Source organism: Denticeps clupeoides, chromosome 7 (genome assembly GCF_900700375.1).
Source record: "Denticeps clupeoides chromosome 7, fDenClu1.1, whole genome shotgun sequence".
Classification (NCBI taxonomy): Eukaryota; Metazoa; Chordata; class Actinopteri; order Clupeiformes; family Denticipitidae; genus Denticeps; species Denticeps clupeoides.
The window spans coordinates 8,978,867-9,267,224 of record NC_041713.1 but is presented as its reverse complement, the minus strand read 5'-3'; the positions used below and the strand labels follow the sequence as shown (position 1 = coordinate 9,267,224).

Sequence of the window (288,358 nt, the reverse complement as noted above, 5' to 3'; positions counted from 1 at the left end):
TCACAGATATTCCTTCCTTGGACCCCTTTGGTAGAGTTGTCTTAGAGGTATCACTATTTCTCTTACAAATGGTAAGAGTGCCTAACATATCCCACCAACTCCCAGATGTCATTATTCAGTTTACCTGTTATAATGTTATGGCTGTTTATCATTTTGATCTTGTGGGTAAAGTGTTGTGTTGCTTTTGAGGCAGGAAAATGTTCTTCATCTCTGCCAAACCTCGCCTCCTGGCACCGGGCTTTGGCTCACATCAGAAGGGTATCAGGTGTCCCTGTAGTAAGCACTCTTGCCTCCTTATTGTGATCTGACCCCTGAAATAAGAGCTAATTAGCCACTAATGTGACCAGTGGACACACAGACTAAAGAGGCCAATGTGACTCGATGGCAGAAGGCCATGGGTTGTGTCTGTTTCCATGGCAACAGTAAATAAACAATATGTAAAATTGTTACAGGGATGTTGACTCAGCTTCAAACAATGACAGTGCATCACACCCTGAAAGTTAGGAGGTCACTTGCCTCATTTTGAAGTCAGTAATTTGTCATAAATGTAAATATTAGTGTTGTGATAGCTTCAAATGAACACATATCTCCCACAAAATTTAAAAGAACCTTCTTTCAGCCAAAAATAATCAAGTTTTTCCAATGATGAAAAAGAACTTGTTTGATTTATTGTTTTTTCAGAAGACTGTGACAATGATCAGAATGGTCTTAGATCTCAGGTCAGTTTGCGTCTCATAGTGAAGTGATCTTTAAACAAATGTGCTAGACCATAATAAAGGACAACAGAACATCTTAGACTCATCTTTTAGTCTCCCCATCCATCCTCACACTTCATCCCTATGCTAACAATAATGGAATGTTTTTCTCCCTCTCTCTGTTGCCTCCTTCCTTCATCTCAGCCAGTACTTTGGTGGTCTTCCCTGTCCCTCACTCACTCTCTTCCTCAGAGAAAAAAAAGAAAGTCTGGTGTCCTTGTCCTGTGCCTCTCCATCATAAATCATTTCTTACACCTGAGCATTTGTGTTTTGAAGGGGGCTGGTGTCTTCCGCTCTTTCCTTTCCACCTTTCTCCCCTCATCCCTTCATCCCAAGGCCATCCCAGAGGCCTTGAGCCTCTTTCCTGTGCGCTCTGTGTCATGGCCGGGACACGCAACACCCAGCGCCCTCCAGCTCGCTAGCTCACTGACAAATGGCCGTCAAGGGCTTTGTACACCATGTGGGGATCAGTGCGGACTGGTGATTCTTTCCCAAAGAAACTTGGCAGGTTTGGGTGTCTGGGAATCATATTTGTCATGTACATGGCTTAAATGAATAATTAAAGCGTTGGCATGGATGAAATGAGTTTTCATTGAGGTGATGTATGATAATGATCCTCAATGCATTTGTTTTTCTCTATTAAAATTATACTAGACAAAATTAGAATATAAACCACTGCAAATATCACTCACTGCACTCTGTGTTGGTATAAATAAAGTGCTGGACATGGGGCTTTGGAGATCAGCCATGGACCTTCAGTTGTTTTTCTTGACTATCAAATGATCAGAGTGGAACTGGCATGGTGTGCTCCAGAGGAGCATGTGCCATGTGGGCACTGGTAACCTCTTATCCTCAGAGTTCCACAAATGGGAACTGCGCCGGTCTGCCATGCTCACCAGCCAATGTGTCACCACCTGTCCCATGTCAGAGGTGATATTGCAAAGCTCTAACCCTTGACCCTGTGGCTTTGGTGGCTGGGGCTCTTTGAACCTGAGGTGCCTTGAGGGAAAAAGCCTTCACCCATTCGGCCATCGGTGCAGGTGTCCTGCTGTGCAGATGTTCTGTCTCGACGCTGGCCTTAGGGTGAGGCGTGTGGACCTGGGTCCATCCGTCAGGGCGGAGATGGCATCTGTTTCCCAGAGAACCTACTGTTGCCATCAAGGGTTGCTGGAATATGACATCACAGCATGCACCTGCCAGACCCAGATGGGAGAGTCAAAAGGTCACGAGCCATCCAGGGATCCATCACACCAGACTTTTTTTCTTGATCTCTTTAGCTCGGGGTTGAAAGGGACGATGTCCGGTTTGGCCGCTCTCGTTTCATCTCCTCAGATGCAGGTAACGTAACCCTTGCCAAGATCTTGCAGAACAGTTGGGCTCCTGTGACGTACCCTGAGAGTGATCAGTGCCGTGAAGACCAGCCACATGTGCGATCCTGGACGTGCGAGGACATTCGGGTTTCATGTTGGTCAGGACACAGAGCCGTTCGCCCACTCGCTGATGTAATGCGACATGCCAGGGAACAAATCCCTCCTTACACACGCACGCCTTCACGGCAGACAGGGTGTGTTTGAGCAGCGCAGGAGAACACAAAAGAGCTCCTTTGTGCCAGAATGTTTGTATGTACTGTGTTTGAATGTACGTGGACGCGCGTGTTTGTGCGCATGTGTGTGTTTGCTCATGGGGAGGGGAGGCAGCAGGGGATTTTTTCGGCATTATCGCAGTGCTTGCATCACGTTTTGCTCCACCCAGCCAAGTTTGAGCAGTGACGCGTGATGCCGCCGGTCGGCCAATCGGAGGCCTCCTTGTGTTTGCGTTGATGACGGTTGGGAGGCGGTGAAATCGCACCCCACCTCACCGTAACACACACACATGTGAAAAGGGGAAAAAAAAACCCACACAGCCGACATGCATATCCGCAGAGGTGTCCAAACAGTGCCACCTGACGGTCAACGTTCGCCACGAGAGCTGCTCCAGCTCGCCTCCTCGCCCGCTCCCCCTCTCCTTCTTGCTATCTCTCAGAGGCAAATCGAATCTGACTCATGAAAAAAAAAAGGTACAGGAAAAATGGAGTCATTAGAAGCCCCTCCGCCCGCACACCCATTTTCCACAGGGGGCAAATAGAGTTCAGAGTTCACTCTCTGTTCACCAAGTCTTCCGCAATGACAAATCCTTTCCTATTTAAGGAAAGGATGCAAGGTGTCCCATTTTTAAACAACATCAGAGGAGGAGAGAGGAAAAGGGGGCGAGGAAAAGGATTCGGTGCAGATGAAAAGGATCTCTGTTCTCACGTGTGCATGAATATGGTGAAGAAAACCCGAAGACTTAGGCTTATTTCCCATCACGTATCCATTCAATAGGCGCTATGCAATTACCCCCATAACTGGTTTTCTTAGCACCTCTCTGTTTGAGGTTCCAGGGTTAACTTTAACAACCTGCCCTTTTTTTTATGAAGGTCTCCAAGCTTGGGGTCTCCAACCGACCCTCAGTGGTTATGGGGTTATATGGGGTTATATGGGGTCAGCGTGCAGCCTGACCTGGCATTGATACTCAAGGGCACTGGAACAGTTCAAGTTCAGTTCAGGGGTTCACAATGGGTTCACAGGGTAGGAAACAGTATTCCTGGTTTAACCAACCTCCTATAGAGATGCGCATTATCAATAATGAATGCTTTACATTGCAATTTTTGTGCTTGATCGTTATTGGTTAATATTCGCTGGTATCCCAATTAAGCAAAAAGGTTATGCAAAACAGACATGTCTACTTATCAAATTCCAAATACCCTATTTATGGATTTTTATGAAGCAATGAACATCTTACAGAAAAAAAATCCCATATTTATCTTATGGTTATGTTTTGCTAGTGATCATGACTTCTTGTCTCCTTTAGTACAGTCTCTGTACTAAAATGAAATATTGTTTTAATTCACAGTAAAATTGCACATGATTTAGCAAGGGCTCCCATTTCCCACCAAAAAAAACCCCACACATCTCAATAGCACCTCAACTTAATAACAACTCAACTCGCAAACATTCAACGGTGACAACTGAGGGTCACAACTGTGCCATTTCCAAGCACTTTTGTCACCGACACATCTACTTTTTCTTTAGCTCTTTGCCTCCTGCCAGTAAAACAATGAAGTAAAACAAGAAGGAATAGAAAAGGGTTGAAACAAATAGATGGATGGAATTTGGTGGAGGAGGGATGAAGGAGCGTGTAGACAACTTGCTCCCGGAGGCAAGGGGCAAAACAGTTGATGCTTTTGAAGGAAACGACGAGCAAGATAGCGGAGCCGGACGGGGGTAAACGCAGTTCAAGGGTTCAATCTGTGTTCGCCTAGCGATGCATGGCGCAGCAATCTCCGTGCCCACCAGCCTCGAGACCACCCCCTTCTGGCATGCCACTTATCATGCACTTACCAAGCAGTGACATTGTGTGTGTGTGTGAGCTGGTGCGTGTGAACGTGTGTATGAAAATGTGCGGACGTGTGTGTTTTTCGGTCGGCTGTTTGTGGGGACGCGTGAGTTTGGGGAGCGCGAGAGGGAGCCAGCGGCGGCTTTATCTGTGTGCTTTATCCTGCTAATGGTCAGGCCTGTCGTCTCCACTGAGCTGGGTGACACCAGATTTGTAATCGGCGACGGGAACAGATGGAGCCGCCATTGTGGCACCCGGGCAGACCCCTAAACACCCCCCAGCCACCCCCCGCAACCTCCTCCTGCCTGCGTGTATGGTAATGTGAACTGAGTTTCACCCACCACTGGCACCAGTGACCTGACCGTGCACTTAGTAGCTTCTATTCATAGGTGCAGACGCAAAAACTCGCACTTGTCAACAAACCCCACCACCTTCTCCTTCTCGTCGTTTTCATTTCTCCGTCTTCGTTTAGTCCAAATAGCATTTAAGCAGTTTGATGGCTATACTGAATGTGGAAAAAAAGACGGAGGACTGCAGTGCTTCAAATTGAGCGGTACGTGGATGGGAGAGGGCTGGGATGTGCGAAGTGAACATCCCAGGAGTAATAACGTCTATTAGGGAGGGGCATGTTTGAATTTGGGGGGAAAAGGGTGGGGGTCAATGGGTAAAAAAAATTGGGTGACAAGGGAGGAGGTCAAAAACTGAGTTCCAGCACTTGCTCCTAGAGTTTCAGCGACAGGTCAAGTTTACCATCCGTCTCCTGGGAGACGGAAGGATGGCGTGTTTGTTTTGCGGGTGGCGGAAGGAAAAAGGAGAGGACTGGGGGGTGGAGGAGAGAGGCCGAGAGCAGAGGGGAGAAGTGGGGGACTCTGGAAATACTCCAGTCCGACAGGTTCTCTCGGACCAGTGATTGACCCCAAGGTAATTGTGAGAAGCTTCTAGAAGGCTTTGCTGCATGCGCAATGTATCTGTGTATGCCACTCTCCCCCATGTGGTTAGAGAGTGGGACTGCTCCCGAGGCCCAAATGGAATGAAAGAACAAATGCAATTCCATAAAATAAATATAATCAATATACTACCATGTATTTTGATACATTTGATTTTCTAATATTCTTATTTAAAGGCTCAACGTCATTGAATTAATTGCTAACCCCACCCAGTCAGTTCATTATTATCATTTCTTCATTCATCTCTTGTCATTCAGTTGTTTTCCTAAAATTTGGAAGCCTCCTTTTATATGAAATCATACTGATACTGTTTCAAAGATACCGATTACATTACATATGTGTATTTAATGTAACATATTAAATTCATTGTGAATGAAAAAATGTAAATTAATTGCTTTTAAAAATACATTTTCCTCATATCAGTACCTAGTATCTTAAAATAGAATTGGTAGCACGGATTCTTGAATACATTTTGTATCTGTGTGTAAGGAGATGGACCGGAGAGTAACAGAGCTCACAATGTGACACACAGGACACAATGTGACACACGTGGCTTTTCGTTTTCCGTATTTAAAATGGTATGGTCGCTGTTCATTAAAGATTATCAGATAAAGTATTAGTATTGTTGTTATTGCATATTTAATAAAGTAATTCATAGCTAAAAAATGTTATACTGTTGAAAGGTTTCAGTTTCTGCAGTATTTCTGATTAATGTTATTGCTAATCACCCCATAGTCTTTTTATCACAGCTTCAATAAACGTTGTATGCAATAACGTAGAGCATATTAATGTCCCTTTTTCATTTAAAATGATCAGAAAAAGACATGCAAGTGAACATCAGAGAATAAATCTGAATGAATGCAAATTAAATATGTGAAATCATCTGGAAAAAAAAAAATAAACAGACAGCAATCTCTATTTGAAGACAATCTATATTAATAGTTTACTGGAATATTTAGACAATAAAGTTCAGGACTAAGTTTTTGTAAACACCCTTTTAGAATGCATGATGATTCTTCATGCTGTGGTTTTTTATCACCTCATAGCAATTTTCCCTGGTTTTGGAAAAATTTATTAATTGTAATGTTTCTCTAATAACTGTAAAAATTGTGTGGAAATGCTTTTCTGATGATAGCACTCTACTCAATTGAAATAGATTTTCATTACTTTTGGGATGGGTTTTATATGATAAATATTAATTTATGCTCTTTGGAGAACATTAAATTACTTATTAAATGACATTTCATAACCTGATGGAATCCTTATGAAAAGCAAACAGCTCGACACACTCAGCCCATGCATGTCTAGAACGCTAAAAATGAAGGAAAAGGAGAGCGAGGAGAGGAGAGTAATTGTTTTAAATGTAAGAATTAAAATGCCCAAACATCTTGAAATAATGGTTAATATTGTTTGTTTTATTAATTACATTTACTGAACATGTTTTACATTATCTGTTCAATATGAACATATGCCGTACATTTGAACTTATTAACATTATTAAAACGACGCATTTTATAATAATAATAATTATTATAGCTGTTGTTGGATGTACAATGGCCAGTGCAGAGAAGAGGGCACTGTCAGAGCAGTCGTGCTGACCGTCTGAACTTTTAACCGGGTCACTGGCTGACCTGTCTGAACTTTAGCTGATCAGGTCACGTCTGCATCTCTGACCTTGCTGCCATGACAACCACTGGGGTCACACAGGGGAGAGGAACCACTGATACTTGCTAACTGGACTTATGCAGTGCCCTCCACACACTTTCTTTCTCCTTCATTCACCTTCTTTGTGAAAGACAAACAGCAGGTGCACTGCAGACAAGCCATTTGCTCGATTTGGTTGATTAAAGTAAAATAAACCTCATCATCATTCTGGCTCCACAAGTAATTGCAAAAGTTTGCTAATGGTGCAGAACTCTGAAGTATATTTTTTATATCATTACTGAGGGTATGACTATGGAAAACCACTCATAATGTTACAGCATGCATGTAAAGGAAATTATTGAAAATGCTTAACAACTATGGTACACTGTCTAATAATTCATTTACAGACATTTTCTGTTCTCTTCCATGAGGAAGTGCTATCAGTGCTGTCTTATTAACTTCTCTGTTTCAGACTAAAAATATTTTTTGCTGCATAGTAATGCATAATATATTCATTCATTATTTAATGCATAATGCATATAAAACATTTTTATAAGGAAATAAACCATGAATCTAAAATGAAACACACACAACAACATTCAAACAGATTATATTTTGAAGAGAAATTGCAAGAGAAAATGAAAACATCAAATGATCAGATGATCCAATTTGTTCAGACATGTTAAATGAGTTACCTTTTGCAGCTGTGTGTGTGTAACAAACCCAATCAAATCTCACATCATCATTGCCATGGTGACATAGATATTGTCAATTCTGCAGAAGACTTGCAATGCCAAAAAATAAATAAAAGATTTTTCAATGGGAGAACAGGACAGGAGAGAGCAGTGAGAAGCACATGGCATTACTCTGTCAGTGAGTTGAGATTTGGATAATGAAACTAGTGTTGAGGTGGTTGAGAGTTGTCTGGTGCCAGACCACCTACTCATGTTACTGTCTGGAACACACACATACACACACACCGGTATACACTCCAAATACTAAGAAAATAATATTAATGCTAAACGCAAGCAGTACAATACATTTCAGACCTCTATTTACATTGAGTCACTTTGCTGACCAAAGAGTTACTGAAATTCCATGTTCAGTGCAGTTTTCTGCATTTCTATACAGTTAGTTGGTTACTACACTGTTATTTGGTACAAGTAGGCAGAAGAAGGTCATCATATGTGATTTTGCTAAGTACAATGACAACTGAGGACTGAGAATTTGTGCCGAACAATTGAATAAATTCACTGAATTTCTTTCCACTATGAGCCTCTAGATTACAGAAGCATGTGAATGCATTGATTATTATTGGTTGCTGCTGGACTCTCCTTTGCTCTCTCTTTCTGTCTTTCACACACACACACACACACACGTGCACATGCACACACACACTTAAGATAAGTGAGAACCACACAGAGCTTGGTGAAATATAGAGGGTGCAAACTGAGGAAGTTCTCGTCACTTTCTGTGTGGGATGTTATGGCTGGAGAATGAAACAGCAGAGGTTCCTCAACTCCTGCCCAGTAAATCAGAATTTCAGCTGAAACTAATGATACTGGACTCCTGTTATTACACAGTGTGACTGCCGTAAAGTGTTCCATAATCTGATAAATGTTGTTCTTTGCTGGTGGTTTATATTTATCACATTATACTGTACACTTTATGCAGTATTTAAAATAGATATATACACATACACACACATAACCTAAAAAGTGCATTAGGTACAGCGTTGGTTTAGACACTATATATAAAAAAATGTGGCCCTTTGTTATTGGTGAGCATACCTAATGGTATGCTCACCAATACCTAAATAGGTTGAAATCAGTCTAAATAATAGTTTTGTGAGTTCTTTGCAGTTCCTCCAGCAGTCAACTGACCTTTCATAGCATTTTGTAGTAGATTTTAAATGCCCCCAGTGAATAAAATCTGTTATGAAATACTGCTTCCGGGTTATTTTTTTCTGGCAATGACACTCACACAAGAAGAACCACCTGACCTTTGTCTGACAAGTCTGACCTTTGCTCATGTGAAGTGCATTCTGTATCATAGAAGATATCACCAAGATCACAATAGATACAGACTACAAATTGGGTTTTGCTTCCAGGTCGTGTTACACATCCTCGTCATTTATCGTTTGCAGAGTGACGAATGGCCTCTTCGGCGCGAGTGTAAATATTGGCAGGAGTCAGGACTGTAATGTTGCTCGTGGGGGGCATTCAGTCTCGGCCTTATCCAGACGGAATGTCCGTTTTCCTGAAAGCACCGGGGCGTCCACCCAAACAGACGATTACAGGGGGTCGAAGGGGGGGTGGGGGGGTGGGGGGTGGGTGAGGAACTGGAGAAAATTGTGCCCTGTCTGGACATTTGTGACAGAAACCTCGGAACATTGTTATTAATATAACAATATTCGAACAAAGCAGTATATCGATGAAAACCCCCTCACCTGTAAGAACACTTCACACACTTTAAATGTTCTGGAAAAGGTTAGTATTGAAAAAGAAAAATGTCTGAAATATTTTCCATTTGGTCAGTTTTGTTTATAAAACTTTCATAAAACAGTTTATTAATCTCCTCCAATGGATGCAATTAACTACATTAATAACAGATAAGTATCCAATTAGGATTATTGTGTAATATGGTAATTATAATATTATGTTTTCAGAGTAGTCTTCCACGTGGTAATCTAGTTAATTAAAGATGGTAGTTCATTAGTTCAGTGTGTATGTGTGCAGGTGTATGTTTGGTTTTAGACAAACTTTATACTAATGGACATGTAATCACAATGTGATGGCATTAAGTTGTCTTAACTGCATGGTATTATATAACTGCAAGGTCGTATAGAATTATGTAGCATGCTCGTTGTGGAATAGATTCACAGTCTATTGCTATTGGGCTATTGATAGTACTGCCGCTGAACAAAAAGAGTCAAATGTGAATGTCGCTTTTCTAAAGCAATCCTACTGTGTGTGTAATGAAATGTGCCCTTTATGAATTGCAATTGAATTTTTCCACCTGAATTACTGGGATGGATATTCCTAAATGGGCATTCCTCATTAATGTAATGTCTATTCTGCACTAAAGAATCAATTGCATTGTGTTACTTTTAATGTCATTTCTAGTCTGTAGGATAGTGAGAATATGCCATAATGCGGACACGCTGTTCGTGTTTTCTTATTGTGTGTGCATAGTGAGTTCCAGCGGACGTTAGAGTATTTACAGCTCCTGCTGTAATTGTGGTGTTAAATCCTGGCCGGATGTAGGGCCAGGCTGGTGTGTGTGTGTGTATTTATTTGTTCATTTGTTTATTTATTGATTTTTTTTTTTTTTTTTGGCGCAAGTAATGCTGACAAGAGCCTCACCATGGTGATATCATCAAATAAGCCATCGCTTCACAATGCATCTTGGACAAGACATGCAAGGCAGTATGTTACTATACATTTCAGTCATAGTAGTGTGTAGTGTGGACCACACCATGCCTTTGTGATGCACAGACAGAAATCCACCCCATTCTGAAAAAATTCTAAATTCCATTTAATTTCTGCCCACATTCAAAATTAATGAGCAAGTCATTTTCACAGAGAGTTCAGAATTCATTTATAATGAGGAACAAAAAAAAAGAAGAGAAAAATACGCGCTGCAACCATCTGCACTAATTTACTGCCCGGCCCTTCACTGTGCCAAAAGGAAATTAAAGTCTGAGATGATGACTCTCGAATGTTTTGAGGGCAAAAAAAAAAAAAAAAGTTCTAAATGAGCAGACTAATCAGTTTAAATACAGCTTGACCCCATACGAATCACACATACAAAAATGCAAATCTTTGCCGCTAAACCTCACCATCTGTGAAACACATACAAACCGGTTCCCAACTGTGTTTCTGCCTTTGTTTTGTGGCTTTTATTCTATACAGTACATGCATAATATGAGCCCTGCGGCGGTCCGGTAATAAACTTTAAGGCCATACCCAAGCAGGATGACTTTTCTACATGGTACACGTGTTAGCCTTTCTTCTCTAATTTGTTACTCCGAAGCCCTGTGTTATTAATATTTCAAATGCTTGTGGAACTCCATTCCCTCCCCCTGTTGCTCAGAGGTTTGGCCTAGAGCCTCCAGAACGTGAAACCCACCACCTGCCTCGACCGCAGCGCTCCGTTGCCTGAAAACCTTTGCATGGTCTGTCATTTATTTTATAAAATCTATGACTTTGTTCTTTTGTGTATACCTGGTGCATTCAGCCACATTGAGAATCATCTTCATGAGAAGTGAGGTGCGAATGTGAGAGAGCAGCAAGAGAAAAAGAGGGTGGGGGTGAGATTAATATTCAAGGGGGCGCATTCGTGTGAGGATCCAATAAGCGTCCGAAAGGTAGGATCCATTTGCGAGGTGTGCGGAGCGTGGTAAATGACTTTTTTTGATGATGTCCCCCCTCACACTACACTTCTCCCCCCCTGCCACCTCCTCAACCAACCAGCCCACCTTAATGAATTGAAAAAGAGCGCTTAGTAGGACAGTGTGTGTTGTGGGTGTGTTGCATTTGTGAGGATGCGTGTGTGAGCGGTGGTCTCACGCGGCGACGCCCACCCATCCGACATTAGCAGAGTTCAAAAGTTCAATGCATACCCCGCAGGCAGAGAAGCTGCTGCTGTTACTGACACCTTCTTTTCTCATATCCTACACACACACACACACACACACACACACACACACACTACCGTCGCCCTTCTTGCCTTTCTCATCCTCCCTCTGCTTTTCACCCTCTACATTCTGTTCTCTTTGCTTTTCACTGACTAAAGTTTATAAAGTTTTGTAGAATAGAACATGTCCTTCAACAACTTCTCATTACATTGGAATCAGATTTTCATTTTACATAAAACACGTAATAAATAAACAGAAGTTTAAACCCAATATTAAATCAAATTATAATAATGCTTTAATTAAAAAATCCAGAAATTCCCACAAGCAAACCCAGAAAATTCAAATATTTGAAGAATGTATGAGTGAATGTCTGAATTCTGCTCATGTAAGTGTATGGACATTCAGTGTCACAGTGTCTTTCCATAAAATCCATAAAACTGCCTATTTTCAGAATAAGCGATCCAAATCACAAACATAATTTTGTTAGCTCAATAATTAGAGGATATGTTGTGAGGGTCAGTTGAAGGTTATCCTCTTATTAAGGAGTGGTGGTTCACTAGGCTAGTCCTGGATTGTTAAAATAGTAGTATATGCTGCAGGTCTGGCTGCAGCAACAGTCCAAAGCCAAACTCCAGAACTGCACCCCTCTTCTTGTTCACACTCATTTCCATGATCAAATGCATTTTAACTGTTGTTCCATGCACAAAAAAAATATAATTTAAAGCAAACATGTTGAGGTGGAGCAACAGGCAGTGTAGATACTTTTCTGGTTTTGCATTATACTACATATTTCCCTGTATAACAGTCTTTTTCAAATAAATAGCCTGTTTTGGAGGTAATCTATCCTTTTGTAGAAAAAAAAACCTCTCGCAGTTCCACTTCTAAGCATTAAATACCAGAAATTAGGTGGTCTCAGAGGTTAAGTCACGGTTAGCATTTTTAGCATTGTTTCTTGGCCATTCGCTTGACCTTTGACATGCATGAGGCCTGTGGACTCGTTGCCATTCTCTGGACCAGAGGATGTGATAAGCCCTGAAAACTGTGCGCTATAAATCACCACGTGTCCGTTCACGCAGCTTAAAGTGTAGCAAAGTGTGCCACAAAACAAATGTTTGGCTCATATAACAACACTCATAATATTTAAAATGCGTGTACATTAATATATTGCAAAATGATCATGTTTTCGTGGTGACAGAGCACGGCTCGCCGGGCCTCTGCCAGAACCTGGATGCTAGCCTGGTGAGATTATTTATGAGATGATGATAGGTTAGGTAAGTGCTAAGAACAGGGGGAATTAAGTAATACGGCAAGCTGGAAAACATGCTTAGCCAGTCAATATGCCAGCTCATTTATTCTCACGCGCGGCCGGCATGCACAGGCGCTGCGGATTCGATCGCGGGTCTGGAGGCAGGGCAGCCGGACGGTGAGTGGAAAATGAAGCAACGCTGAAGTATAATTATTGCCACACTCAGCACTGTGGGAGTTGATTAACTTATTGATGGTTTTTGTTTTTTTGGGTTTTTTTTGCACGTTTCTTATGTATGTCAATGCCGCTTACATTTGAATTAGCATTTACGGTCAGATTTGTTGCCACTTAAATCCAGATGGTGCCAGGACGTGCAGAGGAAACCTTATCATGCTTGTCCTCCAAAAGACCCATATGGAGACAGACAGAGAGAGGGAAAAAAAAAAAAAAACAAAAAAAAAAATTGAAAAAGGAAAAGGAAGTGAGAGAATGTGTGTTGCCCGAAAAAGACAAAAAGCCTTGTCACACACCCTCGCACTGGCACAAACTGGCAGACACACACACACGGTTGCACAGAGTCTGTCTAACAGGCACACACACACACACACACACCAGCCTCCATCTGTGGAGTAAAAAATGTCAGCCCAGCGGTTTCCAATCAGGCTGCTGGCTGTCGGCTGGCTCAGATGGATGGAGGAGCAGTGCACGGCTGCCGGTTCACGGGGAGGTCAGTCTTCCCAGGTACCTCCAGCTTTCCTCCTCCTCCTCCCCTTTCCTGGGCAAATGAGAATTTGATTTTTCTTTCCATTTGACTCCATTGGTGGAGATGGATGAAATTTCGATGCACGGCCCAGGTGCCCCTGCTGCTTTGTTAGGGAAATAAATGGGGCTCCTGTCGGCGTGACAGGCCGTGCACAGACACGGGCGGCCGGAGAGAGGTGTATACATCTCGGTACTGCCAGAGAAAAGGAGCGACTACAGACGCATCGATTGCCCCCCCCCCCTTCCCGCTCTCTTGCACACCGTTTGTTTTTTCGTGTGCCTGTGTGTGTTTTCTGCTGCTCTTCGGTTTGACCCCCCCCCACGTCACTCTCTTCATGCAGCCAGCAAATGCGGAATCAATGGGATTTTTCTTAATTATGAATGATTTATCCGTTGAAGCGCTTGTATTCTAAGTTGATCTAATAACCACGCCCAAGGAGAAGGGCATTTACCCACACAATCCGAACAGAGAGTGGATCATTATATTGCAACAATTTTTTTAAATGACCACTTTTGCGCGCGCACATCCTCATACCCTTTATCACACACATAACTCATTATACTGCGCAGGGGCATTAGTATTCTTAAAGCGTTTATATCCTCTCTTTACATAATTTCTTTGACGGCTATATTTGGTTACACAGGGAGATAATGTTAAGCAAAATAAAAAAATAAAAAAATTTGTATAACGCATTTGTCTAAACAATTAAGGCAGACTTATATCAAGCAGGAACCAGTGCCTGGTGACCATCAGTTCAGTAGCAGAACGACGGTACAGTAACATTAGACCTGCCCATTAGCTTCTGAGGGATTGAGTTCCTTGTGAGAGTGATTAGGCAAAAGCAAAATGTGATTAAGCAAAACATAAGCAAAAAATTTTAAGTCAGGGCCATGTTATGCCTTGAAGGTCCGATCAGCCAAGATGTAGACATTTTAAGTTTGGGAGAGCAGCGATAAAGACAGAGAATGAGATACCGCGAGGTGAAAGTGAACGAGTGTTCCTCTGAGGTATCTCAAGACAAATAACCCATGAAACGGCAGCCTATTATGGAAATGTTTGCCCTTTCAGTTAGGCAAGGGGACAGTCATTCGCAGTTACACAAAGAGCCTTGAAAGTCTGTGCCCACCGGGAAAAAAATGGCCTGTACGCTCAGAATAATTTCCTGGGAACATTGGCTTTCATGCTCGATGTCATGGAAAGTGAAGGAGTTTGATGGAAAGAGCTGCAGAAAGCATACATGAATGAATGGATTAACAGCACAATTATAATAATGGCCGCTGTTTTCAAACTGCCACCACACCATAAGCGTGGGGCTTGTTCGCTAGTGTATGGTCAAAGGCTGTATTTAAATGAATGAACAGATAAAACAAGACCTTTAATGAAGCTTGCGCATGTCACGTATTGATGTGTGCAGGCTTAAATTACCCAGAATGAGGATGTTGTGTGAGAAGGGCTCCTACCATTTTAAACACTGTTTATGAAAACGATCGTGTTCTGTTTGACAGAAATAAGTTTATAGTTTTGTAATATGTATAATATGTAATTATTTATATGTGTGTCTGTGTGTGTGTGTGTCGAGACACTGTACACTGTGTATACTGACAATGAACCTCTCTTGAATAAAATTCAAGGCCTATCTCAGAGGCAGAGATATCCAAGGCAGAATAATTTTATTTTTTTGTCCATCAATCTAAAATTCATGTGACACAGTCACAGATGTTCAGTAATCAAATATTTAACCACGCCTGCACCCATCAGATTTTAGATCTGTAGTCATTTTCTATTAGTAAGAAATTAGATTATAATTTGTGTGGTCTGCTGGAGTGCTACTGCAGTACATCATATTGATGAGAGGCAGGGGTCTCATTCAAAAGTCCTGGAGGGCTCAAGAGTTTTTTTAGGCCCCACAAAATTGGTTCCACAGTAGTCGTTCCAGAACTATGTGAATGGGTGACAAATTAACAGTGGCATCACAATGCTGTCAGAATCCAGGACAATGTGTATGTAACGCTCCTTTGCTGCTTATTAAACGTTCAAAATCAATTTTAAAAGTTTACATTTCAAATGCAATCGATGCACAATCTGTGTTTGCTTCTTCACTTGTTATTATTCAAATATTTAATGATGCAAATGCCAAAACTGCTTCGAATTTAACCCTGCAATACAGTTGGAGCTGGAGATGTGAACAGATGAATGACATAATAACTTACTTTGGAAAGACAGTGTAATGAAGTCTAATTGATATTTGCTCTCTGGGCTGGTCTGATTTGTTGAATAATGTACAAAACGAAATAATCTGCCTTATTCAGGCAAGGGTAAAAGATATATTTAAATATTTCTATAAAATATTAACACTTCATCAACAACATAAGCTTTTGTATTGTCACCTGTGTGAATAAGTATTTATCATACAAACTGTATGCATATTTGTGTCATTTATTATTATATTATACTCAAATTTGAGTTGAATATCACCAGTCAGGTCTTATCATAATATAGTGGATATTTTGTATAATATTTGCCACCATTAATAAGCCATCCCAGATAGTCTCTTGCTGATGCACCAGCTGTCAGCAGTCATGCATTTGAACTGTGCTGTGCTCTGGACATCAGACCTGTGGGAACGTTCTGTTTCTGGTCACAGGCCTAGAGATTTCACCTTTTGCACCAGCAGCCTTACACAGGAGCAGCAGAACACTGACCCCTCTCAGCTGGTTCTTGTCCTGTCCCCTGAACAGCGGGGTGGGATTTGTTGCACATCCTTCTCTTGTAAGAATAGACGAGGGTGAGGCCCAGCTTCCTTGAGAACAGCCAACAATGTTGGCATCCCTCTGCTCTTCCACTCTGGACACTTTCCAAAAGCGTATTTCAAAGCCTGCAGTGGCGTCCATCAAAGGGCTCACTGAGGGACACCTGTAGCCAGGGGATTATGGTTATGAGCGCTATGGGTGTCAAAACAATTAATTCGAGAGATTTCATTTCTACACTGTAAGCAAGTTTAAACCAAGTAATTAGCTCATTATTGCAAGTGTTAATTGTTATGGTATATAGAAAAATATTGTCAGCAAGGACACCATCAGGAGTTTTCAGTCAGTAGATTCCGAGTACAGGACCTACATTAAGACGGATGTAAACAAATGCAACTTGCAGGTGTACAATGGTGTTTTGGTTAGACAATCGAAGAGGGACAGGTGATTACAGATAGTTTCCCTAATTTGTAGAAAATGCAAAAAGAAAAATGGCTGCTAAAGGACCTACCAGTACAAATCAGTGGAAATTAAAATTGTAGGTAAAGTTGTATGGAAATGTGATTGTGGACTGGAACTAATGAAGTTGACATAAACAAGATGAGTTTATTGAAAACCAGGATGCGTGCTGGGCTACAATAATATGTTATGCACTATTCTAAAGTAACAAACACTATGGAAATGTTTTTATTATATGGACCAGTTGTCCCCATTGAGGAACGTTCAGTACTGGGCCAGAGAAAGAATAGAATTTCTTTTTCACTTTCTATTGGACTGAATATGGAAGTAATTTATAAAAATAAAAGAGTGACTTACAAACATTAGTTACAGGGACAGTTACCCCTGGTTAAGTGTCTTGCTCAGGGACACAATGGTTGTAAGTGGGGTTGAAACCTGTGGCTTTGTGGTCTTCTGGTTTATTGGCAAGTGTCTTACACACTAGGCAATTCTAGTGGGTTAGTGGTGGCCTAGCAGTTCAGGAATGCCATAAATGTTAAGGAAGCGGCCCCCTAATCAGAAGGTTACCACTTCAAATCCCGATCCAATGAGGTGCCACTGAGCAAAGTGCCGTCCCCACACACTGCTCCATGGGCGCCTGTCGTGGCTGCCCACTGCTCACCAAGGGTGATGGTTAAAAGCAGAGGACACTTTTCGTTGTGTCACTGTGTGCTGTGCTGCAGTGTATCACAAATGACAAACACTTCACTTTTTTACATGAACAATATCCAGAATGTGCCCAGTGCCAAGTGCCCAGTACTTTCATCAAGCCGTACTATGTAACTATTTCAAAGAGAACTAATGACTGAATCTCCCAGTGTCAGTGTGCCTGTGAGAGAGAATACTGACATTCTGTAATCTGTTTATGTCTCTGTGCTAGCAGAGCTTTTTAAGTTAAGGACATGCTTTAGTCTGTAGTTAAACTGTCTTTGGCTCTGGTGTCTTAATATAGTACTGCGGCATGATAGGTCCTAGTGATCTTCCCCAGAGAATATATGCACCTTTCTGAAAGTCTCCAGAGATGCAGGTATTCAAATATGTAGATTGTTTGGCCTATAAAAAGCCCTAACTGGGTCAATTTGTGAATTTCTAAAGTAGTTTACACTATTTTCTTACATATAGATATGTATTAGATATGTTTGTTATATATGTCCATAATATGTGTTTACAAAGTTGCATATATACTCTATTATGATGTTAATAATTATTTCCTATGATCCTTCCCCTGAGACAAGTACAGAAGGATGTTTAGATGTTTTGGTGTGTGATTTGTCCACAAGGTGCTACATGTATTGAACTTATAGTGCATATATGTGCATTTCCTGAGCTGCTCAGGATGCTAATGTGGGTGTGACTGGTATAGAGGGAAGTTGTCCATGATGTCTGTGTCTGTGTGTGTGTGTGTGTGTGTGTGTGTGTGTATGCGCACTTGGGGGAGGGCGTCTTCCCACTGCCCTAACAATGGAGAAGAGGACTTCAGCCTGTCAACCTGCTGAAAAATGCACTTCCTGTCTGCTCATAAACAGCAGGAAGTGGCCCCTGGACCCATGAAGGACAAGGGCCAGACCTCAGGCACCACACACTGCTCCATTCTGTGTGTGTCTGAGTGTGTGAGAGAAGGCGGGAGAGGGGTGAGAGGGTGGAAAAGAGACATCTGCATTCCGCAGCAATACGTTCTGTTCTTGCCTCATAAGATCTGATTTAATATTCATTCTGTGCCCTGCTGTTTTTTGGGCTTGGGGCAATCACCGCCATGCCATCTTCATATGATTTCTTCCAAGGCTGTCTGTATATGAGAGTAAAAGAGAGAGAGAGATGGTTTTCCGTCTGACCCGGTCATGCCCTCCTGATGCCCCACTTACTCAAACATGGCTCCCACAGATGTGCATAAGAGCTGTGAGCGGAGAGATGGGGGTGGCAGCGAGACAGAGATGGAGAGAGTGAGGGACGAGAGAGAATTAGGGAGAGGAAGGAGGGGTGAGGTGAAGGCCTGGTCATGGTATCACAGGGTGAATATCAGTGCAGGAGGGGAGCTGTGAGGTGAACCTCATTTTTCAGTCTCGGTTCACACACACACATAAGCGCACACACACACATGTGCAATGCATGTATGCAAATGTACACACATGCTGAAATACAACATATGCATACACACTCACAGCATATATGTGTGTACAGAGATATGTCTGTACTGTATTGTGTGTATTCCATATCTCAAATCTATGCATATTCAGCCATACTGTACACAGACTCACACAAAGGCACAGATGTAGTGATTGCACAAACACAGGTTGTACATGAACACAAACCCAGACACAATTTGGGAGACAGAATGAAGTAAACTCAGAGCTTTGTACAGATAGGTCTGTGGAGAAACCCCCATCATCATAAAAGACATGGTGCACATGCAGAGCTTTGTAGACACACAGGCCATTTCCTAGCACTTAGCACTTAGCATCTCAGCTAAAGAACATACAGAAGAATAAATAAAGAATATTCCGGAAGATGACTGTCTAACAGTTATTATTGATAATAGCTTGATATACCTAAGTTATGCACATATTGCATAGTTTGCTTTAATTAGCTTAAATCTAGTCTCCATTTGGTTAATTTTAAAGCTTATTATTGAACCTTATAGCTCATTTTATAAATATACATCTGAAAGAAAGGAGCTTTTTCGTTCAGTGTTGTGTCTTTCAATATTGCTCTGCTGAGTTTGCCTGCCTCCACTGCACATGGCAATAAATCTGGACATTTTTATATTCACACCTTTTCATAAGCACATTGGGGCATTGGTATGGCCTTACAGTGCATTGCAATAAAATGAATAAACACTACAAAATAGAGACAACCACCCTGAAGTGAAATACATCCACCCGTGCCCTTTCTAAAAACACTTTTAGTAACGTCAATTTTTAATACTTAAGTGATGTTTAATAGGCTGTGGATTGAGCGGCTCTTGAAGAGAATGATATCTATCTTTCTGTCTGTCTGTCTTTTTCATACTTCTGTGCATAAGTATGTGCATTTCCTAAAATTAAATACAACTATTCACATAAAAAACTGTTTTCCTTTTTCATAGCACATTAGAACTTATTAATCTGGTAGAGGCTTTTGTCCAAAGAGAAGAGAAACAAATGATGAGCCATCAGATGAAGCTGCTATATTAATTCCATATGGAATTGCTATACAGAGAGTGATCCAGTGCGGCAATGTAGGAATATGAGTATTCTGCGCCTTAGGCAAATCTAGGAAATACTCTCTTTTTATGCATTGATTGTTATTTTTCATTTTATTTTAAAAATTTACTTAAACTGAGGAATTGTATAGTTATATAATAGTGATATAGTGATGTATCATTTGTATAGTGATACAAATGATACATATTTAACATTTTCATGCTCCGTGTTGCCAGACAGCAGCCTTCTTCTTGCTCTCCCTTAGTCTTTCTCTTTTCCCAGTCTGACTTTTAACAAGATGAAGACAAAAGCAATTTCCAGCAGAATAAAAAAAAAGATCTTAATCATTGTGCTCTGTCACACACAGGCATACACAAAGCCACACTGTTCCATGCTGCACACTTTTTAAATGCATAATTCAGTGGTGCAATGCCCCACACTGATCTCCATTTAGACAGGAGGCGATCCGCCCACTGCGCGATTGGCTGTTCTGGGGTCAGCCGGAGCCGTGCTGAGAGCAGCGGGGTGGTTGGGTGTGAAGCTTTATTAATTTATATGGCTGCAGGTTCTCCTTCATAAGTACCTTAATATCTCACTGCGCTAATTACCCCTACTGTAATTAGTTTGATAGAAAAAGAGAGAGAGCAAAAATGAGAATGAAGCAGGGAGGGGCCGACGGACTAACATCAAATATGAAACTTTTTTTATTCTTTAACTTATAGGGTTTTAAAATAGTGTTTGTGCTTTGGGTTTCAGTTGTGTGTCTGCCTATGTCTATAATCAATGACAGGTTACCACACACACACACACAAGCACTTTTGTGAACTGAAGACATTCCATATGTGTGACACTGATAACAGAATTGATGGATTTTGGCGGAGGGAGAGCGGCGGCTCTAATCTGAGCAAAACCTGCCTCATCTGCACAAGAACACGAAAGCCAATCACATGCAGCCGTTCTGACAGCCCATCACTCTGCTCCTGTCCATCTGTGTGTCTGTGCCCTGTGTTCTGAGACACTAACAGCCTGAAGAGAAGCGTAGTCGTGCCACTTCCAAACACTTTTTCTTTGTGGCATGACAGGACCCCTACTGCACGCTGGATCGGTGAAATTTGATTGGTGAGAAAGGGCAAATAACCGCTTTTTATTCTGAAACCTGCTGGTTATGTGCAGACCTCTGGACGTTCTCGATGTCTTGCCAGGTGGTCCTCTAATTTTTTGGTGCATAATTAATCATAACCCCTTGTGGGACCCCTCATGGTCTAATAACCCCTCACGGTTCCTGGTTGCAAAAATCAGTGGGAATTACATAGCCCTGGACATCTTTTGACTCATCTGTGTCCCAGCTGGATTTGGGTTTAGATTTTTGTGAGGACCCAAGCTTATAAACACTTTAATGTATTTTGAATGTGTAAACACCTCATTGTAACGTAATGCTTTCTGACCACACCCCATACACCTAAACCTGAATTATAAATAACCACTTTCCTTGAGTGAGAACCTGCTAAATGTTTCCAAAATGTACTCTTTCAGTCTTTGTGAGAACATGTGGTTCTCACTAAGATATAAATACAAAACACACAGACACACTTCGGAGGTGGAGTGGATTCAAAAGCGGGACTGAACAAGGCACATAAATCAAAAAGAAAAATGGAAGAAGAGAAAGGAAAAAAATGGGGAAAGAAAGATTCCTTTGGCTCATTCCGCTCCTCTTCCCATATGGACAGAACTCTTAACATAGTGTGTGTGTGTGTGTGTGTGTGTGTGTGTGGAACAGGTGCCAGCCACATCTGACTATTGTGGAGGTCTAGAAGTTAACAATGACAACAGAGTATTGCAGTGGCACACATGACACTACGTGTGTGTGTGTGTGTGTGTGTGTGTATATGCCTATTTTAACACCTCACCTGCACCGCACCTTCCCATCAATCACAGCAGTTCGTTGCACTGTCACAATGCCCTGCTGGTGAACTACAGTACAAACCCCTGCAGTAAGCCTCCGTTTATACACAACAAAGGCAAACTGGACGGTGACACACACGTACATTTACACACACAGAGAATTGAATGGAATAAAAACTACACAATTTTTAAGAAAATGCGTACAATAGGATCTGAGGGCTGGTCAACCTTTTAGCATATTTCTGAAAATACAGTATAAATAGAGTAAAGCAAACATTTGTCTTTCAAGGTGTGTTATCAGTTTCATTGTTAGATTAAGAAGTTATTTAAAACATTTCAAAACCAGTTGCACCCAGTGTTGAAAGCAATATGGAATGGTCCAGAACAGAATCTGGGTTTGCTAGAGATGTGTGTGTGTGTGTGTGTGTGTGTAAGAGGGAGAGATTGTGTTTATGGTAAATGTAATGTTTGTCTCATCTTTCTTGATATCAAATGATCAACTCAACACTGCTGATATAGGCTAAATAGAAGTTAGAGCCCGAACCAAAATAACCTTTGATTTGCTATATTTATTTTATGAGCAGGAAAATTACAATTGTTATCATTATCACCTCTATTATTATTATTGTTGTTGTGACTTGCTGTGGTACCATACTTGCTTTACGCTGACCTTGAGACCACATGACCTCACGTTGCGATTTTGCTAATTGCAGCTGTCAGGGAAAATTCAAATGAATACAGCGTGGGCAATTTAGAGCAGAATGGAGTATTCAAAATATTTACAAATTATGAAAATGTCAGACTTATTCAGGTTTATAATTTATGTGTCATTCTTACTTCACCAACAGACTAGATACACTATGGTACATTTATATATATATATATATATTACTCACTTATCCTGCTCATCACACACACACACACACACACACACATAATGATATATATATATGTGTGTGTGTGTGTGTGTGTGTGTGTGTGTGTGTGTGTGTATGTGTGTGTTTGTGTGATGAGCAGGAAAAGTGAGTAACGTGCACAGAAATGGTTTCTTCTGCTCATTGCGCAGCTGTGGCCTTTGAGAATCTAACTCTGCAGGTTTGCATCATTCTTAGAAGCATTGTTATATTGGAATTGTGCAACAATTCATCAATATTTGGAGCACTTATTTAAATGGCAAGCCAGTTACCCTCAATTATTTGTGTCAAGTCCCATGTGGGTGAGCTCTATAAAAATCAGATGGGGCCTAGTAGCCTCCGCATTGTTTTTAAGATCATCAAAGCCATTTAAGTACGATTACATTTTAATATGTACCAAATACATCAATGTTCTGTCATGAATAAACTTTTAATGGCTTAATGGTAGCACTGGAAGGCAAATTACATATTTTTGGTAGTAATAAATAATGATTTATTACCTTTTGGATGCTCTGCATTGTGTTGTGGTTGGACTGCAAACTCTTCTTTTTGAATTGTGGAAATATGACAAGGAAGATGGCAGCATCTGTCATGCTGCCATAAATCGCAGAACCACCACCAAAATAAATAAAATAAAATAAAGCTTGAATATGAATCAAAGAGTAATAAAACATTTTAGTTCCATTGCCTTTTGTAGTCTGTGGTTTGTTTTTAGCGCTGACTACTTCTTGTTATCATGTATCTCTATGGGGTTTGGATTGGGAGTTCTTCCCACCATCAGAATTTTAACCAATTATACTCCCACATTAGACACACAGGCATATACAGAGTCTTAGTGGTGGGTTCAATGTCTTCCTTTTTTTGAGGGCAGTGCAATGTTTCCATGACAACACGGTGTCAAGAGAACTTGCTGGTTTTACAGCTGCACTCTTCCTATTTCCTGTGTCACATGTGCTCTGTGTAAACACTAGGGTGAGGGCTGGTGACCTGACCGGGGCCATCTGTACTTCTCAGCCATGCCCAGCACAGGAACACAGCATTTTGACTGTAGATTAACCAAAATCTGTTTAAAAACATTTTGCTTACACATTACAAGTTCGTGTTTTTAATTTTATAGCTGACACTGGTTGGTGGAACAATTGTTTACACTGATTACTGTAGTAAATATATTATTTTTAATAAATTGAATTATTTATTGAATAAGTGTTTAAATTATTATGTTACTGTAAGGAGCATTTCATCAGTGCAATAATACAAGTGCAATCATTATACATTATATCACTTAACGTGGACAAAATTAAAGTAATGAGTGGATGTTGTGGCATTTTCTTTATTAAATTGTAAAGCTTTTTATTACATGTGGTGAATGCAGGAAAATCAACAAATTTATAAAATTATAAAAGTGAGCACTTTTTTAGTTCAGAAGCTTCAGAAACAAGATTATTGTTATATATACAAAATATGACATTTCCTTAAGTCTTCTAAAACTGATATTTAATCAGTGCTAATAAATGAAAGAATACTATTAACCAATTAAAGATATTTGTGATCATTTTGCATGGACTGTACATTCACCATAGATGTATGGTTTTATGTGTAATATACTGCCATTCATTAGTTTATGTGTGCATTGTGATTGATATTCATCTGATCATGGCCATATGTGTGTAATACTTTCTGTGTGTTTCCTTGTGAGAAATCTGTTGTTCTTTGCATCCATGTGTGCCGATGTGGTCGAACCCACAGCTTTTAGGCTGGGCCCAGATTCCATCTGAATTCCTGTCCTCCCGACACATCATCAAACACCAGCTAGGGAGGCCGATGACAAAGTTGGCCAACTGGGTGCTTTCTGTGGATTTTTGCGTCTCGTCGGAGGGGGGTCCATCATACTTCAAGATGATGCCTTCATCTAGAGCTCAAATATGGGAAATGTGTTTGGGATTGGGAATGTATTGTAGCATAGTGATACTAGTATGTGTGTGTGTGTGTGTGTGTGTGTGTGTGTGTGTGTGTGTGTCAGTATTTGTATGTGAATCATGTGCGTGGGTCAAACTCCCATGGCATTCTTGATAGGGTCATGGCTGGGTTACAGAGGGTCATCGAGAGGTCAGGAGCGCCCCCTGTATATGTGTGTGTACATTGTGTAGGAAGGGCAAAAAAGTGCATTTGTCTACATGTGTGCAACTATGCATTTCTACTTGTTGTGTGTGTGTGTGTGTGTGTGTGTGTTAGGCTGTGCATTAGAATGTGTGTGTGTGTGTGTACATTTTTGTTTCTATGTGTTAGATCGCAGCTGAAGAATGCAGAGGCCCACTGCCCATCACTCCACTGTGGATGGATGGTGGGACGAAGGATGGGGGAGTTTTGTGTAGGAGGGGTGAAGGGGAGGTGAGGGGGCACCAAGGGGAGGTCAACTGGCGGTCAAATACAAAACACTGCTCATCCTACACACACACACAACACACACACAGACAGAAGTAAATTCCGAAATGTGTGTGTTGTACGAAATGTGCACATGGAATCACACACACAATAAACAGAAACACACACATGCCACTAATATTGCACAGGAGCTATATTTAGAGGAGGAAGGAAAGGAAAGACAGAGACGAGCAGCATGTGGGTCGGTGGGTGGATGCATGACTTCTCTTGCCTCCAGCTACAGTCAGCACCCCAATTCCTGCTGCAGATGAATGCACAAAGACACCCCTCCAAATCTACACACAGACACACACACACACATGTTCTGGCCGGAGGCCAACATAAGACTCGCTCTGTCCACGGCAGACCCTGAGGACTCCATCATTTGACCCTCACGGAAACCGACACACACACTGCGGCTCATCATCCCACCTCTCACTGCCATGGACTACAAAATGTGTGCGACCTCCGACCCGGGTGTTCACACTGTATGTGTGAGGGAGTAATTATCCAAGGACTTGCAACACAAATATCAGGGTACTGAATCACAGACACACACACACACACACACACACACACACACTCGGGTTCTCTGACGTTGGCCCCGTGAGCCTGGATTTTGGTCAATTGCTGGTACTAGTCGTTGCTCACAGCGCATTTTGTTCTGTGATTGGATCTTCATGGACCATTTGTGCTCATCCCACTGTTGACCTCGAGTAAAACATTCCGTAAATGCACCTCTGGACACGTATTCGCCAGTGTGAATGCCAGCAGGCTACCCTCGGAATGGGACCATTGCTGTGCGCTGCTCCGGGATGCTCCTGAACTGCAGTGGAGGGAGCACAGCGATGTGGAGAAAGAGGAAGGAGAGCAGAACAGGGGGAGATCCAGGATCTCCTGATTGTGTTTATGGCTCTCTGTCTCTTACACCACCGATCAAACTGATGATTCTCAGGTGGTGTGTGTGCGTGTGTGTGTGTGTGTGTGTGTGCATGCACAGATTGTTGGACAGCATTCCTGTCTTCATAACTCATCTGTGTGTTTGTTATTGGGAGCTGTTCTCGGGACTGACACCAGAGCAACCTGCTTCACTGCATCCATCAGCACACACACACACACACACACAGTTTCATGCGCATATACACACTCATCCAGCTGCAGACTCTATTCTACAGAACATGTTAGCTTTGCCATGCTCGTTCACGCACAGTAAAAATACACACACACTCTCTATTCTTTTCTTTGATCTTTCACAGTATCAGAGCCTTGCAGATGTGAGTAAACACACAAACTCCAGAAATTAGAGTTTGTGTCCAGAATCTGTCTGGGGAACCTGTGCCCAGTAATACGAGTAACACACATTAAAGTCTTATCCCACACAGCAATACAACTCTGAGCTAAACACTCAGAGTTGACATTCAGACACACACACACACACTCACCGAGACTGCATCAGACTGCAGTGAAAACGTGCAAGCGTGAACTCGCAGGGCACTTCAGCACCCTCTGAATATGGAATGGGCTAATCCATCCGGATCACACACACCCAAAGACCAACTCTCCTCCAGACTTGAAGGAGCCAGTCGGACTCTACCCAAAACAGTCTATACAGCCTACACACACTCACACACACACACGCTGATCTTTGTAAATTTGTAGATTAACATTTTGGATTGGATAGGCTTTTTTTCTTTATGTGTGTGTGTGATTTTTTAGGAAAAATTTTACTCTACACTGTTGGGGATAATGTATGTATTTGGTAATTATACTCATCCTTATCTTGTAGATGGAAGTAAAATAATTTGTTTGCAAGATTTGTCCCATTATTTTGTTTTGAAAATGCCAATTAAGATACTAAGACCAGAAAAAAATACATATACACATTTTTTACTACAGTTAAATGGAATTGTATAATCTTGCCAACTACATGTTTTCCAATAAATGTTTCTTTTAATATTGTGTGTTATTTATTAGTTCAAAAGGAACGATAATTTCTTCTGGTGGGCACATGTCCCCTATGCTCAAATCAGGAAGTCGGAGCTCCAGGATAAGCTGCTTGAGACTTGCCTCGTTATAGATGAACATGTTTCTTATTTTAACAATTTGTTTGTTAAAACAAATAAGTGGTGATAATACTAGCAATAATTATAATAATAACAGCAACAATAGCATTAACTAGAGTTATTATTATCATTATGATATCAACTCTAAAAATATAAATTCAAGAATTATCAAAATAATAATTGTTATTTAAAAAAATGTATAATTTTGGTTATTTATTTCATTTATTTAATTTAATTCTGTCTTTATAAATTGTGCCTTTATAATCATAATAATAATTATAATAATTGCTTGGAGAAGTGTACAAAGTGACATGAATTTGGTAAATTGACTTTTGCCATCATTTACCCTCATTAACACTCTGTGTTTGTGAAAAAATGACCCTGAAGGGTAATTGCACTTGATGTGATCACAGCGTAATCGACTGGTTTTTATTTACTTATTTTTTTGTAAATTGTCAAAGAGCAAATTTGTCACAAGTCACGGCCAATTGTTCCGAGTGTCTTTTTTTTTTAAGGCCGCGAAAATGCATGTTATGCTGCATGATGGGATATTTCATCTCTGTAGGTCCTGATTTCATTTCGAGCAGACAGAGGGGCGGCCTGCTTCACTTCGACAGCGGGTCGGACATTACCGGTGTGCGGACAGTGAATAATCGTGGAGGACAGGAGAGGGGGAGAAGAGAGAGGGGGACAGGAGAGAGGTGGACAGGAGAGGGAGACAAGAGAGGGAGAAAAGAGAAAGGGACAGGAGATGGGGACAAGAGAGAGGGAGACAGGAGATAGGAGGACAAGAGAGAGGGGGGCAGGAGAGGGGGACAAGATAGGGGACACGTGGTGTTGTGGGGCCTGATAATCGCAGACGACTCGCCTTTTAAAACCGGGTTGGATTACAACGGTGACACTTCCTGCGCACCTTCTTTTTTTGATGGAGGGGTGCTGGGGTTAGTATCTGGAGATACTACGCGCTGCGCCACCTGCCGGCGGTAGGAGTTAAAAACTCCGATTTCATATTTAGAGCCAGACAAACCGCCGATTTCACATTTTCATGGTTAAAAGTTATTACGCGGCCGATCTTCAAAGCCGCCCGGGGTCTGCGGCGAGGTCATAAATGTTTAAAACTTGTCGGGATCTCCGGTATGTCGATTGGTCTTCTTGTCTGTGTGAGTGTGTGTGTGTGTGTGTGTGTGTGTGTGTGTGTGTGTGTGTGTGTGTGTGTTTGATATCATATCCCGTAATTATCACCGGGGCTCGGGGGAGATTTATGGTTTCCGACAAACGCCACGTGTCCGGAGCTCTTCCCCATAAATAAAGAGGCGGCAGAAGTACAGTAAAGCCCCGGATGTGTGTATACGTGTGTGTGTGTGTGTGTGTGTGTGTGTGTGTGTGTGTGTGAGAGAGGAGGGTGCTGATCGCGGCTCTGATGGCGTTTTTATGGCCGCAGGGCTGCTGGCTGCTGCTCCACGCTGGACTCGTGGAGCCACGGGAGCGTGGATTTTATTGGGCATTATTTTTATATAGTGAATACGCTTTTATTGTGATTAGGAGACTAATGTTGTTCCTGTGCAAGTGGAAAATATAGAGGATCGTTTAGAGGCAGAGAAATACGCTCAGACGCCCACACGTTCGCCAAAAAAACCGTAAAGCTGTAGAAGTCTCAAATAAAAAAAAGTATTCTCAATGTGTGGAAAATGATGAACAAAGCTAATAAGAACTATTTATTTTCATTTTTTTCTCATTTATTTTTTTCTAACGTCCCGTGTAACTCACCAAAAGGCCAAAAAAGAAACTTTGAGTGCCACCTAGCTGCCGAGCATTATACTTTTTTATTTTTAAATACTATTTCACTTCGATAAGGCCAAATATCATTCAATTAAACCGCTTTAAAAGCACCAAATGTGTTTCATATGCTTAAAGATATTTCCATTAAATACATTTTGAACGGACGTTGTTCTCATGTCTTCATAATATTATTGAATATAGATGGCGAATGTTAAGCCTGATTTGCAATTAAAATATTTCCAAGGCAACATTGTCTTTAGATCAGTCGAATACTTTAAAACAATTCCGTTTCCTAATGCAATATAAATGGCGGCTAATGGCTTATAGTTCTGAATAATGTACAAATGAAAGCACTGAAACCGTAAATGTATTGTTGGCCAAGCAATTCCTGCGATGTAAATGAGCGCGTCCCGAAATATAATGAAAATTGTGAAGATAAAATGTGAACATTGTAGGAGAGCCTTGTGAAAAGTATTGGGCTTTGCGGTCGTTTCCGATGGTTCAAATTGATTAGTGATGAAATGTATTTTTTTTTAACGATTTCTATCATTTAGTATTTTAAGTTAAGCATAGTTAAATCATCTGGTAATGATGAACTAATTATTTCAATTGTTTCTTTGATATACTAATTTGCATTTAAAACATCTTAGCACCTTCCTGAAAATGAAATAATCCACATCCCGATGATTAATACCGTCAGTTTATGGGAAAGCAGCGGATTTTCGTTGGCGCGTGGGACGCGGGGACGCGCGCGCCCGCGCGCGTGCTGTGGGCGTCTGGCAGGCGGTCTCGCGGGTCTCGCGGCTTGGCACAGGGTGGCACAGCCGGTCCTGCCCCTTCAAGCGTCCACCCACGGGTCACGGTAAGTTGTGATCAGTCATCAGTTTGTAGGAGTTAAGTTAGTTGTTCCTGTTCCTGTTAAAATAGAAAATGTCAGAATATGTATGATTTCAATGCAATTTATTAGTCAACTGACGAGCATAAATAATTGGTGAATGCAAATCAATCTAACATGTGGATAAATAAGTCTTTCAAACAACATTAATATTCGAACCATTCGAGTTTTAATCAAACACGTATTTCATTTTATTATTTGGGTATTTAGTAAGTATTTATGCATACTTTTTGTAAATATCTTGTTAAATACCATCCCAAACATTTGTGAAAAAATAAATTTAATTTGTTTCTAAATGCCTAAAATTTACATTTACATCTATTTTGAAGTTATGAATTATGAAATAATTCATTAAAATTAGTTCTAGCATTGCCTTTTGGTACATGTTATTATTGTTTTTCAAATTATTTGATTCAGTTGTTTTGAAAGAAAATCTTCACACTGCAGATATTAATTGTGCTAAGTAGAATAAAAATATCACATTTCCATGACTTACAATATTTATTATATATAATTTGTCAATACAATGTATTTGTTCATGTATGTCTGTCCATGTCCAAGATGTGACAAATTTTCTGCCACATTGCTTTAGCTTTTCATATATTCCAGTACGGCGGTTTGGTCATGAATCAGAGCCACAGACAGCCTGGAGCTGATTGCAGAACTAGACGTATTGTGAAGTGCTGCTGGTGGTATTACTGAGGCAGACTGTTAGCACACAGTGGTCTTAAATGTGTTATAAACGATCTGAGCGGCTTGTCGCTGAGCAAAAGTTCACTGAATTTGCAATTGGATGTGCCCTCAGTTTCACTTTTTATTGACTTCAGACCAACTATGAGCTGAAGTTATACAAACAAACTTTTTACATATTAAATGATCTACTAATAAGTACTTATGTTGCTAAACTTGTACTTTTTTGAATCAGACATAAGCTCTTCTTGACCACACACCTGGTTGTGTCTCTTCTTGATTTTCTAAAAATGACCACCTGCCTCCTGAAATATATGTCTATATTAATGTCTGGTAATTTATTCATATGTGAACTCCTCACATGCGTTGTTCAAGGTTGGTCCAGGTTGTTCCAGGTCACAGTGACAGGCCCTCCAGCTGAAGACTTTCACCCACGCCCTGTCTATATACATCTGAGAGCTTTTACCCCCCCTTTTTTAACAAGACTCTTTAATTTTTAGGGTCTGCTTCAATGACAATCATTACATTTATTGCTCTCCTCATTTTCAAATAAAATAAAACCTGAAAGAATGAAAACATTGACGGCGGGGTGGATCATAAAATGGCGCTGCCGCCGGCTGCCGCGTCTCCCTGCGCTCTCCACCCGCGGGGGCCAATGCTCCGCCCCGGCGAGGACGGCGGTTGATTGAGACTTAATTAGCCCACTAGTGATGATGACGGGGTCAACATCTGTGCAATCTGGGCTGGGGACGCCGTGAGTTACAGCCAGCAGCGGGCCAACATCTTGAGGCTTTATGGTCACCCACACATCAGTGTTTATGAGCATTTGTCACACATGCCACCCCCACGCTCTGCTATGCAAATCACTGGCCACCAAGACCTCCAGCATTTGTCTCTCAGGGTGGCAGGAAGCGCAAATAGGTTAATGTTCCAGTGAATTGAGCTTTTTTGACTCTCAGTATCAACAAACCAACCAGAATGGCCTTTCATCACCTATAAAAAGCCGCGGTGCGCGATATTTGATCCGTGTGTACCTGGGAAACCAGACTGGCCAGGTGAAAGTCACACCTAATTCTAACGGTGAACTGCACACAGCATGAAAATTCTTGTAAATGAGTGGGTAAATGTTTCAACTGTTTCATTTAAATCCTTTTCGCGATGAAGTTCATCAGCAGCAACAAAACCCGGACAAAGCAATCAGTGTCCCTTCCAATGCACCTGCCACGTTTTAATAATGCATCACTGAACTGTTTATTGTTGGCTAAAGGCACAATGTCATTTTGGAGCTACAATTGTGAAATGCCTGCAAAATGAAATGCTACTTGGAGAACGAGATGGTAAGAATAAGCCCTAGTTTTCACTGTGGTATTAAGCGGTAAAAACGCTGCTGCATATCCAGCGATTGATCCCTGAATGGAGGCCTTAAGGCGACTGTGTTTACATTTCCAACAACATCGCTCCGTGACATTCGGATTTGACTCCAGCCTCGGTGTTCAAACATCAGCGAGCGCGTCCTCATCAGGTCAGATGAATGACATCATGCACACACACACACACACACACACACACACACACACACACACACACACACACAGTAGGCTAATTGCTTTGGTCCTCCCCCTTGTGCGTCTTGTTTCTTGCCTCCCTCACAACTCTGTTAACATGAGTTATTAAGCGAACGCGGGAGTGAACTCCTCTCCCACCCAGGCAGCAGACTGATACAACAACAGCTGCGTCCGAGGGCACCGCTCTCCCGCTCTTCACATGGGCGCCGCAGTGCCTGCCAACTCAAACAGTAGAGCCGTCACCATAAGTCACGTCTGCAGCCACGTGCAACAAGATGCCAGTCGTACACGTGTGTGTGTGTGTTAGTGGAGGAAAAATAGAGCGTTGAATGTGTTTGCCATACCTGCTAATTCGACTGAAGTAGCGCCTCTTTCCATTGTGGTGAAAATAAGAAATAATTTTCCACTTTCTGCCGTAAAGACCGAGACACGGTCCATTCTCGCTGTGAACAAACACATTTTTTTCTACAGATATTCACAAAAGTCCTCTGCTGATAGGCCGGTGTGATGCTCACAGCACAATAATTGCATTGCGGTACATTACCACACCCAACTTCATTTAGCTTCAACGCTCATATGCATATATTTTAGGCTCGGATGAAACAAACAAAATAAGTGTGTCCAGACATTCATCTGCACTTTAAAGCTCTGCAGCAGAACGTGATGATGAATAGTAATAGTAAATGAATAGTAATTAGTAGGTGAATAGCAATAGCATAATGGCGATGAAAAAAATATATTTTTCTTGTTTTAAAGCAGTGTTTGGTCCCTGGACGTTCATAGTCAGTGAGAAACCTGTACATGCCGCTTGTTTAGCCTCCATGCCTGCATTATTAATCAACAAAGAAAAGAAAAAGGTCATTTGCCTACATTCGCGTGTGCTGGTTGCCATGGCAACAGCAAACCGGAGTCATGGAAAGGACATCGGCGGGAAAGCAAGCGAATGATGCGTCCCCTGCACCACAGCAGCTGCCAGCCTGTCCCTGTCCATTGCACTGTGCCACAAATGTTGATTGTGTACTGTGTTTGGTGTGTGTGTGTGTGTGTGTGTGTGTGTGTGTGTGTGTGTGCATGCCAGGAAACCGCAGAGGATGTATTCTTGGTAGGTTGGCAGAATTTAGGTAAGTAAGTAAACACTGGATAAACTAAAAAAAAAAAAACACATCTGCTGTTACCTGAATTACACCAATGCTAAATTATATAGGCAGGATAAAATGCAAACATGAGGTAAAATGGTGAATGTGGTATTCAGATCTGTGGAAATGCAGAGGACACAAAATGTAAACCGGGATGCCATGAAATAAGGAAGGTCTAACCCAAACTTCAGAAGCCCAGAGGCCTGGTTACAGGGTATATGGTGACAGAGTGGTGAGAAGATAAAAGGCGGCATTTTTAGGGTTTATCACGCCATGCCCTCAGAACTAAGATTTAGTTTTATATTCATTTAAATGGACCCTTCAAAGCTAGGTGGATAGCTATAATGCATGACTTCCATTCTGCATGTATAGTAATAGTTGGTTATATTAACAGTTGGATGTATAGTATTGGATGTATAGCATGTATAGTAATAGGGGTGGTAGTAGCCTAGTGGGTAACACACTCGCCTATGAACCAGAAGACCCGGGTTCAAATCCCACTTATTACCATTGTGTCCCTGAGCAAGACACTTAACCCTAAGTTGCTCCAGGGGGGGGACTGTCCCTGTAACTACTGGTTGTAAGTTGCTCCTGATAAGGGCGTCTGATAAATGCTGTAAATGTAAATGTAGTTCAAAACAGAACTGCGCACTGATGACAACCTGATTTGACGTTGCACTTTCTACTTTTGAAGGTGTGCATGTTCTATTCCGTACGATTCATACAGAATCATTCTTCACATTCTCAGATAAACCTTTTTATTTATTTACCCCGTAATTCTCTCGCCATTCAGACGGACGGGCTCCGGGCCTGGCTCGGCCTCAGAAGTGCTCTCAGTGGGGGTTAGGTATGCTGTCCAGTTTACCCAGTGTAGCCCTGTGTGTGTTTTCTGTGACTATGTGCGCGTGATTTACACTCGCTCATCAAAGTGCTCTCAGCAGGAGACGGGGGGGGATTTCTCCGATTTCTGCCCCACCCCTGCTACGAATGCGCTCTTTTCCGTCAACAAAACCTGCCCGGCTCTGCAGCTGTGGCGTGACACCTTTATTTTCCTCCAGTGCAACATGACAGAATAGGCGGTATGCAGAGAAAATGGAACGGTTAAAAACAACAAGAAAAGAAACACATTTCACCGTTTCCTTTTAGTACGTCACAGCGGGGGAAAGAGCGGGGCAGCGGTGGGAAAAAGCAGAACTGGCAAAAAAAAAAAAAGCACAGAGAGAAAGAAAGACGGCACAGGGGAGGGAAGGAGTTCAGGCCAGACGGAGAGGAATTTACGATAGACGCCTGTGATGAGGAGATAGGGACTGAAAGAATGGAGGGAGGCTTCTTGATGCTCAGCAGTTGGCGCATTTACGGCCCACCATTTTGGAAGCGTCCCCCTGTCTGCTGTTTACCGAGAGGGTGGGGGGTTGTTTACATGGAAGGAACTTCAGCAGGGTGCTGGGGAGGTCTAGAAAAGGAGAGGGCGGGATGTTGTCCACTAACCCACCAGAAGGAAGAACCGCAGAGGAAGTGGGGACACATGACCTCTGACCTCCAGCTGGGACGTCCCTGTATGGACACTGTGTGCTGTGAAGTCACTTAGCTTTGTGACTCCAGGGGTTCATTGGGAACATGGAAGTGCCATCAGAGTGCCAGGAGACACAATGTACAGTTCAATGGACAGCGCTAGTGCTAACTCATTACAGTTTTACAGCGGTTAAAGCTTACATGGATGTTAACTAGGGCTGTCAAAGTTACCATGGCAATCAGTGCACTGAATTTATAAATATTTGACGTGTTTAAATATATTAACTCGTTTGGTTTGCTTCCTGAGTGGGTCTGACCTATGACAGAGGTCCCTGCATTAAGACAGATAGATCTTTTATCTGCACGTTTCAATTATTTTCAGATGGAGACACATGGCTGTTACTCAAACACTGGAACACTGTCGGCCTTGATCTGGACGCCTCATTATTCTGGCCTGCAAGAGAGTAATATCATGCATAACCAGATAAAAAGTGAAATGTGATATGTTTTTTGGTCTAAAGATTTAATCCCGATAAATCCCAATTATTCATAGCAAAAATGTGTGTTTGATGAATTAATGTAGTGACAGCCCTAATGTAAACATTTATCTATACAGCGTAATTATATACCTTCTATGTCTGGTATTCATTGTGAACACATTTTAGATTTATGCCTCAATAAATCATTTAACAAATGGTTCCAAGTTTAATAAGAGAAGGTGTACAATCACAATGTGGACATTTTAATTTTTTCAGTCTCCCTAACATCCCAAAACTTTCTTCCTAAGGAATATTACATGCATATGGGAATATGGGAGGTGGGTGTTTTTATTTCCATTCAGCACCCCCTCCCTTTTTTTATTCTTTCTGAATGGGGTATTCAGACAAGCCATAGCCAGTGTCAGCTGGCCCATCTTTTAAGCAGCGCGGTGCTGTTGGCAATGATCGTGTGAGTAGCTGCACGTGTGAATGGGCCGCCGTAAATCTGTGGCTGGAGAGATTTAGGGAGCCCCCGTTAGTGCCAGAGCAGCGTCCAAGGGGAGCCCTTTCTCTTTCTTGCATCACAGCGAAACCGTAAATTCTTCCTGGGGCCACGCATGAACCCCTAAAGAACAAAAATAGATATTCATGCATGTATATTACAACACTTCTTTCCAAGAGATATTATAAAATGGATGCTCTTTCATTCACTACCAAATGTATTATTCTAATACATCACAATATAAAAGTGTGGAAGCAGAAAGATTTGGGAATATTAAAAAAAAAGAATTTATGTATTTTTTCATATTCTTGTCCTGTCATCGCTCTGTTATTAGAAGATAAAATATTGACATATTCCACAATATTCCCCCCTCTTGCTTGAATCAATTATTTGCCCAAAGTTACAAAAGAGAAAACACTAATTCATGTCAATTTTCTTTCAACTTTGTAATGTTGAACAATAGAACACTTTTACATTTACTATTAGTTTTTTGACATCTTTTTTTTTTTTTTTTCCTGAAGCATGACATTTGAACACTGAATTATGTCAATTTGTCACAAAGCAGTGAATATGTCAGAAGCATTTGTATCACGAGTACAACTTCAGACATTCAGTGTACACTGTGTTAGCTGACACTGACAAAAGCCAAAAGAAACTCAAGGGTATAAAATAAAGACGGATCAGCTTATATATCAAACTTGAGGACAACTTGAACACCAGACGCGAGTACATAAAAAAAGTGTGGCCGTAACCCAATAAGGTGGTTAAAAATGATAAAACATTGCCATTTTAATCACCCGGGGTGGAGAGTAACATAACGTGGGAAGATTTAGAGCGGCCTTATCCACTTCGTGAAAAGCCACTGTTACATAGCAGCAGAGAAAGCTCGTTGTTACTCAAAGACAAAACAGCTCCCTCCGGATTGCCTGCCTGTATAGTTTAAACAGATAAGCTTTGCTAGACACAGCATTCATACAGATGAGTTTTATTTGTGCGTGTGGTTTCATCGTGTGGTTTCCCAATTACTGTATTTATTTCAAATGTGCAATATGTGCTGTATGTGCCAACAGTTTCTCATCTTTGCATCGATGGTTGTTAAACATTAAATTTTAAACTCATTGCATATTGTACACTATACATTGAGTAGCAGGAGTTTAGGCCCCTTTGGCGGCCTATACAACTAAATGCCTTTCAACTTGTCTTGATGGCATGTCTTTGTTTCTTTGCACTTCCAGCCCAAACCCCAAGTGTCGTAGAAAGCACTAGATGCAATCGCAGCAGTCTGCATCACCAAGACCTGGAAATATTGTATATAATTAATATGACATGGTCACATATGGACCATCATGAAAACATCATATGAATTTCATTTGGATAAAAGGCTTGCTATAGGGTACAATAGAGAACATAGAATCTTACTCATTCTTTTTGTGTATTTTTTATCCCAAACGTTGATTTTCAGCAATTATTTCAATATATTATTTCAGTTTTTGAAACATTTTAAAGGAACCCATTACCTATGAAAGTAATTGAAAATGTATCCTTGCATTTATGAAAATAATACATTTTGCTGATAGTTATTTATAAAAGGTTTATAGTTATTATCTGTCCAGAGCTGTATTAAGTTATCATGTATAATATGAAAACCAGCAAATGCCCAATAGGGTCAAAGCTTCAAGTTCTATCCTCACACAGTTAAGCAAACAGTGTATTGATCAGGTAGAAAAAGGCAGCGGGTCTCACGTTAATTCAATCAGATGGCCACTTCATTTAAACACTAAGTGTGCCCCGATGCCATTTTTTGGGGAGCATTATACATGGCTAATTTTATTTTTTGACATGGTGCTATCCCTCAACCTTCCCATGCTGGCAAGCCTCTTTCATCCAATCTAATTTACAAATGGAGATCTCTGTTACACTGACTTATAGGGGTGGAGGGGTTCAGCGTGCACTCATTTTTCCTCCCTCTACCTTCTCGATTTCTTTTACGTAACGTATCCAGCAATGCATAAGCAAGCTCAACAGTGCCACTTCTGTGGCAGAAACTAATGCTTCCTTGAATGAGCTTGTACAAAAAAAACCACACAAAAAATGTTTTGTGTATCATTTGCATCAATGCTTGATGACCCAGAGAACATGGGTGCTACAGAGGGAGAAGATTGTTGAATGTAGAAGGGGTGTAGTGGACGTCCTGGCCATTACCCCCTTTCCAGTTTTCCATCCAATCTATTGCATTTATTCTCTTAATGTTGAATTTCAAAGGCTTTTAAGGTTTTGAGATTTTATTTATCATTGAATTTGATGTCCTGTGTGTCATTTGAAGTTGAAATGCACTATGGGAAGAATGTAAATACATGTGGATGTTGATTTGACACCTAAAGATTAAAACAATGCTATTCCAATGCTATTCCTCGATGACAGTGGATTATTCAGTAGGATAATTAGCCCGGTGACACCAAGGATCTGTTGCTGATTTCTTGGCTAAAGTTAAAAGGCTTATAAAGTGCATTGCTACTAAGAGATGTTTTGATGACATGATAGGAACTTTTAGATAACATTAGGTGCCATCATTTTAATGCTGTGACTGATTAAAACTGTTGCAGTTTGAGTGGGGGACAATGATAAACAAGATAAACACCATAAGCATCCAGAATGTACTGTGGCTTAATTTTGATTGACAAGGTTCAAACTAAAATTTAACAGCTGTTAAATATTTAGATTCAGTTTTGTTGTCCTTTACAACCCAACATTATTTTTGGCAGCAACTCAGAGCCACCTCAAAAATTGTGCAATTAAGGCAAATAAATGTATGATTTAAATTAGATAGGTAAAATTGAGAGACAGTAACAATCAGTGTGCTGCAGCAGATTCATCCACAGAATCTCCAACCATTATAACACAATCAGTTTAGAGGGAGGGGCCATGGGACAGGGAGGTTGTATCTGGGATCGATCACCCCATCGTTTCTCCTTTACGTCAATAAATCTCTCTCATTCTCTCACTTTCCCCTCTTATAGCTCTCTGGTGTTCTCCCTCTATCTTTAGAGTGCTAAAGCCTCGCTTGCCTCTCACGCTCTCCTTTTCCCTCATCTCTCTCTCTCTGCCAATCGGCCCCCTCCCTCTGCTCTCCAGGGCCCCAGTGACAGTGGCCTCCTCCCCTAATGAGGAGAAATCTGCACGTATGTGAGGAGGAGAGGGAGAGAAAGAGCAATGGGGGGGGGGGGGGGGGGGCGAGCTCAGGCTGCCGGTCCCATCAGGCGGATCTCATGTCCATAATGAGCGGCAGCGGCGGCAGCCATGGCAGCCGCACTCACTCTGTGTCTGCAGGATCCCGGCCTCCCTCCAGCCCACGGGCCCCCGGCTGCCTTCTGTTTCACCTCAGCAGCAGGGTTCAGCAGCAGGTCAGGGCCGAGGCAGCACTTCCTCGCGCTCCCTCAAGCATTTCCCCCTCCTTTTATTCTCTCATTCAGTTTTGCTCCATTTTATTCAGCTTCTTATTTTAAGTCTGAAATCCTTCCAGACCAATACAGGAAAAAATGAGAGTTTAAAAGAAGTTAAATAGCAAACAGAGATAAAAGATGGAAAAAGAAGTGAGGGGTGAATGGATTGAAAGAGAAATTCGTATTAATGGGAGAAAAATGGAGGTAGCAGAGATAAGAAAAGAGTAAAAAAAAAAAAGATGAGAAATGTAGTGCAGGAGATGGGGCCACCGTAACCTCTCCCTGATCCAGTCATGCACCATAAATCATATCTCCCTGAGCACCCAACACACACACACACATTCACATGTCACACATTTATATACTCACACACCTAAGTTCTCGGCTCACAGTGTGAGAAAAATAAATCATTATACAGCAAAAAATAAATAAAAATCTCTGAAAGACCTGGTGCTTTGTCTTTGACCCCCCCCCTGCCTTTTACAGTTTGCATTTAAACATGATCCGTATCCGGATATCATGTCTGGATAAGTGAAAACATATGTTCAGTAAGTGCAAGGTGATCGAATCCACCTCACCACATCTGGTGTCAGATCTCTGGGAATTGTAAACATTATCTGTATGCTGTTCTCTGACCATTGCAGTGCAACGGTGTATTTCACTGACAAACCGTGTTTTTCTGGCCTTTCTGTGTCACCACAGGTACATGAACGATGGGACCTATTCTTTTTGGTGATGCAACTGTATGTTGCACTTGATAGTTATGTGAGATCGACATCCAGGAATCTTTATCTTACTGGTGTCTTAATCTATTATTATGTGGCATTGATTTGTAATTGATACATAAACCCTGATCTGTATAATATATATGACTGGTAGATATACCGGGATCAGGAAGTGGATTCTTGGAGGGCCTTTGTGGCACCAGATTTGTGTAATCTGGTTACAACGGCACTTGTCGGGCATCCAAGGCAGCAAGTGGAGGGTCTGTTTTTAAAACCGACATGTTGGATGCTTGATGAAGAACAGAGTATCTCCAAAACTACAGGTCTATTGGAGCGTTCCCGTTATGTAGGGGTTATTACCTACTGAAAGTGGTGACAGAGATTTGGGTCCCAAGACTCAGTGCTGCAGAGCAATATGACGGCAAATATTAAGCTGGGATTCGTGTGGCTTTTATATTGACACATTCCATCAACATGGAGGTTGCAGTGGACCAGTCACAGCAACACTATTCCCAGGTATGTACCCTAACAAACTGCACAACTAACAAAAACAAATCTATGGAGTCACTCCATACTAGATCTACAGCTAGCGTCCATGCCTTGAATCAGATCATTATAATTATTTATTTGAATTATATACAATAATTATAATTATTTATATGAGTTGATGGGCATTTTGTTTTACCACCAACATAGTAGATATACCAAAAAGTCTCATCATTAGCACAATGTAATGTTTCTATGGTATATGTTTGCTCAGTCTGGGTGGGCGATAGCTGAGCACAAACTTCAGACATCTGGAAACATCTGGGAATCTGATAGACCTCAGCCATGCTCTCTTTATTCAGCTACGGCCTCTGTAGCTACTGAAATTAATGCATGGCTCGGGTCAGCCTTCCACTCAAATAAAGACCTCAATATGTTCCACATATTGGAAGCCCAAATAGCCATGAATTAGCCATCATTAGCTTAAGTAGTTACTTACTCACATTAGTACAACCAAGGCAGTTTTCCCAGTTGGGAGATTTTAACCTTCCGGGGGATATTTTATCCCTTAAAGTAATAGTACTTTGCTGCACTGTTCTGAACTATTACGCCGCTTTGTAATGAACCAGCTGTGGCACTGCAACAATGGCCCACTGACAGATTCCTTCCGTCTGCTTCCAGGGAAAACGGGTCTCTCACCTCTTCCTCTTTTTGCTCCTTTTTTGCACTAACTGCCTTCATCGTCCTGCTGTCGAAGCCGCCTCTGTCTGTCCCTTGCACCTTTTCCCCACACCCTCTATGCGCTCCCCCATCCCATTTCAAACATGCCCACCAAACGGAGTGGAACGAGCTAATTTGTGGCAACGTATGACATTCGTGCTAATGGCAAGCCGCTCAGTACAGTAATGGCGTTGGTGCCTGTGGTCGGTGCTTGTTGGTGTTTGCACTCGCAGGGTTGAAATATGGACGAAAGTAACATCTAAATCTATTTAACATTGATCCCCCCCCCCCCCTGACTTTTTTTCATGCTTTCTAATGAAAATTTGCCATGCACCTCTAGGGCTCCCCTTAAATCAATTGAGTCATGCAGGAAAGGGCCCCGCGGCGTGGTGAAGGACAGAGCCAGGGGCCAGGGCCCCTGCCAGACGCTTTAATCGGCCCCTGCTGCCACGCCGCGACGCCAGCCGCGTTCGGGTTACAGGGGAATATCGTGTATGTATTGAGCGCTGCTCAGTCTCTCTTAAGTGTTCTACAAATGTTGTTTTTTTTATCCGTCTAATTTCCTCTCTCGCTCGGTGTGAAAGATGTGACAGTGAGATGGGAGGGGTGTGTCTGTGTGTAGTTTAGCATCATGTCATTTTGAATGTGAGGAGAGTTGCATAAAATCTCAAATTTCATCAGATAAATTAAAAAAATATGATTGCTTTATTAATTACTTTTCAAAATGACAGAAATGTCTACAGTAGTTACAACAGGAGTCCAGCATCAGTGTGTCGGGAAAAAATGGCTGCTACAGAAGTCTACCAGTAATTGTTATGCTGTTTCAGCTTCCTCTGTTGCCAGAGTGTCACGCTGCTCCTAGGAGACAGTGTGCTTGTGACCTGACAGTGACCCCTCCTGGTTTGTGACTTTTGCATGACCCCTCACTGAGAAGGACAGATGAGCTTCCTCTGAGTGGGTGACCATGAGGAAGAGAGAAAAGGAGAGCAAGAGACTGTCTGTGTGTGTGTGTGGCAGCAAGACACCATTTTCTTCATTGTTTGAGCTCACCTACTCCATCTCACTTCACTCAGGAGAAGCATCATAGTAATGTGCGTGCACACACACACACACACACACACACATACACACTCAGACATCACCTAGATTTCATTTCAAAATTATTTTATTAATTCCAAAATTACTAACAAATAACCAAGAAACTATATGTTACATTTAACTTATTTACGTACTTTCCTTTTGATTTATTGGGAATTTTATCACATTATTTAAAAAAAAGTGTAATATACATTTTTATTTGTCTATTAAAAGAACAATATTTTTATTCAGCTCGTCTAACTTTTCCATTAATCCACTTGCACTTTCACAAATGTTCGAAAACAGCACTCATTAAAATAGTAGTGTTTGCTAATGTATTATCTACCACACACATGCCCAAGCTTTTACTGATAAAGGGAGGTCGCGACATCTCCAGGCACCGAAGAGCAGACTTCCTGACTGTAGCGCTACTGAAGACAGGATTAAAGAGTCTCCAAACTCCCCCTCGCCGCCGTCTCTCCATCCCCATCGCATCAGCCCTCACTTTCATCCTCCCCTCAGCATATTCTTTTTCCTTCTTTCCACCTCAGATCTCAGGTCTCACCCCACTCCCACATCTTACATGTTTGGCTGTTTGGGATTATTCTCGGCCTTTTTATCCAAAGTTTTCATCTTGTGCTTCACTAGGTTTCCATTTTGGAAGTAAACAGTTTTTTCCCCCCTTAATCTGACTTTACTTAAATGTCACGCTGTGCTAAATGCTCCACAGGGAGTTTAAATTTAGGTCTCGATGCTGATTTTGACACTGGCATCATGATCCATTTGAACTGTAATACACTGATTTTACTGCAGGTCCGAATCTGCCTTTAATCAGATTCCACACTGCGGGCTCTGACTGACGTGCAGCCCAATTAGAGGGGATGCCGGGTCCCTCTGGAGTGGCCCTATGTAAATCACAAGCACTGCAGCTGAAGAGGATGTTCTGTGTGTGTCTACCTCAGGCTGAGCAGTGTGTATGTGTGTGTGTGTGTGTGTGTGTGTGTGTGTCGGTGTCTGTGTGTGCGCACATGCACTAATTACTGTTCCTCTCTGGAAGTGGAAATGAAGGTCTCCATGGGCCTGTAAATCACAGAGGAGGACACATCTGTTACCTTACCCTTCTTCCCATGATGCTTGTAACAGAAAATGGCCACCCTTTAGACAGACACTTACTGTACACACACACACACACACACACACACACGTTCCATTAGCTATGATAATGAACATCCAGTGAACATCCATTCTGGTCAGACAGATCATAACAGAGTTGGTTGAAATCTCACTAACATTTTAAACCAGCTAGAAATAGTAATCCAGTAGGATTTTCCCCGGACTGCTCTTAAACGATATCTTTTCTAAATAAGGCAGTAAACTACCAGTGCCGTGAGAACAAATTTACCAAAAATGCCATTGTGGCACAAAATGTCTGGGAGAGGTGAGTTTCGCTCTGAATTCTGAAAGGTTTAGATGCTTCAGCTTTGTTGGGGCAAGGGATTCTGCTTATCAGACAAAAGCTTGAGACTAAAGAATATAGACAGGTGACAAATGACCAGAAATCCAGCATAAGATGTGTTGATCAGATGAGCATCTCTAATTCCACTCTAATTGAGGGATGGAAACAGTACTTTCAAAATATCGACAAAATTGTAGTTTTGATGTTGATCGTGGACATCAGTGTGACTAAAGGTTATAAAATGTGATTTATATATTTTTCATACCCATTAGTCATTCATTGATGCTTGTTCCCAGTCGATGGGGCAGTACAATCCTGGAGGATGTCACTCCCATCAGGCTAGAAATCACTGGATAAAGGTGATCACTTGCAATCACTTTATATTGATTTGCAGTGACACTCACTTCCAGCGGACCTAGGACACACTCATTTGCTCCGATTGCTACTTTGCCACACATCTGTATTTGTGGTGAACATATCAGATTAACTTTCATAGATTAATAGACCATGCATACATTCACACACAAGACACACACACAGATACTAATGAGGGCACACCCAAAATGACTGTGTTTCCCTTCTTTATGTCCTTCCTTCCTGTGACCAAAGCGCCTCTGTGTCTCCCAATTAAAAAGGGGGAAAAAACAATAAGAGCTTATTAAATAATACATGGGCATTATTTAGTGCTGCAATTAAAAAGAGCAGCGCTTTGGCTCAGGATGCGTGGCGCTGCAACGGGCCAGACCTCCTCCTGCAGACACTAGGACACAGAAGCCTCCTCACACCCTGGGTCCTAGAACCAGTCCTTTGCAGTCAAATGCCAGGGAAGGCCACAAACATATGCCAGTTGAAAACCGGGGCCCTTTTTTTATGGAGCGTGTCTAAGCCATGTGACAATTGTGGAGCAAGAGAGATCAATCTCTCTCTCTCTCCCTCTCTCTCATTTTTTTACCGGGTTCAATAAAGGTGTCTCTCATAAATTGTTTGGAGATCTGCTGCTCTCAAAGCCAGACGATAATGAAGCGCCCAAGTGATGGAGGAGTAAATCTCGGCCCGCACATAAACACATGGACACACACCAACACATGCACACATGCGCACACGCAAGCTCAGCAAACAGAATACACACACAAACACACACACACACACACACTCAGAACACAAAGACAAAATACCAACATTTAGATCAAATTACATTTATTGTTATTTTGATGGAAATCTTATAATTAATTGCTATTAGAAAGCCTTTGTAATTAAGCCAATATAAGGCATAATTATAAGCATAATTACATGGCTAGATTATATGCATATAGGTTTTGTGTTTTGTTATGTTATCATCTAAGTTTCAGGATAAAAAATGTAATGTATTGTAAGCTCTTTCTGGCATTAGTGTACCCAGTTTGGACTCCAACACAATTAGTACACAGTTCATTACAGTTACTGTGCAGGGCTGAAAAATATTCAAAGTATCAGCCGTCCGGTTATCATCCACTGGATATCTGTTATGAGGGAGTCTATTTCAAAACAGGAAGAACTACTAAATACACACTTCTTTCAACACTCATTTATACACATCAATTAGAAATACAGGCGCTGATGCATACGAGTCCGTAAGCAGCAAAATCTCTGCAGACACACACACACATACAAAATGCTCTCTTCAGAATTACAGAGTCTACAGAGGTTCACTGTAAATATCTCAAAAACGATCTAAAAAAAAAAAAAAAAACGACAAACTGCAACAGTGGTCCAACCTCCAGCGCTGAGCTGAGGGGACGATATCGAGCCCCGTATCTCAGCCAACTGACAGAAGCTCAATGAGAACACATGCTTATGTGTGCCTTCTTTTGGCTGACGAGGCACAACTCACCTTTGCCGTTCCTGCAAACAACACCACACACACATACACACACTTATAGACATACACTGTCTCCATGGACCTGATTAGAGGCACAGCACTTCCACTCACCCACCGCCACACACACCTCATGAATCCATCACCCCAGAGGCTGTGTTTGGGCTTTGATGTAGGCCTCTGAGGTGGTGTGGGCGGTTTGGCACCTGGGGAAATCAATCCTCTGTGAAACCCTCCTGGAGCCAATAACCCCGGGCCACCCCTCTGCACAGGGTCAGCTTCATTCCCTCGTTCGCCCCGTCCTTCCACACCTTCACACAGGGCTACCGGAGGGCGAGGATGAGGCAAAGATGACAGTTGGGAGGAGAGAGACGTTTCATTCTGTGTGTGTGTTTGCAAGGATGCATGCGTCCATGTTTGACCTTTCACCTCAGACCTCTTTGGGTGAGGTCCGTGGCGGTAAGTGTGTACGTGTGCCTGCCATGTAAGTTGCAACGTTTATGGAATGTTCTGCATCAGCACTGGCAAAGAGATTGGAACATTCAGCCACCATGATGCCAGGTCACACTGAGGCGCAGAGTTGATTAAGTATCTGTTTGCCACTGTTTTTAGTGTCTGTGTGTGTGGGTCTATCTGTGTGTTTGTGTGTCTGCAGCTGCCCCATGTACTCTGCCAGCCCCCTTCTGTCCTGACGCTGTCAGAATCCTCCCCAGCATTCGTATCTGTTCTGGCAGTCACCCGACCCCTTCCTCCAATCAGATTTCTCCATGATGTTCCATCAGCGAATCAGCATTCCGTCTTTCTCACTCAGGGGCTGATGTGTCACCACCAGCTCCCTCTCACTGTCTCTCCTTTCTGATTTTCCCCTCTGCCACCTCATTACCTCTGACCCAAGCTGGTGTTGGTGTTCAGCTGGCCTCAGGAATATTTTTCCATATCAGCAGTGCACAGAAGCAAAAAACCAACATCTACGATCCACCCGCTTCCTTCATCTACCCTCACCCTGCCAAGTGGCCCAGTGGACATATTTCTGTTTGAGGCAGAAAGATGAATTACGAAAGACAGAACTGCCACATTCTGACATTTCAGCTCAATTTTTTGACATTTTAAGAAATCGTGTACAATGAGGCACCGGTCTTATCACTGAAATGCAGGATAGGGCACACACACAAACACACACACAGAGAGAGAGACTGTGTGACACTGGCATATGTGGCTGTATCTTCTTTCCTACTTCTGACACCCTATTCGATGGAGGTGTGCGATACTCAAACACAAATCACCCCAAAATTAAGTTTAAGGCCTGTTGACGAGCTAATGGGAAAGCAATCCAATGTTATGGCACTGTTTATCACGTGTGGTAAATAATAGTGCAGCATCACATTCACTACAGACAGCCTGATTGATGCCTTGACGCGTCTGGGATCTCACATATCCATCAAAGCGAGGATGGACGACCAGGAAGAGGAACTCTGTCGGGAGAGCAGGATGAAGGCCATGTATGTCAAGGGACAAAGAACTAAGTGAACCAAGGCTCTTTAGACCCTGTTCATGGAGGACCTCACCCTGAATATTTTCCATTCAGATTCCAGCACCCAGTGTTCATGAGTATTTTTAATGAAGGAAGCGTGTGGGGTGAAAGTGGTGAGGCAGGTGGCATAAACAAAAATCTTGTATATGTAAGAAATCAAAAAAGGCTTCATGTATATAATATCTTGTGGAGATTGGATACTGAGTAGATATTGTAATGAGAAGGTCAAGTTTAAACATTTATTTGCCAGGCAAAGGAACATTATCAAGGAACCTTGCAGTACGCGAAGCCACAATTTATGCAGAACACTCGAAAGAGAGGATGGATCCTTTGATTAGATTTTGACTGTCTGCTGGCCAATCATTGCACAGCACCTTTGGAGATACTGTGCTTTGTACTTCTTCTTATGTTTGTATCTATCATGCCTCAACGTCTGAATTCCCAGAATAAATGGACCATAAACGTGCTTTGTGAAGATCAGCCAACTGAGCTAAGACATCCTGCTTCTTAAACGTTATTAAAATCCAAAAGACACATTGATTGATTCCTTTATTGATCGCCTCTGTGCCACTCACTATAAAAAATGTAAGAAGATTATTACTCGTTTATTTTGATAAAGAAATGTGGCTTTTATACACAAGGGCCATATGCCCTCATACAGGGCCGAGTCTAGCTGAGAACAGAGGTAGGGTGGTAGTAGTCTAGTGGGTAACACACTCGCCTATGAACCAGGTTCAATCCCACTTACTACCACTGTGTCCCTGAGAAAGACACTTAACCCTAAGTAGCACCAGGGGTGGACTGTCCCTGTAACTACTGATTGTAAGTCGCTCTGGATAAGAGCGTCTGATAAATGCCGTAAACGTAAATGTAACCCAAACCAAACTGGACTCCCATCCACCCTCAGATCCCTTTCACAGGATCGTTATCAGAGTCCCTTCGAGTGAGTGTCACTGGTTTATATGAGGTGCGAGGACACAGGAGGACTCCACAAACATGAGATATGGAGTAAATCCAGGCCCCTCCCTTTACAAAACTGTCTACTTCCAGAAATTCCACATTGAAAAATGCTACAGGAACTAATGATATTTTAAAGCAATTCAATTGGAATTTGGAGGGCAAATACAGCTATAACATTACAAACCCTATCTTATTAAAGTCGTAGATAAGTATAATTGACATGAGATGGAGAGAGATGTTTTTTCACTGAAACATGCTTAAGCAGAGCAGAGCTCGTCAGTCTTATTAGCCACCCAATGGCAGTCTAAAGCTATTACCTGCAGGAGAGACCAATGGAGCAAAAGAAAGGACAGAGGCGGGGTTTCAACTAAGGAAAGAGGGATTGGCATGGTCCAAGGAGGAGGGAGGAGATAGACAAGGGGGGCAGGGAAAGCTAGAGAGTGGGCGGAGCATGAGGATGTTTTGTTAGAGATGGAGTCATATATGAGGCTGCACTGCGACCATGTGGCAAAAGGTAAGACTGCAGGATGGGGATGTTTTAAAAAGAAAACCACATATCAGACGAACCTATTGTCTGCTGGTCTCAGGTCAGTGACAGGGATCCCATATCGTGAAAGACATTTTTTATGCTCTTTGTATGGGTTTAAGCAAATTGCATTTCTGGGAAAAAAATTGAATAGACATTGGTGTGCTTTTTATAATATTATAATCATATTCAATACAATTCTATATACCAGTGTTCCATCTAGAATTCATGTTAACCAAAACATCACTCTTATAATTTTCATTAATAAAATATTTTTTCTACACTGGTGGGTCGAATCAATGGTGTTTTAAAATGATAATTCTAATTGTCAGATTTTAATGCATGAATCTGCTTCCCTTTTTAAAAACTTTTATCAACCCATTTCCAGGCTATTGAGCTTTTGCTATATGTTTAATCATTCTTCGAGTATCCATATATTCAGATTATTCACCCTTATACATAAAAGGATGAGAAGGGCTGTAGGATACAGCTCTCCTTGAATTAATGGTTCTATTAATCATCATTATGTCTCTTGGTGAGATTGGCTTTTCTGCTCTCTGTTTCCTTCTTTTATTTATGTGTTTCAGGGATTTAGGCTTAATTGCAAAGTTGGCTCTTTTACTTTACGTATTGAGGCTCAGCCCAGGCCCTGCCACATACCAGCACGTCAGCTAACAGGAAATTTGCTCTCTAGACATGCTCTAGAAGGTCATGTGCAGTCTTTTTCATGTTAACATTAGCACAGGAAATATGAGTCTATTTAATTAAAAATATATTAAAACATATTTGAGGGAGCTATACAGAAAATATTATGTAAATAACTCTTATTAATTTACAGTGTAAATAAAATGTGTAAATCTAATGAAATGTAGTATTGAAAGGTTGAGACTAAAGTGTTTTGATTGTGGGTTTCCAGGTTAATTAAGGTATCATTAGGTACCAAAAGGTCTTAAAATTTGATTTATTTTAAATGCTCAAAAAAAAAAAAACTGTCTATCACCTGCTCTGGAATAAAATGGTGCAAACCCCCCCAAAAAACAGAACAGCAGGGGGCGCTGTGACATGAACGGCCCTGTGCATTAGTCAGGGATTGAGATTTATTAAACATATTCATAGCCAGCACAGCTACTGCACCCATGGGGGGAAATGCAGTGATAACATCCAGAAGAGTCAAACATGCAAGCACAGTCGGATATGAAATTATGGACATGAGCAACGTTGAAGTCAAGCTACCATCAACATCTGCTTCAGGCTAACGTCTTAAGAAATAATAGAGTCGAAGGCCTGACTCAATTTGTTTGGAGACATTCGTTCCCTTCATGACATATATATGGCTATTAGCTGAAAAAAAAATAGATTACTGGCAAAAATGTTTTTTTTTCTCTGAAATGTGTCTATTGAGAGACCTTGGCTCTCAATAGACGACACTGTAAAGCACCTAAGCCCATCTGGAGGCAGATCTTACCAAGCTGAGAAAAAGACTGCTCACGGTTCCGCCAGTGACAATCAACACACGTGAGGGCAACGCCCCTCCAGCAAGAGTGATCAATGATGAAAACTAATATTTAGAGAAGTCCAGGTGTTAATATTTACACTTGCTAACTCCCGCAGACCCTCCTCTTCAAACAGGCCGAAGGGCCACTGGCGGAGCGGTCCGCCTGCAGCCAGATTGCACCGGTGCTTTGAATGCAATGCAGCGTGTTTATGCAAAGATAATCCCACAATCTATCAGCCTTGACTTTGGGGTCTCTCTTATCTGCCAAGCTGAGTGGGCAGAAACGTAATGGGGACGCTAAGGCTCTCAGGAGCTTAAGCGAGGGGAGGTGGTGCATCCGCATCACATTTTAGCTGTTCAGCGCTGATACTCAGCTATTCGAGGAACGCGCCGGAGCTTTAATGCAGGTTTAGAAAAACGTTATAAATTGAAAAGGATTTAGATTGGAATTATGTAGGGCATCAAGAGAAATGCAAGCAAACTATTGCTTTTTTTCTGGGGAAGGATAAAATTCATGTCTTCCGGAGCAGAGGTGCGTCTAGTTTGTGAAATCAGTTGACAGGGCAAGAAGGCAGCGGTCAAGAGGCAGGAAGTAGTTAGCGATCGTGTAGTGGAAACTTCCTCTATGTCTCAGTGTTACCTTGTTCTTTTGTACACACAAGCGCACACACACACATCACTGCCTTGAGGGTAAGGGAAAACATTCATATTTATAACTCTCATTTCAGAGCTCTTCCCCTGCAGCACCAAGCCGGCTGTGTCTCACACGGGCCTGATGAGTGCCATAAAACTCAGATGCCATAAAAATTGATTTGAGGAGAAAACGAGAAAATGGAGACATACTCGAAAATAATTATACACATGAACGCTTAAATGCCAGCGTGGTGATGCTGCCTGAATTATGGCTGATATTTATCTGCAACAGAACACAAGATGTATCTCCCTGGCAAAGAATACAAATACAGAGATATGATTTTATTTATCCGTGAGAATTTTAATTGCGGTGCCTTTTTATTACAATGATCGTCATTTCCCTGCTGTATGTTTGCATTTGCGTATATATGACGACGGATTTGATAATACTGTTAGGGCTGATCCTTGCCATACATCATGTCATGCTGTCTGTTGGGTGTTTGATAGCTCTATCTGGGGGGCTATACAGACTTGTGTAATCACACACACTCAATAAACTCAACGCAACCGGTAGCGAGGAGACAGCCGTATTTCAACACAGCGATGCCAAGGGCCAACTTGGAGAAAATGAGGTAGGAAACACTGAGAGATGACCCACCTGTTTTGCTTCAAAATGGTCATGGGGGAGGGTTGTCTTTCTCTTTCTCCTTCCAGACTTGGTATGACCGGTGCGCAGACATTATTGACCTCATAATTAATTTTTGTCATGTGGATTACAGCTTCAAAGGGTACTTGTAATTAAGGTTAGTGCAATCGAGGCCCTGGAGACGATTTCAATAATGGATGCTATTGGGTAACTCTGTGACCCTTGCACAAGCCTAATTCAGTATGTGCTACATACTTAGTATCAGCTTGTATCTTGTTGTTATTGCAATGTGTTGTTATATTAGCTGGTTAATTCAAATATTATGGAATGAAAAGCTAAAGCAACAGATGAATTTTAGATGGGATGCCCCTAATAATACTGAACAAACTGACAAACCACAAAATACATTTGCCTTTGCTTGTTTATCCAGAGCCATTTTAATTCACTAATTAAAGACGGTATGTGTCCCTGGAGTAACATAATTTAAAGTGTCTTGATCAATGGTAGTTGATTAGTTGATGAGACCACTAGGTTCCAAGGCTAATTGATATGGCAACATATTGGTTTATTATTTAATCAGTATTTTTTTTTCTATCCATTCAGTTGGCCTTATATATGTAGTAATGTAGTCTGGAAAATTTGGCTTGGAGACCACCAGTTATCAGTCAGGTGTTCATTCTGATCACATTATAGTATCACGGAAGTCATTGTAATTCAGCTATGTTAGGTAAGATTGCAAATAACTGAACAATTGGCCAGAAGGTCATAAGCATTGCCCCATCGGTCAATGAGTCTTGCTAGAGCACCAAACATTACAGGGTGGTCCGAATTGAACAATATTCTCTGACCATGGAGTTACAAGTGCTGTTTATGTATATTGGAGAACGGAATGCATCTTAAGCTTTGCATTCAAGATCACCACCTGACCACCTGAAACTTCACTGTGTTTCCACAGTTACAACCAGACAGCATGATCTAATGGTGCCTCCTTATATGATACTAAATACAGATATGCTTTCACTTGGTTTTATCTAGTTACCTCTATCAAAATACAAATCTTTACACTGGGACAGATTACAGATTAATATGTGCTTGCTAGTGTAAATCCAAGTGTTTAGGGCTTTATTTCTTGGATACAGACAGTAAAAAATAAGGATTCTGCCATAGGATCTTCGAGCATCAAAATATTAAAGAGGTTTCTTTAAAAGACATATCTTTTTAGCTTTTTAAATATATATGTTTAACAGAGTGTTTTTTGCACTTTGTATTGCAGTCTGCATTGACTGAATATGTTTAAAAGCTAAGTGAAAGCTTATAAAATGTGCTGTAACTTCTGTACTATTACTTCTGTGCAAGAGTTATGCCAAGTAATGAGTGCTTCACCTCAATCTCTTTTCTCTTTTCATCCTGCCTGTGAATGTTTCTTTCACCTTCTGTTTCTCAGCTTCTATGTTCTCACTCCTCTCTTTTCCTTTCTGTGCATCATATGTAATCTGCCACATTAAACACTGAACTCTGCCCTGTGTCTGACCTGGACCAGAGTTCAAGTAAACCAGGGCTCATCCTTGAGCTGACAGTCATGCCCAGCCCCCAGTGCACTGCAGGCTATACATCCATTCTTGGGGCCTCCCTTAACACACTCTGAGAAGCACACATTCTCAGAGGAGTACCTGAGGCTGGGGGGAGCTCAAAACATCCCAGGACTTTTGGTCATTACATGGATTGTCAAATGTATCTTGGGTCTAGAGATGGGTCCCCAAATCAAAAGTTTCCTTGTATTTTTGTAGAAAGCACTAAGCAAATAAAAACTAGATTGAACTGAATCGGGAAAATAAATCATATACACATGATTTCTGCATTTCATACCATAAATCTTTGATCTTCCTTTCCTTTTGTGGCTGTGCACAAAGCTCTGGAGCTATAAGTTCAAGCTATAAGTTCAACTCCACAAGCAGACGCAGTCACAGGCACATGTATCCTACCCCAACACTCCTTATGATTCTCATCTTCCAGCCACTCTTCCATTTCCTAATATCCCCCATTCAATACATTTTATCCAGGGTAATGGAAGTGAAGGGGTGTGTTTGGGGTGAGGGGCCCCTGTGAACGTGAAGAATGGCATATGGTTGCTTAACACTCTTTGAGCAGTAGAGAATGCTGGTAGAGGTAAAAATTAAGCAGGCAGGGTTTAAGGGAGGTGTTAATAGATGGGTTGTCTGTTCGTCTGTCAAGAGATCCTGTCCACTGTGCCAACTCAAAGAGAAAAGTTCATCCGTGTTGAGAGATGAGACTATGAGGGAGGTCAGCTTCTTCCTTCCATTTGTGTGACCTCTCCCTCCCTCGATTTCTTCTTTGCTGTGTAGTGAAGACCACCTGTTTGTTGTAACATCTGCAGGGTCAACGCGTCATCCCACAAGAAAGAAAAACTACAGAGGAGATCACACGTCTTCACCCCAACTCACCTCAATTCCCCACCTGTTAGTAAGGACATCTATCTGTCTTTGGTCCCAACCTGACCCTCCCTCTCCTGACATACACAACCTGTTATTCACTGGCACTTCATCACCATGTGCTTGCTTACCTCCAGACCCATCCAAATCTCACTCATTGTACTATATACACACTCATTCCTTTCCTACATCATCTCAGATTTAGTCAATGGCCCTATTAAACATCTTCATCGTGTTAGATTGCCTCCATAACATGCCAAACACTGCCTCCCATTTTAGATTTATTCCATCCGTATCTGATCTCTCCCTTTTATCTGAAATGTATCCCAGCAGCCTGTTTATAGTCTGCCTTGGCTCTATCACCTGTACACCCGTTTCTTCGGCCGGACTGTGAATTCATCAATGGATGTTTCAAAGCACGGCTCTGGGGCACCTGTAACCTACAGACAGAGGTGTGCAAAGGTCCATTTCACAAGGAGCAGTGAACTATATCCCACTGAACTATTGTTGGTTGGTGAGTAATAGAACACAGCCTGGAGGGGTCTGACCATGGGCTATGTTGGTATGAGAGGGACAGAGCTGAGATCATAAGATGAAAGAGTGGAACGATGTGGATGTCGGAGGTCAACAGGAGTTGGCTTGGGAGATGGAAGTGGCCAGTGGTCAGTTACACCCGAGGGCATTTTTGGTGTGATTCCTTAAGAGGGGAACGACAATGACATCATAGGAGTCCAAACATTATTCCAGCTCAAAGCTTCATTGACCTTCATCAATCAACCCAATTGTCTAGCTCATTTGCTTTGTAAAGGCCAAACCAGTTCTCATATGTCAATATAGTACGTTTGTAAAATTAGTCCAAATGATAGGACAGCGAAGATGCAACATGATCTCAGGTTAGAATGAAGGCATGAAATGTCTACATTAATCTGATTTATTGCAGGGTGGATTCCAGTCAGATATTGTTTCATCTACGGTCTTTTGTGAAGAATTGAATCATGTCTATGATTGGTATTGTACTATGGAGTGGCCATATTATGGCTTGAGGTCAGTCTGTTAAGACATAATTTAAAAGGAAAATGCATGATAAAACACTGAACAAAAATATAAATGCAACACTTCTGTTTTTGCTCCCATTTTTCTTGAGCTGAACTCAAAGATCTGAAACATTTTCTGCATACACAAAGACCCATTACTTTCAAATATTGTTCACAAATCTGTCTAAATCTGTGTTAGTGAGCACTCCTCCTTCACCGAGGTAATCCATCCCACCTCATCGGTGTGGTATATGAAGGAGCTGATTAAACTTGGATGTCTTCAGCTTCCAGGAATTGTGTACAGATCCTTAAAATATGGGGTTGGTGCATTATCATTACCAACATGAGGTGATGGCTGTGGATGAACGGCACAACAATGGGCCTCAGGATCTCGTCAAAGTATCTCTGTGCATTGAAAATGCACCCGTGTTCATTGTCCATAACATACGCCTGCCCAAACCATAACCCCAGCGCCACCAAACGCCACTTGATCCACAACGGTGATGTCAGCTCACCCACACAGCACTACACAGGCTGCCTGCCACCTGCATTGAACATTGAAAACCGGGACTCATCTGTGAACAGAATGCCTCTCCAATTTGATTGCCAGACGCAATCAAATGTGAGCCTTTGCCCACAATCTGCAGTCAGGTCCAGACCCTGATGAGGATGACGAGCATGCAGATGAGCCTAAGATGGTTTCTGACAGTTTGTGCAGAAATTCTTTGGTTATGCAAGCCGATTGTTGCTGCAGCTGTCCAAGTGGCTTGTCTGAGATGATCAACAGCTCTGGTAGACATTCCTGCAGACAGCATGCCAATTGCACACACTCTCAAAAGTTCCGACATCTGTGGTATTGTGCTGTGTGGTCAAACTGCCCATCTCTGAATGGGATTTTATTGTGGGCAGTATAAGGCACAACTGTGCAATATTCATGCTGTATAATCAGGACCTTGATATACCCCACCTCTGAGGTGGGATGGATTATTTTGGCAAAGGAGAAGTGCTCACTAACACAGATTTAAACAGATTTTGGAAAAATATTTGAGAGTAATACGTATTGTATGTATGTATGTAGAAACTGTTTGAACATGAAAAATGGAAACAAAAACATTATTTTTGTGTAGATTTAGTTTTCATTTAATTAGTAATCCATTTATTATATCAATACCCAGGTTTAAGTACCAATCATGACACAAAATTATGTTTAAGTTTCTAACTGGTCATTTAACAGAATGACCACTTAAAAATTTCACTGAACTAGCTTTGGAAATTTGACAGTAAAATTTTGTTCATTTTATGCAAATGAAAATTAGATCATTTTATTATCATAGATCATATTCTTTTCTCAGTGCCCAATCTGTTCTTGCTGCCCAAACCGCACATGCGCACATTTTGCACATGCGCACAAACCGGCTCAGGTGCAGAACCCATTCTCATCCTCCCACCCTCCCATTCCAGATATATTTTCTTCAAGTGCACATATGTGCATATGTGCAGGACAGATGGTACAAATGGTACAGCTCGATGCTGACACCAGTCCATGTCATAAAACCTGTAAAATGTTCACATTCATCATATGCCAAATTACTTGTTCAGTTAAGTTCACAAAAAATTATGTGTTCTATTATACAGAAAGCATATACAGAACAGTTATTTACTAAAGTTCAATACAGAATTACAGATAGTGAACTAGTGATGCACCTTAGCTGACTTGTTTTGTATCTCTCAGCACTTTTGTTATATTATATTCTTTTTTTGTTATATTTGTTATATTATATTCATTATATTCTATTAATTTGTTTACAAAGGGATGCTTTTTAGATTCTTATGACCTGCAAAGCCCTAAAAAGGTAGTTTTAGTTTATGATGTACAAACACAGATATAGTGAAGCCCTTTGCAGACACCCATCAAATGGGTTTTCCTGTGAATGTGTGTCTCGCACCTCTCAGAGCACTCATGATGGGCGGGCAATGACGCCACACTCAGAAAGGGGCCAGCCTGTCTCCTGTGTGCTTGAATGACACACTGCTCAACACTCAGCCTGTTTGTTCACCTGTGCAAAAGTGGGAGAGGGGAAAGAGCTCCTTTCTGTCACCCCTTTTCCTCTCCTTGGCCAATTTGTCTCTCCGTTTCCCTTCCTGTATGCTGTTGTTGCGGGGATGTTTACACATATTAGATCACAGAGGGCAAGGGTGTCCCTTTCAGCACCATCGGCTGGTGGACGGGATCTGATTTCTAACAAGGGACTCATGGGGGCCTTCACACAAAAAAACATATGTACTGATTCTCTTATCAGAATCTATTATATCAGTAAATGTGCTTTCCAAATATATATATATATATACTCTATATATATATGTATATATGTGTGTGTGTGTGTGTGTGTGTGTGTGTGTGTGTGTGTGTGTATATATATATATATATATATATACTCTATATGTATATATATATATATAAATATGAGTGTGTGTGTGTGTGTGTGTGTGTGTATACACTATTATTATTATATTATTATATACATTATACATTATACTATATATTATTATATACATTATATATTAAATGTATTCTAAATATATGAAATATAAACAAAATTTTAGCGGTAAAAGTTGTTTTGGTTTTCTGATGATACTGAAACAACATACATGGTCAGTACCAGAACAGCACTGCTGATGAATAAGCAAGGCAAGTATGGTTCATTCTAAACACATTTAACAGATGTCCTTGTATACACATCATTATTCAGAAGTTGTTTTGGGTCTGGTTACAGAATACAATAATACTAAGGGCCATTAGGTTTTTAAGCAAAGCCTGATTAGACAACAAACAAAGAGTCTTATAAACGTGTCAGCAGCATATTTAACAAATTTCTATAATATAATGGAGAACAGCGTAGGAATTGTATTATGTTTATTGACTAAGTGGTGCGATAATGATAGAATGTAGTGTGCCCATCTGTAAAGACATAATTAAGTGATATAATTTGCTCCTCTGTAAATATAAGATTATGTCCGTTCTTCAGGGTAAAGGTGTGTCTTGTAATTCGTTTGAAGAATGTGAAGGTAGTTTTTGGTTTGCTTTTTCTGTGACTTCTATCATTCTTTCTTTCTCAATCGTTCTCTCTTCCTTCCTTCTTTATTTCTTCCCCTCTTTCTCCTGCCTCCCCCACCTTTGTCTGAGCTAATGTGCTCGAATGGAGGGAAATTAGAGGTGGTTGCCCATGCATGTCGCACACTCTCTCTTCCCCCTGCAGGCTCATTCCGTCCCGCCATGCATACTGATGAAGGCGCGTGGCCCCCGGTCCCTCTAGCTCCACGGCAACGAGCCCAAGAGCCACAGCATCTCCATAACCCACCATGCGGAACATGAGGGGCCCTTGGCGGCAGCCCGTAGTCCATGAAATATGCATGTTGGCTGGGAAAGAGGCTGGCAGGAGCTTGGCCAAGGTACGGGTGGTGTTCACTACAGGCAAATGCTGTGAAAAGTGTATGGAAGTGGGTGGATGTGTGTTTTGGAATCTGCACTGTCAACCACTTTAATGTGCATGATAAGCTCATAGTTTTTATTCCACCTGCATAAACAGAGACACACTTGTGCACATACAAAGAGACATCCAGAGACACTCATGTTCACTCTGCTCACATACATTCTAATTACACAAGGTGTAGCCCACACAGAGAACTTAAAATCTCTACCTCACTGCTTTTCTTGTTCTTTCTCTCTTGCACTCTCAGAAACATGAGCTGCATTGATCACAGAGGTTTTGACCAATCAATCCGAGCAGCAGGCTGGGTGTGCCCGTGGCAGGACTTACTGATGCACCTTCAGAAGACCTGCATGCACTTAAGCACTGAGATGAGATCAGATGTTTGTGTCTGTATATGTGTGTGTGTGTGTGTGTGTGTGTGTGTGTGTGTGTGTGATAGAGAGCCAGAGGGAGAGTGAGTGCAGTAGATGATGTAGATGCAGATGTAGATGTTTTTATATACAAAAGGTCATGCAATTACAATAAAACCCAGGGTAAATTTTTTTAAAGCGCATTAAAGAATATCCAGATATAATGTGCGTGCAAGTGTAAAACACTGAACCATCAAACACAGTGAATTGAAGTCAGCTAAAGATATATTTGCAATTATAGAAGACTACTCAGTCATGGGCACTATTTTCAAACTAGCGATAAGCACAGCTTTATGCTCTAAGCATGGGGCTTTTTCACTAGTGTAAGGTTTACATAACCATGTTTCTGTATCTTAAAGGAGAGAAACTACCCTTTTTGTTGCTGTGTAATTATCTCTGTCAACCAGAAGACAATTTTTAATTATGTTTTCATTAAAAGAGTTTAAAATTGACATCACTCATGCTTGCTTCTTCCTTATGCTAAATTATTTAAACTTGCACCCATCAGCAAATATCACTAAAGATAAAATACTGTATGTTGTTTCAGATGCAAGATCCTGCTTTATTTATTCATGCTTTTAATACAGGAGGACACCTTTGACTTTTGAACACCTAGAACATTGCTACACCCAGAAATACTTGGAAAATCTGAACAAAGGGAGAGAGACCATAACCACTATGGAACACATTTCACTTCTAGAATGTTCAAAGTGAACAGTGAACAAAGTGAGCAGTCTTCAGAAAAATTAATGCAAGTGGAATGTAACTGGTAGTTACAGTTAACTCCTCTTCTCTCTTGTGATCCCTTTGAAGATCCAGGACATGTATGCTTTTTCTGCTGTAGGAGCATGGCCCATATAGTATTTCGTAAGAAATGTGATCACCTTGGGGCATTGTTCGGCTTCTTAGATGACCGAAGCAAGACTCTGCGAATGCAGCCGTTGTGGTCACGTCAGAGCTCTAAAGTTAGAGACCAGTGGACCTGTGTACCCTGCAGGTAATGGGCATTCCTGCTTTGTAAACTCACGTTCTGCACTGTTCAACATAAAACTGCTGGGGCATGGTGAGGCAAACCTTGCCATTCTGCTTCACTGCCACACATCTCACTCTGCAGGTAGACTTGTCCTCCAAAAACATGCCACCAACAGTGGAACAAAAAAAAAAAAAAAAAAGAGAAACACCTATTTCCCCCTCCCATCGCTGGACCATGATGGCCCTGCCCGGTAAGCTGGCTCCCCTGCTACTTTGGTTAATGGCTCACAAGTGGCTAGCCTCCTCAGAGCTTTTGGAAGTATAAAAACATTAATGGATTACCGGGGGGAATGTGGAGGCACACCAACCCCCCCCACAGCCGAAACCTCCCGCACCGCGGCCCAGCCGTGCTCGACCGGCCCCATTATTCATTGCATCAGACCATTATTTATTGCCTGCAAGCACAAACACAACAAGCCAATTAATAATTAACCACTCTTTCCGCCCCTGAATCCACTGCCTCGGACAAACTGCTCGGCTGGCTGAGTCCGTGAGTTGAATAACTTCTGAAGTCGGTCTTGGTTTGTTCTTTGGTTCCTTCATCTGACTCATGGCTCTTCAAAAGGAACAGAAAACTTTTTTTTCTTCACAACGGATGACTGTTGAAGATTATGAGGCAATGTTTGCTATGTAAATCCTTCAAATGTGGAGAAAATCTAATATTTGACAGTAAGTATGAAGACAGTAAAACAGTAAGTATGAAAATGCAGGAACAGGCCGTACCCCACAGTCCTATGTGATCTCAGAAAGGTGCGTGTTTGCACATGGGGTGATATGGACCAGACGTGTCCACACACATTTCACACAATAAACCCTTCCACACTCTCTGCAGCTGTGGCTATGCGGTTCAGTGCTCTTAAATGAATGGAGATCAGCAACCAGGACCTCAATCAGGAGTTCTGGCACAATGGGCATGAATTGGAAGGTAGAGTGTGACTGTTTATCTTGTGGCAATTGGGTAAAGATGGGTGACGTACTTATGCACTTTTCCTTTGTCTCTACAATCTTAATACATACCAAAGAAAATGGGCGGTTTGGCTGGAGAAGGAAGCACAGACGCAGGACATTGTGGAAGAAAGGGATTTTTAATAAACAGAACTGAAACGGCACGAGGGCCAAAATGAACAGAAACGAAAGATCACAAATCCACCCGAAGGCGTGTGGCATAATGCCAGGAACATAAACACTAACTGGGCCACATCATTCATGCAGCCACGTCGTCCTGTGGCTGCTCTCTGTATTAACAGGTCCTATTTGCCCCTGCTCATTAAGCCTCAGGTGGAAGCGACAGACAGACAGAAAAAATGGTTAATCCCAAAGAGCAATTTAGGAACTTAATTGAACTACATGGGTCCACCAATAGACCAATAGGTGTGGTAAGACTAAGTTTCGTAAGTGAACTCAGATCTAATGTCACCTTGACAAATGACACATGGACACGAAGACTAGTTTTCTTCTCTTTTAAACACTTTTGGACAAATCACTGACCTTTTACCTCACTGTACCATTATTGATTTTTTAATGCTGAACACGCATTGTGTTTGGGCTTGAGGTGCCTCTCTCATTAACCCAGCTCATTTGTGTGCGACAAGGGCATGGTGGGTATTGATGGTGTTTGTTAATGCCCCTCAGAGGCATGCATCTGGCTGTGGAATGCCACAATGGGAGCCCATCGCTTATCCAGTTAACTGCCACCGATTGGCAACATTGCCGTGATGCCACATTAGCCATCTCTCGATCGCCGGTAATGACAATGTCAGGCCAAACATTATCTCTCAATTAGGCCCACCGGCTCCTCTATTTTCAGCCGTCGTTTCAGCGGCTGACTCGTTCTCTTTGGCATAGTGTCCTCTTGCCAGTTCTTTGGTCATCCTTTGTGAGTTTTAGTTTCCTCTGAACAGTCACTTTCAAGTTGTTTCCAGCTTCTTGGTGAGTTTCACAACCCTGACCAGGATAGCGATTATCACTATGTTCATTTCTGGTAGGTTTTCTGGCTGTGCTGTTTGCTCGCTTAGTGGTTAGTTTTCTTCTTCTTTTTAAATGCTGGCTCGCGTATATTCATCTGCCTGGCTGGTTGGCAGCTCTAGAGATGAGTTGCTGGAGCTGTCTGACAGATGGAGGATGAAAAGCTGCAGGTATTTTGCCATGGACAGATCTCCCACAACATCCAAAGGCCAGGGAGACAGGTGTTGTTTTGATCGTCAGTCACAGGACTGATAAAGAATCCCCAGATATTTTTCTGAAACTCAGTTTGAGTTAGGAATCATGGACCAATAGAAACATATCTAACAAATACAACATTTGGTGCCAGAACCCAGGACCAGTGTCAACCCAGGAGTTTAAGATGACAAATGGCTCTTTTGCCCTCCTTCACCTTCAACACATTTTCACAATATGCCAGTAATGTCTCCGCATCTGCTCCTCCCACTGCGCAGCACACACTTACTGGAAATGAATCAGCAAACTTGACCCTTACTGCTTCCTCGACTCCATTGATCCGGTTGGGCGATGGTGGCTATGTGGCGGTGGTGACCCGATACTTTGTCTCCTCTCAACTCGTCTTCCTGAATCAATGCCTCTCTCTGTCTTTGCCAGCTTTTGGTTTTGTCCAGGAACACATTTACTTGAATCTCTCAGTATCGACTTCGATAAAAACAGAAATGTACGGAAAGGGTGACAGAGTGAAAAAAAAAATGGAATTAATGAGCGTCAAGGGCATTTTACCGACATGGCTTGAATCCATTTGACCCCTTAGGGGGAAGAGTCTGTGCAAATAAATAAAGAGATCAGTTCTGTATTGTGATGTCTGTCCTGATGGCCGTGGAAACATGCAAGATGAGGATGTCCCCATGCACAATCATTGAATAATTGATTCTGTGCTAGCATGCTTTGAAGACATTCAGATGATTTGATCTGCAGCCTTTCATGATTTTTGTTCATATGACGCATTAATGGGCACAAGTTTTAGTACTCAAGTGTGAGGAAGTATTGTACACCAAAGCTGTCAGTCATCTGGCTGTATGTGTTCAAGGTGACAAAAAAAACCAAAAAAAAACGTAAAACTCTTCTGCAAGGTTTACTACCATGCTGATAGATAACTACCATTACTAAATGTGTGTCATTAATGATAGACTTGGTGTTTGGTGTAGAGCATGGTGTACATCAAATTGTTGTGACACTACAGATTCCTGGCATCTGAGCATTGTCTTCACTATCATGGTGCCAGGTGAAGTCGTTGCTATTTTGATTGTCTTTTTTTCAAGGGGTGACAGCCATATTCATTTGAATTTATGCTCGATTGGGCAGCTTAATGTTGCCCAGACTCTGTCGTCCCTGGTAATTGCTGTTCATTTTCTTTTGGCAGGCCTTGAGTTTCTTGTCTGTCAGTATCGCTATTATATCACTATTACATATTCGGGGATGGTCACTGCTGGATGCTGATGCGTGCGCGTTTCTGTGTCTTTGAGTTCAAACAAGAGTTCATACATCCTGAAATAAAACACACATCACAATACAAGTCCATCCATTGCATGCTTTTAGATTGCTTGTTTAGAGGAAAGTGTATGATTCCTGTTGCACATGAATGTGCTGTGGTTAAGCATTGCACACAATAGAACTGTTACATTAAAGGCACCTTAATGGTTTTTATGGTGGTAGTAGCCTAGTGGGTAACACCCAGGTCCAAACCCCACTTACTACCATTGTGTCCCTGAGCAAGACACTTAACCCTAAGTTGCTCCAGGGGGGGATTGTCCCTGTAACTACTGTTTGTTAGTCACTCTGGATAAGGGTGTGATAAATGCTGTAAATGTAAATGTTACCTTAATGTCACACAGAATGTTAGTGGATTACGTGTGTGGGTGCTTATGCAGTATATTTGTATTCAGATTCTGATTCTAGTAAAGTCCATGTGTGAGAAAAGACAGCGAGAGGGAGAAAGAGATTAGTAGATAGATGGCAGAGAAAATGTTCTGTGATGTGCCATCTGTGTGCAGGGTCCCTATCCTGTGCCCCATATGGCCCAGGGAGAGTTCAATGCTTGGAAGAGTGACACACTCCTGGAGAGAGAATACACCCCCTTCCCAAAGAGCCTCTTTCTCCCTCTGAGGTATGCTGCCGTTTGTTTTCAAGGAAGGGGCAGTTCACTTCTCAGAGAGAAGTTGAAGCTAAATCTGCTCTCTTTGGCAGAAGAACAGTTGTCAGTCATTCATCAGACTCCCAGCATGGCATCTGCTATAATGTCCATGGAAGCATATGCTTTACAGATCAGGCCTTCTTTCCATTTGTGGTGGACCATACAGGCAAGGTGCAGCATGTATGAAAGAAATGTTGTCTGGAGGAGGACAAGAAATGAACTTAACAGGAAAAGGCCTTGGTTTTTGTAAAGAGTTCACATATATCCACGCTCTTAAAAGTAAAAGGATGTGGAGCTTATTTTTACCATCTCATCAAAATACTGTAACCCATTCAGAAGGTCAAAATGACTTATGCAAATTTATTATGAGCCATTAGTAATGTGAGCAATGTGTTAATGCAGAGTGAAGAACAAGCTGTGCAGTACTTAAGGAGCATACTTAGATAATCACACAGAAAGTTGGTCTCACAATCAGGATGCACAAAAAAACCTTGGAGGGGAGTATAATAGACACGTCTTGTAGAAATCTATCATGCAGACCACACACATGAATGCTTGCTCACAAACACACACACACACACACACACACACGCAAATGTTCTCTCCACAGCCAAGTGCTTCTTCTTGTTCACAAATGCTAACAAATTAATTTCATAGTCTGTCATCAGTCAGATGAAGTTTAGAGGGAAAAAAGCTGTGCACAGCCGGGAGGAAGTAAAATATAACATTTTCCAGGTGATAAATTTTTCCAATTTCTGCGAGACAAGTACATAAACTCGTTCAATTAAGAGCGAAATCTGGAAATGAGGGAGACTGGCTGGCCAAACGGTCCCAGCCTTGATGGGTAATTTTATTGAGTGGAAAATTGAATCAAATTACTTTATTGAAACAACCCCACCACCACCTCTCCCTCCTGCAAACATCCCCCCACCTTGCAATATTTCTGTTGGTTGTTTGGATTCCACTCATTTCACCAATCATCATGCTGCATGATGGTAAACTGAATTCATTGTTTTATTTAAATGAATCTACTTAATACATATGTATATAATGTGTATACTAAATGCATATGTTGTAGTTCTATATTTAACACACACACACATACATACACAACTATATATATATATATATATATACGCACACACACACATCATTTAACTATATATAGCTATAATAATTACTATTATTTTTAGTAGTTATGCATTTGAATTGAAATTTTTACCTTCATAATTTTCTTTTTTTTTTTCTCATTTGGACTTAGTTATTGTCATAATTAAAGTGGAGCAATGTAAAGATTTCCTATGATTTCCTAATAACACCAACAATTCATCACTTTCTCATCAACCTTCAGTCTACATGAGGCTCTATGGGTTGATGCCACTACGTGTTTTTTTCCACATAGTGGGAGCCTAAGACAAGCAAATCTCCTCTCCAGAAAAAAATTAATCTATCCAGCAGGGGCCAATAAAAGATTCATCCATCCCTGTCAATTGTAACGGATCCATCTGTTTCTATATGGACTCAAAGCAGGGGGCACAATTGTCTGTTTCCTATTTCATCATTCAAGTCAAGGCCAAGAGATCCACAGTTGTTAGGTCATGCCAGGCCAAAACACTTTTAATATCTTCATCTCACACATCTCTCACACACAAAAAAGGTCATTCAACTGACCTGTGTGTTGTGGAATATAATAAATTAAAGTAATAATGAGAGTTGCAGATTCTATAGATTGCATAATACATCACTTTGATTTTGCTCATTTACTTAAATGGCAAAATTTGTCTGTGTGTAAGGGGTGGGATGGGGGGTGTGTACAACACACAGACGGCACTGGTGGCAAGTACACATGTGGTTTAACAGGAGTAACTAATATTAATTAGGCTTTAAACAAATGCCTTCACCGGTTCCTGTGACTACAGTACCTGATTTCTCCCCTTTGATTCCCTTTCTGAGGAAGCGTTGGGTCTCTGCAGGCTCAACTGGGAAAGAAGACTGATGACAGAGCCATGAATCTCCATTAAAGACACCAGCGTCCTTGGTGACTTTGAAAGTTTTGTGCCATCTGAGAATCAGCAGAGGAAAGGAGCACTAACATCCAGTCTTCATTCATGTACTTTTTCAGTGGAAGACCATGTGGATTTTTTTATTTATTTTTTTCCCTTCAGATTTTACATTAATAAGCACATGCCCCAAACTTTAAGACAATTAAAATACATCAGATATAAAGACATATATTGTTAAACACCAGCATATAACATTCAATAACTACTATTTCATGCCTGTGTCATTCAATTTTTTCTAGTGGGTTCTTTTTTCATATTTTACTCCTAATGAGTTTTTGGTAGAGCATCTGTAAGTTCAAAGTAATATGTCACCTGCCACTCCAGGAGATAAGTACATGCTTCTGATAACCAACTGGTCCGATTCAGCAGCAAGAGCCTTAAGTGAGCCATTGATGGATTTTCTCTCACGTACAACAGTAGAGTTTATGTCCCCAATCTCGGGGAGTGATCATTAAGCCTTAACATGAAATCAATGCAACACTATGATGTAGGGCCTGCCGCTTATGTTTGTCTGACGCAAATTCATTTTTGCCTCTTAATCTGAGGCTAATTACCGGCTGATCAATACTGCAAATCGCCACAATTCCCCAAGCCTGTAAAAACCAGCGTGGTGACAGGGCCACAACGCATTGTGCAGACAGTCTATGACATCACTCATAATTAACAGTGCATGCTGCTCCTAAGGGCCTATGGCAGCTCATGAAGACGTTGTGCATATTAAGCGCTCAGCTGATTTTTAGGTTAGGTAATGGGTGGATGGGTGAAAAATGACCTCTGTTGCTATTTAAACATGGATCAGGACTACTTTTTAAGGCCTCTTGTTATTAGCTGACTGGCTACTTAGCCTATTTAAATGATTTAATTATCATTGGGATTAATACATTTTTGGTTATTGACAATTAAATCACATTTGATGTGTAGCCCTTCACTGTTTGGGCTTTTGAAAAACTTTCTATGATCCAGTACTTAAGAGTGGCCTGTGGGTGAATCGCCCAGAATGGTGCCAATGTGAAGTTTCCAGTCCTGACACTGTCCTTAATGGCTTTGTTTTATTTCTCGCTCGTGCTGAGACAAGGCTATTGCTGCCATTAAGATAATCCCATTTCAGTGTGGAGGAAGCCTGATGAAAATTAATGAGGGTAATTTAGGGGTTAGCCATTCTGGAGGAGCGGCGCCTCTTTTCCCATTTGAGCCTAGCAATGCCACCTTGGACCAGCCAGCAGGGGGCAGCAGGCCAAGGGGCTCCAATCCGCACGCACAAATGAACCGGATAGCTTGCTTAAACTAATGGTCTTACAAGCTCTAAGTGATTTTGTTGTCGGAACAAATCTGTTTTTCCTTGGGACAGATTTAGAAAGTGTGTATGAAATATGCTTGTGCTTGTGTGTGTGTGTGTGTGTGTGTGTGTGTGTGTAAGGAAACACCCTGTTCTCAGAGGAAACAGAAGTGCCTTTCTCCTGGACAGGATATCGAGCACAACGGGGGACAAGATGTCTGACCGTAAACATGCACTCTCATCCCGTAACCCCTCACAGCTAATACTTCACATGCACATGGTCCCTTCTGGATTCTGATGGTATGAGGAGAACAGGAACAGCAGGGTTTTCTGTCACGAACAAGATCTATGACCCATGTCCTCCTGATCAAATACAAGATTAGGGTTCTTCTTTGTGATTGGTCAGGTTCTGCACATCCTGTTCTGCCCCTGAAGAAAGATTCAAGAATAGGTAGGTATTGTAACTGCTGCAACATGGGAGACCTACAGCCAATGCATAGGATGGCAGGAATGTCTGTGGAATGCTGTCCGGTAGTCCTGACAGTGCTAATGGCTACACTGGGATCAGGCCGGCTTGTTTGAGCTCTGTCCCGGAGCTCGGCAGGCTTGTCCTCCGTCTTCCTGGCCCTGCTTGCTTTTACTGGACGCATCGATGAAAGGTCAACACCGGGGTCAACTTCCAGCGTCAAACGTGGGCTTCCTGGAGAGCAGAGACATTCGCATAGACGCACACACACACACATAGCTGAAGTGAGAGAGTGGGATGGCGCCTCAGCAGCCCCTCTCACCTGCAGCTCAGCAACGAGGGGGTCTCCTGTTCCCAGATCGTAAAAAAATCTAGATGGATGTTGTTTTTGTCCTTCCCTTCCTCCCTGGCCCGGCAGGCCCTAGCGTGTGAACCCCCCATTCAGCAAAAAGACCCAGGCATCCTCCTAGGATGGAATGATTTTCTAAGCTATTTCAAGACCTAAGAGGGCATGCTATACCACTCCCAGTAGAAGGGCAGAGGCAGACCATGCCCTTTGGGCCTCTGACATTTAGGATATGCAATCTAGTCACCCCTCATCTGGCAATCACAGCTGGAAATGAAAAAGATTTATCACATGGTCATCATGCCGCTTTCTTGCAAGCGCTCAGTAAAATTGAATATTAGAGATGAATATTGGACCAAACATTCTCATGCAGTGAAATGCAGGTTTCTGTAAAAATAGCTTTACTCTTTACGATACACATGGGACACAGTCTTTGACCACTTCATTGATGTCCTTTCCTTTTCCTGTTTAGGCACTGAATGATGTTATGTGTGCAACTCTACCAACTGACCTGCTCTGCAGCATTGGATTGGTTGTAGGTTTTTTCTCCAATAGCCAATCACGCGAGAGCCTCCAGCTTTCCAAATTCCAAAGAGACCAATTTTATCACTAGCACACACATCATTTCCCTTCTGTGTGTTTCTGACCAAATGCCAGACTATACTGGCATTTGTCCCCCCCCCCCCTCTGTTGACCAAAGTGCTGTACAAGTATAAGACAATACATCAGCACAGACTATACAGCAAATATATTTCATATACATTAAAAGCAGTATTACAATAAACCACAAGGCAAAAAGAAATAAAATAAATAAAAATAATAAAAATAGAATGGGTCAAAAGAAGCCAGCTTCAGAAGGCATAATAGCCTCATCAGGATTCAAGGAGTTCAGTAGATCTGAATATTGTCAGATGGACCCCGGAACAACTGGACACTTCTGGCGACGGTTCCCGGAGTGCTTATTGCAGGCCATATACCCTTGATTCCCCTCAACTTCCCTATTTTAGTGTGCCTGCATCAGAGCTCCGGGTTTTGCACCCCAAACCACTGAGTGAAGGGAGACGCCCTGTGCGCTCAGCCACTCAGTTATTTTCAGTCTTGGTATTCTGTTTTAGTCTTGGTCATGGTCCTGGTCAGAGGCGGTTTTGACGTGTTTTTCAGGTGTTGTTTGCGTGTGTGGGGTGTCCCCCGTGTGAGTGAGCCTTTCCTTTCCCCAAATAGATGCCTATATGCTTGTTTGCCTAGTCTAAAGCAAAAATAAAGTTGGTGAACTCTGCGAACGGGTTACAAATGGGTTATTAGCAAGGGCAGCATTAAAAATCAACTTTTTAACAAAGCAGACAAAAGTTCCTCATCTGTAGAACAGCCCCGAGGCACATCATCAACACGGTGGCTCATTCAATGTCTCTTAAAAGCAGTAGGTGTCCACTAATTTGAATAGAGCAATATAGTCGCTTTGATTTGTGATCCTGCCCCACCTTGTTGCTTAAGTATAATTAGCTACATTAGAGACCCCCCCAGTGGAAGCGTTGCATGATTAGCACGGCTTCTAATCTAATGCTATAGTGCAAGTGATCCTACCCACAATGCCTCTTTTGCAGTACCAGCTCACATCCTCTCTCAGCAGACTGGCTCCAGGACACTTAAGGCCCTTTAAATGTTCTTGTACCCGCCCTTCTGTCCCCACGTGTCTTTTAATAAGCGAACATACAAACACACTTCTGCTGCTGGTGGAATCAATGAAGAGCACTTTGTGTGTAGTTTCCTGTTTGCTGTTGAGTGGCATGTTGGTGGCTACTGTTCGAGGGACCGAGGTTCTTCCTGCGTCTCCCTGTCTCGCCTGGGCCCAGCCATGGCGTCTTCTACGGTCATGGGCAGACAGAACGGGAGAGAGAGAGAGAGAGAGAGAGAGAGAGAGAGAGAGACGGAGGCGGAAAAACGGAAGGTTATGGAGCAAAGATGAGACGTAATTACAGCCATAAAATCTACGATGGTTTTAGGGAAAGTTTGGCCCCTCCCTCTCTTCTTCTGTTCGGGTTTATTGATTTTTGTCATGTTTTGCTCTTTTTGTTTCTTTCTCTGCTGTTCCCTCATGACTTTGTGAAATCCAAGTTCTGCTGTGGATCATTTAAATGCCTGGTAATTACTGTTTGTTTACTGTGCGTTCTAGTACTTGTCATCGGAAACATGGCGCCTGAGTCGCAGACAGACAGAAAAGAAGACGGGAGCCTAACTCGCTTAGTCTGTGGTCTGAGGAGGCCCATTCAAGTAAGTGAATTTTAGAAGCAAAGAGAAATACACAGGTTGCCCTAAAACTTTCCACTCAGTTGTGTCTCCATAAACGTCTACTCGAAAAGTCATTAATTCTCTGCACTCGCTGACAAACACAGAGGACCAATCATGGGTCAATAAGGCAGGGCCTGTCAGTAAAGAGTGAGGCCTTGCAAACCACGCAAGTCCACAGACAAGCACATCATGAATATTAAAGTGCTCTAACAATGCAGCGATGGACTTATGAATAAACATTAGACACAGCTAAATGGTTCATTATTATGCTGTTCATCCTGGAAAAACCGTAAACCGTATGCATCAATAGGCTTTAACAGACTTAAAGATAGACCCTTTTTGATATATAAAAATGATTTGAACAGACCTTATGGTCTCTTGGGGTAATTCCTAGAGCGCCCTCTACAGGTAGGATGATTGTGCAATAGGTATCAGTGGGGAGTTGGTGGCATAAGTTATCATCAGACAAAATGTCATATACTACACATTATTATTTTTTTGGAGCTTTTAGTCCAGATCTCCAAGCCGTGGTCAGGTTTGAAGAACCGTCATGATTTGGGCACAAGCCAGGATGTGGGACGATGCACTGCGTGTGACAGTGCAACAAGGGTTCCCAGTGTGTGTGCATTTGACAAACGTGGGGTAACTAACCGAGACTTTGACATGCTGCTGCTTACCTGCTGTAACATTTCTTACAGATCAAATCATCTGTGAGACTGTTCCTTACATTTTAAATCAGAACAGTTTAATTCCTTCAGTCCAGCTCAATTTAGTGGATAGTTCTAGTGGTTCCTTTGTCATGAAAACTGCTCCCGAGCGATTTCACACAGAACCCAGACCTGCCCTATTCCACACTTACAGCTCATTTTTCCAATATCCTGTTCATTTTTCTCTGGTGTTCTCCCTGTCATTAACCAGCTTTTCTCTCTCTCACTCTGTCTCTCCAGTTGTCGGCCCTCCTCCCTCCTCCAGCTGCAGTGCTGACAGTAATGATGAGCTATGTGCAGCCAGGCTGGAGATGAGAGACGCATCAATCTGTCGCCACTGACAGACTTAACATTTGATTTGTTTTCGGGGTGCCACAGCTCTGCGCGATGCGCTCACTGAGAGAGATGGAGGGACCGAGAGGTGTCTCAGCGTCAGAAACGGACAGGCTGATGTCAGCGTCAGACACATATCTCGACACAGGGAGAGCAAGATTCCTTTGATAAGCTTGCATCAGTACAATCTTAGTAAAACGACAGAAAGAGATGAAGGAGGGGAGCAATAGAAATGGAGTGGTGCGATGCGGTGGACTGACAGGCTGTCAGCTGGAACTGGGAAAAGTCAAAAAGAGTTAAAACTTGACAAATCTCAACATTATTTGCCATCCTTAGTTTCTGTAAGAACAGAAAACTTCAATGTAACAGCTGTATATGTGACTCAATATTTTATCATGTTTTCAGGCCCATAACATACAAAAAAAGTACGTGGATGATTATGAATTAAATTTATAGGTAATGAGATTTTACAAAGGAACAAGGATTTCTAAGATTTAGGAACTAAGATTCAACAAAAGTCAGATCAAAATGTCAGACCATGAAAATAATTATGATTATTATTCTTAAAATGGTTACTATAACACTTATTAGGGCACCGGCAGGCCAGGTAAGGTATTAAATTTCATTGTGGCAGTTAATGCAGCATTTATGAATGCTGCACAAATTGCTTGGTGAATCAGTAGTAGTTCTCTTTTTTATCAATTTCAGTCTTTTGACCCAAACTGCACAGCCTTTTTCCTTTTTGGTGGCTTTCTCTCATAAATTGAGTTGTTTTAATACAAACACAGCGTGCACACTGAGGCGTTGTTACACTTTTGTGGGAGCTGCCTGAAGGCGATGTGTTGGTACGTAATGGGATCGGTGTTCGCTACTGTGCTGGTATTAGTGGGTATAATTGAGTTGCTCACTCGGGTGTGACACAAATCAGTAAAAAAAAAAAAAAGACGAGGATATGCATGACTCCACCTCGGCTCATAGTTCTGTATCTCTCGCACGGCGCTCCCTTTGATCTCAGGTACGGTACGTTTTGGGGGTTTTTTTTCTGTGAGGAAGTTGAATATTTAACACATGCATAACATTTACTTCCATGATCTGAGCAACAGCATAAAAAAACAAACTTAGGAGGGAATTGTTTTTTGACAATTTTGTTCCATATAGACAAGAAAAAAAATTAGATGGATGAATGATGAATATGTGTGTGTGTGAGAGAGAGAGAGAGAAAGAGAGAGAGCATGTGTGTCTTTACACATCAGTAAAATGTTTTTACACAAAACACAATGCACATCATAATGTCAAATATATGTTCTAGATTCCTTATGAATATAACGCCAGTGACCCCATCCCATATTACACTGGCAGATGAAACCTCTCTCCTGAAAGTCTTATCTGATTTTTTTTTTTTTTTTATCTGATGTTGCTGTTCATCCCGTAATCATTTTTTCCGCGGTTTTGTTTAAGGTTAGGTGTAGGTTAAGTGTTATTACAGGATATATAGCAACATGTGGATATCAGATTGAACATCTCGCCAGCATAAAGTCCTCCACCTTTAATAAGCCCTGAAAGATGAAGGGACGATAAGGAGTGGATATCACTTCATAATGGAAACCTGTGTCACATCGTAATAAACAGCTTCACATGCTTGGCAAACGTACAACCAAAGAAAAAAATGTTAAAGTTATCAGACCAGACATTGGAAATGAAAAGAAAATTGGGATGAATGTTGTTTAATTTCTTGCAGACTGAAACTAATTTCTGTTGACTTTAACTTTATTTTATTCATCATTACCATATTGTTTTGGATTGTTGATGACAATTAGGAAAAACAACCCGCAAGTAATTAACTTGTCCACCATTTATTACAACAACGAGGTAAAATGGATTTTTCCCCCCTGCCCTAATACGTAGAAAGGGTCAGAAATAAGAGGCCCGGAAGAAAAGGCTTGTTAGTGGCTCAGTGGAAAGAAGAGATCCTATGTTGTGTCTTTGGACTGTGAAGTGGACACGTATATTATCCAGATGGTAATGTCCTTCCTCCACCAGGGTAGCAGAGTCTTTTCCAGGCAGGCAGATTTACAGGAGCTCCTCCAGTTTTGCATCGCCACATCAACCGCATTGTGCCTGTGTGTGTGTGTGTGTGTGTGTGTGGGATGGGGAGGTGGTTGTCCGTTGTGTGCCTGGTGTGTGCGCATCTGCATGGGTCTTTTTCCATGTGACGCGGTGCCGTTATAAAAGATACACAGCAGGGCGGATGAAGGAATGGAGGAGCGCTCCAGCGAGCGTGAGCAGGGCGGGGAGCGGGCGGCTGCGTGCTCAGCTGCGACCTGCTCTCATTTTCAATCTCAGCCCAATTAATTTACAGAATTAATCTCATGCTGGGTGCAGACGGCTCTGCTGCCTCAACACTCCACCCCTAACACACTGCTCACACACAGACACACTTTGCCACGATCGCTTGTATAAAGACACAAAACACATGAACACATACACTCATGCTTTCATTCTCTCCCTATCACACACACACACACACACATATGTTCAGGCCTCCTGCTGTGTTATGCTTCACACACACACACACACACACACACACACACTCAGCCATCCTGCTGTGATGTGCGGCACAGTGAAACATGAAATAGTGTCTAATGCCAACATCCATCTGGCATCTTTACACCTCCCTCCACAGACACTCACACGCCTCCCCCACACCGCCCTCCCTCTGACATTTGGAGGGTGGTTGAGGGGGTGGGTGGATGATTTCCTCTCCTAATTAAGAACTCGCTGCGCTCTCTGAAGCACTGGAATATTCCGTTGGCTCCGGTGATTTCTCGAGTAGAAAGAGCGCCTCTGCTAGAATTGAATGTTAATTCTGGTCCTTCTGACACGGAGGAGTGTGCGATGGTGCTGCCCAGGGAAGCGATTTGGATGCCCTGGCCTTAGTATTATCAAATATTATGAGCAACAAACAAATTATTAGTATTTTCATAATTAATTATATATACCAGTCAAAAGTTTGGATGCACCTACACTGTGGTGGTTATGGAGACTAAATTGGAGCCATTTTGAAGAATCCAATGCAAGGAACATATTTAGTTGCCTCTTTTTTACCATCATGGCTGCTTTGTTCACTATTGTCATCATCAAAATCTGCTTCATGAGATGCTCATTAACATGAGTGTTCAGCATAAGACTTCAGGACTGTTGGAAAACGCCCCCGTTGTCTAACTTAAGGTGGTGGAGAGAAGACAAGAATGTGAAATGCTGCCACCAACAGTAAAAGCTCCCTGCTTTGGAAAGACAACAAACTTTCTACCTGGTTTGCTCTTTTTGTGTTTTTTTTTTATAGTTCTGTGAAGGAGCAAGAAAGAGAGAGAAATGAAGGTGTAAACTGTCAAAAGATAGAAAATATAGTTAGTTTCTAATATTATCTCTATATACGTGTGTTTTTAGTAATACATATTAATCAGTTTAATGCACAGCTTTGTGACTGATAAAGAGATTGAGTTGCTCAGAAGCAAGGTCTGTCTTCAGGGTGGTCTGCAATTTCGAAGTTGTCTCGGCAACGTCTAGTAAAAGTTCTCCAGTCTGGCGCAGACCATCATAGCTGTGCACCATTTTGTGTATCCATGGGAGATGCACTTCCCAGGTTGCACTTTGTCCTGCTCGTATTTTAGTCTGATTCGGAATTTTACTGAAATGTAGTATAAAATTTCTAAAATTTCTTTCAAATGCATTCACATCTTCTAAACAACACCATTGCAGGCTGTACCAATGTTAACATGACACATTTTCGATTGGACACCTTTTAAAATATTTTTATTTTTTACCAACTTTAAAGGCAGCCTTCACTGCTTTTTTATCACAATAAGTGAGATTTGCCCATTACAGGAAATGTTCATTTGTCGGCACACCTGCCGAACATAAATGCAGCCATAAAGCCCAACTGAAGTGCAGTTTTGATGGCTGGGGCAACTCCACATTTCTTACTTATGGTTATTTATCGCGCTACCTTTATCACTCTTGGCTAGGCCGCAACTTTAACCTTTCCATTGAAATGACCATTTCATGAGACAAGTGAAGGTTTTGGTCAGCAGTTTGAAATCAATGGGTGATTTAATGGATTTGGATTAAAACAGAAACATTTCAGTGTGCTTAGCAGTGGTTTAAACCTAGATCAGGTGTGGGCTGAACTAGCTTTTTAAGGCTCTTTTTACATTGCTAGATCATTTACATATGTGTCTCTTGTTTTATTGATGCTGTCCTATAATTCACCAGCGATTTACAGCTCCAACAACAGCAGCGGCTTCTGTCTTTGCTGGCTGAAGAAAAGGGGGCCTCACAGCCGCCTGTGTCGGTGGCGAGACGGAGACTCCTCTCCCACCAGCGCTTCGAAGGGGCCGCTCCCACCCGGGTAAATTTATGCCCTCCGGCATGTGGCGGACACGTCTCGGAGGCCCAGGCCAAGACGCATTCCTCCGCTCCCCTGGGCGACATTCAACATTCAGCTATGGTCGGTCCGCCCAGGTGAGCCGCCATACCACCCTCACTTTCCTGCTGACCGTGAAGCTTCGGGCGTCAGTTCTCAGCACTTAAAAGCACGCGAGGGGCTCAATAGAGAACTCACACAGTTCAGGAGATGTGCTGTTCTGTGCACTGTCAGATCCGCTGTTTTTGGCACTCTTGGGGTTAGCGATGGTGGTGAGTGCGTGAGCTCAGAATTCCGAGGCCAATTCATAAACAGCACTACCACTTCCTTTAAAATGTGTCTTTCAAGGAGCTGCCTAAAGTCCTATAGCAAAACATTTCCTTGGGGTTCGTAACATTTAAAACCCTTTGATTTACTTCAATCCGCAGAAGGATGGAAGAGTTTGGCCTCACATGAGATCAAAGTAAGAACCTAATTGCCGCTATAAGAGCTTTGTCTCCTGTGCTGAGTTACATGTTTTAGATTAGGCGAAGTTAATGTCTGCCTTAAAAGTGCATTATAGCCATTATAAGATACAAATAAAAATAACAAGTGGAAAAAGACACTCCCGGGAACAATGAAGGACCTGGTGGAAAAGAGAAACGTTGCCAGAATTGTTCTGCAAGTGCATTAAACTGAGTAAAATATGATGCAGCTCACTTACCTAACTACAGATGATCCCAGTAAACAGGTGGATCCGAGCTGCATCAGGTCCATCTGTACCAGAGCTACATATGCCCATTTTTTGATTTTTTTTTTTTTCATTAAAATCACAGTGTACAATATATTTTAATCACGTTGACAAGAAATAATTGCATTGCTTAAAATGACAAAAAAAAAAGCAAAAAGAACTACTAGTTATCTGGATCTTGAAGAAGTGTTAGAAGTTTTTTCTGTTGGTGTTTGAATTATTTCTGTCACCCACAAGGGTTGACAGCTGTTGTTTATGCTGCTTCCTCATTCTGAATGGTAAAAACCCGTGGCCATCATGCGGCTTGTGTTTCCCTCTAGTTTTATAGATTTATTTATGTAAATCCTTTTTATGCCTTTGAACTATGCGCCAGTTTGAAATTATTGTCCATAGTGGTTGTTAGCACTGGATCAAACTGTAAATGCGTGTGTTAGAGTCAATAGAGGAAAAGAAGCTGCAGTCCTTTGCAGGTACATTTCAGAAGTGTTTTCAGCTAGATTGTGATGACGGGCAGTAAATCCAACTCATCTCTCCTGCCAATGGCACATCCGGTTGCTTGGCGACTGGTTGCCTGGGCAACAGTGGCATAGGTTCTTCTCAACACTACAGCAGTGAAACCCAGACACTAAGGATGAAGGTGTATTTCTTGGTGCCGGTCCCAAGCCCAGGTAAATAAGGAAGGTTGTGTTGGGAAGGACATTCAGCATAAACTTTTTGCCATGGACAATTGGGCGGACAGCAAGAGTTGCAGCCAAAGGATGATGAAGAAGAAGAAAAAAGCAGTGTGCTAATTCATGGTCTGACGGTGCAAGTCTTGCATGTCTTACGATGGTCCAGAAGGGTCAACCCAGTATAAAAGTCCCAACATAAATACAAGAGCTGCAACACAAAAAAGTACATCAGAACTTGGAAGCGAGCAGCTTCACCAGGTGGGTGAAGCTCTGTAAATGGCAGCAAAAGTTTGAGAAGTAAATGAGAGACTGACGCAAACATCTCAAGTCTCCCACTTAATGATTGTGGCTCCCTGATGCCCGCAAATTAGATGCAATATCCTGGAATCTAAAGCAAGTGTGCAAGACCTCAGACCATCTGCGGTGTCTGTAAATAGGTCCTGAAAGAAGTTGTTCTATTCATTCCCTGTTATATTCATGCTTATTTCAGTATAAGTTGTCAAATATCCTGTTTAGCCTAAACAATGTCTGTTAGACTTTCCAAATGTCCATAATTGTGGAATACTTTTGTTATTATATTTTATGTCTATTGTGTTAAGCCAATTATATTGTTGTAAATAGCAATACTGCTAAGCCGTCCCAGTGCCAAAAATAGACATCTTCTAGAAAGGTCCACCAATCTGGGCAGTTGTGTAATAATGCTGTATTGGTCTTATTAGAGAGTATAGTGTGTAATTAATTGTCCAGTATGATCCAGAGGTGGATGCTGAGCACTTGCACAAAGTTGTACACCAAAAAAGCAGGGCTTTTTTCAAGGTGGCCCGACATTCTAATCTGCCCTGATGGTACAAGGATAATAAAACACCATTCACACTCAGATGTTTCAGGGACATTACAGTGTGCATTTGTATACCTGACGATTTCCGAACTTGTTGCGAGTGATTCTGAAATTATAAACCAAACAAACACGAAGAGCTGTCTTAAACTGCTTTTACTGTCAGCGAATGAATTTGTTCTGTAGCATGTTTAACTAATGCGTGACACAGTGCATGATCTCTTTTCATTTTAGAAGGGTGCATTTCTTTTTAAATAGGAAATCTGATAGCTCTTTCTTTACTTAATCTTTCAGTGCTTCCTCTCACCTGCCTAATCTTTTTTCATGGTTTGTGAAAGAGATTTTACTTTTTGGCTCAGATGAGGGCCCAGGGCCATCAAGATGTGCGCAGGAAACTGCAAGCTATGGGTCAGAGATTTGTAAACAAAGCCCATATGTAGGTCTTTTAGTGACGCATCCGCATATGCCTGTATTTCATGAAGACAAAAATATTTAAAATCCATATCAACTTATCTGTGCATATGCCCTCCCAGCATTTTCAAAAATTGTATCCATGATATCCTGCAGTCTTTGAAAATGAGTCCTGAGGAGTTGAAAAAAAGTGGAGAAATTGAACGTGCAGCATGGTAGTTTTATTTTAAAGGTAATGTAATGAGGTCAATGTTGCTATATTTGATTATAGCAAATAGAAATCATTTGTTTTCACCTGGACCCTTGCTGCACATTGGAATGTCATCTGACCATACAACCAACACGTGCCACTCCCTAAACTATGGAAGCATTTTCACCGCATAAAAACTCTCACGAAAGTGTCTGCTGTAATTACAATGGGTCACACATATTTCCGTGACTAGACATCTTAAGCAAAGGCAGGTTTCACATAAACAGGATTCTCCATTTCACTGCCTTCAGCTTTGCCAGCAGATCTAAAAGAATGACAGGGTTCTGTACTAACTGAGATGGACCAGTGGCATAGAAAATGTCCATATATGCACTTTACAGCATTTTGCATTTAGACCTACTTGCATTTAGAGCTACCGATCTGTCTGCACATAGGTGCTGTGGCTACCTTTGGAACTTCATGTGTAGTGGTTCATTTGGAAACATCTACAAAGTATAATTATGTGATACTATCTCAGCAAATACACACAACCATGTGCACAAACTGTAAGCGTTACCCTTCTGGGCCACAATAAAGTCTTACTGAGCAATGCCCTGTGCGCTAGGCGCTTGAAAAAAGGAATTGATGACACTGCTGCCACCTATTGGTCAAAATGTTTTACTACAAGTCACCTCTGCATCAAGGTTACAGCCCAGGAACTTTCATCATGGACTGCCCAGACTTCAGACAATACATTCATTTCGCAGGTAGAATGAGATATACACAGCAAATATTAACCTCATGCCCCGTGAAAGCGGTAAAGGTGACTACGCTTTGCATGCTGACCTCTGGCTTTGTGTTTGGTGGAAAATGCCTTCAGGGAACAATAGTTCCACTCCAGCCCTTTCAGGAGAGGCGAAGTGTAACGAGGATACAGCTTGTGTTAACATATTAACACACACACACACACGATGGAGGGCGGTTACTGTATGCTCTGATGCTGTGCACATCGGCGGCTCCTTGTTTGCCTCGTTCGGGGTGAACGCAGTTGCATGAGTCATATTTGAAAGCGGGAAGCCACGGAGTGTTGGGGCCACAACATGCGCCAGCATTTCTCTCGCTTTCACTGTGCCTAATTAAACAATGAAATCTGGCCGAGCATTGTGACAGGGCTTGACAAGGCAGGGCCAGGTTTATTGCACGTGGAGCACTTCAGAAATAAATCTGCGCTGAAGCAAGTCACTGTGCGCAGTGCATTCCGCAGTGTGGAGATGCTAAGGTCATTTTCAGCAGGACTGTAAATCACCATGTTTCTATTCCTGGTTAGCAAATATTTTGCTAACTTAATAGTAGGCCATACTGTAGGCACTGTAAATCCTTCGCGTTTAGCCTCGATAGGGTTATGGTTATATGTGGAATTGTAGTGCTCAGAAAAATTTATTAAGGATTGTGCGTACATGAATAGCAATGCTTGCGCGACATGTTTTTCAAAGACCGTTCAATGGAGGCTTTTCACTTGCGTTGAATCATGTCACGTGTTAGAGGTTAATCGCATGCATTAGGGCTAAATGAGGGTCCGTGTGGATTTATTTTGGGGCTACTCTGATGTTTTTGTCATCTCGTGGTCGTCACCATATGACTGTGTCAGTGTTCCCCTCAGAGAGCGGCCTGTTCACGGCCAGGTCAAACACCCATTGGGTCAGAGGTCTTCTCCAGGATTGCTTCTTAATGCCCAATTCAGCCAGAGGCCAGAGGAGGCCTGCCGAGAGAACCAGAGAAGGATGGGGACGAAAGAATAGCGAGAGGAAAAGCCCCTGAGGCTGACCTCTGCCCCCCGCCCCCTTCTCTTTCCTTGGCCGCCTTCACTTTCTCTTTCTCACTCTCTTCTGCCTCTTCTGCTCCTCTTCCCGCTGTTATCAGAGACCCTTTTTTGTGTCCACAGACGGTCTGCGACCTTTGGCCCTGACCCCGATGTCCACTCCTGGGTCAGCCAGCGGCCACTCTGGGTTTGGGGTGAGTCTGCGGCCTTGGGTCAACCGCCGGTCAACATCAGATGTCAACAACGTTCTGGGATTTTTGTATAAATATACAGGAAATGGTATCAACAGACACGCCTCACCATGTTAATTACAGTAATTACACCGGTGAAGTGTCTCATAAAGCACTTTATATGTTAAATAGATTTATTTATTGTTTCATAATTTTCACACTCTACTACCTAACTACATCAAACTTTTGACATCAGACATTTTCATAGTTGAAAATGCATAGAAAAGATCATTTCAGCTGGTGAAATAGTTCGGCTTCAGACCCTGAATACAGACGGTGATGTTAACAAGCTCCGTGTCTGTGATTCAGCATCACTTCCTCTGTAAACTCTCACACCGCGCTTCCATTGATCACAAAAGCTCCAGAGGGTCATCTCCCGGTCAACTGCAGGTCACCCGGTGGTCAGTCCGCAGGTTGTCCCCGACGGTCCCCCGTGGGTCATCTCCGGGTCAACTACATCTAGGCGTTGTCCGGCCGCACTTTTGGCTTCCCTGCCTCTCGGTGGCGTCCCGCTCACTCCGGCCCGAGCGCTGGTCAGCGGCCGAGCAACAGCCCCATCCATCCAGCCACCTAATCATTACAGATGGGGGACAGTGGTGTAAACAGCCATCATTACAGCCGCTCGGCAGCGCACTTACGTCCACTTTAAACAGCCATTACGGCTAAGGGCCCATCTGTAATCCTGCTCTCTGGGGGAAACAGAGGAGAGTGGGTGAGCGAGAGGGTGGACGGGTGAAGGCTTCATTTCAAATGCGGCGTGTGTTTATGATTTTCGGGGCATTAGCTGCCGAGTGTGGGCCGGGCCGCTGTCGGCCACGTTGGATTTGTGTGAAATCATTTATGCAACTTGTCCGCAGTGTGCAACAAAAGTTTTGCGCGCAGGACAAAGATGCGTAATTACGGTAATGTGTGTTTGACGGCAGCGAGATTCAGGGGCTTTTGGAAAGGACGCGTTGACCCGACCTCACGTTGATCCCGTGCCCACTGTGTGGCGTTCCAGGGAATGGGAACAGGGGGGAAATGAAAGCAGCACTGTTCTCGGCGTCTGGGCAGCGACTCTTAAAGCTATTCAGGAGATGCATGGCTAAATCTTAGGTAGGTGCGCACTGTGTTATGTGGTAGGCGTACGAGTACGGAAAGCTTTTTAACGCCTGGGAATGTCTGCGGTTTGTGTGCGTGTGAGTATGTGTGTAGCAGGCGGCGGGTTCATCAGCGGGGCAATGACAGACTTCCTATTCTCCATCACACTGCAGCCCCCGGGGTACCACTCAGCACAGAGCTACTTTTTCTGTGAGTCCTTTTTTTGTGTGTGTGTGTATGTGTGTGTATACACAAGCATGCATGTGGATCACAGGGAGAGGACAAGATGAAGGGAAGTACAAGAAGAGAGGAGCTGTGATGCACACATGAGGAGAAGAAAGCTGTAATTCAAATCAGCAGGAACGATTTGGAATGGGAATGACAGAGTGCGATAATAAAGGAACATTTCAATATTCCATAGTGAATATGGAAGGAAAGAAAAAAAGAAAGAAAGAAAGGATGAAGGGGGAAAAAGGCATAGGCTGTGATGGTTTCGTTTAATGCTTGGCGCCCCTGCTGTTGTGCCATACAGCAGGCTGGCACAGCTTGTGCCCGCCGAGGCTTGCAGTGGCAAACACATGACATCACAGCCACCCTGCATGCCGTTGCCATGGCAATCCAGCCCCCCCCCCCCCCCCCCCCCCCCCCCCCACCCACCAGCAGAGCAGCACCCACTCTCCCAATCTGATTTCCTCAATACCAATCAGCTCTCTCTCTCTCTCACTGCCTCTCTCTCTTTCCACCTGCTCTTCACCCCATCAGCAGCGGGGTCATAGGGAGGTCATCGGGAAAAATGAGGCGTCTTCGCCGTGCTGAGCAGAACATCTCTCTCTCTCTCTCTCTTTCTTTTTCCACCTTCCTCCATATCCTCCTGCTGCTCTTCCTCCCTCTTTCCTCTCACGCTTACACCATTTGTTCTGCGTTTTCCCTCTTATCTGCTCCGTACATTCTTCCCCTTCTAACATTCTTCATCCGCCCCTTTTCCCCAAAATGGAGGTGAAAGAGTGATGCGGAGCCTCGCTGAGGGGGGATCGGAGGCTCAGATGCCTGCCACGACGTGCCCCGGTGATGGACGGTAATTTGAGGTGATCAGGTTTGTGATCTGCAGTGATGTATGGTGCCATGCACACCTTTCCAGCAATACATCTTCAGTCAGTGGGGAGAGAGCTTCCCCTTGTGCATGTGTGTGTGTGTGTGTGTGTGTGTGTGTGTGTGTGTGTGTGTGTGTGTGTGTGTGTGTGTGTGTGTGTGTGCGTGTGTGTGCTGGAATCGCTCAAAAATTAACTCTGCTTTGAAGGTAAGCTAAGCCAGGACAGACTGTTTATGTGTACAAGGCAAAGAGAACAGATAGGAGCGACGTTTAGTCATCTTTACCTCTAATCTTCAGCAGTCCTGGACAGATAACCAGGGTTGAGATGAGGTCAAAGGTCAAGTAAGATAAAGATAGGAACATGCTTAAAGGAAGAGAGCACTCCAGACTACTAAAACCTGCATTCATCTTCTTGTTCTTATGATGGAGTCAACACGGAGTAAAACCGAGACACAATCCAAGACAATAACACACCAGTGCTGCCTGATGTATTTACTCCTCGTCTCCTGGCCCCTGTGTCTCTCTTTTGTTCCCCACATCCTTCTCTGGGACCATCTGTCTCTCACTCAGCATGAAGGACCTCTGTCATATTAACCATTAGTGCTCAGTGCGTCGTTGGCTTTAATGGCTTGGTGATCAGGGCTATTGATCCAGCCACAAGAGTGGACAAAACAGCGACGGGGAGAGTTGAGCAAATTGTTGGGGGGGGGGGCTGTCTGGAATATGGAGGCCGGAGGGGAGAGCCGGTGGTTGTCGTTTTCGAACTCTGCATGAACCCTCTTCGGCGAAAAACGCAGGGGGAACGAGCAAGAGAACAAGGGAAGGAGAGGACATGCATCATGTCTCTCGCTGCATCCGTGTGATGAAGGGATGTATTAGAGGAGCTGGTCATCAGACACCCCACACAGCAGCAGGGGAATGTTCCAAACACCTTGCGCAGATGGGCCTGTGAGATATTAAAACCTCCTGTCACAGCAGGACGGAAGAGAAGCTGCATGGAGTGGAGGGAAGAAGAAGACAGAGAAAGAGAGTAAGAGGGTCATCAAAGACTGTGCATAACTGAGAAGAATGCCAGAGATCAGTAGGCATAAAGTATGTTGAGAAGGACGGTGGGAAAAAAGGATAAAAGGGATGAGATGGAACTGGGAGTGTGTGGTGGTATATGCTGGTGTTCAATAATAGACCAAAGAAATCGCTCATTATATATTTTTTTTTCTTCATTGTGTGCAATCGCCTCCCCTCACTGCTTTTCTTTAATTTGCTCCTGCTCCTGGTTGATGAAGGGATGAGGCGCCCTCTGCTGTCTAAATGCTTAACTACTGGTTAAAGTTTTTATTTATTTTTTATTTTAAATAAAGTTCTAAAAAAAATTCTGTAAAAAATCATTAATTCTAAAAAATATCATTAATTTTAAAGTTTCAGGAATGCCCACAAGAAAATAGTTCCTTAACCTAGATAAGTGTCCACAGACATTTAATTTTTTCCCCATAATTATTTTTGAGAATACCACACACAGTAATGATCAACGAAGAGATACATAACAGGTGGTATGATTTACAAAACGTTTAAAACTAAAAGGCGGCAAATTGGCCATATAACACTAACCCTTATGGCACTTGTATATAAGAATATAAAACCCACTTGTGTGTGTGTGTGTGTGTGTGTGTGTGTGTGTGTGTGTGTGCCGGTGGGTTTATTTGTTAATTATGACTAGAAATCCATGTGTCGCATTCGTCGCGTACTTTGCTTCTCTCAGGCGCCACCTGGCGGATGAACACTCCTTCTCGTAAAGCATCGCGCTTCGGACCGGCGCGGATGGATCTATTGACGGCCATGAGTAGCAGTCTGATGCTTTCTTACTGCTTGTGTATCGGCGTTTTTCTCTCTCTTCTTATTCTTCTTGTTGTTCTTTGTTTCCGTTGCAGTTATTCTCAAATTAATAAGCGTTATCTTTAATAATTATTTATGGATTTTAATGGCTACAGTTTAGAGAATTTAAATCCTGTCTGCATATTCGGATTAAATGGAGGGCAGTGGACACTTGATCAAATTGTCGATAGAAATCCAGCCTTTACAGAATGTAAACCAAACGTTATTATTTGTGTATATTCTTCGTTCATTTCAGCATGTTGCAGAGTAATGAGACTAGTCGGTAAAATTCAAGATCCTTTATTTGTCACATTAGTAGTAAACAAGTACAACAAGTGATTGTGTGTATGTATATGTAAACACACACACACACACACACACACACATATATATATACACACAAATGAAATACACACAGACGCAGTGTGTATTTATATATATTAACACTAAAAAATGAAATACACACAGATGCAGTGTGCGTATCATGTGTGAATAATATTATATGTAATGTTTATGTAAGAATACATACCTATAGAAATTGAGAATTGGATAATGCCAACAACAACTAGAAATAATAATGACAATTTAAAAAAATCTATAAATAATAATGAACTGAAACAAATATACATTAATTAAGTACATATTTTCTGAACTCGTAGTCAATATTCTAATCTGAATTGCTGTATGCTTGTTGCTCTCGATTTAATTATAGGGGTATATAGGATAACTATTTTCCTCAGACTTCTTGTAATGTGCCTGCACAAATAATGTCTTTAAACTTTAAGTAAGTGTTGTTTTTTTTGTTTTGTTTTATTTTAAACTGTTAAACTGTAGAACAGCTAAGAACAGTGAATGCTTAAATGTACGATACATGTTTGCAGAAAAACTCATGTTTTCATACGACAATAATCTATTAATCTAATCTGTGACTAAATAATACGTTGAACAGTGCAGAACAGGTTTTCGTTTTAGTTATTCTCACCCATAGGGGGCAGCATTGCATTGCTGGTCAGGCCTTGTTCCCAGTTAAATGTTTGCCGAATTGTGCCACAAGGTGGAGCTACGCTGTAATTTTAATATAAGGCTGTGCTTGAAAATGTTCTCTAATTTACAATAAAAAATAATGGCTCATCCGGAAACACTGGCACCAATGTCAGTATATGTATAAGAGTGCCAGGCAAAGGCCACCCTTGGTGAGCAGTGGGCAGCCATGACAGGCGCCCGGGGAGCAGTGTGTGGGGGCGGTGCTTTGCTCAGTGGCACCTCAGTGTCACCTTGGCGGTTCGGGACTGGAACCAGCAAACTTCCAATTACGTATCCGCTTCCTTACCCGATAGGCAAACCACTATTGGGTGACATAGAAGCAAGGTTCTGGAGAGAAAGTGTTCTTATGTACATTTATAGCATTTGGCAGATTCTCTTATTATTATTATTATTTTTAATATTGAATACAGAAAGTGTCCATAAGTGCTCTTTAAGTCCAAAACAGTACGTTTTTAGTGTGTGTTTGAAGCTCTTTAATGACTCGGCTGTTTGGACATCTGGTGGAAGTTCATTCCACTACAGAGAAGCGTCTAGATGAATGCATTGCTTGTACCTGGAAAGATGGTGGCACCAGTCGGGCAGTGCTGGAGAGATCGAGGAGTGGTAAGAGGAGGGTGCTGACCCTTCCTTGGCTTTGTAGTCTAGCATTTTAAACCTGATGCAGGCAGCTACAGGAAGCCAGTGGAGAGATTTTGGGAAGGTTGAAAACAAGTCGTGCGGCAGCGTGCTGGATCATCTGAAGGAAGACCAGCCAAGGAGTGAGTTGCAGTTGACCAGTTTGAAGATGACCAGAGATTGGACGAGTATCTGAGTGACCTGAGTTAATAGAAATGGACAAATCCTCGTAATGTTGTAGAGAAGGAATCTACATTAACGAGAGACATTGGAAATGTGAGAAGAGTAGGAGAGGGAGTCCTCCGTTGAGTACCCCAAAGTTGCGTGCAGCGGTTGAAGTGGTTGCAGAGAGATTGAAAATTTGTCCAGGGAGATTTTAAGGTCCTGTTGTGAGGAGGAATTTAGTGTGAGATGTCTGACAGGTAAGCAGACATTTTGGTGGACAAGTTTTTATCTAATGAAGAGACAAGTTTGCCTTGCTACAGGAAGAACAGCGAGTGAAAAATTGAACGTGGCTCATAGATTACGGGGTCTGGGTGGTCTTCAGTTTTTGCCCCACTTTCTCCAGCCTTCAATGATTGATTTATAACAGATACATTAATTTACTGCAATGTACCAATGAATTAATTCAGACTGTAAGATGCTATACAAAAGCCTGGATCTGGGCTGCTTAAGGTCTACTACTGAGCAACACACAAACGGAGGGACTCCACTGATCTGCCTTAATCCATATTCCTTAATTATTACTTTTCATAATGCTGTATAGCACACTCAATACACATTATTGCGCACATTAATGGAACCATTATTTATTAGATTAGACACTATTAGACACTAGCAGTAAGCAGCTTGGCTGCTGTAGTTTTGTCAGCTGTATTAACTCATCATTGTTCATAATTTCTTCTGCACTCTGTGTAGTCCTAATGGGTGGATTTTGTGTTTTGTGCTGCTAAGTGGTTTGAAGCAACAAGGTCTTGTTTCACTGTGTACTGTTCAGACAATTTTGTTTCTCATGGTCATGTGCTTTTTACTAAGGAGCGGCTTCTGTCTGGAAACTCTACCATACAGGCCTGATGGTGGATTACTACAGGGATGGTTGTTCTTGTAGAAGGTTCTCCTCTCTCCACAGAGCTCTGACAAAGGGACCATCGAGTTCTTGGTCACCTCCCTGACTAAGGCCCTTCTCCCCCGGTCGCTCGCTCAGTTTAGGTGGCCGGCCAGGTCTAGGAAGAGTCCTGCTGGTTTTGATCTTCTTCCACTTATGGATGATGGAGGCCACTGTGCTCATTGGGACCTTTAAAGCAGCAGAAAGTTTCTGTAACCTTCCTCAGATTTGTGCCTCGAGACAATCTTGTCTTGGAGGTCTACTGACAATTCCTTTGACTTCTTGCTTGGTCTGTGCTATCACATGAAATGTTAACAGGGGAAACAGGAGGCAGCTGTGAATACTTATGTGCATGTGCTGTCTCAGTCCTTTTATTTTTAATAAATTTGGCAAAATTTATTTTGACAAAATCTTAAACCAGGGTTGTAGTAGTTGCATCTCACCCACTCACCCTTTTTGGGGATTACATGGAGAAGATCTTTGTCTGTGGAATATGGCTGTGGTGGTTGTTACTGTCATGGTAACACAGAAGCAGAAAAGGCTGGTTTTTAATGCAAATAGACACTTGTGTGTGGCCCAGGGTCGGGTAATTTGTCACAAAATGCATCAACTGTACATGTGCCTTGAAAGGTTGTGCAGGTTTAGTGAACCAGTGACTCTTAACTAACAATGGATTGAATTTTATCTGGTATTGTCTTGTTCAGGCATTCGTTCCTTCCTCTGACTCCATGGACCTTGATTAATATGCTGAAGTCTCTGCTTTTAAATCCCTTTCTATTGACCTGTGAGTGAAACAAAGAGCTTAGGGGGATATCCTGGGTTCTTAATGTAAATCACCCACACTCTTCTTGTTTTCTGTATGATAATTCAGTTTATTTTACCCATTGTCTGAGATGGTTCCTCAATTGGCTCCCCGATTACCATACTACAAACGGTGGCTAACACTCATACGTCAAGTGAATTCACGGCCATTTGTGAGCAAAAATCACTAATGCACTATACTTTACTATGAATTTCATTGTAAATTCCTATTAAGTTTCCAAAATTCTTCTCTTTACCATACACGAGTCATGGAAACTACAAATTTTTAATTTTGTGTCTATGGGGGGCAGATTATAATTCAGCAATTTCCACATGTGTGTTGTACTTTAGTTTTGCTGCATTGCTTTAGTGCTTTGGTTTTTCCTTTTTTCTGAACCATCACTGCTCCCTGAATAGCGTTGGAAAGCTATCAAGACTTTGGATATCTCAACTCGAAAAAATAATTTTCCACATTTTCTCTCCCTCCCTCCCTCTCTCTCTCTCTCTCTCTCCCTGAGCAGACAAGACTTGTGGTTTTGTGTGAGTAATGGGGTAATTAGCTCAATCATGCTACAGAGACAGAAGATAAATTTTGTTAGTGCCCCTCCATTGTTCTTCCTGAATTTTCCGATCAGGCTTCTTTCCTCTACATTACCCCAGAGAGCTTCTTTCCTCTGTCCTCCCATTCTCGCTTTCTTACATGGAAGTGCATCCATGAATAGTTTCTATGTTTTTTTCTCTTTTTTCTTGTGTCTTTCTCTTGACCTTTCTTTCCTACTTTGCCTGGTGCCATCCGTGCTATCTGTTTCCCAGAATCTCCTTCAAAAATTTAAATAAAAGTTATGTTTGTGTTGCATGAAGGTGATTATTAAAATGTTCTCTGAGCAATAAATCCTTTAGGTGAAGCTGCTTTTCTATCAATTCTATTTTCTATTCATTCTAATCCAATATTAGAAACTTGTTGAAAGCAAATATATATTCATAGCTATAGTTATTTATATTTATATCATGTATATTTATTTTATCAGTTATTCTATGGATCTTTTATCATTCTATTCTATGGATCTTTTTAACAAAAAAGAGATCCAATAAAGATACTATACTAAGAACTATTTGAACCTAAAGCAACGACACTGGCGAAACATTATTCTGGCAGCTATCTAAAAAATGTGATGTAAATTTCCAATTGCAGCTATGTCTAAAATTTGCAGGGGTCAAAGGGCAGTATTGTATGGCTCCTAGAGGGGTCATTAAAGTTCAAGCATATATAGGTGGTAGTAGCCTAGTGGGTAACACTCATGAACCAGAAGACCCAGGTTCAAATCCCGCTTACTACCATTGTGTCCCTGAGCAAGACACTTAACCCTAAGTTGCTCCAGGGGGACTGTGCTCCAGCGACTTACAATCAACTAATGATTGTAAGTCGCTCTGGATAAGGGCGTCTGATAAATGTCATAAATGTAAATGTAGCCATGTTGTTATCACACCCCTCTGCGATGACCTACATTTGTAGTCACTCGTTCAGATTTGTTCATTGGCAGCTCTAGTTACAGTACAAATTCTCATGTTAAAGTCAAATGAGTTCCAGAAAGCACATAGTAATGCTTGTGCTTGTTACCAAAGTAAGAAAATATCAGTTACAGTTAGTTATCTTGGGTGTGCTGTTATGTGTAAGGGAAAAAAACTGATAGGAAAAAGCCAGTGGAGATTCAGTAATATAACAAGAAAGTTCAAGCCACAAACAGCACCAAAAATGGCATTGATTTTGAGTACTTAGAGGGGAAAAAATGCTTCTCTTATTATTAAAGTAAAACCACCAGCATTTCTAACAACTACTTGACCTGATGTGCAGCAAAAAAAACCCAAAACATTTATTTTATTGCAAAATTCCTTTTAAGACCTGGATCAAGTAAGAATGAATAATTGTTTTGGAGATGCACAGGAAAGTGAGGCAGGCACACAACGATGCATGTGACCTTGCATCGTTTCTCTAGTCCCTGGGGACAAAACTGTATGAGCTGCTCTCTGCCAGCTGCTGTAGAGAAAATCTAATAGGCCCAAATCAAAACAATGATACTTAATTGGTTGAAATAAAGGTTTAGTCGTGTAGCAACATGTACCCTTCTGTTCAGTATGTTCCCCTTATGTTCTGGATGCATGTTAATCAAAAATATAATAAAATATTGGCTTTGTGTCTGTAACAAATGAGCAACACTTATATGGTCTACATTCCTGGGAGAGCATCTTTCTCGAAAGTTTCTACCAAAGTCACCTCCTTCCCACTCCTAATTGACTAAGGTCCGCGGTGAAAAATGAGCCACCTCCTCAAAGGGGCCGACAGGTCGCTAATGAAGCTGAACGTGTTGTTTGTACCCCCATCCCCAACCCTTCAGATTCACCCCATCTACAAGCTCCGCTCCTGCGTCTGGGCGAGAATACATCACACTAATGCAACTGTGCCTTACCGCGAAGTATAGCGTGCTGTGCTCTAGACTGTGGAATCAAATGCACATTGCGTTTAACACTTAAGACTGTGAATCTGCATTGGAAACCACTGCTGCCGCTGATTCCTCCATGAAAGCAGTCTTTAACACACATCAACATGGAAAAGCGTACTGACAAAAACTATATTTTGCGAGAAATGAAATATATACGGTCTTGCAGAGTCTGTAGTGCTGTGAAGACGACTACAGCCCCCAGAAGCCATTGCGTGCCACTTTGCACATGCGCAGTTAGAGTTGGCGGGTCGCTGGGGCAGTGGATGCCTTTTGTCTGCGAGAAGAGGGAACGGTGTTGTACAATAATACATTCATCAAACGCATTTATTTGCACTGTTACAGCCAGATAGTACAACTTGCACTCGCACGCGGCCGCTTGCAACTTAGAGCGAAGCGTTTTCGCTTGTTATAAGTTGAAATCCGTTTTGCTTTAAAGGTAAGTTTCATTTTACTCATGCCAGCTCGATCTGCAGAGGATCAACTGTTACGTGAATACGCATGGTGGCTAGCAGGGCGGGAGACGATGAATTAACGTGTACCGCGGCGCTGGAAGTGTTATGTACCGCCGATTCAAACAAGTTTCTACGCTGCGCGAGTTGCCATTTTTGCTCGGGCGTCCTCGTGCAGCCTTTGCAGCGCCGATTCGGGTCAACATGGAGGTGGAGGCGGGAAGCCATGACTCCATCTTCACGAAATGGCCACGAGTGTGAGCACATTTTCGCCAGAGCCTGTCTCGCTGGCGAAATCGAAATGCCGACGGCGCTGTGCGAAGAGTGCTGGTGGTTTTTTTTTATATATATATATATATATATATATATATATATAAAATAAATAACGAGTATATTGTCGCGGCGACGTGCAGCATGCGGAGCACGCACAAGCAGCCAGAGCAGCCCACTCGGCTCGCAGGGGAATTTTTTATTCGTCCATGTGCGACTCGTCGTGTTTTCGAACGAGGAAAGGGCCCAGCGGTTCTGAAGCGCAGGCGCAGTAAATTACATATATATACACACACACATACAATACAAAAATAAAGATATTAATACTAAGTATTAGTATGTTCCAATGCTAATTATTTAAAAAGCAAAACCAATGCTAATACCACAATGTCGTTATGTACGTGTTCTTTTTTTTTTTTTTGTTAGCAACAGGAAAACGATCTTTCACGTTTTCTCTACCATAACGTGCACGTTGAGACTAGCAGACAGGTTAAGATTTGTATTTAGTCATTTGCTATTGAGGTGTGCTGAGATTTAGCGGCTGGCCTAGCAGCCGAAGGGACAAAACAGAAAAGCCTGTACACACTCGTTAAACACGTGTTGTGTAACTCAGTGGCACACACAGGTAGAAACGATCATAACGTTCATTGCAGTACGTGAAGGCATTTCTAAATGGGAAAGAAGAAAAAAAAGATTAGTTTTGTCTGTGTGATTACTGCTTTCTGTGATACTGTCCTATGTGCATATAATGTGAAATCTTTTGCTTTTATTTTGACTTCTTTTTCTTTCTGGTTGCGCTTGTTATTCCGCACGTGTCTGTTTATTTCATCTTGTGGCCTGAGGTCACAATCGTGTCTTCATTAAATGCTGTTATTTCGAAGGCGGGTGCTTTTCTGTGCTCTTCAGGCCTCGCCTCCCATACAAGGAGCAGGAGTTTTAACACTGGGGGACACTGGCTCCTTTTCCTCCCCCTCGGGAGATTCCTGAACTTAACCCTCCATTGCACGTTCTTGTGTCTTTCAAGCCAGTCAACTTGCAGAGCTGGCAGCTCCAGGATGACTACTGCTTGTGCTGGTTTCAGAACTTTAAAATCTGTATCCCGCGAGCAAGTGCACTTTGGGCTCGTGCATTGAGAGCAAAACTGCACTCCAACCTGGCTATACAGGCATTGAACATGGATGTCATTACATTTTCCTTGTTAGGTGGTGGTTTTGTAGTCTGTAGGGACTGTCACTGTGCAGCAAAACACAAGATCTCAGCATTCACCTGGTAATGCAGGTTAGATTTAATTGTATTCGTGTTTTTTTTGTGTACCATAAGTTGAGATCTGTAGTTATAAATCCAGTCGACCTTAGCTGCACTAGTGACTTTGTGTGTGTTTTAATGTAGTTCTAGGTTTTTGCTACCTGCGGATGTAAATATATCAGCCGCTTGATATGTGTGTGTTTTTTTTTATTTTTTTTATTTTAACAATGCCGTTCTCTTCTGCCTTGTGATTTTTCTCCTCGATGCCAAATGAATCCCTCCTCCCCTACACCCCTCCCTCATTTCACCTCTCCCTAATCCCCTCCCCTTTCACTCTGTCATTTAGCTCTGTTGACGTTGAGAAGGAACCGGAAGGTTCCGCTGAACCCTTCAAGCCGAGCATGAGCCAGCCTACAGACACCACTAGCGATGCTCCCAGTTCAGGTGTCTCACAACTTTCTTCTACGCAAAACATTTCCATGTTCGCTCTGTTTTGGTTTCTTTTCTTTTTTTTTTTTTTTTTTTGGCCAGTGTTGAGTGAAGGTGATCCAAATCATAATCATTTTTGTTCCGTGTGTGGTGCTTGTGTTTAGATAAAGAACAACCCTCTGGCCCTTTTTCAGCTCTTCCAGAGTGGGTGTGCTGTGTTTTATGAAGGCATCCAGACAATAGAGAATTAAAGTTTATTTTCCCCCCCTGCCCAACCCTTTCATTTGTTGGCACACAAGGTTTGGCCTAATTGATTCTGCGGAGGGATACCTATTAAGGTTGGATCTTTAGTTATGGTCTCTTTCACTACTCTGGGGTGATTTAAAAAAAAACAAACTTTGAAATGTATTTTTACATTGAAATAGGGCAAATTCTAGTCATTTTTTCTTTCGGGTGTCAATTTAAGTCATCGGCTTTATGCATTAGTAATCTATGCATTGATGTGGCTTCTGTTGTTAGGAAATTTTTGAAGAGTGACACCAGTGTTTAATGGCTCTTCTGTCTCTAAAATGTCAAACACACTCTGAGATACAAGAACGTGTGGTCTATACTGTAAAGAACCTGTTTTATTTATTTATTTACATGGAAGTGTGTTGTCATCTGCGCCTGTTTCCAGCTCTGTCTCACCGACCCGGAGCTGTACCATTATCACCACTGTTAGACCTAACAGTTGAACAACCAGCCTCTGTTTTCCCATTTCAGCGCCCCCCCGAACAGAAAGCAAGCTGGCGGCCACCGCAGGAAAGAAGCAGAACAAGAAGAAAGTGGAGGAGGTGGTAGAGGAAGAGGAGGAAGAATATGTGGTGGAGAAGGTGCTGGACAGACGGGTGGTGAAGGGTCGGGTGGAGTATCTGTTAAAATGGAAAGGCTTCTCAGAGTGAGTTCTGGTTAAAATCTGTTAAAATAAATGCTTAAAAGTTCAGTGTGTAAGGGGGTGTCTCCTAAACAACAATTTCTCACAAAGGATATGCAAGAGCTGACAATACGATAACATCAAAGCTATTCTGTTGTCCATTTTGTCTTTTATATTTAAAATGCAATCTTAGACGTTGGCCCTTAAGGCATCTTGCTTAACTGTTGCTACTTTAGATGTTGGATGTACAGTTAAAGGCTTTTGTGTGCATATGTTCTTCAGTCAGGACAACACATGGGAACCTGAGGACAATTTGGACTGTCCTGATCTGATTGCGGAGTACTTGCAATCACAGAAAACTGCACAAGAGGGCGAGAAAAAAGACGGTGGAAAGAGAAAAGCAGGCGAATCCGACACGGATGCTGGAGGTGAAGAAAGTCGACCCAAAAAGAGGAAAGATGAGGTTAGAATGGATCCTTTTCAGCCTCATGGAACCTTAGAGATGAAAACTATTTATAAAAAGTCAGAACTGTGGTCCATTTTTCAGGTTTCTGTTTACTAATTCAGTCATGCATTATCTGTGTTTCTTACCCTCTAGCCAGAGAAGCCTAGAGGTTTTGCTCGAGGGCTTGACCCAGAACGAATCATTGGTGCAACTGACTCCAGTGGAGAGTTGATGTTCCTCATGAAATGGTATGTCAGATGTCGATAAACTGGTTTTAAACTTTTTGTGAATTAATCACTGCCTAGTGTTTACTTTGTTGGTTTTGTTGCCTGCTCAAACATGTACTTTTGTATACTATAGTATTCTGTTTCTGGCTGGTTGCTGAATGGTCATTTTCATATTTCAGAATGAGGATGTGTTCTGTCTGGTGATATTGTCAGAATATTTTTCTAATGCAAGGGCTATTCAATAAAACCGGTTTAATCCTAGTTTTATCGGGCATAAATGCAAAGTATGGATTGGTGTCTGGGTTCATAATGGGAGATAATTGATGATCACGATAACCTTCAGCTTGATCTTGGTGATCAAAATGGCAGATATTAGCATCTTTGTGTGTATTTACATTACTTTTAAACAGAGGTACGTGGCTGGCACAGAGCTGCCAGTCTCCGGGAAGTTTTGAGAGTCTCTTGCATATTGATAGTGGCTTCCTGATACCCACAGATTGGCAACTAGAGCAAACAGCAGCATGCGTGCCAGACAGTACAGTGTTCATCACGCACTTGAGAAAAGTGTATGCGTACAACAAATTGAGAGAATGTGTGTGGATCACAGCATGTGCACATAGCAAAATAGGCCAATCAGATGTCTGTGCAGATGGGCTTTTGTTTAACTTCTTGAGGACCAATATAATCACTTTGCAAATTGATAGCTGTTATCTCTGGTGTCTTAGGTTTAGAGGAATGGCAATTAGGACTGTGTGGCATAAACACAGGGTATCCGCAGATCCTTAAAAATCTTAAATATAATAAATATATAATTAGTAATCCTTACATCCAGAGTTAAAGGTTTTTAAAATGCTGCAAACCCAATATATTTATTTGCTGGTAACCTGTAAATAATTTGGTGAATTTCTAATATGTGTTTTGCATTTTTGTGTATGAGAACCGCCTATGCAGTGGACGTGTTGAGAGTGGGAGATTCCTTTATATAAAAATTCCTTTTCCTAAATCAAATGAGACAAGCCATCATTCTGCCAGTCTTCTGGGTTTGCAAGTGCAGTGCCACGCAATCGCAATGTCTGATCATGCGATTACATGGACACAAAATGATGCGATGGACGGAAGGGACTATATATTATGTCTCTCAAAGTTTACCAACTGACTAAACTGAGACCGGCTGCTCAGTCTCACTGCCGTTCCTGCCGTGTTCCGTACTGGAGTAGAGCTGGAAAATCAATTTCTATCATTTCACTCGGGTCGAGCTCGAGCTGTAAAAGAGCGGTCCGCAAACATAACCTTCTGTTATACCTATCGTTTCCGAATGATTCACTGCTTGTAAATTTGTTTCGGTGATTTTGGTTCAAGTTTTCCCGCATGTTGTAAATAAATGTGTTAAATGTGTTTTGATTTGCAAATCTCAGCCACCATGTTCAGGTGATTGTGACCGCATATATAACACATATAAAACTCTGGAGCTAACTCCTGTTTTTCCATGGCATGTGTTGAGCCAAGTAAATACAGAATATACAATTAACAGATTATTTAGTATTGCAGGGGATTTTTATTACTTTTCACAGGGTTTTATTCAAGCACAATACCTCAGTTCTTGCTCTGTTTTTGTTCTCCGTTAAAGCTGCAAACCCAATAAATGAAAATAAAACAAGCCTTCAATCTCTCAGTAACCTCAGTAACCCACTCAGGCCACTTCAGGGTTTACTAAGTGCAGCACCATTGTGTCCCTGAGCAAGACACTTCACCATAGGTTGCTCCAAGGGGACTGTCCCTGTAAATACAGATTGTAAATCGCTCTGGATAAGAGTGTCTGATGAATGCCCTAAATGTAATGTATCTGTGAAAAGTGTATTGTATAATTTTCTGCCGCAGTGCCCTGGCTATGGACATGTTACCCTTTCAAAAACGTTATATTTAAATTTACTTATCAAATGATTTACTGCAATATATACAGTCTACAGTCCATGTTTAAATTTATACCGCAATATCAATTTTATGCCATATCGCACAGCCAGAAATGCCGTATTGCTGTATTTCATGTGTGTTAGGGTCATGTCATGAGGATGCTCCTCAGAAGCTAGCCACTGCAGCTATTCTGGGCATGTGCCATAAGGCAGACCCTGGACACAAGAAAGATTATATCTCCCAGCTGGCGTGGGAATATGCTGGTGACTGCTGCTAGGGAAAGGCTGTCCTGTACTGCCAGCTACACCACGACACTTGTTTGTACAAGCTGATGTTTACTCGACTGGTCCTTGTAATTGATGCAAGTCACATGTTCCTCCTACCCAGTTGTCTGATGTACCTCTTTCATGGTCTGGTTTTCACACATGGGATACTTCTTGATTAGGTGATTTGGCTACTGAAAAGCAGCTTAATACTTCTCAGGGTGGAAAGATTTTATAATAATATATTACTTGAGAAAATTCAATTGATGTATTTTAGAAGAGCATCTGGCCCTCAGAGTGTTTGCTGAGAACCTCTGGTCCTTGGACAGATATAGTTTACGACCCCAATGCAGGGTCTTATATTTGAAAGTGGCCTTAAACCTGCAGAAACCATTTTTTAAAATTCATAATTAATATTTCATATTAATTTGTATGCATTCATATTGTTGGTTATTGCCTACCTCTAGTTCTTTAGCAGTATGTTTGTATGTACGTTTGAGATGTTTTTGGTTCAAATTGAACACGTTCTTGTCTGTGTGATTTCTCAATGAGACCTTGAGGGAACTGCTTCAGATTGATCATGATTATTGTCTAGTACACAAAGATTTGAATGGACACCAGATATAATAAACAGTTTATTAACATCTAAAATTTTACACTCCAATACAGTCCAATCCAATTTGGACTAGAATTTTGTTTTAGGCTGAACCTAATTCTTAACCCTGTGTCAGGCAATGGTCATTATTATTCCTTTATGTTCCCAGCCTTGTATGTTTGACATCTATTTATTTATTTTGCAGGAAAAACTCAGATGAGGCAGATCTGGTGCCAGCTAAAGAAGCCAATGTGAAGTGCCCACAAGTGGTCATTTCTTTTTATGAAGAGCGTTTGACGTGGCACTCGTACCCTACGGAGGAAGAAGAGAAGAAGGATGACAAGAACTAACCAACAGTATCGATTTTTTGGGGCTGGGTTCTGGGGTTGGGTTCTGGGTAAGCAGACCTGGTTAATTAACTGCAGGATTTTGAGAGCAATGGGTTGGAGGGGTTGGACCATATGGCTTTACTGCAGTCAGGTATCATATATCTTTTCCACTGAGTCAAATCTGGAGGATCATGGGAAATGTAGTTATGATCTGCTAAGCTTATAATGTCCTTGGACCACAACTGGTGCAAATAGGATCTTTTGATTTTGGGTGAGAGGGAGAAGTTACCAAACAACTATGGTATATCTGAAAAAGAGGTATATTTGCCAAATATTGTATTGGTACTGTGCAGTCAACTCATTCATCTATACGATCAAGTACAAATTCTCAGACAACTTAGGTGTCTCTTTCCCATTTTATTTTTAATTAAAATGGTTTAAATGGTTGTTGTCTACATTCTCTTTGTATATCATTTTCATGTCATGTATATACATGTTTTTATTTGGTCAGTGGCTTCCCTCAGTTCCCTTTTAATGAAAGTGTTATTTTAGCCCTCTGTGTTTCAGTTTAATACCTATTCATTTTAACTGAATGGAACATCCATATGACTGAAGCACTCCCCAGGTTTTCAGTATTGTTGCACACTAAAGCTAAGGGTCTTTTTAAAAGTGCAGTAAAAAGTCCCCAAGAAGACCTAGTATTTTGTCCATGATAACGTCCGTGAATCATTTGCTGGTTAATAGCTGTTTGGATGTGTTAACATTCCAATACAATTTCTTTTCCCCAGTGATTTAAATTGGGACTACTTTAGACACCCCACTTTAAGAACATGACTACATTTTCCACAGTTCCCCAGAGTTGCTCATGCCGATGTTCAGTTTCTGCATTTCCGAATATCCGGCAGACAAGAATACTTCCTGGCTAAAATAGGTAGGGAAGAAAATGTATATTTCCAGATTTTATTTTAGACGTCGATTAGTGTAATGTACCGCTTCTTGTATATGTGTCACGCAGATACTTTGCAGAGTTGACAGAAGATGACATTTTTGCTAATGATCCTGTTTTATTGGCCTGATTGCCATTTGAATGTACTGGTGTGTATTCTCATATCAAGGAGATTATGGCATCATGCCTCAAGTCAGAATGATGAGCAGTCAGTGAAGTGGATTTTGTCCAGTTGCATTCTTCGTCTTGAAATTTTGTTACCATTTTTACTACCAGCACACCATAGTTTTCTGTGATTGTCATTAGTGCTGTCAGCAATGGCTGCCAAACCCTTGGGTACCACAGGCAGGCATTTGAACAGAAATCCCATTCCAATAGGCAGTGCTTTTGTGACCATCCTATTTTGGTTTGTTACAGGCTTTTTCAGCATCGTAGGATATGCACATGTAGTAAACTGACTGACTATTATATATATTTTCCCTTTTAAAAGAAGCAACATCTTAACTGCATGTACCTTAATTTCATTGTCACTGTTTCTGGGGCTACTGTAATTGGTTTCAATGCCTTTTCCCCCTTCCAACAACACAAATAAATCTGTTTTGTTTACGAGACATGTCCTGACCTTGCATTCATTTAGTTTTTCCAGCTTTGACCAAATGTAGTTATTGTGGATGATTCCTGACAAACACTGTAAGTTGTACTTTATTATTAAAAATACACATTTCATATAGTTAAAATATTTTATTTAAAATCACCTGTACACTGACTCAATTGAGAACAAGTTCATTGTGTTATACAATATGAGAGCATGAAAAATATTCTTACAACAGAACATTTAACATTTCTCAGTCCACTTTCCACTCAAATTTTTTAATATACATTTAATATACAATATATTAGTGACAATACATGTTTTTGCAGTTAATACTCAAACCAATCTGTACAAAAGGACCAGATTAAAATGATCACCTCATCTGAGGAAAGTAAACTGACCAACTGTTTTGTTCAGTGTAAGAGTCAGTGTAAGGGTTGTAGAACACTGATTTCCTCATCTTCACTCAAAACCCTGTAGAATCCCGACTTGTACGAGAGGTCGCCACATCAAAAACCAACGAGGAGGCCAGGTAGGACCCAAAACAACCATCCTAGTGGTCAATGAAAGTTCATATCAGTTGTATGCAGAACAGAGTCCAGTGTGGTGGGGCTCACACTGACACCTGACCATTTCTTAAACTGTCCTTTCCAGCCTGGTTAATGTCAAAGCCATCCTGAGGTCCCAATGTGGCAGCACTGTGTCATAAGCCGGCCTTTGCATTACAGAAAATGTTGTGCCTGTATGCTCCTTGTCAAGTAAACAATAAGTGTTTCTCATTCAGTTTCACCATTGTAGTACCCCATCACTTCTTCTTGAGCTTCTGCTTTCTGCAAGGCTTACTCTTGGATTCTGAGTTTGTCATTAGGTGGGAGGAAAGCATGGCATGGTGCTCACTAGTCAAAGGAAGTGCATAGTCATCTGTACCATAAGACCTGGCTTGATCATTAATCGGGCCAGGAAATACCTCTTGGCAGAGCCTGCTGAGGCACTGCTTCATCTCTCTGACCGAGTGAAGGAATGCTGCCTTCTCCTTGATCAGCCTTGCCCGACGGAGGCGCAGGTCGGCCACACTCTGCTCAAGTCCACTCAATGTGTCCAGTTTCCTCTGCCGGCAATTCTGTGCTGCCATCTTGTTTTTGCCACGCCGCCGAATATCACGCACTAGAGTGAGCTGGGCGTCGCTAAGCTGGTGCCTTGACAGCAGATCATTAAACTCTTCTACAGGAAGGCTGATGATGTGTTCATTTGAGAAAGGTATTCTCATGGCATGAGCCCTGTACTCATCCCGAGTTGTACATTTGGCCTGGTCTTCAGTCCTCAGTAGCTCTTTGGAAAAAGACTTCTGGGGCTTCTTTTGACTGAGGGAGGAGGACAGTGGTTGGTTGTAGGTGTGATCATGGCCAATGTGTTCCAGCCAAGGAAACTGCTGATAGTAACCAGGTTCCAGTGACATTTCTCGACACATCTTGCTGGACATAGAACCTCCAACAGCTCCCTCACCAAACCCCATCACTTCCTCAGAACCAGACTGATAAGCTGTATCAGATGATGAACTTGCAGTGGAGGAACAATGTGAGCAGGCTGAGGAACAAGAGCAACAAGATTGAGATGAAGATGCTGGGCTATGGCTAAAGTTTAGGGAAAGACCAGAGTCTGAGTCCAAATGCTCTTCTAATTGGGATATCTGGAACTGGCTAATGCCTTCTTGGACAGCCAGGTCCTCTAAACTAATCTCACGCAGTATGACTTCTCTTAGTAAGGGCTCAAGGGAACTTGCCAATGCTGGTTCATCCAAAAAAGTGTATGAAGAAGAATGAAAAGGACTGTTGTTGCTCAAAGCATGGTCTTCCCCACCTGGCAGTGGGAAAAGATCTGCTATCTCAAAAGGATCCCCATCAAGGTCTTGACTGGAGTTATAGAAGGAAGAGAGGTGTTCAGCTGAATGGGGCGGAGTAACCTCCAAGGTGGAGCTTCTGTCACTTGTAGAACCAGCTTCTTGACTGAAACTTGAGAAAGTGGCCTGGTGTAGGCTGAGTGCTTCGTTAACAAAATCTGTAGGTCCACTCAATGTCATACCTTCTTCAGAATGAGCAGAATAATGATATGCTTCATCCTCCATTTCCTTAAATATGCAAAAGATTTGTCAAACCAATCGAACACATAGAATTTATCATAGAATATACAAAATGTTTAACTGCAGTGACGAGCTGTCCTTTTGACATGTAAATAAATTACAAAAGGCACAGCTGTCTGAGAATGTCATTTTAGAATGTACTCTTACCTGTGGTTCCATTATGGCTAAAATGTCCTGCCAATTTTGCTCCAAGTCCAGTGATGGGTCCTCCAGGGGTATCAGAGGGGAAAGGAGAGATTGATGAGCTAGCAAATGGTCTGCATCACTTTCCATTAGTTCTGGGTCTGGAAGCTAAAAACATGACAAATATTATGGGTGATCAATAAACCAAGTAAATTAGCCAAGGAAAAGGATTTCTATATAAAAAAAATTAAGATTTGTTGAGCTGAATGAAGGGGGTTTTGCAATCAAGTATGCAACTTAGAGACTTGTTGCATATGCAAAAATATGACTTTGCCTTGTGGCCTTGTTGTGAAACCCTTTCAGGCTAATTAATCCAACATTACATTTTTGTAAATGATGTGTTCTTATTTATTTCATCCGCCTGGCTGCTTATGTCAATTTAACAGTCCAAACCATTACCTCTGGATCACCTTCGAGCCGTAAGTAATCCTGTAGGGACAATTCAGTCTCCACTCTGTCAGCAATGGGGAGCTGGGGAGATGAAAGGCCATATAATCAACCTCCTATTTCAACACAAATTAGTGTTCATTATCTCCTGCTTATTCCGTGCCACCCAGGGCTGAGAACAATCAAAGAATGGGTATTTCTTATCAAGCCTAGAACACTAATCTTTTTCAAAATAGGAATGCTAACGCATGCAGAAGCAAGGATAGTTGAACCTCCACATAGTGCTAAACAAATTGTTATTATATAGTTACTCTGAACATATCGTTCATAGTTTCTCAATAAACAAATTAATAAAAAAAAATTATTAATTACATTTTCTTCCTGTGCTAAGTGTACAAGTTATGGCATTTAGCAGATGCCCTTTTCCAGACTGACTTACTATCATTAGTTGCAGGGACAGTCCCTCTGGAGTCCCCCCTGGTGTCATAGTCAATTCTGTTACCCACTAGGCTACTACCACCCTGTATTTTTACCCCTAAAAACCCATACTTAACATTTTGTCATTCAACCACATATGCTTTTAGATGCCCTGTTTATGGTTTGCAGTTGTTTAGAATGTACTCTAGGCCAAAATGACCAAATGGCCAAGCAGCAGAAGTAAATAGAATGAAAACTATACCAAAAGTACAGGATCAAATGTGTACATACGACTGTAATTAAATACAATTGCACAAGTTTTGAGAATTACACAAATACTGGTTTTCACAATGTTTGCTGTGTCCTTTTTTATTATGGCAATTTGCATAAACTCCAGAATGTTATGAAGAGTGATCACATGAATTGCAAAGTCCCTCTTTGCCATGAAAATGAAGTTAATCCCCCCAAAAAACATTTTCACTGCATTTCAGTCCTGACACAAAATGACCTGCTGAGATCATTTCAGTGATCTTCTCATTAACACAAGTGAGTGTTGGAGTGTTGGCAAGCACAAGGCTGGAGATCATTCTGTCATGCTGACTGAGTTAGAATAGCAGACTGGATGCTTTAAAAGGAGGGTGATGTTTGAAATCATTGTTCTTCTTCTGTTAACCATGGTTACCTGCAGTCATGATTGTGTTGCATAAAAAGGGCTTCACATGCAAGGATATTGCTGCTACTAAGATTGCACATAAACAAACCATTTATTGGATCATCAAAAATTCAAGGAGAGAGGTTCAAGTGTTGTGAAGAAGCCTTCAGGGTGCCGAAGAAAATCCACTTTCACCAGTGCAGAGCTTGCTCTGGAATGGCAGCAGGCAGGTGTGAGTCCGTCTGCACACACAGTGAAGCCAAAGCTTTTGGAGGATGGCATGGTGTAAAGAAGGGCAGCAAAGAAGCCACTTTTTTCAAAGAAAAACATCAAGGACAGACTGATATTCTTTCTCTCTATTTTCTCTGATGAAGGCCCTTTCCGATTTTTTTCCGAAAAGGTGAGTGCCACCATCTGTCTCGTGCCAACTGTAAAGCATCCTGGGACCATTCATGTTTGGGGCTACTTCTCATCCAAGGTGTGGGCTCACTCACAAGTTTGCCTAAGAGCACAGCCATGAATAAAGAATGGCACCAAAACATCCCCAGACAGCAACTTCTCCCAACAATCCAAGAACAGTTTGGTGAAGAACAATGCCTTTTCCAGCATGATGGGGCACCGTGCTATACGGCCAAAGTGATAACTAAGTGGCTTGGGGAACAAAACATTAAAATTTTGAGTCCATGGCCAGGAAACTCCCCGGACCTTAATCCAGAACTTGTGATCAATCCTCCAGAGGCGGGTGGACATGCAAAAACCCAACAAACTCCAAGCACAGATCATTAAGGAATGGGTTGCCATCAGTCAGGATTTGGCCTGGGCGAATTGCAGAGGTCTTGAAAAAAAATCTCAAAAAGCCTTTGAAATGTATGAAAGTGAAAGTGAAGAAAGTGAAAGTGAAGTGATTGTCACACGTGATACACAGCAGCACAGCACACTGTGCACACAGTGAAATTTGTCCTCTGCATTTAACCCATCACCCTGAGTGAGCAGTGGGCAGCCATGACAGGTGCCCGGGGAGCAGTGTGTGAGGACAGTGCTTTGCTCAGTGGCACCTCGGCACCTTGGCGGATCGGGATTCGAACAGTCAACCTTATGATTACGGGGCCGCTTCCTTAACCACTAGGCCACCACTGCCCCTATATATATTATATATGTATATTATATTATCATATTATAATATGCTTGTAATTATATTTCAATAAACCACAGACTAACAAAAACATCTAAAAACTCTAAAAGTAGCAAACTTTGTGAAAACCAGTATGTGTGTCATTCTCAAAACATTTCACCACGACTGTATACATTTTGATACGTAAACTTAGATTTAAAAAAATATGCAAACTTACACACAAGACAGGGCCTCACCTCACAGACATCCTCTCCAAACACCTGGATCACATGACGCATGAAAGGGGTGTCATCGCTCCACCGTTCAACCCCATTCTGCTCCCATTCATTGTTTGTTCCATCAAGTGGGCTAATCAGGGTCTCTCCTGACTGCTGGTTTGTCACATAGTCAAATGTGTCCTGCTCAGCCCTCTGGTCTGCATGAGCACCCTTTAAACAGGACATTAGGATTGTGTTATGGTAAAGCATATATTATATATTACATCCAAAAACAGCATTCTCTCTTAATGAATAAACTCACTGCCATTTGTCTATGCACAAAAAGACACAATCACATATCTAAATCTGAATCAGCCACAAAAAAAAAAAAAAAAAGCTCCCTCCCCCCACAGTCTCAAAGCTACACCGAAACAATCTGACAACTGGTACATGCCAGGGTGAAGACAGGGTGACTGACAATGGATTATTCTGTGATGGCTGCCTATCCGTATATCCACAAAGGGTGCCTCAAATAGATTTAACCCTTTCTTATACCATATGTACCGAGGACTAGCCACTAAATGGGTGGAAGGGGACATGGAGGGGTGCATACCACAGACATGTTTATTAACCAGATTTGCCAACTCTCAAGCATTGACTATAAAATCTTTCAGTGCTTATTGAAGTTGAAGTTGAGCTTTATTATCATTTCAGCTACATACATGTTACACAGTACATAGTGAACTGTGGTGCTACATGTAACATTTAAACAATTAAACAAAGTTACATTCTGACAATTACACATTGTGTTATAAAATATCTAGTGACTTCCAGTTTGACTATACATTTGTTCAAACACATTCAAGTTTCACATTACCTTCTTTAACTTGGTTAATTAAAAAATCCTAAATATAAATCACAGAAAATAATGACCAGGTCACACCATAATGGTATCATTGCTTAATTCTTAATGAATATGCCTGGACCTGATAACACACCATAGAAATTGGATACGAACCTTCTGGAGGCGGGTTCATTGGGGTCATTAGTGAGACGGTCTTTTAAGATTTGGAGGTTGGGGTATTGAATGAAAAGCCTGTCAGTAAACATGGGTTGTGAAAGAGAATGTGTACATGATGCCTTCTCACATTACAAAACAACTGAACTGTCTCTTGAGGGGGGTGGTCAGAGAAGTCAAGCGTGGTCAGACACAAGACCTCACCACATCTGAAAAAAGTCCCAACATGTGAGTATGTGGGGTCAGCACCAGCTTGTCTGAACAGGATTAGGGCTGGTCTCTTATACAGTAGTGGCTAACTTTATATAGTTTATGTCTTCTTCTACTTCGTACTCACAGAATGGCAAAAATCACAAACAACCATCAAGTCAGATGTTCAGACGAAGATTCGCAATGCTTAAATTCAGAAATGCTTTGGCTGCATCCACAGCCATGACGCTGACAAAACACTCTGGTCCAATTTCCCTGACAGTTGCTGTAAAGCTGAAGGGTCTTGTGTGTCAGCCTTTTGCATATAACATGCCTTGGAAACAGGTACACACACACACACACACACACGGGGTCTATGAATAGATCACACATGGGCAATAGCCAATGCACAGGCAGACACAAACAGTTTAGCATTACTGTGCCGACAAAGAAAAGCTGGCAAATAAAAAGTTGCAAACATCAAGGCAAGAATCCCTAAGCATTTAAACTGGCACAGAAAGTGAAAAAAAACATAGCTGTAGTGATAGTGAAAATGAAAGGGTGAACAGAAATCCCCTAGTTGACCTGAACAGATGCAGGGTGAGTGTGGGAGTCCCCCGCTGCAACCCATTAAGAGCCATGGCCAACAAGCTTTGGTAATTATGCACATTTGCACAAATTTCACTGTTGATTTAGTAGCATTTTACATAAATCCAACCGCTGAGTCTGTGACTGTTGCTATAGTCTATACTTGCATGCCACTTTTTATCAATGGAGATGGCCAATTACAGCAATAAAACACAGTTTAATCTGATAAAAGCAAAAGGTAAACTCACTTTTCTTAGACATAAAGCCACACCAATATTTGAATGACTCATTAAAAAAATGTCATACATCTAAAGTCCTAACATCTGAAAAAAAATCTCCCGTTTACATTTTCCTATATGAATCTTTGCAAATGACATCCAAAAGGACCTTTAAATTGACTTCAAGGCAAATTAAAATAACCATGAACAAGTATTAAAACATTAACCATTGACATTACCATTCATTAAAAAATTCCAAAGTCTGCAGACGTTTGAGACTGTTGCTATGTAAACAAATGCCAGTACCCTCAGCCATGCACCAATCCCATTACCCAGAATTCTCTGAGGTTTATATAGACGGCAAGTCAGTGGGGCAGCTTCACTTACACAACACAGCGCAGCTGTTAAGTAACATGGGGTCCAGCAAGCCAAGCTTCAACATGATTGACATTCAGTGCCAGAAATTGCTCAACAGGCACCCACTAACAATGTAAACTCATGTGATGTAAAAAGAAAATGAAATAAAAACTTGTTTATTCTCTTCATAGATGTAAACGGGGGTTAAGCATGTAACATACACATGACTTTTGGATCGTATTACAAAATATTTTGCACTTAAGTAAATTACCTCTTTAATGAGCTCATCCTCGTCTTCTTGGTCTACGTGGAGTGCGGACACAGCACCCAGGCCATCGTCCATCATGTCTTCTACCCCTTCACCCATTCTAATGCTCAATCCTGAGGAATCCCCTGAACCTTCCTGTCCAGCGGCTCCACTCAATGGCCCCGTCTGTCCCGCTGCAGAAGCCAGGGGGCCGTGTTCACTGTGAACCAGCCAGGTCTCCAGCTGCATGGCTGGCACCTGCAGGCGGTCGAGGGAGCGCACCCAGCCCTGGAACTGGCGCATCATGAAGAAGCCATCCACGTCCACACTCTTAGGCTGGAGGCCTTGCCTGCCCAGAGAGTTGCGGAGGTCGTGGAAATGTGTCTGTGTCAGGCCAGAGCTTTGGCCCTGGATGATCTCACGGAGTGGGAGTAAGTAGGGGTCAACGTCTACTCGCACCCCACACAGGCTGAGCAGGATGGAAACCTGTATCAGGTCGTCTGCGAGGTACTTCTTCAGGCACATTTTTCAAAGGACTGTTAACACACATGACAAACATATGAACAATTCCAATGGCAACTCTGCACTCTGAAATCTTAAAGGCATTAAATAAGAATTTAGAGCTCAATACCATGTAGCCATTAAAATTGTATTAACAGAAAGAATCCCCCCAACACACACACACACACACTCAAGGCATGTTTTTATTTACAACAGACACCCAGGCTGACCTACTTCAAGACCCTGTTTGTCGATCATATGGCATGTTTTTGTCACGCTGTAACGCGCGTGCTGTAACCCGAACGTACCCCAGCGGTCCGGGGCGGGGTGGGGGCACTTTTACGAGTGACAACGCTCAGTGGGGTAAAAGGTCTCCGACGTGAATGCGTGCGTCTGGAGTAACGCAGAGCGAGTACGTATTTCTCAAGAAACGCCTTGCAGGAAAAAAGCAAAAGAGGGGACAGGTGTAGCCCAACATGCACTAGCAATGTACATTAACTATAACAAGGAAGACACTTTCACTGGCTTTCAGCTAAACCTAGTAAAAGCACATGGTTTTCGTAATAATGTAGCAATGATAGTAGTAATAATAATAACAATAAAAACATAAACAAGTCATAAATAATAATGTAAATTAAACTAAATTAAAACATACAACTGCAGAATTACATGCAGAAATCCTTTACCCTTGAAAGAGATCTTGACGCCAAAAATCTTGCGGCGCTTCGGGGTTCTTCGCGAACATATAAACCTCCGGTTCCACGTGAATCAGAACTTGACCCCGCCCCGCGGTGACGTCACACGTCCCGTTTCAGTTTCCCCTGCTCTGCTGTACAGAGGTGACGGTCCCCGCCATGACACGCAGCGTACGCGCCGGCCGCGCCTCTGTCCGGCGCGACACCCCGTCATTGCTCGACGTGACAGTCCTCGGTTTCACGCAGCTGTAGCCTACAGAGCAACAGGTGGCATCACAATGACTGCCATCCGAGCTGGCCAATCCAAAGCCGTTCGGTAGCACACGCCATGCAATCAAGGCTAAATTAATTAGTAAGTAAATTAAGGTGCTTGGCCGAAGAGATATTTGCAGATAAAGTTCTGCATTATTTTAAGGATTAAATAAAAATGATACAGTTTAAAAGGATTGCTAAGTATTAACAACAAAGTCGATTATAATTATGAAAACAAATTTCCTAGAAGTTTATAGAAGTACAATTGTTGCATCAGCTTTCTGTCTGGTTATATTTCAGTTTAGGTTGTGTACTATTAGGTAATCAGTCATATTAAATTATAGCAGTTTATGATCAGCAATTACATATTTTAATAGGAATGGGGATGGTGTAGTTTGATGTAATTAAACCGTGGCAAATATGAGCAAATGCTTGGCCAAGAACTCGATCTTTTGCTAATAATAAATAGTATGATTTTGCAATTACATCATTTAGCTTTCTTACGAAACACACGTTTAAAACGATCCAACCGAACAAAACCTACCGGTTGTTAAAGGCCACACGTCCTTTTGAGATTTTTGTCAAACCCCAGGTCTGCTACTAACGCCATTTTGGCTCGTTAAACGACGGGAATAACACTAGCTGCATGCAATTGCATAGAGCCAAAATGGCGCATCATGGTGCTCAGTTTCTGTTAAGCCAATTCACCGCTCTGGCCCGCCCACTTGTGAGTCATAGGATCCTGCGAGGTCTACTAGACAGCTCAAACCTGTCCACGTCAACACTGGAACGCCACTATGGACTCCGCAGCTCTGGTAAGTCTTATGAACATACGTGACTGGTTCGGATAATGCAAAGTCTGAGCGCGCTTTTGCGAGCGCATCCTAACATATTCAGATGCTTGTTTTTTTATGATCCTACAGTTCTTCTCAACATGGAGTTCACAGGCTAGGTGGCTAACTGGGAGCAGATATTTTAAGGAATGCATTGCTTTTGACAAAATGTTGCATGCTAACAATTTACTAGTATACGGTGTTTGCATGTGAACGCCTGTAACTGGATTTGCTACGTGGTTGCCTTTAGCGCACTTTACACATTTTGCGATTTAAACGGTGTCACATAACTCTTCCAACTGTTGTCAGCAAACCGAAAATGGCATCGCCTGTAAGTGAAATGAAGAATCCAGGAATAGGTGGGGAACGATTGGTGTCGCGGGGACATAGAAAAAGTTATTTGACCGAGCGGGGATTAGAAATTGCAGGCCATCTGCTCGCAACTGTGTGGGACGTGGATGCCACGTCCTCGATGTGCTTCCCGCAGCTGCTGGAGTTGCGCGCTGCTCGGATTTTGGGACTTTGACTTGTTCATTCTGCTGATTAATCTTTTTTTTCTTTATTACCCCTCCGCGTCTGCTTATTTAATTCAACAAATGACGATCAAACCTAATTTTTTTAATATTTAGCAAAATTAAAAGCATTGCCGTTTGTCAAATTTAAAGCTGTGCTATCTTCCATTTATCTTGCCATTTAAACAGAAAATGTAAGCAAATGTGTCACTTTAAAAAAAAAAAATTCCTAAATGTTTTTTTTTTTCTGAATACGTTTTCATACCAGGTTGCTCTTTGACAGGGGGCGGAGTCACTTGCTCTGCCTCTCTCGTCCAGTGAAGCCCTCTTGTCCCCCCCCCTTTTGCGCTTTGCAACCCATATGCACTTGGAGTCCCTTTTGACGTCTGTTCCAGTTTTCCTGGCCCAAGTTCTGTGATACACTCAGGCTTTAAATCAGTTGTAGTCAGTGCATAACAGAACTTTGGCTCGGACAGACACACCAACGGCAACAAAGGAAAAAGGACGAAGCCGCCTTGATAGGAGAAGATGACTGTAGTTTTTCTTTGTTATGAAGGTCTCTCGATTTTTTTTATTTTATTTTTTTACTTTTTGAATCTTTTTGTGGTTTTCAGGAGCCTTCACTGTATACAGTGAAGGCCATCTTCATTTTGGACAATGATGGGAACAGGCTACTTGCTAAGGTAATACATTTTTTTTCAAAGATTTATTTTATCTTTGGTCCAGTCCCATATCAATCAAGTATGGACTTTGTCGTATCTTAACTGGTTAATATTCTTTTCTCAGTACTATGACACCGGACTCTATCCCTCCATGAAAGAGCAGAGGAGTTTTGAGAAGAACGTCTTCAACAAAACCCACAAAGCTGACAGTAGGTATTTCCAGTTTACCAATGTCAGCACCTTCCTTGCAGCCGGGCCGTGGATTTAGACCCACATTTTAGATCAGTGGCTAGCTTCTGCTCATCTTAAATGGCCATATTGGCTTAGGCTCTAGTCAGTGCTGGTGCCCATTGGTCACCTCCTCTTTTGTGTAGCTTTAGAGTATTCCTCCATCCTCCAGGGGCTGGAAGCTTAAGTTACTGCGTACAAAAGAGACAGAAACCTGTTCCTCGACAGATAACTCCCTCTGTGTTAGTGATACACGTTGCGGTTCTAAACATCAGCGGTTCCGCCTCGACTCCAGGTGTAATTATGACCCCCGAACCTCTCCTCCCCTATCAACGTCCTATAACTGGCAACACCCTTTATATCAGCCACGGTGTCATTTGTCATCAACACCAATATGATAGAGGGTCTTTTTTTTTTTCCCCAGTAAAGTCTTGTTTCCTGACCTCTCGTTTTTATCTTTCAGATGAGATTGCCTTTCTGGAAGGCATGACGATCGTCTACAAGAGCAGCATTGATATTTTCTTCTATGTCGTAGGCAGTGCACAGGAGAACGAGGTACAGTGGGAAACAGCCTGACGTCTGGCACTGCACCGCACTGTTCTTTGTTTGATGGAAATGGCTTCAATGCCGGGTTGCCCTTTTTGTTTGAGGCTCAACAAATGAAAGACTACAATTCATCTAGACATCCTTCTCCTACCCTCTAATTTAGGGCCTCTCCATTACAGCCTCAGTTTAAAATACAGCCTCTGCTTTTTATACACGCCTCCTCTCTTTTCGGATTCTCACCCTTCGCAATTTCACTTGGTCTTTCCCTGCAGCTCATGTTGATGGCGGTGCTGAATTGCCTGTTCGACTCACTCAGCCAAATCCTGAGGTGAGTTTGTTCCACACAAGGCATCGAGCTGGGGCGTCACTAACTGCGGTGCCGAAACTGCTGCTTTGCCTGCTGGAGCGGCCCTCATGCAACTCATTATCAAACTTTTAATGAGCTGAAGGGTGTGTGTGGGAGCCAGGAAAATATTAAGCTGTGTGCAGGGTGGGAGTTTTTCAGGGAGCAGTTTTCTTGCTCACTTTCACTTATTAAAAAATATAACGTTGTCATTGACTTATTATTAATAATCATACTTCTCTTGTCCACATTCATCTTCCTGAGTATTTTTCAAATGCACTGTTTATAAAACTTTGTCAGATGTCTGGACCACAATATTGTAATCAGAGCTCTGTTCTCTTTTTACTTTTTTATTTTTTGATATTTGAGTCTAAAATCACTATACAACAGCAGCTTGGCTGGAACGGCAACGGTTTCCATAGAAACCAATGCAGTATTGATGCAGGCAGAGAGTAAATGGGATCCCTTTTACACACACACACACTCACACACACACACACACACTTTTTCCTCCCCTCTTGTGCTCTGAGTAGTTTTCACTGTGACACACCCTACAGAGATAAAGGCACTAGCCATGTTTGCATGAGCACTACATTGAAAAACGGCGCAATGGCCGGATGCGCGCCACAGTGTTTGGTTTTTCAGGCCTGTACACTAAGTGGTGGAACACAATCAAGTTGTGTGTGTGTGTATGTGTGTGAGTGTGTAGAGAAGGGCAGGTGTATGCAAATGAGGGAGTCATCAGGACCTGCAGTGATTTAAACATTAAAAAAGGAGTCCATGACCTTCACAAGGCAATCATCATCTTTCACATGAACAGAGCATTTATTTCCCATTAGGCTATCGGCCCAGTATGTATGGGGAATCCCACCGTTATTGGGGCGCATTCATTATTCTGAGTCTGTTGTGTGAATGAGGGTGAGGGATGTGGTTGTAAAGCGACTCTGTTGCCACCCCACAGGAAGAACGTGGAGAGGAGGTGTCTGCTGGACAACATGGACGGAGTGTTTCTGGTAGTGGATGAAATCATTGACGGGGGGTAAGAGCTGAGGACAGGAGCTTTATTTACTCTGACAGGCTGTTCCTGAAGTAATAACTGCTTTATACCTTTTACATTTCTTATGAGCATATGGCACAGATCAGTCAAGCACACCCCAGTCGATGCCTAGCTTTTTGCTGCCAGTTTTGCTCTGACACATCAAGGCATGGACTTCAGTAAACCTCTGAAGGCACCAAGCAAATCCTTGAAGTCCTGTAAATTATGAGGAGGATTAGACTCGTTTTACCAGCACTTGCTACAGATGCTTCATTGGTTAGAGATCTGGAGAATTTGGAGGCCAAGCCAATGCCTCACCATCAACAAATACTGTTTAGGTGGGTGGTATGTGTCAAAGTTACATCTAAATGAATGGTGCGACCCAAGATTATCTTCTTGCCATCTTGCATTCTGGTGCCATTTCTTCCCCAGCTAAGCAAAATACAGATGACCGGCCATTGAGATGAGGAGTCATCAGACTAGGCCACCTTCTGCCATTGGTCCATTTTACAGTTTTGATGCGCACTTGTCAATTGTAGCCGCTTATGGTGCTTTTCATCAAGCTAAAGTAGTTCTTCCCCTGGCCAGCCTGTGAACCTGTAGCTGGTTTACCTTTCCTTCCTTGGGCCACTTTTGTTGGCTCCTGGCAAGTTGCTCAAACCTTTACACTCAACTGTTTTTCCACTTCAACGACAAAATGTTTACTTGATTCTTCATTACAGAATGAATTACAGAGCCAGTTGTCATTGTTACAAGACAATGAATGTTCTTTTCTTATAAGGTTATGGCTGATTGCTGACAGCATGTCATTTTTTATTGCAAATCTGTGGTTATTTATTGATGCTATGGATACGGCTGTTGCATAGACAAGAACACGCTTGCTCTGTTGCCAGGGTTATCCTGGAGAGTGACCCCCAGCAAGTTGTGGAAAAGGTCAACTACAGGGTAAGAGTCCCGCCAGCAGCCTGTTTTTCCTCCAGATGCTTCTCTCGTCTGAAAGTGTTTGCCTCCACCATGCCAGGCTGGCTCAGAGCAGGCTTTTGGCTTCGTCCTGCTTGACTACATCACTGGTAACATGGAAGGACAGGTGAACAAGAGCCAGCACGCTTAGTCCTTCCATGCAGGGAGGGATGACTTGGGTGAGAGGAAGAGAGAGAAGGGGGTGAACATTTATAAAATAAAAAAATAAAAAAAACAGCGGGACACCCACAACAGGTAACTGCATGGTGTGAGAGCATGAGCCTGCAGTGTGATATGACAGGAACACTCACACTTACTCAGGTACTTAAGGACTCACAGAAGGAAGTCATTGAACGTCAAACAAAGCTTTTCGACACAAATTTATTCCCTTTTCTGAAAAAAAAACTGATTGTGGCGCTTGGCTTCTAAACTAATTAAATATAAAAATTAAATATAAAGAGATAACAACCCTTTTGTATCCCTCCACTCTTATTACATAGTAATTTTCAATTAGAACTGCCTGTTACTGCCTCATTTTCCCCTGCCTAAATGCATAGATGTATACTTCTTGCTATGTACTTGTGTATTTATGTTTTTGTTAAATATATTAAAATGGCGGGTGTTATCGGGGTGTCCTCCTCCTTCTCTATAGCGGACAATTCGGCTTGCAGAACTCAGTTCCAAACGAGAAAATTTCGATGAAATTTAAGTTGCCGGGGCAGCTATTTGTGTGAGGTGGTAGTAGCCTAGTGGGTAACACACTCGCCTATGAACCAGAAGACCCGGGTTTGGAGTCCCCCTTACTACCATTGTGTCCCTGAGCAAGACACTTAACCCTAAGTTGCTCCAGGGGGGACTGTCCCTGTAACTACTGATTGTAAGTCGCTCTGGATTAGGGTGTCTTACAGCATTTATCAATGTAAATGTGTGCCTGGTGACAGAGGGCACTACTGATATTTGGCATGTTAGGCTCTGGTATGTTAGTTGTGTGCATATTTTAAGGTATGTCTTGAGTTACAAATAAGTATGAGAAGTTATTTCTGTTTTCAGTCCTGGGGTCTTCTCTTGTTTTATCTTGAACAGGCTGATGAAAATCCATTGTCAGAGCAGAGCGTGGCGCAGGTGAGACACACACAAAGACACACACAAGCAGCAGCATTCATCTTCTTTATCTTAAAAGCATCAAATTCTACGATTCTTTTTCTTGTTCCCTTATATTTTATATTATATTGTGGAATGCGTTCTTTGAAATGCATGGGTTTATGCATGTGCTGTGGCTGCATAGGGGATGTCATTAACTGGTTTTTATTGATCACTTCATAACAGAATATCAATAAAGACTTACACCATTATATAATAATGTTAAGGAGTATAGTTAATTCTGGAATAATGGCAGTTGACTTGGGTGATATCTGACATCCACATGACCTTGTCTATTGTCTCCTCGGTGGGAGTGGCAGGAATGGATGACCTGGGTGCATACTCTGTAGTAGGTGATTTAGATGTATTTAAATTGAGCCACAGAGTCTGAGGTTATGAACCAGAGGATGATTGCAGAGCACACACATGCAGAAAAGAAAATAAAGTGACACATTGGGAAATGTGAATGTCTTTCACGTTTCTGGTTCTTTTAGCATTTTAATCTTAACTGTTTTAATATTGTGCTGGTTTATGTCTCGCATCGCACTAACTCCTCTCTTAAACGTTTTATACAGCACATAACAGAAAAGCTGGCTCTGACTACCACTGTAAGTGTGCTGGCTCACCATTCTTTTGCTCTCTGTCTCTCGTTCACTGTGTCTGGGTCCAGGTTTTGTTCTTTTGAGGCAATGCTCGGATTTGTTTTTTGTTTTCTCTGCTGCTTCAAACTAATTTTTCAATCAGTTTTGATCAGTACATTCTGTAGATGATGCGCTCAGATGTCCTGGAATATTTAATAACACCTGAAAAGAAATGTCTGCAATAATTTGCATTATGAGACCAGTGTGATTTATGAAAATAGCAGCTGTGGTAAATATTTATAATATAATAACATAATTTGGCGGACGTCGCAAATGAATGCTTGCATGTGAGGGATGGAGCATTTCCTTAAGGTTTCTGGAGCTCGAGGCTAGACGGTGCAATACTGGGTTCCACGCGCCCTCTGGTGGTCATTTTTAACTTCGTGGTTTCTTACGGGCCTTTTCATGACGTCATTGGTGCGCAGGCACCGTTTTGGAGAAATGCCATCAATCTTGACCTATTGGGTCCCCTAATCGAATCGATGTACAACCTTTTTATTTTATTACAGTACGTAATGTTTAAGATTAAGGTATTTGTTTATTGATTTGATTTATTACACTTCTGTTAACAAATTAAGCAATACATATTCCAGATTTCTGAGTATAATCCAGTAGGGTATATAAAGCCATCAAAGAAATAATGGTCATTTTGTAAAACTGTATCATATCACTTGCAATATATTCTATATATTTATGCTGTATATCCATATGTTGTTGTTTATTTTTTCCAGGTTTTGCAGTCTGCAAAGGAACAGATTAAGTGGTCAATACTGAAATGACCCTAAAAAAGATGGAAATTCCATCTTTATAACAGGGGTCAATAAGTTAAAACTATGCAGTTTAATAGGTAAAAGGGAATTATGGCAAATGTATATATGTATTTATTATTTTCAAAACGTTTGTACCAAAATCTATAGAGTATTGTTCAGGTCTGGGGCTTCAAAGATCTGGATTGCGTATTTCTGTAACTAATTTTTGGGAAGGTAAGTTGCCTTAAACTGGGGCTCTGAATTAACTGCAGTTCTTAACAGAAACTATTAGTAGACAAAAGGAAATGTTTTTAAATGTTTGTAAGGTCATTATAGAGTCAGTCCACTGTGGTCAAAACCCAAATACATGTATTAGTGTACTGAATTATCGACAGACTATGTTTACCTAAAGTGTATACTCTGTATATTACAAAGCACAATTACTATATAGTCTGTTTCAGTAAATCAACCTTGTGAGGTCACCAAAGAGACAAAGAGTCTTTTTGTCCTTTAACTCATTTTATGCTTTGGAGTAGGTTTTTTTTTTTCAAATTATTGACAAGGTTTCAATTGTTTTAGTGCTTGTTGCCCAAATTAAGCATAGTAATTTAGCTATAGATACAGGCTTGTTTCTGTTAAATGAGATCGCTAGCGTTCTAACAAGAATGGGCTAAATTATATTTATGTTCAAAACAAATATGTATTTTGTCTAAAATAAATGTGATTTTGTAGAAAAAGTGTCCTGGAGCATTTTTTTTCTCAAGCGGGTGAAACAGTTTTGGCCAATCAGGGTTGAGATTTCACGAAGGGCGGCAGCGCGCGTTGCATTTAGTTAATATTAATAAGGTCGCGAGGGCGGAATCTTTTCTAATTGGAGGATTACGGACAACGTCTGTGACGCAGCCGGTAGGACCACCCCCACACACCGTGGGCCAATGGATAGCCATGTATGTTGCCTGTCTAATGTGATTGGCTGGGCCTAATATAGGGCGGAGTTGTCGTTACCGGCTCAAAATATACTTTTACATTGATGCCTTTGCCGTTAATCTGTTACATATTTTTTTCATTATATTTTTATATTAAAAAATTGCCAATTTATAGACTAATCGAAAATTGTATTGTTTGGTTCAATAAAACTTCTACAACTATAGTTGTTATATATATTATACTTCGTCTGCGTTATTGGTCTACATCTACATGTTTGCCATGTATTTAGAAATGAATAGATTGATCAGTTAAGCCATTTGTGCTGATTTAAGTTGACTACCATCTTCTCTTTTGAAAAGAAATTATTTTAAGGATGTGACTGGCAAACAAGATATCACAAATTAATGTGCACTTTGATTTATTAATAATTTATTAATCAAATTATTAATTATTTTTTATGTATTAAAAAATGCACAAATGAGTGTTTATTAGTCTTTATTACTCATTATTAGTGATTGTGGACAGATCTTTCACCCCTTTGACATTTGAAAAGCACTTCAGAGCCATGTATGCCTACTCAACCCAGCCTAAGAACACCGAAAATTTTTGTTCACTTTTGTCCACCAGATGTGGGCTTGATGGTGGGATGGGACCTATAGTACAGTCCTGACAACTACAGGAGTGTGCATCACAGAGCAGTTTAAACAAACACATCTATATATACACACACATCTTAGATACCTAAAAAGGTTAATCGCCTTAAGGGTTTACCTTTTGTATCATTTCAAACCCAACACATGTAAACTACATTATTTTACTTATTTTGTAACTCAAGGCTGCGTACATGTACTTTTCGGCCGTGGTGCTGACAGTGTGTTCACCAGGCATGCGCTGCTTGGTTCTGTCTGCTACACATGGCCGTCATGAAGGGTTGTCGCCATCTCCCGGTTGGCATTGAGCACTACAACAATAAACCCTGAATCAGAGATTTCTGATCTAATTTGCACCATTACCCATTGCTTTGTTTTCTGGATACTCTTTTCTGTGCCCCTGTCACTCCCACACTCTCAGATCACATTTTACATTCGCGTGCGACAGCAACATTTCTCCATCACCAAAGGTCAAACTGCCAGAATGTCGTGCCGGAGCGCCTCACCGCTCAAAGCACGATGAAAGCAGTGGAATGGTGAAGACAATGGGACCGACATGCGCTACGCATCCTCAGGAAGTTTGCTTTCAAAGCGTACAGCAGGTTTTATTAAGCGCCCCTTCTCCCCATTTCCTTTTGTCACACATCACTCGAAATGAAATGCAGCTGTGAAACTGTGTTACATAGACGGTCTCTGGCAAACTGGCAAAGCCATTGTCAAGTCCAGAGCTCATGCGGTGGCAAATTTACACACAGTTCTTGGCTTTATTCACAGCGTGTATCGACGACGCTGAAATTCTGAGGCCCATTACAAAAAGAACCCCAGCATTTATTACCTCTGTACATGTAATTATATTTAGTGTCATAGCAGGAGGCCTAGTGGCTTTCGAGTAACTAAGATACCGTGTGAATGCATGTTGCGTAACAGGTGCATCATTGCAGACTTTAGCCCATCTGTTGCTAAGCACAGTTTGTCAGCCACTCATTAATCAGCGGTCCGATTCTGTTGGCCAGATGTTATATGGAAGGTGGGCCGCTGTCTGCATGGCGCCGTAGAAGCACATGAGAAGAAGAGGCTGTGAGGCAGAACAGCGTTGTTGGGGTTTAGTTCTTCCTTCATACCAGCGTTTAAATGTTCAGGGTATGATAACAAGTGATCAAGTACGGCATTGTACAGCAATCAGCTATTTAGCTCTTCCAAAGAAAAATTTTTTTTGGATTTACGGCATTTTGTGTTGATCAGACGAACTTATACAGCGAGACTTGCAATAAGGGTGTCTTGCTTGGGAACACAGTGGGCTTTGAACATGTCACCCACGCTGCCACGACTGAACTCAGCGACTTCCACCCGCTAGCCACTGTTTTCAGACCTGGGCTGCGTGTCCTCCTCAGAGACACAGTGGTAAGCAGGAGAATATTTAAGGATTTTTTTTTTGATTGATGAACACTACTGTGTCCATCTTTCCACGGTTCCTGGAAGCTATTTCATGTGAGCTCGGTTAGGACGCAGAAGAGAACGGTGAGCTGCCGTGACGTAAATCCACCCGCTGGCGTCCGAACCGCGCCGGCCGCGGAGCTCCGCTCTTTATAAGCCCTGCGATTTACAAGGCGCCTGTGATTGGCCGGAGACGGGACCCTCGGCTCGACCCGACTGGTCGGCGGGTTGACGTTGATCGATTGGCCTGCTGCTGATTGGACCACGAGCCTGTGACGCGATCTGAAGAAGGGGGCGGGGCTTGGGAAGCAGGAGGGGCGGGGCGGCCCGTGTCGATCTCCAGAAACAGACAAAGAACACTCGGGACGTCAGGTTCTGCTGTCTGTACGTAGCATATGGCGCATCAAATCAAACAAAGAAAGACACGTGGCATACAGGATTTGTTAGTTTATCTAAAACCATGCCCTTCCTTTACAGTATTTTTCATGGCTCGTCACCATGCGAGTGAAATTGGCAAATTAATTTGACAAAATACAAACTAAAAATGATCCCAAACCTAAAGAAATAGACTGTGTTTTGTCACGGCCTGCCCTGGAAAGCTAATTAGCAGGAAATTGCTAATCTGTCCAGAAAGCGCCCTGCGTGTTTACAGTAGCTCAGTTTAATGATCCCGATTCAGCTCATTAATGTCTGAAATGTCATTATATGAAACGTACGCTTGACCTCGATGTTTTTTCCATGTTTCTATGAAAGCCAGACGCCGGGGCAGCTGAGAAGCGGAGACCGTTCCACGATGCTGGCATGATGTTGCCATGTTCGCTTATAACACGCCACTTTTACGTTAACCTAAAGTCATTCGTAAACATACGGGCAATTCCAATATTTTTTTAATTGTTGAAGAGAGTGTTAATAAATTCATCAAGTGACTGGATTCCATTGACGGCAATCTTTATCGCTGGATTTTTTGGAGAACCCCATTCCGCCCCTCGCGAGATCTGGCAACCCATGGAAGCGGCGAGCCACTCGTGGCTCCTGCTTCATGTCAATCGCGGATCCGTCCGCCAAAACCCGCGTCCTTCAGTCAGCGCCCGGAGAAGCACATGGTCCACGGGACCCGTCCAAACCCTGGCGTGCCGCACCGGCCATTTCAAATAAACAGGCGGGGCCCGTTCGGCGCTGTGAGCTCCGCCATCTGGCCAAACAGAGCCGGCGCGAAATGAATGAACTTTGCCCAAAACAAATAAACTCTTTGACGTAACGTTAACCCTGCGTCGCTTACAAATGGGGGAGAAATGTCGATTTATCCTCGCGGAGGGTAAACACCGCGACGGGCGCCTGCAAAAGATCCCGCGGACCAAGAGTTAATAGCGTTAAAAACAGGAAAGCAATCAAGCACAGGACGTGATCGGGTTTTAATATAATAGCCTGGAAACAAACGAAGACTTCACATCACGTTTTTTTTTCCGCAAACCGCGGTTTCCGGGTCACAACATCGTCACACCCGAGTCTGCTTATAATGAATATGAGTGAATTTTGAATATTGATTTTGAGGGTTATTGAGGAGACCCGTGTGCTAACATTCACTAGTATATCATTACTGACGTGAGCCTACTGTGTGCGACTTCTGTGAAAGATTTATTAATCGAACATAACATAAAATAAATATTTTCATTTTCTAAGGACTGATGTATATAAAAGTGATACGAGCTTTAGCGTAAAAGTTGAGTCCACATCGTCCACCTGCAGTATTTGTTCAAGATCGGTGGGTGGCGCTACAGTACAGGTCTGAGGTCAGAAGAGGCCATTTCATTTCATCACCCTTTATTACAAATTTATTACAAGGAATCCCTTCTAAATTTGAGAATGGGTGATATACAGCAGGTCTACAAGTAATATTTATAATATTTTTATAGATATTTTGGCATTGGGCCCAGGACCTGCCCTACCCCACAACATTACTTGTGTATAAGGTCCACTTTGCTTGAGGTTCCCTGCTACATTTTCCAATTTCACATTTCCATATGGTTTTGTTGGACATGAAATGAATGTCGGAATAGTATAAAAAGATTTATTTAAAAATATACTAATTTATGATTATTCTTCACATCATCCTTTCATATCTCTGATTTCCTTTCCTACAATGTTTACATAGAAATTGTTGGTGATTAGCAGTGAATATAGCAGAGTGGTGATTTGAAAGTAAATATTAGTGTGCTAGAAAGTGGAGAAGGGATTGGTCGAAACAGAAACTGATCAGAGAGAACAACAGAACCCTGAGCTGTGCATGTTGCGCTCACACACACTAGGTGGAGCAGGAGCTGGGTCACGCCTGAAAACATCTGTTATTTGTTCACATGAATCACTACAGGACTGATTGACGGCACTGGAGCCCCACCCCTTATTGGAGAAGGGGGCGGGATCTAAGCATTTACTAGCCTCATTGGTGTGACACCATGGGTGGAGGCTGGAGAGGGCAGGGCTTCTCGTGGCAGCCTGACTACATTGTTCCCACGTTAAAGCAGAATTGACATCGCTGACATTTTAAAGACAGCTCTATTCAGCAGCCGTCAAAGTCCAGTCTCTGTATCTGCTGCGCAGAACACTTGTGGGACTGCTCTTGTCTCCAAGTGATCCTGTAATCAGTGAAAGTGATTCGGGGCCTTTCAGTTTCAATCAGGCGTCCAAGAAGTAATGCTCTTCATGACAGCAACGTGTGGAAGGATTATTCAAACAGATACGCACATGTAGCTTACATGCATGGCCAGAAAAAAGGGGGAGGAAATGGGTGGTGTTCACAAGGTGGCGTTCAAACTCATGTATGAAACACTTGGCTGTGTTCTGGAGCAGAACCAGCTCAATGTTTGTTCTTGCTGAAGCTCTTTGGGGTCCTTTTATATGTGTTTCTGGGCAATATTAAATGAATGACAGTGTTTAATGAAGGAAGGTTTGAATTTCCAGCTACCTTTGCTCCAGAAAGTAGGGCTTTGCCCTTTAGCCTTACAGATACTCACACAGACATGGCGTGAAATTAATGATTCCCTCTTAACTATACCGCTTTTGTCCCATTCCTACTACGATGTCTCCTGACTTTTTTTCTGTGGAAAAAAATGACCTTTAGCATTTCATGCTTTGTTGATGATCCAGCTCTTTTGAGGGCGAGCAAAGCAAGAAGCGCCATACTTCCTTAACATTGCCAAATTTCTTCCAAAAGGTTGTGGTATACAGGATAAACTGTATGTAATCTGCTTTGCCAACTCTATCATGTATCAATTATTCAACTGGCACAAATGAGAGGTCCTACCTATTTTTTCATCGAGCAACGTCTGCATTATTACACATTTTTTACGTACAGCATGTTGTTGGGGGGGAATGATAATGTCAAATCAGATCAGAAATATGATGCTGAAATGAACAAATTCACTTATCCGATACCCTTTATTATTTACAACATGTTTGTAACCAACTAACTGAGCCTCATGAATTAGATAGTTACTTAATTGATCTCAAAAAGAAAATCCAAAGGGAAATTATACACCATTTTGGGTCTAAAATGTTTTGCATGTCTCATTTGCTTCATAACATCAAAACGTAGCCATGGGGAATTAGAAGATTCTGGTTACATTACTCTTACGGAACGTTTTGATAGTGAAATGAGTGCAGGCTAAGTCTTCTTTGCAAAATATGGTCCACGCTTGTTGTATCTTATGATAAAAAGTTATGAGCTGCTTTTTAAGGTCACAGCAACCGCTACTCATTTACATTTACTGCAGCCACTGAGCGTCAGCTGCTGTGGTCCTCAGGGAAGTCGGCAAAAACCCACCTGTCACAGCGAAGTATGGATTTTCTGTAGGACACACCTGTAATCATTTCTGTCACGGTCATCATTTTGCAATTGTTTAATCACTGCGGTGGTTAAGGTTGATCGGCGCTTTAACTTTAGCTCCATAATGTCAAGCCCCTTGATGTTGCTACTAGGACCCTACATATTAGTAGAACTTCACTGTGTGGTAAATGGAACCTCGGCACTGATTTCCTCAGCATTCCTCTGCAGGTCTTTCAGGCAATAGGGATCATTGGGGTGCGAGCTGGTTCCAGTGCCAATCCATAGTTGTACTACATCAATTTAGTTAAAAATGGCAAAACTATATAATTCTAAATTTACCTCTTATGACATTATGGTTACATGTGGTTCTGTGTTTTATTTAATTAAACAGCTAAACCTCATCTTTTATATAGATATAATGTCATTAAGTTCTTAAAAAATTATTAAAATCTAAGCTTCCAGATGGAGAAGGAAGGACAGTCAAGTGCATGACAATATGCCAATACCTTAGACTGAAAATCACAAGAGCAGCACTTAATAACCATCTCTCGACATGCTGAGAGGATCACTTAATAAGGCACATAATCATATGAGGGAGGTGAGACCTGGAATGACATTAAATCAATCCAGCCTCCATTCCTCCACCAGTGGCTGCAGGCTCCTGTGAGTTATGGCTGCCGGGGTTCTCCACTGTCCTGTTCTCAGCCCTCTGGCTTCTCCTCTCCACCCAAAATTTATCCTTATAGATTTAATTCATTATTCTTCCTCTCATTGACCACGCCTGATGGATCTGACAAGGCTCGTTACGCCATGATTCTTTATGGCTCCAGAGACAGAAGAGTGCAGGCGATTAAGGATGAGGAGAAGGATGGAAGGGGATCGATGGCACACGTGTTCAGATGACAGGAGAAGGTCCGTTGCTTAATAGTGAGTCGCTAGTGAAAAAGCTTGGAAATAACAGCTTTTACCAGGTTGCATTATCCTATTAGTGGTCTGGAAAGCTTTTGAAGTGGCACTTATTAATGCATTAATGGGTATAAAATTGCTTTCTGAAGTGAATTTCTCCAACAACAGATTTAGCAGAAGCAATGTAAAAGATATAAAATATTTGAAACTAACTAACCCCAACTCAAAGCAGTGGGAAAAAAGCTATATTTACACACCATGCCACACAGGGTCATCAGCCACATGTGTGGATGCCATTTCTGCCAGACCATCCCTTAAGAGGGCAATTTGGTCTAAGATTAGGTTTAATCTACATCACTGAAACTGCCCATAAGTGTTTCAATATTTGTTAGTCTCAACCCTGATTGTCAGACTTTAAACCACCGTGATTTGTTTTTCCATCCTGATTGGAATCAGAGATTTTCTGATTTAGGGTAAAAACATATTTACAATGGCACTGGCATGGGTGCCTAAATGCTGCTAGTTCAGTAATAATAGTGCTACAACATACTGCAGAGTAGACAATTACATGCATCAAAGTGCAGCCATGCAGTTTAAATCTTTAAGAATTATATTTTTATATTCTTTTAAAAATGCTTGTCTAAGGTGAGCTAGAATACAACAAAACTAGGGCATGTTTCTCATCTGCTGCATCAGTTTCAGTTTCATCAGATCAGAAAACCCTTGTTTTAATTAACATAACTTTACAACACCTCTAATTATATTTTTATGTTCCCAATGTTCTTATTTAATATTTGTTATTTGGTTTGGTTACATTCACAGGAAAATAAAATTAAAAAAAGATGGGAAAATGGGAAAAAAGACAATCATCTGCCAGCCTAATGGTAAATTCCTGTTCAGCAACAGGAATAACCGCCACAGAATCAAAAATAGAAACTGTCCAAGCCATTTCATAAGAGGTGAGCCAGGGGTAATTTTCTGTGAGTTCAAATTTCTGTGAGTTTGTTCTTGCAGGTCTTTGGTCTTCAACAAGCAGAAGACAATGCATCCATGCATCTTCTAGGCTGACTGCAACAATAAGATTGAACCTGACACATCATTCCACATGGGCCCTCGCTGTTAGTCAGCGCAGCATTGTGGCTAATCAAGGGTATGCCACGCGATTACAATAAATCTCTTCCCCTGACGGCTCGGAGTAAATAAAGAAACCAGCCGCGATCCGGATCTGCAGCCAAGTCCAAGGCTGGAGACGGGCAAGAGAACGGCCCTGTCATTCATCAAGCCGGGACCTGCCGGGACCTGCCGGGCCTTTCAATCTCCCTCACACTCTCCAGAAACACCACCACTGATTGCGTTTAATGTCAAACACATGGCCTGGCTGAATTTTCCCACCACCGGGTGAGAGGCGCCTGGCTTCATCACAAAAAAAAAAAAAAAAAGCAACTGTAAATCAAACTTTTCTGGCATCTGAAGCATTTTTCTGTGTAATATCATTTCTCACATCTACTTCTACTGCGAGAAGAGGAAAAGCAAAACACACAAATTGAAAGAAATGTTTTTGTTGGAACCTTGAATGTGTATGTGTGTGTTTTTGTGTGTGTTTGAATGTGTGAGTGCATTTGAGTTTGTGACCAATGTCACATCTTTTCATGCAAAATCCTGACTCAGGGATAAGCGGCATCCCTCTCTCTGCCCTTCTCTCGCTCTCATTCATTCACTCTTCTCATTCAGTGCTGTGGAAGGCCCTTTCGTGGGCTGCCCCAGGTCACATTTAACCTGGAAGTGGTCTGATTGGGCCAGGGGTCACTTTGTGAGGGGACTGAACGCCCCCTCCCAATCCCATCCATCAATGTCGCACCATTATTAGAGCTATTATCATCAAAGTCAGAATGTGAATTATAGCAAATGCAAAAAGCAACGCTGCAGAGACGTCACCGTGACCCGTGCCAAATGACAGAGAATCAGAGTGTGACCTCAGAGGTGACATCAGCGCCACTTTTAATACAGATGACACAAAGCAGAAAGCAGAATGGAATCATTTTTGCAATAATTTGCCATAAAACTTTTCCTTAGAATAAAACAAATGCTATTATTCATGCATGCCATGTTCTCCATCAATCCTGAGTCTTGGAAATCTCCAAACAACATCTTGCGACTGAGCTTTGAATTATAAATGTGAAGATCGAAAACATAATCATGCAACACAATGGGATGTTTGTGTTTCTTGGCAGTTTTTTAGGGCGTGTGCTACTGTTGGTGTTGTGTTGTGTAGCTGGTGGGAAGCTGGAATGTCTGTGCTCCACATGGTTCTTGGTGTCTGAAGTCTCTTTCCTCTGTCTCCTGGTGTGAGAGTTTTTATTTTTTATTTTTTACAGTAGCCGCCCAGAACAGCAAAAAAAGCCGCGTTGCATTATGTCTCGCTTCACTGTCAGCCGCCCGTTTTAATGTGACACGAATCCAGAGCAATCATTGTTGCCCCTTTTGAAAATCAACTCATGCATATTCATGAGGGGACGGAAAACGTGCCACAGCAGAGACGGCACGCAGAAATTAAGAGCAAGAAAGAGTGCCGACGCAACAGGGGGCCAATCTGAGAGACAGACCGTGGAGCACGTTCAAACCACGAGCCTTCAGTCTGTCTGTCACCGCTGTGTGTGTGTGTTCATGATGCACAGCGGGTAGAGAGTTGGCTCGTGCATGCATGAGCACACACACACACACACACACACAAAGTCACAAAGACATTCGCCCAAACACAGACAAGGACTGAACTGATTTTCTTAAATACTTTTACAGATGTATGTCTATGTTGCCAGACGTGTGATTTGATTTTATTACACAAATTAACATCCTCTGTACGGGGGCATATAGAATTAAAATACACTTACAACTGGCATGATGTTTTCTACTTGTACCACAAACAAAAAAATGTGCCACTTCAAAATGCTACATTTCAGAAAATCATGTTGTATAATACTTGTCATAGAGCAAGTATACAATTCAGGTGCTTTTATATGTGAAAATATACAGATATACAGATTAAATTGGATTGAAGTGAAATAGCGTAATAGTAGAATCACATTTTATTATTAATAAAAAACATTGCATTGCTTTGTGATAGTTCATGATTTGAAACATTGTATGTATGTATAACCAATTGTGTTCAGGTGAATGTATGTGTATTTCCGCGTGTACCTCAGCATGAGGCATCTTTGTTTTTCCCAGGTAACGTTTTGTATGAGCTTTTTTGTCTGCACTGGAAACCTCGTCCATTTGGTGCCTGGCAAAATAGCCCTTCCAACCGGGTTCTGGGAGTGAATGTCAAAGGTCAACTCTGACGCCCCTGTATGGTCAATCAAAACCCACTCACTGCCACAAAGCCAGCCTCTCTCTTTATGACCCAATTTATAAAATCACTGTGTGGCACAGGAGAGGGAGCACGAGATGTGCCTCTGTCATCCCAATCCCCTGTTTTTCAATTATCTGAGGGGCTGCGGGGGCAAGGCTTCAATTTTCTTTCAAGTGGGGGATGGCGGCATGTAACCTTATCTTATTTTTGTTCTGGGGTAGTCAGTACACTGGCTCCCTGCCTGTCAGTGGATCCAAGGTTTGCCGGGAATCAAATCTCGAGATACGGGCAGACATGTGTGACGTGGGCAGGCGGTGGTGGCCGGGGTGTGCTGAGTGTGTCCGAGAGCCGGGGACCCAACGAAGGTCAATTGCTTTGCAGGTCCCAACATGTATCCCTTTGAGTAAACAATGCATGTCAATGGATTATCAATATGACTCCTTATGCCGTGTCAGACCAGCTTAAGTGTGAAAAATATGCAGCGAAAGGATCGATGGCCAATCCCCAGTCAGATCTATGGCTGTCTGTGTGCTTTATTGAGTTTGAGAGGCTGTGCGAGGTTGACAGTCTCTCTAGAGAACGACTCAAAAGCTGCAGTAATTAAATTCAACTGTTGTACATAAATCTTCACAGAAATTTGAAATACGTTTTGCATTGTACTTTTGCAATCTTTACATCTTTCTCTAACACTGGAAAAGTAAAACAAGAGGTTCAGATGGTGAAATTTGTCCACTTAGCCCTTTACCACTTTACAGAAGTCAGGAAACAGAGCAAAGAGGACAACAGAGTGTATCCCAGCAATCTGCGGGCAGGGACAGCAGATGGAGGGTTTGGTTTTGTGAACTTGCTCCATACTATGTGCTAATTTCGAATCTTTTAAATACAGTCGAGGAGCTAAACATTAACAATTCAATCAGGTCTGCATTGAAAATGACTAAAGGCCTTCCTGCAAAGGAAATGTAAAAGAACAAGGTTGGGAGTTCAAGTCCCGAACTGCCAAGGTCCCCACACACTGCTGCTTGGGTGTCTTTCATGGCTGCCCACTGCTTGCTGGGTGATAGGATAAATGATAGGATAGTAGCCTAGTGGGTAACACACTCGCCTGTAAACCAGAAGACCCAGGTTCAAATCCCACTTACTACCATTGTGTCCCTGAGCAAGACACTTAACCCTAAGTTGCTCCAGGGGGGGACTGTCCCTGTAACTACTGATTGTAAGTCGCTCTGGACTTACATTGCTGTAAATGTAAATGACAAAAAAAAAACAATCTCTTTCACTTTCGCGTCATGAATTTTCTGCATGAAAGGGAAAATTTATGGCAGGTGGTTTGATATTGTGTGTGTGCATGAAATCCTAAATTTCATAACAGCAGACTCAGGACTAAGACTGAACATATGATGCAGCCTTGTTATTTGGGCCAGAAAAGGAAAGGTCAATGGTTTTAATGCTCTGTGCTATCATGACACCTGACCTGAGGTCAGTTTGTTCGGTCTGCTCTAATTTCAGGTTATTCTGCTAAAATAGTCCCGATCAAGAGTCATCTGCAATGCATGGAGACTAACCAGTGCCCTCGCCGAGACAGGACCTGCTTCCTAATCAACAAATTCATCCCAGAACGCCTTCAATGTTCACCCTGTGCCCTTTCCCAAGCGGTGCCTTAATTACAACACAGTCTGCTCTGTCCTTTCCCTTAGGGTCTTAACTAGCCCCTGACCCCTCCACACACTGACCGGTCCATCACAAGATATTCCCCGCTCTAGGCTTGCAGAACCAAAGGTGCATCCGGGGCCCACTTTGCCTTTGAAAGCCGGGTCGCACAGGATGGCCTGGGGTCGACTCTCGCTTGACCTCTTCGTGGTGTGAACACCAGGCCGACCGTCGCACTCTCCAAAACCCCCTAAACAGCCGGACTTCCTCGCTTCTTTTGCTGTAACTACAGCTCCACGTGGTTATAAATTGATACGTCTTTGATTTAATAGATCAGTGAACTGATTGATGGTATCATGTTCTGCTTGTATTTGACTCACTGAGCCATGTGACACTGCATTTTAGGGACGATCCTTATGGATCCTTTGATGTAGTTCATATTAATACACTGGACACTATTGTCCTGGAGCTCAGTCATGACGTCTATGGTAAAGACAAGATGTTCACATTAAAGTAAAGTCATTTTGCCCTAAAATAATAACACAGTCGTCCATATCGGTGACGGTAATTAGCGTTAATTCACGCTCCGGGGCTCCTCTGGAAGCCTATTCATGTAGATCTGTGTTACGCCACGGTAAATTGCGTTCAAACACCCCTATCAATTAAACAGGAATAAGGAGCGTTTTCATCCGCCGCGCTCGGGATGGAGAACAAGAGTCCCCTTTGGTCGCCAGAAATCGCCTCCATCTCGGACGAAAGTCACCGGACTGTCGCGCGGCTGAGCGGCGAGCGGCGGCGCGTTAAAAATCCGCCGGGCGGAGACGGCGCGATGGCGGGACGATGAGGCGGAAGACGGCGGCCAGGCGCCACGTCGGCTGCGAGTTCGAGGCGGCGGGGGAGCCGGAGGGCGGCGAGCGAGAAGCGGACGCGGCGGCACCGCCGAGCCCGGCGTCGTGCGTACGTAGCTCCGGCGCTCCGCCGCGCGTATTTGCCTGAAATGTCGTGTTTTTTTTTTATATATATATATTATAATAATTATTATCATCATCGAGGTGTGTGCCACCGACTGAACCCCGTTTTTACAGCACAGGCTGCAGAAGAGGAGGAAACGCGGCGGAGAGGAGACTGCGCCCGGTGCCACCGGCTCGGCGGAGTTGAGAACGCGGGTCTGCTTTCCTATTTTACGCGTGGAACTTGCTCGCAGACGCGGGGCTGTGACTCGTCTTAACTCGTCTCCGTGTTGCACACGTGGTTTAAAAAAAAAAAAAAAAAAAAGGTGCCTGGGATTGAAGGGGCGTGGGAGGGCAGCCATGGGCCATTTGAGTGATGGAGGGTGAATCAGTCAAGTGGCTCTTCGTCACACTGTCCGCATCAAACCATTAAACCAAGTAGCATCGTTTTAATTTAAAAAACGGGGTGGCATTTGTCACACTCGTGTACCTCGATCAACCATTTCTACTTCAGAAACGAGCCCGCGTCCCAAGTGCCCCAGGCCCACGTGGCACAAGTCCCCTCCAGCCTTACAATCAACAGGTTGTAAGGGCCCTTCGAAGTAGTAACTTTTAAGCAATGTTGCCTCAGCGTCACCAGCGTCAAGCATCCATTCCAGTGGTGTTGGAATCTGATTTTTGCCATCTGGGTTGACGTGACCATAGAAGTTAAGGGACACTGTTGAGGGGCACAGTATTGGACAGCATTATCAGCCATTCGTTTTCTGGGACTGTGATTGGGTGTCCTGGGCTTTGTAGATACTTCTGTACATGTGAAGGACATTGTCTCACCACTCAGTTGACACAGAAGTGAAGAAATTATGCGGAATGCAGTAATGAATCACAACTCAAGTATTTTATTTATTAAAGAGAGACAAACCGCACTAGCGTGTGCATCACAATTTCGAGCTGCCAGTTCCCAGCTGCTTCATATTTCATATTTTATACCTAGGGATTTGAGTTGGACAACTTTATAACTGAGCATGGAAAAGACACAACTGAGGTAAGATGAACTACCGCTACAGCGTCTGCATGAATTATGTAACATTTGTTAACAATTATGTAACCAAAATCACACCATATTCTCACCAGATTCTGGGAGGTCTCCAGTCTCAGTCCAAGGCGGAGCTTGTTGCTATGGTTTTGAACATGCACAGAGAGATGGACAACCTTAGAGAGCAAATCCGATGCCTTGTGGGTAAGTGGGCGGGTCTTCATGAACTGAGGAAATAAGGAAGAAACTGTGAAGAGTCTGACCACATGCCTGTTAAATGGCTTAAATTATTTTAGCCTGGAGGTAAAAGTACACTTCACTGTATGTCTTACCTCCTGCATGTAAAATCTATTGATTGGAAACTTTGATCCATTAATCAGAATATGACAATTCTAATAACTGAGTAATTGATTATTATTCCAGTTATTAACTACACAATCTATTGCTTTTATATTACTGTATATCTGTAAGTAATAGTGAGTTCATTTGTGATTTCTAACTTTATGTTTGTGTCAGCTTGTGGACGTCTGGCACAAAACCTCGAAAGCTTGGTTGAAAGGACGGATTCTTGGATAACCAACAGCACAAGAGTAATGTCTCCCCAAATATTTGTGACCAGCGGAGTACCATCTCAGGTCATCGCCCATGATGTGCCAAATGGACGGTGGTCCAAAATGCTCACCAACCACAGCAGAGCTTGTGATGCTCATACAGTTCACGCTGCTGTCAATGGAGGAGAACCACAGGGGAAATCAGCACCAGTTTTTCAGGATGTAAGCGGTATCCGTGAATTCATACCGCTGTTGAGGGTTCTGCCATTCTGATCTGTTGTGCAATGCTCTGCTCTAGTTTATTACTGCAGAGCTCCTGGATCGCTGTAACACCGGCACCACAGCTCAGAAGCTGACCAATGATCTTCTACGTGGTCTTTATGAGAGGGACTGCTTGGCCTCACATTCAATCTCAGGCATTGTCAATAACAAACGGGGTCAGCCCAAGCCTGCCCTGCCCGCCGACGAGGTCCAAGCAATACTGAGTAAGCATGCATGACTTTCATATCAGAAACGCCAGACTTTGTTCCTTCTCAAGCGCTCTATTTTCTGGCCTCTGCCTGTGAAGCATGAAACTTTATAAGTGGTCCTCGTTGGGATGGTGTTTAATTTTTTACATTATAGAACAAGACTGAAGACCAGGACTATGAAATATCACACATGAGGTTATGTAATAAAAAAAAAAAAAAAGCAAACACGGCAAAAAGTTTGTGTCTCTCCAAAGATAGGATTTTTTTTTGCTGTGGTTGCAGCATTTCACACTCTTGGCTTGTCTCCACCACCTTCAGTTAGACAGGGCTGGTTTGCAACAGTCCTGAAGTTTCATGCTGAACACTTTCTTGTCATTCACTCGTGTTAATGAGCCTCTCATGAAGCAGATGACGACAATAGTGAACAAAGCACCCATGAAGGAAAAATGAGGCGACTCTGAAAAAACTACTTAATATGTAAAAAAAATACGAAATATGTTTCTTGTGTTGGATTCATCAATAGTCTCCATAACTGCCAGATTAGTGTGTCCAATTTTTTTAATGGTAGAGTGCAAATTTTTGCTAATGCTAATTATGGTCAATTCTTTCATTAGGGGCAGTGCAGCATTTTTTCCCGGGAAAGACAGATTCTGAAATCAAGAGCTACATCCGTCAGAAGTTGCAGAATGAGGCTAAACGGCTGCGGAAGAAGCCACACCCGGAGTCTAACTCAGCGTCAGATGGAATACGTACTGCAACTGTTAACACATAGGGCTAGGCCTTGCTGTCCTTCCACAGTCTGGTCCTTGGGGAATATTCCTGACTTTTCTCAGCAGGGAACACTGTCGTTTCTGAAACCTTGAAAAGGACAAAGGATTATAGGATAAAAAGCAGCTCCTTCCATTCGAGGCTCACGTCCCCGTTTGTCTCAGTGTGAGAACCGCAGGTAATATACAGATGTGAGTTCAGTGGTGTGGAAAAGCAAGTTGAAGGGTTTTTGTGTAAAGCAGAACTTCTAGTATGATCAGCCTTAGTTGCCAACCCCAGATTAAGTAGACGATGATTATTTCATGTACAAATGAAAAATATCCTAATATTTGTCAATTAACTACTAGAGTCTTTAGCTACACTGCAATTAGTAAGGTCGTATTAGGAGTGAAACAATGTCCCATTCGTAGCATAGCAACTGTTACAAAAGGTGAATGTATTGTAGCTGACGGAAAAGAGTTATTTGTCCACTTTTGATTCCGGCACAGTTTATAAAAGAGCAGAGCTCCAGTGTCTGTATGGTCACCACGTTAATAAAGTGTTTTTCATGGTTTGTTTGGACTCTTTGTGTAAGTGTATTCGCAGACCTCAGGACTGCCTATGATTGCTAATAGTAATCAATACAGCCTGAGGCACACCCCAAGAATGAAAATAATCAATTATTTAGCATGAATATTCAGAACTTCCACGACAGATAGAGGATGAAAAGAAGACTGAATATTCCGAAAATATACATGAAAAGCCACAACCCTACATTTTTTTTCACTTTTTTATTGCAACATGCAAAACAATGACATTAGTCATTACCAACCAATAAATTTAATGGTCTTGATTATAAAATATTGTGCAATAAAAAGCATCTGAGTTGAAAAAGAGAACTGCATACATAAATCCTGGCAGCCCCAAGGTCTGGAGCAGCTTTTGCTGTGTCTACTGGGGCTCTCAAGCTCACATTTACCAGCTGTGCACCCCCTGAGCCACAACAGAAGAGGACTGGGAACAAAGGATGGCGTGGGAACCGCATATGGTACATAATCAATAGGCCTTATCACATGTGCCCACAGACTGACAGACATACGGGCAAGGAGCCATGCTATTATCTCTGATATATGAACCCAATCCATTTCAGTGTCAGCGATACAGCAGATAAAAACTGGACAACATACAGCGAGGAGGAAGGGAGACTGGCTGATATCTCAGTCAGTTCAGACATCCTAACTCTGAGGTGGGATGTCATGAAATCATATTCCAATTTATTTCTGGCAGCATGGACAGGCTGAACAATATACCTCTTATGCTAAAAAGACTTTTCAAATTCTAGTTATATTTGCTATATTCTCTCATTTTTATTAATTTTCGTTTATTTTACTTAAAATTATGAAAATTCTTCATAAAATGTAATGAAAATCTGTAATATGAGAAGTCTTTGTGAATGTATGTTATTCTCAGGCTCCTAAATATCAATTCATGATTGTATAGTGCCACATGATTATGGTAATATTGGTGCAGATTAAAAAATATATTTTGTAAATGACCAAAACCGTTGATTTAAATTGGCTGTCGGTGTGAAATGTAAAAATATTCCACTTTGGGCACATCATGGGTATCAGGAATAAAAAATGCCCTTCTGTTCACCCCCTCGGCCCTGCCCCTCATCCGTTACTGTGAGGGACACAGAAGCATGTACTCTGCCAGCAGGAATCTCTCACAACCAGGTCAAAAACAGTGGGGAAGAAAACAGAAATTAAACGTTTCTGAAACGTTTATTGATCTCCCTCTCCCTCTGAACACACACACACCCCCTGCCGAAATGTAATATGTCATCTATGCGGAGGCTGAAGTGGAAGACGCATCCCACAATGCTTGGGCAAAGCGGGGTGCCCCAATACCCATGGTGCCGCACTTGCATGCCCCCACGTGCCATGTTAACTTTGCATTTGTCTTACTCTCCCTGTCAAATCCAGCCAAAAAAAAAACATTTAGAGGGCAAAACGCGCCTGAAAACCTTATGATTAATGTGCAGCCATTATCAGTCTTGTACAGATTTTATTCTACCACCTATGACTGTTTTCCACCACATGAATCTGCCTAAACATAAAATGATGTGTTCTTTTCACATTCAAAAAACAATGCCGAGGTGTCTGTTTCATGTCGCAGTCCCTTCACTTTTCCAGGTCTATGACTCCAACTTGTCTACTCAAATAAAAATGGGGCATGTCGTGCACCGTGAATTTTCAGTTATACTTTCAAAGCTAGGAGACATTTCAGCATGCTTTAAACTGTGAAACATTTTCTTACAACTAAATGTTCATAATTTTTTTTTTTATTGTGATTAAGGCTAAACTAAAATCCAATATTTTATTATTCTGATGACTATAGCTGAAATGATTCAAATAATTCCAAATTATAAAACAAAAATCATTCATAATACCACAGCATTTTAATGTATACATCCATGCGGCTGAAGGGCTGAAGGTTCACCTTTTTAAAAGAAATTACAAAAATAAATGACCTTGTTCACCCTTTTCTGGCCATATTATTGTCAATGAGACACAATACTTGTGTATTGTCAACAATACTTTAATTCACAGTCATATCTGTAATGATTTTAAATCATTAATGCATTCTCTTTTTGGTAATTTTTTATTATTTTATATTACGCAAAAAATATATAACCCTCTGTGCATGCTTAGGCATATGATGACTTCTTTGTTATTGTGAGATGTGGGCATGTGCCAAGCACCTTTTGGCTGGGGACGCACCCCCTCCCAGAGCTGGCAAGCCTGATGGCTGGTGTGTTTGTCTTTCCTGGAGGCTGCAAACAGAAGATGGGCAGGAGCAGCAGCCCCACCGCTGCAGCCCCTGATCCCAGACAGCAGCGGAATACATGGTTGCCCTGGGCAACCCAGCCCCCGGAGAGAGATGCCGGGGCAGTGGAGGCTAAGCCGCGCGGCCCCGGCAGCTGCCCTTCCCTGGTCTGTGGGGAGCATCTGAGGAGCAGAGAGCAGATGAGGACCCTTAAAACCTGAATGAGTGCAAAGAGAGAGAGAGGGGGAGGTCAAAAAAGTAAAAAAAAAAAGATAGGGAGCGAGTTAGAGAGAGAAAGTAGTAGGGAGTAGAAGACTGGCCAAGCGGGAGGCTCTCACACACATACACACACAATGAAAAAAAAAAACACGACAAGAGCATCTGTCCAATGAGAAGAGTGGAATTTATTTATTATCTTGGAGGAAGAGGTTGTTCCGCGGGGCGATTTGATTAATGTCCAGCCCTCCATCTTGTCAGTCTGTTTTTGTCCGCTGAAAGGAAAACAAAGCGCGGGGGGCCGTGGGGGGCTGTGGGGGTGCGGGGCCACAGCTAATGGCTGCCGCGGCAGCTCCCTTTCATGTTGCCTGGGCCTGTCAGCCCTGATTGATGGCTCAGACAATGATTGGAGAGACCCCCAGCCCCTGCTCCGCACCATGGGCATCATGGGAGAGACCAAATGAGCGAGCGACACAGAGAGAGAGAACGCGCAAGAGAGAGAGAGAGGGGGGGGGGCATTCGTCCAATGGCAAGAGAGAGAAGCAATCAACTCACCAATTGCACGATAGTGTCGAGTACAGTGAAGAAACGAGAGCGAGCAAAAGAGATGGGCGTGTGGAGGGGGAGATGGAGGAATACAGCCAATCACAGAGCGAGGGGGAGGAGCAGAGTACGCAAAAGAGGTGGAGATTCAGATGGAGCCTGTTCGATTACACAAGACATTAGATTATATATTTGGATATTAACGTAACCACTCGCTCCTGACTGTTTTTTTTTCTTTCTTTTCCAAAGCTGTCACATCTCGCTTTGGTGCATCAATTCACCAACACCAACATAATCCAGTTCACTGATTCAAACCAGGTAGTTCACAGGCACATGATCGCACCTCCTCACTATTCCTCCCATATCCAGCACGAGTGCATCTACAATAGGGAGAACACATTTTTCTTTTTGATATAGTGGCTAAAATAAAATGCACAGCTGACGTCCAAGACTGAATGACATGAATCCTGCCAGCAATAAGTATTCCACGATATTTAAATATGGGATGTAAAATATGTCAGTTGTGATGCATATCCATGACGTTAAGAATGCAGCGATCATGAAGTCATCACATGTACATGTCAAAGTAAGGTTCATCGCTTGAGGTTTGAATGCGCCCACATATTTGAATTATTCCCAATGTGTCACCTAAACACACTTTTGGCCATCACATGCTTATCAAAATTTTACAGTCATCCAAGGTTTAGTTTTGTTGTCCACACGCACCTTTTAGGTGCTTCTGTGAAGGAAGGGGGTTTGCAACCAGCAAGACATCATGCACTGCGACGATAATCACCAGCGTTTTAATATTCACTGCAGTTGGTGCAACTGTAGCTCCTCTGCATGATCAGAACATGCATGATCAAAATTAATTCATGTCCAAAATGTCCTTTCATTTCATACGCCGACACTGTAATAGAGATCCCCTTCTGGCAAGTTCTATGCAATTTACGCAAGTTGACTTCTTTAAAAGCATTTGAATGAAGGAATAAATGTGAGTGGCGAAAAAAAAAAATTGAGGTTAGCTACCCTGGAAATAAACCAATATTTCTGCTGTTCATTTCCCAACTGTGGGCTTTTTACCACGCTGTCCTGTTCCATGTGTCAGCACAGCATTTTTCCTGCATTAGTGGACTGATGAAAAATATATGAACTGTGTCATTATGTTACCCTGCTGCACGCCAACGCGCCCACCCCACCCACAGACACACACACACACACACACACATTAAAAAAAGATCTACAACAGTTGTGAAAAACGAAAGAAACAATATGTAACCGAGAGCAGAAACAGGGGAGGGAGGTAAAGGGAAAAAAAAAGAGAGAGAAAGATGTTCACAGTCCATCTGATTAGGTTTGGGAAGAGGAACATATGTGATGGAGCTGCGGTGGCCGTGGGGACTCCTGATCCTGTGGCGCCTCCCTGGCCCTGCTCTCCTCCATTCCACCTCTCCTCTTCCTTTCCTAAATGGATACGTAAATTGAGTTGGTTAAGCCCGGCAAATCGAATTGACTGTGGGAGGGCTGCTGCCATTACCGGGCCGTGCTGTGGTTAGCGTCATCTGTTTCAGCAGGGAAATTGATTTTGGGTTTTGTCCCCCTGCATCCCCTGCTCTCTTCTTTCAGCTCCCTCCTTCCCTCCCCTGCTGCTTCAGCAGCTGAGAAAGAGTGAGAGCAGGAGAGTCAGAAAGTAAATTTGCTGTGTGACTATCAGACAGGGACTCAGGAAAAAAAAAATTTAACTGGTGCGCCTTTTCATTATTGTTTTAATTTTATTGTAATAACAGTACATTTCCCATTGGGATTGGTAAAGTATCAATCAATCTGTCTGTTTGATTGCAAAGTTCCTGAGGTTTTCAGTTCCTCTGACGCCTAGCGTGTCCATCAGACTGTTGAGCCAGTTTTCCTTCAGACACTTAACCACTCACCACACCATGCACACGATGGCACATTGCACATTACTAAAGCAATATTTCCTATAGATGTACATATTTGTTAATTGTTTCTTATTTATGCACATAAGAACGTAACCCACATGTTTATTAGTGACAAGATATTTACATTCGATTTTTACATGTACACGTGTGTTTCTGCACATACCAGTGTGTCTGTGGGTATGAGGGTATTAATATAATGAAAAGTTGCCTCAGGCAGAGTAATAATATTACATGCAAGAAGTTTAATTAAATCTAATTAATGAACCTTCACATTGGAACAAACAACATCATTCAGATGAACACACACACACACACACACACACACACACACACAGTTCTTATTTACATGATCTGATTATTGTGAACCCAAACAATAGTTCTAAATGTTTCAGCACTGGGTTCATGTGCTGAATTAATAGCCATTCGTGGCAGCAGATGTCAAACATGGGAGTGGGCGACTACAGGTTAACGTCACCATGCTACTGGATGTTTGACACAGGCAGACAGGCATGTTCTCATCTGTCCAGATCCATCTATCTTCCTCCATCCCTTCATCCTTCCATCTGTCCTTCGCATCCCTCTTCTCGTCTCTCATTGGACATGGCAGATATGTCCAACACCACGCACCTCGCAGGACACTCTACTGTGACTTATCTTCTGAACTTTCTTTCTTTCTTTTCCCACCTGATCTCTGCTGTTTTAGTAGCCTGGCCCCCTCAGCCCTCGATTTCCTGCCCATGAAGCCCGGCAGCACCCGTGGCTCAACCCCTGCTGACAGAAGCTTGCAGTCAGCTGGAACTCTCCGAGGGTCAACGTGGCACCGTTGTGTGTCTGTGTGTGTGTGTGTGTGTGTGTGTCGTCCCCCCCGATGCGCACAATAGGGGGGTTTCATCCACGCCCCTCTACAGAGACGGGCCCCGCTTCAACCCTAGGGCTGGGGCCCCTCTGGTGTCGTTAAGTGACTCCTGAGTGAGATTGATGAGGGTCGAGACCCCACCTCCCCCTCTGTACCCTCAGGGGCGCCCCTTGCTACCCCTTCCCATCTCCAGCATGTTTGGGCCCATCCAGCTGCGCCCCCTTTCCCTATCCTCCTTTTGTTCCCCCTCCTTCTCGCTCGATCCCTGGTTCCCCCTCTGCTCGTTGCGTCTGTGGATCCTCTCAGATGGGGTTGGTGGTAATTGCCTTGTGGTTCTTGAGGCCAGAATGATTGTAAATTACACCAGAGGGAGGAAGTGAAACGGCGCCCTCCAATCATCCCTTTCCCCTGCTGCCTCGCTCCCTCTCTCTCTTACTTCATACTTTCAACAAACAGTCAGAGCGGAGTGGAGGAGTGATGGCGGGAAGGGCGAGAGAGAGGGGGCAAAAAGCCAGCACATGCAAACCACCGAAAAGACTGCTGGATCCCTTTAACTCTGCCCTCTGCTGAACCCCATGTATGCTTTGGGGACGTGTCTGCCTTTCACTGCTGTCAGACTGGTAATATTCCACCGGTCGGTAAACGTAAATCTGCTCTTTCAACATCCTGCTAATTGCAGTGGGGTTTGCAGCTTGTAGGCTTGTGTGTACGGAACGATTGCATTACAGGCCTGGTTCACCTGTTCCTCCCCAGTTCAGCGTCCCCCAAATCCACTTTTATTAGGAGGAGTAGTGCTTTCAAGTGTCCAGTGGCATATCTGTGTTTCCTCCACATTTGCTGCACATTTAAACAACACCATTTAAAAACCATAAAGAAACCGGAATGGACTGGACCTAATGGTCTAATTGTAGTTTTTTCCACATTTCATTAGAGACTGTTTTTTTTTTCGCATAGCACTGACCAAAGTTTCTGCATTCCTCTATTATTCCATTATAATTGAGACTCCAGTGGTGCTGTTCTATGGTAATATGTAGGGTGGTCAAAATTGACGTGTTAATTGCTGTTAATTTACACATATGTAATGTGTTAAACTAAATTAATGCAAAGATTACATTATTTCAAAATGGAGATACATGGCTGCCAAAGTATTTGGCAGCAACATTTTTGCAGTATGCCCATGATGCACCTGCATTAGGATGTATATTTTTCTAACACGGAGGGAGTTGAAATCAGGAGAGACCGGATAAACATATTTAAATGTGCACAGTAACATGTGATTTTGGGACATCATCTGCCCTTAAGTGGAAATGAAAATTATAAAATGAAATATAGTTCAGTTGAGAAACAAACAAAAAAAAAAGCAATTTGCATAAAAAGTGATTTCCACTTTATTTACTGTCCCATTAATATGTTCCTTTTGAATGGAAGCTCTCTCTTTTATAACTGCGTCTTCAGCTGCCATAGATTCCATGAGCGTAACCAATCAGCAACAATAAAATGTACCGCGCCCGACCAATCAGTGTGAACGGTCGTTTACAGCCGGTTCCTGTTCTTAGACCCTCCTGGCTGTTGATATTAGACCTCGGCCCGGTAAACACAAGTGTGAACATTTCCCTCAACTGCCTCCGTCATTAAATCCTCATAACTCTATTGCGAATAGGACACGACACCTGTCACGTCTAGCTCTGCTTGTTTACGTGGGCTCGTGACAAATGACCGTGGTCGTGAGTCGTGCAGCTGTGTGCAATTAAAACACTTATATCCTGATTGGGCCGCCCGCTGAATCCACGCACGTCTTTTAGCGGCGAGCGGTCATCTGTTCCGACGCCCATGAACTGTTATAAACTGTTGTGACAGTTGCTCTGCCGTGTTTAGGGTAGGATTATGGCTGCCAAGTGACAAGTAAACTGACAATCGAGGAAGGGAAGTGGGCCGCCCCGCGAACCATTTGTCACCGCGTCTGCACAAATATCTTCAAGCTCGTTGAAGTTGTGAGCTAAGTCTTTGTAAACTGGGGATTTGCAAAATTGTTTCCTGACATGAAAGATCCTGCAGTCTGAAAAGAGGACTGTGATCTCTGCAACTGCTGCTAAGAATCAGTAACGAAGAAGTCAGTTACGAGGAAGTCAGAACAATTCTGGTTTTGTTTTGGGTTTTCTTTGGACGTTTTCAGGAAATGATTGACTCATAGATTATTTTTGCCAACTCCGTCACATCACAGCAGACGTGTTCCGAGCATTTTCAAGGACAACTCACAGCTTTTTATTGTTGTTGGAGAACTGTGGGAGGCCAAAGATTCGTTTGTTAATCACAATTTGTCATTGTAACTGTCAGTGTTGAGAATGAGCAGCTACTTAAATTACATAAAGGGATCCTCTCTCTGTTCGTGTGTATCTGTGTGTGTGTGTGTGTGTGTGTGTGTGTGTCCGTCTCTTTCTTTCAGCACAGTGCTGCAGTTCATCTCCAAATGAAATGAAATCATCCCTCCATTCCTCTTGGCACTGAGAGGACATCTGTCTTGCCTGGCAGCTCTGTTTTCTAAGTCTGGACTGGTCATCTCTGGGTCGGTGCGTTCGGTGGCAACCCGTCCATTTGCTGCCACCTCAAAGTCACTCCGCCACTCGGTGGCCAAGTTTGAGCTGTGGGTCGAGTGTAAGTGGGGCAAAGTAGTAGAGCAAGGTCATGCCAGCTGTACAATTTCAGATTTTTTAAATATATAAAGAAAAGATTTAGAACACAGCAACAAAATGTTTGATCCCACCAGTAATGATTATTTCAGGAATGTACACATTTTAAATGCACAGATGCCCTTAATTGATCACATACCCTTTATCACTGTCAATCATTAGCGAACTTAGTGAACAAAATGATTCAGTTTGCATTAAATTAGATATATTTTTATTGACCAACATTGATTATTTTAGAACACAATTTATTACATTGTTGTTTAAATTAAATATGAATGAGGGTATTTAAAGCATAACATTGCATAGAGATCTTTATTGCAGTGTAATTGCTAATATATGTAATAGTAATTTATATAGTATAATAGTATAATGGTGTAACTCATTTTGAATTACTTGCTACCTTGTGTGAGAGAATTTCATCAAATTTAAAATGCACGTTTAAAAATATTATGATACGTAATTAATTTTATAGTATAATCTCTGCCTCTCATATCTGAAATTCATTTTCAGTTTTCTCTCCTCAAAATCACCTACGTTCCAAACCGGCTTCCTCCCTCTTTTGTTTTCATTCCATCTAATATATGAATCCCTTTATACCTGCTCACTTACTTTACACTCACACTCCTCCTTCATCATCCTTTCAGTTCTATCTCTCTCTCCTACACACATTTCGTACATATCTATTTCTCTCACTTTTCCTGCAGCTTTCTGTTTCTCCCCTTTCTTCTCCCTCTTTCCTCCTCTATCTCTCTCTCTTTCTCTCTCTCTCTCTGCTGGAGGAGTGCTGTGGTTGAGAGATAATGGCCCCTGGCTCCTCAATCTTGCGAGCGTAATGTGTTTCTGACGCCGGCTTGCGCCTGCAGCCCCAGGGGAGGCGTAGGGACGACATCATGATGGAGTGTCAGGTGCTTCTGCCGAATCTCGCAGGGTGTGTGTGGTGTGCATGTGTGTGTGTGTGCGTGAGTGTGTGTGTGCATGGGGGAGCTGAGAGAGTCAATATGCATATCAAGTAGCTCCATAATGATATCCATTTTCCTGGCAAGTACCCTTGACTGGTGGGACCACCTATGCTTTTTCAATGCAAATTTTGTACATGTTCTTCAGGGGAGTTCTCTCACCTTAATTTGTCTGGTAAATCTAAAGCAAACACATTGCCAAAGCTAGAGTCTAGAACACTCATCTTCCGCCCCACGTACCCCAGACTTGGGGACACCCGTGTGACATATTTATGTGTGTGTGTGGACGTGAATGCATGCTTGGCTTGGATACTGTATTCTCAGTCAACTACTTGTATTTTTTCTACAAAGTTATTACTGGCCTAAACAACGCAAAAATGAACCGGCAGCACAGAATAACCAGAATAATATTTTCGGTTTATCATTCGTAACTTAGGTAGCTGCAGGTATACCTGCATGGAATGGGCTCTGGTACTGCCAAGGGTCTTGGGAGAGTTAAGGGGTCACTCAAGGCCATCCCAAAACCAGCCACCACACCATCTGATGCGTTGAGGCAATCTTATGTCATGTTTTTCTTCGCATCAGTCACTTGTTTTAAAAAGAGAGCGATGTAAAATCAGTTTAACCATCATTTATAATCTGCTTAGTTGGCTGCTTAGTTCTGCAGAACATTTTTTTTTATTCTTGGCATAAGGCAGTACCTTAAACACACATAAATAAAAACACAATATTTCCTTTTAATAGACCGTGGATCCTGGTGGGAGCCCTTGAGTGTTTTATGACTCAGGATCAACCTTAGGTCTGCAGCAGCATCTCAGAGGACCTGTCCTGCCGAGATCTTGTGCTCAGTCAGCAGAATAGGGTCTCTACGCCATCCCACAGCGATCACAACTCACCTGAGCCACTGACACTGACTTGTTGAGAACCTGTTGAAAATACACCCCCTGTTTTAGTATGAATGTGTGTAAAATAGTATGACAATGTGCATTTATTGTGTGAGTGTGATGATGTTAAACATGCATAAATCAAGTCTCTCTGGTCTGCATTTTGTTTAGGTCCATTTTTTAACAAATGGACTGTAATGGGTTAGAACTTTTTCAGGATGAGCTGCAGATTTTTTGTTGAATGCATTAAAAATGTATTGGGGTTTTATTAGCACACACACACACACCAGAAAACCAGGAGGGATAAAATGAACTGCGATTCAATAAATGATTCAGATTAGATTTACATGGTAAAACATACAAAAAGCAGCAGTTGTTTCTGAAATATGACATGAACCCAACTAGATACAAGACAAGTAAAAAAGGTGAGTGTGCTTAGTTCTTAGAGCATAAAGGATGATTTTTTTATGAAATTATTGCTTTACTGTCTTAATGTTGTATGAAGTAATAAGGCAACTTCTTGTTTTGACTATGTCTCTAAATTTGGGCCCAAAAATAGATTTAAAGACTTATTGTTTGACTTTAGTTTTTTACAGTGCCGGTAAAAAATAATTCACCACGCTAGTTACACCTTTAAAAGTTATACCTTAGATAAATTAGGTCCTCACAGAGACAAATGCATTTGTGTGTGTGTGGGTGTGTGTATTTGAACCGGCCTCACAGCAGGCAGCTTGTCTCACTGGCCGAGTGACAGCGCTCTGTGACAGATCAGAGGGTCCGGGGAGCAGAGGGGATTTTCAGGGGCCGCCATGCCATCTGATATCACCGGGCCAATAATTCTGTTTATCTACCGCTTAGGTTACAGCAATTACAGCAGGGTCAGCCTCCCAGACAGACACACACAGACAGACACACACGCTCCTGTCCATCAGTGACGGCTGCTGCTGAATTTACGGGCGCGGCGCTTCCCCGCCCTGTGCACATATTCATTACATACCCTTCATCTCGCTGTCTATCCCACCCTCCTCAACCACCAGACCCTCATGCTCCCCTGTCTTACCTGTCACCACGCCGACACCTTCAAAGAGTTTGTGAAATGGCCGCAGGCATCTCGTCCTCAAATACATGACAGAGAGGAACTGTGGGTGATGATCTGAGCGAGAAACCATCTCAGCGCCCACGGTAATGACTGGTGCTGCTGCTCTCATCCTGAACAAAGTGCGGATTACAGACCCCATAAAAGATTATGCTCTGTGATCACCGGTACAAATTATTTTATATTTCAGCCTATCTGAATCCACAAAACTCGGCTGGGAAAGAGACCAGGCTGAAAATAGACACAGTTCGGTCTTAATGAGGCCTGAAGTGTAAAACTTCCTGTCTTGCCGTTGGGTTGGCAAGGAGCCACCAGCAGACCACCACAGCCCACCCAGAGTGCATTTCCAGAGTGGCGGCAGAATCTCGGCATAACCCTGACCCCCGACCCCCGGGGCTGCCGTAATGTCACTCCGGAGGCGCTTGTAAACTGACCCCTTTCAGGCCGACACACAACGCTCCTCTGTTCCAGTGTGGAGGGGAGAAGCCGGAGCGTGGAACGCGAAATAAAGAAAGTGCCAGACGCGCCGAATGGGCAAGACACATCCGGGGCCGTTGCCGTCGGCGACGGCTCCAGTCTTGGCTCTGCAGCTACGGATGGGCAGATGTCACACTGGACAGGGTGGCCAGCGAGCTTCTGGTCTCTGTGCCTGTCACCCTGTCAGACGTGATGGCATGAAGGGTTGGAGGGGTCCTTTCAGGGTGAGGGGGCAACATTTGAACCCCTTCATGGGAACACTGAGATGCTCACCAATGACTGTGGCGAAAGAGACAGACACGGTCTGTCATTATTAAATTACATGGGCTACCATCAATTCATCCAGTTGCTTTCATTCTTCTTTGAGGTTCTACATGTAAAAGTTTTCAGTATCTGTTTTTTAGGGCAATCCTTCTAGGCCACATAACATGCTGACACATTTAAAGGGTGTTTTTTTTTGTACTTTTGGTACTTTTGTACTTTTCGTGTCTTTGGTCACCTTCTTCCAGAACTTTATATTTCACTTTGTAAAAAGGTAATAATTAATCAATGAAACTAATTAAAGATAATGACCAGGGAGCCATTGGCTGGAAGAGGTTGATAAAATTATCAGCTGCCTTGATGAGTCAGTGACTTCCTGACTGATGCTGTGTGTTTGGGGGGGGTGGAGGGGTTTTGGGGGGGCTGGAGGGGGACTTGCGGGAATTCCTCTCTGACAGCTCAGACTCTCAGCGTCTCTCCAGATGCCATCACCATGGCTACAGCAAGCTGGGAACCTGACCTTTAACCTGTTCTGAGGGTCACGGTGTGACCCGCCTGTTTGTACAGAAAGTCCCGCAGGCTGTGAAAGGGTATGGGGGGTGACATCTGGTGTGTGTGTGTTCTGTATATTTTTCTATGACTGTTGACATGTAAGGGACTATAAAGATAAAATCAATTGAATCTGTGTATTCACATTGTATTTTTTATGTTTTTATGTTTTTTGTGCTGTGTAGAGTTGTGTTAACAGTTCACTGATGGCTAAGTGACACTTCTGAGGATGGGTCATTTTCCCACAACCTCATCTTTAATGATATCAAAGCCCTGTCTGTCACTGAGAGCCATGGTGCCACCATCTCTGCTTCTCCCTGTCATTCACTCTCTTTTCTCTCGCTGCCCTCAGTTTCCACCTCTTCTGATCTTCCACTTGCCTTTTTAAACTTCCATATTTTTACTTTTAGGGTACTTTCCCATTTCAAACTATAAAACTATATAACTATCACTGGTACAAACCAAAAATGTTAGTGGATATATATATATATGATAAATCTGCAGTTACTGACTTTCCCCCTTCATGTTCGGTGTCTCCATCTACTGGTGCCTCATTAAATTACATTAAATGCAAAGAAGTTTTTGCAAGGAAAAATTTGTCAATTTTACATCTGGAAAATTTTGTCATTTTTTCAGTAATTTCTCCAAAGTCAACAATAATGTTGTATTACTGTTATCTGACTTACCATATGTTGGCCAATATTTTAAACTATAATAACTTATAAATTTATACATAAGTAAGATGGAAACTCACAGTGCATAAAACACTAATTCAGAAACTTGGAAGACACAAAAAAAGCACTTTTCCTCTCACATCCTGCTGGCCAACTGAGACCCACTCCACAGTCCTGCCTTTCTGTTTTCTGCTCCCTTCTTTCATGCTGAGCAGGGTAGGCCGAGTGGAGAAATACACCCATAAACACACACAAATGAGTAAAGAGGGCAGCGTCTCTCCACTATACATCATGAAAGGACATAAAAGTGATAAACGATTGGACTAAGTGGAATTCAGCCAAACCATGGGTGGGGACGTGTACGTTCCGACTGCTCATTAAATCCTGCATTACTGTGGACAGACTGCTGTGAGGCTGGCTGCGGAGCCACAGTCAGCATGTTGCTAGTGAACACCCGCACACCAACACACTGAGGATGTTGCTGTATTTTTTCAATGTAACACTGATTATGCAACTTCTGGGTTTATGTTCTGTTATTCTTAAGCAAACACCAAAGAGATTTATAACTTTTCCTGTAAATTTGGCAATCGTTTGTCAAAAAAAAAAAAAAAAAAAAAACTACGCCAGCTTCTCCAGTAATGAAGGTTTAAAGGGGAGCATGCCCACAAATACACACACACACTTACACACATACACACACTATTATATATATATATATATATATATTTCAAAATCTGCGAGTGCACTGGCTAACTTACCCACAGGCACTTCCTGTCTGTAATCAGTCGTCCAGGTGTTATGGGATATCATATAACCCCCACTGCGATGCCAGACCAGGAGCAAGGGAACCCGCCCCCCCAATCAGCACCTCAGATGACGCTGTGACACAGCACACATGGCAGGCCAGACTGGCACCTCCATTTGTTACAAACACAGGGACTACCTCGCCCCTGCCTCTGAATGTGTGACTGGGACAGATAGATGTAGTGAGCGACTTTGTCGGTGTGTATGGGGGGGTTTAGGAGGCTGTGGCTCACACACCGACTCACAGAAAGACAGTTTTCAGTAAATCACGTACACACACACACACACACACACGCATGCATAAAATGTGAAGTCGCAGCCAGTTGATTGTTTTGAAATTAAATGCGATATCCTGCACGACAGCCATACGGGGATGTTGCATTTTAATTAGCCATTAATTAATGCAGCTGTTCTCCTCGACTCGAGTTGAATACAAAGGCACGGTGAAATGAAACCTGGCCCTCTGACCAGAATATAAATCTGCCTTTCGGCCAAGGTGTGAGCGGCAGGAAATCTGTGTGGGAAACGTTCCTGGAGAAACTAGAACTGGGCTACTTGAGAGGATAATAAAATAGACAATAAATCAGGAGAATCCTTCCCAAAAGAACAGTAGGTTTTACTATGTGATCCGCTTACTTTTGAACATATATATATAAAAAAAAAAAAACACGTTCATGTAATAATTAGCAAAAGCATAAATTAACAGGCTAATGGACTCTAATGAGCCAGGAACGTTTGTTATATCCGGCTGTAAATGTATGTATTTTTATATTTTGCTGATGCAAATTGGCTGCATCTGAAAATGATAGTTACTTTTATTTAGTCTCTGTCCAGTGGGGAAGCTAGAAACGATGTGTAAATTAATGAAACATCTAGTTTTAATAATATGTCTTTGGAGACATTTCCCCCTAATCTTCAGTGTCGTCTGCCAGACACGTTTTGTAAAAACGGCGACACGTCCTGCCTGTCTACCGCAGCCGCGTGGGGAGATGATATTATTGTTTTAAGGGCTTGTGACACCGGGATTTAATATAAATGACGGATGGAGTGTTTTCGCGGCGCCGATAGATTCTCGCCACTTAGCGCTGATAGCTGAGATAGTGCGTTAACCCTGTCACTCCGTCGTTACGGATTCTCGACTGGAGAAAAGGGGGAGAGAATCACACACGCACACACACGATTATTTTTATTCCCGCGCCGTTGAGTGTCTATCTCGCTGTGTTAATATTTCCTTTGGTAATTATGGCCTATTAATTTCATCGGAGGGATGGCGTGTGCTCCATACTGCAACAGGGGCCTAAATAAATCCACTTTACACCCCCCAACACACACACTCACGCACACTCACACGCATGCACGCGCACACACACAAACACACACATACACATGCATGCACGCGCACACACACACACACACACACACACACACTCACACGCATGCACTCACACACACACACACACATACACATGCATGCACGCGCACACACACACACAGACACACACACACACAGACAGTGTGAGTGAGAAAGAGACTTTACTTTAATAATTTTAATCATGAATTAACTTAACTTCAATCACAAGACTTTAGCAGTGAATTTGGGAAGAACAGACACTGAAAAGACTGGATTTGCATATGTCAGGCCTTGATATTATATTATATATTATCATCATTTATTTTTAAGGACAAGATAGTCTTAGATCTCATGTAGGCATCTCCCATATGCTTTGGTTATTATTATGGCAATGGTGGCATGGTGTAATGAATTCATTATCTGGCTTTATTGCATTCTAATCTACATTCATATACAAAGAGATGATGGAAGCAGCAGACATGTATATCGATCTGTATGTGTGTGTTTGTGTGAGAGTGAGAGAGAGAAAGAGAGGGAGAGTGGGGGGGTTGCTACTTACAAAGGCTGGATGAGTGTTTTATTGTGATGTATTTTGATTTAATACACAATTAAAGTTGTATAATTAAAACTGCAAAAACAACAATTATGTCTCATAGGACCTTAAGCAATAGCAGTAGGACTTATTTAACCACAGACTAATTCTATTCTTCATAGATCTATGTAAAAGTAATTGTCATTGTGAAACCTTCACTACAGCACATGGTGACACAATGAAATGTGTCCTGTGCTTTTAACCATCAGCCTTGGTGAGCAGTGGGCAGCCATGACGGGCACCCGGGGAGCAGTGTGTGGGGACGGTACCTTTCTCAGTGGCAGCTTCCTTGCCCGCTTCCACCCACCACTACCCACAGACCTATCCGGATTTTCTTGCATGCTTACATTCCAAGAAAAGGACAAGAATATGATGTTGCTGGCTTTCCAGCATGATAAGTGTTCTTTAGGATATGTAGTGAGTCAGTATTGACTTCTCGTCAGTGCCACACTCAATCCAACTGTAGCCAAACACACCAGACATGTGGCATGCGGTGGCATTTCTTACTCCGCACTAGCTCAGAGCGGTGCTCCTCATCATCTAAATGATGCTGAGGTTCCCCCACCTCTGCATTTACATTTGACATTTTACATACCCAGACTCCCTCTGCCATGCAGGCCAGATCAATGAAAAAAAAAAAAAAACATGTCACACCCCTATTTATTTATTTATTTACTTACTTACTTATTTGTTTATTTATTTATTTACTTGTTTTTTCCCTTTTTTCTTGTCACATGTGATACACAGCAGCACAGCACACTGTGCACACAGTGAAATTTGTCCTCTGCATTTAACCCATCACCCTGAGTGAGCAGTGGGCAGCCATGACCGGCACCCGGGGAACAGCATGTGGGGACCTCATGACCTCACCTAGATTTAAAAGTAAAGCTTCATTACACATTCTGTCCTTAACTGGACAAATTTCTGTTTATTGGCTAATTTAATATCGGCGTAGACTTGAATTTAACCTGAATTGAACAAAAAACATTTATAATTGTTTTTACATCTGACTGCTACAGAGAATTTGCTCCCTTTGAGACCAATGGACATTCTGTATCCAGCATCTAATCCAGGAGTGGGTGTCCAGTGACAGGCCAGATATGAAATCAGGGCCAAGAAAGACGCCATAAATAAGTCTACTTCTGTGCGTTTCATCACGCATTTTAAGCTTTGGAAGTGCTGGATTTGGGGGTCATTTTTAGGGACTGGAAGTGAAGTGATTGTGATGCACAGCACAGCACCCGGTGCACGCAACGTAATGTGTCCTCTGCATTTAACCATCACCCATAGTGAGCAGTGGGCAGCCATGATGGGGGAGACGGGGAGCAGCGTGTGGCACATCAGTGGCACCTCGGCGGATCTGGAATTGAACCGGCAACCTTCGGAACCTTCCCAGGCCAGAACTGGTAGTCCGGCCCTCTCCAGGAAAAGTGGGCCTGGTGAAGGGTTAACGGGGCAGAATCGGCAGCCATCACTTTAATCATAATCAGCCGGTTAAAGAGGAGTAATGGAAGCCGGGCCCCGCGCTCCGCCGCAGATTAGCCGGCAATTTGCATAGCGCCTTCCTTCATCCCCGGCGCTGCGGAGACAGCTTGTCCTCCTCGGACACAGCCGAGCGTAGCCTCCGGGGCCGCTTTGACAAATGGATCCCCGCGCCGCTGTCTCTGGGCCTGGGACGGGGCAGCGCGCCGACAGTGATTGATCGCCGACGTGGTAAATAGTGCAGAACTTTTTCTAATAGGAGTACAAGGGGTGTTTAAAAATCGCCGTAATGGAGAAATATGAAGCGGCTCGGAGGGTGGGGACGGGCGAGAGGGGAGTGGCCACGCGTGGACGGGCTCGGTGGTCCACGCAAGAGGCCAGTGGCCAGGTTCCATCAGCAGGCCAGGGCACGGGAAGGATGGAGGGACACAAGGACAACTCCAAAATATAAAATAAGAACAAGAATAATAATAATAGTACCATTTTGTACATCTTTGCATAGAAATTTTGCACAAATTTACATAAAACTACCAGCAGGTTGTGATAATAAAGACGAATGCTGACATTTTTGGAGAAGAAGATGGAAATGGGACTATTATTATTATTATTATTGCTGTTGTTGTTGTTGGCCTGGAGAACTGGGAAGAGGAACAGCTTTAGGAATCTTTTTAAGATTATTATCTGCAAGTAACATGTTCCGTTTTGCAGTAGCGATGGTGACGTATTTAAACTGACGGGCCAGGTTTAGGCCTCCCTGCCACCCACATTTACGTGTGCCATGGGTTTAAAAGAAAAAAGTTGGGCGTGGCCACATGGCCTGTTTCATTTCAGGCATTAAAGGACACGGTTATTTTAGCATTCTTCGCGTTATTTCTGCCGTCTGGTAGGAATAAGGATCTAGCAAAAACGAAAAAGTGTGCATTTTACACACAGCTGTTAATGGAGAAGGAAAATGGAAGACTGCTTTGGTTCTAAAAACTGAAACATTTCCCCAATTAGTTATTTATAAGCCTGTTCAGTTTTTAGGCACAGAAATATTGTGAAAGAGTCTCTGTGTCATCCGTGCCGAGTGGCTCAGAGGATGATGGGTATTTCTGCTGTCTAACTCAGCAGGGGGGGGCTGATGGTCATGGGGCAGTTCACAGTTTTTTTCTGGGGAGCCACGGCGCGGCCAGTGAGTGGTAGGAATAGAGAGGGAGGCTGGCCAGTGATGAAAGGACACCGTTGTCGCACTTTCTCCCGCTTGCGAAGGGAGACCTTTCTGGTGAGTGGGTTCGGAAACGCGAAGAGCGGCGGCTTATCAAAAAACAGAAAAGGGAGAAAACCGGAGTGTGTCTGTGGGCGAGGGGGGGTTGGTTTTTGATGGATAGCTCCCATCACTCACTGTCCCCCCTCTGCCGATCACGATAACGAGCAGCTAGAGTGATGTGGTACTGTGTGTAGTGTGGTGTGTGTGTCTGTGTATGTGTGGTGGTGGGGGTGGGGGTGGGGTGGGGGGGTACCCACACCAACATTGCCAAGGCTGGGGGTCCCTGCCACCATGAATCATGCCCTCTCTGCTGTGAAATTAAAATGGAGTCAGCCTGTGTGCGAGAGGGCCGGCGCTCACTGGCGCTTGAGGGGCAGCCCAGCCTCCCGGTTCCTGTTTACAGAGCAGCAAGCCCCCTTCTCAACTCCTACCTATCCCCTCCTCATTCTCAATTACTCCACAATTAAAGGAGGATGATTCTGTTCGAGCCATGATTGCAACTTATTTATCGAAAAAGTAGTTATGAGCTCCGTGTCCATTTTATCGCAGCATGAATGACGATTAGGTGTTGCTGAGTCGAGAAACACACGATGGCCACACACTGCTCACAGTAGCACCGCTGCACATTTCACAGGGTGGGTTAAATGCAGATGCAGCATTTGGTTGCATGTACAAGAAGGATCACAACAGGAAGACGACCCATCTCTTCTGCCCTCTGGCGGCAGCGGGGCGCACTGCTGGAAGAGAAGCAGCTCGAGCCTCGTCCTTTATCTGCAGTACCCTGTACTACCACGTGGGGTTTTAAAAAACATTATTTACAGAGCTCATTCCAACATCTGAGGTATTGTCCACAACACAGGCAATTAAATAATTACCTAACACTTTAATTTTAAATCCTTGACACAACCATTCATAAGTATGAAAGGTTATAGTGGTGTGAAAGGTTTACTGTTTTACAGTTTACTGTTTCCCAGTCCAATTCAAATTTGACTCTGAGCACTTTTATCACTAAACTGTAACTGAAGTGCATATTAATTCAGGAATTTCTTCATGTTTACCTCATAGACCCTTGTTCAACTCCTTTTAATCAACTGATGGCTGGCCTGTAAGGGAAAGTACCAGAAGCTGGGACTCTCCAGGACTTGGATGGCCTGCCTGGCCTTTAGCAGCAACCCCAGAGCCAGGGCCCTGCATGGGGCTTTGTGGCTTTCGTGACAGAGTGCTGGTCAGCCTAATCGCTTTAGTGCTCAGACTGGCACCCGTCCAGGCACTGGCTGCCGTCCCGAGCATCCCTATGCCAGGGCTGTGTGCCAATCATGGCAGCAGAATGACCTGACACAGACAAGGCTTGGAGACTGCCATCTGCTGACCAGAATCAGAACAATATTGTCCACCCTATCCTGACCCGCCAAGGTGCCACTGAAGTGCCACTAACATATATGCAGAGGACTCATTCCGCTCCGTGTGCTGTGTTGCTGTATTTCATAATGACAATCACTTCACTTCACTTATGAAGCAGAAGATCAGAAAGTCACAGGTTCAAAACCCAATTTCTGCCATTGGGTCACGGAGCAAGACACCTAACCCTGAGTTGCTCCAGGGGGATTGTCCCTGTCACTACTCATTGTAACGGGGGTCGCTCTTGATAATGGCGTCTCCTAAATGCCATAAATTGTTAATGTTAATGCATGTCATACATATATCATGTCTCCATATAAAGTGCCTAATTTATTCCACACTTTAAAATTGTAATTGTAGTTGAAAAAAAATATATTATCTTGACAAAATGTATAGGAATGACTTAGAATGCAAAAAATGTATCATGAAGTGTAATGTTACAGTAACTGTTCCGTAATTAGAGATTCCTTAACTGTTTAGTACTATTTAGTAAAATGTTTTTAAAGAAAAAAAAACAGGTTTAAATGAACACAAGTGATTGAGGATTAGACTAAAGTTTGTTGCTGGTTTTATGTGAGCTTTGCACACCTCGAGGGCTCAGTGACTGAACATTACTTCATCTGTCCACAGAGGGGCGTTGTTGCACTGAGAACAAGTTTAGGAACAGGAACCTATATAAAAATGTGCAAGAATTTATAAATATACAGTATACGGTACCATTCAAAAGTTTGGACAGACCTATTCTGTGGTCGTTGTGGAGCCTAAGATGGAGGCAATTTTGAAGAATTCAATGAAATAAATATATTTAGTATTTAATACTGCTCATACAGCAGCAGCAGGAGAAAGTGAAGAATGTTTGGTGAATCAGTTTTTTTTTTTTACTTACATGGCTGGCTTCAATATTCTCATCCTCCATGAGATGCTCATTAACGTGAGTGAATGATAAGGTGTTCAGGACTGTTGGAAAACCATGATCGGTTGTCAAAGAGTGTGAAATGCAAAAGCTCACAGCAAAAGCTCCCTGTGCTGTTGCATTTTTTTTATTTATTGCATATTCCATCATGTGTGCTCTTTCATAGTCCTTGCATGTCTTCAGTTGTGTTCTGTAACGTAGAAAAAGCAAGACCCATAAACGAGTAGGTGTGTCCAAACTTTTGACTAGTAGTGTACTTGTACAAATGTATATGTATTTGCATTAATGTGTATGTATGTAATATGGCCTTTAATGTAACAGAAAACATAAAAATACCACCCAATAATTCAAGGAAATCTGATTGCTTGCTTCTGAATCCCTTGGCTCTGTTTTTGCTTGGTTTCGTTCGTTTGTGATTGAGCGTGTCTGCGGCTCACATTTGCCTATCTTCTCCCCAGAAGCTCTGACAGGAAAGCCTGCTTTGAATGCATGTTTGCTTGCACTAAGACTTTGTCTGTTCTCAGTTTGCTGACGTAGCCCATACAGCAGCAGTCTGCATCCCAATGTGCCTCTTTCCCTTTAAGAACCCCGAGCATGTTCCTGCTCAATTTTATATACTTGAACTTATAAAGGCTTCAGCCCAGAGCGATTGGCCCACAAGAGAGGCTGGACAGCATTACATTCCCACCGGGCTCCCAGACACAGGGTTCAACGATCGAGCGGCTGTGATTACGTAGTTCTGTTTGCTCCCAAAAAACACAGCAGATTGCTATTTTTAAATGCCAGCTGTTGACAGCTGAAATGTACTACGGTACGGTTACTTGTAACACAATCAAAAAGTCTGTGTTAGAAAGTAAATAAAGGATCCTCAGAGGAATTCCCATATTACCTCATGTCTGTAAGGGCAGTGGTGGCCTAGCAGTTAAGGAAGCGGCCCCGTAATCAGAAGGTTGCCACTTCGAATCCCAATCCGACAATATAAACACACACACACACACACACACACACACACACACACACACACACACACACACACACACACACACACACACATATATATATATATATATATATATATATATATATTATGTTTGGATTAATGCATGGGCTCTTTTTGTGAATTAGAAGAATATGTATTCTTCTAATTCACACACACACACACACACACACACACACACACACACACACACACACACACACACACACACAGACACAGACACACACACACACACACACACACACACACACACAAACACACACATATTAATATATATATGAATATGTTATGTCTTCACTTTCACTGAACTGGTGTTGTCCTCAAGTGAGATATATATCCCAAATACAGGGTGGAAGTTGTCTAGTGGGTAACACACTCGCCTATGAACCAGAAGACCCGGGTTCGAATCCCACTTACTACCATTGTGTCCCTGAGCAAGACACTTAACCCTAAATTGCTCCAGGGGGACTGTCCCTGTAACTACTGATTGTAAGTCGCCCTGGATAAGGGCCTCTGATAAATGCTGTAAATGTACAGTATACCACTTTAAGTTAATGAGGTGTAGTAGGTATACACACTTGAGGATAACACCAGTTCAGGGAGAGTGCAGGGTTTCAGAAAGTGAGTTAGATATCATAAGGAAGTGAATATCTGGTTCAAATGACCTTTCGTGTTAACTAATCTTGTTCAAAAGGTTTTCTAGTAGTCTGCAATTGGGGTTAAGTGGGTTAAAATATATACTTTAAAGACCCATTGTCCTAAACACAGGACAATGCAGTAACACACATGAGTAATAAACAGAAAACGCTGAAGGTTCTTTAAAGCAGTGAGCTTTTGCTTTAATGGCAGCATATCACAGTGTCATCTTCTCTCGACCACCTTAAGATAATTTCCAAAAGTCCTCAATCATTCACTCATGTAAATGAACATCTTGTGAAGGGTCTTTTGATGGTGACAATAGTAAATAAAGCAGTCATATAGGTAAAAAAAAAAAAGCGACTACTGCAAAAATACAAAATATACATTGGATTATTCTAACATAGCCTCCATTTTAGTCTAAATAAAATAACTAAATAGGTGCATCCAAACTTTTTAATGGTAGTGTATGAAGGGCCAAATAAATCGGTATGTCGATTGAAGAATTAAGAATCATTGGGTTGAGCCTAATTTATTTTCTTAAACAAAGTTTTTTTGGTTATCAGACTGTTAAAAGTTGTGCTCCCTGTAGTCATAATCCAGATTATTGTCTATTTTTACAGCTGCTATGTGTGTAGTGTATCATGCTAAAGAGCTAGCACTTGGATTAATGCATGTGTTCTTTTTGTAAATTAGAAGAATGCATGCAGTAGTAACAATCTTAAAATACTTGCTCAGTGGTGGATGTGTACAACCTTCAAATGTACTGGAGAGTCTAAAGGAAATGTATGGTGATGTATTGTATTATCACTGGCCTCCCATTTTCTGTTATCCATTTTGATACAGGTCTCCTGCATAAATCAACTCATTTAAGGTTATGGTATTTATGTCACTCATGGCACACCAATATTTTATTAGAAATTGTGTCAATTAAAATGATCATAAGCACAAAAGGTTGAAGGCAAACCAGAGTTGAGAACAAGCTAGATTTATTTTTTGAAGTTTAAGTAGGATTACAATTTTGACACAGGTTCAAAATTAGATTCCTTTTAATGTGTTTCACCTTTATGCATAATGTGTATAATGTATTATGTTTGTGTATGCATAAATATAAACTGGCAAAATCAGATTTAATACAATACAAACTGATGTTTGTATAAATTCTTAAGAAAGAGATGTCAATCACATTTGCATACACATAATGTAGTGGAGTAAAAAGTTTTTAAAAAGTGTTCCTAAGTAGAAATACTGTAGTAAATTAGAAATAGTCAAATTAAGTGTACTTTCTGTATTATTGTGTTCCTGAGCAAGAAACTTTTGCTCTAAGGGACTGATCAGGTAATTGGTCAGTGTAGTTCACTGTAGATAAGAGCACGAGCTAAATGTAAATTTGAACGTGAAACTGCTTTACCATTTAATCTACAACTTGCACATCAGATACACAAGGATTAGGGCAGCAAGCACATGGAGACACGCCACGCCACACCATTGTTTCGCCGATTTGCATGAGATCCACTGGAGAAGATTTGTGCACTAGCTCCTTCCTGGTTGCTCATTCAAAACACTGTTATGTAAGAGAAATGGGGGTCAATGCTGCTTGAGTATATCTTGCAGTAGGGGGTCAAGCTCTACAGCATCCTGAAAAAAAATCCTTGTATTTATGCCATACATATTCAAATGACACACACACACATTATTGACACACACACACACACATTAAAATATGAGGTAAATTGGTAGGCTCCTCACTGCCGCTTGTGTCCTTTTGCTGTTCCGCTGGGCCGATGTGAATTAGACAAGTGCAATGTGCTGGGGGGGTTACTGGCAGGCGTAGCACAGTCAGATGACATGAGGCCTTTGATCCCTGTGTAAAAATTGTTGCCCATTGTTTTTTTATTCACAGGTACATGTGAGGTTGTACAAAAGTAGGTGCTGTACAGCTTTTTCCATAAAATCGATGCACACATTGGGTGGACATGGGGTAGACATTGTCTGGCAAAAATACTGTAATATCTGACTGTAATAGCCAGAGGCACCAACTGAAGTCAAGAACAATAAGAAGGAAGTCTGTTTGTAAGAGTCCAATAAAAAAAAAGTCACAAAAAGCTGATTATAGTGGCCTTATCACATTGCGGGTGCGATTCCATCTATTAATCATTAACCTGTTTCACAGATATGATGGAGTATGGCAAAAGCAATCATGCCTACGATAAATATGGGAATTCTGAGTTCACTGTTATTTTTGCACCGGATGTTTTGGCTGCAAATGCACCATCTTTCCCTAAAACTGCACCTACACCTAGCATATGGGATCTATTTATCTGTCTGTCTATCCACGTATAACAATTTTCAGATTCATTTATGTTTTACATTTCTCTGCTTTATCATTGTCTACTCACTAAATGTATCTGCAGCTGCCATCGCTGCCATGTCAACACAATTTTTATTAGCCGCTTTAATCCAGTAAACCCTGATCTAAAGAAAAGGTGTGTGTTCTGAGTGTGTTCTCTGGGATTACTGCTCTATGATCAGAGTGGAGTTTGGGTTTGTCAATGGACAGCTCACCTCCTCTGCCACCGTCACCCATGTCGTGTTTGTTCAAACGCAAGTGATGGGTGGGGCTAGTGTGTGTGTGTGTGTGTGTGTGTGTGTGTGTGTGGGTGGAGATGGGGAGAGTATGCACCTGTAGCATTGCACCTGGCTATCGAGAGCGAGAGAAGCTGAGCAAACACTGTTCAGGAGAGAAGGAATAGGGACAGTGAGGTTAGAAAGGGCCCGGATTGGAGAGTACAGGTGGGGAAAAGAGAGCAAGCAGCAATGGTCTGACATTTTGGAAGTGAGCTATCCGACTTTCCCGAGCAGGACATTGCTGAGAAGAAGGCTGCATCTGAAATTGGGAAATATACACAATCACACAGACATTCAGGTGAGTTGAGCTTCACGCGCACTATGCTCACATATACAGGAGGCACAACACAGTCCAAAAATCCAGATTGTTGTACGTGCAGATTTAAAAGTTAGCCTGCAGGCTACAGGCTAAAATTGCTGTGCATGAAGCAAGATGACCTTTGGACGGAGGTACTTTTGAGTAACCGTCTGTGTATGAGTCGGTGCAACACGTTTACCACTCTGTGACCTCTGTTTTTTTATTTTTAGGCTTACGTTGCACATGCTATTAAAAGATATAAAAAAGAAAAAATGAAAAAAGGGCTGGTGTGTTTATTTACTTGTTGTCTGAAATATCGTATGGTCATGCGTTTCAATATGGCGGGGGTGGCACTATGCCTCCACAGTTTCATATTTCTATTAGTCACAGTGTGACCTTCAGGAACATTCAGATCTTCAAGATGTGCCATGACTGGCTGCAGAAATCCTTAAGTAACAGTCTGCAAAGGTCAACAGAGTGGTCGAAAGCCTTGGTTATCAAACTGCTAAACGTTGTGCTCCCTGTAGTCATAAACCAGCATATTTTACAGCTGCTATTTGTGTGAATGCACAATAGTTCTTAATGTCCTTAATGTAATACAGTTGCTGTGTATTTGCAGGGATTGACAGTGACTGACAGTCAGTAATAAATAATATTCACATTAGGAATGAAATGTCACTGTATTTTAATTCTGGATGACCCACACACACACACACACACTTTCATGCCCACAGCTTGTTTGAGACTGCTATGTTAGTGTTGCCTCTCGGCAATATCGCTGCAGTATCGCTTGTCATTTATTCAGAAACACGATGCTTTAGGGTTACACTCCTGCACACAACCTGTGATAGTATTTCCTGAGCACATAAAAAACGAGTGGGCGCTGTACAATTATGCAATCACACCAGCCCGGTGTTATCCTTTCCATGAAAAAAATGGATTTTTCCCCCTTAGCCCTGCCTTGAGAAAACATTCAGTCTGTGCAGCTGATGGTATCAGCGGAGATAAAGTGAATTGGGTAAAATAAGGCTAAAGAAGTATTTTGTGCTCTTTACTGTATGAGCAAATATTCTTATCAAGGGAAACTTTGAATCCCCTTTGAGGAGCTCAGCTAAAAACAAGCCGGTTTTGTATGTCCACAGTGGGGCCCTTGATAGGGGCCCAAACAGTGGTGAAGGCCTGAAGCTGGGGCTAAAGTGATTTGTTGTGCAAAGCATTCTCTTGGGTGACAGTGAAGCTTGTGCTTCTGTCCATGTCACCACTTTCAGATTAGCAATGCACTCCCAATGATTTTGGTACAGGACCTAGAACCAGTGAGATATTTTTTTTCAGTCCGGCGTCATAACTCACTGACAACCTAACAACAAAGTCGCTCAGCGAGTTCGCCCAATGCTCAAACGGTTCGCCCGAGGGTGTGTTTGTGTTTGATTTGCATGTTTGACCAATGCAATTAGGAAGCATGGCCGAAACTGTGATTCGTTTGGAGTTTGTCTAAATATTATCAGATTATCAAGCCGTGCCGTTGTGAAGTCCTCCTCTATAAAAAGGAAAAAACAATAATGATAATAATAACCTCAAGATCTTATTTGAAATTGAGCAATTGCAGCTCAAAATGCTAAAAACTGCCTGTAAAACCATCTCCACCCAAGCCTCTAGCAGCAATGACTAGTTTCTTGACTGTCTGAATGGACATGGAATTCTCAGTAAAATATGTGAAAAGTTAGGTGAAAGGTTACTTTTGTTGAATTGAAGGGTTCAGGTACAAAGAAGCGGTATTTTAATTTAAGCTAATTCTGCTAATATCCAGAACACTAGCCTGAATGCTCAACCCCCAACAATGCAATGCCAGTTCCTTTAAATAATGTGAGCTATAATAAAAAAGTTTAATTATTTTGCTGAGTACCAAATAGACTTTTGCCAAATTTAATGAAAAATGTAAGAAGGAATATAAATTAATTTTGTTTGTCGGTCATTTCACAGATGATACCATTTCTAAACTCAAAACAGTTGTTTTTCATTGTTATATTGGTTATAGTTCAGGGATTTATTTTTTACAAAGGTTATGGTTAATATGTTGCCCACATAAGATCAGGTTATATCAACTGATTGGACATTCATTAATTTTTAAGTTTTAATTAGTACAACACTTAATACATAATCGTAATGTGAAAGAAAAGATGCTTACTACTTAATGTAAGCATCTGAGCCACATTAAAATCTTTTAGGATCAGAACACTGTTTATTTATATATATAAAGCATTAAAACACACTCCATGCCCCATTTTTTGCATGGCCTAATAAGAGGAGTTTAAGGTGTGCCTCGTTACTTTAATGTCTGTGCTCTTCCCATCAACACTGGGCTATTTGCTGGGAAACAGACATTAACTTTGCCACCCAGGACATTTTCTGTACCTCGGAGTCACGACACGACCACTTGCTCCCGCTTGCTCACACAGAAACTCTGAGCGAGTCCCAGGGGCAGAAAGTCATCACCAACAAATGCCAAAGCTATTAGCATATGGTATGGAAATGTCCACACTGTTGCCCAGCAACCAGAGGGAAAAGGACCACACCTTCTTACTGAGAGGGACACAAAGCCACAGGTTTTATCTGCTTTGTGTGTGTGTGTGCGCATCTCCCAGTGTATTGTTTGAATTATCTGTTTGCACATCCATACATGAGATTGAATTTCTTCTCTGTGTCTTTGTGTCTGCCTGAAAGGCATTATGGCGTTTGTCTGCATATGATATCATTGCAAAGGCAGTGAAAGTTTGATTTATTATTATTTAAAAAAAACTTTTTACACATGTACCTGTGTCAGCAACAAATCTGTGCCCACATCCTAGGTAAACAGCAATGAATGGAGGTGTGGTGCGACTCCCTTAAGACCAAAGCCACATACACCATCCATGATGGTCTTAGACGGCTCATATCGTTATCACGTTGGTTAATAAAGAAGAGGTACTGTCGCCTTAGCAACAGGCCTGCTTTGCCGTGAGTTTGTGTGAAACGCGATGCCAGTAACATGACCCCTGCACTACAGTCATTCTGTATTGCCACCATATGGTGTCTATTGAGTGACACTGAAAAATTCAGGAGGCCTCGCCACACCCAGACACAGATCTGTATATCTGACCCATGACCCCGGAGCAGCTCAGCTTTCATACACTTTTCCTCAGCGGTTGCTCCTCCGTTGAACTAATTCAACTTTCCGTGTGCTCCACAGCGGAACCTGTGCTCCTCTCCTTTCCCCCTGGTGTGCGGCGATGGCTGAACCAGCCCCCAGCTGGTGGAAGCTGACGTTCATGCGGAAGAAGAAGTCAGAGTCCAAAGTCCTGTACGAGATCCCAGCCGAACATGGCAGCAACATGGGCCATGGCGGAACACTGCCTGCCACCGAGTGCCCGGATGAAAGCCAGTTCAACGCCCGCCTGGAGAAGATCGTGGACAAGACGGCCACCAAGGGCCGGCATGTGAAGGTCTCACACTCAGGGCGCTACAAGGAGAAAAAGAGGATCCGAGCCACACTGGCCGAGAACCCGGAACTGTTTGCTGGCAATGAGCCCAGCAATGAGAACCACCAGAGAGGCCAATAGAGGAGAGAGACACACATGCTGCTGCAGTCTCCACTCAAGGCATACTCACCTAAATTCACACACACACACACATAACCTTGGCCACCTTCCATAAACACCTATTTCCCATTTCAGTCACACATAAGGGCAACATGTCAATGCATGAGCTCACTTTTTGTCCGAGGAGGGGTATCATGGCCTAGTGGTTTAAAGAGGTTAAAGCATACTGACATCACACAGACACACAGACACATACACACATACGCACACACTTTATATTAAAATGTAGAGCAGGGGTCCAAGGCTAGGTTAGGATTCCATACATAATCAATGGGCCCCTGAAAGAAGATAACTTTAACTCTCCACTGGCATCCTCTGGGTGTGTGGGCTCCAGTTAGCAGTTTAATTATTAATGTCAGTGGTCCATGCCATCGCTTATTTGTTAACTGATCACCAGTCCGGTGGCAGCATCACACTGGAGCCGACTGGTCTGTGTGCCTGTTGGTGCATAGAAAGCAAATAGTTTACATATAAAAAAACAGCATGCACTAGAAGAAAATAAAAAAGCTTGACACTCGAAAGCACTTCTGATTGGTGGTTTCATCTTTAAAGTGAAGTGATTGTCATCGTGATACACAGCACAGCACACGGTGCACACAACGAAATGTGACCTCTGCTTTTAACCCATCACCCTTGGTGAGCAGTGGGCAGCCATGACAGGCGCGCCCGAGGAGCAGTTTGCTCAGTGGCACCTCGGCGGATCGGGATTCGAACCACCTTCTGATTACGGGGCCACTTCCTTAACCGCTAGGCCACCACTGCCCTTTGTTGCAGAAGTGACCGTTCATTGTTTCTATGGGAAGTCCAGGCGAGTTTCACTGCACAGTCATATTCATAAAAAAGAAATGAATTACGCATTATGTATAAAATGCCTTAAATACACAATGATTTACTGTGTCTTTTCTTTTTAAATATGTTAATTAATATATCAGGGGAAATGCTGAGTAAATGTTAAATACTGTAACCTCAGTGTTTTGTTTGTTTGTATTTTGTTTTCATGTGTCTTTCCCTCTTGGTTGTCTTTCTAATGTGAACATTAGAAAAATGTAATTTATAATAGTTAGACACAAAGCTGAATATGTGCCTTCTGGGTGGCTTATATTGCTTTGAATTTATTCTTGACCAGAGATGTGTTTATAAAAATTTATATTTTAAATGATTTTGTAAAATATGCAACAGACATCTGACAATTTTATACCCATTATAATAAATCATTTGATTTAAAAATGTGCGCACTTAATTACATTTTTTTTTGTACTAACACTGTACTCATGTGCTAGACTGCTGCTTCCTTTTTTTTTTTTTTTTTTTACATTTACGCACTTTGTAATCACGGTGGAAACTGAAGTCTGAGATTCAGCAACATTCTGCCCCCTGCTGGACGATTGCGTATTCCTGCATGCTGTAACATCTGTTTTCCAGCAGAGGGCAGAGCTCGTGTCCGTTGCACCTTCCCCAAATCAAATCGTTAGTGCAGTGTTTCAATGAGCATCACACTGCACACCAGCAGCATGTTCTTCCCACGGTGCATCCTGGTGCCATGTCTTCCCCGTTCATTTACCTTTTTACATTTACAGCATTTATCCAGAGCAACTTACAGTCAGTAGTTACAGGGACAGGAGCAACTTACGGTTGGTAGTAAACCCCACACAATGGAAGTAGGTGGGGTTTGAACCTGGGTCTTCTGGTTAATGGGCAAGTGTGTTACCCACTAGGCTACTACCACCGTTCAAATTATGCACAAGCACCCACCCTTCCACACCCTTCACACCCTTCAAGTCCAGTTCTAATGGTCACTTGCTCTTTGTGCATACACCACAATCTATGAGGTGCTGAGTGAACCAGCAATGACCACATTTGTATTAGACAATAAAGGAAAAAAAAAAGATTTCTTAGATCAGACAGCACGGGCCAGCCTTTACCCTCCATGTACAACACTGCGCCTTGGCAGCCAATTACCAGTTAACTTTTACAAGATAATCAATGCTATTCCTTTCAGCAATTAGTAGTCATAACGTTGCGTCTGATAGCAATACACTATTTGGTGAACATTTACATTTGTGGATTTAGCAGAGCAGCAATAGGGACGGTCCCCCTGGAGCCACTCTGGGATAATGGTAATAATGATAGTGAACCTGTCACTGACGTTTTCTGGTTCATATAGGTGAGTGTTTTACTCTCTAGGCTACTGTGCCTTTTATCCATATGTTATCCATACGACTCCGAGTATAAAACGTTTCTATCTAGATAGTTTTTATCTTCTTGAAATGTTTATTCTGCTATTTGGCCGTCATTTACTGAACACTGCGAAGGAACTTCCCTGAGAAACTTTTCTGCCATTCCATTCTGAGCGCGGAAACTGGTGCGGAGTTTTGTGAATGACAGGTCTGTCCTACCAGTTTGGCCACCATCGGAACTCACAGTTGTCGCGGTGAATCTGAGCTCGCGCTAAAACAGATGGTATCTGTCACTCAGCTGTTTACTGTCACGTAGCCCCCCAACGATGAAGTCCAAATGACAGTCAGCGCGCACGACACACGTGCGTGTATGTGTTCACCTTATTCGATCTCTTTAAACTTTCACATGTCCTCTTCAGCCCGTCCAGTATAAAAAGGGTCCGTCCGTTTAATCACGTGGGTACGTTTAATTTGGCGATCACGACACGGCACGTTACGTTCACTGATCAGGGCACGATATCCAAACCTCTTTCCAACTGCTGATCATTGTTTACGTGCTTTGCCAGGTTAAGAGTCACAGTAGGTGCGCTCGGAGGGGAATGCGTTGGGTAATTCGACCGAGGGTTCGACCGAGATCTGAGAGCAGAATCACGTCTCCGCAAACACTCGCGTTGCCAGGTCTGCTTTTTATAAGCGAAAAGGTGAGGCAACCCACAGGTGGAAAGACAGGCGGTCAGTAACAAGGCCGCCGTCGACATTAGTACAATAGAAACAGACACAACAAATTAACGCGAACAGACCAACTTAGCAATTAGCCTCTCGTCTCAAGCGCGACAAGACTGCAGGTTTGTCTGCAAGCGTCTGGCAACACCAGCCCGCAGGTGAGGCGGCAGCAGTGACGTCAGCCGGCAGCATCTCGCGTGGGGTTAAGAAGTTTGAAGGTTTGTTGTCCGCCAGTTCAGTGTTAGTTCGTCTGTCGGTGGAGGTGAAGCGCGTCTCCCACTGCGCGTAAAAACAGCAAGGTGAGCGTCGTTCCGTGCGTCAGAGCCATTCAAATACGCGCGTGTATTTTACGGCACGTTATGATTGCCTCTTGGCGTGAAATTTTGCTGTTTATGTTACAAGGGAGGCACTGAAATTTGTAAAAAAAATTGGATTGTTGATCTATCTCGGATATTATGCGTTTTCCTCCTCTCCACTGCATTTATGTGGTGGTGTGTTTTTTTTTTTTTTGTTTTTTTTAATCTTTTTATTTCACGGTCGATACCTGCTGAGGACCAAGTCTTCTCACGGGCGTGTTCAACTTGTCCAGCCGGTTCCGCGCATAGCGGGCATCTTGTGCCCAAAAAAGTTTTAACGTTTACCTTCAAACTACTCTTTACTGTACATCTAAGAGTGTTTTTTTTTTTTTTTTTTTTTTTAGTTATCCTGTCAGGTTGTGCTGATGTTGAGGTTTCCAGAGCTAGTTATCATGGTCTTTATTAAACAATGCACGTGCGTCTTCTTCGTTGGTTAAAAAAAAAAAGACTGGCCTCCATATGTTCTGCCTTTTATGCTCCTTTTGGTGCCCTCTGACCTCTTTAATAAGTTAATTAATGTAATCTAACGGCCTACGTGATTGCTTGCCTTGCTTTAGTTTATAGGACCTAAATAAAAAAGGCTTTTTTTTTCTAGAGGGGCATTTCCAACAGTCCAGTATCACGCTCTGAAACGCTATTAAAAAAAAAAAAAAGCCATCTGAAACTGAAATGGCCCCGTAATCAGAAGGTTGCCGGTTCGAATCCCGATCCGCCAAGGTACCACTAGGTGCCACTGAGCAAAGCACCGTCCCCACACACTGCACCTGTCGGGCACCTGTCATGGCTGCCCACTGCTCACTCAGGGTGATGGGTTAAATGCAGAGGACAAATTTCACTGTGTGCACCGTGTGCTGTGCTGCTGTGTATCACATGTGACAATCACTCCACTTTAGATGGACAGACGGCATCAGCCGCCACAGCCCATTGTGCTGATAGATCAGTCCTGAGCTGGTTGTGGTTGGGCCGCATGCCTCAGATTGCGATGCTCGAGTCGAGGTGCATATCATAGTTTTTGACTTGTCTCGTCAGACAGTGATCATGTGACGAGTATGGCGATATGAATTGTTTTGAAAGTGACTGGAAGGGGTGTAGCTCTGACGAGGGTATTTATTTATTTTTCCTCCCTGTGTAAAAGTTATGGATTAATTTTCTTCCTTTCTTCACTCCCTTTAAGATGTTTTGTGAACAAAGTATGCTACTGAGTAATGCGTAGTGGTATTAGAAAGACATGACTTGTATAGAAATCCCTGTGCGTTGTTATTGTCATTCTTTTAAGGCGTGTCATTTCATATTTCATCCTGTTGCCCAGGTGAAGCCGCAGGGCCGTTCAGGTTTATGGTGATTCAGGATGTCCCCTCTGAATGCCTGACTGCTGAGGTGGCAATACCTGCGCTACCAAGATGAGGGTGTGTCATGGTTTTGGGGTTGTTGCCACTTTATTATTGTAATTATTGTCATTCAGCCACCAGTTACATGCCTAGATTGTGGGCACTGGTAACCTGATGTTGGAATGAGCCAGTTTTCTGGATTCATCTTAATGCCCCTTGATTGCTTGGCCATGCTTGCTTTCTTCGTGTTTGTATCTTTGGTAGAGCAACCGTTTCCTGGTGTGTGAGGACTCTGTAGTGTCTGCTAATGTAAGGTGTTCCCTTCTTTGGCACTCTAGACTGTAAATCAGAGCACTTGTTTTCCAGTCCACGGTTTGAGGCTCGGCCAGCGGCTGCATACGCCACATTTTAGCTGATTAACTGGAATCTGGTTGTTGGTATCCTCATTCCATCATCTTTGGCTTAGTCGTACTGACTGACATCCAGCAGGGTTTAATATTAAGACCCTATGAGTGGTAGAACTTATGCCTGGAGGGTGGTCTGTGCATGGATATTGTAACATGTATACATTTTTCAATAATCTATAAGATTTATAAAGTAATCTGCGTGCCTTCTAACACTTTTTGTCAAGTGTTGACAAATCAGCCCCGTCAAACTTCTTCAGACTTGTTTGTTGAGTTGTTTTTGAGTTCCTTCCCTTTTCTTTTTCAGGTGTCTGTTCCTTTGCAATGAAGAAGAGTGTTTGAGGCAGACAGCAGATTATTTCAGGAATTAGGTTTGGACTGTGTTTTGTCTCTTTTGGAAAATGGAGTATCAGGGGCGTCCCCCCACCTCCAGCCAGTCCATGATCAGTGGGCTGGATAAATCCCCCGTGGCGATGTTGAAGCCCACTCACTCTCGCACCAACAGCACAGGCTCTTCCCGGCACTCTCGCCAGGTCAGTGGGTTCGCCGGCAGAAATGCTCGGAGTTTTTTTTTTTTTTTTTTATTTTAATTTTTTTTGTGCCTCCCATTCATCTGTTCTTCCCGCCCAATTTGCGTCTGCAGAACTCGAGAGACTGGGAGGTAATGCCTGACGTTCCCCCCGACAACCACAAACCCGACCAGACACCGGAGATGCCTGGCATCTGCGAGGGATTCCTGTTGAAGAAGAGGAAGTATCCTCTGCAAGGCTGGCACAAGGTGACTTTCCAGATTATTAATATTATTGTTCCAAATCCATGTCTAAGCCTGAAATTTCATTCCCTCTTTGCAGAGATACTTTCATCTGGAGAAGGGCATTTTGAAATATTCCAAAACTCCTCAGGATGTGAGTGTTTTTGTCTAGCCCATTATGTTTAAAATGATTTAAGTTTTGCAGTTTACTGTAGATAAATAATGTTTAAATGTTCCATTTCTTTTCAGATATTTAAGGGCAAAATCCATGGGAGTCTTGAAGTCAGTCTCGCTGTGATGTCAATTAATAAAAAGTCCAGACGAATTGACCTCGATGCAGGGGATAACATCTTCCACATGAAGGTTTGAAGATGAATTTACCGGCGTTGTCTTGGCCTATGATACATTTATTTTATGCCACAAGCTCTCGACTGAAGTCTGACTTCCCTCCGAAACAGACCAAGAACCACGAGATGTTCTACATTTGGGTAACAAAGCTGTCAGCCCACCGCGTGTACAAGAAGAATGAAGCCATGAACCATCACCAAGGCGTCCTGCAGGCCCTGTCATCAGGCACTAACTCCCTGCCGGCTGTGGCCAGCTTTGCCCAGAGGAGCATGAACATGCCGAGCATGGTGAGTAGAAGAAACGGGCTTTCCCGCGGCCGCATGGATGCTTTCCATGGTACAGCATGACTTGCGGTATTTTTATACCCATTCTGTGTCCTTTTCTGTGTTTTTAGCATTTCCAGGGCACAGAGGGTGATGCTGATCTGGAACAGACGGTCACAGCTTCATCTGGTGTGAGCTTCAAAGTCTCGGCCTGGCTTCAGCAAACGCAGAATGCCGACTCCTGCACACAGGGTAATTCATGTTCCTTAGGGTGTAATGTCATCTCTTCGTTAATCTGTCAGTTTATTAAAGACTAATGTGGGTTTCAATGATTACATTTCGTTGGCATCCTTGTTCTGCAATATGCTGGAATCTCAAGAATTAATGCTGGCCCTTCTGTTCTTACATTCTGTTCTGACATTCCAATCTAGAACCTGAAGTGTACGTCAAGCTGGTGTTGGCCTGCTTGGCAACTTTTTTTATTTAGTAAGACTCTGAGTTCCTGTGTCTGGCATTTGAGACCACTTTTTATTTCACTTCTTTAATCTGGGGATTAAGGAACTAGACATAGAAATGATGACAACATGCTAGTTAGGTATATCTGGGAGAGACCGTTCTGTGTTTGACACATTGCATATGTTATATATATTATTCATGCAAGTCTTAGTGGCATTCAGTTAGAAGTATATAGCAGGGTCCAGCAGCACCTTCATGTCTGTTATTTAAAGATATTTAGACGTTCACCATTAAAGAAATACTTTACCTATTGGTTCAATATAAATGTAGTTGTATTTTTAATCCAGCTCATATATTCAAGTTTTTGTACCGATTCCAATGTTCTGATACTGAATTTTCAGAGCTGAGTCGGTGTCAGCTGGACCTGGCCGAGTTGGATCGGCTGATCCAAAGGCTTCACTGTTTGGACGGAGGCCTGCCAATCACAGACAAAGACCTGGAACACCGCATCAGCATGCAGGTAGGGGCCTGGTTCATAGCGTTGCTCCCCAATTTTAGCAATGTATGAGACCTGCGGTAACATATATTTCCCTCCTGTTTAGAATCTGTTCTTGGAAAAGCCAAAAAAGAAATCCGGAAAGATTTGGGGACACTCGCGTACTTTGTCGAGAATTGAGGCCCTTGGCATGGTCCGTTGATGTTTGCCTGTTCCCCTCTTTAAAAGTCAGAAGTTTGGTTTTATGTTTTGCATTTGATTTATTTATTTATTCAAATGTTTTTCTCTATACCTCTTATTAGCAATATACACCAAGTCACTATGCCAGCACGTCACACCTGGGCGCTTCAGTCCAGTCGATCCCCGACTACGTCTATTCTCAGCTCTCCACGCCACCGGTCACCTCACCCGAGGGCAAGAAGCTGCATAAGGATATCTATGCCATGTCAATGAAGGGTCAGTTGAAACGGCGCAGCATTGGGGTTCTTTCAGGAACTGCTCAATCACTGCCATATATATGTAGCTGAATCACAGTCTATGAGTTTCACTAAATACTTCACAGGCCCGTTCTTCATGATATTTGTATGAGTTGTGTTCTTGTAGATTTACATGCTGCCTAAGCTCTTCTTAGTGCTGTTTTTATTTATTTATGTATTTATTTATTTACTGCACATTAATTGATTTACTTTTCTGTAGTAACAGGGTACACCGTAGTGGAAGGAGAGAGGTGCTTGTTGAGCACAGAGTATTCTTATTAATATTATTTTTATATTTCTTGTTGGCATTATGCATTCACATAATTTATAATTGTTTTTTAAATGGAAAATGTGGAAATGCAAGCTCATTTAAGTCTCAATCTTTTCATGATTTATTTCTTCATGTTCTTCATATGTAATGTTTGTCATTAAGAACAGGATCTGATGTTTCTCCACCTTCTCTCCAGTGCACACGTCACTGAAGACAATCCATGAGGTTCTCTCAATGGAGCGGGAGCGTGTCAGACAGGCCTGGACTGGACCAGATCTACGCCAGTCCACCTCTGACCAGCTGGCTACCTTGTGCACTACACTTTCTGAGGTAAGATCTCTGAGAACTGCTGGGTCCAGGTGTGGTATGTTCTTCTTTCATAGTCACATGAGATTTCGAACAATCTATCTGAATGCCGGTATTGTTTAGATACCATGAGGACAAGAACCTGCCGCACCTTCTCTTCTTAAAACATTCACAGCTCCCATGAAACCGCTGAACAAGTTAGGGCTGTTTTGGGTTGCGCATGTTTTTTTTTGTTTTTTTTTTTTTCTCTCCCCCCCCCCCTCCACACAAGTTGGAAAACTAACTCTGATCTCAATATGTGTTTCCATGAGATTTTAATCCACATGAAAGCATGTTTCCTTTTGTGTTTTTAATGTTAAACTGAATTGTTTTTGCATTCATCTCGTACCATTTGTCATGAATTTCTGCAGTTGGAGGTGCAGTCCCGTCTCACCAAGATACACTCCGTGTCCCTGTCCTCAGATTCAACAGAGGAGTCTTTCTGCACTGTGCGCCAGGACCAGGTGAGGTTATACTACAAAAAAAACCTTGTTCAAATTTCATTTCCTTGTGAAATTTCACGTGATTGAGTTTTCCCCAGCCCACCCCCTCCCTTGCCCGCCATCACAACCGCCAGGTGTCTGTGACTGAATCTGTTGCTGAATACTACGATGCCAGTGAGGTCCTCGCCACTGAGAGTTCATCAGAAAACGAGGCTTCAGATGAGTCAGGCCTGAGTGATATCACTACCAGCAATTCAGAACCGGAGGAGACCCACTGTGAGTCTTTCTTTTTTGATGTATTATGTGGAGGTACATTTCTGATCCAGACCCTTATTTTGAATTGCAAACAAATCATTGGCAGATTTTTCAGGAGACAATATAAAAATCCGTCTATTTGGAACTGTTTAACAAGTTCCTGCAACAGTAAAGGTGATTAAATGCCTGATGTCTTAATGAGGCACCCACAGTAGATGAGATGTGGAAACGTTTTGAAGTAATGTTAATTTAAATAAAAACCAGAGTGTATCCATGGCATTGATGTCCTGTTTATATCCACTTGACACCCACAGTGACCACAGCCCTGAAATACCAAGCAAGTGTATCTAGTGCACATGACGTACCCAACAACGTCCCTAAAGACACCGCACGCAGAAGGACCTTGCCGGCCCACTGTGCTGACAACAGTCACATTGGCATCCTCTCCATCCTCTACAACAACATCGGGAAGGATCTGTCCCGGGTCTCCATGCCCGTGGCCCTGAATGAGCCCCTGTGTTTTCTTCAGAGATTGAGTGAGGAGCTGGAGTATTCCCACCTGCTGGACATTGCAAATCGCATAGATGACCCTTACGAGAGAATGGTACGAATTTCCTTGTTTGTCTGTGTGTCTGTTATTTAGTGTTGAAAATAAGCTGATTGACATTTTGTTACAGGTGTACATGGCTGCTTTCTCAATTTCGGGCTACGCTTGGGCCTCGTGGCGTAATCGCTACAAACCATTCAACCCTGTCCTGGGAGAGACTTATGAGAGTATCAGAAACGACCGTGGCTTCCGCTTTGTCAGTGAGCAGGTAGGAACAGGTTTTGCTGAATTGTCACATTATGTATATATTTCCTGTATCGTGTTTCCTGTAAAAGTTTTTTTTTTTTTTTTTTTTTTTTTCTCCTCTTCCCCCCCCTTCTCTCCTTTCTGTAGGTCAGTCATCATCCCCCATTGTCAGCTTGCCATGCTGAATCTGAAAATTTTACTTTCTGGCAAGGTAAAATAAAATAGCAGTATCTTGATTTTATTTATTAGATTTTATTTTTTTGAAATTTTTTTTTTTTTTTTTTTTCCCCTCCCAGACCAGAGGTGGAAAAACAAGTTTTGGGGCAAGTCGGTGGAGATAGTTTCCAGTGGAATGGTCAATGTCACTCTGCCTAGGTAGGTCTCAAGTGACTCCCTTTGAGCTTGGCTATGGCAATTCATAATAATTGTGATTTCAGAAAATACATTTTGGATGTTTATAATAAATAATTATTTATTTATTTTTAAATAAATCACTAGGTATGGTGACCACTACGAATGGAACAAGGCTGTCACATGCATCCATAATGTATTCAGCCAGCAGAGATGGCTAGAGCACTATGGTGATGTAATCATCCGCAACACAAAGAGTGATGTCTGCACTTGTAAGATGACCTTTGTTAAGGTTAGTCCCTGGATGTAAAACTTTTTTTTTTTTTTTTTTTTTTTTTTTTTTTTTTTTTTTTAAATGTACTGAGTGACTGTTTTGTTATTCACTGTATTTCTACATGTTTGCAGTCACGCTATTGGGGCTCAGACACCAGCAAAAATGAGGTGCAGGGTGTGGTCTTGAATGCTACTGGTGAGGTAGTCCACCGTTTTGGTGGCTCCTGGCATGAGGGCATCTTCTGTGACACCCTGTCCACACCACAGTGTCTTTGGAAGCCCAGTGAGTGTTTTGATCATACAATGTTGTACATGCTAAAGTTAATGTTTGTGTCACCCCATTGAACACAAAAATTATTATATTCTTTAAATTCAGACGGTCAGCCAGAGGATCACTTCCTATATTATGGCTTCTCGGACTATGCACGGGAGCTCAATGAGCTCACACCAGAACTCCAGGCCATCCTGCCCCCCACTGACACTCGATTCAGGCCTGACCAGAGGTGGGTTGTGAAGTAAAGGTGACACACACACACACACACATATAAATATATATATATATATATATATATATATATATATATATATATCACAATATTGTAACAGTTTGCGTCTGTGTGTCAGATTAATGTAGTTTTGTGTTTGGGAGAATGATGCAAGTGTAAACTGAAGCGCAATCTCTTCACTTTCACTTTAAGACCTGAATTTCTATACCTAAATATTTAGACCTGAATATTTAGGGTGAATATTTTTTTCATTTATTTTAATATCTTTTCTTTAAGACTTCTTGAAGAGGGCAAAGTTGATGAGTCTGATAGGCGGAAGGACGAGGTAGAGGAGAAACAACGAGATAGACGGAAAGAACTGGCCAAGAAAGGGGAAGAGCATGTTCCACGTTTCTTCTAGTGAGTATCCCCTTTATATGACTAACTGTAATTACAAATTTGTTTTATGTGCCATCTAATATACTTTTTTTTTTATACAGCAAATCTTTGGATGAGGCTGGCAGGGAAGTTTGGGCTTATAACGGAGCATATTGGAAAACCCGGGAAAATCCAGGATTTGCCAACACAAAAAACTTGGATCTGTGGTAGCGCTGTCTCTTTCAAGAAGCTTGACTCTTGCATGTGGACCTCAAATACTTGGTCTTATTTGACCAAATGTGAAGGATCAATTATTATTTTATTTATTTTTTTTTTTTACGTGCACTGATGAGCCACTCGATGCTGCTGCCGTGTGGGGAATGTGCCAAACAGGAATACATGAAAACAGTCTTGGATAAACATAGACCAATATGGGCCACCTAGTGTTTTGATGTTCCTGAGTTGCCAACCTGCACTCCCTAGTTGAAATGTGTGAAAGTGAGTGCCTAATTGAACCAAATTTTAGAAACAAATCTTTCTTTTAAAAAATGTGTTCTCAGCATACCACACACAGCCCTTATCATTTAAAATTGTGTATTTTTTTTTCTTGTTTCAAGATTCATTTGTACCACTTTACTTTCAGTCTTTGTAGAGACATTGAAAATGCATTAATGAAAGTCTCAGACTTGAAAGCATTTCCCAGATCTTAGTGAGTTTAAGTGCTTCTTTCAATCTGTATATTTATGTATTTTGTTGCGGGTTTTACCTGTTTTGTCCTTCATGGCACAGTAGAACACTTTTTGTCAGATTAAGGGGATTTAAGAGCCAAATTTTGTGTGCTTTGCCAACACTTAGTGCAGGGTGATTTAAATGTTAACTGGGTGAACCTTTCACTGTGTTGAAATAATGACATTTTGTGGATGTTTCAACAGCGTGTTTTGTCAAAGAAAAAGTGCCATTTTACTTAATTTTCTGAGCTGTATTTATGTAATTGCCCTTGTTAGTTTATTTGTTTTGAATAAATATTAAAACTGAAATTGTTGAATTGGGGTAAAAATTGTGTTCTGTTTTTTTAATGAATAAAAACCTTAATGCCATTTAGTGACTTAATTGTCCCTTTTAGGCAAATCCTATGGAATCACTGTGTCAAACCTTGATTAATTCCCTACCTTAGGCTTGGAACAGAAGAAGAGGCTGAACAACATGAATTTGCTGTAGATTTAGTGATTTAAACTTGCCATTCTAACAAATGGAAAAAACAAAGACAAGGAAGCATTAAGCTGCTTGGCTGAAGCACAAAGTGATTTCTTTATTTTAGGTTACATGTTTACCAGACGCGGTCCACATCTACCTTCATCTTCATCACACACACAAAAAAAAAAAGACAGGCCAAATATTTGTTCAATGCACCATTCTAAAGGGATTCTTCTACAAAATTAAAAGCCTACAATTAAAAATGGCTGATATTAAAAGGAGGTATATTCATTTATGGCACAAAGGGAAAAAAGGCTTTCAGTCAAAGAGCGCTAACTAATCTTTACACTTGTCCTAAAAAGAAATGTCTTTATGACAAAACTAAGGATGCTCCAAGAGGTCCACCACATCTCCCCTGGGACCACGTTGTTAACTTGATTAATGTTCTGGTGAGGAATGGTTAGCTAACATGTTTTGTGTGAACAATATCATTCCAAGCATACATGTGGAAATTCTACAACACGACAATGACATTGTGAATTGTATCGTTTGTACAATTGCTTTTTTGCTGTTTCACTGACCAAACGGATACTGTCATCAGCGTCCTCCGTCTTTAACAGTCTCAGTAGAAAGAGAGATGCTGGTTGAAGAGCAAAACGCTATGGCTTCACTGGTGCAATGCTCAGAAACATTCTAAGCAAAGAATAATGGGGGAAAAAAAAAAAGAATGATCCGGTACTTTAACAAATCCATCTTTTTCACTTCTACAAAGTGAATGTGAAGACAGTGATGATTACAAAGACATTGTTAGAAACCCCAAAACAAGCTTCTGAAATCTGCTGTGGATTATTTAGTTTCATTGTCACAGTACCATGGCAAAGACATCTGATTTTTATTAATATTCATACTGTGTGTCTGCGTGTGGATTTGGCTCAGATATCCCAGCAGAGGAGAAAGAAGGTGATTGCTTTGCAGGGAAGAACTCTCTGACCTAGGGTCAGTGTGGTTTGTGTGAACAGGACTCTCCATTGTCGCTGCCCTGTCATTTCGTTTCACTGGGAAAGAAAATGGCCGTCCACATGAATCCTGGTCCTTTTTTCCTGGCAGTTACCAGGTCAGCCAACAGGGTGCGCTGTTAGTCAGATTTTGCTGTTCTCTAAATGTGTGTCGATGTGTTTGATCAGCGCATCGTCAGGGTAGCCAGTAGGAAAGGTCAGCTGACACAGTGGGCAGCTCCGATCGTCGTTTTCCTCAGTCTCCATCCATAACTTCGAAAAACAACAACAACAAAAAAACACTTTTAGGGTTGAATTCATTCATTTGAGGACGTGTTTCTGAAGGTGATTTTCCTGAGTGGATCTAAGTGACTTTGATGTTGACCTATTGTGGATGCATGAGATATCCTGGATCCTCTTTTCCGCTACCGACTGGACATTATTTTCTATATCTTACTCAGAGATGTTATACTTTTTATTTTGTCTTATAAAAATAGGAACAGGGTCAAAATTTCATACACATATACAGACATTTTAAAAAACATAAATTCCTACTTAGGCCCACTTACATTGATGGATGGCCAAGACTGGGCGTGGTCTTCATTTAGATGTCCTGTCAGGTGACAGGTGAGGGTGTTTGGTCCTTCTGGGGCGGGAAAAGGAGGTCGTGGGGGCACAATGGTACCCAGGGTCCTGGGAGGGCTGTGCACAGTGGAAGGACAGGGCCAGTCTTCCTCTTCATCTGAAGATTGTGGTGGTGTGACCAGCGGAGCAGGCACCGGCAGGTCCTCCACGTGACACAAATGACGTACTTCCACAAGAGGGAATACCAGCTCCAAGTCGTGACGTGGACTGCCATTCAAGCTACCACCCAGAGTGCCACTCAGACTCCCCCCATGGGCAGAGGCAGGTCTTGTCCCAGTCAGCGGAGTGCGGGGTGGCCGTGGGTACAGCTCACCCATTGGCCGGGGCTTGGGCAGGGTGGAGACCGGGTCTCGGAGAATCCGGGCAGGTATAGGGTGCCCATGAACATTGGGCTCAGCCATCTCTGAGTAACTACGACGACCCTGGAAGCGTGCACGGAGGCGGCTTGAGGCCGGGCGGCCAGCATAGGAGGCGGGGCCATCTGGAGGCGAGATGGGAGGTGACAGCCGGAGTCTGTCTGGAGACGGACGCTGAGAGGCCGGAGAGTGACGCTGGGAAGCGGGAGAATGGCGCACCACTGCAACTGACACACACAAAAAATAAGGACATTTATTCAATGCCGTACGTTTTCAATTCATAGTTTAGCTGAGCTACAACTTTACCTGTAAATACAAAAAGACACTTCCGGGTCAAAGACGAGAGAGGGCTTTACAGCCTAGTACTGTTCTGGTAAAGCTGAACATTTAACTACCAGTGGAATTACCTAGGTGTAGGTGTAGTTCAATTTAGTACAAATTCATTCAACAAAAATGTTTACATGTATTTGAAAAGTCAGATTAACATTATTTCTGAACACTCAAATATGTCCTTTATGACAGCCCTATGAAAAAACAGAGTTGACAAAAATTATGCATTTATGGGTTGATCTCCATCAAACCCCCACAGTTGCCAGCCGTGCTTCCGTCGTGCTAATGGTGTGATTATTGTATCCATTAGGAGTCATGTTTGACCTTCTGAGTGTGTGATTCATGCAACTTTCACATTCTGTGCATATACATCCTCGCTGTAAACGATTCTAAATGAATGCATCTACTAAATTAAACTTTTTGTAGAAATGTGTTATTGCATTTTTTTTTCAGTCAGACCTGGGCTTTTTGGCTCTTGTGAAACATGTCTCAGGATCTTGCTCTGTTCGGCAGTAAGGCTGCGAATCCGCCCCAGCTCCTCCGTCAGCTCGGTGTAAGCCAGGGCCAGATTCACTCTGTCGGGGAGACGAAGGGATTACAGCAGCTCCGAGAAATTTTATACAGGAAGAATACAAAATAAAAAACGTGCAGAAACGACAGCGAGAGAATGAGGCGGGGAGGGGAGGGGGTGTGTGGGTGCACTTATACAACTCCACTTGGGACAATCGCTGGGTTACGCAATGCTGAGTGCACTCTCTGTTCCATTTAGTGAATGTGAAACGCTGTTAATTGCAGATGAATCCCACAGATGGGAATCGATTGTCCTAAATGACTACGTGTCGCTTTAAAAGGGCCACGGGGCATCACAGCTTAGCAAAACAGGTTCACACTGTTTCCGGAACGGTGCAAGACCGTATTGAGCAGAAAATATTTTCAGTAAACACATTCCAACAGACCTACATTTTACAACAATGACTTGGTTGAATTTAGAGTTTTCACAGAAATTAAATAAAATCCCCTGCGTTGGCTCGAGGTACAAAAGTGATTTCATGCATGGTTTTAAAGATGAAACTGCTGACGTCAGAACGGCTGTGACTCACTGTTCATCTCCTGCCTTCTTGATCCACTCAACATCACAGTGTTCACACAGAGTTGCCATTTCCTGCAGAATGCAGATTAACATAAAATGAAATAAATAAATAGCCCACATGCCATCAGGAGAAGGAGAAGGGATGAGCAGAACGCTATGAACTGTACGAGTAGCCCAGCTGATTTCCATGGTTACCATTCAATTGTTCCATGAAAGCACTTAGAACTACCACTATCAGTTGTTAACAATACAATACATGCATGCAGAACCTGCAACCTTCCGATTACTGGTCCATTTCCTTACCGACTATGTCAACCACTACCCACATACGGCGAGCACAGAAGAAGAGCTACAGTAGTTACAGTACACCCCTTCATGTAAATGGTATTCCCTGATGGCAGCGTCCTCATTAAATAATAATTTGCATCTAAAAAATCTGTCTGCAACTTACAGGACTTAAACCTTTTGCTACTGAGGGCTAGATGCCAGGTAATGAGAGGTTTGTTGTAACAATATCTGCTAATGACTGTTGTGGGAATAAACTGAAGATGAACTGAACTCATTGCAACTGAATCATCATTGACAATTTTTCTAATTTTTAATAACCACAGCTTGTAAAAGTGAAAGTGAAGTGAAAAAGGTTCTACAATGACAAAATGGCCCTGCAGGAGGCCTGAATTCATATTCATGTGTGTGAGTTTAACTAACCTGCCTCTGGCTGTCCTGCAGTTGCCTGAACTCTTCTTGCAGGCGATGCAGCTCTGCCTTTAGCTCCTCCTCCCTCTGACAGGCCCCCTGAGCTTCACTCCGTGCCCCCTCAAGCTCTGCTTCAAGTCTCTGCAGCTTCAGGTCAGAGAGAGCATCGAGACTACGAGAAGACTGCAAGCTCGGTCCCCGGCACTCTGATTATCACACACATCCACAAAAATATAGACAGCATATTTAAAATCTATCATTTTTCTTTAAAAAAAAAAAAAAAGAAACTGAAAACATGTTTACACCCGCCTTACTCACTAAAAAATGACTTTTTCACACACTCATTTATCAGGTAACAGCAGAACATTGATGTAAACATTGGTTTTAAGAGCCACAACACATCTAGAGCCTTAATTGAAGCATGTTAAATGAAATAATCATATGTAGTTTATTTCAGACGACACGTTGGGTTCGCTTTGGTAGCTAATGAACCCAGTGTCATTGTGGAAAGTCATGTGATCCAACCCCCAGCTGTCGCCCTGTGCCCCTGGCGTGGCACGTTGGTACTGACCACGGGGCACATCCAGGCTGGCGTGGAGCAGCAGGTACTGAGTGTCCTTGCTGTGCAGCTGCGCCATGTCCTTGCCGCCCCGCAGACGAGCGTTCAGTTTCTGCAGTGACTCGTCCCGCAGCCTAAGAGCTGCCTCCAGCTCACGGATTCTCTCCACGTGCTGCTCGGCGAGGGTGGTCTGGCCAAACAAACATAAACTAACTCCCTCAATATCCTTTAAACGCTTGGTCCTTTTACTCAGGGTCGCGGCTGATGGAGCCCATCATTCTAAGCCCATATTCTTAAAGTATTTAAAATATTACAATATTGTGAAGCAGGTCATTTGTTATCATAATTAAAATATTAAAAAGGTAATTCTTTCTATATGCATGGAATTGGCTGTATGAATGAATTATGAGTGATGAATTTCCATGATATCGTCAACAGAAATTAAACACATTTCAGTACATGTAAATATAGCAAATGTTATACCTTTTCACATTAAATTATGTACTAGTTTTCAATAAAATACAACTTAAAATCTAAAAAGGTCCACTTTGGTATCTTAGCTTTCATTTTCACAATAATTTGGATTGGGATTTTGCCCTAATTGCACTCAGACTCACCATTTTGTCCAGGTCTCTCTGGACATTGCTCTTTTCCAGATGGATCTTCTCATAGGCCTGAATGATTTCCTCCAACCTCTCCTCCCTCTCCTTAGTCTTCTGCAACTGCAGGGCAGAAACCGTTTCATTTACATTTACATTTATGGCATTTGGCAGACGCCCTTATCCAGAGCGACTTACAACGTGCTTTCAAGTTACCATCGATGAAGAGATCAATTCCGGTTCACTAGGACCCCAACTATGAATACATCTATTTTATTCACTCTGTTGTAGATTCTGTACACAAAGTTCGACAACAAGAAAATTACAATTTAATCTAAATATTCTTTAAAGAGGAAGGTCTTGAGCTGTCGTTTGAAGGTGCTCAGTGACTGAGCTGTTCTGACCTCGAGGGGAATTTCATTCCACCACCGAGGGGCCAAGATGGAGAAGAGTCTAGATGAATGTTTTCCTTTTACCTTCAGAGATGGAGGGACCAGGCGAGCAGTACTGGAGGCAGTACTGCTCAATTTCCTATTGATATGTGTGTTTTGCTATAAAGCAATTAACAAATATAAAGTATGGTAACAGTGAGTTTAGGGCAAAACTGGATTCCATTGACCGATACCTCCTGCGTGAGGGTGTTGATTTTTTGCTGAAGGTTACTGTTCTCAGAAGGCAGAAGACTCGGCTCTTTGGCCTCGCAAGAGCAGCAGAGGTTGCTGTCCTCTCCAAACTCAGTGATCATAGGGAACTGAGAAAGAGAGAGAACAAGAGAGCTTATTAACACACACTGTTAAGAGAAGAGACAAGAAAAAAAGAATTAAATTGGATAGATCAAGCATCAGAAATGTGGGTGAAGGAGAGAAGGTCGAGCGAAGGAGAGATCAGGGTAAAAATAGCTTCTCCTGTTGCCTTGTGTACTGATCAAACATGCCAGACCCACCTTGATCTCATAGCTCTTCAGCTTTCTTCTGATGTTGCTGTTCTCCCTCTCCAGGCTGGCCAGCCGGGTCTTGATGTCATGGTAGGCGGCGGCCAGAGCAAAGTGAGAGGCAGGGTACATGTTTTCTGGGAGCGGAGAGGTGGACCAGCCCCTCACACAGCAGTCCTCCCTCAGCCCCTCCCCTCCTCCCAAGAGACTGAGCTCCCCACTGAAGTCCATCATTCAGGAACTACCTCTGGAAGCACAGTGAGAGAGTTTCACTGTTCCACATCCTTCTGATTATTCTACTTTACTACAGTAGATCTGGGTGATATGACCTATAAATAATATTAAGATATTTTTAGCCCATATCAGCTGATTTTTGCTGCAAGCAGAATCCATGTCAGAGCGACTTACAAAACACAAGGGCGGAAATGCCAGGATAATTTTAACCCCTTCAATCATTCGCATCATAGACAGGTCCCCTAACAACCGCTCAAAAACTAAATAAAAATAAACAAATAACACTCTGATCAGCCGTAACTTTACAGTCACACAGGTCACGTTAGTAACACTCTGGTGGGGTCTAATATTATGGTCCACGCAAAAAAAACTGGGGAAGGTGGGGAACAGTACAATGACTATTGAAGTACGCTGTATACCACATACTATCAGTTCGCCTCGCACTCAGAAAATGATGGAATCGCTGGTGCATTTCATTTGTCAGGATTTGCACCCCTATGGCGTGGTTGAAAACACCAGGATCAGGTACATGGTGAACAAACTGGAGCCACGCTGTGTGACCCCATCTCACAAATGCTTCACAGGGGTAGTGATGCACAGGATGTGCAAGTTGTAAAAAAATATCTTCTCTCTGCAGAAAGAGTGGCAGAAATGGGACATGAAAAGCAAGGATCCTGTCCTAGTCACAGACAATGCATCAAACATGGCCATTGCAGCGTAGCTTGCCAATGTGCCACATTTCAAAAGCTTTGCTCACAAACACAGCGCGCTAAAGCTACCGTAAGTCGCCTGATTGCTGGGAAGAGTTAGAAGAATAAACAGCCTTTTCAAATGCAGCACTCCAGCCAGTCATGTACTGCAAGGAAAAACAAAAACTGATCACTCCTTTTGTGTCCATATTCATTTCTGCAGTATAGTGGACACATGAAAATACTGTCTGAGCTCAGTTTGTTAACTCCATTCTGACTGTCGCAATAAATCGCTATATAGGTACAGTATTGCAATATATTATGATATTTTATCGTACCATCTCTCAGTTAAATCAGGAATGTTGGATCATGGAAAAAACTCATTTTCGAAGGCCTGTTGCCACCCAGGTTCGTGGTTGGGGAGAACCTCCATAATCTCAGGCCAAGGGGGTGTTCCTGACATACAGTGGTTAGTACCAACAAACAGCGGCCCGGGAAGAACGTACGGTGAATCTAACTGAATTACATTTACATTTATGGCATTTAGCAGACAAACTTATCCAGAGCGACTTACAATCAGAAGTTACAGGGACAGTCCCCCTGGAGCAACTCAAGTGTCTTGCTCAGGGACACAATGGTAGTAAGTGGGATTTGAACCTGGGTCTTCTGGTTCATAGGCGAGTGTGTTACCCACTAGGCTACAACTACCCATTACAGGCCCAAAGATCATTGATACATTGAGCAGAATAAAGACTCCTTATGAGCGAAAGGTGTCAGAACATACAGAGAATAAATTGCAATATGTGAATCTACTGAGTTTCTGACCCCTGTCCAATGACACTGTGCAGCATTAGATGAAGGTCTGATGAGCAAATTCCTACGAACTCCCTGGAATTTGCACAAGCATGTGTGTGTGTGTGTGTGGGGGGGGGGGGGGGGGACGGGACGGGACGGGACGGGACGGGACTATCCAATCCAATGATTTACAGAGCGTATGGCATCTGCTGCTGAGGTGTTGGAGCCACATACCACAGAATAACTTCAGAAGCCTGGTGGAAAGTAGGGGGACCTGTGGAAGCAGGGGGTTATATTGCTGTGGCTAAGCAGTGTGCATATAACAACACGTTTGGTATATAATTAATGATAGCTAAAAGCCTTCATCTAAGAAACACTGGATATTTCTCTTGCATTTCTTGACATCAATTTACAGAATTTGTTGAAGGCTTTATTTGTACTTGATTGTTCTGTATGTCATGCACCCTTGTTTTCCTTCTCTTTTGTTATTTAAATACGGTTATGATTATGAGGTTTTAAAGCTGATTAAAGATGATGGTTAAGTTTGGCTTGAGTTAGTCACACCCTCAGTCATTTATCTCAGCTTTTTTTTAATCGACCAGCCTGAATGAGAATGACCATACAATTTTAATATAGCCCACATTAATAAAACAAAAGTCAAAATTAATCTCCTTCATTTACAACTTCTCATCTGTCTGAAGGTCCTAATAATACAAGCAGAGCGATCTGATGCCCTCACAGTCTCCGGCTGCCTGAAGCCTCGCTGAATTATTCCTAGTTTGTTAGCAGCAGTCATTTGGCACAGGAGTCAGTGTGCTTTTGAATTTGGCTGACAGCAACATCCCAATCGACTTGTTTGCTGGTGTCGTCAATGCCCTTCCCCGGCCCTTTCAGCAAATCTGCTTCTACCTCAAACTGATTTCTGAGCAACCCTTGTCCACTGAAAGAGAGCTTTGAGGTCCTTGTCCAATGGCTAGCTAGTCTTGCAATCGTCATTTGATCACTTGCCAGTTGGAAGCTTGTCTTCTATCTGGCTGCCTCAGCACAGTGATTCCAGCCAGCAATGCAGGAAATGATAGCAGCAAGGGTGACGAGTTTTGGCGAAGCTGTAGAGTGCCGCCACCACCGGGTTTTCGCTGTTTTCAGCAGCGTGAGCCTTGCATAGTACATCCTGAAACAGCAGCAGCTTGTCCGCAAGGCCGCAGTTCTCACACTCGCAGCAGGGGGAGCTAAAGAGGCTCAAATGATGGGACACTGAGCTTTGGCACAGGCCACAGATAATTAGTGCTAGGCGTGCCAGGGTGAGGCAGGCAAGTCAGACCTGCCAATGGACGGCATCATGTGACTGGGCAGCTAGCCTTGGCACTCAGGAAAAGACTCATTTTATTTTGCATCTGTGATTTGCTGTTGCCATGGTTACACAAAATCTTTGATTGTACTACTCAGCCTGTAACGTACACATGCACGTGCCCTTCATAAATGTATTCCCGCCCCTGTCACAAATGTTCACAAATTTTCATCTATTAGTAATAGAAATGTGATTATAGACTGAAACATTTTTATCATGTAAATGATGCAGAGGGAGCATTCTAATTTTATCTTGGGCTAGGACTGGACGATATGTTAAAAAGATCAATCACACTTATTCACATCCTTCAAATTTCATAGGCAGGGAAATTAAACAGTTTAATAATGTATATAGCAGGATAACACACCTTGACAATATTGAGCACAGCTTTTCTGTCATCATCATGGCCATGACCAAACCATCGCCACATAAGTGACAACGTCCAACATCACGTTCACTGCCCCCTTCTCGGTCCTTCCGCTAATTTCTAGCTTTACCTTCCTCTGCAACTCCGGCTGCGCTCACGAAGCACATGGTGGAGGGGTCAACATTTTTAAATCATGTGCCGCTCATATGACTTGTTTGTGATTGTTTTTGTCATTGTGATACATGACACAACACACAATTCATAGCGCAGCACACAAAATGTGTCCCCTGCATTTAACTCGTCAACCTTAGTGAGAAGTGTGCATCCATGAAAGGCGCCTGGCAAAGCGGCGTGTACGGATGGTACCTTGCTCAAGGGGACCACAGCACCAGCCAACCTGTTGGGTCAAAGCCAACAAGCCACAAGACGCAAGGAACAAGACGCAATGCAACGTTTACGTGTGAGAGTACAGTCACGAGGGAAAAAGTTGCACAAAATTCACATAACCCTTCACCGGAATTCACAGGAGTGCATCATACACCACCCACCCCACACTCATACCTATGACCAATTTATTCACCAAACCTTTGCCTTTGGGTGGTGAGAAGGAAACCCACGCCACGCACACAAAACCAGAGGCCAGATTCAAACTCACAACTGTATTCGAGCCAATCATGCTGACCACCTCTCCTGGCCACAGTTGAGACTTTATATTAAAAAATGTCAAAACTCAGCTGAAGCCTAACCTTTACCATACAATGGAACAATCTGGGGAACTGAAGAGCTGTACACGATCCCCCACCTCCCATTCCCCACAGGAAACTGTGCAGCCCGGTAAAGTCTGCCCTTGTTTTGGCCCTGACTTGCGTGGGCACTGCCCATCCATCCATCCCACCCACCCACCCACAGCCCTGCTGAGACTCATGGCTTTTAAGAGCAGAATAAAAAAAAAATCCATGTGTGCAACCAAGCAGCTCACAGTGGCCTGTGCATTTTTTCCATCACATATTCATTGCTTGGGGTGACAGAGTGGAAAATCAACTCGCACACCATTCAGGACTGCTAATGGATGAGGGAAGAATTGGGACTGCAGGGCAGGTGATACTGAGTTATTCAAAGGTGGTGTATATCATATTCAGTGTATGTAAATCACATGCAAGTTTAAGGTGGTTTACAGCCCTCTAACTACAATTGGAAATGTGGCAGATCTTTTTTTCAATAGTAAATTGAGCATTTAACAGGTTTTGTTTCTTATTTGAAACACCTATTTGAAATAGGTGTGTTTGAGCACCCTGAGAACTGCGTGGGCTCAGATGTGAGCGTGCCAATACTCCTTTGATGCTCAGCGTGTGATCAGGACCTAGCCTTTTAATGGTGCCGCACTATGATAAGAGCTGTGAAGTGTGACAAGCTCAATGTTATTGTGCAACAATGAAGATCCCAGCCTTCCATTCACACATCTTCCAGAAAGCCTGTTATGTATTTATTTACATTAATTACAAGCACTTTGCATAACTTTTCAGCTGTTTATTCATTTTATTACATTTTTCGCTCTTGAAAGAGAAAGTGAAGTGGTTGTCATTGTGAAACACTGCAGCACAGCACACGGTGACACAACGAAATATGTCCTCTTTCAACCATCACACGGTGCTTTGCTCAGTGGCACCTCAGTGGCACCTTGGTGGATCGGGATTTGAACCAGCAACATTCTGATTACGGGGCCGCTTCCTTAACCGCTAGGCCACAAATTGAACCTTAAAGATGTAAAATAAGAGCATGTTACTAACATGAACAAATGTACACAAACACTAATGGAAAACTGACAAAATGGAGGACAGCACGTGGGGACATTAATGAGGGCAGCCACCCAGTGTAATCGCCCCGAGGAGATGTGCTGAAAGCCCATATGTTAATGTCACATGGCTAATCCATATATTAATGGTCTATCATATCACCAGAAATGAGCTGCATTCTTCCATTCTGCCCCACAGCCAAAAAAAAAAATGGAACCGTACCAAGATCCTTTTTAAACACATGAAGCACTCACGGGCTATCATCAAGCACTGACTCACTTCACTGGATGCAATAACATGGTCATCAAACAGGTTAGCAGCTGATAAATATTTATAAAAATGGTTATAGCTGCGTTGCATTTAAAATTCAAATTCTCCTGATTTAACACTAAATGGCCCAGCATTTTCAAGATATCATATTAAAAATATCTAGTATTCCATTATCTAGTATTTCCTCAGGAGACACCACCAACCCTGTATTGCACTTTTAATTGCACTTATCCAAAATTACTATTTGTGTTTTGTACCATGTTGCATTTTTTTCTCATGCATGATTTTTTCATCCAAAAAGTATGTTTGTATTTTTAATTTTATACATTTTATGCATTTTATACAGAAATGTGTTTTGATTAGTATTTTAGTGATTGCATTGAAACATTTGTTATAGCAAAAGTGATATTATTGTTTTGCATATTCCAGTGTTCAGTGTTGGTAATATGGAAAAGTCCACACACAAATATTATCATGTGTCAAACAATTCATATCTGTGCAGAAATATTTATTTATCTGTCTTAATACCTTAGACCCATCTCAGGTCTGCCCTCTGTCCCTTATGAACGCTAATGAAAGCCCAAATTCCAGACAGTTATGGTAAACTGAGGTAAACTGAGCAAAGCACCGTCCCCACACCGTCTACAGACCTCAAAGCCACAAAGAGGTCAGGATGGGACATGCAGTGTAATAGTGTTGCCCCTCAAAAAAAAAAAAAAAGCCTGCTGGGTAACACACCACAAAGTCAAACGTGCAAACCCCACTATCTATCATTTTGTCCCTGAGGAAGACACTTAACCCCGAGGTGCTCCAGGGGAACTGACCCTGTAACTACTGATCATACGGCACTCAGGAAAATGCTGTGAATGCATTTATCATAACATTATATATATATATATATATATATATATATATATATATGTGTGTGTGTGTGTGTGTGTGTGTGTGTATCACACCTGACCTTTACAAATTCCATTGTTTCTTATTAGATCATGATTCCTGGTGAAATACTGCCCCCTGTCGGCCGCAGGAAAAATATTACACATTTCACCTTTAATTCCCGAGTTGTCACATGACAAGCATGTATTATACCAACAAATCCAGACAGACCATAAAACTTTCTTGATTAAATAAATAAAATGACCGCAACTGAGGCGTTCTGCTGCTACGCTTACACTGAAAAACCGTGGCCTTTATTCACACGTCGTCACGAACCCGCGTAATGTCCGCGGCAGGCGCGTCACTCACGGTCCGCGGGGAAAGGGAAAGGTTTCTCCAAGCTAGGATAATTGCTCCGAGTGGGGAATAATTATTGACCTGCCTCCAGTCGCGCTGCAGAGAAGTCGCCGGCAGGCAGCAGTCCGCCACTGGCTCCATTGTTTACTATGGGGATGGATGTGACCTCGAGGGGCTTATTCTTTTTAGTTTTATTTTTTTTTTGGACTGAACTGGAGGTTCCGTAACCTGCCGTCCATCACGTGAAAGCTCGTCTGTCAAAAAGAGAAGAACGAAAAAATAAAAAAAGACAACATCCGTCGTCGTCGTCGGTCTGGAGCACGAGGGTCGTCACAACATGGCTGTGTTACGGTTACGCGGCGCGACAAATGCGCGCACGTCCTGTTATTAAAAACAACAACACCGCCACGCGCGTGGCCGTCACCCCCGCCAAAATTAAAATTAAAACAGTCCCCCGTCCACGCGCGTGGCTGTCACCCACGCCAAAAAAAATAAATAAAATAAAAACAGTCCCCCGTCCACGCGCGTGGCTGTCACCCCCGCCAAAAAAAATAAATAAAATAAAAACAGTCCCCCGTCCACGCGCGTGGCTGTCACCCACGCCAAAAAAAAATAAAATAAATAAAAACAGTCCCCCGTCCACGCGCGTGGCTGTCACCCCCGACAGTAAAAATAAAAACAGTCCCCCGTCCACGCGCCGTACTCACGGTGATCCGGGGCCGAGCGCGACAGCCACGCCACGGAAGCGGGTCGGCGCCGAGCCTCCTGACGCGCGAGGGGGGAGAGGACAGGACGACGACGCCCCCTCACGCAGCGACGTGCGTCCTTTACAGAGGAGACCCGTTCATCATCATCATCATCATCATCATATCTCTCTCACTCTGTCTCTCTCTCTCGTGGACGCGTTTACGTAGCGTGTTGCATAACTGCAGGCATCAGCAGGAAAATTAGATGTCTGACGCAACAGAGTAATTGGATTGTCCTTCACAGCGCCACGAAATTCATTTAGCAAAGAAATCTGTCAGAACTCACGTTTTCAATTATAATATATATATTTTTTGCAAAACCATCACTTTTTATTGCAAACGTGCTGCTTGTTGGATATCACATAATAATAAATGACAGAGGGTGTTATCCATTCAGATCGTTTTTTATCTGTCGGTGGTTTCAGGCCTCCACACCGTCTCCAGTCCATATTGGGTCCACACTGGGAATCATCACAGAGAAAACCACATGTGACCGGTCCATCTCATCTTGCACTGATTTGAAGAACACAAACTTGTCGTTCTGTGCTGAATAAGTGCTGAAATGTTTCAATCCAGCAATTTATTGTGTTTTGTTCATGTCTGAACATAATGGCTGACTGCCTTCAGATGGGCTGCTTCAGATTCAGATATGGAACAATAAAATATAACGTATATATAACCAAATATTTTAATGATAATTCGTTTGTTTTAAGAGTCCTGTTTTTGTAGGTTACGAGCACACATTAATAAATTGATTTATGTCATTTATTTACTCATGAGCATAGAGCCAATTAAAAACAGAGAAAAGAGATCTAATGTGCTGCTTCGGAAGTGCTGGGAAACGTCTTGCCCTCTATTAACAGAAGACGGCATCAGCAGGCTCCTGGCATGTTTTAACCGAACTTCCACACCATGCACGTTCACAGTGTCCAAATACGGCAGACCCTGCGCTCCTGAGATCTGTTGGCAACCGGCAACGTTAATGAGTCATGTGAAAAACAATACATAACACGCGTGTGATTTCATTCGGTTTTTTTGCTCATCTAAAGGCCAGTTTCTACTGACAGAGGAACTGAAGGTGATTGACAGCAGTCTGTGTTTGCAACACTCGTGTTTGTTAATTTAGCTTTTATCATAGCGGACACACGGCACACACGGCATGTCTGGCGCCACTGTGTCCTGTGATAGCCGCTCAAAATAATGCCTTGATGGTACAATTGAGCGAAAAATTACGGGGTGAGAGAGATTTTCCTAAAGCCAGAGCTGAAGGACTGAAACTGCTCTCCTTTAACAAGGTTCTTTCAGCAAATGATTCTGGCAGTTTTGTAATCCTTGTGCTTTCAGACCTAACTGCTGCTTTCGATGATGTTGATCACAGTCTGTCGATTCCTCGCCTGGAGCACCGTTCGTATATCACCGACAGGTCCTTCTGTGTTGCAGTTGACGATTACGTGTCCTCTACAGTATGAGGTCCCAACCATTATTAGAGTATCTCAAGGACAAAAAGGAATGGTAGGTTTTAATGAGAATAAATCGGAGGTTATTTCCTTCCGACCCTCTGACACCGCAAGCCTGCCACATTTAAATCTTGGTCCACTGAGCCCATTTATCACCAACGGGGTCAAGACACAATGAAATGTGTCCTCTGCTTTTAACCATCACCCTTGGTGAGCAGTGGACAGCCGTGACAGGTGTCCGGGACGGTGCTTGGCTTAGTGGCACCTCGGCGGCTCAGGATTCACACCGGCAACCTTCTGATTACGGGGACGCTCCCTAAACCGCTAGGCCACCACCGTGTCTTAAAAATGGACAGTCAGATCAACTTGGTGGTACAAAAAAAGCTTTTTTTCAGCTACGGCTTAAAAGCTATTTTAAAAAGGCATGACTTAGTCATACATGCATTGATTACAACACGTCTTGATTACCGCAATTCTCTTTATGCAGGAGTAAGACCGTCTGCCTTATTTCGCCTCCTGCAAAATGCTGCGGCACGCGTTAAAACTTCTACAGGCAGGTACCAACACATCACACCCGTTCTGTCTTCCCTTCACTGGCTCCCTGTGCGTTTTATAATCGATTTTAAAATCCTGCTTTTAACCTGTACATGTTTAAAATGGTCTTGCTCCACCCCACCTCTCCAAGATACTTCAGCCTCATGACCACAAAGGTCTGCAGGCCAGCACACATTAGTTGTCCCAGAATCGAGGTTAAAGCTCTGAGGAGTTGTGGCTCCTAAGCATCGGAATGAGCTGCCTTTAAATATCAGACAGGTTTCTTCCCTTCCTATTTTTAAGTCACTTTTGAAAACCCACCTATTCTCACTGGCGTTTACTGATCATTGAACAATCGGTTTTATGGATAGGAAGTATCTTTGACTGCTTTAAAAAAAATTTTTTTATTAATTTTGATTATTGTTTTATGCTTTTTATTTTATGAGTGTACAGTGTATGAGTGTATGTTTTAAATGTGCTTTATAAATAAAATAAAATAGATGGGATTGGATTGGATTCAATTGCAAAACTTTGCTGTTAGAGTTTTAAAGGAAGTTAACACTATGCCTTACCCGCTGACCTAGACGGGACGTAAGACTTAGTAAAAGTATATTGGAGACAGGTGTGTTGTAAAAAAAAGATAACGTGAATAAAGTGAAGTGATTGTCACTTGTGATACACAGCAGCACAGCACACGGTGCTCACAGTGAAATTTGTCCTCTGCATTTAACCCATCACCCTGAGTAAGCAGTGGGCAGCCATGACAGGTGCCCGGGGAGCAGTTTGTGGGGACGGTGCTTTGCTTAGTGCCACCTCAGTGGCACCTCAGTAGGCCACCACTGCCCCGAATGGGCTAACCCTTAAACTAAAATGATGTACAGACATGTTGTGCATTCTGTTTGCTTCCTAGCCTGTAGTAGACTGTAATAAATTGATGGAAGTAATGACGGACGTAGAAAGGTGTAAAACGCCCTCTGGTCACATTTATAAAAGTTTTTGCATGACGCTAGTTCTGGCTGTGTTGTGGCCAATTTTCATCACTAGAGGGAGCCATGAAATCATTTAAGAGCAGCTCACAATCAGCACAGTAAATTGTGGAAAATATTCTTACAACTACTAATAACAGTTACAATATTACTACTAATAATCATCATCATAAACATAATAATAATGTTTTAATTTCCTGTTTGTACACATGCATTCAATTCAAGAATTATTTGTCACTGACTGTTTTAATAAAGTCTTTATTACTGCAGTTCAGCTGGTAGTGACTTGACCTCTCCAAGGTTATGCGTACAAATCATGGCTCAGACCTTGTGTGCGCAAGGTTTTGTGAGTTATTATTATCATAATTAAAAAAATTGTGCCTTCCAAAATCATTGTGAGTTCACAATATACTTCATGTGACCTCTGAAACAACCTTTAAACAAACATCCGTGCATCTCATTGTCAGTGTCAGAGGTAAGTAGCTCACCTACATATGTTTACCTAGCTTAATTGTGGTCTTGTGTAGATTATCACAATATGCACCATCATATTATCAGGCAACAAATCTATCTTACAGTTCAGTAAACATGTCAATTTTCTTTCTTTTAAAATTACCAGGAAATTTCACTGACACCCGTCCAATGTCTCAGACTACAATACACATCCACAATATAAAATGTACAATTATTTATTCATAATAATTAAACAGGGAAAAAAATATTCCTTCACCTCATTCTTTTTGAGGAGCTTCTATAAATGTAAAGGTGTCCTGTTCAAAGCTCACAGACAATGTAATCAGTCAGTGGAGTGTAGATGGCAATTAGCAGAGCTGAGACAGAACAGATTAATGAAATGCCCAGTACTGCTTTACAGATAAATATGCAAATATGTTATGTTGTTGCCTACGATCGGTCATGAATGCGATCATGCAACATACATGACACATTTCAGGCAGACACATTTCTGAAAATATAAATTAGGAAGGAATTGATGAACGATGAATTTAGCTATGTGCACATCAAAGGAATAAAAAAACTTTATAATAACAGGGGCCTGCTGAAAGTTCATGTGTAGTTACTGTTCATGTACAGTTACTGTTTTATCATAAATATTAGCATCTGTGCACTGTCCTGAAGCTTTTTCACCCAAGTGGATGAGAAGGATTAAATGTTTTATGTAAAACAATTTGCCTCAGACCTTTTGCACTTGACTCATCTATTGCCATCACAAACTGTTTTATCCTTTTATCTCTTTAAGGCGCTCTTCACTGCCATGACAAACACAGATTCAGGGGGGATTATGGTCCAACAGCACAGTTCACTGTCAGTTGAGGGCAATGATCACAATGACATGTCCTCCGGGGTTTGCTGATCGTGTAAATATGCTTTACTTTGCCTCGATTGGTTAATTGTTAACTCGCTTCGTTACTAAATCACATTTACACCCTTGAATTACTGACCCCCCACTTGTAAATACTTACTAAAACCTTACTAAACCTCCACTTACTAAACCTTCATTTATTCACTTCACTAAAAAGGAGTGTTAGCATGACACTGAACCAGGCCAACACCAAACACATAGAGCAAGTCACTTGGAGGTCTGAGGCCAATACACTAAGAAATGCAAGAACGTTTTGTGTGTGAGTTGTTATTCGTGTATGTAAGGTCCTACACCAGCAGACCAGGCAGACAGACCATCTATGCAGAATGTGCAGCCAATCTCAGCAGTTGTCACCAGTATCTTTTCACTACTGTCAACAGTGTAAAACCCAGACCTCCACACTTTATGTGAAGTATGAGGTCGAATCTGTGGTGGGTTCATCTCTACAAAGACGGGTCCCTCTGACACTCGCTTGAAATGTCGAAATGCTTTTTGTTTTTCGTGCACCAGGCGAGATATGCTGCATGTGTGGAAATCTCAGGCTCTGGCAGGAATGAGCCAGATTTGTTGAGGAAGGGAGTGGATTGTGCTCCGCTGTTGTAAAGCAACAAGTCATCCATCACCCGTCTGGACAGGATCACAGAGAAGTCACTGGCAGAGAGCCGAATGTGCTTACAGTGCGGCCCTGAGCACCGGAGGGGCCGCGGCCCACAGTTACATAATTGCGAGCTTCTGCTTCAGTCCTACCGCATGTGTGTTCATACTTGCTTCAAGAAGCATTCAAAAGAGCTGGTACTCCAAAACATGCAAGGAAGCCTACGCAAGGTAGACAGAGATTTGAGGAAAAGCAACCTTGACTCCCTCTCTCATGCCCTGCCTCTCACTGCCACCATATTGCAATAAACACAGTCCTTAATACACTCTGCTGATAACGGAATCAGTGTAGCAGAGCGGCAAATTTTCCAGGATGGGATCCAAGTAGGTGACAGTACTTTAATAATAATTTGCCTCGAGATCTTCGTCAGTGTCGGGCAGTCTGTGGCTGCACACGAATCGAGGGTGCCAGATCGGCACCGTCCAATCAGCTTGCTTCACTCAAACAAAGTTTGTACTGTTAGCACTTGTTCTGACATGATTGCATTATGAAATTACTAAAATGATGTAACCACCGGTTTGACGACGTCATCTAATGTTCAAAGTGTCGTACAGATGTCTTAAAGCAGTAATTTTGTCATTTATATACACTTGCACTTAATTCCATTTCTCTCCTATAATATGAACCTATGAATTTTTCACTATCGTTCGTAACACTTTTGACCTTCCTTCCTGCCATGGTTTCTTAGTGAAGCCCTGACTTCAGCAGCCCTGTTTTTTTTTTTTTTTCAACATTAGTTAAACGGGCAAAAATCAAATCCTTGAGACGTTTTCGTTCTGAAACGAAACGACGACCTCGTTCTGATAAAAAAAAAAAAAAAATCGGTGCCACTTTCGTACGCGACCTCGTTGCGGTGTTGTTGCTGCCGAACTGTTCCATGCCGTTCAGGGCGCAACACACGTGACATCAACTCCCGCAACAGACGCCGCGAGCGCACGGGCGCTTCTGATTGGACAGGCGCGCCGCTGACGCGCCAGAGTGGGCGTTCCCGGCGCGGCCGAGGTCAGTTTTAGGCCACCGTCCGACACCCGAGTCTGCAGATCCGCTCTGTGCGCCTGAGCGAAGCTATCAGACTTGCAGAAAATGAAGTTCGTAAGATTTCTGATGAAGAACGCCGCTTTGGCAAACGTGCCAAAGCACATAGATCACTTCTCCAAATTCTCCCCATCGCCTTTATCAATGAAGCAGTTCTTGGATTTTGGTGAGTATGCCATTCTATGGCGTTTTTTTTTATGCAGGCAGAGTTATGGAGAATAATAAAAGCGCATTACATTCCTGTACGTGGCTCACAGGTTCCACCAACGCCTGCGAGAAGACCTCGTTCGTCTTCCTCAGACAGGAGCTCCCGGTCCGACTGTCTAACATCATGAAGGAGATCAACCTCCTCCCCGACCGGCTGCTGTCCACCCCATCGGTGCAGCTCGTCCAGAGCTGGTAATCAGAGCACACACGCTCACACGCACACAAGGAATTAGATTTACATTTACATCATTTAGCAGACGCAACTTACAATCAGTAGTTACAGGGACAGCCCCGCTGGAGACACTTAGGGTTAAGTGTCTTGCTCAGGGACACAGTGGTAGTGGTAGGCTTCTACCACCCATTTGGCCTCTCAACTAAGCCAGTACAATACAATAGAAGACACAATATTACACATAATTCAATAGAATACACAATAATACACATAATACAATAGAATACACAATAATACACTAGAATATGCAACATTACACATAATACAATAGAATACACAATAATACACATAATACACTAGAGTACACAATATTACACATAATACAATAGAGTACACAATATTACACATAATACAATAGAATACACAATTTTACAGATAATACAGCAGAATACACAGTAAAGAATGTTGAGATGCAGTGGCGTTTTAAATGTGATGAGTTGAGGGGGGTCCGGGGGTCTCAGTAATGTAGCAGGGTGGTAGTAGCCTAGTGGGTAACACACTTGAACCAGAAGACCCAGGTTCAAATCCCGCTTACTACCATTGTGTCCCTGAGCAAGACACTTAACCCAAAGTTGCTCCAGGGGGGGGGGGGACTGTCCCAGGATAAGGGCGTCTGATAAATGCTGTAAATGTAAAAGTGTGTCGCGGTGACGTAACTGAACTTTGTCCTAGTTCCCCGCCCCCACGCTTGTTTTCGAAGGGTTGCGTGCGCTTTTATACACGCATATAGAAGGAACGCGTGGAAAACGTTGCATGCTTATTCGTGTATTATAAACCTTTTTTTGTGTGTGCATCTGAAGCCATTGCCGTTGGCTGCGGAATTCCGACGTGCTGCCGCGCAAATATCCCACGGAGCCCGAAAGTTCCCCAAAGTTGTTTACTCGCGCACGTGGCCGCGCTTCCCGAAACCCGAGACGCGCGTCCCCGCGACTTGTTTTCCAGCCGGACGCCTGGAGGAACGCGGAGTTCTATCCGGGAGGGGTGACGTCCTCCGCGTAAACTCTCCACCACGTTACACAACCGACTTCTAGGAATAGAAAGAAGTGTTTTTTTTATTGTTTATTATTTTGATCGTTTCATTATGAATCACGCGAGTCTTGAGAATGTGATCGGTGAAAACGATTGACACGATAAAACAAAACAATTAATAATCATCAGTACGGATTTTTATTGTTCATTTATGTCTATTTTATTTTTATTTAAAAAACAGTGGATCCCGTGACGCTGCAGTGAAGGCTTGTTTTTCCTCTGTACCCCAAAAGGGAGTTTTTGGAATAGGGCCAGGCTCCACAGTTCTTGGAAGTACGCTGTTTACTTGGAAAGGACACGGTAGAACGTTTTCGTGCTGTGGTCAGTCTATAAGCATGTGATTATGGCCTTTACCACAGGCAGCTTGTAGTCCCTGCATGGAAAAAATGGCAGCGTTTATAGGAACTAGTAAAAAATTAACATACATTTTGATTTAAGATCTATATTAGATGTACATGCTGTAAGGTGCTAATAAGTTCCCCCGTCCCTCGGATAGGCCATGCTGTTTGCTGGCACACATTAAATGTCGGCCCTCGTGCGGCACTACTACTCACCGATGGTCGAGTTGGCCTTTTTTCACTGGCGTGCCTGGCTGGGGTGAGAGCATCAGGTGATCAGATTCGTCCGATGTAGGGGAAAGGTAGAGGGGTGACTGAGCTGGTGCCACCGGCGTTGAGTGGCATAGTCTGAAATGCTGGAAAGGTTCCACTGAAAAAGCAACCCGCTCGTGATACCCCTGCCGGCCTGGCTAACCTATTGCCTATTTTTATTTATAGGTACATCCAAAGCTTGTTGGAGATTATGGAATTCCTTGACAAAAGACCAGAAGACCACACTGCTTTAGAAGAGTGAGTTGGGTTTTACCTGTATTTTAACGCACAGTGTCATGTGGTTGCACTTTGATCATGTGGTGTTGTCCATCTTCACTCAAGGTTTTCCGACGCTTTGGTGACCATCAGAAACAGGCACAATGATGTTGTGCCCACCATGGCCCAGGGGGTGATTGAATATAAAGAGGCCTTTGGGCACGATCCTGTTACCAACCAGAACATCCAGTACTTCCTGGACCGTTTCTACATGAGCCGCATCTCCATTCGGATGCTCATCAACCAACACAGTGAGTTACATTTACATTTATGGCACTTAACAGACGCCCTTATCCAGAAGGACTTACAATCAGTAGTTTCAGGGACAGTCCCCCTGGAGACACTCATAGGCTATTACCACCTGTTTGGTTTAGTCACCTAAGGTTGTTTTTTTACTGCACGACTGGAAATAAATCACAAATGACTGGAACCCTTGAACAGAAAGCAATGCAAAAAGCAATTTTTTTGTAGTATGGTTTGTAGTACTGTTTCGGTCATGCACATTCAGTGACTAACAGCCTTCTTATGCAGCTTGTTTGATTTTCGTAGAAGACGCTGCATTAATATGGCCTATCTGGGTTTATTGGTTTAGTGCTTTTGCACCTTTAGACCAGTGTAGCCGAGAGGGACGCCTCCCCCCTCAACGCTCGCCCCGCTTGCATCCAATGCATCTGTCAGCACAGAGAAGCAGTGCTGATCTTTAGACTTGTTTTCCCCCCCCACAAACAAATAGTGGCGTAACACTATTCATCACGGAGGCCAGACAGACAGCCAGGCCAGCCTGGACTTGGGTGAATTAATCACCCGGGGTGCTGACAGACCCAACGTACCTCGGGCAGCCACACCCCGCCCCCGCTCATGGTTTCTCTTGCGCTTGCAGCACTGATATTTGGCGGGACCACAAACCCAGCTCATCCTAGTGTCATTGGCTGCATCGACTCCCTTTGTGACGTCCCAGAGGTGATTCGAGGTAAGCGAGCGTGGCGACGCGTGCGACTCCTCCGTCCAGGCTTTTGCTTGTCGTGACACTCACAGTCCGACTGTTCTGCAGATGCGTACGAGAGCGCCAAGATGCTCTGTGAGCAGTACTACCTGGGAGCGCCTGAGCTTGAGCTGAGGGAAATCAATGGTAAGTGGCCCACAAACCTGCTGTGTTTACTGCTTTTAGTTAAGCGTTCCTCAACATTAGTATGCAAAACTAATCATGGTTTTTGTTCTACAGCCAACAGCCAGAATCAGTCCATTCAAATATCCTATGTTCCTTCTCATTTGTACCACATGCTTTTTGAGCTGTTCAAGGTAAGAAAACGGTCATTTTTCGCAGCGGTTTTATACCAAGAAAACATCTGAGACATAACATTTAAACATTTTTTCACACCTTTAGAATGCAATGAGAGCTACTATTGAGAACCATGAATCCAGCAAGACACTTCCTCCAGTTAAAATTTTGGTGGCCCTCGGTGGAGAAGATCTTACGATTAAGGTAAGTAACCCCATCCCATTGGTCACAACCTCATTTCCAAAGCACCAACAAATATATTAAGACTCATTCACTGAAATGATGCACTCTGGTGCGTGACATGCCACCTCCTGTCACCGCCATTGTTCTTTTGGCCTATATCGCGATCGTTGTCTTACATAATGTGCAATTAAACACCATCAATCTGTGCTGAAGTGTTAATCCCAGCTCGTATTAATCAGATTGAGTCAGAACGTACAACCATAATTAGTAACAGCTTGGTGCCAGTGACCTTTGCTCCAGTTGGAGAATGTGAGGCAGAGTCTGAGTAACTCTCCGAAGAAACTCTGTCACATGGATGCTGCTGTTTTTAATGCACTTAGTCAATCTCAGTATCTCAATTTGGGACTTAAGGGCACTAGTTCTGATCATTTGTTCCCCTGATTGTTTAACCTAACCCTGTTATTTCCCACCGTTTTTTTTTGCAGCTGAGTGATAGGGGTGGTGGTGTCCCATTCAGGAAGATCGAGAGACTCTTCAGTTACATGTATTCGACAGCCCCCAGACCCACAATAGGCAACCACCAGCGAGCCCCTCTGGTGAGTGTAAAATCTCACACGCCTGTTCTTAAAATAATGACCTTAATCCACTTGTTCTGGTGGTGTTGGGGTTATAGGTGACAGGATTAGTTTTATTTCATAATGCTTTTGTCTTACCATAGGCTGGATTTGGCTATGGGCTCCCTATCTCTCGCCTGTATGCCCAGTACTTCCAGGGAGACCTGCAGTTGTACCCTGTTGAGGGCCATGGCACGGATGCTGTAATTCACCTGAAGGTATGTTGCTGTACCACGTACTAAAGACTGGTCAGTGTGATGGTCAAGATGCCACCTTTAACCTCTGACCTCCTCCTTATCAGGCTCTGTCCACTGACTCAGTGGAAAAATTGCCGGTGTTCAACAAGACCGCCCTGCGTCACTACAGAGTTAGTCAGGAGGCTGACGACTGGTGTGTCCCCAGCAAAGAGCCTCTGGACCTGGCTGTGTATCGGGTTGCAAAGTGATGGTGCACCTACCCTGCCAAAATGACATGGCACCAAGCCCGGGAACAAAGGGGCAAGATGGAGATGGGACCTACTTCTGATTTAAACTCAGGAGACTAGCCTTGCTGGAAGCCTTAAGTGGTATAATGAAGAGCATGAAGGACGGTGGACCCCCTCCAAGTGTGTGTTGCTCACGTAGATGTTGTGATCATTTAGCCAGTTTTTCAGAGGGCCGAAACCCTCAATCCACCTGCATGGCCTGAACCAGCCAAGTCGTTGTTCTTGAAGAGAGGAGTGAAAGCTAAAGCACTTGCTAGATTAGACCCTACTAATTAACCTGCAGTTGGTGGAGATGGTCGGAGTGACGGAGCATGGAAAGCTGAAAGAAGATGGGATTTCAGATGTAAGACTATCCCATCACTATGTGTGTGTTTAGAGAAAGTGTGTAGCCCTGATGCATCCATGTGTTTGGTGAATAAGAGCATGGTCAGAAGATAACGTGTTACTTCATTTATATAGTATGAGAGGATTATATAGTCTGAGGATCATGGGACGTCCTGATGTGTTAGGAAAAGGGTTCACCAAGGGGGCAAAGTGTCTGTTTTGTCCAAAAACAATCACAGCTTTAGTCAAAGATCTTAACCTATACAAACTTTAGACCTGTTGCACCCACTTTTGCTTTTATTAGAGGTGGGTGGAGAAAGTAAGAAGGGAACAAAGACTGCAAATTCAGTCTTTAAATTATGATTAAAAACAATAAATTGTGGCCCCTTTGCGTTTGCCCGACAAAGATTTTGCTCTGCCTACTGGTGGAAATAAGAGAATCTCAGTGGGTCCAATGTTAGTTTTCACATTTTTGTATAAATGACTCTTTGGTTTGTAATATGGCTTGAAAATTAAGAAATACTATATTTTTATACAATAAACAAATGAAATTGTAAAGGTCTCCCTGCAGTTCCTTTTACTTGAACACTCATATTAAGTGTTATATATTATTTGCTATGCGTTTCAGATTTCTGTCAGTAAACTTTCATTACTGAATGTAACATGGTGGGTTAATAGCGAAAGTGAACATGAAATTCTGAGACATTAACAATAATGAAAGAATCCAGTGTGCACAAATTCATTTCACAAAGCAGAAGTGACTCCAGGGTTATTATTGGGCACATCTGAGCCAGACCCTGTGACTAATCTGACAGATATAGCTCATACGTGACTAATAGAGGTCGTAAACATTATTGAAGGTTTATTGAAATTAGTCCCACAAAACTGATGTAAGGATGTGTACGTTAGACAATGTGCAGTTAAATTATTACTAAAAGCAGTGGACAAAACGTGGAAATGTAAAAGCTGTTGTGCCTAAATTACATTCAATAGTTCACACGATGCCAGCGAAGTCAACAGAAAGTTGAATACTGTATGTGGACGTCAAGGCGGGACATCAATAATGGATCAAGGATTATCAATATCATAACAGACCACATAAACAACAGAGATAAGGAAGGTTATTGTCGGTTTATGACTCCACTTCTGGCCATTGTGTGGGTGGTAAATAACAAGAGCTTTAATAAAATAAAAAGTTCAGTGTGATGAGAGGCCCAAATTGTGCATCATTCATTGAATTCAGAAATGATGACACAAACAACTGAGAGTGCAATGAAGACAAGGCTATTTGTGTTGTATTTTTTTCCAATTGCTATTTTAGTGCTTCGTGTACGTGGTGGTGCCAGGGGGTGAAGGGACTTTGGCCCACCAGGGAGCACTGAATTTCATGCCCATAAATCAGGGCTGTATACTGGCAGACACGCCTCAGCGAGATAAGAGGGTACAGCCATGCGGGCCATGGATGGAGACTGACGCACACCTTATGTAAGCTACCCACGTTACCGGAGACAGGAAGCACCAGGACAAATTAACCTGTGGCTCCTGTGCCAATGGGTCAAACATGAGGGGGGGTAAGGGACAGACCTGGGATGGTGCCATTGGTCTAGGCCAAGGTTTGTTCATTCAACACGCAGATAGAGCAAATGATTATTAGGACATGAAAGTAAAACAGTACAAACTAATGTCTTCTGGCATGATTATGGTTGCTGAATGTTTGCTCACGAACAAGGACTGGCAAGCAGAGTTTTGGGGGGAAAAGCTCCCAATTGCCTAAAAAACGAAAAATTAGAAGTCAGTTACCATAGTTCCATGATATATTAAATGGGGGTTCCTTTGAGGACACACTGCAATGGTAATAACATAATAACTAATAGTGCTATAACTTTACTACCAACCTACAGCTCACCAAAACCGATTTGCAGGGTTGATGCATTTTTGCACCACCATAGCAGTACATGAGTTGTGTTCAATTGCACATTTACTCTCACAATTTCACTGATCACTGTGTTTTCAGCACTGTGCATTATAAGACTTCCACAGGCATTACTGTTAGATTCCTGCTGATAATTAACTTGATTGGTTACTGTGTCTTGCATAGACCCGCGAAACGTCCGGTCATCATTTGATGTAATATTAAACAACAAACCCTAAAAGCCAAAGAAGTTCACAAAACCGTTCAGATTCCACTGGAACATTTATGGATGAAAGAAAAAAACAGAATGCTGGTGTAATGCTTGCTGCACGGGTTCCTTGCTGTTCTCCAACTGGTCCTAGTAAACAAGCGTCATTATCAGGTGCTGAACGAACCGGACCCTAAAATAAGGTGTGCTGTCAGGGGGTTTTGCGTCACGCTTTTTGGCCCCATGTAAATTTCCTGGAAGTTTCCAGCAGGACAAATGCCATGCATGCCTGTCTGCCACCCACCCTGGCATGTGCGATGTTTGCCCCCGACAACGAGTCCCTAAACTGTGACATCTGTGACAATCCTTGTAGAGCTCTCCCTCATGTATAATGTTTACCAGGAGTGGCAGGGAACAAAAACACATGACACCGTAAAAGAAATATGACCTTTAAGAATCATCTTACAGTAGTAGGCCAGAGGTGAACATTTGCCTCTTAATCGAGGATATACTTAGAACTTGCAATTCACTGGTCAAAACAACCAACACTTAAAAAAACAAGATCGACATTTAAATAAAATTATTGTGAAAAATGATTGGTATTTTATATGACTGATTTTAAGTAGGAAGATGAAGTGTATGAAATTTCACAATTTCTTTGTCATTTTTTCTTTACACACAGAGGGGTAGGAAACTGCATCCTAGTTAGTCCTGGCTAGTTATTTAAATTTTACAGCATTTATCAGACGCCCTTATCCAGAGTGCCTTACAATCAGTAGTTAAAGGGACAGCACAGGAACTGTTAACAACTTTCACTGGCAGCAGTATGACTTCAGCCTGCTCCATATCTACAATGCAACACTTTGTATAGGCTAAGCACATTGTTTGCACTGCATATAATTTATTTGTCCTAATTAGTCATATATAAGATCCCAACTGTGTAGTGCCTTTATACAATACCGGCCAAAAGTTTGGACACACCTTCTCATTCAATGTGTTTTCTTTATTTTCATGACCATTTACATTGGTAGATTCTCACTGAAGGCATCAAAACTATGAATGAACACATGTGGAGTTATGTACTTAACAAAAAAAGGTGAAATTACTGAAAACATGTTTTATATTCTATTTTATTCAAAATAGCCACACACTTTGCATACTCTTGCCATTCTCTAGATGAGCTTCAAGAGGTCGTCACCTGAAATGGTTTTCCAACAGTCTTCCAACAGCCCCTTTGTCTTCACTCTGCGGTCCAGCTCACCCCAAACCATCTCGATTGGGTTCAGGTTCCGTTGACTGTGGAGGCCAGGTCTCCACTACCAATGTAAATGGTCATGAAAATAATGAAAACACATTGAATGTGAACGTGTGTCCAAACTTTTGGCCTGTACTGTATGTTGTATTTCGCCATCAGCAGCCAGATGTCTGCTGAGGGCCAAATGAGCAGATGGCACCTCCTTGTGGTCAGTATGGAACCTGCTACGTTGTCAATGCTACACCTTCGGTGTGTTGTGCGTTGTGTACATCAGGTCTGCTTTAAGTGCTTTATATAAAATACACAACATATGTTAAATATAAAAATATAAAATATATGTAAAATTCCGAATGTCAATGCCTGTCAAATACTTACAAGTACCTACAAGTAATATCAGAACTGGGCCATGGACAAACGAAAGAAGTGGCCTGGTCCTATGAACCACATTTCCTTTTATCATTCTCCATTTCTATGGATGATCTTAATGAAGGAGAAGCACGGCCCGTCCAGCATCAGGCCGGCACCAGAACCCACCATGAACCAAGCTGCAAAGGGGACAATGGTGTCCTAACGGTTAAAGAACCAGCCCCGGGTTCGAATCCGAGCCGCCAAGGTGCCACTGAGGTGTCACTGAGCAAAGCACCGTCCCCACACACTGCTCTCCGGGCGCCTGTCATGGCTGCCCACTGCTCACCAAAGTTGATGGTTAAAGACCCGAAACCCACATAGCACACAGCACAATTTGAGGACCAAAGCCATTGCAAGACGGTTCCTCACCTTGCGCTCTAGGGGGCAGCACCGCGCCACCGAAGGCCGCCCGGCCTCCGGGAAAGTTGAAGAAGAAGAAGAGGAGGAGACGAAGAAGAAGCCTCCTCCGGAGCCGGAGACGTGATGTGATGGCAGAATGAGCTCCCCGGACGCAGCGCCGAGTGCACGGTCAGATGAGATAGGTAACCCCCCTCTTTTTATTACTCCCCGCCGATAGATAAATATATATCAGCATGGTCAGAAGAGTCAGCGGGTATTAGCCGCACGGCTAGTTTTGGCAGAAGATTAAAAAAAAAAAAAACTAGCTGCTCCTTGTCCACGTCGTACATGTTTACGTGCGCCCGTGTTTCGGCCTTTTTAAACTGCTAGTTAGTCGCCGTGGCGGAGGCCGACCTCTTCGGGCTCGACGCCGTGGTCTCACGGTCGTGTGACGTCTCCTTTGGGTCGATGCTGGCGAGATCTCCGGCCTCGGTGCGCGGAGATGGTTCAAATCTGGTTCAAAATGCCACATTTGCGTAGGTCCGTGGACGTGGAAGAGGATTTTATTTGGTCGGCTGGTTATCACGACATCAAGTGGTTCGAGATGAGTTTGTTGTGCGATAAGCTGCGTAATAAAGAGTCCCGTCTTTATTTCTTTGCTTATTATTCCGCTAATACCACAAGGAACCAGCTCTTTCCAGAACCGATTATATTGATTGGAATACCTTCAAACAGGGTTATATTCACATTTCATTATTCTACATATATAATGATGTGCTGCTTTTCATAATGTCTGTATTATTTGTATTTTATTGAAACTACATTTCAACCACAAATTGTACAAGTGAATTATATTGTTCATATTTATCCAGTGTCTGGTTTTAAGGTATTTTCTTTCCATCTCTAGGTGACTTCCAGTTCATCTGTATCTGAGATTGTTTGTTGTGCATCCACACAAACACACACACACACACACACCCACCCTGTTCTGACAGGACGAAGATGCCGATTCCTCCTCCTCCTCCTCCGGGTGGACCACCACCACCACCCACCTTCAGTCAGGTATACGCCCGTTTTACAGCAAATGCCCAGCACCCCAAGATTATGGCTGTTTTTTCTTTCTTCTCCCAATGAGTTTCATAGTTTTTTTCGTAATTGCACTGTTGTAGTGTTTTGACATTATGTACAGTAAGTATACAATGTGAAGTAGTTGAGAATTTCGAAGATGTTTCTCCACTGATTTAGTTTTTTTTTAATTTTTTTACCACAGGCAAACACTACTCCACCAAAGCTGAACAAAGATGAGGAGAAAGGTAGAGGAGCCCTCCTCTCTGACATCTGCAAAGGGGCCAAGCTGAAGAAAGTGGGTGTGGTGAATGATCGGAGTGCACCTGTGATTGAAAGTGAGCAGCGTGAACATTGAGTTCATGGTCTGAAAATGACTCTTTCAGTAATTTGTTGTATATGTGTGGACATGTCCGAAGATTGTAGAATTCTTGTTAAATTCCTGTAAATTTAGCAATAAAAGATCCACACTAATACTTATTTATTATAGATATGTTTAGTATTTTTAATTTTTATAATTACTCAGACTTCCAAAGTTGTGAGTTTGAATCCCGTCTGAGACCTTCTATGTGTGTGTAGAGTTTGCACGCTCTCCCCACAAGAGTTTCCTCTGGGTTGTCCAGTTTCCTCTAAATGTCCAAAGGAATTTACACTTGGTGAGTTGTTTCCCCATTGCTTATGATGATTTTAAATTTTTTTTTTTTTAATCCACAGAGCCAAAAGGCCCCTCAGCAGGTGTTGGAAACAGTAGCATCTCAGGGGGTGTGTCTGGAGCAGTACAACCAATGGGAGGTCTTTTCCAGGGGGGTGTGCCTAAACTGCGATCAGTTGCAGGTAAAAATCATTCGTTGTTGGTCCTGTTGGACTGTTTTGTTAAGAAAAAAGAAATAAATGTTGTTTTGTTAAATTGAGACCTGTTAGTAGGAATGTTCTGGTTCCATCAGCTAGAAATGCGGTACTGTTGTATTTGTTCTGCAGAGAATTCAGGCAACCGGTCAGCATTGCAGCCACCTGGATCGCGGCCTATTGCTCCCCGCCCCCCCGGACGCCCTGAAGAGACTGACAGCCCAACTCAGCAGTCCTCCCCACCAGAGCAGTCACGCTCCCAGCGGCCTTCTCTTCCTGATCTCTCACGCCCACCTAGTGGTGGAAGCCCCTCCAGTGGCATGAAACACAGCTCCTCAGCACCCCCTCCCCCACCCCCTGTTTCACGTAGAGGCAATGCTCCCGCCCCACCCCAAAAGGCTGGAAATCAGTCCTACAACCGTGAGAAGCCCCTTCCACCCACGCCAGGCCAAAGGGGACCGTCGCCCTCACCTGCACGTGAGAACGCCCCGCCACCGCCAGTTAAGCCCCCACCCTCGCCCCACAACAATCGACGCCCACCCACAGGGGGTGGATCGTCCTCGTCCTCATCCTCCCTGGCTCCGCCTCCTCCTCCATATCGGCAACCACAAGCAGTCTCCAATGGGCCGTCCAGCCCAGTAAATGAGGCGGCACCCGAACTGCCCCAGAGACACAACTCCCTCAGCAAGAAGCCAGCCTCTGCTGGGCACACCCCAACTCGCGCCCATGCACCACCCCCTCCCCCATCACCCACCCCACAGGCAGCCCGACCACCTCCACCTGCAAGGGATCCGCCTGGACGTGGAGCGGGTAGGTCCTTCTGTCCCCTTCCTGCAAAAATTTCTGAAATGTAATTCTATTGTTCTGGGTGTATTTTCTACATTGAATTTTATTGAAAACTTCCCGAGTTTGTTTAGAACAGTGGTTCTCAACCTGGGTTTGCGTGGAACTGTACCTGCGCTGAGGTTACCAAAATTACATTTGTAAACATTAAAATTCCAAATAACACACCTAATGCGATAATCAAAACTCTGTATGAACCTTTATGCTATATAGACTATATCGCCTATGAACCAGAAGACCCAGGTTTGAATCCCACTTACTACCATTGTGTCCCTGAGCAAGACACTTAAACCCTAAGTTGCTCCAGGGGGACTGTCCCTGTAACTACTGATTGTAAATCGCTCTGGATAAGGGCGTCTGATAGATGCTTTAAATGTAAATGTAAATCCTGTAAATATTCATACTCAATTTCAATTGTTTGGTTTTTTTTGCGGTGGGGTTGGTCTGCGCAACCTGGGGGGCTTCACGTTTGGAACAACTGGTTTAGAACATTCTGTCGATTCATAGTGGGATTAATGCTTTTGCAATAGGCCGCTAAAATCCGCAGAAATCTATCTGCATGTGGGTGTGGATTAGGTTCAGGCCTTTTCTGCAGGCACAGAGTGAGGCCCGTTTTAGGGCAGAGGGAGGTATTCGGAGTCAAGCAGGACTTGTGAAATCTTCACATGGGTGGGGTGGCAGGCTGTGGAATGTGTGCACAGGTGCTGTTGTGACATGCTTCTTCACCTCTACAGGGGAGCCTGAACACACTTTAATTCCTCCAGTTCTTCTTCCCGTACTGCTAGCTAGCAAAGAGCGAAATGGCTGGTGATTGTCATATCGCCAAGTAATTCTTGTGCTTGTTACTTATCAAGTGTTCAGTCATAAGAACCAATCACAGCACATATTTAAAAGACCACTGGTCATCAGTGTTCGTAAGGTCATTATAAACCTGGAAAAGTCATGGAATTTTATGAGAATTTTCCAGATCTTGAAAAACTTTGGAATACGAAATAAACATAGTTTTATTAACAAAAATAAACATATAAATAAAGAATTAATACATACGAAACGAAGTTCAATGAATATATATATATATATATATCAAAGTATGCAGTTCCCGTAAGACTGTGCGAGAAACACCTTTCTACATTATAACTACAATGCACTACTAGTGCAACTAAATGGATGTTAAGGAGGGTGAGACGGAGACCAGCCTCTCTCATTACACTTTAGTTACTCTGGCAAATGTAAATTCTGAGGTGTGGAATCATCAGTAATGTTAAAATGTATGTATACTCATTCTTGACCTAAGGCAAAAGAGCTACCTGCATGCTTAAATTTGAATTATATAGCTTTTTTTTAAATAACCCTGAGTGTTAGTAGTAAACATTAATTATTTGAGTATTTGCAAAAAATTATGAATACATTGATACATTACCAGTCAAACTTTTGCATGCTCCTACTCTGTAGACTTGTGAGACATTTAAATTAGACATTCATACTTTACACACTGCTCCCCGGGTGCCGGTAATGGCTGCCCACTGCTCACCAAGGGTGATGGTTAAAAGCAGAGGACACATTACGTTGTGTCACAGTGTGCTGTGCTGCAGTGAATCAATCACTTCACTTTCATTTACTGTACTGTTGATATCTCATTAAATGGACCACAAAGATTTATCCTGATTACCTGATAACTCATTTGCTTGTTCACAATCAGGCAGCTCCATCTAGTGTTGCTTCCGTATGTGACACTGATATATTTTTGCTTTCTGCCTGATATTATCTCAAATGGTGAAAAATTATGATTGTTGATTGTCCAAGAATTTTGTGCCTTAAAAATGGTCATGCAAAATTTTGTGTGCTTTTAAGTTTTATTTAACTTTGACTACATTTCTGTCATAGCCCCGCCTGTACCTGGGCAGACGGCGCGCAATGGGCGCGAGGCTCCACCCCCACCGCCCCCATACAGGACTCAGGGTAGCTCCACAGAAGCCCCCAGCCGAGGCAAGCCCCCTCCTCCCCCTTCCCGCACACCTGCCGGACCCCCGCCCCCTCCCCCGCCCATCCGAAATGGACACTCCTCCATCCCCCGTTCCTTCGTAGGTGAGTTCAGCTCAAACTCACTCCTTGTGGGGGCACGTTTCGCCCCACTCTTTCATTCATTACAGCTACTCACCCTCTCCTGCCATAACTGTTGACAAAATCCAACATCTTTAATAAATGTATGGGTTCCTTGTATGACAATAAAGGTACAGAAAAGCCTTTTAGGAAGGCTTTTCACTACACTTTTAAAAATAAAGGTGCTTATGAATGTTGAATGAAATTAGTTAAATGAAAGCACCCCCTGGGACCATACAGCTTAATCATTCATCATTTGCATCTTTTCATGCTCCTCAGATGATTTTGAGTCAAAGTATTCCTTCCACCCTCTGGATGATTTCCCCCCTCCGGAAGAATACAGGCATTTCACTAAGATCTATCCCAGCAAAGCTAACAGAGGTGGGTTATCAAATAACAAGCTCAGCTAATGGATGGTGTGCATCATGAATGGTTATGAATTACACTCCAAACCAACCCAGCTCACCTGTACCACGGTTCGATCTAGTTGGACAAGGGACAACTCCGTTCTGTTGTCTGCATTTCTTCATTTGCTTTATATTTCCTCTTTTACTGGTTGCAGTGAATCACTGGGGTTTGTGTTTAATGACATAAATGTCCAGGGGCAAACATATTTCTTAAATGATTTGGAACTTGATACCTTGTTTTTGATTTGCCTGTTTATTTTTTGACTTCCAGTTGTGATGCGGGGAGCCCCGCCTCTGCCACCGGTGGGAAGGTGAACACCGTGAAGCATCGCTGTCGAGAGACAGGGGTTCAGGCCATTCGACGCAGTGCACACAAAAACTACACATACACTGACTGTTTAACAGATCAGAATCTACATGTTACGCCTATGTTTCGTTAACATTTCTTCATTTATTTCACATCAATTCCCCTAATGCATTCTGATCTTTACACACAGCTTTGTTTTTTCAGAGAAACATGGAGAGAGAGGACAATACAAAGGCCAATATGTATTTTCCCCTTACATAAAATATAGCAGCTGTAAATGCAGTCGACTGCAGTCAAGTATTTATCCTAACCTAGATCTTAAGTCACATTTGAGTATATTTTAAACACTCTGACTATGCACCTGGCCACTGACACGGCAACAGTACATATTCAGTTTTTAAGTGGCATTTCATTTTAGCTTCAGCTCCTCAAGAACATGTACTGTGGATGTGCTGATTACTGGAATAACAGAAATGACGAAGGACTGAAAACCTTTGAAATCCACCAGACAATGACTGGTGCCAGCAGCTGGTTGACTTTGGGGAAACGACGCCCACTGGTGGAATGTGGAGGGCATAGTTCTTTCTCTTGCTCAGAGGGTCCACTTCAATTCAGGGCGTGCTTTGTCCCCAACTGGGGCCACAGGATGGGAAAGGAAGTTCTTTCTCAGACAAGTGCCAATCAAAGAAGAACATAACTGGAATAATCGCCGCTCCATTCCACACTCATTTACCAACCATAAATGGCAGCATGCTTTCCAAAATTTTGCCAACATTTCTTCTCTCTCTGTGAACGGGGGGGAAAACATTTGGGGCGAATCAGGAACAGACTTCTGTTTGGAATTTTTGTGAGATGAACTTTTATCTTGGGGTGGCATAGAGGGTTCTTGTTTTTTACCCCAACAATGCTATTCCTGTTCAAAAATACTCAAATGCATGCGCTCTCTCTGTAATTCATTTTTTTAATTTTTTTTTTTTTTTTTTTGTGTGCATGAGCCTAAATGCTCCTGGTCATAAGTGCAGAGCGAGGCTCTCCTGTTTACTTTTTATTAAGAAGTGTGTAGGGGTGTGTGTGGGGAGGGGTGGTCCAGGGTTAAAAATACTACTGTGGGTTGTTGTTGTATCACTGTTCGCACAGCGCGGCATCTCTGTATAACAAAGTGCGTTGCATGCGTTGGAAGCCAGTCAGTGGCCCGTCTAGCAGCACTCACATGTCTGGCCTTGAGATGTGTTAAAACAGGTGGCTGTAGCTCTTTACTGCAGTTTTAGTCACTTCCATTCATAAAAAAAACAACTTTAATCTACGTTTAGAAAGACACACAGCATATGTTGAGTGTTGGGTGCTGAAATCAGGATCTTCTTGTGTCTCAGTATTTGATTTAACGAACACGTTACTGGTATTGTGTTTTAACGGTAAGGTACACTGTTCTGACTGACGTTCTCATGGTAAGAACTCCAGGGGAGGCGGTAATCGTTTAGCAGCACAGCATTTCCCTGAGGAGCAAATAAAAGAAAATATTATCAACGTTAAACCTATTAGACTCTTGTGGGGGTTACTTCATCAGACCTGTAATTGGCCAAATCTGTTTGGGGGGCAGGCTGGATCTCATTTTTAGTCTAGCTGTAAACGCCCATTTAAGGAAAGCTCATCTGTGAACAGGAACTTCAGGCAAGCGAGGGCGGGAAACCTTCTGCAGGGCTGGCACCTGTTTTGGTTCACGGGTTCAAATTTGTTCCCGCCCCTCCCAGCAAAACCTTGCTGCTTTTTCCAAGTAAAATGTCCTAAACATGCCCTTCCCCTTGCTGACTGCCTTATATACATAGTGTTGTCTGTACATAATTTGTTTAAAAAAAAAAAAAAAAAAAAAAAAGAAAAATAAATAAAAAGACAGATTATATTTACACTATATGTAGGGCACTATGATAGCTATCGGTCTATTTTTTAAGTTGTAAAAAGCTTGTATTATAGTCATTAAAACAGGGGAGTGATAATAAATATAATAAAAGTGTGTAAAAGTTGGACAGTAGTTGTTAGATCTATGTGATGGTGTTTGTCTCTCCCTTGTATGATACTGAATTCATACCCCCCACCCCTTTTTTTTTTTTTTTTATTCACTCCATTCCATGCTTGATTTGTGTTCATTGTATGTGTTGCACCTCTCAGCCAGCCATGTCACACTTTAAATAAAAAACTTTATGTGTGGCAGGGATGAATGAAGCGGTCTGCTCTTTGGTCTTCATTGATGTTGCTCCTCTGTTTGCTGCATTCGATCTATGATTTTGGCTCTGGAGATGCTTTGGAGGGACTGTCAGTTGCCAATAAGACCTACCCTCCAACCGTGAAGTGCCTTTAAAAAAGGCCTCATAATAACACATTATATATATATATTGCAGTATGATGTGGTTATTACATTGTGTTAACTTTCATCCTTCATCCATAAATTACATATTACCTATGTAATCTATATTTAACAGCTAATTTACAATAATGGATATTTCCAATAATTTCATTTAATAAAGGGTGGAGTAGCCTAGTGGGTAACACGCTCACCTGTGAACCAGAAAACCCAGGTTCAAATCCAACTTGCTACCATCCCTGAGCAAGACACTTAACCCTGAGTGTCTCCAGGGGGACTGTAAGTCCCTGTAACTACTGACTGTAAGTTGCTCTGGGTAAGGGCGTCTGATAAATGCTGTAAATGTAATTTACCTGTTTAAATTGAGGAGACTGCAATACCGAACTCCGCCACATGGTGGTGCAACGAGACACCTTTTGCTACAGGTACTTCCCTCATTTTATAATATTGTGCATAATTATACTTTGTGTGCTTCATGAACCGATGAAGTGGACACATTATTAACATTGCATATTAACAAAGTCATAGTAGGCACATTAGTTAATATAGCTTTTTATTAAAAAAGGAAACAAAAACTAACTAAAAATGCTCTGTAAAAATGCATATTCATACTGTTATATTTCACCCCCCCCTTTAGTGTGCTATGTCCACCACCTAGTCACGTTATTTGTTTTGTTCCCTCGTATGGAAATTTGGAATGTGTTACTGCACTGGTCTTGCACTGCTTCTACAAGGGGATCATGGGATCCCCAATCACGAGAAGACAAAGAGGAAATAACAAACAAAGCTACATGATTATCATCACAAAATAAATCTCTTTGGCTTTGCTCCCCAGCCAACACTTCTTCAGCCCTCGCACCACCCACCCCACCCCCTGTCTGACAGATAAAGATACACACACAGTGTAGAAATGCCCGCTCTTACTTTTACAATATGCAGGGCGCGAGATGTCCATTTTTAAAATATTAGATCATTGTCTGAAGCGCATGTATGATTCAGGTGTTCTTATTCATGGTGACTGCGACTGCGCCTCCGATGCCCAGCTTTGGTTAGTGCTGTAGTTAATTATGGTAACACTAAACACCAGCCGGTGCTCCCGCCCACCCCTCCTGCACCCGTCTGAACACGGCCACCTACAAGTTAACTGTGAGGAGAATGACGTTATGCTCTCTGACATGCATAAGGGATGATGAAACATCCAAAAGAAGCAACATGTTATTTCTGTGAGAAAAAAAATGGCTAAACCACAGCATCTAAAAAGTAAAGCTTGCTGCTCTGTAACATCGAGGTTTATAACAAAGAAACTTTTTTTTTTTTTGTGAACACCATAATAACTGTTTTTATATAGTTTGTGTACAGTCCCATATAGCACAAGCTTGTTAGGTGGATTCCTCCCTTTGTGAGCGTCAGTCGCCCTTTTTTCCTGTAAGATTTCCTGTAAAAAAAAAAGAAAAGAAAAGAATTGGAATGAAATGTTTGGGAGGGCTTTATTAATTACACAAGTCCATAACCCCTCAAGTATGTTGGACATTTTATCATCCTGTGTTTTTACCCCAATTCCAAAAATCGTGACACCTGTCATGAAACTCTGTTTACTGCTAAAACATACTCATCATATTCAGAAATAAACTCTAGATGTCATGCTTTGTTGTTTTCTTTTAAACAGCATAAATATCCTACTGTGAAATACTGTAATATATACCGTGGTACATGTTCCATTGTCGCTGCAAATGAATGCCACACGAAATTCTCAGAAAATGGGCACGAACCTGTGTTAGAGTGGCTCGGGGTATGCTTGCCGTGGGTCGTAGGCCATCTCCGGGATGTAGGGTTCATGCATGTCAGCCTCCAGTGGCAGTGCGTCCAAGGGGATGTCAGGATATCCATAGGGAGGGTAAGCGCCATCCAAATCTGAGGGAGCGGAATGGTCTTAAAGTTACAGCAAATTTCAGAAATGGCTAATGAAGTAGGGGTCCCGTCCGGCGCTTAACGGCGATGCGTTGGTTTATATAGCGAATATATGAGCTGCTGCTGGATAGAGACCTCAGCAAAATTGCTGCTGTGTGCCCAGCACTGCGACAGGCAACAGTGACCTTTTCCTAATGGAAACACACACGTACATACACACACTCCCCCAGGGCTATGACGCATTGTGTGGTGGAGGTGAGCCAAGTCTATTACACACACAGCAGGAGCGTGAGTCGGCACGATGACTAGAAAGGATGAAGGGCAAACCAGGTGTACCCTCTTTCAACAACTCTCATCTGCTTAGATGTGTTTCCCTGCATGCATTTATAAATATGTTACTTTTCACTTCACCTTCCATTCTTTTATTTAAATTAAGTGAAACACTGCAGCACTTTCACTGCATTGTGAAACACTGCAGCACAGCACACGGTGACACAACGAAATGTGTCCTCTGCTTTTAACCATCACCCTTGGTGAGCAGTGGCGCCCGGGGAGCAGTGTGTGGGGACGGGGCTTTTCTCAGTGCACCTCAGTGGCACCTCGGGATTCGAAGCGGCAACCTTCTATTTACGGGGCCGCTTCCTTAACCACTAGGCCACCACTGCCCCTCTTTTAACAAAATTCAATGATGGCAAGTTGTATTTAAAGATCCCATGACATGAAAATTTCACTTTACGAGATTATTTAACATTAATGCAAGTTCCCCTAGCCTGTCCTAAAGGGTGCTGTCGCCATTCTGCTTTGCCATTCAGAGGTCGTCAGCTCAAGACAGACTGGATCTGGAATTTGTCCCCTTATTGTCCCCTTATTGTCATAAGAGGAAAGGTTACCTCCCCTCGCTATTTTTCTGGAAAAACTTGGTTGGTGAATTCTTGGTCATTTCCAAGAATGCTCCCTCAAATTCTATAGGCCGCTCTCCTCCTCATTTGCATTTAAAGCTACACACACTGAAATGTCTAATTGTGGGACTGGCTAAATGTGGCCATAATTCTGCACCCAGGTTGAATATATAATATTAGGGGACCAGTAAGACCGATATAAAAGCAAAAAAATGCTCATGTCATGGGAGGACACATTAAAAAAGGTTAATATCAAATGTATCTGTGTGTGTGTATTAGTGAGCAAGATGGAGTTAAAGAGATACATAGACTAAATGATCAGCCTCTAGGGTAAATCCTGTAGTCAGTCATTGCCAGCAAAGCTGATCAGTCAGACCTCAGACACTTTCACTATGTTTCCCTCCCTCTACAAACACACACTGACATGTACTTCATTTAGATTATTTTCTTTTCTAAAGTTATTGTTTTGCTAATCAGCACATTTTGGATGAATGAACCAACCTATCCAACTAGGGCCATTTAGGAGTACTAGGCCCAAAACACTGTCTATTTCAGTGCCTTTGTTACTTCAGTTCAATGGTTATATGATTTGGATACCATGAATTTTGAGTCTGAGCATTAAGGGCAGATTATTGTTAATGCAAAGGCACATTGACCATAACTTTAGAGTGAACTCCTGTCCCACACTGCTACACCAAATATAGCATACTATGCTGCATTGTTATTTTTGAAACTTCTACAGTGCATGACAGTATAAAAGAAAGCACCGCTCACCATCTGCAATGTATCCAGGGTCCAATGGTATGCTGTTATGAGCCTGAGGGAAGGAACACAAGTGGTCAGCAAAACCCTGAAAATCCCACTGGAGTCCAACAGCGAGCATAACCTTTCATTCAGCTAATTTTCACCCTTCTTTGGACTCCTTTCCACCTGTCCCCCATCTTAAATATGGAGTGCATTCATTTCTGGATTGGTGCTTTACAGTTAGAAATAGGATGCAGATTTACATTTTAATCTTATGAAGGATGGTAGTAGCCTAGTGTGTAATATACTTACATATGAACCAGATGACCATTGTTGATCATAGGTTCAAATAGGTTATGTCTATTGCCTGTAACTAGTGAATGTAAGTTACTCTGAATAATGTCATCTGCTAAATGCTGTAAATGTAAATAAGGAATAAGGAAGTTGGAGCTGAGTGACTGGGATAATTAATTTGTAATTTACACAACACCAGGTACATTACATTACATTTACATAATTTACCATACGCCCTTATCGTAGTTACAGGGACAGTCCCCCTGGAGACGCAGTTAAGTGTCTTGGTCAGGGACACAATGGTAGTAAACGGCAACTTCTGGTCCATAGGCAAGTGTCTTACCCACTACGCTACTATCGTTTCATTTCAACACATCAGCAGTTAAAAAATGAATGATCACACCAACACGTCTAAAACATATTTATGATGTTTATGACATCCCTTCTAGATATTGCTCACATATAACCATGGACATTCTGTAGTGTGTGAACTGCACTGTACGCTGTACACACTGATCACTGTGGACAGGATGTCCTTTTGTCTACACACAGCTGTGGTGTGTTTCACTTCTGACACGTCCCTAACAGCTGCATGTGAAACATGAACCCCATTTCACAGCTCGTTCCTTTCAGAAGCGATCATGTCCACTGTGACAATTTAAAAGAGTGTCAGGCATGAAAAACCAACAAACCATTCCTTGAAGCCCATGTTGGCAGCAAAATAGCAGATAATTAAACATTTAACAGATAAATGAGCAGACATGCTCAGTTTGATCCTGCTGCTTAACACTATGGAGCTTGGTGTGGGGCTTGTTCGCAAAGGTAAGGTAAGGTATCCTCCGGATTTGCAAAAATGGTGTGTTATTAGTCATAATCCAGAATATCCAGAATCTTTAATGGGTTTAAAATGAGAGGAGCCTGATTGACAGCTCTCACGCACGCCATGCCTGTCAATAAATCAAATGGGCAAACATTTTCTTGTTTCATGTAATTCTTCAGTGAATAAGCCCCACATTTACTACATAGCCATTGTATTCTGTTTTTGCACAGGATTGGATACTGTTACTTCCGTCACTTTAATTTCCTGCAGGATAAATCAATCAATAAATGTATCCAGCCATAAAATGCAGCACAGAGCCGTATGTTATGTTGTAACTATCTTTGCTGGTTACTGTGCTGGACATGTACATGCTGGTCACTGCTGAATAAAGCCGTTTTTCCCCCGCCATTCCAAAACTGACGCTGAATCAAGTGTGTGGTGCGCAAATGTTCCTGCACTTTGACTTTCTGTACCTATGTACCGAGACAAGGTCATAATTTGGGACTGTTTAAAGTCACAGTGAAAAGACCATGGTGGTGACCCTCATCATTTTCCTGTGGATTCAAATCATCAGTACCTACCTGCAGCAGGATTGCATTTAGAAAAGACCTCATGGTACTGCAATGTGTAATCTGTACCAAACCCCCTACCACACTCTCTGTCCCATTATAAGCTACTCTAGGAAAAGTTGCATGAATTATGAGTCACAGTCAATATCTTATTCATGACCTATGCACTCGCTGAACTGTTTCACGGTTGCACCAAACAACAAATCAAAAAATAATATGATGGTGACAGGCACAGATGGCAGCTCAGAGAGCATGTCTCTGAAGGCCATTAAAAAGGACGGTTGTAAAGAGCAAAAAATGGCCACTTTTGATTCCTTGGTTGCTTGTTTTTCTTATGCAGGCAATTTAAGCGTGATCTGTATGGTTTTTGGAAATATGTGTAATCATCAAAACCCAACATGAATATTTGACGATAAAATATCTTCAGTATAAGACACGGTATGTGCAGTATGGAGGGGGAAAAATGCTCATTCTTGTATATTGCATCAGCTCTCCAGCTCATCTCAGCTGCTCCACACAGCTTTACGACTGAAGTCTGACCAAATGTTCATCTGGCTCAGACATTATGGAAAGCATTTGGCAAAAACCCTAATGGTTACAAATTGCCGTCCAGTAGGAGCTTAGTTGTGCTGCCATCTTATTCTTTGAATGGATAAGGAGATAAGAAAGAAGTTCAGTGATCAGAGAAAAGGTTCTCCTTTTAGGTTTGCTATTTCATCAGAGTTTGAAAACAGTATGCTCTCAAATATTTTAGGCTACATATTTACATTACAGTACCTTTGCAAGAGGCTTAAGAGTCTAAGAGTCCAGAATTGATCACTTCATTGATTGTAACATGGAAGCACGTTGTAAGTCGCTCTGGATAAGGGCATCTGCCAAATGCCTTAAATGTAAATGTAAGTCTAACCCTCATATTAGGAGTTAAAGGTGTACTACAAGGCCACTCCCGATGTACCATTGGGTGTACTTTGTAGTACCAACAACTTGCAGATAATAGGGAGACCATGTAAAATAAACTGCTAAATACTTCTTACTTAAATGCCTTCAACCAGTCTACCCCTCCCACCTTCTCCAGCATTCTGAACTCTGAACCAATAATGCAATCAATACTTACGCCTGTCAGCCCTGATCAGCCTCACGCGATACTCCAGTATTTAAAGTCCAGCGTTTCCCTGTTGTAGTGAAACTCCAGGACTGTGGAGACGCTGCAGCCAGTTTATACTCACCATCTCCCAGGCAGCGGGGTCATGCTTGAACAGCGAGTGTGTGAGCTCCACGGACACACGCTTCCTGTAGTCGGAGCTCTTGTCCTCAGAGATGCGGAAGAGGACAGCAGCAGCATAGGTGGCTGTGACACATAAAAAAAGAAAAAAAAAGTTTAATGAAATTACATCAAGTGTAATGTCATTATTAACACAGGCAATAACATTTAATAACAAATGTCTGGTGACACTGACACACCGATCAACCAGAGTCAAGCAACTAACCAAAAAACTACACAATTCCAACTATGATAAAGGTACGTAGACCCACCGATGCCCTCGTTGGTGGAGTGCAGCAGCTCCATGAGGGGCGCAGAGGCACCTTCAGCGTCAATGATCTCTGCCGACTGTTTATCCAGAGCGAGTTCACACAGCACACCGGCCGCCACTCGCTTCACATTCTCCACATACGAATACAGCAGCTGCAGACAGATTAAGAAGGACGCAATATGGTAACTGTAAATTATATACTGATGATACTTCAGCATGTTAACGTGCGAAAACAACGTCATCATCAAAGTGTGGGAATGCATCTGAAGGTGTATGCTACTCATCATATTAAACTATTATCATTTATATTTATTTTAATGTCAAAAGTTATGTTTTTTTATTCATATACATGTCCACATTCTCTACTGTATGTGCATGCTTTCTTATTGAATAACTAACTCATTCATTCACTAAATAGTTGATTGATTGTTTAAATAAAATTCTTAAATTGCCTGCTCGGCACTTGACTGCTGGTTTCCCCAAGACCAGACACACTAACACAGTTCCTCAAGTAATGCATGTTGCCAGGAAAAGCGCTCGCTGTTTACCCAACACTCAAAGCACAAACGCACAGCGACGGTGCAGAATAACATTTACAAATTCCCATAATGCGTCTGCAAGGATGGGGGCGGTACCTGTACAAACAGAGGGATGGTCTGCATGCTGGCAATCTCGCCCCTGTTCATCGGATCTCTGGCCAGGATGTGCAGCGCTCCAGTGCAGCCCTCAACAATTTCCTCCATGCGCACACCGTCCTAATAAACAAACCCATGTTCATACACTGGAATATGATAATGCAATATGTAAAATATTAGCTCTGCAACAATGCAATTAAATGGATGTAAATGCACATAAGATTCTTTAGTTTGGATTTTACACAGTAAAGTAAAGTACTGAAAACATCAGGGCCCTATCTGGCAAATATCTTAAAACAGTCATCCATATGTCAAGGTCTATTTTTTTATCCTGATGGTGGGGAGAAAAGGACTTTATGCGAGTGCAAAGCAGAAAAAGGTTGTCATAACTCTCTTAATTTTTCAAAAGTGGCTTTTGGGTGTAACAAGATAAACCAATCAGAATGTGACATCACCTCACCTTTAATTTCATGCTATTCTAATTTCACGCATACCTGGGCAAATCATGGGATCACTATTATTGCACCTATTTATAACACTGAACCATAACCATAAAGTGTGTTTGTTATGAATGTTAATTAAGGAATAATATTAAATAATTCAGGTATCTTTTAAAAAGGTTATTTTAAATGAATAAAATGTATAAACAACACAAAATTTGATCCAGCCACACCTCAAGCCTAAAGACCTAAAAAAAACAAGAATTACTCGTACAGCCAGAAAGATGTACACAGCACAAAACTAGACATGAAAACATTATATCACAGTTTATCAGTTAAGATACAGTCAGGACACAGATACTCATGTGGTCAATGTGACCATAAACATTTTAAATAACATTGTGATTTACATAAATCTTTAATGTGTAATGTGTGAAAATATTGGATTACCCTGATTTAAACAGAACTGACTAATGAATTGCTTGGGCAAGAGTTTAGCATTAGCACAGAAACTCCATCATTGCTCAGACGCACTTGCAGAATGCTTCTGTGAAACATGAAATCCCTGTTCTGATGCAGTGTGCATATTCCCTGTGCAGCTTCAAAGTTCTTTGGAGTCTTTGGTAAAATTTCTTTGGTAAAAGTTGGGCCATGATTATTTGTGGAAGCCTTTGAGCTTGAGAACTACTCTAAATAAAATGTTCCCAATTTCCCCAATTTCCTTTTTTTTCTTCTTTGTGGTTGAAAAACTTTGGCGCCTTGGTCAGTGTTCAAATTGGATCATGGGCAGCCATGGTTGCATCTGTCTGCTTTCCTCTGAGATTTATGGCCTATATTCATGGTTGGTTATGGAGGTCGACCACTTGTTTTTTGGTCTTACATCAAAATCTACACCCAGATTTTAGGTAACACACTCGCCTATGAACCAGGTGCCTACAAACTTATTAACATTGTGTCCCAGAGCAAGAAAGATAACCCTGAGTGTCACCAGGGCGACTGTGCCTGTAAGTACAGATGGTAATTCGCTCTGGATACGGGGCATCTGCTAAATGCAGTAAATGTAGATGTATGGATTGTAAACATGTTAATTCTTGTCAATTAATTGAATATGGACAATGTTGATTATGTGTGCACTCATTATTATTAATAATAAATAAATATGTGTATGTGTAAACTGGGTTGCACCAAACTGACCTGGTAGGTCTGCTGAGCACTGGAGGCGTGTCTCTGGGTGTCCTGGTGGGCTTTAAGCAACAGGTTCACCAATCGTGGAATTGCCCCAGCCTCTCTTAGTGGTGCCTGATTGGTCGGGCATAGTGCCAGATTGCGTATCAGGCCAACAGTAGCCTGCAAGAGAGAGAGAAGCCACAGCAAGGGGTTACAGGAATCTAAAATGTTAACAATAACAATAAGAAATAACATATAGTTTAATGCTTCTAATCCTATTATTTCATTATTTGGTTATTAATGCTTGCATTCATAGTTTGATGAGCCCAATTAATTTGTGTGCACATCTGTCTGTGGTGCATCATTTCCACAATAGTCTTCTTCTAGAACGTCCTCTCATTCCCCACCTCCCTCTTAATGTGGCCCAAAAACAATCACATCCTACTCGGCTGGGCCTGAAGCCTTACATAAAACCATTTCCCCCATTTCTGGCAACACCAAGCCCTTCATTGTTCATTCTGCATCATTAGCCAACAATATCCTCTTCATTACAAAGAAAAAGCAAGCCGCCTAGCCAGAGGAAGCGCCTGGATCTAACAATTCCTATTCTGCCTCATGTCTGGTTAGGGAAAGATGGCCCATGTAAATTTACCCTGTGAAGCTGCCACTTCTCCTGCTGAGAACCATGCATGTTTATTAAGGGCCATAAGGGCCATGGACAAGTCTTCCTTTAAATTGCTGCTCTTTTTGATTAAATCAGAATTGGTGTTAAAATGCCAGAAATAAAATACATGAATTAATGTGTTTGTCAGTGTCAATTTGTAAACCACACGCATTTATTACAAAAAAAAAATGGTAAATAAAGACATGACTCAGAGGTCCACCTTCTGGATCATTAGCCTTTGAACAGATCAGGGAAAGCACACACCTCCATGATTTTTTGTGAGTGTAAGCTTGATTGTTCTAATGTGGCTTGACGAAGGTCATTGAGCCGTACTTGGCAAACCCTGCTGGGAAAAGAGATGAGAGTTCCATCTGTGGGCGAATGAGTGCTTTGGAGCCTACCGATAACACCAGACCAGCAGGGAGCAGATGCAGCACACTTTATTAGGGGGTCCAAGAACCATTCTTGTGATTTACATTTTTCTCCTACTCTCCCACCTCTCATTGGTTCTTGGCTCACAAGGTTTCAAAAGCAAGGTCAGTGCTGCCAAATACACAGGTCTGATCTTCCAAATTGCTCAAAAGGGGTTGAATACTAGCAGCCAACAAGGCACAGAGTTTCACAATCGCACACAAAGGTAAATAAAATTTACATTAAGAACTGTTGGTAAGGAGGACTTCTGCCTCTGGTGAGCATGTAACTATCTCGACAGAATATCACATCGGAGATGCAATCAGATGCGTCACGGCTCCATAAAAGCTCTATTCCAGCTCTATTTCTGAGCATGCATTGAATCAGTGGAATCCACCAGCCACACAGAATGCTTGGATGCTGGAAAGAAATATCCTGGTATACACAGAGAGAGAGAGAGAGAGAGAGAGATATCTTCTGAAATATCTTCCTAGGTCATCCCTGCTATGTAGTTACATCCCCTTAATTACAATTGTGTTATGAGTAGCTCGTATTTTAATTACACGACTTACTGGCACATTTATAACCAGCTTTTGTTTTAAATGACACTTCAGGACAAACATATTTCTGTCAATATGTTTTTTTTAGTCTAGCACTTTATTTCCTAGCATGTTCTATTCTTGACAAGTTAAGCCTTATCAGGGCTTATTTTTTTTTTTTAATTCAAAATCTATGGAAACCGAATGAGAATAGCTGGTGTCTTCCTCTTGTTAGTCGCTTTGGATAAAAGCGTCTGCGAAGTAAAGTAAAGTAAAGTAAATGATATGTCATAAAAGATCTGATTAAATAAATAATAATAATACTAATTTATACATTGGTGCACCAAGAAACAGACATAATATTTTGAGCATTCTGAATAGTTGTCAGAATGTAGCATAAACTAAAGAAAATTGCTGAAATAAATTCTGAAGAAAAAAATATGTCCCAGGATGGCACCTACTGCACGGAGTAAGCTGGCTATGAATAAGAAATGAGAAAGGGGCGGGACTTGTAAAATATCCAATGACAGTGTATTCTTTGTTGCACAAGCTTTGGACATACTTATTTCATTTCAAAGTGATATGTTAATGTCAAATCATTTAAAATAGTAAGATATTCCTGCGTACCTAATCAGTACATTGAGGGACAGAGGAGCCCTTTATATTCATCTCATGCATTACTTGTGCTGCTTTTGAAAACTCATTCGATCATTTCTTTTGCATTGATTATCTCCTTACAATGGCTCCTGTCAAGGAGCCGGGATCTTTTGGCAGCAAATGAACAGACTTCGGGGCAGAAGAAATGGGCACATTTTAGAATCAGAGAGGAAAGTATTGTGCTCTGGGCAATTATTAACATGGTTAATTGATATTTAACTTGGCATCGATTACTTACATGGATTCGATTTGTATAATCAAATAATCCTATTTTGTAAAGACTGTAATATCCCCACCATTTTCGTCCTTTCCTCACCTTGACTACAGGCCAGTAGTGTGGCTGCCCCAGCAGCTTGACAATGGCAGGGATGCCGTAGTGAATCCGCACTGCATTCTGGGCCAGCTCTGCATCCGGGTGGCGACTGGTGAGGTGGCGCAGGGCACAGACGGCAGGTTCAGCCACATCCTCCTTCTCTCCGGCACGTAGCACAGCGTGGATCAAAGCCTCCACTCCCCCACACTGTGTCACCAGAGCTTTGTTGCGGGCATTGTTGCAGGTCAGGTTGGACAGGATGCCCGTGGCACAGGTCAGCATGTTGACGTCGTCTGAGCCGAGTTGGGTCACCAGCACCTGCAGCAACCCGTCCAGGCCCTCCTGCAAATAAACAAAAACATGGAATAAAGATGGAGCATCTGTTTTTATATTGTATTATAATATACCACTTTATTCAGCATGCCTATCACACATTGCTATGCTAATGAAGCTTAATGAGCTTGGGGGTGCTGAGGGGATAGAGAGGTGGGGTCACGATTAGAATGAGGTGAAAAGAAGCTTGGGGAAGATATAAAAAGAGATAAGTGCATGCAGTCAAAAATGTGGTTGAGAGGATTTGCGATAACTCAGAAAAGGCAAAGAAATTATGTTCTTAGAAATGTATTGCTATAGGTTGGACTTTGAATAGCTGCTGATAGGTAATTATAATCCTGTAATTTAATCTACAATGTTAAAGCAGTTTGTATTACACTCAATCAATGCCTCACATGAAAAATCCCACTTTCAACTCCCACTGTGCCATTATAGACAACATCCGAAGACCACTTATAATCCTTAACTTAACTCATAGGATATTAACTGTGACATTTCTTTTGTTGTTGGTAATATTGTGTCCATTCACTGACAGGCTCAGTTTTTTTAAGTCATAACTCCCTTCTTAGTCCATTAACCAATATTTCTTCAGTCAATACGCATTTAGGTCTAAATATCTAAATAAAATTATTCAAAGATCATTTTTTAATAGGTGACATGAATCATCTATGAATCACCCAATTTGTGGCCTTCTGAGAACAATCTGCCAGCCACATTGTAAATGGTATGCCATAGCAACCACCTTGGCAACAGGTAGTATGAGCTAATGCGGTGCAATTCTCTTGGGAAATGTGCTTGTTTTGATCTTCTTGCTGTAATTGGTTTCATTTGACTGGGCTTCATGTACTTTTTAAACTGATGACTGCTTCTCAAGTCTCAACCCTAATCTCACAAATCATTGCATGCAGATGCCATATTTATCAAACTCAAATCAGGATGCAGGCTTACAGTTTTAATCATTCAAAGTTATGAAAAGGTGACTGGTGGGATGTTCTGAAATATGACTGAAGGACTCTAATAAAAGTATTAAATCCATTGTCATCCTTATCTTATTGGTGGAGTAATAGTTAAATAGCTGTTCCTGTAGCTAATAGCAAAACAACATGTTCCCAGTTCTTCCCAGTTCTTCTGGTCTCCTGGCTTTACGTCTGCTCTGGTGGCTCACCTGCTTGGTGGCAGCATCTGACAGGTTCCTGAGGGTCCACAGGCAGTTCTGTGTGAGGCGCTGGCTAGTGCCAGTCAGGTGCTGTCCAAGGGCCTGCATCCCACCTGGCAAGAAACAGAGCCTGAGTCTGAAAAACGTTGCCCATGCACACTGAGATCACAGCTGCCAAAAAAGAGAGACTATGGGCCTTCTTCAATACTGCAAAAATAAAGCAATGGGTTCAGACACCCATCCAAAGTGATTGAGCTTCATGTTTCAACAATGAGAAAGCTAGGCAGAAATACACCATGCACAAGCATGAACGAAATCATACTACTTTGCTTTAAAGTAATTTAGATATTGTGGGTCAGACAAGTTCATCTGTGGTCTTGGTAAAACTGAAAATAAAATGCACATCGAAAGCACTTCAGCAAGGCTATGATTCTCCCTTGTGCTTTAAAAAAAAAAAAGTGTTTACTTGCACTCCTGAGATGTAGACATGCTTGCACAGGGGCCGAGAAGGAGATCTGAGAGCTGACAGAGGCAAAGCCCGTCCATGCCAATTCGACTGGACGTGATTCATTCATGAAGACACCTCTCCGAACGAAGTGAAAACCAAATGCATTACCGGTTTGCACTCGAGCATGTTTATTCAGTTTATTGAATGTCTTTTTATACCCATGCATTTTAGATGTGTGCAATATGTGTGCCTTTTGACCCGGTGTATTTGCTTCCTTCTCATGACATATTTTTTTTTACACTACTAGCATCATCACAAGCAGTTTCTTGAGATGCATATTAAGGTGAGTGAAGGGGAAAAAATTTATGCTCTGAAGAGCCTAAAACATGATACATTTTACTATGTTAAGACTTTTTTGTTTATTACATAACCTAATCTTTCATAGCTTATTTAATAGCTTTAGGTCTTTAATTTTGTTCTACAATGTAGAAATAATCAGAAAAGGAATAAGTAGGTGTATGTATGTATATATAAATTGCATTAGATTGTAGATGTATTTTGGTTGGAGACAGTAAGTATACAATCACATTCCACATTTTACTGATGGCCACAGACATTTCAGCCTCTTTCATGATCCACCTTCATTCTGAAGATAACATTGCGGGTGTGGTTGAACAAAGAACATGCATAATTGGGAAATTTATATATTGGATGGAGGCAAAAAAAAAAAGCACAGTTTGTTGCTCACGGATGCCCTTTTGTAAAGAACGTGTGTAACAAGTGCCCAAGCAAGTAAGTATGGATCAAGCGTGGGAACAGGCTTGAGTACCAATCACATTGTCATTTTGTACCATATTGGTAATTAGTGTCCATCAGTTCAATGGACAGAAAGGGAGCAAGATAAAGCTTCAAAGCATAAAGTTTTTAATCAAGGATCTTTATTAATCAAGCTCCTGAAGTAAAAATGGTTTCAAAGCTCATGTGTCCCAGAGAACTGAGGTTTGAGTACTAATGATCCTCCCATGGAGGACTTTTATAAGGCTATCCAGTGATGATATCTGATTATGAAAATGACGAATTAAGTCACAGCATGATGTAAGAAGCCGCAGGAACATTATTTTCTGTTTCAGGCGATACAGCCGCTTCATTATGAGGAGCTCATATTATCACTGGTGAGAAATTTATGCTAGACAGCAAAAGCACTATATTGCCAATTTACTCACACATGCCCTTAAAACTCTTTCTCTCATTTACACACACCAACTTACCAGCATCTACGATAGCTGGCTTGTTGCTGGGGCACACAGAAAGCACTTTCAGGACCCGACTGGTGGTCCACAGAAGCTTCTCGTAGTTATAGTTCCTCATGATGTACACCAGACTTTCTGGGCCTCCATTAGCCAATATGATCAGCTAATACAGAGAGAGGGAGAGAGAAGGAGAGAGACAGGAAAAATTTACTGATTGTAAGTCACTCTGGATATGGGAGCCTGATAAATGCTGTAAATGTAAAAATGTATCTAACAGATGGTTCATTGTGCATGTCGCCATCTATTTCGTTCCATCATTCTTCTTTTCCATGTCACTGTTCAGCACTCTTTTCCTCCCCCTCACACACAAAAATCCATTCATCCTGACCACATGCCATCCATCCAGCCCCACCTCACAACCCAGCGCATCCATATGCCACTCTGGCCCATGTCAGTATTCATCATCTAATCACAGACAAAACACACACACACACACACACACAGGTTAAACCATACAACCAGAAAAAAACACCAGTATAACCTGGCAGTCAGTCACACACAACAGTTATCTGACAACTGTTATGCAACCAGTATTTATGTACACACATACACAGCTGCTCAACTTTAAAGGTGGATGCGGATATGGAGGGAGCCTTCTGGCCACGCACTGCCTTTATTTCATCCATATTTGTTCGTGTTTTTAGGAAGACGGAAAGGAGCTGTACCACTGGAAATCATTGTAGCCAACAGTTCAAGAGAGTCATGGATGACAAATGGTGAATTGTGAGATGGACCACTGGTTTTGGTACCTCCTCATTTGCCTTTTTCCTTACATTATACATTATACTAGCCTTTATGGTATTATGGTATGGTACCAATGCTATGCTTGTAGGCAAGTCGGAGTGTGTACCGCCCTCTAGTGGACGTACTGATTAACATGGATGCCTAAGTAATTGGAGCATGGATGTTCTTATTTTCCTGTGTAAGGGGAGTATAATTTGGCCCTATGAACACACACACGCCCACCTTGCTTTCCTGGTTGCCGTACGACAGCAGCTGCAGGCAGTCGGTGGTGATGGCCAGGAACTTGGGATTGCTCTTCTTCAGCAGAGGCACCATCCTCTGCAGGCCGTCGGCCAGCCGCACCGCCATCTTAGCCCCCTCCTGGTGCAGCAGCAGGTTGTGCAGGGTGGTAATGGCGTAGAAAAGCACAGACTCCATGGGCGAACTTGAAAAGAGAGGCACAGGCAAAGGGACAAATTGAGAGGGGAAAAGTAATGAGAATGAGGGATGATGGAAAGCAAGAGGCAGAGAAAAGCAGGAATGAAGAAGATAAACAGATAAAAATGGGATGAATGGAGGAGAACGTGAAAAAAAATTACTAAAGGATGACAGACACAAGATTGTGAGGGCGGAAAGAGGAAAATGGGGGGAAGGAACATTTGTCGCTGCACACGGAGGAGACGTGAGCTATTCCTTTATCAATCTCTTTCCCGCCTCACAGAATCACTGGCGCCAAAAAAGAAAAATAACGGTGCTGGGGACATCTATCTGAAAAATAGGTGTATGCCTCCTCCTTGGAGTTGTCACAGCACATCCAAAATCCCACAAGAAAACTACTGCTGTAGCGCTAATATCACCCCACCCAAGGGGGGGTTCACATTCCACTTCATTTATCACACGGCATCACATTTTCCTACTGCTTGCCCGAGTCGTAGCCGAACACAAGTCTTGTCCACTGGATAATGGCGCAGAATTTTAATCTGCGAGTCAGCAGTGTCGGACCTGGCCGGAGGGGGAACGCCGCAGCACACAAATCCACAGCGACAGGCCCGAGCACCGGGCCGCTGCTTAACACGGCACATCCCTCACTGTTAATGCAGCCTCCGCTACCTCCGGGCTACGTCTCCAACCATGTGGAAGCAGACAGGAGGGAGGTGAGGACGAGAATTTCCGCATCTGCCACGGACACCTATCAACACATATAAAGCCAGCTCTTCCATAATGTGGTGAATTTATTCATTTATATTCTCTAGAAATGTATGACTTATACACACACACACAAACATGCATGTGCGATAATAAATCTTTGGAGAGTCTATAAAATTAAGGCAAGCATTTAGCATAATGGTACTCACAGCAAATCAGCAACGTTAGCTTTCTATCACACCCCAAAACTGCTCTTTTTCATCACACTCTCAGGTGATCTCAGATCAGGGGCTATTTGGTATGCCTCAATTCGGGAGCACACATTCTTTGAAGGATGTATTTGATGAGGCATAAGCAGATCTACAAGACTTTGTATGGTCCTTCAAATGCACCACACTTTTCCTGACCTTTGTTAATCAAATTAATTATTCATGGCTGACCTGTCTTGTATTTTTCATCACTACAAAGTGAAGTGATTGTCACATGTGATACACAGCAGCACAGCACACGGTGCACACAGTGAAATTTGTCCTCTGCATTTAACCCATCACCCTGAGTGAGCAGTGGGCAGCCATGACCAGCGCCCGGGGAGCAGTGTGTGGGGACGGTGCTTTGCTCAGTGGCACCTCAGTGGTACCTTGGCGGATCGGGATTTGAACCGGCAACCTTCTGATTACGGGGCCGCTTCCTTAACCGCTAGGCCACCACTACAAGATGGATGCTGCTACAAACACTTAATTGGATTATGTGAAAATGGAACATGAAGTTATGTTTTTACAGTACTGTAATCTCAGACCAACCAAGGTCAAAATGTAACTACTGGTACTATTCCAGGTCCCAGCTTTATGTGTGCACACTTTATGAGCTTGCATGCTCTCCCCATGTTGCCTTCGGACTCCACCATGAGCTCCAGTTTCCTCCACCCTCCAAAGTCATGCATCCATTTCAGGCTGTGCATCCCTGGCATGTGCCCCAGTGACCCAGGATAGGATATGGGACTCGTGACTGCAATGTGGCCGGACATTCATAAGTCCCACCCTCCAATGGAATATCCAGGCATACCAAATGTCAGATCGTGAATAAGGGTTGGGAGAGGCTCCCACTAACTGAAGTTTGTTTAGTGAGAAGATAAAGGAATTCTCTTGTCAGTGATACCAGCTCATCTCACTACCTCTCTACATTAGTTATAACTTTTTTTGTCTATATGACAGCATTTATCCAGCATCCAATTTTGTCTGTCAGTACTGGAGTTCTCAGCAAAATGCCCAACACAGTAACATGCTGACCTGAGCATGCGAACCAGCGCAGGGATGCCCCCTGATTTGAAGATGGCGAGGAGGCCCTCACGCTGGTGGGAGAGGCTGTGAAGGACGCTGGCGGTGCAGCGGGCCGTCTCCATGTCACCCGTACTCTGCATGGCCCTCACCACAGCTGCCACCATCTGAGGGGATTGCATCAACACACGACGGGATGCTTCCTTACGTGTTAGTTGGTTCACAATCATTGCAGCCTTATTCACCACCACCTGAGAAGAGAAATGAAGAGAAACAAGGTTGTTTAGAAGCTGTTTACTCCTGAGGTAAAGTAACCTCAGTGCAACCTCAGTGTAAATTGGAGTACTGGCTTTTTAAAAGTCATTTTATTGTAATTTTATCAATTAACCAATTAATCAATGCAAAGCTAATTAATATAACACCTGGTATAAAATATATAAATTATATGTTTGTCAAATTGCAAACATTCATGAACAGAACATTTAGCAAATATGACAGAAATCCACCAATCAGATGCTTTTTCAGACTTCAAACAGAAGTCACTGGACAACAATAACTCATTTTGCTCTTGCAAGAAAAGATGAAACTAGACAAGAATCTGTGATTGCCTGTTTCTAGGGCAGCGGGTGCAATGTGACCAATTTGATTGGCTGGCGACCTTGATAAGCAGCCTGTGGCGCAGAGACGTGTAACCACATCAATGCTGGTGAGAGCGAGGGGCACACATGGGACAACAACACACCTTCCAACTGGAGTACTTTCAAGCCTCATGGTGTGTGTGTGTGTGTGTGTGTGTGTGTGTATATGGGGGGTAAGTGTCTCTTTCATTGTGCCTTGCCGTGGTGGTTTTCTTCATCCCACAGTTTACTCCAGTTTTCTTTTGCTCCCCAGATGCAGGCAGTTATGTAAGAATGATGTACAGAATGCCTGATTCCTTATGGCACTGTATTCACCAAGCCAAGATGTGCTAAAAACAACATCACAATGCTTTTGTGATGATTTTAGAAATGTCCTAATACCATAAAATTGCTCAATTGTGTAGTACAACCACTTGTTATTAGTTTAATGCTGGGAGGGAAAAAACATTAGTATCCCACACCTGGTCATCATCTGCAAGCAGCTTAGTAAGTTCAGGCACAGCACGGGTGGCCAGGTCAGCATCGTCCTGGTAGTTGATGAGGTGGACAATGGCGTTCTTAAGAAGTTGTGAAGGCTCGGCCAGCCTTTGAACGTTGGTCTGTTGGTTTTGGTCAGTCTGGGTGGTCAACACTGCCTCCCCCTCTGGCAGGGTCTCTGGGAACATGGCGGCACGTACCCGCTGGGCCCGGGTCAGGGTGTACTGAGCCTCCGCATCTGTAAATATGTGTCCTGTTATTTTTTCAAACGTACAAAAAAATTCAATGCCACACCAGTGATCAGGTGTACTGGACCCTGCGGAACATCAGAACAATTTTTTACCACACAGGCCACTCGGGTTCTTGTTCAGTCCCTGGTCATATAAAAAGACTACTGTAATTTGAAGTTTGTAAGTTTGAAACTTTTACTACAGTTTCAGAATCTTTTAGAAGACTGAATAAGCTTTGTCATTTGTAATTTACCACATTTAAAATTACCTGCCAACAGATGGTTTAGACTGGTGGCATTTGTCGTGAACCAGTATCAGAATGAATTCACTGATAAAGAGAACCTTGCCAAATAACACAAATGTAAACATACAACAAATACTGATGTAGTAGTGATGAACTGCGATATAAATAAAGCATACCTGAATGGTTCTCCACCACAGTGGTGTATTTCTTGCCGCTGCACTCGGATCCCTCATCGTCTCGCACAGTGGTAGCGCCTGACTGGATCCCCGAGTCAGAGGAATAGTACGTCTGCTGCCACTCGGCCACCTTCACCGTGCTTTCGGCCTCACTCACTAAAAATGATTACAATAGGCAGCGCCCAGGCTCAGGAATTGCCCCTGCTTTCCTTATTTTTATCACGTGTACATTTGCATATGACTGCCTACGTTACTTTTGTGTATTGTGCATTGTATTTATCGCAGTAAACACAACTTAATCCACGTTCAACCTATTTTAATTAGAGTATTATCTTAAACATAGATCCAGTGATCCAAGTCTTACAGAGCTTTCCCACTCCTGTAATAAAGCAGATTTATTGGTTTGCCATTTACACCCTGATTTACGAAAAAACTAAAAGTGGGAACAAAACATTTGGCATGCCATTAAAGGAGCGTCACATCGGTCCAGTTATTTGTGTTGTGGACTGGATTGGCCCGCATTAACATTTTGCACCCAAAAAAAGCTTTTGTAAATCAGGGCGTTAGACATTGCACTGCACTGAGGGAAAGCTACCCGGGGGTGTGGGATTAGGTCACAGGGGCTCTTACCTGCATTGCAGATTCAAATCCCAGCGGAACACCAGACTACTGGGTTGTATTTAACCTTATTTACCCTCTTCCGGGTGATTATTGTCCAGTTTGCCACACTGATTCAAAAGCTTCCCCTTTCTGGGGAAACAAAGTGTTTTCGCTCAAGGGCAAGGCAGTTTTTACTCCTGGGATTTGAAGGAGCAACACTGTTTAAATCAGCTCAACTAGTTCCTGCACACTGGAGCCCTGACCTCAATAAACACCATCAGTCAGGAACACAACAGAATCTCAATTTCCAGACAGACTGAACTGCTGTGTCAAATACAGCAAAGATGATTTTCAGATCCTATTCATCGCAATCAACCGTACTTAATTAACGGCACAACGGAAGGGAAATAGACATACTTTGCCTGGACATCATCTCTGTCCAGTCTGAAAGACCGGCTTCCTCAGCAAAACCTGTGGTGAAAAAGAAAAGAGATGAAGTTAAAGTAGTTAAAGTTAAAGTAGTTATATTTTACTCCAGTTAAAAGTAAATGTCCTCCCTTTGACCCTTGACCTAAGTGAAAGTAAATAAATATAATTATGTGGCACCCTCACGTCACCACATAACCAGTGTAGTAAAAAGTCTCCCCAAATGTAAATCCTTCAGTAAAGTACAGATAAACAAAAATTACTAATTACATTTACTTTTACTTCATTACTGTCCACCCTGTTGATCACATTTTTTTTCATTTACAATCAATGCATAAATCCAGGCTCAGAAGAATATCATGGCAGAAGAACAAGTAATGGATCTTTATTTATTTGTAATATTCTAGCCTTTTTAATGACGTGTGAAATAGCCGTGAATGCTGGATTTATAAAGGGCAGCTTTATACGATCAGACACAGGCGAAAACGATCAGGAAACATTACACAGGACGAACAGGAAACTCCGGTCCAGATCCCGGACCCGGTGTAACCCCTTCCAAACCGTATCATGACAGGATTGCAGTATTTTATCACACAGCCATTGTACGGCAAATGGTGAACGTCCTGCTGAGATGCTCCCAGAGGTCTGCTTAGCTTAAAATGATGAGGAAGGCACCGAAAGGCCACAATTGAATTTACTACTTCAATTAAAGCAGGCCATTTTTCAGACCTTGAATAACAATGGGGCAATGGCAGGATGTTTAAATAATAGAATCTTAAGTTCATCATCTTAAAGATCAGATCCAAAGTGGAAGAGGGGCAGTGGTCCCTGCGGATGGGCCAGAAAAGCGTGACAGTGACATTTTCCAGTACTGGGAGCACCCCTCCCATAAAGGTCCTTTTCTTTGCTCCCAAAGAATGCTTAATTCATGACTATAATTAGGCCAGCGCTGACAGCAGAGATGGCCATGGAGCAGGGAAAACTGGCGCTCTGGGGCCCGTGTGGTAAACCAGGCCACTCAAACCCCTACTCCGTGTAGTCCAGATGGGCTCATGGGACACTAAAAACACCCCTTTTCGTGAGAGCAGTGAGAATCACTCCCTGGACAAATATTTCAATTTATTTATTAATTAAGCCATTTCAATTATGTGCCCCTTTGATGGCTAATTAAGAAATGGTTAAGAAGAAAATGACTCAGATGACATGTACAGCAGAAACACCTTCAGATGGGATTTGTTTGTGCTTAATCAAAGGCAGATTTTTTTTTTAATTTTTTTTTTGAAGCCAAATTCAGATAAAATTCAACAAAGCGTGTACCTGTGCAATGATTTCAAGAAACAGCAAGATTGTGTGTGGGCTGAGGTTTTGAGTGCAAAATGCATCTGCATAAGGAGGGATTTCTGTAGGCGTGGACCTTCCGTCTGTACACAGCATGCTGTTCTACACAGACATCAAACAGTTCTGAAAAAAGAATCTAAAACGAAAACTGTTCCTGCTCCTAAATAAATGTCAGAAAGCTAATTAAATACGCCAACGAGGCACAGACCAGATGACTGACAGCTGAAATGAAAGACTTGAATGGGCCGTGGAACTGTTGTCTTGGAGACTGTCACGTACCAATTCTCTCTGAAACGTGGGATTTCTCCCCATGACAGGAACCAGTAGAGAAGCAGTGTCAGGATGTCACCGCGGCGCGTTATTTCATGCGCGCACTGCCTTTTTGCAAAGCACCTGTCTACTTGGCATACCGAGATGAGATCTTTGATAAGAGCCGCTGCCAGTTCCACCCTGAGTAAGCAAAGCAGCCCAGCCTTGTCATCCCAGCGTTATTAGACTTGTTCTGTATGTGCACCATTTCTGACACACAGGCAGACATGAGAACATTTTATTGTAATGCTATGAAAGTCAAAACTACATGCAGCATAAAAGACATTTGATAATATGCAAATAATGATGTATTCCAGTCCCTAATATGATGCAAGCAAGCACCCACACTGCCATATCTTACTTTTCAGCACCGTGCTGTATGTGGTACAAGACAGTTTGAATAATTCAAGCCACACCCTATAGTGTGAAAAATTCACATTTTTTATTATTTTAGCTTCCAAAATGATCAAATACGCCTCAACAGTACAGTAAAATGTGTATTAATAGTAACGGACACAGTTGACTGTCAGAAGATGCAACGTTTGCAAAGTGCTTCATGCTAACAAAGTATTTCCATTAACTGGAGCCCAGCTAACACACGCCCACCTATTCATTTCGGCGTGTTGCATCCCCTTTCAGTTTTACTCCCACATCTTTCTAACCCTTTTCTCTAGTGAAGCAAATATTCATCAAAGTCCCATTCTAGATTTTCTATCACTTTTAACCATTATGCCTTCCAACCTTTTATCCACACCCCCTCACATTGAAAGCAAGTGCAGCACTTTTTTTCTTATAATTTTAATCACAATATCCACTCATGCACACACGCACACATATAAAGTTGATCCCAAATAAATAAACAATCACAGTGAGGACACAGTGAAATGACCAGTGCTGCTGAATTGAAATGACCGCGGTAGGAGACTGTGTCCCGGTGTCACCAAGCTGCTCTCCACTGCTTCCCGGTGGACTAGATGCAAAACTCTAATGTAAACATATTAGTGGTTCAGAGGCAGTGGCAATTTAGCATTTTTTCAGTTGCAGTGGTACACACTTATCATTTTTGTTTGAGCATCTTTTTAGGGGCCAATACAACAAAAAATGGCTTTTTAAAATCATTATATTGCAGTAGCTACACAGCTACATTTTCGGAATAGTCACAACAGACAGCAGCACGTTCGGTCGTTAAGATGATTAACATTCATGGCATAAAATCCAGCTCTGAAAGCGGAACCAGCATGTGTTATTTTAAGAGTGAACATGGAAAAGCGTGCAAGGCTCAAGTCAGGTCACATTCACTGCTGTGCAGAGTAGCATAAACATGTGAGATCAGTGGGACAGAAATAACCGGCACAGGAAAGAACCCAAAGCCGGGAGGAAATTCCCATTTTCTGTCCATTGTCCTGAAAGGGGAAACATGAGCGACGCAATCTCTCCTTCTCTATCTCTCCACTCCTTTGCTGCTTGTTATCGCTGCCTTTACCTCTCAAGGACAGCCTTAATTCTTGATTCTTTCTAACGTTCTCACTGCTCCCTGTTTTCCCCTCTTTACCATGTAATCAGTTCTACTGATTTCCTGATCTGTGCCCCCTCTAAAAATGTCTTTACTGCAACACTGGCTTTGCTCCTCAAATGATGGTTAATGTGGTTGGCAAATGAAAATCCTGGCAGGGCTGATGTTCCAGTTGTTTTTCAGTTTGATATGCTTGCGTAATTAATCGTGAACAAAGCTTCAAATGATCATTGAGTGCCTTAGTACATCACATTGGATGAGTTTGAAAGGGTGTGTGGGTGGTTATCATATGTTATTATATGTATGTTAATGTACATCATCTAGTATTTGTGGTTTAATGGTTATGAGATGACTATTTATGAGATAAAGTTAGAAAATAATTATGGCAGCAGACAAAAAGGCACCAATCAGTACAGAATTCAATAAATTCAAAAACTGTGATTTCAGATAAAATTCGTTGCCATTAATTGATGTAACACTTTGCATTACCTCGGACAGCCCTACTGTGTTGAATGCAGCTCTCTCTAAATATGTATGTAATGAAAGGGTGGCACATTGCAGCCCAGTCCAAGTGCCTGAGGACGAGAGGAAAAACAACATCTCTGTTTTGCTCTGCAGGCTCGGGGGAGATCAAAGTGCTGGTAGCTGTCGATGATTTGGCACGGGGACCAATGAGCAGCCACGGAGGGAAAAAATTGCATCCAGTGGCCCCGTTTCACCATGGCCTCGCAGTCACATCTGATGACACTGCCAGTCACCCCTTGGCTTGGCTGGGATTTCAAATGGATGCCCTGCGTGGCAGAGTGACAGCGTTGTGGAAAGATTCTGGCGAGGGAGATAAGCTGCAGACCAACTGCGATCCAGTCTGAGGTGCTGCCATGCTGTGATGTAAATTACTTTGTGCAGCCGCCCCTCAGTGAAGTAACGTCTGTCACGGCCATATGTAGAACACCACTTTAAAATATCTATAAACAAGTGTGTGGCAGGTCTTTTTCTAGCATATTTTTAGAACGAAGGATATCTGCAAATCATCTGATCATCTTCACTCTTTGAAGAAATATTAATAATATAAATATATTAGACAACAGCTCAGAACACCTAATTTTGGACCAATGTCTTGGACAGCGTCTCTACAATAATCAAATGAGGGAAAATTATCTGCACGAATGGTGCCCGTCCCTCTGGTTGAGTAAAAAATAGATCAGGTAATTTGTGACAAAAAAAAAAACACATTCTTGCAAATCATGACGTTAATAGCCTCATCTGAAACAGAACGCTGTTTTTATCACCCATCCGTGTACAGCGACACTAAAGGACAATGTACCATGTGAACTGGGAACTGCAGCAAAGAAATGGCAAAGCACCCCCCCAAACAAGTGCCCATCTGAAACAATAGCATTTCCTTTTACTTGGAGACAACGGTCACTTCCAGGGACTGTTAAGATAGAAAGGAAATGGTTGGGGGGACAGGGGTGACAACGTCAGAACCAAGGCCCCCTTCCTGACTTGCAATTATGCAGCGAAATAACTTCCTGCCCCTACCATGCGAGCAGGTACATATTGCCATTTCATCAACTCTCTGTATTGCCTGAAAGGCTTAATGCCTCATGACCCCTCATGACTGACCTCATATCTCAGCTACACTTCTGTAGGCATGGGAAGAGCAAAAGCAAAATAATGGTGGTCTTACTACTGGCATAAAAATATGTTATCTAATTGTGCATTTATGACCACTTCATATAGTCTCCAGTTCAACACAGACAAGTAACAAAGACATTTTCAAATTTGTGGCAATTAAGTAGAGTTGCTCGCTACATAATCAATCCAGCAATCACATGACCCACTTCTGAAGATCAATATGGGGATGGACAACATGCGCTGCTCCCATTCCAGGATGGGTCAGGATACAATATGGCCTGCCATCTGACAGACTTGCAAAACAGTTTCCATTGAACACCAAAAGCGTTTTGACAAAATTATTGAAATGGTCCCCTTTTCAATTTATAGTATGTTTTCCTCTTGGTTTGCTCTTCTTGTAGATTGGAGATCTACAAGAAGAACAAACCAAGAGGAAAACGTGAAAAGAGGTAGGCTCACATGCCCACATGTCCATTTATTGACACGTATTCATTTTGTGTGTGTGTTTCTGGAACTGATCACTGTGCAAAAAACTCTTAGCACATATTTTTGAAAGACCTATTTTTTTCAATGTAGTTGTCCATTGTTGTCCAACTGCACAGTGACTCTGTGACTTTCTATGTTTGATTATGGCAGAAATGCCCATTATCTGACAATCATGCAGCCATGCAGATAAACATCAAGATCTCCCATGGAAGGAACCATGGGATGTGGCTGTAGGCAGATGATGCAGTAGATGGCATCTCCCAAGAAAAAAAAAACACTCAATGGAGGTCAAATCAATTTACATAACCACAACTAGAAGCTGGACAGGACTGGACTGGCTATGGCACTTCTACAAACACACCAGACCTAACAAGTCTGGGGCAATGTAGGTGCAATGAGTGCAGCTATGAGACAAAAGGAAAACCAGAATAAAGCAGTAAGCATGAAGGAACAAGAAAAATATTTATCAACGTATAAGAAGAAGAGTCAAGGTCATGGCAACAAAGAGCCTAATTGGGCCAAAAAAAGAAGCTGGCTCTAACCCCAAATGTCTCCACAGGGCATGTTTATTGTCATTCCCCCACCCCTCGTCCTCTTTATCGCTCACTGCCCTGGAAAAAAACAGCGGCCTTTGTAGATAAGAGCAGACCTTCAGAAAAAAAGAGCGCCAGTGGTCACACCTCAGCGGTGAGTAACAAATGGACCCTGTCAGGAACCGAGTCAAGGAAGCATCCTTTCTAATGTCCACCATTTTCAATTCTCCACAATTAATCTGACTGAGCCAGGCAAGGGAGGGTGCCTAGTTTTCATGCTGAAACCCCCAGACCCCCAAAAGAAAAAGTGCCGAGACTTAATTGTCATCCCTGAAAATTCCGACCGAACGGGAAGGCTTTGTATTTGAAAGACAAAGAGGGGGGGTTTGCGTAAAAAACCTAAGGCTGCTCAGAAAATGAGAGACGTGAAGCCTCGAGTCATTGTGCCTCACATCTCCACTTCAAAAGCTAAAGTTTTTTCAGGAAATAGGTGTCATAGGTGTGATTATGCAGTGGAGGGGGGGCACCCTTTTGAAAAACATTTGCGAAAGAGCAGCAAATAGCAACTCCATTTGTTTCTGACAGCGAAAGTTGTACAAAAATAATATATATATATATTTTTTTCCCCCGTCAGAGCACGGCTGAGGATGGTGGGTTTGATGTGTCCTTGAAGCCTAGTTGGCTAATTAGGGTAGTGGGTGGGGGTACTGGAGAGAGTGGGCCCTGTTATCTTATGGCTTTCACACGTGACAGTTTCAATGCAACAGGATAACTGTTCTCCCCTACACACACCCCCACACACGCTCGCGTATACCGACTGCCGAGGGAGAAATCCTTTTCATCTCCTGTCTCCATAATCCTTTCCCATTAGCGGCACTGAGCACTGGCAGGCATTGACGCGAGGATGACGGATATGCACCGCTACAGTCCCCCTTTCCACTGAGCCTAGCCGCATATTACAGCAGCGGCAATATGACCCCAAAACCTCAAGCTCAAAAATGGTGCATCTGTAAAATGCATCACACAAATGTGCGACTGAAAATGAGCTGAGTGTATGAATGTAAATAAATCCTTATAAGAGAAAGCATTTAACACTTATTCAAAATGATATCTATTCCAAAAGGACCAGCATCCTCGCTGCCTGCAGCCCATAGGTCAAAATCCGCCTGGCCGCCTATAGTTCAGCTTCCCTGTGTTTTTGAATAAAAAAAAAAAAACATTACAAATGGTCAAAACAATATCGTGGGACCAAAAAAAGGCACTAAACACCCTGAAATTCCTTCCCCTACATGAACATTTTTATCTATGGTTTCAGATAAATGGCTATGCTTCCTGAAAATTTTGGCTGCTGAAAATACTGATTCATGCTCTGTTACATATTGTATAAATTGTTATGGGTCCTAAAACGAAAAAAAACTTTACTGCTTTCCTTACAATGACAATATCAAGAGGAAATGGATTCAGCTAACACAAATAAATAAATAAAAAATGATGCCTGATGTTTTAGGGGGTGTTTCAACAATCCTCTGCTAATTTTCTCTGGGGCAGTGGTGGCCTAACAGTTAATCAGAAGGTTGCCGGTTCGAATCCCGATCCACCAAGGTGCCACAGAGCAAAGCACCATCCCCAAATACTGCTCCCCGGGCGCCTGTCATGGCTGCCCACTGCTCACCAAGTGTGATGGGTTAAAAGCAGAGGACACATTTCGTTATGTGCACTGTGTGCTGTGCTGCAGTGTATCACAATGACAATCACTTCACTTTCACTTTTCACTTTATGCTTCAGTTGTTTTGGAGCTGGGGTGTTTGAAGAGGGCGTTTCATTCTCATATTTGGCTTTAGAGGACTATTTATGATATACCATGATACAAAACAGCCAACATCTAAAAATGATTCACAGCACACAACTATTATCCTGCCAAAATCATCCTGTCTTCTACCATTCAGCTATATTTTGTTAAATTGAACATGCCCAAAAACATGTTTTGTATGTTATATTTCTTAAGCATATATATTTTTTTCATATTAAAATATTTTATATAACTAATAAATATCTTTAATACTAAAATTCATTCTCCAACATGGATATTTTTATCAATGGCTTAATGGATCAATGGTTAACGTGTATTTGGAACCTGGTGCTAAAAGAGACGATTAGAGGAAACAATGGAGACACACAGTTCATTTTTAAATCACTGATTAAGGTTCATCTTCAAAGAAAATTGCCCTCACAAAGGTACAGACTGGTGAAGAATGATATTTGATCAATTCAAATGTCTATGGTCTATTAATGTGTTCATCTTTCCAATTCATAGCAGGCTAATCTTGCTAGCAGCCACAGAAACGCAGGAACCAAAATATCTCGGATTTCCTCCTTTTCCCTCAAACGGCTCTTTCAAGAGGGTATTTCATTCTCAGATTAGGTTTAATCTGTGTGTTATAAACCACCCCTATTCAGATAATAGTGAAAGGAAATGGTACATTGGAATGAGCAAGCCCGGAACCACAGAAATCATGGTAAATGAAGACATATTTAAGACTCTAATCCAGAAACATGCTCTGAAAAGGTCTAGGGCAAACTGCTAATTAACTCGAAACTTGTTTGATCCTAATTAGGCTGGCAGCACTTCCTTATCGCCGCCTCACTCGCATTGCTCAGGGCAAATCGACTTTGTGTAAAAAAAAAAACCATACATATATATATATATATATATATAAAGCACAAAACCCCCCACAAACATCGGGGGGCTAATAAACAGTCATACGGAAGAGCGGTTTTCTTGCAGGAGCGAGCTGCCTGTGTGCACCAGAGATTGTCATGGTCCAACAGGAGGGAGGCAAGCTCACAAATGGATAACAATGTTTTGCTTTGGTGCAGTTCTAATTTGGGGGGGCTAAGAATGTCTCCCAGCACGATGCAAATCCCTCAGTGCAAAATCGTCAGCAGGTAGCAAGTCCCAGGGAACGACAGGCTGTTGATTTAAAAAAAAAAAAAAAAAAAAAAATTCCCCAGGAGCACTGCTTTCAGAATTTCTCACTGGCATGACAAAATGAGAAGCAAGTTCACAAGTAACGTTCTTGCTGGCCGCATGAAAAGGATGCGCAACGATTCGCCACATTTGTCCGTGACACATAGTTCTGTCACTTTGTTGTACCCAGTGGCTAGGTAATGGCTTTAGAGGTTTAAAATGATTCATGTGCCAGATTGAGGCATTTCACAACCATAACACCCATGTAAGTGGACAAGAAAATGCATGAAAATAATGTTTTAACACTCAACGGGCCCTTAGTTGTGTGCCTTCTGAACTCCAATCAGTGTGTAATAATGAACAAAAACCAACAACGGTTACCACCTGTCAGGATTGGCTGCAGCTGGAGACATCACCTGTGCCCAATCCAGACAGCGGATAAGAGGCGCCAAGCAGCTGTCCATCGGAAGCTCCGACATTCTTTTTGGACCAGGCGACTGTTTGGTACGTTTTGAGTTCTGGCAATCGCCACACGCCTGCCAGCTAGTTTGTGTTTTCCCCTCTTGTTTTCGGCCATTGTGGCGTTTTCCTTTATTATTTAATAAATTATTGTTTCCCAGAATGTCCCGTCTCTGCGCTTGGTGTCAGCTCGCCGGCGTGACACCACACAGTAGTTGAGGTAAATGATCTGGCTATGTGTGCTTGGGGACGAGGTCACAACTGAGCTGCAGGGTTTTTACACCTTTATTAATATGCATTTTATGGATTTTTTTTTAAAGCTTAAATGGTGTGATAGTGCACAATGCTATTGCAGGTACAAATCTGAAATAAGTAGGTAAAAAAAATGAGAAAACTATGAATATTTCTAGTGGAAAAGCTCTATTAAATGACAAAACATTAAAATATTAACTGTACCGTAAAAACAGCAGCATAAGTCAGTTGACCCATATTGAGTCAGTGGCATTTTGATTAGAGCAGAATTTCCAAAACATTGTTATGCCAGTGCTTACCTTTATTCATTTTAATTCAGTCAGAAATACTGGTAAGTGCACCAACATCATTCCTGTCTGAGTCAAAATGAATGAAGATAATCTTGAAATTAAAATGACTTCATTAATGTCATTTTACTGCAGATAATCCATTATTTCAGGAAATAACATTTGCAGCCTTTCTTTAGTTCTTCACTTGCCTTCCTCCATGCCTACAAATGGTGGTCTCTGGGATTTAGACATTAACACCTCCTTAACACTAATTAACCAAATTGGAAATCACTGTAAATCACCAGGAACCATTGTAAATTTTAGGATACACCAGAGGCTTACTGTGCTCATTATTACATATGGCCTTCATTTTTGTTCTGCTTAAAAATGATCAGGTTTTTTTAGTTTACCAGGCTATACATGTCAGCAAGAATCAATCCATCTCGTATTCAAGGCCAGATACAGGTACCTGTTTTTTATGTGTACTGTATGCAATATATTTTTTTAATCAGAGGCTTTTTGCAGCAGAGAGATCAAAATATGGTTATACTGGTGGTATGACCTAGTATTCCTACAGTTACTGTTATACAGGAATGACTGACGCATTCCTACCCCCAACCTGGAAATGGCATGTCATTGAGAGGCTTTCATAACGTTTTTTATAACTATTCCTTTTGAATTCTTTTTCATAGTACACCTCAATACTTCTCGTTTGGTAAGTTCTCAAATTGTTACAAATATCACCATATATTGTATACGAAAGTCATAATGTCTGGTTACCAAATGTCACCCTATAATGTTATAAACCAATGTTGCCTGTACTGTCCCTGTGCTCTGGAAAGAAAATTCAGCTAGATTAACAAATGCAAATATATTCCCCAATACTAGTCACAAAATTATTACAGTGATAGTGAACCATGAAAGAACAAAAATGGTGGTAACTCATGCATGGTTAATAGGCTTGTTTTGGCTTAGGGTTCAAGTTAGTGAAAGGCTGAGGTCTTCATCAGTCGAATTTGAATGTAATAATGTTAAAATGACCCAGCTGTCAAAATGATCATACTGTTAGCTCATTAGCTTCCTTCTTTCAGTTCCTTTCCCTGCACCCCTTCCGTGTCTATGTTGAAATCAAACATATATTTTATGTATGAGTTGTTTCGGTAAGTTTTAATGAAGTGCCTATTGACTGCAGGATGCATATATTACTGTTAGACGACGCTCACTTGTGACATACCAGGAGCAACCCCAAATCCAGTGTGCCTCACAGCAAATCCATAAGATCCCCAAAGTGCTGCCTGAGTACAGGAGACCAAATAAATCAATGGGGAAAAAAACCCAAAGGGGATCGATCGGACACCGGGTCCGTTCTCCCCACGTTGCGTTTGTCGACCCATGAATCAGCTGAGCATGCTGGGAATCCATGAGCAGAACATTAAGCAAAAAAGAAAACCACACAAACACACACGAGGAATGCTTCGAAGCTCTCCGGTACAGCGGGTAAGCATCTACTAGCATCTGCTAGTGGGCCTGAATGCCTACCCACAACTATTAGGTCTCACTGAAACCACGTGGAAAAAGGAAGCGTCGCGATTCAGCGGCGACCCAGAACACAGAACGATTTATATTTTTCCACATTATTGTGAAAAAAAAAACGGCTCTACAGAGAAATTCTTTGTAACACAGTAACATTTTATGCTCTATTCCGCCACTGTTTTCCCAACAACGCATCGTGTGCACGGCATCAAATACGCCTTCCTGACCACCGCTGGGGCCGTCATTTGATAAACGGCGTTCACCCCCCACCCCTGCTCTTCTGTAATTACTCTGTGGAGCGTGTTGTTTTAATACCTTCCTGCCAAAGCGGTTAGCGCGGCTAATCAATGCAGCGCTGCGAACCGGCTGCCTTTAACAAACAGAAAATTACATCAAACTTATCTGAAGGCGGCACTCAAGCGGCACACTGAAAACAGCGAATTCTATTCAAGAATTGTGCGAATCTGTCACAAACATGTCCCATGTGCTGTGTCTTAAATATAGCACCTCCAAAATATCACCCTGTTCTGTAAATATCGAAGCTATTTAAAAGAGATTTTATTGAGCCCAAAGGACCTTTATCCAGTTTGATGAACAACGGCAGCTTTCTGAGGGCGTAACCGTGAGTGAACACCCGGTCTTTGAAGATTCCCTTAAACCATTCCCTGGTCAAAGTAATGAAACATATCACACCACAATATGGAACTATCACTACAAACTGGAGGATACACTGGACTACCAAGAAGATCAAAAATTCTTCCTGTGATGACCTGATGCCTGGGCAAAGTGAGACCTCATTAGGGAATTCTACCAAGAGGTCAGCGAGCACCAGTGGTGTATTCTTAGTTAGTCTGTCCAGCAAACATCATAAATCAAGTTTTGTGGTTCTGAGACCTTTGCATGCACACTTCAATAAATAAGTATTATTGTTTTATCTGCCTAAACAATGTTATAGTGTTTATTATGTTATCACTATGTTTTTCAGTTTATTCAGTAGCTTTTTATTAACATAGTCACAATTTGGAGCATTTGGGACCACAAGGTCCCAAGAAATCTGTAGATGCTGGATGTTAAGTTACCTTTATCACCCGACAACAATGAATACCAATAACAACAACTGGGGGTTAAGATTGTGCTATTTATTTATGGCCATTTAGTTATCTCAAAAATACAAATATTTACATATCCATCTGTAAAGAAATCTGATTTAACGTGCATGATAAAAGCAGAAAAGGTGTTGTGCCTGTGACTCATCTATGTACTAAGATCTTAATTGTAAATTGTACCTTCTTTGTGAGGTTTAATATGCTTTTATACTTTATTTGTGTTACTTGCGAACCACCAACAGCCAACCAATTTTCTTGTGTGTGTGTTAACAAACATGTTTCTGATAATGATAAAGTGGTTAAACATGCATAAATCCCAAGACTACTGCATTCTTATGCAATTCAGAACTCCAGATGTTATTAATGAAAGATCTCATCATGAACAAGCTCTGAAATTTCAATACATGCGTGTATTCTGTGTGGATTATGCAGAATGCAAGCAGATAGGAAGATTTTCAGGCCATTTGATTCTGGCAACAGCTCATTTCCAATTTTCTCTGTTGAAAGACAATAACACAAACAGAAATACGAAGAGCCATTGTGCTGGTTTTCTGCCTCCAGAGTAAACTGCCTATTTAACATCCAGCAAGTCTAACGCTCCCACCTACATTCAATCAGGTGCACAAAATAAACGTCAGCCCAGGCAATCATTTTCAAACCTCAAAGCACACATGGCCTCGATGCACAAGACAGCTGCAGTAAAGTCTGCTTCTATAAAAAAAAAAAAGAATTTTCACAATGGAGGCATTGTTATTGGGACGCTGTGTTTTAAATCATTTTCATCACCTTACGTCCCCTCACTCCCCTTCACACACCTGACTGCTGCACTCCTCCAAGCGCTGTTCTGAGTGCTGCCTGGTATAATGAATTTTACTGGCCACAACTGCCATTCGGCTTTATGTTCTGAGCAATCACATCCAGTCTCTTCCTATCTCCGGCTCCCCGCGGGCTGACACCACAGCAGCAGTGCTGTGTTTACCTTCTGCGTCAGGAATTTCCCAGCAGTCTCTACCCTACCCCCCCCCCCGACCCCCCGACTCTCTCCTACGCGCACCGTCCACCCCAGCAGGATTTTAATTAAGAACGCAGCAAGTGGGAGGGGGAATAACCACGACAGTAAACAAGCCCAGGTCTCTCTTCCTCCCCGCCCTCTCTGCCATGTCTCAAATCCAACATGTCTAGAATGAGACATTACAGAGTGGCAGGGGAGCCCTGACTCTGGGTAATTAAATGCCTTAACTGGGCCCTCACAGCTACTTTCATGAGCTTGTGGAGATGCATTTTGTGTGTGTGTGTGTGTGTGTGTGTGTGCACGTGTGTGTATTCATGTCTGACACTTCCATTAGTTTCCTAGTTTAAAAAAAAGTCCATCCTTGAGGTCTGACATCCTCTCACAGTCTGTCAGAGAGCCTGAGTAGCAGAAGGTCTATGTGTTAGTGTGTGTGTATATATCCTGTGTGTGTGTGTGTTTACACACTAGTTAATGAGAGCCCAGGGAACAGCACAGCTTAAAGAGCCCAGGAGGCTTGCCTCAAATCTGACAGAAATGATCAAAGTCTCGCCGGGCCTTTGCGGGACCGCCTGTGTGTTAGCGCTATCTCCAGTCATCAGATCTCTTATCAGTCAGCATGGCTCCTTTAGAAGAAGCAGGAAGAGCCCCCAGTGCCAGAAAGAAACAACTTGAAACGGATTGGGGACAGAGTTGGGGGGCTGTACCCCCTCCCGCTGATAAGCCGAGCAAAATGGATATGCAGGCCACAGACATCTGAACTACATACATAAGCAATACACACATACAGGACAAAAGTTTGGACACACCTTCTCAAGGTGTTTTCTTTATTTTCATGATAGATTCTCACTGAAGGCATCAAAACTATGAATGAACACATGTGGAGTTATGTACTTAACAAAAAGCGGAGACCTGACCTCCACAGTCACCGGACCTGAACCCAGTCGAGATGGTTTGGGGTGAGCTGGACCGCAGAGTGAAGGTAAAGGAGCCAACAAGTGCTAAACACCTCTGGGAACTACTTCAAGACTGTTGGAAAACCATTTCAGGTGACGACCTCTTGAAGCTCATCAAGAGAATGCAAAAAGTGTTCAAAGCAGTAATCAGAGCAAAGGGCGGCCATTTTGAAGAAACTAGAATATAAAACATGTTTTCAGTTATTTCACCTTTTTTTGTTAAGTACATAACTCCACATGTGTTCATTCATAGTTTTGATGCCTTCAGTGAGAATCTACCAATGTAAATGGTCATGAAGTCCATAAAATCACAGCCATTTTGGCCGACTGTAAGATGGCGAATGGCTGTCTCTAAAAGTGAGCCGGGGCTACACGCTGCGGGACAGACACGGAATTCTGGGACAAGGGAATATAGAACCACACTGTGTGCCGTTTAAGCCTTTCTGCTGCTCCCTTCTGTGATTAGCATCATACCCGAGCCGTCATATCTAATCCTGTCCAGAGGTTCTGGGAGGTGAGAGCAGTTGACTTATTTCATTTGAATTTCTTTTGAGATCCTCATTGTTGCTCTTAAACTCCCATTCAGGCTGCTTTTAGCCAAATCTGTTGCAAAAGTTGCATGTGAACCGACTGCTCCTGGACACAAAGAGCATGGTGCAAATTAACTAGGAATTTTAGTTGCTGCAACATATTTTGTTCAAATTTTTTTTTTGTAAATCAAAATTGCATGTTTGAAAATGAAAGAATGCAGACAGACCCAAGTTGGATCTGATTTGTGTGGCCAAAGAATGTCATTGTACGACTTTATATATTCATTGGATGCAATAGTAAAAAACAAGATAAAATAATATAGAAATATAATTTATCATGCAGCCTTAGCAGGAATGTAGAGCATGCAATTTTATTGGTACCGTAATCTGCAAACAACAGTTGTGGAAAAAAAATTATAGTCACTTCCTCCTCTCATTTTTAAAGGCAGGCGCCATCCTTTTCTCTGTCAGCATTTGCTGAAGGAACAGGTCCTTGCAGAGCTACAGGGGCTGTCCGTTTCTTCAATTTGCAGCGAGATTTGGGTTAGATTTCGCTCCCCCTGCAGATACTTGTCTCCTCAGAGGCAGCCCCATTTATCTGCGCACCATCCCTCGATAAGACACAAAGTCCTTAGCCAGCGCTCTGGGGGAGACAGAAGTGTTTGTCTTTTCTGAGCACAGGTTCCACCTTTGATAAGCTTTTAGAGCCCAGAAGATTCACCCATCACTGGCCACCGAGAAGAGATGCATGGAGGCCAATCGGCAAATCCAGGAAGCCCTTTCTAAAATGAGAGCATTAAGAAAGTGACAGGAGGATAATGCAATCTAAAAAATGAGGGGTAAAAGGGGAAGCAGGACTCGTGGGCCCGAGGAAGGCCTGCAACAGTGACACGGCCTGTGTTTAATAAATCAAAAGAGATTGAGAACAGGATTAGGGATTAAGGTCAGAGGAAAATAAGAAAGGAACCCATGGATCTTCAAAGAAAGAAAGAGCAGGTTACATCCATCCCATCCAAATTTCAGCAGACTGTGTGGAGGGAAGGGAGGGGCACCACTGATCAGTAAAGAAGGATATAGAGAAGCACTGGGAAATCAAGAGAGGGCTGGATGGAAGAAAAATTAACACAGCAGCAGATCTTCATCAGTTCTCATCTTCTGTGCAACCCTTCTAAAGGAAAAAAAGAAAGTTAACGCCATTAATGACTGCCAAATTGTTGTAAAAGCTACTTTTCAAAGGCTTTTCCTGGTGGACTGTCCACAGACATAATAAAGACAGCACAATTGAATGAAGCATCGGAAAATCTTCAAGCCACTGCATTAAATTGCATGAAATTTCTGTGTGTGTTTGAAGGCTAGCAAAGGAGATCAATATCTGTCTAAATGAATTAAACTTAAATGTCACAATGCTATCCAACTGTCATTTAAAAATTTTACTACAATTATTTCATTATTTAAACACTTCAGTACTACAATTACTACAGTACTACAATCCGGATCTGCCAAGGTGCCACTGAGGTGCCACTGAGCAAAGCACCGTCCCCACACACTGCTCCCTGGGCGCCTGTCGTGGCTGCCCACTGCTCACTCAGGGTGATGGGTTAAATGCAGAGGACAAATTTCACTGTGTGCACCGTGTGCTGTGCTGCTGTGTATCACATGTGACAATCACTTCACTTTCTTTGCTTGTTACATGGGCCGTGAGGATTTGGCAAAAAACTAAAAAATCTCGATTGTAAAGTATATATACACTGGAGCACTCCAGAGGTCTGAGGCAGGGCTAAATGCGGAAGTATCCTTAACTGAAAGCTTGAAAAATAAAATTTTTATTTTTGTAATGCCAACATAGACTAAAAATGACCCCTATAAAGAATGAAAAAGTAACCTTATCCATGTTTTTTATTTATTTACTTCCCATTTTGAGCATATATATATTTGTGATACTGTAAACATCCGCACTTCTGCACAAAATGCTGAGTCCAAATAATGAGATATTGCCTAATGCATAGCGAGATGCCTTCCAGCATGATCCAGGACTGATCCCACAGCCACGTCACACGAGGGACAAATAGCTTAGACTCAGTATACTCTGAATTCTCAAAATCAAGCATAAACTTTCAAAATCACTTGCCTACAAGTTATAGATTTTAAAATATGATTTCTTATTTTTTGGTTGCTTTAGATCCGTTATCATTCTGCTTGTCCATGAAAACCAGGAGCATGTGTGACGCAACTTTTGCAACAGACTTAAAGTAAAGTGAATTGATTGTCACATGTGATACACAGCAGCACAGCACACGATGCACACAGTGAAATTTGCCCTCTGCATTTAACCCATCACCCTGAGTGAGCAGTGGGCAGCCATGACAGGCGCCCGGGGAGCAGTGTGTGGGGACGGTGCTTTGCTCAGTGGCACCTCAGTGGCACCTTGGCGGATCGGGATTCGAACCGGCAACCTTCTGATTACGGGGCCGCTTCCTGAACCGCTAGGCCACCACTGACTTGGCTAAAAGCAGCCTGAATGGGAGTTTAAGAGCAACAATGCGGATCTCCAAAGTCACCTGCTGTCACCTCCCAGAACCTCTGGACAGGATTAGATATGACGGCTCGGGTATGATGCTAATCACAGAAGGGAGCAGCAGAAAGGCTTAAACGGCACACAGTGTGGTTCTATATTCCCTTGTCCCAGAATTCCGTGTCTGTCCCGCCGCGTGTAGCCCTGGCTCACTCGCCATCTTACAGTCGGCCAAAATGGCTGTGATTTGATGGACTGCTGGAGCGAATGACAATTGTTTCTCTAATTACTTCACAGTTTGCCTGGGATGCATTCTTTTGTTTGTTTGAGCACGAAGCCAGCGGGAGACTCGATATGCTTAGCAGGTGGGTTGGTGTGGGGAGGTGGGGGACAACAACATTTACAGTCCTTGCGCGAAGCAATCTGCTGCATTCCCCCGAGACACGGAAATACCGTAAAATCCGGGCGGACTGCGAGTGGTGGCTGCAGTGAGCCGAGTCTAACAGGAAGCGGCGTTGCCGGCGAGAGCGGTACAAGCTGTTTTTTTGGCCGACTGTTTAGAGGTGATGCTGCAGCGATGCCAGTAAAACCCAAACTGTGCTGCTGGAACTAAAAGACTCTTAAAACAGAAGGGCGAGGGATGGAGAGGGTTGGACGGATAAAGGAAGTGGAAGACGGGAGATGATGAAACAGTGGGGTGGAAGGATGGACTGAACTGAAAGAGCAAAAGAGACCATTGGGGGCACAACACAGGAGAGGAAGCAGGGAGGAGAGGAGGAAAATGAAGAGAATGTGAGGGGAAGTGAGGGTGAGAGAGTAGAGTGTGTGAGGGGGTGGTGTTTGACAGTAATTCGAGAGGACAGCACTTTCAATATTCCTGACCAAGGCGTCAATGGTAAGGGTGAACTGTCTCGCTGCGGTTGGCCTCACATCACTCACTTACACACATAAACCCAAACACACACACAACGTGTATGTAGGGTACCAGGCTTAAAAAGAACCCTGAAATAGATTTTCTGAAATGACCGCAGTAACAATTTACAGTGTGAAAAGGCTGTACGAAACGTGAAACAATCGTCACGGCTGGGTACCCAAACCCCAAATCTCAGCATCTCTCTGTAAGTGCACATGTAGGGATCTACAGTTGCTGGTGACTGGCTGCATGACATAAATGAAAGTGATTGTTTTTGTCATTATGAAGAACAGCAAGCACAACACACGGTGCACAACAAAATATGTCTTCTGCATTTAAATTTACATTTACTGCATTTATAAGATGCCCTTATCCAGAGTGACTTACAACAGTAGTTACAGGGACAGTCCCCCCCTGGAGCAACTTAGGGTTAAGTGTCTTGCTCAGGGACACAATGGTAGTAAGTGGGATTTGAACCTGGGTCTTCTGGGTCATAGTTGAGTGTCTTAACCACTAGGCTACTGTATTTAACCATCACCCTTGGTGAGCAGTGGACAGCCATGACGGGCGCTCGGGGAGCAGTGTGTGGGGACGGTGCTTTGCTCAAGGGGACCTCAGTGGCACCTTGGCGGTTTGGGATTTGAACCCGCAACCTTCTTTACCCGCTAGGACAGCACTGCCCCCTAATGAGTCAGGAAGAAAACAGCTCGCGTTTCATTTACTTCAGAGCATGGCAGTTAAAATGTCACCTAGTTATCTGTGCAAGTTCCTGCTCACCATTTGTTTTGGCGACCTTTCATAACCTTTCACAGTTTCATAATGAACCATAATATATTTGATTCGTTAGATGAGTCCCATTACAAAATGGCACAAAATACATATGTGGTTCCCAGCCCTTTTCAAAACATTCAAGTCCATTCCTACTTGCTTTAAATCTAACTGCACTGCAGTCATCCCACCCGCCTCACTCACTCTCTCTCTTTTCATCCACCCTCATTCCTCTCTTACCCATAGTCTGCCCATCTGACGCTCTCTGACCCCTGACCTCCTTTTCTCACCTCCTCTTTTCTGTGTCAGTGTGTTGAATTTCACCGCTCTGTAAGCACTGCCCTCGGCTACTGTCCCTGATTCTCACTACAGCAGGGCGGCATGTGTGGTGTTGTGTCCAGTTTCCAGGCAGACAGGAAGCCTGAGTCAGATTAGGAAAATAAAGTGCTCTCTTAGATACAAGAAAGTGTGTGTATGTGTGTAAGTGTTTGTGCATTCCGCATCCTTTCATTAAAATGTTTCTGATTAGCACAGGCAGACCAAGCACACCATTATGTAAATCCGAGGTCGCTTATTTTGAACATGAACACGACTACACCAGTGAGGAAAATGACAAAGCCATGGAGCTTCAGGAAATCACGGAACAACTGGTTCATACAAAAAAACAATTATAATACATTGTATATATGTAGTAATTCCATTTTATTTAGCAATTATTATTATTTCAACCCAAAGCCTTCATCGTTTGTTGCCTTTCTGCTTTTTCAGGTGCACAGTGTGCCTTTGCCACATCTGACAGGTGACCTTATTAAACATGTTCTCCCAAAATGCACTTCTTACAACACTGTTCTGTACAGTATGTACCTGTGTATCATACTGGAAATGTAGTACAGAGTTGCCAGTGTTTATGTGACCAATAACCGTGACAGGCCCACCACCTTGTGTAGGAGACCGGGTCGCCGCAAGAGGAAAAGAGAAAGGTTGGCAGGCAATGTCAATCACCGAATAAAGTTTTCCTGTATTCATAACAATGGAGGGATACAGCAGACTCCAGTAATGGTGAATAAGCAAGGAAGACAAAAGCTTAGTATTTGAGCCCACCCAATTATGACAGGAGTTTAATGAATTCAACCCAAAGTGAAAAATGTTTTTGAGAATATCTTTGAACGTCTACTGGGAATTCGGCCTCATTTTGAGAGATGCTACCACCTCACAGTCAGAGCTCCACATGCTGAGCTACAAACACAATGTGCCTGTCAGATACTGTGGTTATCCCCATATCACATGACAATAAACTTTTAATTGGTAGTTTTTGACATGTTTGGGAAACATGGAAACGGAAATTTGTTTTTATATATTTATCAGAAAATACTGAAATTGAAATAAAATATTCTTTTATGGTAATATGTTTTTAGACATGATGTAGGGCCCTTTGATTTCCACAATGCGGAAAATGCGGGCGAAGTTGTGGAGTCAAACAGTTCCAGTTGATAATGCAAGTGGTCACAACTTTTTTTGTGTTCCCCAATGTTTACTTATTTTTTTTATGTTGTTAAGAAATGAAACTTTTTTTTACAAATGGAAGAATATGTAATATTGTGAAATAGTTATTTGCATGAAATGCACATATCATTTACATGTTAATGGTTTACAAAAGCAAACAGTAAATGCCCAAGAATTTTGTTTAAATGTGATTTGCCATAGTGCATTTGTTCTTTTTTCTCTCGTCCACTCCATAATCACACAGTTTTTAGGTGAATAAATATGTTTCTGATGTAAAAAACTGAATTTAGGAAAAATTAAAACAGATTTCATAGGGCCTTAATTATGTACCATTGAGTATATAGCAGTGCTGTTTGTAAACTGTTCACTGAACACATTCATATTGAATGAATCATTTAAGAACAGAGGAAACTGGCTGTTTTACAGAGATTTACAGGACGCCGCCACTCACAAGGCCCAGTGTCAGTACAAAATTCACATCATCTGTCAGTCAAAAAACTTGAATGCATCAGCCATTGGGGAAAAATTATAATGGGTATATGTGAATGCAAAATGGATGCAGAGTGGACACACAGTATGGCTGGTGTTGCAGATGCAGCTACTGAAGCATGTTTGGAGTTTAGATAGACAGACAGATATAAACTGTTCAACATAAAAAATATATATTTGTACAAATTGAACAGAAATTCTTTTTCATTTTGTTTTATTTGTTTAAAATTCGTTTTTATTTTAGTCAACCATAAATCATGATAAATAGAGAACACAAACTCTCGAAAGATGTCCAAAGAAAGCAAAATAAAGAGAAAGCGTGAGCAGAGATAAGAGAGTGAAGCTGTACAGTCAAAAACAAGATGGAAGAACAAACAGCACGGTTTGTTTTTCCGGAATCTTCCATCCAGCTCTGTTCCTTTGTCCGTCTCAAATAAGCTGGCGCGCTCTCCTGTTGTTTTTCCCCCGACTTCAAAGGACTTCAGCTCTGGTCTGACAATCACACACACACACACACACACACACATCCATCCTTCACATCCTGATACACTGAATCCTCAAGTTACGAACAAGTACTGCACGCTTTTCAAGTGTGTCTGAGAAGCCATAAACTTCAAAGAGGCAGACGAAAGTACTTTAGCAGCGAGAGCACACACATGTCAAAGCTAACTGTCGCTGCAGCTACATCCCACATGCCACTGCCTGAACACCAGAGAAATGGAGGACCGACAAAGAATGTCTACGAGAGTGTGACAGAAACATTGACACAAAGAAATAGGGTAAAACAAAAAAAAAAACAGGAGAAGAACGAAAAGAAAAAAGAACATTGATGAGAGACACGTAGCCGGTGTCTTCCAGACAGTCAACTGGCTGCAGGCAGCACGGGCTGCCCTGATACAGCGATCCCAACTCACTCTGTCTGACAAAATACATACAGGGCGAGAACTCTAATTGGTTCACAATGAGTAGCCGGTAAGTATCAGTATCTATATAGTACTAATATTTAAATACAGATTATAGATATTGTATGTTTATTACCTAAGTAAAAAAGAAAAAAACTTATTACCTAAGTTTGAAAAAAGAAAATGGTAAGAACTATAAATGGTTATCATCGTCTTCATCCGGTTATCTGGGTCCGGGTCACGGTGGCAGCATCCCAAGTAGGGAATCCCAGACACCCCTCTCCCCAGCCACCTCCACCAGCTCCTCTGGCAGGATCCCAAGGCGTTCCCAGACCAGACTGGAGATATAATTCCTGGGTCGACCCGGGGGCCTCCTGCCGTCAGGACATGCCCGAAACACATCCCCTGGGAGGCGTCCAGGAGGCCTCCTCTCGATGTGGAGGAGCAGCGGTTCTAATGTCCGAGCTCATCGCCTTGTCTCTAAGGCTGCGCCCAGCCACCCTACCTAGGAAACTCATTTCCGCAATTCCGTTCTTTCTGTCATTACCCAAAGCTCATGACCATAGGTGAAAATTGGGACGTAGATCGACCCGTAAATCGAGAGCCTTGCTTTCTGGCTCAGCTCCCTCTTCACCACAACAGCTGCCAATGTTGCCCCAATCTGCCTGTCAACCTCCTGCTCCCTCCTTCCCTCACTCGTGAACAAGACTCTGGGATACTTAAACTCCTCCCCTTTTCCAGTCGAGAACCATGGTGTCAGATTTGGAGGTGCTGAACCTCATACCAGCTGCTTCACACTCGGCTGCAAACTATCGACCGGACCCTCCTCTCTAGTACCTTGGAGTAGACCTTTCAAGGGATGCTGAGGAGTGTGATCCCCCTATAGTTGGAACACACCCTCTGGTCCCCCTTCTTAAAAACGGGGACCACCACCCTAGTCTGCCACTCCACCGGAACTGCCCCCGATGTCAGTGTAATGTTGACAGCCCTACAACATCCATAGCCATGAGATACCCAGGATGGATCTCATTCACCCCCGGGGCTCTGCAGCTGTGTAACTTTTTGACTCCCTCAGCAACTTCTGCCCCTCCTTGGAATGCGCGTTGGTGAGATTGAGGAGCTCCTCAAAGTATTTCTTCCACCGCCCGACTATAGCCCCAGTCGACATCAGCAGCTCCCCATCCCCACTGTAAACAGTGTGAATGAGTTGATGCCTTCCTCTCCTGAGGTGTCGGATGGTTTGCCAGAACCTCTTTGGAGCCGATCAGTAGTCTTTCTCCATGGCCTCACAGAACTCCTCCCATGCCTAAGATTTTGCCTTGGCGATTGCCACTGCTGCACCTTGCTTGGCCGTCCGGTACCTGCCTGCAGCTTCTGGAGACCCACAGACCAGCCATGCCCTGTAGGCTTCCTTCTTCAGCCTGACAGCTCCCCTAACCTCTGGTGTCCACCAGCACGTACGGGGGTTCCCGCCACGACTGGTACCAGCCACCTTGCGACCACAGTTAGCAACAGTCGCCTCAACAATTGCAGAGTGGAACAAGGTCCATTCGGACTCAATGTCCCCAACTTCTCTCGGGACGCAGTCAAAGCTCTGCCGGAGGTGGGAATTGAAGACCATCTTAACAGGCTCTTCTGCCAGGCATTCCCAGCAGACCCTCACAATACGTTTGGGTCTGCCAGGTCTATGTGGCATCTTCCCCTGCCATCTGATCCAACTCACCACCAGGTGGTGTTCAGTTGACAGCTCCGCTCCTCTCTTCACCCGAGTGTCCAAAACATATGGTTGCAGGTCAGATGGTATGACTACAAAAATCAATCATCGACCTGCAACCTAAGCTGCCCTGGTACCAATTGTACCTATGTGCATCCTTATGTTCGAACATGGTGTTTGTTATGGCCAAACTGCGGCTTGCACAGAAGTCCAATAACAAAACAGGTCATGCTGTCATTGCCCACATGAGCATTGAAGTCCCCCAGCAGGACAATGGAGTCCCCATTCGAAGCACTATCAGGGACTCCAAAAATGGTGGGTACTCTGAGCTGTTAATTGGTGCATAAGCCCAAACAACAGTCAGGACCCATTCCCGAACTGAATGCGCAGGGAAGCTACCCTCTCGTCTCCCGGGAGAAAACCCCAACAAACAGGCTGAGAGTCTTGGGGCTAACAAAAAGCCAACCCCAGCCCTCCGCCTCTCACCCGGAGCAACTCCATCAAAAGAGAGTGTCCTCACTCAAGGACTTGGGTTCCAGAGCCGATGCTATGTGTCGAGGTGTGTCCGACTATATCTACCGCTCAACCTCTTCCACAAGCTCCAGCTCTTTCCCCACCAGAGAGGTGACATTCCATGTCCCAATAGCCAGTTTCCTTGTCCAGGGATCGGACCGCCAAAGCTCCCGTCTCAGTCCACATTGCACCGGACCCTTCATGTTCCTTTACCTAAGACCAATTTGTCATGGGAGACCCTACCGGGGGCACCAAGTGCCCCAGACAACATAGCTCCTAGGATCATTAGGGCTCTCAAACTCCTCCACCACAATAAGGTGACTGTTCAAGGAGGAGACTATAAATGGTTAAATGGTTAAATAAGGCAAAAAAATATTGATTATAGCAATTTACAGAATGCAAGGAGAGCAAACAAAGGAAAATCTAACACAGATTTAGTTCCCTTTTGCATCAAACCAGCAAAATTGAGTATGGGTCCACTAGCACAAAGACAAGGCTTTTGTAGGATTACTTTCAGGTGTATGATCAGCCCAGCCACTGGGGAAGCGTGTGACCACGTATTTCTTGGTGCAGGTCCCAACCCCGGGGAAATGCTTCATTTACTGAAACAGTAACAGCTGTATAGGCGGCTTTAAACTCGGTGGGGATCAACACCAACTCTGCTCTGCTAGGTGAGGTTGTGGAAGACACAGGTCATACACCATGGAAAGACTGAATACAGCAACAAGACACAAGGTAGTTATACTACATCATCAAGATCTTTCCCAGACAAAGACTGCAAAGCAGACTAGAGTTTCAAGATGTTCTGTTCAAGCTCTTTTTTTTAAGAAGCACAAAGAAACAAGCAATATTAAAGATATTTCCCTATGAAATTGTAAGATGGCCAGCAGTGCCATCAACTCAGGACTTGCACAAACCAGTGTGACCCAGGTCCACCCATCTACTGTGGCCAGAAGTGTTCTTCATGGAAGAGTTGCAGCCAAAAAGTCATACCTTCATACCTTCTGCTGTGTTAACTAATGCACGTCTGAAAGCCTCATTCATTTTCAGAATCACCCGAACAAATTGATATATAGAATGACCCAGATGTAGTGAATTGAGGATTATTTGACCAGGTAACATTTGAAAGAAAAATAATATATTGTGAATTTCTTTTAATTACCCTAAAATTTTCTTAACAGTAGTATATATAGATCAGTAATAAAGCGATAACCCAAAATAAACATTCAAAGCAACTCACATACTAATAAAACCAAAACTAAAAGTGATTATAGCAAAATTAGTTCAAAGTAGTTTTGATAAATAATAATTTTTTGTCCGACATAATGATCAATGATGTTGTCTGCTGCAGGTGTTGCTTTGGTTGAAATCGGTAACAGGCATTTCTTGGTAACCTGAATAACGTTTAAAAAGCTTCCCCAGATAATAAAAACTAAATCTCTATGCACCTGGTTTGACAACGATAGCTAATCCTGTCAGTGTACACATAATCTAGCTAAAAGCATGCATGTGGGCATTAAATATTCAGAGAGCGACACAAATACTGCATGTGCTAAATTGTTCATGTAGGAACACTGGAGACCCCGTCTAGACAGCCCAATGTTTGCATCAGTGTTGTAGCTGTGGGTGGCTGTGAGCATAAGGAAAAAAATCTCATCTGTGAGAGAAAGAGGGAAAGAGAGAGAGAGAGAGAGAGAGAGAGAGAAGGGGAGAGAGCCATACTCCAAACTGACAGGTTGTATAATAATGAGGCTTTATATAACCAAGCAGAGAGGATACCTAGGTGTGACAGCAGAGGTCTTCACCAATGCCAGTTCTGTCAGAGAGCATTACACACATGTGCACATATGAACCGATGTACACTCGCATGCACACACCCCAAGCCAATCCCAGAAGTGTATTCAGCAAAGCCATTACATAGTGTGCACGCAATGCATTATTAACCTAATAATATTAGGAATAAATGCTGTGCAAAGAATTGTTAAAACATTCATATTCGAGGATCTATTCACAAACATCCGCATGCAAAGTTTTGGGTAAAAGCAAAAGAAGGGTTAGAGGAAAAGTGCATTAGTGAAACCATGAGCGAATCCAAGAAGAAGAAAAAAAGCGAACGAAGAAGAGCGAGACGTGTCACAGGGAAAAAAGCTAAAAGAAGAGGAGGTGGGGGCTTGCTTCCAGCAGGAAGAGGGAATGAGATTAGCCATGGTGGAGCATCCCCATCTGCTTCCCATCAGAACGCCGTTAAAGGACCAGACACTGCTTTGTTCACAGCTCAGGAACTGCTGAACATCAAGCTGCGTGCGTCCTATAATGGTGACGGCTAAGCCATACCGCAGCACGCTGTACAGATCTGGCTGAGAATCCTCAGGATGATCACTGGACCACGGAGTTACGTACAAACGACAGGACGGACGAGGCAGCACCTTTCAGAGATGACAGAACATTATCATTGTTCTTCAGGCATGGGTGAGTGGGTGTAAACTCAACTGCACAGAGCAATGCATTTTCCTAAAAGAATAAACAGCAATACAAATACACATTTTAAACTCTAAGGTTTCATTGGAAAGGACGTTTAATTAAAAAGAACAGACCTGTTTTACGACAAGTATATTAAATAACTACACTAGAAACGCCACTCCACTGGAGTAAAGCAAAGTGTACAGGGAAAACGTTCTCTAAAGCCATATACCATATAGGCTTCAGGGTCTGCTGCCAACATGCAATCCTGGAACAGAACCCCACAGGCCAATCAGAGTGTGTGGAAGAATTACAACTGCGGCAAATGATTATTCGAAATCTTTCAAACGAGGCATTTAGAATAAATTGAACCAAGTTAAATCTGAGAAAAACGTCAGATTTTCTTATTATGTAAGAACTAGTGCTGTCAGGGACACCCCTTGAAAGAACCATTTACTAAGCCTTTGTAACATGCTAACTTGTACATATTCCACACACGCCTCCCCATGAGGCAAATGCCTTAGGGGTTCAATTGAAACATGATGTCACAGGATCCCACAACACATACCAGTGAATGACAAGCACCAACGCTCAGTAACGGAATGAATGACGCGGCACATTCAAGGTCGACCAGGTCAGTTCTAACAATTGGCCAGGCATCTGTCCATCCATATGATTTCATCCGCTATTGCAAGAGGATGACTGCAGCAACAGATGAGCCAGCCTGTGGACAGCAGGAGGACGCCACAGACGTCCCCAAGGCTTTGAGGGGGGGGCCTGGCGGCACGAGGTGCGCGTTGCCCGCAGAAGCAGGTGGCACGCAATTGTCACGCCGCTAAGATGGGCGTTGCACAGTGTGGCTGGATGCGGGTGACCAGGAAGCTGCCATCTGCTACCAGGGTCCTGCTTTCAGGTGGTGTCAAGGTAACTACCATTAAAAAAGAATCATGAACTAAAACGCAAGCCTTTAAAAACCATGAAATTGATATCCATTTACATTTACATTTACGGCATTTATCAGACGCCCTTATCCAGAGCGACTTACAATCAGTAGTTACAGGGACAGTCCCCCTGGAGCAATTTAGGGTTAAGTGTCTTGCTCAGGGACACAATGGTAGTAAGTGGGATTCGAACCCGGTTCTTCTGGTTCATAGGCGAGTGTGTTACCCACTAGGCTACTACCACCCAACTAAATGTACCTTGAAATCTGTCCAAATCACGTTTGCAATGTTTTGCTAAAAAAAAAAATCGTTTGTTGCAGCCCTTGCGCAGAGCCACAATGTGACTGTGCTGTGAAACTCGGCCTGGACCAGATCCCCCGGGACGTCTAACTGTCTCCCCTCCACTTCAGAAGTCTCTGGCTGTCCAGCACTGTTAACTAGCAGTCGTCTCCGAACGCACATGGCCATCTGTCTGGCGAGGTGGAGAGAGGAAAATCACGGTATGTTTCCCAAGCGTCACACAAGACGTTGCGCATCTATCTATCTGCCAATTTGGTTTTGGTAACAGATGTGGTCCCAGGGTGACGATAACCCTGGGACCACACTTGTGATGTCTGCAGTTTTATCATGAGGACAGAAACCGGGGGTAAACAGATGAGGACGGAGATCAGGAGATCTGACCCTGCGCTCGGTGTTGCCAGATTTGGCAGCTTTTTATTCGGTATTTTACAGTAAAACAAAGATGAATAAGATTTCTATAGCTATTAGTCAGATTAGCCTGTTATGAGGAATCCTTTCTAATCCATCACACTCCCAGTAAGAGTTTTACCGCAGATTACAGTTTTGAATGGAATGTTAAAATTTGTCTCCGAGCTGCTATGCTTATATGTCCATCCTTGAAGTCTAAGACAATAAAACATCTTTCTTTTTATCCATCTGTCAAGCTCCATTTCGCCACAAAACCTTCACTGCATGACCAGCTGCTTATAAATATGACAGATCGTTAATTTTGTATGACACTGAACTTAAATTGAGATTAAAAAGGAGATATGAATACGAAGCAGACATAAAGCGCACCGAGCGAAATCCTCCATCAAAAACAGGCCATGAAATCCTAGAGAGGGTAAAATGGAATATTAAACTTCTGATAACAACCATACGCCGTCACTGCTGGAAATAAAGAAAAAGCACCGACTGCCTCTCAGGGAGTCCAGCTCGCAGACATCCATTCCACTCCATTAACCCCTTGAAATAGTTCTCCCCGTGACCTTTACAGCACCGAGATATACCGGGCCTCTGGCTAATTACACGGTCGTAACAAAGTCATTTTTTATGCAATGAAACATCCAGTTAAGTGACACTTCGTGTGACCTGTCAGTTGGAGTTACACTTTCAAAATGCAACTCTGATGGAACCATAAGAAATATTTGATGTTGTACTGGACGAGAACAGGTTGCTGGGAAATTTCCCCCCGGATAACATCTGCTTGTGCTTTGGACGCTGACGTCAGAATTCAGCTGGGGTCGCTACACTGCGCGTGGATCCATGGCAACAGTGACACCTCCCCGAAACCGCTGCGAGCCCGAGAACGTGAATAAATAAATAGCAAACAATAATTAATAAGTATATATATATATAAATTTTATAAAAATTTGTTTATTTATTTATTTATTTATTTTTTCATTTAAACCCCTGAACCCGGGAGGGCGCGGGCGCGTCGCCGCGGCTCCAACTCTCCTGACGGTGACGCGCAACGCGACGTTTAACGTCCAGGCGTCGCGGCGGCGACTGTCGCCCAATCCGAAGTACGGGGCGGGACACGTTCGTTAGTTAATTATTTGGTAATATTACACAGGCGGGGGGGGGGGGGGGGGGGGGGGGACACTAACATGCGCACGACTTGTTAGTGAAAACAAATGGGCGTGGCTTCTCCAATTAACAGTAGAGAAAGTCTGTACTTTCTGCAGTTCTGCAGTTTAATTGTTCGTTTTTTTATTTTTTTTGCAACTTTTTGGTGCGCCCGTGTGTCGGCCGGGATGTTATGGAATATGTCATTTAACATATTTCGCATATTTCAGCGCTTTGTAGTTTCCCTTGCGTGGACCGCGTTACGTGGGAGCGGCGTTTCGCCTCGGTCTTCGACTTGGCCCGTCTGAGCCGCTTCGCTCACGGACACGGTGCGACGGTCCCGCGGGGTCGCACACTCTGGGTCCACGGTGCTCGGAAGTTCGGCAACTTTAATTCGCCGGTAACTGCGCCGAGGCCGATGCAAGGACCGCGGCTAGGACCCGGCGCTACCGCATTCGCCACGCTTATGTCCCCCCCTCCCCATGCTGCCCGCTCCCAGTCACCCATGCCAACAACAAAAGACGTCGTCCCCTGCACACGGCGTGCGTAAACTACGTCTTAAAAAAGTGTTGAGCGATCTCTGTAGCGACGCGTCTTCCAGTTTGTCGCGCTTGCACGCGGCGACCCGGTCACCGGGGGACATTTTCTCCGCCAGCGTCTCCCGGCGATACGCCGGGGCTAGTCGGATCGCGCCCAGACCCGAACGCGTCGCTACCGACACCGGCGCAGTGTCGCCGCTCTGCAGCGGAATCTCGCGCGCCCCGCGCGCGCGTGCGTGCGTGCGTGCGCGCGCGCGCGCAACTTGGTTACCTTATAATTGGCGAACAGCCGCTGGACCGCTTGCGCGTCGCCCTTCCGACGGTGAACTTCTGTAATCCCCTCTCCGCGTTCTCCGAGTCGGGAATGTGTCGGGCGACGGTGCGGTGACAGCGGCGAGCTCGTCCGTGGCCACGCCCACACCGTCAGGTACAGCCCACGGGGGCGGGGCGCCGAGCTGCCATTGGCTGAGAGCTGCGGCCAAAGGCTTGTTTGAAATGGCGAATATGCGTTCAGCTCTCCGCGAGTGCTTCTTTATTCATTTCTGGGGCTTTACACTCTTCACATGTGTAGTAATGTACCTTACTGATATGATGCTCACAATTTGTGCAGCATGTGTTCTATGTTAAGCTCATGACGTGTGGCCAGAATCACACATTCAGCAATCAAAGCAGTAACTTTGTAATTATGCAATGCACTTATTAACGTGAAATAATTACTAGACTGTGCGGTGGATACCGAAACAATTTCTTCCATTAAAGTTCTCATCCCTGAGCAACAGAAAGTAGACTGAGTAATATCATGGTGATATATCCACAGTCACACTTTTTCAAACAGGCTTGTTTCGTATATATATAAGATACTGTTCATATGAAAGAATCTGAAAATAAGAAAATAAACGTTTGTACGGTTACAGAAGCTGTATGTTTAAAAGCAGGTAAGTAAAGGTACTCATCTTGAAAATGGTGAAAGCCCCTGCTTTTTCACCGTGGGCATGGATCGGCATGTGTAAAGTGATTTAAAGTGTGGCAGGGATTGTGTAAGGGGAAAATTTTTAAAAGTCATGAACCAAATTAGGTTCATCTTCCAAAACTTTCTAAATTGTCTTCTATGTAACCTCATCAAAGCTAAGGCACGTGCCCCTGGGGGCAGCAGAGCACGTACAATATTGATACCCACTAAACATTTGTACCAAACAAATTTATACACATAGCATATCATCTTAACGTGAAGAAATTTACACAAAACACAATTCCGATGCCATGCACACAAATTAACATAACAAAAAAAGCCCCTGCTTTTCCACGGTGGGTATGGGTTGGTATGTGTTCCCTCACCAGTCTGCACCTATGAGGCCCACCAAACTGCGATGCACTGTGAGTTCTGACACCTTTCTATCACAGCCAGCTTCAATTGTGAGCTACAATAGCTCTTCTACTGGATAAAACAACGTGCATGAATGAGCCTTGGCTTAGTTTTTCCTCCCTTGGACCACTTTTGGTAGGTCCTGACCACAGCAGTCCCAGAGTCATTTCATTCTGCTCCTTGTCAACAAGGTGCAATTCATTTTTGCGCATTTCTGCAGACTTCAAGGTCAAAATTGTAATGAGATGATCTGTGTTATTCACTACACCTGTCAGTGGTCTTAATATTATGGAGGATTAGTGTCTACTCTGATAATAAATGTACAAAGGCTTTATATAATTCAGTTCATGATATCAATAGGCCTCCCTTGTGTTAATTTAATTGGCTGTCCAAAATCTATCCAAAGACAGTGAGACATGTCCCTGGTGGACATGATATGGCAGCGGTCCGAGACAAAGTGGCCTTCTATGCATGACAAACGACACCAGCATTTCACCCATTTCGTGCTAGAGACGGTGAAGAAAGCTGTGGCGAGGAACGCCGAGGTGCGGCCCATCCGGCTGTACTCCAGATTCAGCCTTCATATCTCCTTTTCAGCTGACACAGCTGGAGAGAGCAATACAGTCAAGGCTGGCCACATGTTTGAGTGGCGAGAGGGAGGTAGGGCTGCTATTACACACTATTACAGTATATTTCAATGCCAAATTGCCACAGCTTTGTCACTGTAATGGTGCATCACAATGGAGATGGACTGAAGAAAGCTCACTGCGGCCATGTGTTTTCAGTACTATTTAGGATTTGTCCAAAATATCAAGAATATTAAAGCTGTTTTTTATCTGTGCTCCCCATGCTGTACATGTGGCCACCCAATGTACAGTGTATATATTTTTTGCTGGAGCATTATTTTGGCTGAGCCGAAATTACAACACAAGCTTCTGAGTGTGAACACGCTGTTCATGTGCAGGACTGGGAGAAATCTGTCACAACAGCAGGATGGTGCGATCGTCTGGAGGAAGCATATTTCTGCATGTTGGCACATAATGCATTCGGTAGGCGAGAAATTATCTCACACAATTTTACATCTTAACACATTGCTTTGGGTGTATGGAGGCAGGCCTGTTTGTGTGTGTGTGTGTGTGTGTGCGCGTGCACACACTCAGGTGTGTGCAGAGCGGTTCTCACAGTGGCTGCGGCTGCAGTAATTGCTAGATCTTTACTGCTTCACTGACCATGCTGCGCACCATGTTTCTAGAATTAATGAGAAAGTGATTTAAAGTGTGGCGGGGATTGTGGAAGGGGGAAAAAAAATGTAAAAGTCATGAACAAAAGTAAGTTCATCTTCCAAAACTTTCTAAATTATCTTCAATGTAACCTCATCAAAGCTAAGGCCCGTGCCCCTGGGGGCAGCAGAGCACGTACAATATTAATACCCACTAAACATTTGTACCAAACCAATTTATACAAATAGCATATCATCTTAACGTGAAAACACAATTCCGATGCCTCGCACATAAATGAACATAATAAAATAACTCTGCAGGACCATGTCCAAAATTGAAACAATTCTAATTAAATCTTATGCCTATTTACGCAGTCCAAAAATTGCACTCTTGCCGGGTGAAAAGAGCACCCCAAAAAGGGTGAAAATATTACCACAATCAATCATTCATCTGTGCATGTACGATGTTTTGCACATTGTGGTTGGTGAATGGTGTTTGTGATGTTACTTCAGTGAATGCCCCCTAATTTTATAGGCTCAGACAATTCAAAAAGGCATGAATCATTCAAATCAATCGCTGCAATCCCGAGATATTCCTGTGGATGTTGAACAGAATTACAGGTAAAAAATGTGAAAAATGTGAGTTTTATGATTGAAGAGGTGCTGGATATTCTGAATATCAACTCTCTGCCAAGCGCTGACAGGATACTGCAGGATGCTGGCATCCATAGGGTGAAAACCCCTATACACTGCAGAAAGTGCCAGGTGCCTCACTTCCAAAAAGAACTGGATCACAATATTCAAATGGCATGATACACATTAGTGTAGATATATTTTAGTATTTTTAATCAATAAATATTTTTCTTGTTCGGGAAATTGTTTTGCATGTTGATCTTTTGAATAGGGAACATACAGGATACAGCAGCTTGGTGTACATCATGTACGATCACCGTTTCACCCCTCCTGACCAGGCCATGACCCAAAATCAGCTGGTTGTAAGAATATCAAACCTGTCGCCTATCATGAGATTTATCCTCACTGTTCATGTTCAAACACAGAACTGAAGTTCAAGTAGCAGCACATGGAATCTTGGCTCAATCAGCTGTTACAAGCAAACCTTTTTTAATGTGATTTCGAATACAGCAGATTTTTTTTTGCTTTGTTCAGTATCACTACTGATCTGGGTTGTTCTGCTTCAGATATGTTCATATTCATTGTGTACTGTGGGCAGTCAGGTCACATCCGTTCATCGGACCATACAGTGTGTGAACATAAATGGGCCTTTGGGGCAGTGGTGGCCTTTGGGGCAGTGGTGGCCTAGTGGTTAAGGAAGCGGCCTCGTAATCAGAAGGTTGCCGTTTCGAATCCCGATCCACCCAGGTGCCACTGAGGTGCCACTGAGCAAAGCATTTGATGTTGACAATAGTCAGAAGTTTTATTGTTGTGTTTAAATATAGTTGATATAGGCCATACAATTAAGGAAAATGTTATGTTGTGTTTTTATTTAAAATCTGATAAGAAATATTTTGCTTTAGTTACAAGACAAAACCAGTTATCTGGAGCACCCCACCTCCCCCGTTTTCCGCCGCTGTAGCGATCACGACTAACGGGTGACTGGGGAAGGAAGCGCAGAAACAAAAGGGCAAAAGGAATTTATTACAGAAAACAACAAAAACGGCACGAGGGACAAGAAACATTCCAAAAACAAAGCCAGGCACAAAGCCAGGAACAAAAACTAACACAAAGGAAAAGTCTTAAAGTAGCAGCAAGGTCTGAGTGCTGCTTCACAGGTCTTATGGAGTCCTGATCCATTAAGCCTAATTGGTGTCAGCTGGGGTGGATCAGGACTCCATAAACAGGAGTACATCACACCTGCTGTGACTTCCCCATAGCATCCCAGTTGTCACCATGTGCCCCTTCACATTTCTGTCTGCCCCCCTCGTATATGCCTGTCTAGAAATGGCCCTGGTCACAAGTAAGTAAAAAAAGTTTCATAGTTTGGTTCCTGGGAAATCTCTACTGGCACGGTGTCCAAAACGTCACCAAACTGTCTAAATGAATCCATTTGGAAATGTTTCTATACTAATGACCCCTGTTCTCTTTTATAGCAATATGATTCTTCTCTGTCGGTGGGATAGCCAATGTTCTCAATCTGCTACTACGTTTAAACACCCACCAAGTACCTTGCCTTGGAAATGGCTGAGAGGACAGGTACAGGAAGTCCTTGTCTCCACGCACGATCCTGTCTGTAGGGGTGAAAACATGGTACACGGGTGTTGGGGAACACCTCTGCTCTCTACTGGTCCAGCCTGCCTTATGGTTGTTCATGATGGGCGGCTTACCTGTAGGGTTCGGTTTCATAAAGGTGCCGAACAAACACTGGCCAAACTGGAGAAGCAATGTGACCCAACTTCTGTGTGGTGGTGCTATAATGTGTGATTGTTTGACTTCCAATTTACAGATTTGGAGGATGGCTCCTGTTGTTAATTTGCACCTTTATCCCTGTTTTATCATTGCTGCCCCTTTGCCTTTTGCCAAGATCAGTAATAGTAGCCAAAAGAACTTAAACAATTCTTCAAGCCATATCTTCTGAGTGACTTCAGTAATCTTTGATTAGTATTCAAATGCTTCATCACATGAAATGTCCTCCGGCATTTAGAAGTGCCCAAAGAATTATTTGAACCACGCTTTCTTTCATTTAGACCTTTATCTCAGAAAGTGCCCATAATCCCTCTGAACCCTGCTGACCTTCAGCAGCTGACGCTCAGCAGGACGCAACTTTCCTTATATCCTGTCTCAGGAAGATTCTGGCCACGTATCTTTCCCGCCGTGCACTGCATTTTCTTTCACTCTTAATTGCTGTGATTTAAACACTTTGAGTTTGCTGGCGGTTCTCTGAGATTTTTGTGTGTTACCATTCCACATAATTTGTGGGTGTGGAAATGGCGTCTAAATAGGGATTATGCAACGCGCCCCAAGATGCAACCCGATTCCTTTTTAACTTCAGTCATTTCTGCTTCATCCATTTATCAAAGTGTCTGGCGACTGTGCGATCTTGCCTCGTCTCCATGGTGAATCTGTAAATTCTTTAAATCATTTATGTTACTCTCACTATTGTCCTTCATGGAATATTTAGTTGTTTACGGCTGTTTTTATATAAATTATTATATCTTACTATAGAGGAAAGCAGACTGTTCCTATGGAAATAAATACATTTTTGATATGTTTAGATTTTCAGATGTACTGGATCATTTGTGTATTTCAGTGCACTATAGTTTTTTTTTGCAGTTTAACCTGCTTAGGAGATCATTTTAAATGACAGCTTCCTTATTAAGGTGACGTATAATCCTTATTATCGTCCATGTCCTTTGATCGCAATCATTCCACCTCATGGGTTTCCACATTTCAGGCTAGGGAAAAAAAGCCCAGTGATGGTCCGAGGAGGGGCTCAGGATGATTGTCTGCCTTTGTATTCACACAAATAAACAATTTTAAAGTAATCCACTTCCACCAAGGCTCCAGTGCGACGGAAACACAAGATCTTTTTAAAAAACATGATTTTCTTTGTTGTCTCATCCATAAGAAGAAAATTGGATCAGTTATGCTCGCACTGCTCCAAAGTCAATTTTTATGAAAGCGTCTGGGGCTAATTTCTCTGTAATGTATCTAATATTTCACTCAGTCCCCTCCTTTCATGGAAGGAAATGTGTAAAAAAAAATTGGTCATGGACTAGTGGTTGTTGGGAGAAAAAGAGTCTTTGTCACATTTCTAATTTACAGAAAAGAATTAACCTGATATTTCCACACTGCAATTCATTTTCCTCCAGAGGGACCAGAGAAGCCCATGATTATGTCTGTGGCTCATTTTTTCCCTGTATGCAGAGATGTGCCTGCTACACAGGAGAGCACATTGTAACAAAAAAAACTCTTATAGTAACAATTACAAGTATTCAATAAGTCCACAGAACTCATAGCTGCAATGTGAAGTTGTCACGATCCGGACCGGCAGGGGTTTACTCCGGATCCGGAGTCCGGACCGGAGTTTCATGTTAGTCTTGTGTAATGTTCCCTGATCGTGTTCACCTGGTGTATATTTATATAATTGTACAAAACTATCCTGTTCGTGTCTGTTCGCCGTCGGGTCATTGGGCATGTTTGTGTTCCCCTGTCTCGTGTAGTTTGTAAACCCCTGTCGTGTGAAATCGTGCGAATGCGTCCACCCGTGACAGAATGACCCGACCATGTGGACGCAGCTGATCTACGCCCCGCTGAGATCCAGGGAGCCCTGGTCGGTCGGGAGGACGTCTGTTCCATAGTTCCATGTTCAAGGTTCCATGTATGGACGTCCCCCGACGCCGCCGTCTCGTCCGGATTCCAGCGACGCACCTCCGGTAATCGCCAGTTCCCCGCCATGATCCATGTCATGTTTTTATTAGTTCCCCAAGCGTGACAGACTCTTGGCGGCCTACGAAAGCTACCGTGGGGTCGAGAGGATCTGTCACGTGGTCCATGTTCCCCCTGGCGATTCTGGAGGCGGGGGAGTACCAACGAATCCGTGCGACCGGACCTCGATGGCCTACGAAAGCTACCGTGGGGTCGAGGAGACCGGTCGCGCAGTTCAGGTGCTCCCGGCATTAACCGAGATGAGGGAGGCGGCAAACTTTCCAGCGGGGCGTACCGGAGACTGACCGGAGTGACGGTGCCTGCGGACGGCGGACAGGACGCCGGTCCCCCACGGACGAGCCGTGCTCTGGCCCGGACCTGACGACGCCGGTGCAGGACAACCGCCACTCGTCCTTATGGACTTCCTCCCCCCTTTCATGGACCGTTTTGTGGGGCACTCCCAGGTGGTAGTGCCTTTGAGGGGGGAGTACTGTCATGATCCGGACCGGCAGGGGTTGACTCCGGATCCGGAGTTTCATGTTAGTCCTGTGTAATGTTCCCTGATCGTGTTCACCTGGTGTATATTTATATAATTGTATAAAGCTATCCTGTTCGTGTCTGTTCGCCGTCGGGTCATTGTGCATGTAGATGTTCCCCTTTCTCTTGAAGTCGGTATTAAACCCCTGTCGTGTGAAATCGTGCGAATGCGTCCTCCTTTATGCCATGTCCAGCCGACCCGTGACAGAAGTAAAAATGATCATTTTATGATCATTTCTGCCCAGCCAACTGAACAAATTCAAGGTTAAGAATAGTAAAAAACGCCCCATATATACCGAATATATAAATGACTGCTAATTTTAAGACATTGATAAATAATAGTTTAAGACTGTCTGCCTAACAATAATTGATTAAATGAAATAATTACGCCACACTTATTCATGTTGTTCTCATAAAGAACTTTTCAGTATGACTATATACCAAAAATATGATTTTGCATAGTGGTAAATGTGAAGCTATTATCAAGAAATATGAGTTATACAGTGACAACACCTCAAGATATATTTTTTTAATTAACTTGTTTTTTCGATCTGTTACTAAAACTCTAAATCTTGCATAATTACTTACATTGCACCATTTTATGTACTTTATGAGTAGGAGGAAAATATTATGGAATCAACCACTATACAATTCATCAAAATCCCAAACAATACACATTTTAGTGCGGTTTTGTACAGACAATGGAATCATTTAGTGCCATGGCTACACTGACCCGTTGCCTTTCTGTTGTCTGCCTGCCGACTTTCCCAGCTAAATGCACCCTGCACCCGTTGCATGCTGAGATGGAGCACGGCGTACACACAGCTTTTACTCTCACTTACCAATTCTTGCAACTCAGCCTGCCATGTAAAAGGCTAAATTGGCCTCTGATTACAATGGAAGCAGACCATATTTTTTATGATTACCGCTGTTGCTTTTGGCCAAGATGAAAGTCTTCTTTTTTGTGTTACCATGGCAAAAAATTGGTTTCCAGCTTTGGGTGACAGAGATGAGCACAAAAGACGTGACGTTTCAAAAGAAGGAACCATTTCCAACTTGTCTGGCTCTACATTGCATGCACCCAGTTCATTACCATGTTTCTCTTTGCATGGATCAGTGCAAGGAACATAGCCTCTCTTGAGGTATTCAGCATCATTGGATGCATCCATTATTAACTGTGACCCAACAAGGGCATGGATGATGTATTCATAATGCTGCAGATAAGAGGGAGAAGTACCTGGCCATTCAAAGGGCTTTGCTCCTGTGTGCAGATCTGAGCTGTGTTTAATACAGGAGATGAATGAGATAAACAGGCTCTATAGCTAAATCCCACTAGTAATGATAATTAGACCACCATCACCCCCTTCTGCAGTGTGAACCCACTGCAGAAGGAGCAATTCTGTGGGTGTTTAAACTGAGTTATGATAATAGAACAACTTCAGTCTATTTACTTGTAATGATTATGCAGGGCGAATGCTCATGATATTCATCACAATGACATTGTTTTATTGCAGACAAAGAAATTAGCAGTTTTATTTACATGTAATAGATGAAACAGAGACATGATGAAATAGATAATAATCTACCAATATGAAATCAAATAAAAGTACACTATAAATAGAGCTTCTGTTAATTATGTACTCCTTTAGGAGTCCGAACAAGCTGGTCTGTCCTTGTATACGAAGAAAAGGACCAAAAACAAGAAAGCAAAAAGCTTCCAAAAAAAGATGGACTCATTCATTCAGGGTTACAAAAAAGGTTGTCGGTTCGAAACCCGATCAGCCAAGGTGCCACTGAGGTGCCACTGAGCAAAGTACCGTCCCCACACACTGCTCCCCGGGCGCCTGTCATGGCTGCCCACTGCTCACCAAGGGTGATGGTTAAAAGCAGAGGACACATTTCATTGTGTCACCATGTGCTGTGCTGTTTATCACAATCACTTCACTTTCAGTTTCCCTTCGCATTAGATGATGACCGTCTAGCTCTAAACAACCCACCAGAAATGGATGGAATGAAAATAATTTAAGGACACAGTTGTAAAATAGGAAACAATTATTTTTGTTGAATGACATGTCAAGAAAGTAATCTTTAAAAATAACTCAAATAACAAACAAGTTTAGTCAAAGTGGTTAGCCAGCCTGTTAACAGGCAAGCAGTCACAACACCAACCTAGGCCTCAGTTAGTTTTAAAACCCATATCCCATCCTGTGGCTCTCATACTGTGTCACAGCACATATTCAGCATCAGCGTGGGTAAACACAGGCCCAGCGCTGCCAGGGAGAGGCTGTCTCTGGCTGTCATCCCAGCAGACACGTGCACGCAAAAAAAAAAGCCATATTTTCATCCACCAATTTGCATGATTAATAGGAATGTCCGTAATTATTATGAGTCGCTCTTATCGAGGCAATTGTAGTCGGGTCTGGGAAACAGCGTGGGGCCGTTATCGGAGGCAGTTTTCCAGCGCGTGGTGACAGACGGCTGCGTAACAGCACTAAGATAGCTCACATTATCTGGCTAATTAACAACACGCAGTGGAGGAAGCCTTGATTGTACTGTATTCCATGTCTTTTTCCATCCCAATCAAAGGAGATGGTAAATGCCGATTCATAATGTCATGCGTTGTCATCACCGCACTAACAGGCTAATGTTCGCCTTTCCCTCTCCTGACCAGGATGGCCATAAAAGGTTTCAATTGTCATCCATTTACACAGCGGGGTGCACCGCTAAGCTGTTTGTGTGCCAAAGGGCTCGCTGGGGACTGACATGGCGCCAATTACCCCCCCCCCTCCCCTCAGTGTAAAGACATGAAATATTTAAATGGCTGACAGTGAAATTTGCAGTTCTTCTTTCTGCTTCAGGTATCCAGTCATTAGATCATCACTTATTAGATTATCCAGCCAACCTTTGTGTCTTTCTCCACAACAGACCGATAGTGGAGGTACCACTTGAGACCACTGGATGTGTATGAAATTCACGTTCGGATTCTTCCATGTTTAAACCCGAGCCAACCATTGAATCAGCCACCAAACCCAAATCTTTTTCCAACTCCGGCAGATTGTCCCCACTTTCTCTAATAGTGTGCCTGTTCGTTTAACAATCTAGCTGCCTGTACAGAGTGCGTCCAGGACAGGACTGCACAAAGCCCTGCTCCACCATGCTGTATAAATAAACAGTGTAAAAACACCCACCAAAAATGATTTCAAGAAAGACAAAAATAGAAATAAAGAATGATCAAACAGGTCAGCGTTTGTCAACTCGCTTCTACACCAATCAAAATTCAGTCAGAACAGGTCTGATGTCAGTGCTTCTGTCACTGTGTGCCTCTCCCCACCCCCTTGAGTTCATGGCCTGCCCCTTGTTTCATCTCACTGACTTCAAACCTTTCTCACACACACGCAAACACACACACATGCACAATCTTATTCAAAAGCTGTCAATAAATTATGGCGTGTTCAAAGCAAGCATCCATCACAGGATGAGCCAGAGCTGTCGTTTATGCAGGGCCCTGCAGCCCCAAAGCCTGGCATGACTGGTTCCCAGGAAAAAGTCCGTTTGAGAACAACTGAAATAGGCTAATATTTTACACAGGATCTCATGCAGTTCAAACACATTATGCACATTATTACGATTTCATTATTCATTATTCAAAGAACTTGAACATCCACATGTCTTCATCTACAGTTTGCGGAAATAGCATTCAGGGGGCAGTAGGCCAGTGGGATTTTATCTAATGCACCACCCAAAACAACCTTATCATAGGTTCTTGAGGACCATGATTTAGTGTATCAGATGTTTTCTTCTGTTAGGGTACTGTGTGCTGAAAGGTAACTTCGCATCTTGGTCCCAGAGGAAGCATGCTTCTCTGGAATTTCTTTTCTCTGCCTTCACTGTGCTGCTATTGAAAAATGGCTGCATTCTCAGTCTCTGTGCTTATCTCTTTCCCTCTCCCGTTTTATGTCATCTGTTGATTTAACCCTGGGTTCACTGGGAATGCGCATCCTTTATTTAATTTAACAGCTTGCGGGTTGTGTGAGACATGTTCTCTTGAGACAAATGTGTGTATGGAGGTTTGCCAGAGACAAATGTGTGTATGGAAAATGCAGAACCATTTATACACACACACACACACACAGAGAGAGAGAGAGAGAGAGAGAGAGAGAGAGAGAGAAACTGGGTTTGGCAGTCTGTCTGGTGAATCACATGTTGACTGTTTATACAGAACCTTCAGGCTTTGCTTTCTGCAGTGTCACCATATCTACACTGTATGTACACAGTGTGGTGGCCTATTCCAGTGCACATGTGTATCCTGTTTGCATGCAAATTTTATGTATCTATATATATGGAGAAAAAACTATATATTTAGGGTTACAGTGACAGATGCCAGCTGAAATAAACCCCACAGAGACAGCCACAGCCCGTAAAATAGGCCAAAGGTTAGGTGGGCTGGCAAGGCAGGGACTGTCATTGTGACTTTGAAACAAGCCTGCGGAAGAAGAGAGTTACTGATGATGTGCACATTAGTAGTGACACAGCACCAATCTTCTGTTGAAAACTTAGTGTGACACAGGAGATGACTTCATCAGGAGGAAATAGTCTCTCTCTTACCTCTTTTTTTCATTATTACTCCCTGTCTTTCTGTGTGTAAATTCTGCACACAGCTTTTTGACCTTTTTTTTGTCTTAAACTGTCTTTATTCTCTGTATGCAGTAAGCAAACAGAAAAAATACAGCACTTTCCTGAGCATCCTTTACCATGCCTTTACCTGTGACAGTGTGCCTAGAATTTAAAAGAGACACGTCAAAGGATACATGTCACTGTCAGTCAATGTTAGCCACCCTGCCAAGGTCACCAGCGAATGTACAAAAAGGCACACTCTTACACTATCACAACATTTCACACACAAAGACCCACATGTCTGAAGTGCTCTTGCTGTCAAACTTTCATATAATCTTTAAAAAAAAATAAAAAATTGGGCCAGTCCGTCCTTTTGTCTCATATTACTTAAATATGTAATACTAATACTTCTACCATTAATAATTATTACTCCTAACAATTTATTTATTTATTCAAGGAGTATAATAACAACAACAACAAAAATCAGAATAATAACTATTTCAATCTGTCATTACTTGTAGCCAACAGATGGGCAGGTTAATAGAACTATGTTGTCTAGTATTTGAGGGGTAGACACAAGGTAATGAATTAATGAACAAACAGGAATGCGCACCAAAATAATATATTGTACTTCAGGTGAATAGTAATTCTAGACTAATAAGCTAATTAGAAGGCATTGTTTAATGCCAACCCTATAACTACCAATTTATGTCTGCAAAATCAGCATCTTGATGCACCAGTGCCCAGAATCCCCTTCTGGTCCAGTTATCAAGCTCACCCAATTCATCACGTTACCGGGCCGGGAGTGTGGATGCTTCACTTGATAGGAAACCAACAGAGCTATACATAGAAAGACTGGGAACACCTGTGGGATTCACTGGGTGGTCCACTGCCTTAAAGCAAAAGGGAATGTTTGGTAACAGAGAGGCAGAGAGAATGCAGGAAACAGCCAGTTACTGACATGAAGGGAGAGATTGAGCTATTTATACCCAATAACAGTCCAGCGTGGCTTTAAAAATTGACTATTTACATAATGCGACATGCTCCGTTCAATTCCTCTTGTGCTGGTTGACCCATTTAGTGTCAGACAGCCAATATCTGATTTATGAAGCGTCCCAGGGGTGCGCTGCCAAAATATAATTCAGTGTGAAAAAAACACACACCCAATCCATAACCTTTTCTGATTCAACGCAGCCACAGTGAGGCTCCTGCATCATTACATTCCCATTTATTGCCAGGAATGGGTCATTAAAGCACCCGTACCATAGCAGGTGCTGCCTTCCACTGTTGCACATGTACAAATCAAGGTTAAACAATAGTGGAGGAGAGAGGATGAAAGCTTAAGAGTGAAAAACAAACAAAAAACAGTGGAAGTTCAGATGGAAAGGCTTATATTTATGCCAAATTATCTTTATTGCTTTAATAGTTATATTGGTAAAATCAGTAGTTTCAAACGGTCCAAAGATGGAACAATAAACAGAACTAACACCATACACAAGCACCACTACTAACAATAGTACAGCCAAAGCGAATCACCAAACACACACACCAGGAAAAGAGTTTAACACACACAACACACAAAGCAACACCTAAGCACAGAACACAACTAAAACCACACAGGTCAAGATCTCTAGCAGACCTCCTGTCTACTAATTGAGGTTTCTTTACATGCATTTCAGCAGCAGTAGCTAGTTGGTGTGGTGCTCCTCCCACAAAGGCAGCCTACAAGGAAACACCAAATAATGTCACATTCATGCATGCTGTACAACTTTTAAAAAAGGTCAGTAATTCAAATGGTTTCCATTGACAAATTTAATTGAACTCAAGTCTACAATTAATCCAAAAGCTCTATGTAAAACCTCAAGCAATGCATGTTTTCTAGGAGCATAAAATCAAAGAGAATGTAGGTGATAAATGTTAGATGACAGATGTTGACATTTTTCATTTTGGTCCATTGTTGGTCACAGAGGAAATTCAGTGACCGAACAGCAGTAGCTCCCTCAGTCTTCTGCATATGCTTTGATGTTCACTGTGGAGGGAACAGAACTAATATCATGAAGAGCAATTCACCTGCAGTTATGGGCAAAAGTGGATAACAGGGTTTGAAGAACTGTTAGATGCATGAAAAAAGCAGACACACACATACAAACAATCTGACACAGCGTGACATCAACCTGGACGTTCAGTAAATACATGAATATTGAACAGCTCTTGTGTCTTTAATCAGATTTTAAAGATCTACAAGTACTGATTCTTAATTAGAGAACCATTTAAAAACACAGAGGCAGTAATTCTGCAATCCATTGAACACTCAGCTGTGTAAAAAAAAATGCTGAAGTGAAGAAAATCAGAAGTGCATTAAGCCTAGCATCAACAACCAACATTTCCATAACCAATTAGTATGCCAGTAATAAACCCTAAGCCAAAGCTTTGCAATTATGCTAAGATTACAAGTGACCCCCATTTTAACATGTGCTGCTTTCGCAAAAAAAAACAACAAAAAAAAAATACAGGCTATGGAATTTCATTCAGGTCACGTGTATAAGTGAAACTCCTCTAGTGAATGAAAGCAAAAGAGGTTGCCTGAGTGCTTTTAGTTTAATTTCAGATAACTCAGCCTACTTTCAATACAGTGCGTCTTGCTTGTGTTCTAAATATATAAGAATCTCAACTGTTTCTTTTTTATAATTGCATTAGCTGAAGGAAATGCTGATGAACTATAAAAAGACAAAAATAGTAATGCAAACTAGGGTAAGTATAATTAATTCAACTTAGCACTGTTTGGTGATTTCAGAAATTGAAACATATTGCATTCAGGGCATTATTTTCAAACTGGCCCTAGGTGCAGCGCTACACACAAAACGTGGGGCTCGGTTGTTCGTTTAATGTCAGAGGTATCCTAAGGATTTCCACAGAATAATAGATGAAACATGAAAGTTATCTGTACCTCGTAGAAGGGTAACAAACCCCCCTATGTTAGCACGTAGTGATGAGCCCAAGGCCAGTTTGAAAATGTGTTTTGTTTAATTACAGTCAAAAAAAAAAAAAGTTTTTTTCTCTACTTCAAAGACAGGAAGTGAAACACTAGTGATAGATGATGGGTGATGATTTAATCTGCGCCCACCCACCCGGCTGTCGCAGGGCTCAGCAGGAACATTTCCCATGATCCCTCATTAATTAGCCTCTTCACATCCACACCGCCCACCGCAAAAGAAAGCTCTTTAACATTAGCATCCAATTTCCCACAGCGCCTTTGAACATTTTCAAGGATGTGGTCACTTATCTGGGTAAAACAGGATGCGGAGGTGGATCTGCTTCTCTCGTTGCCCTTTTGTGGCCGATCTGGGAGCAGCTCTGTTTATCTCAGAGCCAAACTCAATCCATGTAACCTAAGTGGCAAAACACTGACCGCAGACCTGTAAAATGATGAAAAACGGTGCCAGCACAATCCCTGAATGGTGTTTGTCTGAAAGTGAGTGATAGGGAAACTGCTGCAGTGAGGATTCCTCCTGATGCTGCAAAAAAAAAAAAAGGCTAGAGAGAGAAAGCGTTCCTGTGTCCTTTTCTCTCCCTCTTTTTCTTCTTCACCTCCCCGCTTCCTTATCTCTCTAATGCACCCTTTATCTCTGTCTTAGAGCCTAAATCCACATCCGTATTACAGGGATGTCTGTATGCAGGAAGCGCAAAGCGATTTGCAGCGTTTGAGCAGATTTCAAATTCACTTTCTCAGTCACAATGTCACGCATTGAACACTATTACTGTGCCTGCCGTGATCAGTGAGAAAGGAGGGGACAATTAATAGGAATTCTTCACAAAGTGGAAGAATAGACTAATTGTAACTGTAAGGTCAGCAGTAATGTTTGATTAAGTCTACCTCTCTTCAGTTTATGAGCAGTTTGTCAGATTATCCTCCCCCTCTTTCCAGCCCTGGCACTCATTCAGGATGCAGGACTGTAGCGGAAGTGCCAGCAGCTGCTTGGCAGCTCGGCTGGAGGCCTGCCCATCGTCTCAACAAGCCCGCTGGAGGGACGCGGCGTGAGAACCGGGCTTGTTTTCAGCAGTGGTGTGTGCCTGGGTCCATGCCCTCTCCCCTTTTCACCCACCCTAAACACCAGACTAGAGATCTGTATGTCTGCCATCAGGTTGGAATGGACATGACTGATGGACATGTAAATGAGACATGCTGGACAGTGCCACTGTTTCTGTCTTTCGTTCTCACACAGTCACTTTGCCCACAAAAGACCCTCTTAACCCCCCAGCACATATGTCTCTTTCAAGGCAGGACAGGGAGTTCACTGTTGTCAAGACACAGAACTTTTTTGAGCCAAGCAGTAAATAACAGAGACCCCATGATAAAAGAGGCCATTGTAGAGTCGGTATGAGACTGCAGTGCAGCTGCATTAGATCATAACTCCACTGTCAGCAGCATCTTTAAAATGAACATGCCGGCAGAGTGGGAGAAGCCCAATGCTTTTATTCAAAGAGTTTTATGTTTGTTTCAGTTGGCAAAATAATTTTGAAGGAGTATTCATTGTATTCCTGGATTCATATTCGTAATAGTAACAACTGAATTAAAAAAAAAATGTAATTCATAAATTAAATGTATTTCACACCATACAACCACACCACACAAGACAAAGTATCCCCATTATTAAGAATCAGGGCTAAAAAAAAATGTGCACAAACAACTCTGCTCTGATTGGCTGTGAACCCATTGCTGGCATTGTGAATTCCCAGAAATAATTTGCAGAAATGTATATTTGTCATTAATCAAGCAACCTGATTTTGTTCAGAACAATAAAAAATACTAAGTGCATGTGTTGTTTGCAGAGAGTTCAAGAAAGGCAATACAAATGAACATTACAAAAATTTCTCTCCTCACAGCAACACGAGTAGGTATATTGTAAGCGCATTGTATCTGGCCAGTAGAATTTTTTTTTGCTCCTGTTCCCCAGTCATTGACTAGATGACCGAAATTTTGTCTCTTTTACGGGATTAACAAATACGGCACAGCTATACAGGGTGGAGTTTCATACCATCCCATTTCTGCTGGTTGAAAAGAATGATGGGAGAATAATTGGCCAATGCTAGCAAATGTGATAGGCTCCACCCTAAACGAATGTATTATTACTGCAAACTTTTGAAAAAGCTCGCAAAGCCTCCATATTGCTTTTAGAATATGTAACTTGCTGAAAGCCATCTGTGTTAGGAAGCTAATCTACATTTTCAAAAGAAAATGTATTTTATGGTACACAATCCGGAGGGTCACAACACCACACATTTTATTCTCTGACCAATGCTGCAATAAAGGCTTTTGTTGCATGACTATCGCTATAATGAAGGTTTTAAAATCACGGGGACTGGAGTCGAGCGAAATAAGTGCATTGGCAAGACCTCACCTCGAATATAATGTTCAGATGCCCCGAGCCAACCCTGCCGGGTGACCCACTGCAGCTCTGATTACCGCAGGAAGTGTGTCGCACTGCACACTCGCCGCTCTTTTACAAAAGCCATCACAGGCTGGGGCTGAGTGGATGTGACTGGAAGCACAGCCTTGGCCTTGCTCTGTCTCACACACACACACACACACACACACACACACACTCTGCAGATTGACTGACAACTGGATTCATCTGCCTGCCAGGGAAATGCACAGAGAGAGGGAGCGAGAGAGCGGGGCGGGAACGATTCAGTAGGCAGCGTGTGAGCGCAAGGAAAGGAGCGGGAGAGGGACGGGAAGGCTCTCTGTTTGTGCATGTGTGAGAGGGGGGGACAAAATGAGACGGCATAAAGGGAAGGAAAGGAAAGTGTCCTGCAGGGAAGGTAGGCGCCTGCCAGAGAGCAACGGCAGCTGTGGAGTATCTGTAAGCCTGCCATATCCACGGGCTCCTGGGTAGAGCGAGAGAGACAGAGGACAAAGCGCGGCAGATTTATTTTAGCGGGGAAACAATGGGCCAGGAGCAAGGCCAACACTCTGACGCAGCGAACTTAATTTCATTAATGCCGCGCCACGTTTGACAATGATTTCTTGCAAATGAACGCAGGACAATGTGCGACGGCTCACTAATTTACCCTCTGGCGATATACATGAGGAACAGCTCAAAATAAACGCCAGTTTTGTGCCGGCATGCATGCTGCATGCAGGTGCAGCGTAACGGTGGCTTTTATTTAATGTGGCCAAGTGGCTGGACCGCTTTCCCCCCTGCTGACCCGCAGAGAGCCTTTCTCTCAGGGCTGCTCACCTAGCAGTGACGCTTTGTTTGTTTGAGCTAATTTGATCCACTATTAATAGAAATGCGCTCCTCCGAGACGAGTGTCTGCTGCTGCGGGGCACAGATTTCACCCGATCTTCCATTTGTTCCTTCCCAGCTTCCATTTCCTTTCGGTAGACCATTTATATTCTCTCACAGGCTAAAACACCATCTCTTCACATTTCAAATACCTCATGAAATCTTTAATCTGTTGTGGCGTTTTCAGATGTTGACAGGCACAGCTTTCAAATGCCATGGTTCAGAGGTACCATGCATAAGAACTGATGGCTGATGCCATCATCCAGAGTGACTTATAGTCAGTAGTTTCGGGGACAGTCCCCCAGGAGACACTCAGGGTTAAGTGTCTTGCTCAGCAACACAATGGTAAAAAGTGGGGTCTGAATTACCATTGTGGCTCCTGTTCAAAAACAGTGACCAGAATCTTAAAATATCAATATTTTACAGGGATCTGGAAAGTGTTTTAGCAACAATACAGATGTTTCTCATATCAGAAATCTTTTGTCTGCAGACCAATGTAATACTATAATTGTCTTCTAATACCATTCAATGATTTAGATTTAAATAGCCAGAAAGGCTGATGTAATTATGGCTTCTTTGATTTAGTTATGACTTATGTGCTTAATTTTAATAACAATAATTCTGAACACATAACCTCTGATACATTATATAAAATGTCGGGCTCAGTTTCTAATCTCTGATTGGTTGACCTGTTTTGTGGTCTGCCTAACAAGACTAATTTAAACAGACTCATGACTTATGACATTTGGCGACAGTGCATAAGGGCAACACAAGTCACAAAATGCCTATGGGCACCGGTTTCAGATCCTCAGCGATGTGCTATCAGTATGATAAAACCTTCCCTCGGGTTACATTACATGTTTATATATATATATATATATATATATAACATTCGTTCAATTGTTAGTAGGGAATGTGTTAATATTAGGATGCAATTCTCAACAAAAAAAATGGGACATTTCATTGTACGAGTCTTCAGCATAACTAGCATCATATGCTAATACACCTTTGTATAAAAGCTCCATAGACTCTGGATCAATAAATTAGACAGGTACTTCTCAGAAAAGACTAGCTGTTTTTTAAAAGCACATTATAACATATTGGGAATGCTTCCAGAAGACATAGAACATAGTTGTACAACTATAACACAAGGACATTTTTAATTATGTGTGGATATTGATGGCCAACCCCATAAGACATTTACCAATTCATAAACTGGTTCTTTAAATTTACAAATATATATTTGTACTTGCTGATGAAAAAGAAATGAAAAGAAGTATGTTTTCAGTACAAGACCAATGCTGTACTGCAGAATCAAATACTAATGTTGTAGGGTAAAACCTTCTAAACAAACCAGGAAACCAAATACATTGAGGCACTTTTAAAATCTTGCTCGATAATCTCCCCGTTACAATACAGTGTCATCGCTTAGGCTTTTATAGTTAATTGTCCATCACCCGTGGCCCGAGAGAATCATCCATTAAACAAAAAGTATTATTAATGTTGCGATGAGATCCACCAGCCCACTCACTGTCAAGTGACTAATCACAGTACCCTGGCAGCATGAAAAGGGAGAGCGTTTTACAGAGTATGAATAAGTCAACAGGCTTGTGTTCATGTATGCAAGAAAAATCTGTGCCAGCAGCATTGGAGCATTTTGTAATATTAATCATGATGTTACAGACACTGCTGTAATGCACGGTTTTGCTTGCACATTTCATTTCGTTTTTGAAAAATGGATTGAAGACATTCAGACATTATCTTTTAGTCTAGAACTTTTTATTCTTGTTAGAATTTTGTTCATATTTCTTTGTGCTATTATTGAATTCCATTGAAGGATGTCTTAATCAAAAGTAATACATTGAACATGATAAGGGAAAGAGAAAGAGCTTTTCTTTAATGTTGCTTAAAAAGAATACTGTTTCAATTTATTCACATTTATGGTATATATATTTTACATTTATAGCATTTGGCACACAAGTGCTTTAAAATGTCCATCATAGAAATCCCTCTTTTGGTTAACTAGAGATGATCTGTAAATACCATTAGCTTAATAATTCAATAAATAAATGTAGAGTGCATCCAAAAAGTATTCACTTTTTCCACATTTTGTTATGTTAGAGCCTTATTCCAAAATTGATTAAGTGGATTTTTTCCTCAGAATTGTACACACAATACGTCATAATGACAATGTGAAAAAGGTTACTTGAGGTTTTGGCAAATTTATAAAAAAAAAAAAAAAGCACATGAATATAATTATTCACAGCCTTTGCCATGAAGCTCAAAACTGAGCTCAGGTGCCTCCTGGTTCCCCTGATCTTCCTTGAGATGTTTCTGCAGCTTAATTGGAGTCCAGCTGTGGAAGAAACAGTTGATTGGACCTGATTTGGAAAGACACACGTCTGTCTATTTAAGGTCCCACATTTAACAGTTCACAAACCAAGCATGTCTGTAGACCTCTGAGACAGGATTATCTTGTGGCATAAATCTGGGGAGGGTTACAGAAAATTTTCATCTGCTTTGAAGGTCCCAATGTGAACTGTCAAAACCATCAGGACTCCCTAAACCACCCTAAACTGAAAGATTAGGGCTGAAGGACCTACTTCAGTGATGTGACGAAGAACCCCATGATCACTCTGTCAGAGCACCAGATGTCCTCTGTGGACAGAGGAGAACCTGCTAGAAGGAGAGAGGCCACGCCTTAGTAAGAAGGCACGCCTTAGTAAAAGGCACATGGCAACCCAAAAACTAGTCAGGATAGAGGGAAAGATGAATGCAACAATGTACAGAGACATCCTGGATGAAAATCTCAGACTGGGGTGACTGTTCCTCTTTCAACAAGACAAGGACCCTGAGCACACATCCAAGATATCAAAGAAGTGGCATCAGGACTACTCTGTGATGTCCTTGAGTGGCCCAGCCAGAGCCCTGACTTCAATCCAATTGAACATGTCTGGAGAGATCTTAAAGTGAAAGTGATTGTCATTGTGACACACTGCAGCACAGCACACATTCACTCAACGAAATGTGTCCCCTGCTTTTAACCATCACTCTTAGTGCGCAGTGGGCAGCCATACCGGGGAGCAGTGTGTGGGATGGTGCTTTGCTCAGTGTCACGTTGGCGGATTGGGATTCAAACCAGCAAGCTTATGGTTACGGGGGCCGCTTCTTTATCCGCTAAGCCACCACTGCCCCATTAAAATTGCTGTGCACTGACATTTCCCATCCACCCTGATTGAGCTTGAATGATGCTGCAAAGAGAAATTGGTCAAACAGGCCAAGGATAGGTGTGCCAAGCTTGTGCATCATATTCAAAAAGACTGGATGCTATAATTGCTTCAAAGAATTGAGGCTGTGAATATTTATGTACATGTGCTTTCTCCGTTGCAAAAAACCTCAAGTAAACTTCTGTCATGTTGTCATTAGGGGGTGTTGTGTTGTAATCCATTTGGAATAAGGCTGTAGCATAACAAAGTGTGGAAAAAGTGATGCACTGCAAATACTTTCCAGATGCACTGTACATAAGGGGCCTTTTTAATAAAAGAATTTACTTAGAAGGAAGGTTTTTAGGTTGCATTTCTAATGTCTTTCCATTCCACCATCAAGGAGCCAAGACAGAGAAGAGTCTAGATGAATACTTTCCTGGTACCTCAACAGATGCCGGGCAGTGGTGGCTTTAGCGGTTTAGAGGTAGGTGGTAGTAGCCTAGTGGGTAACACACTCGCCTATGAACCAGAAGACCCGGGTTCAAATCCCACTTACTACCATTGTGTCCCTGAGCAAGACACTTAACCCTAAGTTGCTCCAGGGAGACTGTCCCTGTAACTACTGATTGTAAGTCGCTCTGGATAAGGGCGTCTGATAAATGCTGTAAATGTAAATGTAAATGTAAATGTAAGGAAGGTAATAAGAAGGTTGCCGGTTCAAATCCCGATCCAAGGTGCCACTGAGCAAAGCACCGTCCCCACACATTGCTCCCTGGGCACCTGTCACGGCTGGCCACTGCTCACCAAGGGTGATGGTTAAAAGCAGATGACACATTTTGTTGTGTGCAGTGATTACATTATGAGGAGGAATCCACAAAGATGAATAGCAGTTCAGCTAAACTTACAGTTTTAAAGTTGTTGCTGGACAGGATTATATTTCGCACTCTTCACTCCTTCACAGAGTTTGAAAGGTCAGGAGACCATTCCCATATCGCTTTATTCTGAGGAAAGCGACTTTCCAGAACATGAAATACTAAACAGTTTATTCCTGCTAATCTTAAAGAATTCTAGTGAATCACAAATGATACAGAGAAATGTGGCTAACATCCCCGTCAAAATAGAACACATAGCAAAGATTACTGGGTGGGCAACCCACAAATTTCAATGATAGGGAAAGAACTGGATTTATGGTTTGCAGACAACTTACATTTTGCACATTCTCCATCTATTTTCCAGTAAAATATGATTTTTTTTCACACTATTGTAAAGAATATTTGCCATATTTAGTGTTGCAAGTTTTTTACTTTTTTACAGACCACATCAAATTTATACAATAACAAAAGTTTAACTTTGCTTCATCATAACTATAAAAAATATTTCACATAAAGATACATTTATGCCCCTGTTTTTGTTATATTTGATAAATAGCCTGCAACACTCATTGAAGCAGGCCTGTCACTGTAATTGTGGGGCTGTTAGTCTGGCGTATCTTTTCAGCAGTCTGCAGCATTCAGCAGCCAAAAAGCTTTCTATATATAGATAAGGACACAGGAACTTCACATGTTCGCTACGGAGTAAATAAGACTGAGAAGTATTTGATATGTTGTAAACAATGCCACAAACAATTTTGTAAAACTTTCCTGTCACCTAAGCATGAAAGATTCTGTTGGTTTAAAGCCAAAGGTCGTTTCTATTGAGTTATCTGAGACACATTGCTTTGACTTCAATGTCGTTCCGAGTTGCTGAAAAAAAGGCCTAGTCGGTTTTTGTGAAACATTTTTTATATTCCCACTAAACATTAAACGTCTGATGGATGAGCAAATCATGTCTTTATTGTGTCCATCGGTCCAAGACCAATTCTGGACTTTTACACAATGTTCAAACTGTGTCCCCTATTTTGACATCTAAGTATAACCCCCACTTGGACGGCAATATGTAGTCAAACACAGACATCATGGGGACATCTGACACAGGTGCAAGAAATTGACATTATTAATGAATATCCCACTGAGTATGGACACGATGAAGCGACATCTTTTTCAGGTCATTTTTGCACATCTGCTGTTGGTCCTCTGACTGTGATGCTGTAAAACTGTGTTTCCTGGAGTAGTGAAAAAATAGGCGTCTGTGCCTTTAAGATGAGTCAAAACACAAAACAAAATTCAGTGGGTAGTACTGATGCACCCCTAATTGTTGTAATGACATAATTTCAGATTTATTATTTATCTTCTAATGCTACCCTAATCTGTTAAAGTTTGTCATTTGATAATTTCTAAATTAAACTTTCTGTGGTGCAGATGCAGTGACAGATGGAAGATGCACATTTCCATTGCCTTGGGAGGGTAAGTGCTGATCTATTGGCAGTGTGAGATGACAGGACACTGAGCAAAAGCCAGAGACAGACTTAAAACTACAACTTTCTCTCTTCATCTACTTTTCTCTCTGACCATACAATATGTTTTTCAAATATAGCAGTGGCTTGTTTTTCTACTGTCAATATCCACACATCATAAAGCCTTTATTTTGGTTGATACTGTTCCTACATATATCATTCACATTTATGTTTTTTCTTAAGGCTGTCCCACAAGCTGAGCCCATTTTTCATGGTGGCTATGGCAAGAAAATTAGATAGCCCTTGCTAAGCTGTGTTGATAACAATCAACTTGATTACTTTACTTGATTAATAACTTGAATAACTTGATTTCCTCTCCTGTTGATTTTAAAAATACAACTCCAAATGTCTACCAAAGCAATATTTAATATTTGCTGTGTTGGTTTAGTATTAATCTAGTATTGGTTGTAGATGCATAGGCAACCTGTAACAACGGCAAGCTGACGGGGGAAGGAAGCCCAGAGGCGGGACATGATGGGTATAAGGATTTCATTAAATAATAAATTAACAATGGCGCGATGGCTGAAAACAGGGGGGAATAATGGGGAGAACAAAAGCTAGCCCACAGGCATGTGGCGATTTCCAGAACTCAAACTATGCACATACATAAGTTACCAGGTTCGCACCACAGTTCACCAAAGAGTTCACTAAAATGTCGCCGCTCCAGAGGGGCAGAGTCACAGGCTTTAATCACTCGTCTTTTTCTACTCGTGCAGATGGAGTCATGAAATTTGATGGGACAACCACAGAGGGTGTGTGCTTCAGAGCATTTAAAGAATGCACCTCAAAGATGTGGAGGTGGAGGACACGCAGCCGTCTCAACTGTTGTATTGTATTGTATCTATATATTGGATATAGTGAATGTAATTAATAAAAATGGAAAGTGACCATGGATTTTTTTTTGTAAAGCATGATGTGTTTAACTGAAACATGTATATCTGTAATTCCAGAAGGTGGAGGACCTGTTAAAATAAAAACAAGTTTTAAATGCATATGCCTATCCAGATGCATACAACAATGAAAAGCATTACCAGTTCAAAACTGCTGCTGAGACAATCAAATAAAGCTGTTGGAAAATTACCTGAAACAGTACACCACCTCCTTAAACATTTTGCACAAAACCTAGAAACAGCAGAGCTGTTATCTAAAATTATATCTAAAATGAGTTTAAATTTTGTGTGGAAAAGACGTTCACAATGACCTCATTTGGTCTAGAATTAGACTTTATACTGAGGTCCTGCTGATGTAAATACTGGACGTTTGAAAGGCAAAAAAAAAAAACACGTCATCTGATGTCACAGTCTGCACCTTCAAACGTGCAAAGATGACCCAAAGATGAAAAAATGTCTATGAGCAGTGGGTTTGCCTGTATCGCACTGAGCAATGTTATTCTATTTTTCTGTTCACCAAGAACACACAATAATCTGTGCAAGTGTTTATTATATTCTAATGATTGCAAACTGCAATCGTTTGT

At 42.4% G+C, this 288,358-nt stretch overlaps 10 protein-coding genes and 1 long non-coding RNA gene across 19 annotated transcripts; 8 read left to right on the top strand and 3 right to left on the bottom strand.

The window, feature by feature from the left end:
- The first annotated feature begins 90,915 nt into the window (after positions 1 to 90,915).
- Positions 90,916 to 99,313, top strand: cbx1a (chromobox homolog 1a (HP1 beta homolog Drosophila)). The gene is made up of 6 exons (XM_028985178.1): positions 90,916 to 91,116; positions 92,991 to 93,088; positions 93,836 to 94,010; positions 94,269 to 94,449; positions 94,585 to 94,679; positions 97,633 to 99,313. Exons 2-6 carry the CDS (start codon positions 93,046 to 93,048, stop codon positions 97,775 to 97,777), a joined length of 639 nt encoding a protein of 212 aa, XP_028841011.1. The 5' UTR covers positions 90,916 to 91,116; positions 92,991 to 93,045; the 3' UTR covers positions 97,778 to 99,313.
- A 293-nt stretch (positions 99,314 to 99,606) lies between these two features.
- nfe2l1a (nfe2 like bZIP transcription factor 1a) lies at positions 99,607 to 108,419 on the bottom strand. 3 transcript variants are annotated; one of them, XM_028985120.1, is made up of 7 exons: positions 108,204 to 108,419; positions 107,752 to 107,951; positions 107,041 to 107,552; positions 104,439 to 104,630; positions 102,014 to 102,085; positions 101,579 to 101,722; positions 99,607 to 101,419 (listed from the first exon to the last, which is right to left on the bottom strand). In XM_028985120.1, exons 3-7 carry the CDS (start codon positions 107,539 to 107,541, stop codon positions 100,100 to 100,102), a joined length of 2,229 nt encoding a protein of 742 aa, XP_028840953.1. In that variant the 5' UTR covers positions 107,542 to 107,552; positions 107,752 to 107,951; positions 108,204 to 108,419; the 3' UTR covers positions 99,607 to 100,099. The 3 variants fall into 3 exon arrangements, with proteins under 3 accessions (XP_028840953.1, XP_028840955.1, XP_028840954.1); XM_028985122.1 differs by lacking the exon at positions 107,752 to 107,951; XM_028985121.1 differs by lacking the exon at positions 108,204 to 108,419 and having other exon boundaries at positions 107,752 to 108,151.
- Positions 108,420 to 109,197: 778 nt separating this feature from the next.
- copz2 (COPI coat complex subunit zeta 2) lies at positions 109,198 to 116,596 on the top strand. 4 transcript variants are annotated; one of them, XM_028985179.1, is made up of 11 exons: positions 109,198 to 109,279; positions 110,424 to 110,492; positions 110,596 to 110,680; positions 111,163 to 111,254; positions 111,518 to 111,573; positions 112,550 to 112,627; positions 113,518 to 113,569; positions 113,646 to 113,711; positions 114,668 to 114,706; positions 115,300 to 115,332; positions 116,097 to 116,596. In XM_028985179.1, exons 1-11 carry the CDS (start codon positions 109,262 to 109,264, stop codon positions 116,142 to 116,144), a joined length of 636 nt encoding a protein of 211 aa, XP_028841012.1. In that variant the 5' UTR covers positions 109,198 to 109,261; the 3' UTR covers positions 116,145 to 116,596. The 4 variants fall into 4 exon arrangements, with proteins under 4 accessions (XP_028841012.1, XP_028841015.1, XP_028841013.1 ...); XM_028985182.1 differs by lacking the exon at positions 113,646 to 113,711; XM_028985180.1 differs by lacking the exon at positions 115,300 to 115,332.
- Positions 116,597 to 129,492: 12,896 nt separating this feature from the next.
- LOC114793418 (uncharacterized) lies at positions 129,493 to 133,175 on the top strand. Its single transcript, XM_028985157.1, has 7 exons — positions 129,493 to 129,807; positions 129,936 to 130,016; positions 130,792 to 130,842; positions 130,932 to 131,037; positions 131,350 to 131,606; positions 131,683 to 131,869; positions 132,469 to 133,175. The coding sequence occupies exons 1-7, from the start codon at positions 129,691 to 129,693 to the stop codon at positions 132,624 to 132,626; spliced, it is 957 nt and encodes a 318-aa protein (XP_028840990.1). The 5' UTR covers positions 129,493 to 129,690; the 3' UTR covers positions 132,627 to 133,175.
- Positions 133,176 to 158,661: 25,486 nt separating this feature from the next.
- LOC114793439 (proline-rich protein 15-like protein A) lies at positions 158,662 to 163,776 on the top strand. Its single transcript, XM_028985192.1, has 2 exons — positions 158,662 to 158,914; positions 162,141 to 163,776. The coding sequence occupies exon 2, from the start codon at positions 162,181 to 162,183 to the stop codon at positions 162,508 to 162,510; it is 330 nt and encodes a 109-aa protein (XP_028841025.1). The 5' UTR covers positions 158,662 to 158,914; positions 162,141 to 162,180; the 3' UTR covers positions 162,511 to 163,776.
- Positions 163,777 to 165,652: 1,876 nt separating this feature from the next.
- On the top strand, positions 165,653 to 174,966 carry LOC114793390 (oxysterol-binding protein-related protein 7-like). The gene is made up of 22 exons (XM_028985106.1): positions 165,653 to 165,748; positions 167,845 to 168,070; positions 168,181 to 168,315; positions 168,389 to 168,442; positions 168,538 to 168,651; positions 168,747 to 168,923; positions 169,031 to 169,151; positions 169,757 to 169,875; positions 169,958 to 170,044; positions 170,154 to 170,307; positions 170,795 to 170,928; positions 171,315 to 171,407; positions 171,485 to 171,662; positions 171,956 to 172,245; positions 172,319 to 172,456; positions 172,582 to 172,645; positions 172,731 to 172,809; positions 172,933 to 173,077; positions 173,191 to 173,341; positions 173,435 to 173,561; positions 173,841 to 173,963; positions 174,044 to 174,966. Exons 2-22 carry the CDS (start codon positions 167,939 to 167,941, stop codon positions 174,150 to 174,152), a joined length of 2,724 nt encoding a protein of 907 aa, XP_028840939.1. The 5' UTR covers positions 165,653 to 165,748; positions 167,845 to 167,938; the 3' UTR covers positions 174,153 to 174,966.
- A 343-nt stretch (positions 174,967 to 175,309) lies between these two features.
- Positions 175,310 to 188,938, bottom strand: LOC114793402 (TANK-binding kinase 1-binding protein 1-like). Of its 4 annotated transcripts, none has more exons than XM_028985133.1 (10): positions 188,756 to 188,938; positions 181,329 to 181,563; positions 181,011 to 181,136; positions 180,404 to 180,508; positions 179,799 to 179,976; positions 179,240 to 179,433; positions 178,542 to 178,603; positions 177,901 to 178,016; positions 176,680 to 177,338; positions 175,310 to 176,383 (listed from the first exon to the last, which is right to left on the bottom strand). In XM_028985133.1, the coding sequence occupies exons 2-10, from the start codon at positions 181,548 to 181,550 to the stop codon at positions 176,255 to 176,257; spliced, it is 1,791 nt and encodes a 596-aa protein (XP_028840966.1). In that variant the 5' UTR covers positions 181,551 to 181,563; positions 188,756 to 188,938; the 3' UTR covers positions 175,310 to 176,254. The 4 variants fall into 4 exon arrangements, with proteins under 4 accessions (XP_028840966.1, XP_028840965.1, XP_028840964.1 ...); XM_028985132.1 differs by lacking the exon at positions 188,756 to 188,938 and adding an exon at positions 188,130 to 188,509; XM_028985131.1 differs by lacking the exon at positions 188,756 to 188,938 and adding an exon at positions 188,134 to 188,509.
- A 5,890-nt stretch (positions 188,939 to 194,828) lies between these two features.
- LOC114793412 (pyruvate dehydrogenase (acetyl-transferring) kinase isozyme 2, mitochondrial-like) lies at positions 194,829 to 200,618 on the top strand. The gene is made up of 11 exons (XM_028985151.1): positions 194,829 to 195,008; positions 195,100 to 195,241; positions 197,087 to 197,158; positions 197,243 to 197,427; positions 198,057 to 198,146; positions 198,228 to 198,305; positions 198,399 to 198,475; positions 198,561 to 198,659; positions 199,124 to 199,234; positions 199,357 to 199,470; positions 199,554 to 200,618. Exons 1-11 carry the CDS (start codon positions 194,891 to 194,893, stop codon positions 199,695 to 199,697), a joined length of 1,230 nt encoding a protein of 409 aa, XP_028840984.1. The 5' UTR covers positions 194,829 to 194,890; the 3' UTR covers positions 199,698 to 200,618.
- Positions 200,619 to 204,254: 3,636 nt separating this feature from the next.
- wipf2b (WAS/WASL interacting protein family, member 2b) lies at positions 204,255 to 211,636 on the top strand. The gene is made up of 8 exons (XM_028985141.1): positions 204,255 to 204,385; positions 205,090 to 205,244; positions 205,453 to 205,585; positions 205,962 to 206,081; positions 206,226 to 206,903; positions 208,821 to 209,021; positions 209,316 to 209,417; positions 209,715 to 211,636. Exons 2-8 carry the CDS (start codon positions 205,185 to 205,187, stop codon positions 209,756 to 209,758), a joined length of 1,338 nt encoding a protein of 445 aa, XP_028840974.1. The 5' UTR covers positions 204,255 to 204,385; positions 205,090 to 205,184; the 3' UTR covers positions 209,759 to 211,636.
- Positions 211,637 to 212,642: 1,006 nt separating this feature from the next.
- jupb (junction plakoglobin b) lies at positions 212,643 to 263,290 on the bottom strand. The gene is made up of 16 exons (XM_028985123.1): positions 263,152 to 263,290; positions 232,871 to 232,924; positions 231,854 to 232,009; positions 231,188 to 231,441; positions 230,101 to 230,339; positions 227,912 to 228,113; positions 226,904 to 227,048; positions 225,197 to 225,300; positions 223,702 to 224,040; positions 221,142 to 221,294; positions 219,508 to 219,627; positions 218,874 to 219,024; positions 218,567 to 218,688; positions 215,688 to 215,730; positions 213,876 to 214,017; positions 212,643 to 213,541 (listed from the first exon to the last, which is right to left on the bottom strand). Exons 2-15 carry the CDS (start codon positions 232,884 to 232,886, stop codon positions 213,881 to 213,883), a joined length of 2,181 nt encoding a protein of 726 aa, XP_028840956.1. The 5' UTR covers positions 232,887 to 232,924; positions 263,152 to 263,290; the 3' UTR covers positions 212,643 to 213,541; positions 213,876 to 213,880.
- A 17,405-nt stretch (positions 263,291 to 280,695) lies between these two features.
- Positions 280,696 to 287,876, top strand: LOC114793441 (uncharacterized). The gene is made up of 4 exons (XR_003750246.1): positions 280,696 to 280,819; positions 284,893 to 284,976; positions 286,790 to 286,834; positions 287,601 to 287,876. It is a non-coding gene; the product is annotated as an uncharacterized LOC114793441 (long non-coding RNA).
- The last annotated feature ends 482 nt before the right edge of the window (positions 287,877 to 288,358 follow it).

Coding starts and splice junctions, on each gene's coding strand:
- jupb (XM_028985123.1), bottom strand. Junction 224,041..225,196: donor CAGATGCTGCCACCAAGCAG/GTGAGCCACCAG, acceptor GTTTATTTGCAG/GAGGGCCTGGACGGGTTGCT. Junction 215,731..218,566: donor ACCCCGCTGCCTGGGAGATG/GTGAGTATAAAC, acceptor TCCTTCCCTCAG/GCTCATAACAGCATACCATT.
- copz2 (XM_028985179.1), top strand. Junction 110,681..111,162: donor CAAAACCCACAAAGCTGACA/GTAGGTATTTCC, acceptor TTTATCTTTCAG/ATGAGATTGCCTTTCTGGAA. Junction 113,570..113,645: donor TGGAAAAGGTCAACTACAGG/GTAAGAGTCCCG, acceptor CCACCATGCCAG/GCTGGCTCAGAGCAGGCTTT.
- LOC114793418 (XM_028985157.1), top strand. CDS start 129,691: ATGAGGCGGAAGACGGCGGCCAGGCGCCACGTCGGCTGCGAGTTCGAG. Junction 130,017..130,791: donor CGGCGGAGTTGAGAACGCGG/GTCTGCTTTCCT, acceptor TTTTATACCTAG/GGATTTGAGTTGGACAACTT. Junction 131,607..131,682: donor CAGCACCAGTTTTTCAGGAT/GTAAGCGGTATC, acceptor GCTCTGCTCTAG/TTTATTACTGCAGAGCTCCT.
- LOC114793412 (XM_028985151.1), top strand. CDS start 194,891: ATGAAGTTCGTAAGATTTCTGATGAAGAACGCCGCTTTGGCAAACGTG. Junction 198,147..198,227: donor CGTCCCAGAGGTGATTCGAG/GTAAGCGAGCGT, acceptor ACTGTTCTGCAG/ATGCGTACGAGAGCGCCAAG. Junction 199,235..199,356: donor ACCACCAGCGAGCCCCTCTG/GTGAGTGTAAAA, acceptor GTCTTACCATAG/GCTGGATTTGGCTATGGGCT.
- LOC114793402 (XM_028985133.1), bottom strand. CDS start 181,550: ATGATGGACTTCAGTGGGGAGCTCAGTCTCTTGGGAGGAGGGGAGGGG. Junction 178,604..179,239: donor TGCAGGACAGCCAGAGGCAG/GTTAGTTAAACT, acceptor TGCATTCTGCAG/GAAATGGCAACTCTGTGTGA. Junction 177,339..177,900: donor ACAAGAGCCAAAAAGCCCAG/GTCTGACTGAAA, acceptor TGTGTGTGTCAG/TTGCAGTGGTGCGCCATTCT.
- cbx1a (XM_028985178.1), top strand. CDS start 93,046: ATGAGCCAGCCTACAGACACCACTAGCGATGCTCCCAGTTCAG. Junction 93,089..93,835: donor TAGCGATGCTCCCAGTTCAG/GTGTCTCACAAC, acceptor TTCCCATTTCAG/CGCCCCCCCGAACAGAAAGC. Junction 94,680..97,632: donor TTGATGTTCCTCATGAAATG/GTATGTCAGATG, acceptor TTTATTTTGCAG/GAAAAACTCAGATGAGGCAG.
- wipf2b (XM_028985141.1), top strand. CDS start 205,185: ATGCCGATTCCTCCTCCTCCTCCTCCGGGTGGACCACCACCACCACCC. Junction 206,082..206,225: donor TAAACTGCGATCAGTTGCAG/GTAAAAATCATT, acceptor TTTGTTCTGCAG/AGAATTCAGGCAACCGGTCA. Junction 209,022..209,315: donor CATCCCCCGTTCCTTCGTAG/GTGAGTTCAGCT, acceptor CATGCTCCTCAG/ATGATTTTGAGTCAAAGTAT.
- nfe2l1a (XM_028985120.1), bottom strand. CDS start 107,541: ATGTGCCTGAAGAAGTACCTCGCAGACGACCTGATACAGGTTTCCATC. Junction 101,723..102,013: donor GGCTCGAAGGTGATCCAGAG/GTAATGGTTTGG, acceptor TCATGTTTTTAG/CTTCCAGACCCAGAACTAAT. Junction 101,420..101,578: donor TAGCCATAATGGAACCACAG/GTAAGAGTACAT, acceptor TGCATATTTAAG/GAAATGGAGGATGAAGCATA.
- LOC114793390 (XM_028985106.1), top strand. CDS start 167,939: ATGGAGTATCAGGGGCGTCCCCCCACCTCCAGCCAGTCCATGATCAGT. Junction 168,652..168,746: donor ATAACATCTTCCACATGAAG/GTTTGAAGATGA, acceptor CCTCCGAAACAG/ACCAAGAACCACGAGATGTT. Junction 170,045..170,153: donor GAATTGAGGCCCTTGGCATG/GTCCGTTGATGT, acceptor ACCTCTTATTAG/CAATATACACCAAGTCACTA.
- LOC114793439 (XM_028985192.1), top strand. CDS start 162,181: ATGGCTGAACCAGCCCCCAGCTGGTGGAAGCTGACGTTCATGCGGAAG.